This window comes from Dermacentor silvarum, chromosome 7 (assembly GCF_013339745.2).
Source record: "Dermacentor silvarum isolate Dsil-2018 chromosome 7, BIME_Dsil_1.4, whole genome shotgun sequence".
Classification (NCBI taxonomy): domain Eukaryota; kingdom Metazoa; phylum Arthropoda; class Arachnida; order Ixodida; family Ixodidae; genus Dermacentor; species Dermacentor silvarum.
In genome coordinates this window covers 86,350,356-86,563,770 of record NC_051160.1, presented here as the reverse complement: position 1 = coordinate 86,563,770, position 213,415 = coordinate 86,350,356, and the positions used below count along the sequence as shown (strand labels likewise).

Below are 213,415 nucleotides of genomic sequence, written 5' to 3'. Positions count from 1 at the left end.
TTCTGGCAACGCCGGGATCCTTGGATAGCCTCTCTTCTAGAGTATTTATCTTAGCCATCACCCCGCACACCGACCGCTCGCTTCGGCGCACTGCTGTCCACTCTACCATCCGCGAAGGGTCCTGTACCGCCGCAACTACCTCTCTAATGGCCGTAAATGGTTGCTAGTGATTCCTCGCTATCTACGTTCTGACATCTGTGCCTCTTTTATGCGGATCCTCAATGCGCCATGCCGGTGTCCTAAAGACGTATGCACGCCTACGGCTTCGATACTACTGGCGCGGAATGTACCGCTTCGTTCGGCAGTACGTCCACTCGTGTTCCAAGTGTCAACGCCGCAAGAGCCCACCTAACCAGAAACAGGGCCGCTTCAACCATTGCCTTGTCCCTCCCGGCCTTTCGACCGTATCGGCATCGATTTGTACGGCCCTCTACCGTACACCCGGATGGCAACCGCTGGGTTATCGTCGCCGTGGACCACCTCACGCGCTACGCCGAAACTTCAGCGCTTCCGGCGGCCACAGCACGTGAAGTCGGCTCGTTCATCCTTCGCAACCTTGTTCTTCGACATGGTGCGCCTCGTGAGCTACTGAGTGACTGTGGTGGTTCATTCCTCTCCGAGGCTGTAGAATCCCTGCTTCGCGAATGCAACGTTGTCCATAGAACTACGAGCGCCTATCATCCGCAAACCAATGATATGACTGAACGCTTCAATCGTACTCTCGGCGACATGCTCGCCATGCACGTTTCCGGCTAACCACACTAACTGGGACAGCATCCTTCCCTTTGTTACGTATGCTTACAATAGTGCCACTCAGTCGACCACGGGATTCTCTCCCTTCTTTGTTCTAAATGGTCGCGAACCTTCCTTGTTTATGGACACGATTCTTTTGTATCGCCCCGACGCTTCAGAGTCTACTCCTATATCCGAAGCCGCCACTTATGCCGAAGAATGTCGTCAGATTGCTCGCTCACTTACCGCGCAAGATCAGGCCAGCCAGAAACATAGTCGAGACGCCGGCTTGTCCTTTCCATCATATTCACCTGGAACGCTGGTATGGCTCCGCGTTCCCTCTACTCCCGGCCTTTCCACAAAGTTGAGCTCAAAGTATGTCGGCCCTTACCGGGTTCTACGACAGACGTCCCCGGTCAACTACGTCATTGAGCCTGTTCAGCCATCTACGGACCAACGCATCGCGGACGCGAAACGGTTCATGTCGACCGACTGAACCGCACTACGACCCGCCAGTGCTGCCTGTTCCATAGGGTCGCCAGGATGACTCCTTTTTCGCCGGGGAGTGATTGTAGTGACAAATACCGGCGCAGCAGAAGACGAGAAGAAGACGTCTCTTGTTGTTGGTGCTCGCACTCGCTCCGCTTGACCGTTGCCTGTTTCTGGCATTCATAAAAACGCCAAGCGCATCTAACCTTGAACGCGTGCTATCAGTACGTATATTTTGTTACTGACCCCTACTGTAAGTATTTTTGCCCTTGTACGTTCGCATATTCAGAATGTATTCCAATTTTTTCAGTATTTCTCTGCGTTTGTCATAACTAAGCTGTTTCCTGCCATACTGTCATGTGGGGCGTAATGGGGTTCTCTCAAGCCGCTGCATGCGGCTTATACCCTTACGTCCGCTCTCAATCTGTATTCTGTGGAAAGAGAGAAATAAAGATTATTATTAAAAATATGGAAGTCCAGTTGCAGTTTTCGCAGTGCGCGGCGAGAGGTACGTTTGTACCGCCTGCAATGCTGATCCAAATCGCCCAACTAACAGTACTGACCAAGGTACACAAGCTCGTTGTCGCTGAGAACAACGCACGGTGCCTGGCACAACCATCTCCTTTCTAATACGCTAGCCTCAATCCCTTCATGCGCAAGCAGCTTTCCGTGGCGTTTCAGTACCATTGTGTCGTTGAAAAAGAAAGGAGGAGCCGAAATCACATGTATTAGCGGCAAATGAAAAAATATTGCGCGTAAGAAAGTGCATACTGGTGTTCTTTGAGGCTGATATTTATACATTGTCCACGCTAGTTAAATGTATATTTTGCCCATGATAGCGGTATACGCTATAAATATGTCCACTTTACATTCCGCGAGCTTGGTTTCAACGTCAAAAGCAAGCCTCATACCAAATCCACAGGCATACATGCCAAATATGTAAGTTTTTGATCTTGCCAAGCTCAATAAAGCCGATTCGCGAATAGTTTAAAAACGTCGATTGTCACTTTGAGCCTTAAGGAGAGTAACTGGCAGCAAGCATATTACAGCGCTCCTTCAAATTGTTATTATTCACATTGACTCAAAGCAGAAAATTGGTAAATTTAGCAGATTTGGCGCAATTTTGCACTCTTGCGGAACTTCTTCCCTCCTAAACGGTCACTAAGCACCACTGCATAGAAGACAAATCATTGTAGGTTCAACAGACGAAGTTGTGCAACAGATTCTACCTTGATGCTTGTGCGAAGCGCAAGAAGGTTTTTGTTGCACAAGACAGTCGACTTCGCCCGTTCATCGAACCTTGTAATCTTTCATAATTTGCACCTAAGTCCTTGGAGTGGTCCTCTGGGGTCGGTTGCAATCAACGATATACAAACTCGTAGGTGCATGCTCATTCAAAGCTTGTGCTGGAGCAACCATCCTGTACGCTACTTCTATCGCTTTCTTTAATTTCAATTTGGCTTGTGATTCACTGCGACTTGTCCTTGTCAGCATATTCTTGATATAAGCGCGAATAAGACACGGACGGAGGCGGAAGAAGATAGGACGAGCGCTAACTCACAACTTCCGCCTCCGTCCGTGTCTTATTCGCGCTTATATCAAGAATATGTACCGTACCAACTCGCCCAACTATCCATTCTTGTCAAGCAGTTGCTCTGACGAACATAATTCCCCTTGTTCAAACATTGACGCCATAGACATCGCTTGCACGACCACTGCTCTGCACAGTAAATGTGCACAGTATGTGCCTGACACCAACAATGCCGTGAAGGGTATTTGCCCACTGAGCTTCCTCATTCAGGAACAGACAGATTCGAGCCTTTTTGGGCTTTTTCAATTGTGAAAAGCACAACAGCAAAGGGTTCTCAGACATGGCTAGCCTGGCTTACGGATGCTCTATTTACGAATGAGTCCAATCAAGTCAAAAGCAATAGGGTTACACTGGCCTCCTGAGATGGTCCCAAAATAACTTTAACGTGCAATCCTGTACTGGTCAGCCCACACTTTTCGAAACCCCTCATGCGATGTGACGCGCTTTCAGATGGCACCACGCACGGTCATGGCGTGCTTGGTTTTGGTTTCGCGCCCAGGATGAGGCGGAACTCGTCGCGCCAGTGGGCTTTAGAAAAGGCCTTTGCATATATTTTAGAATCCAATTTGTCCTGAGCTCGCGAGTAGCAACGAACGTCCGATTGGCCTTGGCCACGTAAGATATATTCTGCAAAATGCATAAACTGCGCGAGGAAGACGGGACGGGAACAGAAAGATAGACGCACACACTGTTCTGTTCACACACTTTCTGTTCCCGTCCCGTCTTCTTCGCGCAGTTTATACATTTTGCAGAATATATTAACCGACTAGCCCAACAACATGCCTCACTACAGTAAGATTTATAACTAAAAAGTTACAAAGTGAATCTTCGTAATATCTCGAGCTTCCGTAACAATGGCATATTTAGACGGCAGTGGGCAAGGAAAACTCATATGAAAGTCGAGGCGTAGCACGTACGTGTTCCTGATATCTTGTTTTTCTTTGCTACGCTGGCTGGCCGCATTTAAATAATGCATGTTCTGCCGGAAGTACAGATTTTGTGAGGGCGTTTCCTTTCCTTCGCCCTTGCTGCATACCTTCACCAGCCAAATCTTTCATTGCGTCTCGATACCCTAGTTTTATTATTTAGAGACTGTCGTCGCTGAAGCACGCGGTACAACTAAAAACCGCACAACTGCAGGGCGCTTTCGCTGTCGAATCATTACAAGCGGCCACAATTAAGACAGCCAGGATCGCTCTTGAACATTTTATCCTTGCGTTTCTTCGTTTCTTTCTTTTATTATTCAAGGCAAATTCAGCGCAGAATTGCATTGGGAGACGCACCATCCCATAGCCACAGTAAAGCTCTCAGATTATCGTAGATACAAAGAAAAAAAACACGCGTACGGGACTTCCGTTTTTCTTCTCTCACAGCGCCTTTCCGACTTGCGTGCCGGCTTACTTTCGTTTTTTTTTCTGCCCTAGTCGGGGCATGCACTGACGGCCTTCACTTCCGGCCTGATTTTATTTGCCAAATGAATCCCCAGCCGGCCAGACGTCGTTACGATTTTCATCCACATTATTGAACGGCTTCCTTAATTGTCCGCCTTCATGCAGCCAACCAAGTGAGCGCATTCATGGTATTAAAAAACATACTACGAATGCGGTACTAAAACCTTATGCCCTGAAGGTAACCATGGTAGAATTAACCGTAAGTGAAGAGGGCATACTATCTCTACTGCGTAAACTTGATTTAAAGAAGTCCAGTGGTCCCGACCTCATAACCAACTCATTCTTCAGTCAATACGAATTAGGATATTTAAATATCTATTTAAAATATTCACACTTTCTCTTAAAACATAAGTGTTAACAGGCGATTGTCAGAATGCTAACGTAATTCCAATGCACCAATCGGGATCGAAAAGAGATTTAAATAACTACCACCCAGTGTCACTAATGAGCTCATGCTGCAATATAATGGAAGATATAATATTTAAGGCGAGAATAACTCACCTAGAAGCAAACTAACTAATCTACGAACAACATCATGGCGTCAGATCACGTCTTTCAACTATAACCCAGTTGCTGAATTAACTCATGACATAGCTAACACAAACAATTAAAGACGATGGCAATTAGCTGCAATAGCTTTAGACTTCTCCAAGGCGTTCGACGTCGTTTCGCATCAGGATTTAATCACAAAACTAATGGCTTTTGGTATTCAAAACAAAATAATATCATGGATTTCCGATTTTCTAGAAAATCAGAAGCAAAGTGAAGAATTGATAATCATCTCTCACAGCAAGTTCATGTCTACCCTGGAGTGGCTCAGGGGTGGGTTGTTGCGCCAGTCTTGTTTCTGTTGTATATTAATGACATCCAGTTTCCCGTTAAAAACCCCGTCCAGATGTTACTGTTCAATGATGACTGGGCTGTGTATACAGCCGTACATAACTTAGTCGCTCAAATAGACCTTAACAATTCTCTGCAGACAATTTACTCTTGGTCATGAAATAAACACATCACAAACTGATTGAGGACCTTAACCGAGAAATTGTAAGAGTGGGGTTTAAGATCATATACAGAAAACAAAGATAATGTTCAATAGCCTGGCAAGGGAACAAGAATTCAGGATCACCAGTCAGCCTCTAGAGTCTGTAAAGGAGTACGTTTATCTAGGTCAATTACTCACAGGGGACCCTGATATGAGAAAGAAATTTATAGAAAAATAAAACTGGGCTGGAGTCCATACGGCAGGCATTACCAAATACTGACTGGGAGATTACCACTGTAGTTGAAAAGAAAAGTGTACAATCATTGCCTTCTACCAGTGCTAACATATGGGGCCGAAACTTGGAGGTTAACAAAGAGGCTCGAGAACAAGTTAACACCCGCACAAAGAGCGATGGAACGAAAATATTAAGCCTAACGTTAAGAGACAGGAAGAGAGCGGTGTGGATCAGAGAACGAACAGGGAATGCCGATATTGTAGTTGACATTAGGCGGAAAAAGTGGAGCTGGGAAGACCATCTAATGCATAGGATGGATAACCGGTGGACCATTAGATTTACAGAATGGATACCAAGAGAAGGGAAGCACAGTCGAGGACGGCAGAAAACTAGGTGGAGTGATTAAGTTAGGAAATTCGCAGGCGCAAGTTGGAGTCAGCTAGCGCAAGACAGGAGTAATTGGAGATCGCAGGGAGAGGCCTTCGTCCTGCAGTGGGCATAAGTGTAGGCGGATGATGTATCTGCTGTGGCCGCGCTTACTCACTCCAGCACTTGGACAGCGAGTTTCCGCGGTCATCGAGTAAGATGCGTTCATGTTTGCTTGTGCGCGCGTGACACCATGCTTGTTAATTTAGTTAGTGTGCGTATGTTCACAAGTTTATACGGCCGATAAGACATCGCCTCCTCTATTTTTTCAAGGGCAGCATAGGGGACATTATTTTCACTTCTTAATTGAATTAAATAACTTATAACTACAAAGAGATGAAAGTGGACCAAAAAACAACTGGCCGCGGGTGGGATACGAACCCACGTTTTCGCATTACAGGTGCGATCGATGCTTTTACCAGTGGAGCTACCGAGGCACCATCTTCCCATCCCCTTTCTGGGGTATCTATGTGTGCCTGCTTGAACTAACCCTGAGAGTGTTAGCCAGCGCCACCACTCACGGCCTTGACGGCGGATGTGGGACATCCTTTCTGCAGAAGGCGTACAGTCTACGTGAATTTTTTGGGTGAAGGCAGCTGGTCAATAAGCCCACGAATGCTCCCTGAAGGCATCGAAACTGCCGGATTCTAGACCCTTGCTATGTAATGAACGAGAAAAAAGGAAACCAAGGGACTCGATTTTTATGCTCAAGCATCAAATGGTCCATTGAACGAAACAGCCAGGCGTCTAAGGCATGAAGCGGCACCTAAATTTCCATTGTCTGCGACGCCAGGTCACGTGCGTGCCTCGAGGGAGCAAAGCGGGCGCAAGCGAACACCTGCTGCCGCGCTGACGCGCCAGGTGTTGCGTGAGGCTAGAGGGTATCGTCGAAACGCCACCTCTTGGAAGCCTGTGTTATCTGCACGTTCCTTGTGCAAGGAAGCTCTCGCCTGCGAGCAGCATTCCGGGCAAGTTGGTAGTCCATTACTAAGGTATTATTGCGCAACAAAAGGACATGGACGGCAGAGAAGAAGACACGCACCAAGCGCACCAAGCGCACCAAGCGCATGAAAGTTCTTCTCTGCCGTCCATGTCATTTGTTGCGCAATAATACCTTACTAATGCTCTAGCCTGCATTTTATCTTCGCCTCGGTAATCGCTATAAAGAAGTTAATGTACAAAATAACGGAATAAATTCGAAAGGAATAACTTTGGTGGCAGTGAGTTTTGAACCGACGACCCCACGCTCAGAAGTAGAGTGTCTTACCATAGCCTCCTATATATTCTATGCCTGCCGGATTATCGGCGATCCCATTGATAGCGGCCGTCGTCGGAACTATGGCGGTGGCGCCACTTCAGTAGGGTTGTCGCGTGCGAGCTTTTTACGCTTTTGGTGTTCATAGGTGACAAAAAATACGTAAAAGTAAATAAAAATTGTGTAAATACTTACATATCTTAGTGTTGTAATAATATAGCAATATAAAGAGGTCGTCGTCAAAACTTGTGATGGGGCGCCACTTACGTATGGGTCTAAGGTGCGCTTTTTGAAAGTAATTTTCTCATTTTCGACGATATCTCTGCAAGGAAAAACTTAGGGAAAGCAGCGAAACATTCGCAGCGACGTTTCTGCGGCTTACAAAAAAGAAATCGTCTGCTGCCACCGCAACCGCCGATTTTAACCTTTATTATGACAAGAGTATGAACAACTTTCATCGTCCACTACTGCTATTATGTGGCTGTTGCGACATCTCCGTGACGAGGTTTGCCGCTCTCTTCAATATGCTGACTCTTACCCTACGTAGGTGGCGCCACCATAGACGGCGGCCTGTTCGCGCTCATTCGGCAGGCATAGATTATATAGGAGGCTATGGTCTTACCTACAGGGCTGAGCCAACGCCTTCTAGATAGCAGGCCTGTGCTCTCTGCTTTATGTCATCATGCTACTTGAACCGGCATTTCAATCGCAAACCCCGGCGTGACGAAAGCAGTGACGTCACAATCACTGCTGCTTACTCGGGAGCGTCCCCATTAGATCCTATGGCAGTAGGGCAAGGTTGCATGACGTCACGAATCGAACTGCACCGGCTTTGTGCTATCTAAGAGGCGTTGGCCAAGCGTCTGAACGCTCTCGCTTGCCCGCCAGGAGTTCATAATTCCAAGGAATGCTGAGCGGCGTTCCATTGAACATTAATGCTTTCCCATTCATAACTCGTAAGAAGTGCTTAGGTGTCCTCGAAAATTTTTTCATTACTCATATCACAATAAGCCAACAAACAATGGCACCAAAGAGAGCATAGGGGAAATTATGTGCAGTTCGTAATTGAACTAAAGAAATTGTAAATGAATGGACATGAAAGAGTATGAAAAAAAGAGTTCAGTGACGATTACGATACTCCCTGAGGAGAAATTTGAACGCAACTCTACACGTGTTTTCATTTCGCGATATATTGGCTGGCGCGGACAACCTGTCTCGTGCGGAACGTTGCAAGCGGCGCGAAGTGTGGCTCAACTGGCTGGAAATGGTTTTAGGCACAAAAAATAAGACAGGGACAGGCGCAGCTGCCTCGCTACTCTTACTTTTGCACCTAAGACCATTTCTAGCCAGTTGAGCCACACTTCGCTCCGCTTGCAACGTGCCGCACTAGACAGGTTGTCCGTGCCAGCCAATATATCGCAAATGAAAACACGTATAGAGCTGTGCTCAAATTTTGCCTTAGGGCGTATCGTAATCGTCGGTGAATTCTTTTTTTTTCCCAGGCGCACCTGCCTCGCTAGAGTTCCAATCAGCCGGCCGAAGTGAACGGATGTGCCATCGGCGTGCTCCGCAACCACCGAAACGCCGCGACCTTAACCAGCCACGTTGCCCGGGACTTTTTCGCCGGGAGTTATATCGGAAGCGGCCTTCTCACCATTTCCCACGGTTCGTCTTTATCCCCGCTAACCCGAACGCCGACGAGACGTTCCGGCAACGACTGCGCCGACGGCGCGGGCTCCGGCTCGGAGCTGACCAAATCATGGCTACGGTAGAAACTAGAAATTTCACGAGCACCGGGACGCTACACCGGTAAGCATCAAATGACGAAGACGGAATGAACCTCACCGGGCCCGGCACGTCGACGGGGTACCCAACCAACCACACGGAGGTGAGCGGGCCTATTCTACCTTCCATTACACCTCCCCCCTCGCCGATGACGATGCAGACTGGCAAACGGTGCTAACGCTACGCCAACAGAAGCAACAAGCGTTGGAACGAAAGCGCGGCAAAGCGCCGGCCAAAGACAAGCTCGAAACGAACACGGACACCAAGAGACTGTCCACTCCGAAAGGAAGGAAACTGCCCAAACTCCCACCTATACCAAAGGATGATTTCAAGATCGACATGCGACCGCATCAGGGCTTACCCCTACACAACATCATCATACCAGCAATGGCGACAGGAATCATTGAAACCTGCAAGCATGAATGTTCTGGGAGACAATTTCTCCAGCGAATCTAGCCGGGCTATAGCATAGCCATCCTCTCTACTCCGCACCAAGAGGTGGCCATGAAAGCGCGGGGACTTCGCCTCATGACCATTAACGGCACAGCCCACGCAGTCAGAGCTTACGCGGCCACCGGGGAAGACGCGCTGAGAGGGGTGGTGCACGGCATACCGCAACACACTCCGTCAGAGACCCTGCTGACTATCCAGACTGCCGACTGCAACCTGTCAACATGCGAATTCGCACGGAAGGAGTCGAGTTGATCCAGGCCCGCATGATCGGCGATACCCAAAGTGCCACCCTGACGTTCAGCGGGTCCATACTACCGAGAACCGTATACTATTACGGAGGAGAACTCTTGTGTCACCCCTTTCGTGCTACGGTCCAAGTCTGGAAGATTTGTCGCGGCAAAAGGCACCGCACGGACGTTTGCCCAAATCCTGCGCGACGAATCTGCAACATGTGTGGGCTGAGATTCCAAGTGAACGATACCCTTGTGAACCGAACTGTGCCTAATGCGGGGAGGGGTGGGGGGCTGGGAAGGGGGCATCTTACCGGAGACAAGAGCTGCACCAAGCACCTAAGGCAACCGCAACAGCCACGAGCATCGCGGGCCTCACGTCCGCAGAACACCAGACCACAAAGATGGCTTTCCTCCGAATACGGGGAAGAAGACTGCAGGGCGGGTCGAAGCCACAGAAGCAGAAGCGTCACGGAGAGATCCCGCTCCAGAGCCGCGCAGCGCGTTGCCGCCTTCACCCACTCAACAAGTACGCAGAAACAAAGATCTCGATCCAGGACCCCGACGAGGAACAGCCACGAGCAGGGATCAAAGACCAATTCAAAGAATTCACCTGCGTAGGTAAGCTGGGCGGGGGTCGCGTCTTTCACGACTAAACTCGTCGCGCAGAGTGAGGCATACAAGGGGGCCATCTGAGAGGGCAGACTACTTAAGGCAACCTTACAAGGCAACACACAAGAGGTAGAAACAGTCAAGAGACAGGTAGCTATGCTTACGGCGCAAATGGATACACTTAAATCCAAACCACCAACTCCGCCGCCGCACCAACGCCACTCGCGACACAAATCAAGCAGCCAACACAAGAATCACTGTAGTTGTTGTTGTTGTTGCCTCAAAACATGGCTCGCCACCAGCATCAACACAGCCTTCTTCTTCTTCTTTCTGTGGTTTTATTAGCCAAAACCAGTTCTGATTATGAGGCACACCCTAGTGGAAGGCTCCCAGATTTATTTTGACCACATGGGGTTCTTTAACGTGCCCTACAACGCAAGCACACAGGAGTTTTTGCGTTTAGTATCCATCTTAATGCGGCCGCCGCGGCCGGGATTCAACCCTTACAAAAAATTCTAGTAACTTTCAATTAAATTTTTTTAGACAAATGTTACTAAAACCTACGAACGGTCTATTGAAAGTTCTCAAACCGTTTTTAAACTTCCTAAGTGCTTCATACCAACATCCTGTCGACTATTGGCCACCGGTATTCAATCAAAATTTCACTTACAAACTTTCTTGAAACGATGAATGAACATCCTTCAAACATTAAAAGCAGGGCATCTTTTTACTTCTTAGAAACATCCTAGCAACTTTTTTCCTACTTTTTGCCATTTGCCCTAGAAACATCCTTGTAACTTTTTTCCAACTTTCTGTTGCTTGACCTAGAAACTTCCTAGTAACTTTTTTCCTACATTTGCTGTTCGCCCTAGAGACATCCTTGTAACTTTTTTCCAACTTTCTGTTGCTTGACCTAGAAACATCCTAGTAACTTTTTTCCTACTTTTTGCTGTTCACCCTAGAAACATCCTTGTAACGTTCTTTCAACTTTCTGTTGCTTGCTCTAGAAACATTCTTGTAGCTTCTTTCCAACTTTCTGTTGCTCGCCCTAGAAACATCCTGGTGACATTTATCGACTTTTTCCAGCATTTTTTTAAAATTGTCTGGTAGTGCTCTGATGCAACCTTGAACATATAAAAGTATGTACCTGTTAGCGAAACACACCAATCTTTTCAAACACTGATGTTTATTTTCCAACCCTTTCATACACGCCCTAAGAAGCCACAAGCAAGCAGTGACTATAATGTTGTCTGGATATCTCCCGTGTTCTTGATATCCCTCTTGCTGCAAGCCTAAAGGAGGAAAATGGAATAATAGTTAGCCTTATGAGTTGTATCTGGTCGAATACCATGATGCAGTCATCCACAAGAATTTGACTTCGAATGACCCACAATCAAAACGAAGATTTCAACTGACTGCCTTGCCACACATACTTAGAATGGCATTCACACCTCTGGGGTGCAAAGCTTCTTTTTGGGTGACGTCCTTGTGGGTATTGGAACGCCACCCTAAAAGTGACTGAAGCATTGCTGAAGCAAAACTGCTGCACATAATATGCATGTGCTACATATAGGAATCGTACACTTGTATAAAGTAGCTGTAAATCAGTTGCAGTAAAGATAGTCAAAGTTTTTAGAACGGCTTCCGCGAGATATGCCAAACTCAATAATAGGATGACATGTGTAATGCACTTTTTGCCTAAACCATGTCTTAGGAGGTAGAAAACATTTTTATAGACCCTCTAGTGTGCATTATTCACAGTTTGAAAACTCAATTTGGTAAAACCACAACAAATTATTATATTAAAAAGTGACTATTTCAATATTTCCACCAAGTACAGGGCAGCTTGAGCATGAAGCAAACTTCCTTGTGACATCTCAGTAAATCCGAGGTAGTGAGCATGTGGTACCACAAACCACAGATGCACACATGTTCTGGGCAGTAGTCAGCACTGTTAGCATGTCACCGGAAGCTTGTGTATTAGGCAGCTGACAAGTAATATGAAAGAAAAAGTAAAAAGGATTGTTTGCATTTCAGATAAGTGACAGCAAAGAACAAGCTTTATCCAATGTCAACTGTAGAAGGGCAGAGGCACGCTGAAAAAAAGCCAATGTAAAGGCGAACGCTCAGCGTTCAGCTGCACTGTCGTGGCTTGCAACTACTGCCCACAAAAAAGTGCCAATGTAACGATGAACACTCAGCGTTCAGCTGCACTGTCGTGGTGGCTTGCAACTATACTGCACTGTGCGGATTGTTGTGATTTAGCAGTTTGCGTTACCACCTCAAATTTCTGTAAAGTACAAAGGAGACCAGCTTCCTGCTTGAAGCCAACCTGCACTTCGGGTGCATATTGAACTTGTCACATTAAAAGGTTATTGGTTTGTTATATGCTTGAGGAATTACCTTCTCATACTGTGGCTAGGGATTCAGCAGCTACCTAATAAAGACGAAAATCTTGCTGTTTGTATGCTAATTTTAGGTGATGAAGTACGGTACGCAATACATAAGTGTTACCGATTAGAGGGAACAATATAGGCGCACAGACAATAGTGTGAGAAGTGAGCTTCACAATACTACATAATAAAAATGACAAAAGATACACATCTCGAGACCTCATGCTTCGATCTCAACGATTATCTTAAAAAGGCAATCTGACTAGATTAATATACAGTCTGTACAGAGTATATCATGCCGTTACTCAAGTCAGAGTTATATTTAGCTCAGAGGAGGCTAGTTAAAGGTAAGTTCATTAAAGTGAGGGCCCTCCAGATGACCAAAAGTGAAATGCAAGTGATTTACCACTAGAAATCATGAAAATGGCACACACAGTAAAATGATTGCATATTACAGAAACATATCCTACAACACACAAGGCAATGACAGTTTTGTACGCACCTTTGTAAAAGCACGCAGATCAGGTGCTTTATAGTGGTGCTCTCCAGCTTGCAGCAGTGCTGCAGGTTCCTGTGGGATGCCTCCAGAATCCGCATAGCCTTCAACTGCAATGAATTTATTGCAATGTGAATCTGGAAACCTGTCATATCAGTGTAATACTGAATTGCAGAGAGCCTCACACTAGCAGCTACATTAATGTGCGTCTCGTACGAATCTCTCCATTATATCTCAGGAGGTTACACGGTTATGTTGTAACAAGTGCGATTCAATGTTGGAATGCAGCAAACATAAGACTACCAGGAAAATCACCGAAACTCAAATATTTAATAAAGCAAAAGAGCATTGGATTATGAAAAAAAAATATTGAGCACATGAAAAGTCTTTTGAACCCTAGGCCGTGTTTGTATAGCGATGGTATTCCTTCTCGCTCTTCGTCAGAGGTTTGACCGACGCGCCGCCCGTGTTATGAACTGGAATAGCCGGCCGTTCACGGTGGGTGGTAAGAATGACGTAGGATACAGCGCAAAGTATCGCCACGAAATCGCAGCGCTTACTTTATTACTGCAAGGCACAGTCATTACCTATGACTGGAAGAGCTGGCATACTGTTCTTTAGATGAATATGTATAGTAAAAGCCAGCGTCTGATTGAGAGGTCTCGATTAAAAAGAAACCTCGTCACTGCAATATCGGCGTATATCTGCCTCGCAATATAGAACACGACAGGTTCTATAGTTCAATATAGAATACAGACAGGTTCTCGCGACGCGGGCCTTCAAAGTGAACTGTATACATAAAAAAATCTTCATACAAGCTAATATGTGCGCAAGCGTCAAACATAGCTATCCTGTGCCAACGCGTGAAGCCCATGACACATCGACGTGTACACACCTGCAGTGTACTCGCGGAAATGCTTATATAAGGAATAATTTTCTGCCGGGAAACTACCCTACAAACAGTACCTTTCAGTGTTTCCATAATTGTGTTCCCATTCAATCAGAGCAATCAGACGGGGTAGCATACTTCACAGGAAAATGCAAGTACGCGATAACATCAACAGAAGCTTTCGTAAAATTGCTTACTAAATGTGCACAGAAACATGGACAACTTACGCTCAGAATGCGCTCTGCTCTAGTTACACAAAGCTCATTACATGAACCATAAGCTACAACAACGCGCACAAGCGCCAAACTTGCTTACCTTTCAAGACGTAGTCAGCAAACACTCCTTCGTCCCACAGGTACCGTGGCACCAACTCTCTTTCGGGCGCAAACACTGTAGAGCTGCCGATGAACTACAGCACCACGAACGCATAACCTACAACAAATTCTTCCATACACTGTGATGAAGCCCCAGTACCAGGCTTTTCACGAGAGAGCGCAGGCAGGCGGGAACAAAAGCAGCTCGGACGGGCGCTGTAAGACACTGTTGACACTGGCGTATCGCTCGAAACACACGGCGAACACACGGTGTTTCACGAGTTCAGAGGTTGTGCGATGGTTAATGCACACGATAAGAAGCACATTTTGCCTAGGCACTTCTAATATAAAATTCAACTACCGCCTCATTGCAACAAGCACTCGCGCACAGCCAACGTGGTCCATAAACTACAGCAACTTGGATTGGATTGGATTTATTGAACAAAACACTGCAGCAGCGCCACACTGCGGTTAACAAAAAGGAACCGGCCTCCCCGATTCGCATCGGTTCAGGAGCATAGCCTTCGAGATTCGCATTTATCACTCAAGGGAAGTCGTAGCTGAAGCATGAGCCAATCCACGCGCCGCCCGTGCAGCTCCGTCTGCTTGAAATGACGGACGGTCTACGGGATAATGTGACACTTACCGAGCACATATCCGTGATCACCGCCCACATACACGTTGGTTATGGCACCAAGTGTAATGTTTTCGAGAATATGTGCCCTCATCTTGAATTGGTGAGACCATATTTCCTCTTATCGTCAGGAATAAAGGTAACAAAACGTGGCGATGGCTGGCGTGCTACTGCAGCTGAAGCTTCGGCTGAAGTGCAACAGGCGTACTGCTTGCACGCACGTGTAAACAAACAGATACGGCCATGCCAAATACACAACTGACTACTCAGTAAACTGACAATCGTAAATTATTCACTTGTGTGCCTTAGCAAGCATTTACAGAATCCTTGCTGCCGTACGAATCCCGCCAATATATTGACACGTATACATGTTTATCTTTCACCGGTGGCCGCTTTCCACCGGCTAACAAGCGTTAAACGTTATCGCTCGGCGCAGGACGCGCCTGCATCGGAAGCTTCTAGAACGTTATCGATGCTTCTTTCCGTTGCCTGTTTTCACCGACGCTTGTGTTATCTGATTGTATAACCGACGCGAATTGTCTAGAACTTTCTGGAAGACCCGCGGGCATCAGGGATTAATCTGGAACCTTCGATGACTCAGGTATAAAAGCCGACGCGTTTCGCCGCTGATGAGATTTCGACGACCGCCGACTGTGTTCGCCGCATTCGTTGTGCTTCGAGTGTAGCTTGCTTTTGTGGGCACAGGTTCGCCCAATAAAGAATTAGTTTCGTCATACACAGTTTTACGACTGTTGACTTCAGCGTCACTACTACGTGAGAATATCAACACAACAATCACCCGCAGTTTTGAAAAGAAAGGCTCTTTTAACAGTGACCGCTGGTACTGCATTTGCGAGAGTTTTGTGTATAGTTTGCATAAAATCGTAAAGGAAAGGTTTCTTAAGAAGCCGAATTCCAAAAAAAAGGTAAGCGTCGTGAAAACAAATAAATGGTCTTACGACATGTCAGAAAGTCTAGGCATTGTATAGTTCCTGCTAGTGCTACTGTAATATGGGAGTAGTGGTACCGTCTCTGCCTCACACGCAGATCTGAGTCCCGGGTTCGAGTACCAGTCAGTGTAGAACAACTTTTTTTTTTGAAGTAGGAAAGCGTTATATACAATTTCAATGGGACAGGCTAAGATATTTTACCTTAGCTTCTGCTAATTATATATGCACACATAATAACAAAAATTATTCTGTCTCCTCGCTTTCTCTTAAACTGCAGGAAGCAATTGTCAGTATGACACTTAGTTTATTCGTACTAATTATTGTATTACCGATATTGCATGTTATGCTTCTTTATTGCGGTGTTAATTGAGCAAATGAATGAAAGAAATACAGTTGTTATAATTTTCTTTACACAAAAGTAAAGACAGAGCCTACCAACTTTCCTTAAACTTCCTTTAAACTTTCTTCAAACGAACTTGCTTCAAGTGAAAACAAGAACGGAGCCTATCAACTTTCTTTAATGTTGCTTTAAACAAGCTTTCTTCAAACGAAAATAAAAACAGAGCCTACGAACTTTTTTTAAACTTTCTTTGAACAAATTTCGTACAAACAAAAGTTAAAACACAGCCTACCAACTTTTTTAAAACTTTCTTTAAAGAAACTTTCTTTCAACCGAAGTAAAAACAGAGCCTACCAACTTGTTGTAAACTTTCTTTGAACAAACTTCCTACAAACGAAAGTTAAAACAGAGCCTAACAATTTTCTTTAAACAAACTTTCTTCAAACCGAAGTAAAGACAGATCCTACCAACTTTCTCGTAACATGTGTTAATAGAAAGTAAAAGTACATAGAGTGTTACTAAAGTTGATAGAAAGTTGGTAAGATTTCTAAAGAAAGTAAGGAAGTATTTTTGTATGGGGTCACAGTAGAATAGTTTCTATGAAGGCTTTCTTAAAAGATTTGTGGTGGTGGAATAAAACCCATCTCTACGACCACATCCACCGCCGACTTAAAACCTTCTAGACATCAGCGAAATCCCGGTTTTCCCAGCATGTCGTGCGAAACACTCAACATTCCCGATGTGTTACGGTGGTCGCGGGGTAAGCATTCCATCGGAGCGTTACTTCACCGATCTCAGAAGGCTCATGTGCTTCGCGTTGCGCAACACAGACAGATAAGCAGTCAATGAGTCGATACGGATGATAAGGAGTGATGAGGGGCGATATTTGCTTCATCAAAGTGGAAGATTGTTCAACGCGGACCGATAAGATTCTTAAGAGCGATAAGGGTTTATATTGGTCGGATCAATCCGGATAAAGTTGATAAAGACTGATAAATGTTGACAAGGGTCGGATCAAGTCCGATACAGGTGATAAAGACCGATAAGCACTGATAAGGGTGGGATCATGATCGATAAGGTTGGTAAAGACAGACGAAGGTTGATAAGGATCGGATCAATTGCGATGAGGTTGATAACGATCTATATACTAACGAGCCCCACAGTGGTTGCGTCGCCAGTGCAGCCGACGTGTTCGTTTCCCTTTCAGTGGAAATTTAAATTTTGTCTATTTCTCCATCATTGCTGCACTTAGACTCTATGTCGTTACTTTAAAAATATCTCAATGAAAATGAAGTGCAACCTACAAGACAATACTTAGCAAAATTTGTTGGTTTGTCAAGCCACAGCGCGTGTCCAGAATGACTCTAGAAAGGTTTAAATTTCTGAACTTTCTCATGTGGCAAACGTGGCTGACATTTTATAGGTCTCACAAACAATACTTGAAATTGTAATTTAGGTGAGCACGCGATAAGTTGCTACGTTCCTAGAACGAATATGAAACTTGAAAAAGCTGCCCAAGGGTTACCTGTACATAATATTTACGACATGAGGTTTGGTCACTGGACGCTGTTTTAGAGCAGAAACGTATTAAAGTTTTTACCGCAAATTACCTTAGTAAAACATTTTCACGTAGTGTGAACCCGGACTAATTTCTTCTTGTAAGCATTGCTCACTGTTCACGGCAGCACTGGAGACGTTTCGAATAAAATAAAGATATTGGAAGCGCTACAATTACGGTTCCCGTAGCAAAGAACCACCACAGTCATTTATCAATGATCATGTAAAACAAAGTAGATTTTTCTATTTCTTGCGTTGAAAAAATTTATAAGCCATTGTGAACATTTCAATACAACTTTTAAAAGCAGCAATGCTTTTCTTACAGTCAGCGTCTACGTTGAAGATATGCAGGCAAAAATTGTTTATCCTAATTTGGCTCTTGTGATGGGCTAAATTGGGCGGGGTCACAGTTTAATCCACGACTGCACTAGAAATCAATTCTTGCAGACGAGTGTTTAGAACAAAGCCTTGTGTGATAATGAATAGCGATTATCTACCGTATACATAACGCATCTGTATAGTTTGTGGCACACATGAAAAGGAGAACAACTTCAGGTATTGGTGTCGCTTCTTGTTATTTTATCGACTCCATTGAAACAGAAGACATGTACCTTAACGATTAACCTCGAGGGACGACATCACCTCTTATTGCATGGATTGCAAGGTTCATGCGCGTATGCGAATCAATGGAGAACCGGAGGTGCAGTGTACCCGGTAGCTTCAAAATGAGAGTGTTGGAATTACCCAGTTTTACCTTACAATGTCAGATTCTCATCAAGCGTAGATTCCCATCACGAACGTTTTCGACAAGTTGTGTCAACGCCATATTCCTCACAAACCAATGATTGGCCATTTGCCTCAGTAGAAAAGGCACGCAGTAAATGCATGTGATACCAGCACCACACTCGGTCTTGATGGGCTCACTTTTCCCATTACTAGAATTTTTTTGTTTTTGCCACAGAACGTAGCTCGTACCCACTACGAGAACTGGCCACGCTGAAGTTTATGAAAGGTCCGCCCAAGATAATACAAATATGGCAAAATGCAAACCGTGTCGGAACAATAAAAACTGAAGCAGAAAGCAACGTTAGCAATAAACTTTTTAAAGGGCTTATTCAAGAAAAGAGGTAAAATATAAAGCACACAAAAGCCGGTACCTTAGCCCCCTATTCTTCAGGACGCTAAAGAGTACTGTTTCGAGATTATCTCACTTTCTTTTTTTTTCTTTCTAAGGCCTGCATGGTTTTATCACATTTTGCCTCCCTTTGTAGGAAAACCTGCGATTTTTTTATCACCGAAATCAGCCACCCTTCAGATTCTGTGTCCTTGTACCGGATAATTGTAATACATTCTTAATTTGGGGCAATATTGGAAAACTAGCTAAATTCCGGGCAATATCTCTTTTTTATCTCTTCAACAAATATTAATATCCGCCCAATTCGGCCTTACGCATAGCAAAAGTGCGGCCGTAGCTTCAAACTGCCTGTGGAAAATTTCCGGCCAATTTAAGTACACAAAGACATCATGTCTTATTGATGTCCCTGAATTTAAAGGTGCATTTCACAGCCTTTGACATCTAACCGTGTTGTGTTTCTTACGTACTGCATATATTAGTATTAATAATACTGCCTATATAGGCGTGATATTCATCTCATTGGTCATCATATCATTCTCCCTTCAATAACGGGCGCATCGCTTGCTTGCTGGCCGTCTTTGCACCACCTCAATTTAACTGCAAAATGTCATCCATTCAAAGAACTCTATTTGCAAATAGCGGCGCCTTTCGTACAAGAGCATAATCATTCCAGGTACTCTAAAACTATAGCGATTTAAATTTAATGAAATGGCCTTAACACTCAATGAATACTATTCGTAAAATTCTTTATGAGTTTTTTCTTTCTCAAGTGCCAGCGGTATCATAAGGTCTGTCGGACCTGATGATAAAGTCAACTGCAGTTAAGGATGCCTGGGAGAGTCCTAGAGGCAGACTACATAGTAATCTCCGTAAAATTTCCATTCCTTCTAAATTGCTATTACGTTGTTGCATGTCGTAAATCTTTTCGCGCAGCTTATCTTTTTACTGTTTATTTCCGTTTTACCTTACATCAAAGTGAACTAGTCTTCATCCCTTGGTATTCACGCTGCCTGCGACCCAGTTTGCCAAGTCATCCCTGTGCAAAATCCAGTACCTCAAGCTGTTAAACGCTCCGACATCTGGCAAACTATCCCTTTCTTCACTCTGTTTTTTCTCTTGATTCCATTGTTTTTCATTTAATTTTCTTTAATTTTATTTCAATATAAAATTCAAGCGGGGAGACTGTCGGGACCTCGCACGCCAACTCAATACAGATAGTATAATATTACCACCTCTCCTTTCATCTTTTCACGTCCCGATAGCAGATCACTTCCAGTTGACCAGGTGATTTGTAGAGTGGCGGCTCCGCAATGTCAGCTCCCCTCGCTCAGGTACCGATCACAAGGACGGGCTTAGTGAGTTACTGAGGCACCATGGATTTCATGAAACGTCTTCTTAGGTGGGAAAGCTTGCGTCCTGCAGTACCAGGTGACACGCAGCGCCGGTTGTTATATATATCAGCGCGCCTTGAGACAAGGATGAGAATCGAAGTTCACGCCAACTCAAGGGATGTGTTTCGACAGAAAATATCTATAGCAATTGAGAAAAAAGTCAACATTTATATCGTAAACCACGTACATATAACGTACGACATAAAAACCGACGAGGCTGCAAATAAAGTTGCTAATATCTAGCAACACCATTTATTCAAAAATCAGCAATGAAACCAGAGTAAATCTTGAAATTTCTTGCTATAGTAACAGTTTATAAGTCAGAAAAGTTATTCCTATAACAATGTAAAATCTAACATCGTTTTTCTTACAGTCATTGTGTGCGCCGAAGAAATAACGACGACGACACTAGCTCCGCCTAGTCACCATCGTAACATGCCTTTGAGGGGCTAGAATGGGCAGTAAACCCACTATATCGCACAACTCCGTCAGAACCAAAAAAAAAAAAAACTGCAGCGCTGCTTACGCTGTACCACAATGAATAACGAATGGCAACCGTAGACTTAAGCTAAGAGCGACATACACGAATGTGAGACCAATAAAAAGTATTTCTGTCACCTGTTGTTCCACTGGCTTCTTTGAAAAATAGCACTTGGACGGGGTAAATCATCTCCAAAGTCCGAGATAACATCAGAACGCAGGAAATTAAGGCTGAGTTGGCTCTTCCTCACAAAGAAGTGGTGGTGTCGGACTGCGTTTGGATCATTTATCAAACAGCCTGGGAAATCAGATTGTACCCGTGTGCGCGAGGCTGTTCTCCGCCTCATTTCAGGAGGTCATTCACGCAGCGACGGCACCCCATTGTCAGCCCACCTAGTGCCGGCATCTGTATAGCTGAAGGAGGGAGTTAGGTGGTACCTCAATCCTCGTGGTTCTCCTCAAGTGGGGGCCTAGTTGGTGTCAGGTAGACCTAAGCGGTGGTGACAATTGGTGACACTTGATGACACCTAACACCGCTTCTTAAATGTAACAGCTGTGCTAGGTGTAGTTTCTTTTACTTGTGCTCGTGTTTTTTTTTTCGTCTTGTGGAACCATCTTACCCAGTGAAGTGCAGTAAAGATTACAGCAAAGTGCGACTTGACACTTGGAAAAGAACCGATGAGCAAATACAAGCGTTCGCTATTAACTGAGGATCGTAAATATAAACGAAAAACTCTATGTTTGTGTAGTATTATATAAAAGATATTGGTAGGATGAGCACCATTTTTCTTTTCGGTTATTGTCAACGTCCGAAGTTCGGCTATTCCATCGCTAAACAAAATACCCTAATTTTCGTCACCAGCTCCTCTGCACAGAAAATACAGCGAGAAAGCGGATTCTTTGAATTACCGAACCTTTAATCATGCTGTTAAATGCAGTTTCGTTTTAGGAAGGTTATTTGAACATGTTTTTTTTTCACGAGTACCGGTAGGAAGAAAATTAGGCTGAAGGACAGTGTTGACAAAAATGTTAATAAACCTGCACTGGTGCAAAGGCTATATAAATCGTCACCGAGTCAAATCAGCGCGTACAGCGCGTCGTAATTGCAGCCTCCGCGATCAACTTCAGAAACATTTTCAGAGCTAATTGCGGAGGCCACGCTCCGCTGTGCTGAGTACGGTGAACGCCACCTGGCGTTGGTAGTGCTTCTTGATGCCAGCGTCCCTTCGAATGCTGGCATCGAGGCGTCGTAGTGCGGAGACCACCGAAGCGTTCACTGTCGGTGCGCGTTAGTGTCATAATGCAGTACTTCTCTTTTCTGCTCGTAGGCGGCGGCACCGCCCCGAGCAAGAGCGCGGGTACACGGAGGAGTGTTAGATATATAAGGCGCGTCTGTGTAGCTCTCTGCAAATGCGTTTGTGGCGCAATGGGTTAAACGCTCGGCGATCTATCGTAGCGGACCGAGAGGTCGTGTGTTCGATTTCCAGATTTACCATGTTTGTGGAACTTTTTCTTCTGGTTTCTTTCTTTGTATTATGTTCGTGTACATTGTAAGCTGACGTATTTCCGTGAATAAAGGCGATCCAAAGTGGCTCATGATAGAAAAAACAGATATTCATAGTAAATTGAGCACAGAAAAAAATTCAGTAGGCGAATCCTAAGTGCGTCATAGAACGGTGTAGCGCGTTTTAAGTCTATGTTTTAACATGCTAAATGAGTGTCTAATGATTCCGACCTCTAAAAAACGCACTCATCCAGTCAATAGAGTGAACCAAAGAGGTTTTTCTAGGCACGGTATAGCGAGGGCAGTCCCAGAGATAGTCTAAGAAATTTATTCCCGCAATTCAACACTAGCGCAATCCCTCGCCTCGCGTATCATTGCAATGCAATGTGCCAGGGTTTACTTGCAGCTTCTGAGCCCTCAAGTGGCGGCCGCCGAATGAAGATCCTCTATTATTAGCCAACGCATCTTGCCCATGAGTGAAGTGGACGCACTTTGATGATTCACGTATGCGCTACTGACGCATTTGGTATACATAGCAATGACATATAACTTGTCCAAATTATACCGATAACATTCCGCTGACAAAACTCCTCATGTATTTTGATTACATCCAAGCTGTTTGCATCAATCTAATAACATTCTACGTAAAATTGAAATTACAATCAGCAAAAATCATTGCTTTTTCAAGGCAGGATGCACGCACGTTGCAGGCCTCGCATTGCAATGAGCACCATCCGCAGTCTGGCTCTTAACTCACTCGATAGCGTTAAAGGCTCCGTGCCACAGGAAATACGGTGTCAGCGTTGGTGTCGGCGTAAGCGCCGGCGTCCGCGGCGGTAAAAGTCATCCCGAACCACCCTGACCACGCAGGCCCTCCACGTGGCGCAGAGGCGTTAGTGAACAAACTTGAATTTCGCAAACTAAAATCCGCCTGAGAAATCGTAAAGTACGACTTAACTACAACCTACACACATGGTAGCGTCGTGATTGTAATTTGTATGTACGAGAATACATAATTCAGTTGTGAGGAAACTCAAACAGAAACCCCTTTTTCAGCATTTCTACCATACCAACAGCGGCACGCCCGGGTAGGTTACTTCCGTAAGCACCATCCAGATGGCGCTCGCCTATTCGGCAGCATAAACCAGTAGCGGGGCGCATAGGCGAAGGTGGAGAAAAAAGAAAGCTGCAGTTGCCGGCAAGCCAGACAAACATTCACAAATCTTTCAATGATATCGCGTTCCACTCTAAAGGAGAAGCTTAAGCGTCCACCAAATTTGTTGACGCAGTTTCTCCGCGCCTAGCCAAGGCCCACTTGGTATACAAATAATTAGTCGTAACAGCGCAGTGGTATTACAGCAACAAGCCTCAGTGGCTCTGCGCACATTTCTTGGTTCAGTCACCTAGGATGCCGTTGATACGTTTACAGTGGCGGTATGAAACGGAATTGTTGGCTTTGAAGCTGCGTGACAATCTGCTATAGCTCTGCTAACCAAGGATGACTAGCATCGCGTTTGACTCGCATGCGAAAGAGCAGTTTAGCTTTCCCGGTTTCAGCGGTCGATTCACAAAGGCGCTCTTCGCCGGCATAATGATCGTGGGTGGTGGGGCTATAATAAATGGCGGATACAGGCACTCTGTACTTGGGCATTCTACAAACTTTGGTGACTCCGGACGAACGAGCCAGATGCCAGCTTCATCATTTGCCATGTGCTTAGACCACGTGGTTATGCTAGCCGAGTAGTTGCACGAGCGGCGAAAGGGAAAAGTACGCTCAAATCAGCTCCGTTTTGGAGCATGTACAGGGGTACTGAATTGGGTCCGCTGAGGCCGGCGGCTACCATGAGGCGTATGAAATGCACTGTTGAGAATAGCGAACCGCCAATCTAACAAACCAGCCTAATCTGGAGGCGTCAGAGAGGCACTTGCCTACGGGCTAGTCCCTGTTCCCGCTTTGGTATTCTTGTTTCCCTTTGGTGCTTACAGGTGCCGAGAATGTATCCTATATATTTGCACCTTGTTTAAATGTAGTACTTGAGCATATTGTCGATTGCCTCGTGACTCAGCCGGGAAGACTGAGTCGCACTGACTGGTCGATTTCCCTACGAACAAATTTTTACCGGAAGAAGGAACGTAGCTAGGCCCGCACGAATGAATAATGACACGTTGGTTTGGTTATACGAAAATTATTGTTCATTACTGGGCTGTGCTGCAAAGAGGGGGCCCTTCTGGAACGTATTGTAAAGAACCTCTCCATGCCTTGTCCGACAATCGAGAGTTTGGCTCTCTCACGACAAAGGCTATTGGGCTCATGGTCACGCGAGGCTCAATTGGCTGTGATAGAGCCATGGCCTAGTTTTGGCTTCTTCTGCAAGCAAGACCGTTGTGCGCACAAACATTAGCTTTCCTGTTTAGCAGACGTGAGAGTACCACACAGTGGCACATACTCTGGCTAGGCGGGCAAAATAGTAAACTTTATATATATATATATATATATATATATATATATAGAGAGAGAGAGAGAGAGAGAGAGATAAAAGATATGATGATATATGTTGTTTTGTGGCGCAAGGGCCAGCTATGACCAAAGAGCGCCAAGACGTGGTGTACTGAGTGAGCAATGGTATGATCAATGACAGTGGATAGGTGTAGGGTGGCTGTAAAGGGGCCTAAAATCCTGCGCACTAAAGGTGCGTAAAAGACAAAAATACTAAGATCATGACAATGACGTGATAGGGGCGCAAAGAATATAATATAGTATAAAAAAGTTGTAAGAGATACAAGGCACTACTGCCTCACAGGGACCCTTAGAAGCAAGGGCCTGGAGGAGAGTGCATTTCAAATATGCTGTCGCAGCGGCGTCCTCTGAAAGAGGATGCACTACGAATCTCTCGGGCGAAAAACTTGCAAAATGTCGAGGTCGTTTAAAAAGGCTAAAACTGAATCGTGCGGAAATTGCGGGTCATTATGTAAAAACATCACTGGGTGAAGGGGTATATTCTCTTTATAGGCTTGAACAAAGTGCTTTTTTCTTTCAGGTTCTATTAGTGGACACTGTACTAGGATGTGAAGTACAGTAAGTGCTTCCCCACATCTAGTACAGGTTGGGGGTTCGCCTCCAGACAATAGGTAATTATGCGTGCTGTAAGTGTGTCCTATTCAGAGCCTACAGAATAGGACATCATTTCTTCTAGATTTCGTGGTCGATGGCCAGTTTCCTAAATGGTGCTTAATTAAATGGAGCTTGTTATGAGTCTGGCCGTCCCACAAACGTTGCCAGTGGACTCGAAGTCTCTTGCGTAGATATGGCTTCATATCGGGAACAGGGACGGGCATAGATGTGTTGCCAGCTTTTGCCTCGATGGATGTGGCAAGCTGGTCTGCCAGTACATTTCCCTCGATGTCTCGGTGTCCTGGCACCCAGCACACCACAACATGCTGCCCAGACGCATAAATACTACATATGAATGAATAAAGCGATACTATTACTGGATTTTTGTGCCTTTTAAGAGATTTTAAAGCTTTTACTACGCTCAGCGAGTCTGTGTAGATGATTGCTTTGGGTATTTTCGAGTCCTTGATATGTTTAAGAGCCGACAGTATTGCATAAGGCTCTGCTGTAAAAATGCTCGTTTGTGGGTGCAGGGCGTCGGCATCTGAAAATGATGGGCCAACCGCTGCATAAGAGACGCCAGCATGAGACTTTGATGCATCGGTGTAAAATTCCGGACGGGAGTATTTATGCTGCAGTTCAAGGAAGTGCATTCGAATGTGTGCAACGGGTGCGTGCTTCGTAACATGTAAAAAGGACAAATCACACTCTGCAATCTGCCACTGCCACGGTGCGACCTGTATAGTGGGTGTCATTAGACGATGTCCAAAAAGTGGGACATCCATTTCCTCAGCCAGACTTCTCACACGCAACGAGAAGGGCTCTCTTACTGCAGGGCGGTTATGAAAGAGGTGGGAGCTGGACAAATCATTTACGGTGGAATATGAGGGATGTTCACTGTTTGCGTTCACTCTAAGGAAATACATGAAAGCTGTGTAGGTCCTCTGCAAGTGGAGGGACCACTCATTGGATTCCACGTAAAGGCTTTCTACAGGGCTTGTCCTAAAGGCACCTGTAGACAAGCGAATACCTAGATGGTGGATGGGGTCCAGCATCTTCAACGCGGTTGGGGTGGCTGACTGATAAATTATGGCCCCGTAGTCTAGGCGTGTTCGTATGAGGCTTTTATACAAGTTTAACAGACATTTTTTGTCGCTACCCCATGTAGTGTGTGACAACACTTTTAAAATATTCATTGTTTTCATGCACTTGTTTTTTAGATATTTTAGGTGTGGTATGAATGTCAGCTTTGTGTCAAGAATTATGCCTAAGAATTTATGTTCCGTTTTTACAGGTAGACTCTGTCCTTGCAGGTGAATGTCGGGGTCGGGGTACAGTCCTCTCTTTCGAGAAAAAAGGACGCAGGTGCTCTTTTGCGGATTTAGGCAGAACCCATTCTCGTCTGCCCATTTAGCCACCTTGTTCAGACCAAGCAGAACCTGCCGCTCACAGATGGCAAGGTTGCACGATTTAAATCCAATCTGTACATCATCGACGTACGTTGAATAAAACATGTTGCGTGGGATGCATAGACGCAAGGAATTCATTTTTATAATAAAGAGAGTGCAACTGAGCACCACACCCTGCGGCACTCCGGTTTCCTGCACAAAAGGTCGCGATAAAGCATTGCCAACTCGAACACGGAATGTGCGATTCAGCAGATAACTTTCAATCACATTTAGCATATTACCACGTATAGCAAAGTTGGAGAGGTCTCTCAGTATTCCAAACCGCCATGTGGTGTCGTAGGCCTTTTCCATGTCTAGGAATACAGACAGAAAGAACTGTTCGTGAACAAAAGCTTCGCGTATCTGCGCCTCAATACGTATCAAATGGTCAGTGGTGGATCGACCCTCGCGAAAACCGCACTGGTATGGGTCAAGTAGTTTGTTTGATTCTAGGAAATGTAGTAGGTGACGGTTTATCATTTTTTCGAAGAGTTTGCAGAGACAGCTAGTTAGTGCTATAGGCTGGTAACTCGAAACAGACGATGGATCCTTGCCCTGTTTCAGGATAGGGATCACTATGGCCTCTTTCCAGGCAGACGGGATCTTACCGGAAGACCATACAGTGTTGTAGAGGGAAAGGAGGGTTTTCTGTGTTTCATGGGGAAGGTGCTTCAGCATTTCATATATTACACGGTCAGCTCCTGGAGCAGAATTATTGCAGCAGTTTAGTGATGCCTGTAGCTCAGCTAATCTTAATGGCTCATTATATGCCTCGTGTTTTTTTTTTTTTTGCATTTTCGTTCCAGCTTCTGTCCTTCTATTCTGGCTTTGTATCGTTTAAATGTTTCGGAATAGTGCGATGAGCTGGACACTAGTTGAAAATATGCGCCCAGGAGGTTCGCTTGGTCTTCCAAGCTGTCGCCCTGTGTACTTACCAAAGGGAGTGAATATGTTTGTCGTCCTTTTACCTTATTTACCCTGTTCCAGACTTTGGATTCATCTGTATACGAGTGGACACCTGATAAAAACTTTTGCCAGCTCTCTCTTCTGGCCTGTCGGCGCGTTCTCCTGCCTTCGGACTTTACCTTCTTAAAATTCATAAGATTCTCCGCAGTAGGAGAATCACGTAACAACCCCCACGCTTTGTTCTGTTTCTTACGAGGATTTCTACATTCGTCGTTCCACCATGGGACACGGCGTTTCCATGCCACACCACTTATTTCGGATATGCATTTAGAGGCGGCATCAATTACTGAAGATAGTGAAATACTCAACAGCAGCATCCATTCCTAACGAAGAGATGTCAGCCCAGGAGATGCTACTAGTAAGAGTTCGAAATTTCTCCCAATCGGCTGTACCAACCTTCCATTGTTCTAAGTAGTATTGGGAAATGATCGCTCCCGTAAGGATTTTTGATAACTTCCATTTAAGTTCAGAAAATACAGAAGGGGAAGCTATGCTAAGGTCAATAGAAGAAAAGGTTCTGTTTGCGATACAGAAAAACGTAGGTTCCTTCTCATTCAGGAGACACGCACCAGAGGAGAAAAGAAATTGTTCAACAAGACGACCTCGCGCGTCGATACGAGAGTCGCCCCACAGACTACTGTGCGCATTGAGATCGCCAAGAACAAGATAAGGTTCTGGCAATTCGTCTATAAAGGACTGAAATTCATGTTTGTGTAAGAGGTAATGTGGGGGTATGTAAAGCGAGCAAATGGTTATGAGTTTGTTTAGAAGAACAAGTCGAACTGCCACTGCTTCAAGGGGCGTTTGTAGCTGCAAACGTTGACATGCTATGTTTTTGTGAATTACAATGGCAACGCCTCCTGATGATGTGAGAGCATCATTGCGATCTTTACGAAACGTAACATACTGTCGGAGAAAGTTCGTATGTTTTGATTTTAAGTGTGTTTCCTGTACACACAGCACTTTCGGATTGTGTTGGTAAAGAAGTTCTTGGATATCGTCGAGGTTCCTAAGAAGGCCTCTTACGTTCCACTGCATAATTTTCGTGTCCATAATGAAGTTAAATTGGTGCTGTGTGTACGAAACGAAACGTGTTTTAGCCTACAGAGCCGTTTGCGGCCCTGTAATTTTGGTTTTGTCTTTTCTAGAGCGGTCCAAAGAATTTGGCCGCTCTTTAGGTGCTGGCTGCACCACCTTGCTTGGAGTAGTGTCCATAGCCTCTTGCGAAGCGCTGGACATTCGCTCTAACGAGCGATGTGTACGTCGTGTAGCCTTCGCCTCGAGGGACGAAGGCTGTGGCCTCACCAGCCCGGAGGCCGATGGGTCCTCCTTAGCCTCTGAGCTGCGATGGCTGCTGCCAGCGCTAGTGGAGGCCTCGGGTGTGGCCGATTTCGAGAAGGGCAGGGCAGCCTTAGCTGCTCTACCATGGGGGCAGGTGGCAGTCCCCTCAGTACGCTGCGCGTGCCTTGGGCGACCGCCGGGGTCCGTCGTGATGCTGCCCCCTGTTGCACCACTTCGGCAAAAGAAGTTTTCATTGAAAATGAAGGTGAAAGACGCTGTCGTGCTTCCCGGAAACTGATGTTCTCTTTGACTTTGATAGTGATTATCTCTTTTTCTTTCTTCCAGGCTGCGCAAGATCTGGAATATGCAGGGTGGTTGCCATCGCAGTTCGCGCAATGGGCCTCAGCAGTACATTCATCAGCAGAGTGATCTTTTGTAGCGCATTTCGCACAAGTTAGTTGTCCTCGGCAGCTTTGAGAGGCATGGCCAAACCTCTGACATTTGTAGCAGCGTCGTGGATTTGGAATGTAAGGTCTTACACGCAGTTTGAGGTAGCCTGTTTCTATTGCATCCGGGAGTGTGCTAGAGCCAAATGTAAGTACTATGTGTTTGGTTGGTAATTCTTTGTTGTCGCGCCTGATTTTTATGCGTTGTACATTTATAACGTTTTCTCCTTTCCATCCATTCAGGAGTTCTTCGTCAGTCAAATCCATGAGGTCGTTGTCTGAAACCACACCCTTGACTGTGTTCATTGTTCGGTGTGCGCTGACAGATATGGTTTTATCGCCAAATGCCTCCAGGTTTGTGAGTTTCTCGTACTGCATTTTGTTTTTTACTTCAATCAGAAGGTCACCACTTGCCATCTTGGTGGCTTTGTAGCCACGTCCAATGACCTCCGTGAGACATTTTGACACTAAGAAGGGTGAGATGTTTGTCGCTTTTTTGTCAGTGTTTTCACAATGAATCACGTGGAAACGTGGGAAAATTTCAGTGGTCTTTGCGAAGAAGTTCAAGGATTCATCGGTGCGCCCTCTTTTAAAAAGAGGGCGATCAGGGAGTTTGGGGTATGAGGATGCCATACAGATTAAAATGATTTCGGCAGCGGTGCCAGCCGCCCACCGTGGAGCCCAACAAGGGGACGCGACAGGGTTGTTATGAACAAGACCTGCCAACGCCAGCTGTACACAACCACTATAACCAAGGTTGGCTATCTCACACAAGGTTAACCCTAGCTGCCTGGAAAATCAGAAGTTCAGAAGTGAGAAGGAGACAGGAAAGATTGAAAGTGAGAGAAAAAGACGAAGATTGTAGAGGAGGACAGGAAAAGGCAACTACCGATTTCCCCCGGGTGGGTCAGTCCGGGGGTGCCGTCTACGTGAAGCCGAGGCCAAAGGGGTGTGTTGCCTCTGCCGAGGGGCCTTAAAGGTCCAAACACCCGGCTTCAGCTCAACCCCCAGGATCCCCTTTTCCCCGGACACGGCTCAGCCACGCACGGTTAAACGCGGGAGGGTCCGACCCTCATGTGCTCGGGTCCGTGGTGTCGCAACACACCAAACGCCTGCTGACGCAGACGCCCCTGCGGGCAGATAAAAGATAGTACACTCCGTTGATATAATCTTTCTGTTAGACGCTCACAAACAAAGACGGTTTTTTGCTGGTCACGTCTCGTGCAGCAGCGAATGGCGACGCAGGTAATGCCACTTGACACCATACTAATGGCGCGAGCACTCTGACACGCCTGCAATGTGCCACGGGGATGTTCCCGCTGTGCAGCAGCTGTTCACTCGCGTGCTATGTCGCGCCATGTCGCCTCTGCCTATCGCTACAATTACCTGCCGGGAACCTGAGTACCACACAAAGCTTTGAGATGATTTTGATTGCTTCGCACAAAGAAACTGTACCACAATTTATTGTAAATGTTGAGTAACGGTGCAGAATGAGGTCCCATAGTAAAACACTGCATCGGGACATCCTGTACAAAACAATTTTTATTGTTAACCACTGAAATCTGTATTACCGATCAATAATGTAGTAAGTAGAAAAACAAATGCTAACAGAACGAAACGCAAAATTGGTGGCAAAGAATAACAAGGCTTTAGCATACCTCTTGGTAGAATGCAATTTAATCGGAACAGGAAATTTGTCTAGATATTAGAAAAAACAGGACTGGATTCGCACTTGTACACGAGCACTCAGCACTTTGCACTGGGGTGGAGATGTAAGACCAGAGAAGCTGTACTATGGTAGCAATTTTGTATTTCCAAATATGACTTTTAAGATGTGATGGTGTAATTAGTTATTTGAACAATTAAAGAATGAGAACTATATATGATCCGGTGGTTTTCATTTATTTAGTGACGACAGGGACCATGGCCCACTGATCTATACTGGGGAGAGCTAGATGCCGCTTCACACGCGTGCACATGAAGCCACCGGAAATCGATGCCTTTGTCCTGGAAGCGAGCGCCACGGACAGTCGATTGCCGTTGGTGTGACAGCGTTTTTTAAATTTTTTTGAAGTAATGCCAGCTTGTTGTGCGGTAAACTGCACGAACCGACCAGAAAAGTCTTCAGGGAAGACATTTCATGCGTAAGCACCCCGAAATTTCATAGATTTTTGCGCATTTTACGAGGAAAAAGCTTCGCTTTCCCGTGTGAGGCGTGTTAAAGCAGTTTGGCCTTTTTCATGCAGGTTTCCGCGCTCGAAGCCGCAAATCTTCCAGCAATAGGTGGTTAACCTTAAAAAGGACAATGAATGAATGAAAAGCTTTATTTCGTGAGCTTTTCAGCGTGTGCACCGCATGGAAGTGGTTCCCACTTCACGGGAATCCATATGCTGTTCTCGTCGCCTGGCGCGTGGTTACGAGCCAAAGCTGGTCTTCCAAAGCGGGGCTGGATAGCAAGATCTTCCATCGCTCTGTAAGGGGTTGGATGGGTAGGGGGATCATGTTGGTGTTAGGATTGGTGAGGGGTGGTGGGTGTTGTTAGCTGAATTTGCATTCTGCTATCATGTGTTTGAGTGTCCCAATTAATCGTGTGTGACGTAGTTGCGCAGTGTTCGGCTAGGGCATTCGACGCAACGTGTCGTTTTTGGACGTCATTTCTGTGCTGTTGAAGTCTTTCTTTGAAGTTTCCGGTTTCTCCGACGTAGACATAGGGACAGTCCGCACACGGAATGACGTACACCACACCTGGGAACTTGTCCTTTTTCAAAGGGTCTTTTACGCGCACGAGCTCGTGCCTGAGTTTCCGGGAGGGAACGTGCGCAGCCTGCACGTCATATGAGCGCAGAACTCGTGCAAGGGTCTCGCTTACGCCTGGGACGTAAGGTATCGCAGCCCGTTTTTGAGGGGGTCCTGGGTGGCTGGGTATTGCACGAGCTAGCTGGCGCCCTACTGAGTCAATGAAGTGCTCAGGATAACCACAAGCCGTCAATTCACGCCGCACAAGTGCATTGTCCGCCATGCAGTCTTCCGCTGCAGTGCACACATTTTTCGCCCGACGAAGAAGAGAGCCGACAACAGATATATATATTCATGTGTTTGAGTGTACCTGGCTGGCGACACACGGGGCATTCTTGCCCGTACTGGCTCGGGTACATGCGGTTTAGTGATCGAGTGTGGGGAAACAACTCTTTTTGGATCTGCCTATATGCTGTCTGCGGCTCCATCGTTAACTTGAGGTGTGGCTCTGGGAAGCTCTGTCCCCCGTTTCTGTAATATTCCACTATGTCTTTGTACGTGACCAGTGGTTGGCTCTGCCTTCTCCTCTTCCATCTCCGCGGATAAAAGGGACAAATGGAAACCAACTCCAGGCAGCAGGCTTTGCAGCGACCATGAACCACATATGGCTGTGACATAAATAAAGGCACTGTTCTTTTGTGTCATTGTTGTCTGGTTTCATACGAAGGTGTAGTGATCTTCGGTGGTGTAACATATGCCCAGCTCATTATCAGTAGAAACTGAAGAATAACTATTATACAGCACTGAAGGGGCTTGACCTGAGCTATAGGCAAGCATAGTGCTCAGGTTCCAACTTACCCGTTGTTGTATATCGCCAATTCAACAACAGCTTGCGGTACCGATTCCACTTTGGTCAAGGCTGTCGTGATAAGTGAATATATTTTATTCGTTCACCATAAAATGGACCTCAATATCGTTGCGTTTCCTAAATGACTTAGTTTACTGTATATAGTTCTCGGTAAGCGCATTAGAGCCTAATGTGGTACACTTCACCTTTTTAACGCATAGTGACAGTGCCATTTATCTCAACTGAGATCCACTAATCCACTCAATTGAATGTCCACTAATTGTTAGTTCGTTTAAGAGCAGCTCTTCACACTGTTCGCTTTATAGAAATGAAGTGGTGGTGTCTAGACTAAAAGAAAGCAGTGGAATCTTTGCTGAAGATTTACAAATACAGTACTAGGATTGGGCAGTGTAAGCGAAGCATTGTAGCTTCACAAATATTGGCGGAGGTGGTGGCGGTGTCACGCTGAAAAGTGGGCGCATCCTGGTGATAGTGCAGAAAGGGTGCAAGCACAATGGCACATACACCTGTGGGCTCGGGGACTTGTAACGTGCTCTTGAACTAGCCTTGTCACACGTAAGACCCAAAGAGACAGCGCGAGGCCGGGTTCCAAATCCCGGGCGAAACGGCAGCGAAGAGCCGCGGACTCCGAGTTTAGGGCAAACCAAGCGCAACGCCTGCGACGGTGCCCTTTTGCCACAAGCTTCGCTTAACCCCATTTTCTCGAGAGCGGAAGGGCTCTGCATGTTTTTTTTTTAAATACAGTTTAGCTCGAAGGGCGAAGCGACGTCAGCGATAGCAAGCAGGAGAGACAGTGATTCTGCGAAGGTAAGCAGCACTCCGGAGGCTATCAGGTGTCACAGGCATATCTGACGGGAAAATGGCATAACTACGTCATTCGAACTCCGGCGATGTCGCGCGTGTGCGCCTAAGCATATCTTCAAAGCTCAGCAGATGCACGATAACCGCGTGAACCGCAGCGACGCCACCGAGCGTTGACAGTTCTGAAAGATCATCTCCGTAAATGAGATAGGAATGCGCCAGGTACTTCGTCACCTGTGCACATCAACTGAGTAAAACGGCAAGAAACTTAAAAGAATATGAATCCTTACTACGCTCATAGATTGCTAGGATACTGTCCTTGTTTTCTACTGCGTTACTCAGTCATAAAATAAAGTATACCTAAATGAAATCAACGTTAACTAGCGTTAAGAGACAGGAAGAGAGCGGTGTGGATCAGAGAACAAACGGGGATAGCCGATATTCTAGTTGACATAAAGCGGAAGAAATGGAGCTGGGCAGGCCATGTAATGCGTAGGATGGATAACCGTTGGACCATTAGGGTTACAGAATGGATACCAAGAGAAGGGAAGCGCAGTCGAGGTCGGCAGAAAACCAGATGGGATGATGAAGTTAGGAAATTTGCAGGCGCAAGTTGGAATACGCTAGCGCAAGACAGGGGTAATTGGAGATCGCAGGGAGAGGCCTTCGTGCTGCAGTGGACATAAATATAGGCTGATGATAATGATGATGATGATGATGAAATGAAATCAAATTCGTTATTTAATGAATCCTTTCTTACCTTTGTGTGCCTGCTTTCCTAACCAATAGCAAGGTACGCATCAGCGAAGTAGCGGCATTTCGAAGAATTGCGTGATAATTGCGGAACTTGTGACCGAAACAGACTATGGTGCGTGCACTTCATTTGGGAAAGGCGACTCGGCAGCGAGAACGAGAAAAAAAAACTTATGCGCGGCTCTGCATTTGCAAACACCAGAGACCAGCGGAGCTGGGGAAAGCCTAGTAAAGTAGTGGCAAACCACACACTTTGTCTAACTTTTGCGTCTAACTACGGATCTTCATTTCTTCGCCTGGGCGAACTCTCGGATTCCCTCAGTTTAAACTCAGGATGTCGTCTTCTGCGACGCTTGGTTTCAGCTTGCCTAGCTTTCGCTTCAGTATTTCGGAAGCGACGAGTGTTTTGTTCTCTGGTCAAAACCTGCCGAGCCACCGCAAGATGCATCGGCTGCAGTCACTGACAGCTGGCGCGTTCGGCACGAACGCGGGGAAACGCGGTCCACGTCGGCAGCAGCTCTACGCGTCCCACTACCACCTGCCTCACTCCTCCTCTCCACCTCGCATCCGCCATGCTGCGTGGTGCTATTTTTATAATCTGCTTTTAATCTCTCTCCCGTTGCTCGGCGAAGCTGCGGACAACGGAATGATGATTATAGGGAGGTTATGACAGCTCCACTGTAAAACGTGGTACGCCTCCTATTATTTACGCCAAATATTGTCAAGGTGGCTCCCCCAAATGCAACCGCAACTATGCGTTTGGCGCCAGTATTAAAAAGTTTCAATGTGTCAACAAACAGTGCTGGGGTGGAAGGCGTATACGCAGTGAGCTGGTTTGTTCATGCGTTTGAAGGTGCCACTAAGGTGCGAAACAATCCAGTTTCGCACCTTAAATTAAGCTTAAAATGCTGGAAAGTGGGAAGCAGTGGCCGAAGAAACATTTTTGGTCAATGTTATTAAATCGGGCATGAACAGCCCTTCAGTGATAACACCATGCCATATACCGTAGCTTTATTCATGTTATACACATTTTGTGTATGGCTTGTTTTTACTAGCTCTGTTCTGTTTTTCCTAGTTCTGTAACGCAACAACCAGTCAGTTGTGTTAAAGCAAATAAACCCGCACACTTAGCTGCAATGCCCATTTCACTTGATTATTCACAATACTGCTGCAGAAGACCAATTTATACGCTAATAAGTTTTACTGTATATTGGATCTGATTTTTTCCCGTTAGCAATGAGGAAAAGGACATATGTGGCGCAGCTTGCTAAAGCGTCGGCTGCTCTCTTTCAGGAAGCCGTGAGGCGTGGATTTCTTTCCGCCCAGCGTTGGAGACACTGAAAGGATCATTTCTGTCATTGTAGAGCAGCACACTCCTGATGGCACATACCGATTGACCCAATCTGGCATCAAAATTGATCATGACGACCAGAACACACGGACCGACACATACCCAGTGCGCCAAGAAGGCGTCAAAATGTTTCACTGAAGAGCAGTGCATATCCAGTCGCGCATCTATAGTGTCCCATGTCGACGGGAAAGGGGTTCGTTGAAGAGCAGCACGTATGTACACAATGCCACATGCAGTAACGTAGGTTGAAGAGAGAGGCGGGCAAACTGGACACTGTCTCTTTATTGGTGCACCTGAAGAGTGCGTGCAGCCAATGCGCTTCATCGACCTTGGTGCTGTCCATTGCGGGTGCCTTCCTGCGGTGTGGAAGCCCCACATCCTTGTGCCAGTTGCACCCCATGCGAAACGCAACCGTCGCGGTCACGTCAAAACGTCCTTTCATATGAGGGAATGCCAAGAAATGGAGCTCCTGACGCGTAATTTGGACGTTCACGTACGTGCATAGTATGACTTCACGCGCACTACCTGAACAACTTCAGCGCGAGGATGACGGAGTGAACCGGAGTCGGGAATTAAGAAGACGACTTCTTAGGTTGCTTCAATGCGGCGGCGCGCACGCTTTAGAGACCAAAATACCGGCGCACAACTTTTCCGAGACTCGACGGTGACGGATGGCGTCAAGACTCAAACGAAATTGCCGAAATTGTAATGAGCGACTCGTCAAACCTGGTTGTATCAAGGAGTCTTAGTATGCACCAGTGTTTGCTCCGGAGAAGATGCCGAGCAAGCTGGCCTGCTTACTCGACTCTTTGTAGGAACTCTTCCACATGTTGGCGGGTAGGTCTATCATTTGCCGCAGGGACCACCACGTCAAGTGTTCACATGACGCGTGGCCCACCTACAAATCCAAGCGGCCTAAACTGTGCGGTCTCCTTTAAAGCAGTGTTATAGGTGAAGGTCACATCGGTGAAAGTCTTGTACCACGTCTTGTGTTCTACGTCAATTTATGTACGTGTAAAGCGTATCAGCCAGTGTTTTGTTAAGACGCTCCGTTTATTCATTTGCTTGAGCATAATACACAATGCTTTCACGGTGAGAGCTATATGCGTCAGCTAGAGTATGTCCTGTTTCAGTAGCGTTAAGAATACTGCAGGGCGATCGGTGATAACAACAAAGGGTGCATCATATTGTAGGATCATATGGGGGGCAAAGAACTTGGGTACTTCATAAGAGTTTTTTTGCGGAATAGCTTCGGTTTGGGCGTACCGTGCTAGGCAGTCGGTAGCGACGACTATGCATCTGTTGCACGAAGAAGTCACTGGAATTAGACTTCGTAGATACATTTATATTTGCTGGAACGATGCTTGAGGAGGACCTAGAAAGCCATATGCTTTAAGAGGCGCTTTCTTGCGGCGCTGTTAATCGATGCATGTGTTCACGTAGTGTCGCACAGAAGAAAATAGCCTGCGCCAGTAATACTTCCGTCGTATCCTTGCTAACGTCTTAGTGAAACTCAGGTGTCCTGCACATGGCTTATTATGGCAGGCTTGCAAAAAATTTGGCTCAGCACCGACGGTATAAGAAAGAGGCAGGCTTCTGGACCGGTTCCGCAGTTTAACTGTAAAGGACGCTCATAGGATGCGCACGAGGGAGCATGTTAAAACATCTTCCACTTCTTGAAGGTGCTCGATCAGTAGCAGCAACTAAAGGTGAGCGCACTAGTACTTAACCATCGTGACGACGTCGACAACATCCAGAAATGTCAAATCTTGGTCAGGGCCAGATGATGTCGTAGATAACGGTGCGTGTGAGAACAAGTGAGCGCCGCTCAGCTTCCTTCTAGATCAGAAGACAACCGTAATGTCCTACTCTTGTAAGCGTGGGCTCCAACGGGCTAGCGTGCCTGAAGGGTCCTTGAGTTTGGCTAGCCAGCCCAAGGCGTGGTGATGCAAGTAGGGTCGGAAATTGCTAATTGCCCAAACAACTGCTGAGCATTATTTTTCAGTGGCTGAGTAGCTCGTCTCAGCCTTGGTGAGACTGAGGCTTGCATAAGCGATGACGCGATTGGCACCGTCTGCCAGTGCACAAGAATTGCGCAGAGGCCCGTGTTTCTGTGTCAGCGCCTTCGTCAAAAAAAGAGAAAATTTTGGAGCAGCTTGTAAACGCTTCGCGCAATTCATTGAATGAGCGCTGTTTCCCATCCACCAAAACTAAAGCTCCATTGTCGTGTGTAAGCCATGTTAGAGGATCAGCAATTCTTCAGAATCCATCGAGGAAGCGCCTATAAGATGTGCACCTAACAAGGACTCACTAGACAGCCTTCTTGTCTTTTGGTGATAAAAACTCGGCAATGGCAGCGAACTGGTTGGGGTCTCTTCCGACGCCTTGAGGGCCAACTACATGGCCATGAAATTTGAGCCCTTGGAAACAAAGGTAGCAATTTTCGGGCTTCATGGTGAGGTAGGCTGTACGGACCACAGCGAGGACTATCTTGACTCGTGCGAAATGGTCGTTAAACGCGCTCAAGAACACGACGACGTCATCCAAATATACAAGGCAGGTTTCCCACTTGAGTGCAGCAAGGACTATATCCACCATCCGCTTTAAAGCGGCAAGCCCGGAAAAGATAGCGAAGGGGCGAACTTCGAATTTATAAAGTATGTCAGCAACACTGTTTTTTTATGATCCTGTTCATTAAGTGCACATTGCCAATACCTGGATTTACAATCCAACGGTGGAGAAATTGGCATGTTCTAGAAGATGGAATGCGTCATCAATGCGTGGCAAATGATAAACCTCGTGTTTGGTGGGAGGGTTCAAATTTCTTTAATTTACGCAGAAGCGTAGTGTATAGTCCATCTTTCTTACTAACACCACATGCGAGTGCCACAGTCTTGTGGATAGCTGGATGAAGTTGCTTTGAACCACTATTTCACCCGCCGCTTGATCGCTTTGCTTTCGACTCGAGACACACTGTGAGGATTCTGGCGAGCAGGACGTACTAACTCGTCTCTTAAAATGCGGTGATTTGTAATTGATATACGTCCCTCATATACGACATTGAAAAACAGATGGAAAGTTTATTCACGAGGCTAAGTAAACGGTGTTTCTGATGGACTGGTGTAGTTCACCAGACGTTGCTCTTGCGGGGTCGTCGTGCTTCAGCCATGAAAGGTGCGTGGCAAGGCCTCAAATCGCCAGTCGCTCTTTCAACGGCGTGCACACCACGAAAGTCTGAGACGACGCTCACATCATGCAAGATTGGGGACAATGAACCACACGCAGCTTCCGCGTACTACATGTCATGCGGTGGCTGCCGTACCTCGTTCTGTGTTGTCTCGACTCCTTCTGGGGCTCGAACAGACTGCCACATTTCCTCACGGACCACCTCAGCCAGAGAAAGGACTGCCGGTAGCGATGCCAGAATCACCTGAAGCTTTTGGAGGTCTTCTCGTACAAGCCTAATGAGCTCTCGGAAGGCATCAGCATTGTCCAATAGTACAGTGAGAGGGTCACGCGGTAAGGCCAACGCGCCTTGGTTATACTGCCGTCTTTACTGCTGCAGAGTTTTTTCTATTGATGTGGATTCCGCTAGACATCCTGCAACTGTATGTGGTGGCTTGGGTACCCGGCAGTCGAAGAGCTCTTGCTTGACAATGCGTACGAAGTACTTTAATTTGTTTTCTTCCAGATGGACGGAACCCTCATCGAAAACGTCGTCACATATCTTTCACAAACATTGCCACGCTTTCGCTCGGCCGGAGCACGCTCGCCTGAATTGCAAATTCAGGTTGTTCCTTGCGATAGAAACTTGCATATGTGTTGATCATCTGCCGTATGAAATCGTCCTATGATGATAGGCCCACCTCATCCTTTTGAAACCCTATCCGCGCATAGTCTTCGAAGGCAAAGTAGGCGTTGAGTAACTTTCGCTCTGAAGTCCAGCCATCTGATTCGGCGACACGCTCAAAGTGATCGAGTGAGCCTTCAGCCCCCTCGAAAGCGTCCCCATGGAAGGTTTTGGAAATTCGTAGCTGCGTAAGGTCAACCTTGGTCTTTACGGTTGGGGAAGCACAAGGAACTGATGTACTCATCATTCTGAGCCGGTTGGGTAGAACCTCCTACTTATGCGGTAGTCCATGAAGTCGACAGCTTGAGCGTACGTGAACAGGAGTCACTTCGACCGGACTTCATATTGGGCTTGTAGACGGGGTTCGATCGGAGAGTGGCAGCATGTACTCCTCATCACCACAGTAAAAATGTAACGTAGGTTGATAGTGAAGGCTGGTAAAATAGACACTGTCTTTTTATGCTTGGTTTGGTTTGGCGCCTATAGACATAGCACAGCCTACTTCGTCCCACGTGTACTCAGTACTAATTCTCTCCCTATTTTACTCTTTCTATTCCCCCTTTCCCTTACCCCAAGTGCAGGGTAGCAAACCGGACGCTCTTCTGGTTGACCTCCCTGCCTTTCCTCTCCTTGCTCTCTCTCTCTCGCTTCGAGGGATTGGCCAGGAATCAGGCGGCAGTGGGTAAAGAAAAAGAATACTTACATAGGATTTTCTTATTTAAGGATGGAATATTAAATGAATTCTAATTGTTATGATCAACTTTTGTGCTATATTATCCCAAAATTTAAAGTTAATGTTTCTTTTCTTGTTGTGGAAAGTAAAACAGTAAAATTAGCATGGCGGTCTTCTTGTTTCCATTACAACATAAATATGGCATCACATACGTTGCTATTGCAGTGTCCTAGTGTCGACGCCTCGAGAGAAAGAACGATAGGTAGCGTAATGGCTAATCCAAGTTGGCGGAGGAGACCTTCTAGAAGTCGTTTTCCATGCACGGTGAAGCTACAATACTCTGCCAAGAAATGATCCATAGTTTCGGGTTCATTGCAATAAATACATTGAGGGGAAGCTGCGAAACCAAACATATTAGAATAGAAACTAAGCCTTGATATTCGGCAGCGCATTCGCGTAAATTAAACTTCAAATTTTCTTGTTGAACACCAGCTGCTGTGCCAAGGAAGTCTAAGATGCTAAAAATCAGTGTTTTTATTGGCGGGAGAAGAAAGCGTGCAGCCAATGCGCTTCATCGTCTTTCATGGCGCCGACGTTTGAGCACGACTTCCTGCGGTGTGGGTGCCCCCAATCCTAGTGTAAATACTCGGTGACTCAAGGTCGTCCGACGCTTGGTTTCGAACTCTGGTCCCTCAGCACAGCAGCCCCCCAAGTAACGCAAAATGTTGCCGTAACGTTCTGTGAATGTGCACAAATGTCGGTGCATAACGTTGCCTACATGCTGCTAATGTCCGCTTTTTTGATAGCCAGTCAACGTTGGGTCGTAACGTCGTGGCAGCGTTGAGCAGCACCTTCACGACGTTGACATAACGTTAACGGAACTTCCTGACAACGTAATCTGTATTTTGCCTTACGTCACTTGGGCTTTCAGGCAACGTACGTATGTGACGTTCAAGCTATACTCAAATTACATTGCAGAATATTTATAGACATACATAACAGCAGAGCTGTCAGTTTGGCACAGCTGACAGCACCACAAACCCTTAAATTTATATTTGCTTGACAGATTATGCATTCTAGTATTTTCATGTTGCATATGCATGAAAAAGTGAAACAAGAAGTGGTAAAAAACAGCATTCTTTTACGTGTATATCTTGTGCATCTCACCAAGATATCTGTGTGTTTTACCTTGTGGTGGTAAGATACACACGATATAAACGTAAAAGAATGCTGTTTTTCACCAATTCTTGTTTCACATTTTCATGCATATGCAACATGAAAACTACTAGAATGCATAATCTGTCAAACAAATATAATTTTAAGGGTTTGCGGTGCTGTCAGCCGTGTCATGCTGACAGCACTGCTGTACGGGCAGCTGATTTGTCTTGCACTATATATAGTACCAACACGTCCTAATCCAGAATCTTTAAAGTGTTTCGCATGGTGGTTTGCCTGACTTGTCTTGCTGTTGTCCATAGCACAGCATATAGATGTTGTCTGCAAGTAAAAGTGCATAATGCAAAGCTACAAAGTGGTTCAGAAGAAAACTTTTTTATTTTGCCTATAACAGCAAGAGAGCAGCATCCAGTGTGCAAGGTTCTCACAGCAGGAAAGTAAAAATCTTCCACAAATGTTCATTTTCTTTAAACATATCATTTAAGCTTAAGCCACAGAAAAAGTCAGTTTCTTTGCTTCCGACTTACCGCTCTAAAAATCATGTGTCGGTAGCTGCATGTGCTTTCAAGAAATTGCATAATAGCCAACATCAGCTGCTAATAACAAACGTTAGTATGTAGGAATTGTTTGTGCAGGAGGAATATGTGGTGGTTGAATATGCACCCATGAATATGCATCGGTCCACCTTAAATAATAGTGAATATGTAATAGACAAACCTGGTTATGTCAAACCATGCATTTATTTACCGTCTGCTTACATCATACTGGCAAACAAACAATGACACTTAGATAACAGTAATTTAGAAAAACAACGTGAACAGCCCTCACAACACAAATATATTTTTCGTTAAACATCAAGGTCTTGTATCACATATTAAGACACTACTTACAGCTACAACACAATATTTGTTGCCTTCCCATTTAGGTCAGAATTCAAAATTTTTTGCTTTTTTTCGAGTTACCTTATTTCAATGGCAGAACACAATTTATACTTTTTTTTAATAACAGCGCAAATACTGTCCTTCACTTTGTAATGTACAAAAACACGGTACAGTACCACTGCGGTTGGATACTATGTCCTGCCAAGCATCCAGCTGGTCTTTTTGTCTAAGCTTGCAGCAAGTGTGAAGTAGTCAACACAGCCCAGGGGGTAGAGTAACAAAGTCATCCAAGCACTGACGGCCAGCCTTCACTTTTGCAGAGGATGGTCAGCAGCACAAGCGATGCACACATGCTTCCCTCGGTAGCTTCACTTGCATCCAGAGACCTCACTGGTTTCCAAGTCAATGATGCGGTAACCTGCAGAGACATGAATTACATCAAACTATGAAGTGCCATCTGAAAAAATGAAGTAAGCCATGTTTACTGTGAAAACAGGCTATAAATATGCTTACAAACAACTTAAGCTTCATATAACTGTGAAACAAACAATAGTGACCTTACGCAGGAGAATAATGCAAAACATTAAAAGCAAATTTCAGTAATACCTAACCATTATAGCCATAAGTTTGCAAACAAGAGCAAGGAAAGCACAATAAACAATACCCACAACTTCCTTTATTGCGCTAAGCAGTTAAGACGTTGGTATCAATATATTCCTTTAACATAAAGCTTCCTTGCAATGCCACGGCTGCTTGTTACATCCAGTTCAGTCTTAGAAGAGAACAATCATTAACAAATGAAGTGAATGCTCTACCACGGTACCAAAACCACATTTCATTCGTGATGAAAGTTCCAATGAGTGAGTGATGAATTTGACTTGGTGAATTGCAGCACAGATATTGATGACAGGAAAGACGAGACAATAGAGGTGTGTTAACTTTCAACAAAAAGCTTCATTTTAGGGCGACTCATGTTTATAGCCGCCACTCATCGCATTGAAAACGTAATTCACACCCTTAGGCAGGTCAACACAATGTCTGATAAGTGTACAGATGCTGACACACACAGAGCCAAGTCATGCAATCTTTTTAGCCTCAATAATTTCACGTCTTAGTACACCGAGCAAACAATGGTTCACAGGCACACAGCGCCGCCTGCATACTTGTGAGACTGTTGTGGCCTCTGTGATGCAAAAAATATTAACTGGTACACTCACACGCTAAAATGTTGTGCCCGATCGCACCCAACTACGTATAGATGTTGCGAGACAAAATAACCATAGAAAATTTATATTTTACGCTATAGTTTAGCACAGAAAGAAATCCTATCACGTATTTTTGTCTTTGAATTGCTTCCGCCGTCTGCAGCCAGCAAAAACATGGCCTTCTAGATTAGCTAACGTCATGCTTATCTAGCCGTCGCTGTGGCGTGATTTGAACGGTTTGGGCTGTCTCAAAGCTGTCTCGGACCAATCCATGAGGTTTCGCGATGCTGCCTACGTTTCCTACGCCACGCCTGCGAATTTCCTAACCTCATCATCCCACCTGACTTTCTGCCGTCCTCGACTGCGCTTCCCTTCTCTTGGTATCCATTCTGTAACCCTAATGGTCCACTGGTTGTCCATCCTACGCATTACATGGCCTGCCCAGCTCCATTTCTTCCGCTTAATGTCAACTAGAATATCGTCTACCCCCGTTTGTTCTCTGATCCACACCGCTCTCTTCCTGTCTCTTAACGTTACTCCTAAGATTTTTCGTTCCATTGCTCTTTGTGCGGTCCTTAACTTGTTCTCGAGCTTTTTTGTTAACCTCCAAGTTTCTGCCCCGTATGTTAGCACCGGTAGAATGCAATGATTGTACACTTTTCTTTTCAACGACAGTGGTAAGCTCCCAGTCAAGATTTGGCAATGCCTGTCGTATGCACTCCAACCCAATTTTATTCTTCTGTAAATTTCTTTCTCATGATCAGGGTCACCTGTGAGTAATTGACCTAGATAAACACTTCGTTTTAAATAACTTTATGATGTCGTCAACATGAATTGCAGCCTCAGGAATTGTTGACACGATATCGGAGGTACACATGTGCAGTGTGCGATGTTTCCGTGCGCGTTGTGACTATTTCAGTCGGAAAGGATCAAATCCACGAGGGTTGATAGCTAGTGTGGCGCAGGTTACACCGGTATCGTCCGCATTTTCTTTCGTGTCGGTGTGTTGAATGTGAGCGGATTGCGCTCCTGTCGTCCGTACCTTCTGTGTTTATCGGGCAGCTCGCGAAGATTCCTCGTAAAAAAACATGTCTCTGCAGCGTGCATGTGTCCTATGTGGTTTGTGGCAGAAATGTGCGGTGGTGCACGATGTGTTTGCAGCCGTATTGGTGGCTTATAGTCATTTGCTCTAGTGCCGTTTCCATAATGTAAGCCATACGTAAACGGAAAAAAGCGTTGTTTTTCATAAATACAAGAAGATATGATCTGTGTGTTCCACTGTGCAGTGGGGATGTGTTCGTTATTTTATGCAGCTGGTATCATGGGGCTTGTGCCTATTCATGACGGCCCTTGCTTAATGTTCCCACTTTTAGGGGCATGTGGCGTGCAAGCAGTCACAAAGTCTTGTGCATTTGGTGCGGAAGGGAATACTTTTATGCGTAACTTTGTCCACTATAGGTAAACCGTTGCAACAATTAGCATTTTCGTCATGTGAATGCTTCTGCCATTTAATTATTATAATTTGTAGCAGTTCTTATCTGTGGGGAAGCACAATAAACATAATATAAAACGGTGTTCCTTCGAAAATATTAATTACTGCCTAACCACTATACACCTCCATACCTCACTGTATGATACAGAGTGTTCAGTTGAAAATGAAAATATCTTATAATTGCATGAACGTACACATGCGAAATGCTACAGCAGCCTGGCATCACATTAATGTCAATATTGGTGACATCCGGCAACGTTCTGCGAACGTGCTGTTTTGTAACGTTGCTACATTGATAGCGTTTACACGTTAAATTGATGTTTACATGCAACGTTGACACAACGTGGGTGTCGGGACGTTGCTGTGACATTTATTTGGGACATCACTTGAACGTACAGCTGGCAACGTACATTCAACGTTGAGGTTGGCTGTTTAACGTGGCCTGACATTTGTTACAATCGGGCAACGTTTACACAACGTTCTGTGTTACTTGGGCCATTGCTCTAACCATTCGACAATGAACTACATAGTGACACACGTTTGCGGGGGAAATAGATAGAAACATGCCAACATACAAATATACATAGATAGATAAATAGATAGATAGATAGCTAATTATGAAGCGGGAAGTGTCTGAAGTACCTTAAGATACGAACGCGTAAAAATTTCAAGAAAAATTATCATCATCATTATTAGTCTATATTTATGTCCACTGCAGGATGAAGCCTCTCCCTGCGATCTCCAATCTGCTGTATTTGTGCTAGCTGATTCCAACTTGCGCCTGCTAATTTCCTAACTTCATCACCCCACCTTGTTTTCTGCTGTCCTCGACTGCGCTTCCGTTCTCTTGTGGTGTTGGCGTGGAGCAAAGGTAGAACACCGTCCTTCTAATCAAGAAAAATCACTACGATAAATCAATATTTCGTCGCAGAAGTATATCAAACAGACCAGATTGCAACAAGAAAGAGCGAGAATGTATTCCGTGACAAGCTTCTGCAATTTGACCCGAGCAGCGTTGGTAAACTTGGTGTAACTCCCTAAAAAGGTCAGTGTATGGTTGAATGACTGCCACCAAAGGCGTCTCTCCGACATAGACTTGGTGCATCTCAGTGATACCGAAATTTTTGAAGTATACAGAGATGAAAAATTTTTTTTTCTCGCACGAGCACGCTTTCCAAAACAATAAAGGCATTTGAAACAAGGCATCTACGTTCAGAGAAATGCTATATGGGGCCATTACAAAATGCTGTCGAAACCATCAAAGGTTTGGTCACCGTTTCAATCATTTCTGCGCAGCGTACTTTTCCAAAACATAGTGCCAACGATCATGCGCCAACTGCAGCACACTGCTGTCCTACAGGTGAGGAAATATACGCAACATACCTGCAGTCCTTATGTCTGGCTCGAAATTCCGTGGTACTGGAAAAGTCCGCCGTTGGACCTTATCATTTCGGATGCTGAACTCTGAAAATGCATAAAAACCTTCTTTACGTATTCAAAACGCCACTGAATACTGTAACTGATAAATTTTCAAAAAGGGATGCGCGGTTACACAAAATTGTCCTAAAAAGGCCCATCTAACCATTCGTATGACACGAGTAGAAAGTACGAAAACTTATTTCCAACAGTCATTGATCGGGTGCCATAGTTCGTGCGTTTTAAAGCAAAGCTTTCTTTGCAATCGCTCACGAACTTTCCCGACCATAGCTGTTGCGTGTTGGCGCTGTCTTGACGTATAGGTCACGCTTAAAACAATGAGAAACGCACCCTATTGTGGGATCAAACCTCCGTCCTCCACCAGATCCTCCTGATGGTTTGACTAAAAGGCCAGAATCGCACGTGTCTGGCTATCTTGTGAACGCCAACTGGCTATTTGAGATTGTCGCATCGTGCGTCTGTAGCACGGGGGCGCGAGAACAAATGTGTGCGTGCTAGTTTTTGTTTATGCCGAAGAAGCAGAAATAAAATGGACCGAATTGTGACATTTGATTAGCAGCTTCACGGAAGCTTCACCTCACATACATACCAATATGTCCGGTGGACCTGCGTTTTTTTTTGTGGATGCCCAGAAAATGGGTAACTCCGCGTAAAAAATGGCACCGCAGTTATAGCAGGGCATGCAACCTGCTATATGCCCATAACTCATTGTAGAAGAATATGCGATGTTTGCCATATGTGTGCTCAGAATTGTTTCTTGCGAGCGCAAAGTCGAGAAGGCACAGCCAAAACAAAATGTTGCTTTTAAATGACCTCACCACTTTAGAGTTCCATCAACAAGGAAATTTCAACATAAAAATTGTTCGCGGCTGTGAAGTAGCTGCAACATTATTTTCTAATTCACGATAAGAAGAACCGGTTCATGATCCTAAGTATTTTCGGGATTCCATCATCATTTCCATTGAACAATATAACATAAAAAAGAACACTGGGCTTCTTCATGTTGACCAGTTTTGATAGTCATGACCGACCGAGCCTATAAACACGCAACGGGGAATGACATTTCAAGGAACAAAACAAAGTCTGTCAATACGCTTCAATGAACCTCATTGAAAAATAAAGTAATGTACGCAAGATACCCAGAGAGCTTCAGGGTGGAAAAATTATACAAAGCATAATGGTATGTAAATATTAGGAATTAATGTACGAATAACAACTGCAAGTGAAAAAACGGGAACCGCTGGTTAAAATTACGCTTAGGATGAGCCATATAGTATACCCATGAAATGCCCATGAACTTTCTTCGTTTGCTACGTGCTTTAGAACACGGAAAGGACAAAGAGACAATGACTTGCTCCGCTGTCTATCATCTGTCCTTTTTCGCTTCCCGAAGCACGCGTCAAAATTAGAATGTACAGCAACACCAGGCAAAAACAGGAAGTAGGCTTCGCCCCAAGACACATAGGAGACCGCTTGGAATATTTACAGACAGCTCACATCCATGCAAACTCCCTTGTAACCATAGGTGTAACACTCATGTAACACACATGTAAACCATAGTTGTTAACTTCATTTGCTTTAAATCAAATGAACGATACCACTGAAGCCGGAGATTACGCGTCGGTGTGTCTCCTCTCACCTTGCTTTCAAAAGAACGCTAGCCGTTTGTCAAACTTGTTCCTCGTTATGTGTTCTTGCCAAGTTGTTTCCTTCGCTAAACCAACAAATGATGTTTGCGGCTTGTCATTCAGTGATAGCTGAAAACATTTCGCCAGAAACGTCGCACTCAATACCCAAAATCAGCAAGAAACAAAATCGGCAGAACCCATCGCATGATGACCATCGGCAGTAATGCGTTTAGCATAGAATCAATATAGTGACAAAGCGTATTACCACCTTTGAAACGAGATATGTAAACAGGTGGTAGTGGAGCGGGATTCTTTTTTTTTGCGCTTCCCTTGGCGCCATTTTGTCCCACCTTCACGAAGACTGCGCGCGGCGCCCGAAATGCATGGCGCGCCTGTACCTGCGGACATTGAGAAACGCGTCACGGGGGCTGCGGTGACCTCTCTCACACTTGCTCTAACCCCTTTCTCGCAAACTTTGGTCTGTGGGTAGTCCGTGGTAGAATACGTACTGCGTCACGCATCTAGGAGCCCATGTCACATTCATTGTGAGACGGGTTCTTTCGCAATTTGTTTCATGCAATCGGCCTGCTTAGTGTGCTTCAGAAACTTTCCGGGGGCTAACTGTGTATCTATCTGTTTATCGCTCTAATCTCTACCTACCTATGCAAGCGTCTTACGACAAGCCTTTGTAGAGGTAAGACTTACCTTAAGTCTCTGTGACGCCGACATTTGCCACTGGGGATGCGGAACTGGCTATGTGGCATGGTTATGCATCGCTCTTCAATGAACCTAATTCATGATCCGCGATATGCCACTCGGTCTGTGCTGCTCTTCAATGAATCTTTGATACCAACTTGGGTCACAAGATATGCGACAGTAAGTTTCTGACGCTCTTCAAACAACGTCTTTGATGCCAAATTGAGTAACTAGGTAGTTGCGTCTGAGAATGCGCCGCTCCTAATCCTCTTCATTTCTTCGATCAAATATATCCGCACGGACGGGCACTTTACGGTAGCGGAGATAGATGGCGCATCGTGTACAGGAGGAAGCAGCGTAGAGTAGCAGCAGTGCACCGGGACAGGAGCGCTGCATAAATTTCTATCTGTCGATTTTGCGATGGTTGATTTCGACCAGGCGATTGCACTGTCCGAAAATATTTTAAAGTTGTGCCATGCTGGGCAGAATCGAACCCAGTTTTCACACAGGTTATAGCCCACGGGCACCAACTAATACTCGTGCTTTTTCATCAAACAAGCGTCGTGCAGGTATCATTGTCTGTTTTAGTGAACTAGCTTCAGAAGTACTCCCAAAAATTACTCACCCTTTCCTGTCTTAGTGTTATATGTCCTTCCTAGCTTGTTGCTCTCACGGAAACATGGCCTAACGATGTGGTCCGCGCTAACTGCATTCTTGCTTGCTAATTGTAGTTTAACTTTTTCTGAAACGGTAAAGACAGAAGGCTTTTTGACGTCCATGTAGCCATTAAGAGAGAACCCTTCGACCAGCCAAATATGGTTGATACCTCAAGCGAATTTTCACTGGTTTCCTCAAAGTGTTTTCTCAATCCAATAACTGCCGGCGTTTAGTGACTGCCAGCCAAGCTTCAGTGGCACATTAGCTGGCGAGTTTCATCACATCCTTAATGACATACGCATAAGCTTTCCAAACGCACTTCTAATCTCATTGGCTGATTTTATTTTCCATGCACAAACTAGTCGAGCATTTCAATTGCTAACAATGCGACTGTTCGACGCAACTTTTGCGCATAAACAACCGGGCGGCCTGGGCCGACGCGGTGCCCTCCTGCGCACTGCCCCATGATTAGGTATATCTGAACTTTTGCGTTTCCATTAGTCAGTTCGTTTCATTGTTAAAGTAAAATTTGAATAGAAAAACATTCTTGGGATTTAGTTGCCAAAGACACAATCTTATTACGAGACACATACGTGGTATCAACATTTTCAGCGCGGTTTGCAGAAGAAAGCGTTCTGAAGTTGCATTTGCATTTCCGTTGAAGCATGATTAACTTCGGCGGTCATGAAGACGGTACAAGGTTGCACAATTTCGACGTAGCGTGCTACGAGAAAATTACTGATGAATGTAGGAACATTTTCGTCTCCCTATTTCTTGAAAGCATCGCTTCCTTTGCATACCGTCCTGAAGCCCCTCCTACGCCGCAAGTCGCACAATGCTGCTGCGTCAGCCGGGGGCAAAGAAGGGGGGGGGGAGGGGGTTCATGCTGTTTTTGTCCATGTTTATTCGTTTCATGTCTACAGTCCACAGAATCTATTTCATTGATTGTACTAATTACTGTCAATAGTTTCAGCTCATATCATGTCCAACATTCAGGTTAGAATTCTTGCAGCTAGCTTCATATTTTGTTCTCGAGTACAGCAACTGAAAAATTCAGCGCACCTCTTATTAGACCGCCTTTGCGTCCCGCATGTGTTTTGAAATACGTAAAGCGGATATGGTGCCAAGCAATAGCTTCACTTTGTGGTTGGCGTAAGTATGTCGAATATTTTAGCACCCTTCCGAAGCAATTGAAGCGCAGCAAAACGGACATAAGAAACAGAGCCTCCGATACCATGGGTGTTTCGAGGTGTCCAGCCTAGTGTTCTTTGTGTTTACTTTATTCCGTGCTACAATGGCTGCATCAAATATCCACCAACATTCCGAAGAACAAGTTAGCATTGACAAGACTATCTACAAATCACTATGGCTTCATGTTGCTATTTATTATTTGACTGAGCGTTCGCGATACATTCCAGCTATCTTCGCCACTCCTTATTCTATTCTGCCATCAACTGGCCACAGTGCATTGTTCCTGCATGCTGGCTGCTCAGATCACGCGCGTGTGATAGGAGGCAGTTGTTCAGGCGCTTCTTGATGCTGCTTCTGATTTCAGCACTCATAGGACGCGGTGAGGCTAATCCTAATTCTATGTGCACGCAAGCGTTATACCGACGGCGTAAAAAAAAAAAAAACCGGCGTAGTCTCCATGTTCCCTGGAATCAATGCTAAAATCGCAGAACCTTCTCGCACTATTTTCGTTTTTCTCTAAGCGCCATCATCGGGTGCGATTTAAAGGCGTTTGACATCTGCATCGCAGGAAATGTCATTCGAGCGCTGTTTAAGAGAATCAAGTGAGTCACTGCACTGAGATAGCCACAGCTGCTTCTATCAACTAGTAAAACAAGCTGGCCTCTTTACATGGGGTGACTGTTTTGTGTAACATTTTGTCCTATGCGATGTGAACGTGTCTCCTTGGCGTCGGTGACCTTCAAAGTACAACTTGTTTACTAAATGTTTATATTACTTTCAGCTCCAAAACGAAATTTTCAGGAATGGTGTATCGTACAGAGAAAATTAGTTTCATAGGAACATTTTCATAGATTTGTTAACCTATAATTCTGACCTACTGGAAAGAGTTCTGTCACATCGGATAAGTTTTATCTTTTTTTTGGTGAACACAAATACCTGAACTGGAATTTGAAATATTAGCAGCATCTTCTTCAAAGTATTGATCTTATAATCATTTAACGGTATTTTTAATCCGATTCCCTGTGCGCTTCTAGTGCGAGAACGGTTTATGGCCCGATGAACTTCGAGGCGCGTGCAAACAAATAAAAATTTTACATTTTGCTAAGACCTACTCACTCACGTCTAGCACTTTGCCTACCTATTTCTTCAAGGTACGTGTTTAATTTGTAATGTCTTTGAATTGCACACAACCAATCTTTAGGCTCCTCTCTCTCCCATAGCTTTATAAATTGTGTGCTATAGGACGTGGTTACAATCAAACCAATACGTGGTACAAATCAATATGTGGTTTGTTATCACAACTTTTGTTTATGCTTCTGTCCTCGCTCGCTTTAAGCACTAATAACAGATTTTCACACCAACAATGTTTTCGCATTTATGGGTTCTTTGCATTATTGCGGCTCTTCCTTGCAAAATATGTTGTTGGCGTGAGCAGTTTCCGGAGCGAGCGCGTTCAGGTTCCCAAAACTAAATAAAATTGAACATGTTTTTGTTTTAATTGCGAGATCATTTCTTTACCTACCTCTCCCCAATTTGTCCTGGCTATATATTTGGCTTCAATAGAATTACCCGGTAGTCGACGTTAAAAGAAAACAAATTTTCCACACATGGCTTTCTTTCCTCATACGAGGAAAGGAAACCGTGCTCACGGTGTAGTGAGCCAGGATTTAGCGTCGAGGCTCACCAAAACCAACAGCAACACGTTTTCCCTTACCTGCATTGCAAAAAAAAAAAACGCTAGCTCTTTACAAGCAATCAGTTTTAGTTACCCTCATGCAAACTCAATATACTTTAGTCATGGGCGACTTCAATGCAAAAGTGGGGAAAAAGCAGGTTGTTGAGCAAGCAATTGGCAACTACGGCATCGATTCTAGGAATGCAAGAGGAGAGACCTACGAGATCGCCCCTGACGCCCCATCTGCTCCCCAGTCCAGTGATATCATGCACGTTACACGACTGAAGCAGTATCACCCTCCCAGTTATGACATTTAGACGCTCCGGGACGTCGCTTCTGCCGCCGGGGGATTATGCTACACGCGTGTGGTATTTGATTGTTTGAACGAGGCGCGCTGGCGCCATCACTCGAGAAAGGAAGAGGAAGAACGCGCTGGGCTCGCGCTGTGAATCTAACCGGTCAGCGCTGCAACCACTGTTGTAAATATAACCTGTAAATAGTTGCTCATCTTACTGACTCGTCCTTCGCGTAACAATATTTATAGAATTCCTAAAAACTGCCTGTGGGAGAAAGCATAAATCTTGTCCTTGAAGTGTATTACTCGAAGAGGCGTGCGATATCAGCACGAGAAATCTAAACACATACCAAACACAAACTAAGATATACTAATTACCTTCCTAATTATTTATTTACGGCACATATTGCAATTTACTAATTTTAGCTGGTGAGATTGCAAGACGTATCCACCTGAATTGAATTTCCAGGATGACAGCAGTTTCAACATAATATTTCCGAAAGTGAAGGAAAAAATTTCTTGGCGTTCTAGTTACTTTAGAGCTTGAATGCATAAAATAAGGTTTTGTTAAAATCGAAACACGGTGCGGTTTCACGGCGCGTTTGATGCCACATACGTTCTAACAGGTGTCCTTCTCGACATTCATTCCAAGTGGATACGCCTTGCCATCTCAGCGGCTACAATCCGTAAATCACCATATGTGTCGTAATGTAATTATTAAGTGCGAAGCACTTTAGGGGCCCGGGCTGTCGGCATCCGTCGTGATCACGCTCCGCACATGGGCTCAAAACAGGGTCAAAACAAGTGCCGAATTTATCAAAATCAGTTCAAAATAAACTAACATGATTCAGAATAATTTAAACGACAGGAATAATCAAGCATTAAGCGCATTAATTATCATAAACTTGTTAAAATTGGTTCCGAAACGCCAGACTGGTACCAGTGCAACGCAAGAGAGGGCGCTACCACCCTACAAGTGCTCGATTTCTCCTCCCTCCAGTGCTACTCCAGCACCGGCGCATCACTGCTTCGCACTTCCCCAGGTTTCACGTTAGTGGAGCTACATTAGCGCTGGATATGAGCAGGATTTGAACTGGATTTGAACTGCACTTGAGCTACATTCTGCAACTGCATGGAGCTGCCACAAACTGTCCGACCACAGCCGAAGCCAACGGTTGCGCGCTGGAACCGTTTCTTGCGATTTTCACACAACGCGCCGTTTCGTTTCTCTCTCGTCCGTCTGCTGAGGACTTCGAGCCTAATTTTTAAAGAAAGTAATAAGTGAAGTTTTGGTAATTATACGAATGTGTTTCGATTATACGTGCATGTAATGTCCGCTTCTCTTGCAGTTGAATGCCCGAGCGCCGCCTATTCAACGGTACGACAGCCACTTTTTTGCTGAGTCATCTTCACTCCGAACCCATACTTTTCAAAGTCACTTTTGCAACTCATCCTATTTCCCCAAACGGGGACCATGACTCAGAACTTATTTTTGCTGATCCGTCGCCATTCTGAAACCCATATTATGCAGTCATGTTTGCAAATCATCTTATATTCTCCAAGCTCTGACTGTGATTCAGCACTTTTTTGCTGAGTTACGATCACTTTGAAAGCAATTTACAGACATTTTTGCAAGTCATGTTCTTTTTGGAAGTCACCCTTCCTATGATTCACCAAACTCGAACCGTGACTCAGCACTTTTGTTGCCGAGTCACTGTCACTTGGACCTTTAAATGTCACATGTATTTTTTGCAAGTCACTATCCCACTCCATAACCCTTGATTCACTAATAATTCACACTTAATTGATTCATTCTTGATTCACCCTACCACTGCTTGGTTCACATTTACTCACTTCCATCACACTTCCATCACACTTTGTTTGCTCAAGTATTCTAAATTTCCATTTTCATCACTATTTATTCACCATATCACCACTCCATTCACCTTCATTCACTCTTAATTCACTCTCATTTACTGTTCATTATCTTAGCTCACTCTATCTCATCATTGCGTTTCGCTTGACTCTTATCACCCAACGAAACCAGTTTAATTCACCATCAATGCACTCTTAATTCACTTCGTTCACCTCTCTGCATACCCACTTTTTATCATTATCATTACCATCATCTCCCATTACTATAATTCGCGGTTCTTGGCCACTTTTAGGGTATTTCATCTACTTTTTCTGCTTTGACATGCTAATTATCATGAAGAATTTAATTACTATCATGAGCAGGTATTCATACTTATATTCCTCATGTAATTACCTATCGACTGATATATAATGTTATAGGGTTTGTAATGGCCTGAAGAGGACCGCCCGGCGACAAGGATGGATGCTTGTGGCGCTGGCAGGACTGAGAAGCAGCGACGTATTGGCGCACAGAGCGGTGGAGGCCTGGCCGGAACAACCAACGCCGAACGCGATCGTACGGGCGAGTTGCTCCGAAGCTCTGGGCCATCGGAGCTGGAGTTGGGTCTGTATAAGATGCCGTCATGAAGCAGGAATAATTGTAGGGACGGGGCACATTGATGAGAGCGTAGACAGCGGATAACTGACCGAAAATTGGCATCGCTGAGCTGTTCGCTGCGTATGTCGGATAAATCGGATATCGCGAAGACACGGGCGTCCATATCGTGTGCTGAAAAGTCGGGAGGGTCCACTGGATGACGGGATAGGCAGTTCGCATCCTGGTGCAGTCTGCTAGACTTGAAAGTGGCATCAAAGCTGTATTCGTGCAATTTCAGGGCCCAGCGACCAAGTCGTCCAGTCGGATCTTTGCGGGAAGACAACAAGCAATGCGCATGGTGATCTGCGATGACCGAAAAGGTGCGGCCACACAAGTATGGTCGAAACTTTCCCACAGCACAAACTAGTGCGATGCACTCGCGCTCAGTGATAGAAAATTTGCACTCTGAAGTGCAAAGAAGAGCAAAGAAGGCGATTGGCATAGGCGATGATGCGGTCACGTCCTTGTTGCTGCTGGACGAGAACAGCGCCGATGCCATGCCCCCTGGCGTCGGTGCGAAGTTCAGCGGGGGCTGACGGGTCAAAATGGGCCAAGATGACGTAAGTAAAGTCGTGAGCGTGTGAAACGCAGCGGCCTGTTCAGGACCCCAAGAAAATGACCTTTCAAAGAGTTGTGTGAGTGGGCGGGCAACGTCGGCGAAGTTCCTGACAAAACGTCGAAAATAGGAGCACAAGCCGACAAAGCTCCGGACTTCTTTAGTGGAACCTGGCATAGGGAAGTCTTTGACAACGCGAATTTTCTCTGGGTCAGGTTGCACGCCTTCAGCACTCACAACGTTGCCAAGCACAGTGATTTCGCGGCGGCCAAAACGGCATTTGGCCGAGTTGAGATGAAGGCCTGCTCGCCTGAAAACTTCAAAAACTGCTGACAAGCGGCTAAGGTGGCTGTCAAATGTCGGTGACAACATGATGACATCGTCAAGGTAACAGAGGCAAGTTGACCATTTGTATCCACGGAGGAGGGAGTCCATCATCCTTTCAAATGTGGCTGGGGCTTTACACAGTCCAAATGGCATTACCTGAAACTGGTAAAGACCATCGGGCGTGACAAATGCGGTATTTTCACGGTCTTGATCGTCGACGGATATCTGCCAGTAGCCTGACCTCAGGTCGATGGAAGAGAAGTGGGCAGAGCCGTGTAGACAGACGAGAGCGTCATCGATCCGCGGCAAAGGGTAGACGTCCTTGCGCGGTATTTTGTTTCTGTGGCGGTAGTCGACGCAGAAGCGCCAGCTGCCATCTTTCTTCTTGACTAGGACGACCGGTGATGCTCATGGACTGCATTAAGGTTCAATGACGTCCTTGGTGAGCATCTTGTCGACTTCACGCTGTATCACTTCTTGCTCGGCATGGGACACGCGATTAGCATGTCGTCTCATTGGGCTGGCGTCCCCAGTATTGATCTTATAAGTGACCACAGATATCTGTCCCACAGGACAGTCAAAAAAGACGAAGGTGTCACGGTAGGACTTCAATACGTGCCGCATATCCGCTGTCTCTGCAGGAAGGAAGTCAGACGCGATCATTTTGTCAATATGACCGTCGACAAGACTATGCGAGGAAGAGGAAGGGACAGAAGACAAAAAAGCTTCGGTAACGAACGCAGAAATGGCACACTCATCCATAGAATGGAATGCGGGCTAGATTCATGCCACCTGGGTTGAGTTGCGTGCATCAGCTAAAGTTCATTATGAGTAGAGACGTGCGATTATCCGTCACTCTAATAAGAGTGTGAGGAAGAGCGACGTCTTTTTGGCGAATAATACGTCAACGATCGGGTTTAAGATGTAATCGCCATCGGGAATTGGAGAAAAATACCGTAAGTTCACATATATAACGACTTGAGGAGGTAGACGTACGTTATCCACTGAGCACAAGCGCGGTTGGCGTGTAGTAGGAGCGTCATGGTAGCACGGTAGGTCTAGCTGAAGCAAGCTGGTTCCACAGTCAATAAGGGCAGAATGGGCAGATATAAAATCCATACCGAGGATGAGGTCATTGGAGCATTTCTCGAGCATGACAAGTAGTACGCTTGTAGATCGGTCAGCAACACTTATTCGATTGGAGCATATTCCTAGCACGGGAAACGTTCCGCCATCGGCGACAGGAATGAGCGGTACTGTGGGTGGTGTTAAGACCTTCTTAAGGCAGCGACGAAGCTCCGAATTCATCACTGATATCTGAGCCCCAGTATCCACTAGAGCAACAACATGTGCGTCATCCAGTTTAACGTCTATCAGGTTCCGTCTAGTCTGCAGTGTGGTCAGAGGATTTGGCACGCGAGTCGTCAATGCAGCATCACCTTTGAGAGCTGCATCGTCTAGTTTTCTCGAGGGAATCGTTCAGTCGATGACGTAGGGCGGCGGAATTGGGACGAGCGAGATGATTGGTGACGTGACAACAGCGAACGTGACTGCTGACCACGTAGGCATTGTGAACGACGATACGGCATGGAAGCGTCATTACTGGTGGTTAGGGGAGGCTCGTGGTAGGGTTGAAATTGGCCATGATCCATGTCCGGTTGACGGTTGTATCTATAGGGCGCCTGATACCAATACCACCGGCTGTTACAGTGGCAGGCCAATACGACGGTAGTTAAAGCATATGGGACGGTCATCAGCAGTTCTCCACTAAGCTGGGTTGCGAGTACGGAATGGTGGCGTTTGACCTTGAGCGTGCGAAAGTGAGTGACGGCGGTTGATCGGCTGGGAAGGAGCTGCAGCGCACACATAATCCAGGCCAGCATAGGAGAGCTCCTGATGAACGATAGCTTAGACTAGTGGCACCATCTGGGAGCCATCGTCACAGGTACGGTCGCGCGTAGAAGCAGGAGATACAGCGTCAAGTTCACGTCGGATGATCTCCTTCACGTGTTCTACGGTGAGCGGCGCCGATGGCTCAGGTACGTCTTCGCACGACCACGTTGCTGCCGTGTTCGGAAGTCGAGCGAAATTACGGGCAATGCGTCGACTTTTGGTGGCCTCAAATCGGTTAAACTCTTGGATGATGGCATCCATGGTGTCGCAGTCTTTGCAGATTAGCAGGTTGAAGGCATCATCTGCAATTCCCTTCAACACGTAGCCTACTTTCTCAGACTCCGTCATGCCGTCGTCGGCTTTGCGGCAAAGGGCAAGCACGTCCTGTATATAAGTCAGGTATGACTCTGCCGCTGTCTGCGCACGAGATTCCAGCTCCTTCTTTGCTGCTGCCTTTCTACCTGCAGACATGCCGAACGGGGAACGCATCTTTTCCTTGCATGGATCCCAGCTTCCAATTTCGTCTTCGTTATTCTCAAACCACACCTTCGCTGTTCCTTTGAGGTAAAATAATATGTTTGCCAACATGATCGTCTTATCCCTGTGATTGTTTTTACTTGCACGCTCGTACAGAGGTAGCCAGTCCTCGATGCCGACGTGGTCAGTCCCGCAGAATATCCTTGGGTCTTTTAGCTGAGCCAGGACGACCGTTGTCTTTGCAGCCGCCTTGGTGGGCGCCGACACCTCTTCCGCCATCGTTTATAAAGCCACGAGTCGGCCGCTGCGGATCCCTGTTGTACCGTGTGAGTACCCGGGCACCTCCCACCAAAATGCCACGGGGATGAGAGTAGCCAAAAGGGATGGGAAATTGTCTGAGAATGCACTAAGCACCCTCATAGGCCCACTAACAATATCAAAATGAAGGAGTGGGAGGCACAGCTCGCCCGATTCGACATGGCAGGACACAAGTCCTTAATTAGCCTAGTCAGGTAGGTGGCAGAGGCCAGTGGGGCCCTGGACTGAGGGCTCCGACAACCGCTCCTTAAAATGTTTTCCAGTGAAATAAAGTTTCTCTCTCTCTCTCTCTCTCTATATATATATATATATATATATATATATATATATATGAAGCACGACGCAGGAAATTTCACAAAGAAAACGCACCCAGCTTAGTGCCATACAACTATGATCTGTGCGAGATCACTATCTATGCCTTGAATGGCTGGTACGCAATACGATTTCCTGAACAGGTTCCGATCGTTTTGGTCCGTACCAACAGCTTTCTGGTGCCAACTATCATCCGTCAGTCAGATAGATTTATGAGTCATAGCGAAGGCATCGGTGGTAGAAAGAGCTCCACTTGCCAGAGAGTGACGTGTTGTGCAGCGTCCCTGCCGTCAATACCAACTCGATGCTAAACCAGTTTGTTGTCACAGTTAGTGGAAGTGATATGAAAAAAGTTGAAAGGTTTCCAGCTGTATCATATGTAGCAGTTAACTGCGCTCACGCAGCACTAAAGTAGCTGTTGCATCAATGATGCCAAGAAAACTTCGTGATGGATGATGCAGAGATGAACACAGGTAAAGATTTTCTGAATACGAACACGACGGAAATTTCAGCGTGAACTTGTACATGCTGTACGTACTTACAACAGCAATAGTGTTTTACAAGGTCAGCAGTCCACAATTTGCCACTCACTTCTCTCTTCCTAAGCAAAGGAGAGCATTGGTCACCCTTGTTAATTGCAATATCAATGGTATTGATGACCAAGATGTTTTCTTTATAGGCAGGTACCTGAACTAGTGATGCACTAAACTTCGAATATAGCAGCAACCACGATTCTAAGCAATTTATGCAAAACAGCCAACGAGAGGCTGCCTGCTACAAATGCAAAACGAAAACTTGAAACTGGTAAACGTAGAGGTGTCCTATGCAAAATTTTGATATCACGGAATGTTTTGTAAATAATGTGCTTTTGTTCTCTCATTTTTGACGAATAAAATACCCCGCATCCTACCACTCTCCAGAAGAGCTTGAATCTGAGTACATTTATTGTCCACTAGATATAATGCATGTCTTAAGCGATCATTTCATGCAGAAGCAGGGACAGATAAATTTTTGGTGAGATGCATGCTCTCGTTCTGTTGAATCAGCGATTCCAGTCGTAGATATGTTAGTATGTTCTTTTTTTCCCTGACATAGAATTGTATGTGTACTTTTACGTATTTGTTCCGCTACAAATAATGACAACCTGTATGAAATAACTGACATTTATTTGCTGCTCAAAAGATGTTTGTTCCATTTATTACTGTTTCTATTCCTTTAACGTTCAACTGCTGACATTTTACTTTCATGTGATGATAAATTTTTTCATCTCTTCAACATTCCTTTTCGAAGTTTATTAAAGAAGCATCTGGAAATCTGAAATACATAGTATTGAATGAGATATGTTGGGGGGGGGGAAGTAAATGTAGTATATGAATATGCAATGAAGTGGGCACCTAACGGCTGCTGTTGAGAATTGCATTTCATATGTATTAATTCTAATCGTTCAGAAAACGGCTCTTACGCGTATAACCAAAGCGCCTTCTTATAGCATGATGCTACATATTGTGCCCATTTTTACAGCTCAAGTTACACAACTGTAGACCTGGCATTTTGTTTATGTTCTACTCGTAACTCAAAACGCTGCGTGCAATATATTTCTATCAAGGGAAAACACGCCAGTTAGGTGATGTGTATAGGTGAAGTGTTGTCAAGATCTAAGACGATCTTACTTCCGTGACGTCACGCTGTCGCATGGGGCCTTGGGTCTTCTAGGTGTCGTTCGCCCAACTCACCGTATGCTGTGGGTTTGAGAGGTAGCTAGCGAGTATAAGCCGAGGAAAATGGGGGTTTATGCGTTCCGTCTTCTTGCGCTTGCAAGGAACGGGGGAAGGGCAGGAGAGGAGTTGAGGACGCGTAGCGGTGGTTCAGTGGATGGGGGGGGGGGGGGGGTGCCGTACGGGTAGATGGGGTCATGTGAGCGCGCGTGCCCTCCTCTAGCCAAGCCATGCACCGCGGCGTTTATCTTAGAGGCACTGTACGGCACGGCGAAATGTTGGGGAGCCGAGATGGCTGGTGGCTAAATGTGTGCTGTCTTCGCGTCCACCTTTTGCATGGCGCTCGCTTAATCTCAAATTTCGGAGCCGCGTTGCAGATAGAAGCAGCAGAAGCGTTAGCTTCCCTCAGTTTCGCTCTTCCCCTCGTCAGTGTTGTGACAGCGTGTGTTTGCAGTCTTTGAGTGAGTTCGGTTTATGCTTGCCCTTTGCAGGTTGGACACCATGCCTGCAATGAGTGCAATATTGTACACCTTTCTTTTCTACGGAATCTTACCACTGTCGTTGAAAAGAAAAGTGTTCAATCATTGCATTCTACCGTTGCAAACATATGGGGCAGAAACTTGGAGGTTAACAAAGAAGTTCAACACCAAGTTAAGGACCGCACAAAGAGCGACGGAACGAAAAAGGCTAGACCTAACGTTGAGAGACAGGAAGAGAGCGGTGTGGATCAGAGAGCAAACGGGGATAGCCGTTGTTCTAGTTCACATTGAGAAGAGAAAAAAATGGAGCTGGCAGGCCATGTAATGCGTAGAATGAATAACCGGTGGACCATTAGAGTTACAGAATGGATACCAGGAGAAGGTAAGTGCAGTTGAGGACGGCAGAAAGCTAGGTGGGGTGATCAAGTTAGGAAATTTGCAGGCGCAAGTTGGAATCAGCTAGCGCAAGACAGGGGTAATTGGAGATCGCAGGAAGAGGCCTTCGAATGCAGTATACATAAATATAGGTATACATAATTATATACATAAATATACATATATGATTATGATGAGGACACTAGCTACATTGGTTCTCAACAAGAAAAGTAGAAAATTACCTATCAAGAAAGAAATCAGGCAAATAGACACAATCTCTCCAATGCTATTCCCTGCATGCTTAGAAGAAGTATTCAAACTCTTAGACTGGGAAGGCTTAGGACTGAGGCTCACAGCTAATATCTCATCAACCTTCGGTTTGCAGATGACATTGTCCTGTTCAGCAACAATGGCGACGAATTGCAGCAAATGATTGAGAACCTTAACCGAGAATGTGTAAGAGTGGACTTGAAGATTAATGTGCAGAAGACAAAAAAATGTTCAATAGCCCACAAGGGAACAAGAATTCAGGATCGCCAGTCCTCCTCTGGAGTCTGTATAAGAGTACGTTTATCAGGTCAATTACTCAAAGCAGACCCTGATCATGAGAAGGAAATTTACAGAAGAATAAAATTGGGTTAGAGTGTACACGGCAGACATCGGCAAATCCTTACTTGGACCTTGCCACTGTCATTGAAAAGAAAAGTGTACAATCATTGCATCCTACCGGTGCTAACAAACGTGGCAGAAACTTAGACGTTATAAAAGAAGATCGAGAACAAGTTAAGGACCGCACGAAGAGCGAAGGAACGGAAAATGTTAGGCCTAACGTTGAGGGACAGGAAGAGCGGCGTGGATCAGAGAACTGGGATAGCCGATATTCTAATGGACATTAGGAGAACAAAATGGAGATGGAAGGCCATTTATTGCATAGGATGGATAACCGGTTGACCACTAGAGTTACAGAATGGATACCAAGGGAACAGAATCGCCGTCGACGACGGCAGAAATCTAGGTGGAATGATGAAGTTAGCAAATTTGCTGGCGCAAGTTGGAATCATCTAGCGCAAGACAGGTGCAATTGTAGATCACAGTCAGAGGCCTTCGTCCTGCAGTGGACATAAAGAAAATAGGCTGACGATAATGATGATGATGGCGATCACACTTGCAAAGCTGTGGTGGTAAGGCTGCATGAATACGCGATACAATAACGATTGTCGACAGCGTAAAAGAATGAACGAACACGCAATGAAAACCTTATTTCCGCATTTAACTGCTGTTGATGCGAAATACCATTTACCCGACGCTCGGATTAAATCCCGGTCTTCGAGCACAAGAGTTGAACCCTATAGCAAATAAATAATCAGGCCACACTACCATGCATACATCGCTCGTAGCAACGCCAACTATGTCGTTAACATAGCTGGTAAATGCATCTCGTTGCATAGCATAAGCTAGATCACGCAGGCGCAGAATACGGGCACCCATTTTTGTTTCATTTGGGGAACAAAGGCAGCAATTGAACGAGATCGTAATACCCAAGCTCACGAGTCTCATGTATAAGCAAGAATTTTCTTGAAAAGAGAGAGCGTGGCGGTTTCTCCTAGTCGTCCCTCACGGCATTTAACACTTGAAGTGTGTTGTTAGATTCGCCGCCGTAGCGATCGCACCAACTAGCTATTGGTTTCGTCGTTGTAGCTAGCGCTAGGCATACGCAGTGCGACATTGTACGGCCTTCCCAATCGCTCCAATATTGGAAGAGGTTCTACGTTTCTTCGGCGGAAAACAAAGAAATGCGCAGTTCACACATGGTGGCGCGCGATGTAATGTGAAATATTAAGGCGCTAGCTGCCGACCGAACATTGGTGCTTGTGTCGCGTATCGAACAGTCGCGCATGTGATACGAGCGTACGTGTGTATGTGAGAACAGCAGCAAAACAATGGTGATGACAGTGGCGACGATCCTATGTCTGCATCGGCGTGATTCCTACTGCGGCGTTTCCAAGCGAAATGATCCATGTCCATCGAAGGGTTACGCGCCGGTACAGAACTGGCCATGAGGTAGGGAAACGCAAATTGTGATGTGATCTGCGACGAAGTGTTATCCAGCCGTATGTACTATCGACCAAGAAGGCTTACGGACGAAAGGATCTGAAAAAAGCTGAATATCTCCGCAGCCTCAAAACGCAGCCTGGTGTTCCCATTTCCAGCCTCTACTGGTATATGCGAACAACATTTTAATGTACGGTTTTACTGGCTACTTTTAAAGACTGCTCGGATATTTTGCGTTTTCTGAGATGCCGTGGATGATGATGACCGATCTTTCTGTCATATGGACGCACGCACACATTGTGCAACGTATATGTAAACTGGTAGAGAAGCTTCCATATAGAAGTCCACGTGTTAAGAAAATGTCGGCTTGTTACAACCGTTGCCATCTACGTATCGAGAGGACAACAGTAAGCAAAACGTGAAAAGTGACGTAACAATCGGTACTGGCAGTGACGTCAAGCTCTTATGCTACTTGAAGCGAATATTTGGATTGCTTTAGGGTCTGGAATATTGAGAGCTACGTCAGCAGTTATTTTTCATTTGAGGTTGAGGAGAGCTTGCGACTCGCCTCAGCTGAAGCCCCGGATTGACATTAATCTATAGGAGTGGCGTATGTCTTAAAGGGGCCCTGAACCACTCCTCCGGCTTGGTGAAATAACATAGTCCTCGCATAGCATATGCTGCTGTGAACAACTCCGCCAAGTTTTGCTGTCGTACACGGTGCGTGGAGCTCGCAAGCGGAGTGCGAAACTATTTCTGCTGAAAAAGTTCTGCTGAAACTATTGCGTTTGAGCAATAGTTTCAGCAGAACTATGATCATCATTCTTTTCTGTGGGCCTTATTGCGCAATGAAGCGCATTCCAATACGCGGCTGCTTTTGGTCGCTGCGGTAGGTTACACCGCGGCCGCCGCGGGGAGCCTCCACGAGTCCACTGGCTAAGCGCACTGCAGCTCTCTGAGGTCAACCGCGTTTGGCTTACTTTGAGCGCGGCGTAGGCACCAAAATGGGAAATTTCAACTGCGCGTCCATGGTGCCGTTTTGAAGGCGGAGCGTTGTGGCCCCGCCCCACTCCGCCGTAGCCTTCGCAGTGCAAGGCATTGAAGAAGGAAGGGGGAGCCCAGCTTAGGCTGTGTTTGATTGCTATGAACTCCGCTTCTGCGGAGTTGCTCATTAAAGTACTTTTTGCGGCAAAGTATTTCTGAAATAGCCTATTTTCACCTCAAATGTATTTCTCCACTTCGACAAAAAGTGGTTCAGGGCAACTTTAAAGTGAACATAATTAGGCTGTTATTGACGGCAATTAATTGCTCCAGTAGGTTCCTTAGAAAGGTGAGCGAATAGGATAGAAATAAATTACAGTGCCACAGAGGTATCACAAGCAACTTCACTTTATTTGTCTAGATTAAAGCAATCAATATAATTTGCCAAACAAAACATCTTTGAATGGATGAAAAATACTATGGCCAGCAAATAGTCGTAATGCATAGCAACATATACGAAACCTTTTCACAGAATCATTCGCAATTCCGTGCGACGCCATGTATTCGTATCTAACAGTTATCAGTCAAGACAACATTGCCCCACGTTATCACTTAAAAAACATTTAACTTACTAATTTTGCGGCCCGTCGAACACTCAGAGCCTGTGTTACGGAGAGTGAACGAACATAGCGCGACGTTTCTTGGGGGAGCGTTCCGCATTTATCGCCATGAGGGGACACAGCGTGTCAGATGCCGCAGTGTGAACTTGCACAATAAAAAAACACCTGCACTCACACCTTGCCCCGATAAATGTCCTGCTCTGGTTCACGCAAAATTTGAATTGAAGTGAAGCGCGTGCCACACTTTCAACAACCACGCAAGGAAAAAAAAACAAACAAAAAAACAAGCGTACCTTGCACTGGAGACGCAATGCTAAGTCTATAGCGGAGCTGATGGGCACCTAGCTAGTCCTGGCTTTTATGCTAGGCTAAGCACTACCAAGTCATCCCCAGCATTTCCGGACTTTAATTATTAGTATCAATTATCGTTTAGCTATTGATCGACTATAGCAAGGTAATGGCGACGTATTTGGGCTAGACTAACCACTACCAAGTCATTCCCAACATTTTCCGGAATATATTGATTATTCATGGCATATGGATTAGCTATCCATTGGCTATCGATTGGCTGTCGCAAGGTATTGGCTACGTATTTGGGCTAGGCTAAGCACTACCAAGTCATCCCCAGCATTTCCCGGAATTTATTGATTATTGATCGATTATCGATTAGGTACTGAAGGCTATCGATGACTGACTAAGCTTAAGTAGCCCCAACCATGCTTAGCTAGATTTAGCCAGGCTCAGCTACGCTAGATCACAGGGGTATGTCATTGCGCTTGGACCGTTTCTGCACTGCCGCCAGGGTCGGCCCACATTTCTTGTGGACGACTAACGGCGTAACGGCCGGCTTAAACAGCTCGGCTGTTGAAAACTCGGAGAAAATTCCGCGTTCAAGTGAGCAACGCCGTTCCGCATTTTTTTACAGCGTAAGCTGTTATGGCTCATTCCAATAGCCGTTTCCGGTCGCGATGATGCCGCCGCCACCGCCCCCGGCCCCGTAACCATTATCGCCGAAAATGCGAAAAAAAGTACCCACTCTCCGCCGGGATTTTACCCAAGCCCGCTGCCTTGGAGTCAGATACTTTACCACTGAGCCACGCAAGCTTTTTTTCTTTATGACCTTCTTCGCAACAATACATACACCCGTACAAATACAAAGCAGGTCACTTGGTGCTACCCAATATTATTGCATAATTTAGCTAGACTGTACAAACTTAACAGGCCTTCAAAGAGGCCACCACAGACACCAAAACGTCAAGCTCCTGAAACCACTCTGGTGGTTCAATCATGTGCTTTAGGGCATCCCGCGCGTACGTGAGACTTTCAATTAGGTGTTGCCTTGCAGACCTTGCATCTACGCGGGCATTCCTGACATCCACGCGCGTTTTCCACAAACTGTTCATACACAAAAGATTTATCATGTCAGCCGGCACTCCCTCTGCGGCTGCGCGTGGCAAAAAAAAACGAATACCGAAAGGGCTTATCGGTAATTCTATTTTCAGAGTTTGTTTGAGAACGTCCCACAAGAAAAGCGGAGTCATGGCAATCCAGGAATATGTGCTCGATAGTTTCAGATTTGTTACACATTATGCAGTTAACAGACCACGAAACAAAGAAGCCTTTACTTTGTAGCGATGGCTTCACAGGGAGAGTGCCAGAATGCAATTGAAAAAAGAATGTTTTCGCTGAAGGTCTAACAGGCATTTTTTAGCGCGTTTGAACACATTGCGTTCAGGTCCTAAGTGGTATAATGTGCGATATACAGGAAGCGGTAAGAAACATCTACAACATCCCGATAGAGTTTCTTTCGCGTCACAGAAGACAGAAATTCATTCGAGAAATGTGCTTTCAGTAATGAAAAGGCCATAAAAACTTCCTCCAGAAAACCAATTGGCGTTGGTGTTCGTTCATTTCTTGATGAGACAACCCACTCAGGCAAGGAAGAACTTAATCTCACTTGAATAACAGTACGCAGAAATATATCAATTTGATCCCGTAAGAAAAAGAACCTACTTACGATTTGTTTCAAAAACAAATCTGTTAGCCCCAGTTTCCACTTCTTCAACGAATGAAACAAGTTACATTGGCTAGTTCTTTCCCAAGTAGATCCCCATATAAATACTGCAAGCACTCTATGAAATGTCTGCACCGAAACTCTTGCCATGCACAACACTCGTAGTACATAATACACTCTTGTAACTAAAAACAAATTGCACACACTAGCTCTTGAAAACATCGAGAAATTATGCCCACCCCATTTTTCTCTCTGGTCCTTAACTCTTTGTTTCGTCGCCCCAATACTTTGCACTGTGACGGTAATGTTGCAATGGCACCCCAAGGTATTTTCCAGGGATGACGCTCCAATTTATGTTACAAAAATAGCCGGGTGTCTGTGGCCAGCTGCCATGCCATAAGCCTAGGCACTTAGTCCAGCTAACAGCACTTCCAGTTGCAGCACAAAAAGAAACATCGTCTTTCATAGTTTTATCCACACTCTCTGTATCTCAACAAAAAATTGCCACATTATCCGCATAAGCCAGAACTCTAGTCTCAATTCCTGAAAACATAAATCCACGAATAGATTGGTTTCTAATTATTTTCAAACAAAGCGGCTCTAAATACAAGGCAAACAGAAGAGGTGACAAGCACCATCCCTGTTTTACTGATGACTCCACGTTTATACTGACGCCTAATTTTGTAATAATTATTAATTTTGCAATGCAATCTTTGTACACCATTCTAACTCCATCTGTTATCACAGAACCAGCTTTAACATGTTTTAAAAGCAAGAAAATGACATCATGGACGACTCTATCAAAAGCCTTTTCAAGATCAATTTGTATCATGGCCAATCGGGCCACCTTTTCGTCACAACATTCCAGGATGGCCTTTGCAGTATGTATATTCGAAAATATAGATCTCCCTTAGATACCGCAGGTTTGATGGGGGCCCACAAGCTCTTTCATCACAGTTTGCAATCGTAAGCACTTGCTATCAGGCAGAAGAAAACTTCCCTTTATACGCGCCGTATAGGCACGCCTCGCAGCGCAGACGACCCGAGCCTCCGCCAGTATGGTGGCGCCGTCTAGTTAACGTGCCTGCAACCGTCGCGTGCGACGAGATGCGATTCAGACGAGGCGCGCAATCAACGTTGTCCCGATGTTATATGTGCTCCACGTATTCTGGGTACCTCTTCGGTACACGTTATGGCGTCTTCTCGCAAGGTTCGAACCACTGCTGAAGAAGCGAATCGTAGAGCTACGTGCGCGGCTACAACCAGGCATCATCGGGCTCAGCAGAGTGCTGTACAGAGAGCATTGCAAGCCGCAGCTCGCCGTCGACGCCGACGCCGGGCGGACAGCTCAGATCCTTCTCCGGCAGAATGGGACACCTCACCAAGACGCCCAAGACGCAAGTCGTGGAGTGCTGGAACAAGGTCGCGACCATTTTCAGGATCTCCCAGTGTTATTGAATCGCAGCCCAGAATTCGTCAGAACTTGTGTGCTGGAGCTGCATTTTTGACAGGCTGTGTTTCATTCTGCCCCCAAAATTTTCAGAATATTCATATCTAGCCTTACTGGCAGCCTATGTAGTGTCATGACGTCATCTTCCAGATGCTCTTGCACATCGCCTTGATTCATGATCTATATAGGCTCACTGCACATTCTTCCTTGAAGGTCATCCTTGGTTATCATTCTCCAAACCTTCACGCTCTCAACCACTCGGCAACACATACTGAACGTTGAGGGGTCCTATCTGAAAAATATCAAATCCATCGCTTAAATAATATATTGTGGTGTCTTTCGACGTATGTCTGTGTGCATGATGTTCTAAAGACGAATAATCATAAAATTAAAGTACGAACCATGATCAAAAACGAGCGGAAGTAAGCGTAATAATACAAACTCAGAATACGCATTTCATGAGGTATGGTCGGTACGCCAGCTTTTGTCGCCACTGGGTACAAAACGTGGACTCGTCAGTGAAAACAACGTTTCTCCGGTCATCTACAGTCCAGTGGAGATGGGCTTGAGCAAAAGCGAGCCTCCTTGATCTCACCTCATTGAAAAGGGGTGGCTTCTTGCCAGCACTTCATTTCCTGAAATATGTGTGGAAACGCCGTTGTCGCACAACTTGTGTGCTGACGTCGAGGCCGACCGCATCTCTGACTTGATCAGCTGCCATGAAAGGATTATCATCAGCAACGGCAACCGAAGTAGCCCCCTGTACTTCAGTTGTCCGGCGAACAAAAGTTCTTGCTAAATCACTAATGCCACTTGATCTCTGAACGCCGTCACGCAATCTGCAGTGACATATATGTCGTTGCCTCTCTGGTTTATTTTGGAACTCGAGGTGGTATTGCTCATAAAAAGGCACTACTGATACGGACGGTAAAGGTATTATAATATTTTTCAACCTGCGATCACAACCCCTACTTACAGTTTCAGCTGGCTCAACACAGTTACATTTCTTATGTAGTTCAAAAACATTACCTAGTCTAAAAAAATGCCCGATGATTTCGATACTCCCTAAAGCGAAGTTTGAACGCTGCTAAAGACGCATTTTTGTTTCAGGATACATTGAGGCAAATAATTTGAGAGCGAAATCGCCGCACCGACAAGCAGTTGGCCAATGCCGTCAGAGCCTTCGCAGAAGGAGGGGAAGTATGGGAACGCCGTCATGGTGAGCGGCATCGGAGCCAACTGTGGAAGAAGGCGACGCGCGAGCAGTGGCACGAGCGCGTTCGCGCGGTAACGCACAGGGGCGCCGACGCTCAATCCAGGAACGGGTTGAGCGGCGACTGAATGCCGGGAACGGGCGCCCATGAGCTGCGCGTAAAGGGCTCTGGTGACAGCAGCCAACGGATAGAAATATCGCTAACATTTGAGAAATTTCTGGAACATGCCGGCGCGTCATGCGTCGAAGGATAACGTTTAACATTACATAGCCCGTGAAAAGCAGTTACCGAAGAAAGAAGGAAAGACACATTTTTATTTCAAAAAGAAAATGAGGCCAGCGTGGTTGGGCCCTTAGTCCAGCAAGACAAAATGAAGTATGTGTGTCAATATTTCGCATTATTATTATAAAGGCACACGATTTATATTAGCAAGAGTACGATGGGAGTAGCGTGGCTGGCGTGGACAATCTGTTTTGTGCGTCGTATTGGAAATGGATAGAAGTGTGGGACGCCGGCATCGCTAATCGGGGGATCGCGAGAGGCAGCTCGTGGGTGACGCGTCGGCACGATTCACAGCAGCAACCGCAGATAGACCTCCGCACATGCAGCGCTTTGTTTCTATATGTGAAATTGGTGGACGCTCTCGCCCCATGCTTTATCGATGGCGTCATTGTTGAGCAGAGATCGGTGCGCTACTGTGGCGCCATATCATAGCGGTCGTGGGCGCATAGCACGTTCTGCACGACACTACGCTTTTCTTCTCACGCTTTCGCCACATCCTCCTTCTCCGCTTGTCGCCTCGTGTTTCCGCTTCACCCTCCTCCTCCGTCTTCCTCCTCACGCTTTCTTCGCTATCGCCGTATTTCGTCAACCGCTGCACTCCGCATTCGCTCTTTCGTCCTTCGCTGGGCTCGTTCACTCGGTGCGCGCGAGCCTAAGAGTTGCGCTCTGAAACACGCGAGTCCAAACACAGCAACGTCTGTGGGCACGCATCGACTTCCTCGACGCTCACTCTATCCACGTGGCTGTGTAAGGCGTTCACATAAAATGAAAGATGAAAGAAACCGATACCGCTACAGAAAGCACAGGGGTGATTCCGCCTAGCAGAACGGCACAGCCAAGCACACTTACACTGTTTTGCGCTTTGCGCTTACGTGCGTACACTTTGCTATTTCGCCGATGCGCTCCGTTGCATGCCGTTGATCGGTTTACCGGTCGACGCTCGCAAAATGTTATTAAAAATTGCAAGGGTGTACATTCTGGAGGGCAGGTGGATGCAGGTGATTACGCTGTATTCTTTGACGAGGCATGTATAAAAGCTGACGTGCTTTACCCGCAGATCATAATGCAACGTTCACCGCTTGTTCTCACCGCCACTGTTATGCTTGATAGCTACTTGCTTCTGTGGGCATTGTTTCGCCAAAGAAACAGTTACTTTCGTAATTTGTTTTGGGCCACTGTATTTTACCGTCGCGAAAACGTGACATTGTGGTGCATGATAAAAAAAAGAAAAAAAAACAGAGGTTTGTACACAAAGTGGTCCGACTGGGCCAATGAAGAAGGCGTTACAACTATGCACCGTCTCTGCATAGCGTTATCTGCTAACAAGAAAGCAAATGGGGAATGTGGCTGGTTCGCACATGATGCAGCCTAGCGAAGCAGTGCAAAGCAAGAGCAGTCACAATGCAACAATGCGAGAAACTGGCAAGTGACGAAAGCACCAAGCGTTTTAAACACCTCGCAGCGTCTGGCACAAGAAGAGCATGCATGGTTAAACTGACTGAGATTAGGGCAGCTCGTTTCGAAAGCAGAGGCTTTATGCTACGACCGGTCACGCATTTATGGTCAACCCATGACCATTGGCGGCAGTCGACCCCCGACCTTCAGTGACTGTCGAATCCACGACCTTTGTTGTTAATTCGATCGAAGGTAAATAAGGCACCGGTAATTACAGTACACGTAATTAAGACACTCGAATCCACGACCTGTTGTGGGGGAAAACACGTAAATTTAGGAAGCTGCAACGCATTCGAATGAGGATGTCAAGTAATTGAGTGAATGTCTCGTGAGTACGCAGGCTCTTGCATTCATCATGGTTTGCGTATGCTTAAGTGACTATCAACATTTTTTTTTCAAAGGAAATCAGGTGAGACGCGAACCTACGTGGCTACTGCAAACTGGCTTGAACCAGGGAAAGAGTGCCACGCAGCAAACACTATAGCTACACCCAACAACGTCTTAATAACTTCATCGCCATCGTCCTCCAGCTGTTGCCGTCAAATACACGTTCGCGGAAATCACGCAATTTCTCGCCTCGTATGAATGCTCTGGTACATCTTGTAATGCTTTGCGGAAGCCATAATGTCGCTTCATAGTCAGCCACCTGTAAAGTGATACGCTTAGGCTGGATTCCCAGAATGTATTGCTAATAAAAGCATTTCTTTCTGTATTTCTGTCGTACGGGCTTGAAATGATAAAACTCTGACTGCACCTTATCAAATACCGTACTTTGGATTCGGAAAAACTCTAGGAAAATAAAACATTACAACAGTAATACACCACACCAGGAAAAAAAGTTTTTTGCTATCACTGCTCAGCGGGTATTGCGCTACTTATAGAATTCTTTAATTGGGTTGTCCTTCGATTAATTCAACTCCCTCTTATGTCTCCACAGGGCAAGGAAATGAATGCATTTCATTGTTCTCATGAAATTTTTTACGGGCAGTCAGTGCAAATTAAGCTAATAATAACCCATTTGGCTTTATAGGTGTGTTGGCCTGCGGTAATTTGAACTGCACCAATCAGTGCCATCGCGAAAGTGGAGGTTGGCACTTCAACGGGAAATTAGGATCGTGCTTCCCTAATGACCGCACACATTGTGGCACTGGGAACAATACATTTCCAAGCTGTGAGGCTTGCAACAGACGCTGTGGCGGTAAGTTAGATATTGATTTTATCACAAACCCTGTGATTTTTTCGCTGGGGTTTTACGTGCCAAAACCAGTTCTTATTGTGAGGCATGCTGTAGTGGAGGGCTCCGGAATAATTTTGTCCACCTGGGGTTCTTTAATGTGCTCTACAACGAATCCTGTGATTTGGTAATCAAGCATTACCTACATAGACCAACACATCCAGTGAAAGCACTTGTCATTGTAATTTACTCCACCTTGAGGCCCAAGAGAACACCGGTGTCCCTCCCCTGCCCCCATAGCGGACCTCTTTTGCGCATCAAGGTTTGACCTATTCATTGCAGAAACAAAGACGTTTAAAAATAGAAAAAAAATCACCAGCTCTTCTGCTGTCAAGGAAGTTGGGGTAAGCGAAGCTTGTCGTGTGTGTGTCTGACCTTCGTCAGGGTAACGTAAAGTTCACATGTCACGGTAATAAAACATAAGCGTTAATTAAATGTATACATCGAGGGAAGGAAACGTACAAAGCAAGGGAAGGAAAATTTGCATGAACGGGAAACAAAAGTAGAAGGAAAGTGAACGAAAAGTAGTAGGAAAGAGAAGGGAAAGTAGTAGGTCAGGTAAACACACGACAACGTTTGCCTACCCCTATTTTCTTGACAGGGAAAGGGCTGGTGATTTTCTTTCTTTCGCTCTCTCTCTTACTTTCTGTTATTCTCTTTTTCTTTCTCTCTCTCTTTCTTTCTCTCTCTTTGATTCTCTCTCTTTCTATGTTTCTGTCTTTCTTTCTCTTTCTTTTTTTTTGTCCCTGGTATGTGCCATTGGGCTTGGACCCCTTTTGCACTATCGCCAGGATTGGCCCACTTTTCAGCGTAACACTACCATTACCGGGCACTTGTGAGCCTATACAGTTTCGTTTAAAAATGGAGCTGGGCAGGCCATGTATTGAGTAGGGCAGATAACCTATGGACCATTAGAGTTACAGAATGGGTACCAAGAGAACTAAGGGAAGAGAAGTGCGGCCGAGTACGGCCGAAAACTAGTTTGGCTGATGGAATTAGAAAACTTGCAGGCGCAAGTTACAAACAGTTAGCAAAAGACAGGGGTAATAGAAGATCGCAGGGAATGTCTTTCGTCCTGCAGTGGACATAGATATATGCTCTTGATGATGATTCTCCTTGCATATTTGGTTCCGAAATTTATGTATACTAGTGTTCAGACACTTTTGGCAACATGCGCAAGACGTTTCACACTACTCGCGGCGCTCCGGTCACCAATTCAGCCGATTTGAGCGTTTTGGTTTAAATGAAAATTGAAATTTTGCTTATTTCTCATTCTTTGCTCCAACTGGCACTCTAAGTCATTATTTAATAATTTTCTTGTTCTGAAAACGAAATATAAACTATAAGAGTTTCCAGCAAAATGTGTTGATTTCGCAGGTCATGTTTAAATTTCTAAACATGGTCATGTGCCAAACATTGCTGACATTTTATAGCTTTCGGAACCAATACACAAAATTGTAATTTAGGTGGCCTCGCGATAAGTTGCTACATTCCTATAAATCATATGAAACTTGAAAAAGCTGCCCAAAGATTACCTGCAGATAAAATTTACGACCTAAGATTTCCTCAATATGTGCTGTTTATGCAAAACAAAAATATTAAAACTTTTACCGAAAATTACACGAGTAAAACAGTTTCACGTAGGGTGAACGCAGAATATTTTTTTCGTAATGAAATCGCAGGAAGATAACCCGAACGCCGCGGCAACGCCTTCGGCTCCCCGTAGCGACAAGTCTAGCGACGCAGCGCTGAAGTCCAAGATTTTTAGGGCAAGCCAAATGCGATTTCTTCCCAAAGAAGACACGAAGATCATTATTATACCAAGAGGTGGACGTGATATTCGCAAAATTGGAGCGGCTACAGTGGCTGACGCAATACTAGCAGCCGCCGGCATCAGCCAGGACGAGCTCTCACAAGACACTCTGTGCCCAAGCTCACAGCAAAACACCATGGTGGCCAGCACTCCTAAACGGGAGAATGCCAACCAATACATCCGCATCAAGCAAATCCGGTTCTCAGGCAAGGTCCACGAACTCTGCGCGTACGAGACAGCCCCACACTCCACGTGCAAGGGGGTCATACGTGACATGCCGTTAAGAGACTACCAAGCGACGATAGATGGCAAGATTATTAACCAGAACAACCCTTTCGCACTGGCAGCCAAGAGAACGCTAAGACAGGGACCGTTATCATCGCCTTTGACGGGAACCGGGTGCCGAATTTTGTCAGGTACGGAACGCTCTTGATTAAATGTTCCATATATCGAAAGCAAGTGGACCTATGCCACTCTTGCGGCAGACTCGGGGATCGCGCCCGGCCTGCCAATCCCCGATCAGCAGCCTCAATACACCCCGAAATGCAAGATCTGCGGCGGCCCGCACGTTACCGCGGGTAAAGAATGTGCGCATAGATTTAAGCCGCCGTACATCATTCGCCGACGACGCTTCGAGCGTGCCAGACAGCAGGAGCAGCTCCCCACGCCGTCGTTCATTCGATCCTGCGATCTGCAAGCCTCATACAGCCCCAGCCTTAGGGGCAGAAGAGGCTCGCCCTCGAGAGGCCGATCCATAAGCCGACGGGGCTCCAGAAGTCACTCTGTCTCGATATCCTGACCCACGTCGCCTTCTCCAGCGCGCTCCAGCTCATGAGGCTGCTCCAAGTCCCGCATCGAGAGCGACTCGTCCAGTAGGTCGCGATCGAAGACCCCCACCAGCGGTAAATGCAAAACCTGTCTAACGTGGCCCGATAGGGTCCGTGGCAACGAAAGGCAGGCGGCCAACTCCAAAGACTTGCATGACCCGCGTCTCACAAACGAGCTCGAAGAGCTTAGGCGTGCCAATGATAGCCTAAGGAAAGAAAACGCTCAGTTCAAGCAGGAAATCAGTCGGCTAGCCGCCGAGATGGCCGAAATACGAAGTATGGAGCGCGCACCACCGGCTCCTCAGCCCGCCGCATGCGCGTCGGCCATGGACACGGTGGAGCACCCCCCCCCCCCCCAACACAGTTGCAGTGAAGCGTCGCGCACTGGATGACTCGAGGGGAGACGAGACGGTAGAAATCCTTTCGCAGGTCAAGAACGTCATCTCCAACATAGACAGATCTCTCTCAAGTACAAGAAATAGTCGCGCACCCCCACCTGGGCATGGTTGCCCTCAGCGCGAGAAAACTTAGGCTAGAGGGGACAACTTAGCTGCCAGCCACACCAACAGCACAAGTCTCAAACTTCCACAGCGTCATTGCCCCACCGATGGAGGGTGCCATCCTGGAGGCGGCACTTTCGCAATCCGTCCCCAAGGATAATGGATAACGGATCTAACGTCATAACAATGTGGCAGTGGAATTGCGCAGGGTTCGTCAGCAAACGGGTCACCCTGCGACAATATCTAAAAAGCGTAAAGAACAAACCCCAAGTAATCACCTTTCAAGAAACGATCACATCACCACCCATCAAGCTCCCCGGTTTTCTAACGGTGGCTCCCAATGAAGGGTGAAGCGGGGTCGCTACTCTGGTCAGTAAAAAGTTTACGTGAATTCAGCAAGACCTCGGTCCTGAATTCACCAATGGGGTTGAGTACGTCATGACCGAACTCTTTGTCGACCCCCCTAAGCGACGCTTAAGAAAAAGCAGTGTCTTCCCATTCAATGTTTACTGCAGACCTAGCGTTCACAGAGCCAGGGTTGGTGGTACTCTCAAGAAAGCCCTGCATTTTGCCTGCTGTCAATCTGTAGACGTCATTGAGGATTTCAATGCCCAGCATCAGGCGTGGGGCTATCGCACTAATACGAAAAAGGGTAGAGACATATGGCACACGGCAACGGAGGAAGATTTACGCTGGTAACCGATAAAGACTTTCCGACCAGGAGAGGGAACTCGGTGTGCCGAGATACGACTCCGGATCTCAACTTTGTCAAGAACCTGGAAAACGTCAAGTGAACCAACACAGCCATGGACCTCGTTAGTGATCATTGCATCATCGAAGCGGTAATCAAGGTTGCCCGTAACCAGACGAGGACCATTAAGTTCACTGACTGGGACTTGTTCCGAGCGAACCGCTCCGAGTGCGTCCTCACCCCGGATACAGACCTAGACTCTTGGTGCGACGTGATAAAAGAGGATGTGGCTGAAGCAGCCAAAAGAGGTGACAACACATGTGGAGGTGGGCGGGATGGACAGTAGGCTCGCGCATCTGTTGGAAGCCAAGCAGGCACTGCTCGCACGATGGAAGACTCAGGGCCATAACAGAATCTACACAAGAAAATTTTCCGAAATCAACAGCACGATAGAGTCTCATTTCAAGGTGCTATGCAAGCAATATTGGGACGAGCTGTGCGACTCGATGGACGGCCAGCTCAAGACCGGGAGAAGCTGGAGACTCCTCAGGTACTTACTGCACGATGGCAACACCTAGTCCAATCAGAAGAGAGCTTTGGCGAAAGCTGTCCATTTGGCCACTGACTCGACTCCATATGAGGCGGTCACGGAGCAGCTCATAGACAAGTACCTGGCAGCCACAAACGATCCGGTGCGCCCCCCCCCCCCCCCCAATTTCCAGAGTACGAAGGGCGCGACGTGCCATCGATGGACGAGGATTTTACCGTGGCTGAGGTCACGCAGGTTCTCGCATCCCTCAACGGCAGATCTGCCCTTGGGCCCGACGGGGTCACCAACAAAATGCTCAAGCATCTCGACGACGACTCAATCGAGTTCCTTACAGATAAGATGAATGAAATCTGGCGCAGCGGCGTCATACTAGAGCTGGAAAGCAGCCTAAAGCAGCCCAAGAGCTGGAAAGCAGCCTACACAGTACACATACACAAGCCAGGTAAGGCGCCGAGCATCGACAATCTAAGGCTCATCTCCCTAACGTCGTCTATCGGGAAGATGTCTGAGCACGTCATGCTTAACGGCCTCACTGGCCACCTCGACTCTAAGAAATGCTATACTCACAACATGATTGGCTTTCGGTACGGGGCTCTCGACTCAGGACGCCATGAGGCTGATCAAGCACCAGATCACTGACTCCACCTCCGCCAACACTAAGGCAATTGTCGGCTTGGATTTAGACAACGCTTTTGACAACATATCGCACGCCTTTATTCTCAAGAGCCTGACAGAGCTTCACGTCGCCAAACGGGCGTACAATTTCGTGCGCTCCCTCCTTTCCTCGAGGTCCACTAGACTCAAGATTGACGAGTTTTTGACGCATGAAATTTAGCTTGGGTCTAAATACAGGTAAAACATCATATCTCTATTGAGAAGAAGAAAACACTTTTAGGATACACACAGACCTATCCTATTTTGTTAAGTGCACTTTGTCGCAATTCTCTAAAGATGCCTTGTGTATTCAATGGCAAGTATTCATGGTTTTTGGCAGTCCTTACTAAACCTTACACATAAAAGTAAGATTCGGGAACCAAATACTAAGCACAATATTAACAAACTAAGGACCTGATTCAGAAATACCAGCTTTGTTAAGAAATGCATTATTTAGGCGATGAATAAATCAAAGACAAACATAAAAATACAACGTAGTCGTCTTGACAAAACCCTTCTTAGAAAAATAGCGTAACATGAAAAGAAGTGTCTTTCTTCAGTAATGACATAAAAACGTGTATCTACTTTCAGAATTACACTTGGCATCAAATATGACTAGATAGTATATAAAAAGAGAGGAATGCACTTGTTCAGCTTCAGGACCACATGGGCTATTTGTAGTTGCTCAGGTAATATTGCACAAGCTAGGGAAACACAAGGGGGGGGGGGGGTTAAAATAACAGGGTATATTTAAGACTCAGCTTATGGTCCTATGAATATGCTTCTACGTTGTCAGGCCCAGATGACGTTATTGTGCTCAAGTTAAGTCATATAGAGAGCATTATTGTGCCGCCTATAAATTCGCATATAAAATACGATAAGCTGAGGCGATGGCTATGCTACTTGTAGCAACAGAAAAAACATTGTTAAAATATTCATTAATTGTTCAGTGATGTCGTCGGATGTATGTAATGGCACAGTTCTCAGTTATTGCCCATTAAATGTCTTCCAACAACTTGTCCAATGACATTTGCGGTGCTGATGAGAAAATCGGTTTTATACTTTAGCACTGAAGGGCAATGCGAAACGATTTCTCTTCTCAAAATCTAGTAAACATAAAAACATCCCAATTATGCTGCAGTAAGGGTTACAATTGATTTTAATAATTTCTAACAAAGTGCAATTTTACTTTTATTACAGTCAGTGTGTGTGGTGAAGAAATAACCCCGGCTCCCGCAGAATGGCCAAGGATCAGTCCATTTGGGCATTGATGTTGTTTTCACATGAATAAAACATAGTTTTACATAATTACACTTTGTACGCTGTCCATGATAGTGAAACAACAGACATAGTGAAGATTCCAGGCACAGAAGACGATGTTGACGAGTTCACAGAGGTGATGAAGAAATGCCGACGTGATGGTGATTAGACATACACAAGAAGTATATAGTAAGCAACCCCACAATAAACTGCATTGCGTCATAGCTTACACCGTTGGGACTGAGTGTCCCAGCTAACTTGAGCAAATATTTTTTTTTATTGTAATGTGTTCCACATGTAAAAATCGCCATCAGGAGCACATGCCTAGTGGCTCAAGCAGGTAGATAACTTGGGCCCATGGGTCGGCCGAATAGGCTAGATAGATAGAAAGATAGACCGATCCATAAATACATAGATAGATATATAGATAGATAGATAGATAGATAGATAGATAGATAGATAGATAGGCCCTGTACGGCTGAAATAGGCAATGAATGCTAATCGCCTTACAGGAAGGGTCCATGACCCCCACCAAAAAGATTTTTAAGCGTTTTAATGTTCCGGCTCCCCCTGGGAGCCTTGTTCTAAATGAGTGAAAACCGGCATAATTGTGGTTTTACGCGTGACATGAATAAGGGATATGGTAATCACAGGCTGAAGAATGCCGTCGTTGCTGTTTAGAGTGTGCGGCGTGGGTGTGATCCCCGAGTGATAAAGACGTCAAGATTTATGCATTTCCTTGCGAGTCGGACGTGCTTCAACCCAATTGATAGTACATGATGTGGATATCCAATGCTTCGCCAGGGCATTTGACAGTGCACATTGCATTATGACGGTCCAATTGCATTAACTTCATTAACCACCGCTGAAGTGGGAATTCGCCGGCATACTTCAAAATTATATTTCACTCGTAGGCCAGTGTTAATGTAATTCTGGCACAAAAGCCGCGGAACTGCAGGGCAGAGCGAAACAAAACCTATCGATTTAAATAAAATTTAACTTGAACCGCTATCTGAATCTGAAGCAGAAATCTGTCCATTAGTTATTGATTGTCACTCTCTTCGCGGAAGGATTCCTACATCGTTTCTTTTTTTCCCTTCCTCCGTGTGGCATTTCAATTCCTATTTGGCATTTGTATTAACCCCTTCGACCTCCTTGCAGGCCATGTTTATGATGCATGCTTTTAGAACAACACATTCGGAAGGTTCAAAAATGTTGTAGCGTGCATTTAGAGCGATTCTTCCTTCATGAACTATCCAGGACTTACCTGAAGATAGGTGCTGGCTTGGTGCACCTGCTGCCTTGCCGAGTAGCTCACGCTTCAAAACGCGCAATTGAATTACGTGTCAGTGCAGGGATGCAACACACTCCCACCTGCATACAAGTATGGTGCTCTATTCATTGGCCCCCAGTCGAAGGTGCACTGCAGGGCCAACGCCAACTAGATCTTTGAGACGAACGACGCGTGTACATGATAACATATCTTTCTACAGTATGGCACTTACCCACAAGAGGCGATTAGCCAAGATAGCCATGGGAAGCACATCTGAAATATATGAGAAGGAGTGAACACATGCAAATGCCGTATAAGAGTTGTTACATTGCGTAGCACTAGAGAGCGAGAGGACCATGCGCTTGCGCTAGTTTCCTTTACGCTAAAGAGGCATAAATTAGATGTGCAAAATTATAGCATTTGATGCACCACTTCACAAACGCTTCTCTACACACGGATTTCACAATGAGCATTTCATATGCTGAACCAGTTGAACGACCAGCCGTTATCGGAAGAAAGCATTCTGCAACATCGACGTGACTCGACATCGCATCAGAAGGCCGTGCAAGTGCTCCTTCGGTTCCTGAAGTACACTGGCCTGTGTGAACGTCTGTAATTGGAACGCCTCCTTTGTTACCTATGCCTGTGTCTTTTTTGTGTATTTTTTTCGCTCTCTCTCTGTCACTCTTTGCACTCTCTCCAACCCCTTCATCCCCCACCCCAGTGAAGGGTACCAAAGGGGAAAGTGATTTCTCGTTAACCTCCCTGCCTTTCCTCTCTCACTTGCTCTCTCTTCTCATCTGCAAATTTATTTCTATCTGTTCTCACTTCTAAATTTATTCGGAGGCTAACCCTATATGTGAAGTACCGATTGTGATGAATATTACTACGTACCTCCTTGTAGAAAAACTGGGTGGTAAGTTTCACGCCCGGCTTTAAGAGGACACGAACAGCTGCTACCGTGTGATATCGTAGTAAACCCGACCTACAAATATTTGTGTGTCGGCCTCATAGGACAACATCGGAAGGAATTTATGCATCCTAATGTTCTTTTGTCAAAGTACAGATTCCATAATTCCAGTAAAGGCGTTAACCATTTCCGACCACAATCGTTTCAGTGCATATCCACGTCCTAAAGGGTACAATACGCCGCGAGCGAAATATATTGTTACGCAGAAAGTGTGGTTGAAATTATATTCACAGGGTATTTAGAGTGCGTCCACTGGCATACAAAGCATACAAAATAAAAACCAATCCACGCGACACCAGAGAGCGTCGTCATCTTCCGAACTGTTCTCAGCTTCGTCTCGAGCAGTGCTTGGTAACCAAATAAACCGCGCCCTGATCTCGAGGGATCTAGCGTCCAATTCACTAATTTTTAATTTTACATTACATAGGTGGTGGTAGTATCTTGCGAATTCTGAGAATTTTCATGTAAACTTTATTTTTTCAAACGCCTGCAAATAGCAGAATTTTTATGCCACATGTGCAAAGCTTGCTCACTGAGAATGAATAATGATGAAACGTAGGGGTTAAATATGTAAATCATTGAGAGAGAAATATCATGATGGCGTGTTCGACGTACACTCGTAAATCAATACGGGCGCGCGAGTTTCATTCTCATTCATACGTCTTTTTTGTCTTGTATCTGCTGTCACGGCAGAATACGCTTGCGATGCAATGTAACGCTTAATTCTAGGACCCAGTAGTAGCTTCTGAAAAGATGGGCTCGTTGCGTATAAGTTTGTGTGTGCCCACTGATGAATACGGTACATTCTTGAAGTAAGTACAGCACATCTCATCGATTCGATGTTGTAATAAACCATGCATACAGGTGCGACCGTCATTCGATTCCACGAATGCCAACGGTGGTGGTGGTGGTAAAATTTATTTAGGTCCTGAAGAATCTTCACCCCGTTTTTATAGGGGCAAGACTGCGGGCCGCTCCCACGTTGGGACGGGAAGGCCAAGCCTCACCGCCGCATCGTGGGCTTTCTGGACAGCCCGGAGTTGATTCGCTCACAACAATATACCTTCCGCCTAGTTGTACCGTAGTTTGGAGGGCTAAATGTCGCTCAATAAACCCTCTCCTGCCACAGCCACACCGCATTTGTTGGATGTGCAGATGATTGGCACGTCCCCTATCTGCAAATATTGCATACTTAGCAACCTTTCTCTTAGCGACATGAACATGGTGAACAAAAAATGAACTAAAATGAGCGGGTGCCTTCAAAATCAGCCCATGCGTAATTCATGTCACTCTACACAAGCTAAGTCGATTCCAAATGTTGACAGTGATAAACCTCGCCACACCAGCTAAAAATATTCTCAAGCTTCCTGTATTACCGATGATTTCTCAAGGCTCCACTTCGGAATATGAAGTAGATGCGCTGGAGCAGTGTGCCGAGAGTCGGCGCAGGACATCTAATTGAAAAGAAAAACAGTTCAACGCTTCTATTTCCCTACAAGACAGCACGAAGCATGTATGAAAACCAAGTGTGCACCTTAGGAACATCGCAGCTTTCCAAATTAATTTATCTTTTTATTCCTCATTGTCATTATAAGGAGCGAGTTGAGGCGCTGATTTAAATCCTTCAGCAGCATACGAACTAAGCGGTAATAACGTAACATGGTTTTTTATTAGCTGTGCGCATTTCTTTCCTGAAAATTTTGAGAAGTACAAATTGTCGTTGCGCTTTGGTCACCATCAAATGGTTGATATGAGCAAGTTTTAGTTAAGGCTTTCTCACAGATCTTAGGTGACTAAAGCAATAGGGCCGACTTCTTAAATATTCAGATGAGGGTGCAATATGTTCCTTAAAGAAGCGCCTGTCAACGGTACGTGAGAAAATATTTTACAATAAATGAATGTGCGGTAAGAAAACTGAGGCGGAAAAAGAGTGCATACGACGTAAAAGTCACGTTTCTCATCTTTTGTTATCTTGTTATTAAGGGCAATGGTAAAGTGACGCAAGCCAGTGCGTAGAGCGCCCGGTTTCCGTTCTTTCTTTTTTTTATTAGCATTTTTTTACCCTTCCTATGAAAAGCAGCTTATAGTTTAATGCCGGTGTGCAACTTGGTGAGACGCAAAAGACGTGCTGATTATTTCTCGTGTCACTGCCACGGCTGCGCCGGTAGCGATGTGTCTGCGCCGGTAGTGACGGTGCCAGAGTGACTAAATGCGAGGCGGCCATATTGACATAAAATGTGCTCTTTTTCCTCAAATAGTTTCTCTCTCAGACAGTCTGAACCCAAAATATTTCGTCTCGCATCTCTAGCGAGGCTGTCGCGACACTTGGGCGGCGATGGTATCGCCACTGAAGAGCGCAACAACAACCCATATTAAGCAACACGCCGTCTTCCGCCAAAGCATCTGCTGCATCAACGCGGAGCGCCACCATGAACCATACCGAGAAAACAAATAAAGTTGCAAGACCACCCTCACCAACCGCTGATGCAACGACGACTGATGATCGCCAGGTTATAAAATGTTGCGGTCACTGATGGATGCTATGAGTGTTCTACTGAGGGACATGGAAATCCTGTCGGCGCAGGGCGCGCTGTAGGTGCTGGACACTCTGGGTCCAGTGCTTGCGGCTCTAGTGTAAAGCAATGGCCTGCCAGATGCCATTGTTTCGAGAGGAGGTTCAGAATGCATCTGTCTTTCAATGGAACGCCAGAGGATTTAAGTCGCACATGTCCGACTTTCGACAGTTTGTATTCGTCAATCAGTTTCCCATTATTGTCATTTGTGAGCCAAATTTCTTACTTTCCATCAGCCTGTCCTGGTATGAGTGCATTACGTCCTCCACCCCCAGGCAATGCAGCAGGACAATTGTTTTCATACGCCATGATTGACATATGTTCATTAACCAGTGTCACCTGACAATGAAAACCAGTGCGTGTGTTTGAATGTAAAAGAGAGCGAGGTCACTTTCAGCCTACTTATCACCATCAAGTCGTCTAAACTGCGAACGCTCACAGGAAATTTTGACGACCACACAGCCGTGAGTGATCACTGGGGATTTCATTGCCCAGTAAGCTGCAAGATTAACCCGAGGGGCAGAAGATTGGTGTCCATTTCCTCTGAACGAGAACTTTGTTCATTGATTGAAGCACTACCTATCTGCGAGGAACAGCGTATAGTATCTGCCTGGGCCTTAGCTTTGTGTCTGCGCTCCTTTATTAGAATGGTTCCATGGATTCCTCGCTGCAATGACAAATTCGTTATTACAAAACCTTACGTTTCGATTAAGCTCAATGTGATATGTTCCCGTATTGTCCCCCTGCAGTCGGGCCTCGGCTTTGGGAAGTGAGTTTTGTGAAGCAACTTGATCACCGAAAGACTGCAGTCTTCCCGGCTCCCCATCTTAGCACTGTGGCCGAGTCTTTGTTACGGAAGTTCTACAAAGAAGAACATAACGGAGCTTGTTTGCTCTGCTGGCGTTGACGCGATCAGCATGTGGTACAAAGTCCACGTGCTGCCATGTGTTCACCGAATGTGTAACAGCCTAAAGCGGGTGGGTGTTTGAAGTGTTTTCTAAGCCATGCAGGAAGAGGCGCCTCAGCAGGTACATATCCAAACGAGCCAGCATATTTTGAATGTGGAACTTTTCCACAATCCCAAATTATGACTTTAAAATTCATCCACTGAGAGGAGAGCATAAACTCTATTGTTTGCTGTTCCTGTTCTTGTGTGATAGCAAATTTTCAAGCATATATAGATTTAATTTGTGCAGACATTGTTTTGTCATCTTTCGAATATTATGATCAATGAATCTATAAAACATTAATACGACTGCAGTGACGAGAATACTAATGTTTATAAAACTTAAGAAAGTATTGAAATAGTAAAAATGATATTCATATATATTCTTGTGTGCGGAGAGACATAAACAAAGAAGCTAATTACCATGTATTTGAGAGATTAGTGCAGCCAGATCAAGATGGAAACAAGCCTCTACAAACCCAGATTTACATATTAATCTTCATTTGCGCTATTTCTCTTACTTAAGCGTCTGCTGTATCGCAACACAAAGCCGACGGCAAAAGCGCCGTCCCCATGCCGTTAGATATCTGTGGCAAGCATAGTTTTGTAGGGCTTGAGCCTCGCGACGGGGATGATATCACTGCTGGTCGAAGCGGAGGACGTTGCGAGGCTGGCTGGAACGATTTCGTAGGTGACTCCATTGACATGGCAAACCACGTGATATGGGCCTTTGTAACAAGACAGGAGTTTCTCACAAGGGCACATTCGACGGGAAGGCGACCAAAGCAGTACTAGGGCACTAGGCCAAAAGTGCACTTCGCTGTGACAGAGGTCGTAGCGACGCCTCAGGCTCTCTTGTGGCACTGATAAGCGAGCGCGTGCAAGCTGTGGGGCGTGCTCACCGTGAGCGATGGTATCACGTGCACATGCAGTTGTCGAGGTCGCAATCGATGGTAACAAGGTCTATACCGCTAGCGTGGGTTCATGGCCATACAAGAGGTAGAACGGGGAATAGCCGACATTGTCAAGGCGAAAAGAATTATAGGCAAAGGTAATGTAAGGTAGAGCGTGGTACCAATTATGGTGATTGGCTGAAACGTATTTCGCCTGCTTATTTATAAGATTCTGGTTCAATGTCTCGGTCCCACAGTTGGTTTGTGGATGATAGTAGATGGTAAGGTGATGCTGGACAGAGCAGACGTCCGTGATGTCAGCAATGATTTTGTACAAGACGGTACAGCCTCGGTTCGTGAACACTTGACATGGACATCCATATATCAAGATCACGTGGTCTAGCAGAAAATCTGCTGCATCCGTTGCGCAGCTGGTTATAAGAGCGCGCGTAAGGCGTATCTGGTTGCGAATTAACAGCGACCGTAACCCACTCGTTCCCCGATCTAGATACCTGATAAGGGCCTCGGAGGTCCAAGTCGACACGAACGAATTGCTCTAAAGGTATTTCAAGTTCCTGCAAGAAGCCAGCGGCAAGCAGGGATGGTTTCTTGCGGTGATAACATGGTGCACAAGCTTCGACTTAACGTCGCACAGAACCTGCAAAACTGGGCCTGAACAAGCGGCGGCCTACTCTGTCAAAAGTTCAAAAATCTCCGAGATGTCCAGTGATGGGCGCGTCGTGAAGTTCCTTTGGAACGGTCGAACAGAGATGCTTTGGGATGCCAAGAAGGAGATCGGGCCTTCTGCATGAACAGTACCACGGTACAGAGTACCATCCCGGAGAACAAAGAGGCGTAAGGAAGCGTCGTCGAGCGCGGGTTGAAAACAATCGATGAGCTGAGTCCTTTGAGTGATGCATCACGACATTGCTCGTCAGCCATGCGGAGAATCTGTGACACGGAGAAAACTAAAGGGGTATTCTCGATGTGAAGGATGTAATAACTGTCGACGGGGTAAGGCTGCAATGGGTCCGCTTCTTCGTGCAGGGGTCCGGACTTCTGAATCACAGTATGAAAACTCTGGGAACCTCAAATGCCAACGATCAAGCCAGCCCGTGGGATCGTTGAGGGAGGAAAGCCAGCAAATAGTGTGATGGTCTGTTACTACGGAAATGGCACGGCGGTAAAGGTAAGGACGGAACATGGCAACCTCCCAGACAACAAGACATTCTCGTTCAGTAATGTACTAGTTGCGCTCTGATGATGAGAGAATGCAGCTGGCATGAGTGATGACGTGATCGTGGCCACGCTGACGCTGGGCTAGGACAGCGCCTACACCATCACTCCTGGCGTCCGTACGCCAGTAGTGATGCCAGTAGTGTAGGGACAGTAGTAGTCAATGTAGCCAGTAGTAGTAGGGACATTAGGGTCGAAGTGGGTGAGGATCGGTGATGAGGTGAAGTGCGTGATAAGTGGAGAGAAGGCAGCCGATTGTGGATGCTCCCCATGAGAATGGCACGGTTTTATTCATAAGGTCGGTGAGAAGCCGAGCTATAGTCCCAAAATCTTGGACAAAACGGTGGAGGTAAGAACATATTCCAACGAAATTGCGAATTTCTAGAGGCTGACTTCAGAACCGGAAAGTTTTGAACGGCACAAAGTTCGTCTGAGTCGGGTTTTGCCCTAGAAGCGTCGACAGGATGGCCCAATGTCATTATGTGGCGGCGGCCGCAACGATATTTCGATGAGTTTAGCTGCAGCCTCGGCTTACAAAAATTCAGAGCCCTTCTTTTGTCGAGAAAAAGGGGTGGGGGGGGGAAGCAAAGCTTGTGCCATGACGACATTGTCGTGGACGCTCCGCTTCGTTTGCCCTAAACTCAGGGTTGGCGGCCCTTCGCTGACGTTTGGCCTGTAAATCGCACTCCCGCATCTCGGGATCGGCGGCCCTTCGGTGGCATTTAGCCTGGGCTTTGGTAGCGCTCACGCTAGAATCGGACGACAAACTTCGCTTAACCCCGTTTTATCGACAGGAGAAGGGCTGGTGACTTTGTCTCTTTAGGTCCCACGTGTGGCAAGGGTAGCTCAAGGGCGCGTTACAGTTCCCCGAGCCACATGTGCCTTCGAGCTCGGACGCTTTCTGCACAATCATCAGGATCGGCCCACTTTTCCGAGCGACACCACCACCACCACAGCCGACACTTGTCAGCCCGTAAAGCTTCGCTTAAAAAATGTCAAATATGGTTGTGAGACGTTCAAAGTGACCGTCAAATGTTCGAGAAAAGACAATACCGTCATCTAGTCAGCACAGACATGTGAACAATTAGAAACTCTGAGGCAACGAGTCCATCATACGCTCAAAAGTGGTTGGCGCGTTACTTATTCCAAAGGGCATAAGTTTGAACTGGAAAGGCACTCGAACTTAAGGCACTCGAACCCACGACCTTTGGTCGGAGTCAAACCCTCGGTGTTTAATGGGAGTTGAACCCACCGCATTTGGTGGTAATTAGGGCAAAGGTAATGAAGGAACAGGTAATTAGGATAAAGATAATTAAGGCATTTGAACCCACTACTTTTGTTGAGAGTCAAACGCACGACCATACGTGGGAGTCGACAAACCACCTTTGGTGTTGAGGCGAAATGATCTCAGGCGCAGTTAACAAAGATAGCGTTAAGGCACTTGAACCAACCCCCTTTTTTGGGAGCATAACCCTGCACTTTTGGTGTTAATGAACGCGAATGTAATTAAGAAACACCTAATTAAGATAGAGTTAATTAGGGTACTCTAACCCAAGACCTTAGGTGGCAGTGGAACCGTCTACCTTGAGAAGAATTGAGAGGAATGACTAAGCGAAGTACTCTAAACGAATTAAAAGGGATGACAAAGCGAATAAAAAGAATTAAGTAGGCGAATTAGGAAGATAAGTAAGCAAAATACTGGGTTTGACTAAGCGAAATAATTGGGATGTGTACGTCATGTGGAGGTCTTTATTGCTTTGGAACTTGGGCTTTCACCTCCAAGTCCTCATAGGATTACATAAGAGACCCTGGGAGCTTTTCACCCCATAGTGCAAGAAAAAGCACGTGCTAACACTGCATTAGGAAAACCCATAGTCTTGCTGCATGCATGGTTCATTTGTTATAGATAAAATAAATATCTGACCCCGTAGCTATCGCGAACTGGCTGCTTCGGACAATCGGGTAGTCCACCGCCAGTTGCCGAAGCACACCACCGCTATGTCCGCTGGTATAGCCCGCAAGTAAATGGGAATTGTGCCAAGAGCGCCAGTTAATCCCCTGGTGCCTGGTAAGCAATGCTTATCAGAAAATAAAAATTAAAATTAAGCCTCCTGTTGTAACGGTTTTGCTGATGCACATGGGGCGGGTGGGTGGAGAGAGGAAGGTTGCGCCGCTTGTCGTCGTGTATGCGCTCGACGAGCTCGCGATTCATTCGAGAAACTCAATAGGAAAAAACACGAGTTGCGTTTGCTGTTGTAGTCTGTTTTCTTTGAACAGCTCTCAATCTTTAGTCTCTTTCTTGCAGTGACAATTTCCAATTATGTGTTTGTTTACGTAATAATTAGTTTCCAGCAGCGCAACCACGCTTCCTAAAATATTACCCTAATATTCCGTTCAAGATACGAGAAACATCACGCCATAGTTTGCGACTATTTCGTTTCGGTATGATATTATTGAGCAGAAAAATGGGCTTTATTTCGCATTTTGATTATCAAATTCAGCACCAGAAAGAGACAATAGACAATACAATACTACAGAGCTGAGTTTCTCGTACTTACAGCGCTTACAACTCATTTTCTGGACGCATCAGTGCATAGCAAAAGTTCTTACATTTTTTTCTGAGTACCGAAAGTCGTTTTGTTTTGTTTTGCACGTGACAATTCTACAAAAGCGAATCGTTTGTCGCAACATTTATTTGGGATTTACTGTGAAAAAGATTATTAGTGAAGACGACCAGCTGAAAGGGTGAAGAGGGCACATTTCGCATATCCAGACACAGACGAGGCCGAAATTCAGAGGAGTGGAGTTTTCAGTGCTGGGGCTTTGTCCTGAAAACAAATTGAGGTAATAAAGTATATGCTTACACACAACACAATTGCAGAAACAGTTTTTACACCTGTTTCCGCAAAACAATCCATCAGGATCGTGATAGCCAAATCTCATTATACTTTGTAGTGACACTTATGTTAAAAATATGGCACAAACGTTCTTAACAGCTATAATGGTATTCTCAGCAGCTGTAAAAGACGCTGACCTATTCCTGACAGATAAATTATCCTAATCAATGAATTTGTCATTCACTTGTGACAAATGTGATTCACTTGTGAATAAGGTACTGAAGGATCGGTAGGCAGAATCTTATATTTACTCTCTGTATTCTTCGTTCTGCCTAATGAACAATAGAGGAAGCTAGCTTCCAAAAGTTGAAAGCCAATGGTCGACTGTCTGACCATTTCATCATCTAGAAGAATATGTGTTGCACAGGGGGAACAAACTTTGCGGGAACATCGGATCGCGTGGCTCGCTATAAGCAACGACGTAAGCACCTTAGTACGCATTGCGTGGTAGCGCCGTAAAGGTATATTCGTTCATCCTGAGCAAAATCCGCTGGGCCTCTAAGTTTTCAGTTAACAATCACGAAAATCGCACAGCGCAGATGACTATCCGATAAAGACGAACAGACAAGCCAGTCGTTCTTTTCTGTGTTTTTTTTTTGTTTTTTTGTTCTTGTTTTTTTTTAGCGTCAGACCAAAGATTTCACTTCAGAAAGTAAAATGTGCTCGGTGCCATAGCAGACAAGCCGGAAAATACAGCGCTTGCAGTCTATTTTGTACCCGCGCCGTGCTGCTTCAAATGGTTTCCGCATATCACCAGGTTCCAGCCAGCTTGCAAGACTTAACCAAGAACAGGAAAGTACAGTGTCCTTTAAGCTAATAACCTCGTCCGCAGAGCTTGCAGTCAACTATCTTCAGTAATGAAAAAATTATCAGTTTTTTTTCCTGTATCAAAATAACAGAAGTCGCCTAGATATAGCGAAGCGTGATTTGCGTCGTACTCACTTGCACAAAGCTAGCACAACTGAACACTTGGCTAGCACAATGGCCTTCCTAGCAGGGCGGCAGGGTGGCTCCTTTCGTTCTTGATTGGCGCCATCCAGGCGAAGAATGCGGCTGTTTTGTGTGACAACCCGGCTTTTGTGGGTCACTATGCAATACCTGTACTGAAATGTTTTATTACATAAATGTCATACGTAAGTGAGGATTGAATATAAAGCATCGAGAATATTTGATGCCGATCGCATGAAGTAATTAAAGTGTGGGCGGTTATTGTTTTATCCTGCCTTAAATGCAGACGTTCAGTATGTTACCGAAATTGATGGCGAAAAACATGCATCCTTAGAGCTACGAAGATTGCAACATGTCTGATCTAATATAATACGCAGTGCGATGAGCGCACAAATTGTATCCTAAAACAGCTTCTATGCCATGTTCTCTGAAAAAAGAGATGAGAATGACATACAGACATTGCTTTAGAGTGGATCTAGATAACACCTGCTTTTTAATATATCATATCATGGTTAATATGCGGGGCCCAACATTGGGTGAGTTATCACTTAGTATCAGGGATGTTTTGTTTTAGTTGCGAATCACCTTATGCGCCCAGGCTGTCGGCGTCTTCTGTCGTAATCGTCGTTGTCAGTCGTAGTCACGGTAAAGCAAGCGGCCTGCGCTCGCGCTCGGCACGCGCTCAGTGCCACTGCTACCATGTTTGTCGCCCTCGTCTTCCACAGCTGGCTGTGTTGCCGCTCATCATTCCAGCGTTGAATTTCACTTCTCTTCTGTTCTGTCGTCGTAACGGGGAGGCCGCGTTTACAGGGTTATGAGTCATTGCTTAAGGCATTACGAGCCCATCAGTAGTGCATCACTGCATGCTTAGCACCTGCCCAGTGGAGCCGCATTTCGCTCAATAGGTCATTTCGCACTTGCGCCTCAAATTTTATTCACCGCTGAAACCGTGCCTACGACTTAACTCGTGCTAACGGTAATAACTAATAAAAACTAAAACAGTACGAAAGGCGTCTAAATTGGCTAAATTGCTTAGGGAGTTCAATATTTCTTGGATACATCCGTATACGGACGCTACGTGGTTTCCTCAGTTTCTTCAAGATGTTGCTTGCTACTGAGATGAGCACCTGTTCTGGATAGCCTTCCTATTTTAGAAAAGCTGCTTGTTCGGGCAGATTGGTCTCTGCAGCATGACCACACGACTTTCTAACTGCATTTGTGAAACATATCGGTTAACCGTACGACGCTTAACCAAGTTGGGATGTGAAATACACTAACGCGTATTTGCGTGAACATGGAAGTTTTCTTAGGCGTCTTTCTTTATCTCAGCTGTAGGACTGCTTATCCTTTTTCCCCTAATATTTCATATGTATGCCATTTGATCAGAAGTCATCAAGTGGACCGCTTTGCAGCGCAAAAATTATTAACAAAAACCTCGTTTCTCCTTCAAATATAACTAAGTAATAAGCAATGAAGGGAACCTAACACTATAGGCAGAACACTCAAAATTAACCTGCAGTTTTTCCTTCACATTGTTTTTCAGCTTGTTCTCCTTGCGCTGGTTATACAGTCAGAAGGTCGTGCGCAGGCCAGAACTCTGGTTTTCACTACTACAGGCCATTTAGGTTTTGCTTTAAAAGTGACAGCAAACACTGTGGAAATGATGCAAATGTTTTTTTTTTTCAAGTTGTGAGCGATTCTCTAGAACATGCAATGGTAAGTATACCATCGTACGTTTGGTAAGAATGGCTTCGTACGCATAATTTTACTATAAGGACCTACAAATCCACTGAATATAATTGCGGCACACATATAGCTGAAACCACGATAAAGAAAAACGTTTCCGCCTTCCACTTTAACTTGATGTCCCAGTTTTTAGACTAGACTGGTTTAACATAGTGCGGGGTAGTTAAGACTTGCATGTTAACCGCATAATACCCAATCCTTCGGTTGAGCCGCATTTACTCTTACGGAGATATAACGTTAGTTGCGCAGAAGGCATTGGCGCCTGTTTCATTTGGTTAACAAGTTAGTGGTGCAACCTCTACATTCAAAGCGTCGTTGGTTACAGGCATACTTCTAGCCTCGCGGGGCTTTTCGTCACACAATGAGCACGCACTTCGTGGAACCTGCGCATGGGTGACAGAAACTAATCATGATTTGGAAATGACTGTACAAGTTAAAATGAAAAACCTTATTTCCCCCAGTCTTCCGTGCCGGTCACACACTTTCCCGCGAAGCTACTGCAGTTATTATGTTTTATACCTTCTTCTTTGCTTTCATATTTCGATCATATTATGGCCCAAGTGATAGCAAGGAATAAACGCGAGCGAATAAGAACAAATAGGAATATAAATCTAATGATGTTAACCTTTATTTGTAATCAGCAGAAGAGGAGATATCTGAACTTTTTGAATGCTTTATGTTCGAGGATATTGGACAACAGATCTTGCAGTGTACAGGGGGCCTCCCTGGGCCTCCCTGGGAGGCAGGCCCCCTCCACCCGGTGCCGTCGTCGTCCTCGTCTTCGGGTGTGTCAGTTATACCAGGTCGCAAGGGAGGCATCACAAGACAGCCATCACTGCAGGATGCCTGTTACCCGAAGCCACCACCGCACCAGGGGAGCAGTTACAGCACTTCGGCATTTTCTAGTGTTCAGCAGCAAGCAGCACCAACACCTCCTGGTTCCAGCGGCAGTGGCGGTGGCAAGTTCCGATTCCTGATACCCTGCATAGGGCAGGGTTTGGAGTTCAAGCAAGCGTCAGCGGCCAACAAGGCCATTTACTAGAACCACCCATTACCATGGCCCCCAATTTCCGAGAACCCCCTTGCTGTCCCTACCGGTGCTGTCGCCGTTAAGCGCAGCATCCACGCAGGTTTGAAGGTGCGCCTTCAGAGTCAGTGCGGTGCCCAAGGCATGGTGGCCACCGCAACGAAGGGGAGCCGATGGCCCTAGCACCCGTGCTGCTCCATAGGTTCCGGTCTGCATTCTCGGACAATGTGTGGTCACCCTCTTTTTCCGACAACAGTCGGCAAGAACTGCGACCAGCGCGCAACAGCCAGTGCCGCCCGCCAGAGAAGCTGGTTGCACGCTGGACGGTTCACCAACTACTACTTCACACGCTGAGCAAGTTGCCTCCATGTTAAGTGGCGTGTTGGCAAGACATGCTGGAAACTTGCAGCGTCACCGAGTGAAAAAAAAGAAGAGATGCACTTGGGCTCGGGCTCTCGGACAGCGAGCGGTGGGGCGAGTGAAGACGAGGAAGAATAAAATAGAACAACCTGCCCCGTGAACGGGTGATGTGCCTCTCTCTCCTTGATTCCTTTACAATACCATTTATTTGCGCACGCAAAAAATGTGACAAGGAGCAGAAGGATTTGGTGTCAGGCATAGTGCCAGACATAGTACTCACGCGGCTAAATTTAATTATTCCCTTTGAACTTACAAAGGATGCCGCTAACTACGCCGCATGTACAGAGCTGTTCCTGCGAAAGCACCCAAGCTGCATTAAAAGGGTACGCCAGTTGGTACGCTAATATTTATATGCCTTCACACATCCAGAGCAAATCTGTAGCATAACAGAAAAAAGGAAGCATTGGGGGTTGTCGTAGCAATTACGTATTTTGGACCTGACATGCAAGGACTAAGTCAAACTATTCATTGACCAACAGGCACTTACACATTTATTAGTGGTTATCAACCGAATGGCGAGTTTTTCACTGGATGAGAAAAATGTCAACAATAAATATCTAAGGCAAAATAGAGGGTGACAACATTTTCATGGTGGGATTGAATTGGTCTGTTTACTGTAACATGGTCCTTTATTTTTGTAATGATATTGTCATATCAATATCATTGTTTTGTCATGTTTATCGACGGCGCAAATGAAACCAGGAGGGAAATATTATTGTTGATGTGATCATTGTTCCCTATTTTTGCGTGCAACTTTCCGTAAAATATTCCTAACCAGCAGAAACTGTTATGCCGAAATACAGGTAAAACAACATCATATCTCTATTGAGAAGAAGAAAATCCTTTTAGGATACATATAGACTCATACTATTTTATTAAGTACACTTGCACTCATTTTATCGCAGTTCTTTAAAGATGCCTTGTATATTCAATGGCACGCATTCATAATTCACGGCATTCTTTACTAAACCTCACACATAAAAGTAAGATTTGGGAAGCAAGTACTAAGCATAATAAAATACTAAGGACCTGACTCACAAATACCAGCTTTGGTAAGCGATGCATTAATTTTGCCGATGAATAGATCAAAGACAAAAATAAAACTACAACCTGGTCGTCTTGCGAACACCCTTCTTAGCAAAATAGCGTAACATGAAAAGAAGTGTCTTTCTTGAGTAAACCATAAAAAGGTGTATCTACATTCAGAAATACGCTGGGCATCAAATGGTTAAAACATGGCTAGGTAATACAGGGTGTTTCAGCGAACACTTTCAAAATTTTTTAGTGGTTGCCTGCGGCTGATAGCACAATTCTAGTTCATGAGCTGGTCTACTCGAAGAGGTGGACATTACTTCCACAACAAATTGAAATGCATAATTGAATAATTAACAGAAATTCACTAATTAAGTTTTTAACTAATTACCTGATGGTCCATATTGCAATTTACAAATTGTAGCCGCGGAGTTCGCAAGGCGGATCCACTTGGAACGAATGCTCGGGATGACACCAGTTTCGAGTAACCAATTCCAGAACTTTGCAGAGAAATGCAGTGGCATTCCAGTTGGGTTCTAAACGAAACGTCTCTTTTTGCATTGAAGCACAAAATTAACTGGAACGCCAATACATGTCTCCACAAACTTCGGGAATTATTATCTCGAAACTTGTGTCATCCTGAGAATTATTTCTAAGTGGATCTGCCTTGCGAACTCCACGGCTACAATTTGTAAATTACAATATGGGCCATCACGTAATTAGGCAAAAACATAATTAGTATTTTTTGTTAATTATTTGATTATGCATTTCAATTTTTGTGCAAGTAATGTCCGCCTCTTCGAGTAGACCAGCTCATTAACTAGAATTGGGCTATCTGCCACAGGCAATCTTAAATAAATTTCGAAAGTGTTCGGTGAAACACCCTGTAATTAAAAAGAGAGGAATGCACTTCTTAAGCTTCGGGAACACATGGGCTGTTTGTAGCATCTCAGGTAATATTGCACAAGATAGGGAAGCACCAAATAAAATAACAAGGTATTTTGAAGACTCAGCATATCGTCAAATGAACATACTTGTGCGTTGTCTGGCCCAGATGAAGTTATTGTGATCAAGTTAAGTAATATAGAGAGCATTAATTTGCTGCCAATAAATTCGCATATAAAATACCACAAGCTGAGGCGATGGGTATGCTACTTGTAGCAGCACAAAAACCTCGGTAAAATATTAAATAATTGTTCAGTGATGTAGTCAGATGTATGTAATGACACCATTATCAGCTAGTGCCCATTACATGTCTTCCAACAACTTGTCCAATGATGACATGTACGGTGCTGATGAGAAAATCAGTTTTATATTTTCACACTAAAGAGCAATGTTAAACGATTTCTCCTCTTAAAGTCTAGTAAACATAAAAAACATTCTATTACGGTGCAGTAAAAGTTATAATTGAGTTTAATAACTTCTAACAAAGTGCAACTTTACTTTCATTACAGTCAGTGTGTGCAGTGAAGAAATAACAACCCCGGCTCCGGCAAAATTGCCACAGATCAGTTCATTTGGGCGCTGATGTTGTTTTCACATGAATAAAGCATAGTTTTATATGATTACACTTTGCACGCTGTCCATGATAGTCGAACAACAGACATTGCGAAGGATACAGGCACAGAAGATGATGATGACGAGCTCACAGAGGCGATGAAGAAATGCCCACGTATGATGATGATAATACATACACATGAGGATGAAGTATATAGTAAGCAACCCCACAATAAACTGCATTGCTTCATAGCTTACACCGTTGGAACCGAGTTTCCCAGCTAACATGAGCCAATATTTTGTTTTATTGTAAGGTTTTCCGCATGTAAAAATCGCGATCAGGAGCACATGCCTAGTGGGTCAAGCAGGTAGATAACTTGGGCCCTTGCGTCGGCCGAAGAGGCTATATAAGTCAATAGATAGATAGATAGATAGATAGATAGATAGATAGATAGATAGATAGATAGATAGATAGGCCCAGTACAGGTAAAAGTAGGCAATGAATGATAATCGTCTTACACGAAGGGTCCAAGACCACGACCAAAACGTTTTTAAGCGTTGTAATATTCCGGCTCCCCCCCCCCCCCCTGGGAGCCTTGATCTAAATGAATGAAAACCGGCATAATTGTGGTTTTTCGCGTGACATGAATGAGGGATATTATATTCACAGGCGGAAGAATGCCGTCGTTGCTATTAGGGTGTGCGGAGTCGGTATGATTCCTGACTCTTTATAAAGACGTCAATATTTATGCATTTTCTTGTGTGTCGGACGTGCTTCACCCCAATTGATAGTACATGATGTAGATATTCAATGCTTCGCCAGGGTATTTCTTCTTCTTCTTTCTGGGGTTTACGTGCCAAAACCACTTCTGATTATGAGGAACGCCGTAGTGTAGGGCTCCGAATTAATTTTAACCACCTGCGGTTCTTTAATGTTGTGCACTACAACGCATTCGCCAGGGTACTTGACGATGCACATTGCATTATGGCGGTGCAATTGCATTAATGTTATGAACCACCTCTGAAGAAGAAATTCGCCGCCATATTTGAAAATTATATTTCACTCCTAGGCCAGTGTTAAAGGGCCCCTAAAATACTTAGGGGTCCGAATTTAGTTGGGGCATTGCACTTGTGCACGAGTTTACAACGGACACGTAGCCGCGATAATTTTTCGAAATGGCGCCGTAATAGCAGAGTTACAAGCGGTTTATGATCGAAACACGACCCTGGCTCGTTTCGCTCTTTCCTTCGCTACTTCGCCGAGTGCTACTCCATATGTCACGTGACATACGTCATCGCCAACGCGTTGCTTCCACTTCCACGCTAGCGGCAAATATATCGATGGCGAACCGGCCTCCAGTGCCGTAGAACGTCTGCACGCGAGAGGTGTCCTAAGTAGAAAGTAGTAGACAGCAGTACACAGCACACAGATTCAGACAAATATCAACAAGCAAAGCAACACAACATGTGAGGGGGGCGTGAACCTTACGAGCCCGCCTTTCTGTCCACTGCAACAGCCGCATTGCATTGCAAGTGATAGCGGCATCAACGCCCGCCACTATCGGTGGGCGCTCTTACGGTGGGCGCTGAAAAAAGGTATTTATTGATAACGATCAAGTAAAATAGAGTTTTTCTTTTTTCGCCACGCATATACAAAATTGATTAGTAATTTTATTTTCGTTGAATGAATCTAACTGTGTCTCGCTTTACCTAAAAAACGCTTTTTTCTTTCCCAATATTTGTTCCCTCCAAACATAGTCGCGCTTTAATCGTTGCTCCCATACCCACCCTTGCTGATGTTGGTGACAGTTCGTTCTGATCCGCTTTTCTCCCGAAGCTTCGTGACCATTTGGATCGACCTTGCACAAGCAAGCAACACGACGAGGAAGAGCAGGGAGCGCGCGTACCTGCTAGTAGAAAAACCGGAAGTCGCAGGTGCTTGTTCGACCAATGGGCATCGTAACCGCTGTTGACATCACCAGATGCACCCTGCTGACATCGTGACGACCGCTGAGTATATCGGAAAGGCCAGGAGAAAAGGACGGCATTGTTTTTTTTATTTTGTAGCGCGCCCGCGGCGCGTAGCCCTGCAGCGTTTGACATCGTTGATCGTGACGGCATTCTGAAGTCGATACACGTGTTTACTTGATATGTTCAAAAATATCTGAGGTGGTTTAGGGGCCCTTTGATGTCGTTCTAAATGTCACGAAAACCGCGAACCCTGCAGGGCAGAGCAAAACAAAATCTATCGATTTAAAGAAATTTTAACGTGAACCGCTATCTGAATCCGAAGCTGCAATGTTTGTCCATTATTTATTGTCACTTTCTTCGCGGAAGGATTCCTAGATTGTTTCTTTTTTCCTCTTCCTCCGTGTGACATTTCAATTCCTAGTTGGCATATGTGTTATCCTGTTCGACCTCCTTGCAGGCCATGTTTATGATGCATACTTTTAGAACAACAAATTCTGAAGGTTCAAAAATGTTGTATCGTGCATTTAGGGCGATACTTCCTTCGCGAGCTAACCAGGACTGTCCTGACCCGGGGTGCTGGCTTGGTGCACCTGCTGTCTTGTCGAATAGCTCACGCTTCAAAACGCGGAATTGAATTTCGAGTCAATGAAGGGATGGGACATACTTCCCCCTGCATACAAGCATGGTGCTCTATTCATTGGCCCACAGTCGAAGGTGCACTTCCCCCGTGCCAATGCCAACTATACCTTTGAGACAAACGACGTGTGTACATGATAACGCATCTTTTCATATTATGGCACTTACCCACAAGAGGGGATTAGCCAAGATAGCCAAGGGTAGCACATTGGAAATAAGTAAGAAGAAATGAACACATGCAAATGCCATATAAGTGGTGTTACATTGCGTAGCACTATAGAGCGAAAGGACCATGCGCTTGGGCTAGTTTCCTTTGCGCTAAATAGGCAGAAATTAAATGTGCAACATTATAGCATTTGATGTGCCGCTTCACAAACGCTTCTCTACACATGGAGTTCACACTGAGCATTCCATCTGCAAATTTATTTCTCTTTGTTTTCACTTCAAAATTTATTCGGAACTAACCCTATATCTGATATACCAATTGCGATGAATATTACTACGTACCTCCTTGTAGAAAAACTGGGTGGTATGTTTGACTTCCAGCTCTAAGAGGACACGGACAGCTGCTACCGCGGGATACCCTAGTAAACCCGACCTACAACTATTTGCGTCTAGGCCCCATAGGCCCACATTGGAAGGAATTTATGCATCCTAATGTTCTTTCGTCTAAGCACAGATTCCAAAATGGTAGTAAAGGCGTTAACCATTTCCAATCACAATGGTTTCGGTGCATATGCACGTCCTAAAGCGTAGAGTACTGCCGCGACAGAAATATATTGTTACGGGGAAAGAGACGTTGAAATTATATTTACAGGCTATATACAATGCGTCCACTGGCATACGAAGCATAGAAGATGGAAACCAATCCGCGTGACACCAGAGAGCATAGTCGTCTTTTATACTGTCCTCGGCTTCGTCTCGAGCAGTGCTTGGTAACAAGATAAACTTTTACCTGCGCGCCCTGATCCGGAGGTATTGTCACCAACCCTGTGAACGAGGCGCAGACGCTGGACCAAATTCCAAAGCTGACTTATCAGCTTCCGAAAATAATCCTACGAAAGCAAGGAAAATTATTAATCGGCCCTCTGGTGCGCCAGCTAACGCCGGTTGCTGTCCAAAGACCGAGTCAGAGCCCAGAGTTGTCAAAACACAACAAAAATATTGTTCACACAAGCCAGTTACACACACACGTGCACACTTAGGCTAGACAGAACACAATACAATTCAGATGGGTATCAACAAACACAAGAAAAAAATTCATGACAAGCACTAAGAGTCCAACACGTAAAGTACAAAATAAAAAGGAACATTAAGTGTCCAATCGTATTCACCCGTGCTGGTTGGTCTTGGAGTCAGACGATCTCGGCGTAACTCGGGGCAAATCTCGGAGAAGGAACTTCTTTCGGAAATGCAGACGCTCGATGAACTCGTCGACTACCTTGGCAGGGAATCCCCTTCTTCCGCAGACGCTCGGTATTCACGTTACATCACTTCACCGGTGCGGACTGAACTCTTGAACTCTCCCACTGACGGATCTCGCACGGCGGTTGTTTAGCTTCCACAGGCGTTCTCGAACTTTCCTATCAGAGTCGTGATCTGGTAGCATGGCCAAAGCCTGGGAATGTTCGAGGCTTTTCTCGTACCTTCGACCGCCGCTGTCGAAGCGTTGTAAAGAGGGGGGGGGGGTGATGACTCATCCGGTTGGCGCACGCTCACGCTGTCTATAGTTATCTCTTTGGAATCGCCGGGTGAGAAGGTGTCTCGGCGCGCGCGTGTGCTATATCTCTCTCTCGTTACCATCGTCTCGTCTATGCTCTTCTAGACTTCTAGGGGCCGTTGTTTGGGTCGTTATTTGAGGCGTATGTGCTCTCCCCCTCTGTAGAAGTTGTCGCGGGGCCGGCGTGTTCTTTCGCTGGCTTGCGTGACACTCTGCGCGCGCTTGGATTACGCGCTCTTTTGTGACAGGTACCTAGCAGCCAATTCACCAAGCTTTAATTTTACATTACATTTTGCATTACATCACAACCTGACGGATGTTATCAACTAGATGTGGAACGATGGAAAAGTGCCGGAGATGTGGAGGAGGTCCGTCACCATCCTCATCCCCAAGCCGGGCAAGCCCCCTAGTCTTGATAACCTCCGACCAATTTCACTCACTTCGTGCGTTGGCAAGGTGGTCGAACATGTAATCTTAAACAGGGTCTCGCGATACATGGAAGACCGGTATATTTATCCACACAATATCATAGGCTTCAGGGCAGGACTGACAACGCAGCATGCCATGAAGCTGATCAAATATTAGGTCATTGACCGTAACACGTGGGACACGAGAGCCATACTTGGAAGACCGGGATATTTACCCACACAATATTCACACAATATGTCACGTAGTAGTGACGCTGAAGAAAACAGTCGTAAAACAGTGTACGACGAAACGGGTTGTTTATTGGGCGAACCTGTGCCCACAAAAGCAAGGTACACTCAAAGCACAACGATAGCGGCGAACACAGTCGGCGATCGTCGAAAATCTGATCAGCGGCGAAACGCGTCGGCTTTTATACCTGAGTCATCGAAGGTTCTAGATTAATCCCTGATGCCCGCGTGTCTTCCAGAAAGTTCTAGACAATTCGCGTCAGTCATGCAATCAGATAACAGAAGCGTCGGTGAAAACAGGCAATGGAAAGAAGCATCGATAACGTTCTAGAAACTTCCGATACAGGCGCGTCCTGCGCCGAGCGATAACGTTTAACATTTGTTAGCCGGTGGAAAGCGGCCACCGGTGAAAGATAAACATGTATATGTGTCAATACCCTCCCCTTAGAAAGCATCGTCCCGATGCTACAAACAAATGTGAAAGCGTATATACACAACACCACGCGTAATAAAGAAAAAAAATAAAGTAACAAAGTACCTAAGTTCGTCAGCGGGCGTAGAAAGGTTTAAGACGCACCACATGGATGACTTCAGGTCGTGCCCGGCGACGCTGTGATTGCGAAATGCCGTCTGGCACGACCTCATAGTCCAGTGCGCCAATACGTCGGATAATCTTGTAGGGTCCGAAATAGCGACGCAACAGTTTCTCGCTAAGTCCTCGTCGGCGAATCGGAGTCCAGACCCAAACACGGTCGCCGGGCTGGTACTCGACGTAGCGTCGTCGTAGATTGTAGTGTCGGCTGTCGGTCCTCTGCTGGTTCTTGATGCGCAGGCGGGCGAGCTGTCGACCTTCTTCGGCACGCTGCAAATAAGTGGCAACGTCGAGATTTTCTTCGTCAGCGACGTCTGGTAGCATAGCGTCAAGCGTCGTTGCCGGGTTCCTTCCGTAGACCAGGTTGAACGGCGTCATGTGCGACGTTTCTTGCACGCTGTGTTGTATGCGAAGGTCACGTACGGAAGGATGGCATCCCACGTCTTGTGTTCGACGTCGACGTACATTGCCAGCATGTCGGCGATGGTCTTATTTAGGCGCTCGGTAAGGCCATTCGTCTGCGGGTGGTAGGCGGTGGTGCGGCGATGGCTTGTCTGGCTGTACCGCAGAATGGCTTGAGTTAGTTCTGCCGTAAAGGCCGTGCCTCTGTCGGTGATGAGGACTTCTGGGGCACCGTGACGCAGGAGGATGTTCTCAACGAAGAATCGGGCTACCTCGGCGGCACTGCCTTTGGGCAAGGCTTTTGTTTCGGCGTAGCGGGTGAGGTAGTCCGTAGCCACGACGATCCATTTATTCCCGGACGTCGACGTCGGAAAAGGCCCCAGTAAGTCCATCCCGATCTGCTGGAACGGTCGGCGAGGTGGCTCGATTGGCTGTAGAAGTCCGGCTGGCCTTGTCGGCGGTGTTTTGCGTCGCTGACAGTCTCGACATGTCCTTACGTAATGGGCGACGTCGGCAGAGAGGTGAGGCCAGTAGTATTTTTCTTGTATCCTCGCGAGAGTGCGTGAAAAACCGAGATGTCCAGCCGTTGGGTCGTCATGGAGAGCTTGCAGAACCTCTGGACGCAATGCTGAGGGTACCACGAGGAGGTAGTTGGCTCGGAGAGGCGAGAAGTTCTTCTTTAGGAGAATGTCGTTTTGCAAGAAAAACGACGCCAATCCTCGCCTGAACACCTTCGGCACAATGACGGTCTTGCCTTCCAGGTAGTCTACAAGGCTCCTTAGTTCCGGGTCGGCTCGTTGTTGTTCGGCGAATTCGTCGGCACTGATGGGTCCCAAGAAAGTGTCGTCATCCTGGTCGTCTTGTGGCGGCGGTTCGACGGGGGCGCGAGACAAACAATCGGCGTCAGAGTGCTTTCGCCCGGACTTGTAAACGACGGTGATGTCGAATGCTTGAAGTCTCAGGCTCCAGCGTGCGAGGCGACCTGAAGGATCCTTCAAGTTAGCTAGCCAACACAAGGCGTGGTGGTCGCTCACAACTTTAAAGGGCCTGCCATAGAGGTAGTGGCGAAACTTTGATGTAGCCCAGATGATGGCGAGGCACTCCTTTTCTGTTGTGGAATAATTTGCTTCCGCCTTCGATAGCGACCGGCTAGCGTAACTTACAACCCTTTCTAGTCCGTCAGTCCTCTGCACAAGCACGGCGCCGAGTCCTACGCTGCTTGCGTCGGTGTGGACTTCGGTATCGGCGTTTTCGTCGAAATGCGCAAGTATTGGCGGCGATTGCAGGCGTCGCTTCAGTTCTTCGAATGCTTCGACTTGCGGCGTCTCCCACTTGAACTCGACGTCGGCCTTCGTGAGATACGTCAGTGGCTCAGCGATCCGTGAAAAATTCTTGACGAAGCGCCTGTAATAGGCGCACAGTCCAAGAAATCTACGCACTGCCTTCTTGTCAGCGGGCGGAGGAAAGTTGGAGATGGCCGCAGTTTTCTGAGGGTCGGGGCGCACTCCAGACTTGTTGATGACGTGGCCCAAAAACAAGAGCTCCTCATATGCGAAGTGGCACTTTTCGGGCTTTAACGTGAGTCCGGAGGTTTTGATTGCTTGAAGAACTGTTTCAAGGCGCCGCAGGTGTTCTTCGAAGCTTGAGGCAAACACAACGACGTCGTCCAAATAGACGAGGCAAGTCTGCCACTTCAATCCTGCCAGTACTGTATCCATCACGCGCTGGAAAGTCGCAGGTGCCGAGCAAAGACCAAACGGCATGACCTTGAACTCGAACAGTCCGTCTGGTGTTATAAAGGCAGTCTTCTCCCGGTCCCTCTCGTCGACTTCGATTTGCCAGTAGCCGGTATTGAGGTCCATCGACGAAAAATACTTTGCGTTGTAGAGTCGATCCAAGGCGTCGTCAATCCGTGGGAGGGGGTATACGTCCTTCTTCGTGATCTTGTTGAGCCGACGATAATCGACGCAGAAACGTAGGGTTCCATCCTTCTTCTTCACTAACACCACGGCGGACGCCCACGGACTCTTGGACGGCTGGATGATGTCGTCGCGTAGCATTTCGTCGACTTGTTGCCTTATGGCCTCGCGTTCGCGCGCCGAAACTCGGTACGGGCTCTGACGGAGTGGGCGGACACATTCGTCGGTTATAATGCGGTGCTTGGCGACAGGGGTTTGTCGAACTTTTGACGACGACGAGAAGCAGTCCTTGTATTGCAGGAGCAGAGCTTTTAGCTGTTGTTTCTTATGATTGGGAAGGTTCTGATTGACGTCGAAAGTTGGTTCAGGTACTACAGTCGTCGTTGAAGGTGCACTGGAATCCGTGAAGGCGAAAGCACTGCTGGCTTGTACTATTTCGTCGATGTAGGCGACCGTGGTGCCTTTGTTAATGTGCTTATATTCGTGGCTGAAGTTCGTGAGCATCACTCTTGCTTTCCCTTCGCGTAGTTCACCTATGCCTCTAGCGACGCAAATTTCACGGTCGAGCAGTAAGTGATGATCGCCCTCGATGACGCCCTCCATGTCTGCAGACACTTCGGTACCGACGGAAATCATTACGCTTGAGCGAGGCGGAACGGTGACTTGTTCTTCAAGCACATTCAAGGCATGGTAACTGATGCTTGTATCCGGCGGTATCGCTTTGTGTGTTGAAAGCGTTATCGACTTGGACCTTAAGTCGATTACTGCACCATGTTGGTTTAGAAAGTCCATGCCTAGGATGACGTCCCTGGAGCAGTGCGGCAGGATTACGAAGCTCGCCGGGTAAGTGCGGTTGTTTACCGTGACTCGCGCTGTGCAGATTCCAGCCGGCGTTATTAGGTGACCTCCCGCTGTCCGTATATCGGGTCCTTGCCAGGCCGTCTTCACCTTCTTTAACTTGGCGGCGAACGCGCCACTGAAAACTGAATAGTCGGCGCCAGTGTCGACGAGAGCGGTGACGTTATGACCATCGATGAGCACGTCTAGATCGGTAGACCGGCGTCTGGCGTTGCGGTTGATTCGTGGCGTCGGATCACGGCTGCGTCGGCTTGCTCTGCTGCTGCTACGTCGCGTCGGAAGGTCTTCGTTCGGCGGCGATGTGTTGTCAAGGCTGTTGCTAGGCGGCGTGCTGATATCTCGTCGTGATGATTCGCGAATCGTCGTCGTCGTCGGCGGCGGAGGATCTTCGGCATTGCGTCGTACAGCAACCGCACCTCCATCGGTTGCTGCTTTTAGTTTCCCGGGTATGGGCTGGGAGATCGGCCCCGGGTGTGGCCGGCATACAGGCGGCGATGCGGCGAGATGTAGCGGCCTGGTGACGGCGAGCGTGAGGGTCGTCGTGGTTGCCACTGGGCTCCGGCAAGGTAGTCGGCGATGTCACGTGGTCGCTCGCCAAGCTGTGGACGTGGCGCGTTGACGGCGAACCCTCGTAGGCCCATCTCGCGGTATGGGCATCGGCGGTAGACATGGCCGGCTTCCCCGCAGTGATAGCAGAGCGGGCGGTGGTCGGGGGCGCGCCAAATGTCCGTCTTTCTCGGGTAGCTGCGCTGGGTGACGGGCGGGCGTGCTGGCTGCGGCGGCGGCGGTGAGCGACGGAACTGCGGCGTTATGGGGCCCTGGTGCGAGCGTGAAGGAGGGCCTTGACGACGGGCAACTGCGGAGTAAGTCAGCGCTTCCGGCTGGGGTTGCGGCGATTGCGGCTGCACATCAGGAACTCCAAGTGAGCGCTGAACTTCTTCTTTGACGACGTCGGCGATAGATGCCACTTGAGGCTGCGACCTGGGAAAGAGCTTCTGCAGCTCCTCGCGAACGACTGCTCTGATGGTGTCGCGCAGGTCGTCGGCGCCTAGCGCTTGAGCATCGGCGTAATTGGTCAGGGCGCGGCGGTTGTATTGCTTGGCGCGCATTTCAAGCGTCTTCTCGATCGTTGTGGCCTCGGAAAGAAATTCGGCGACAGTCTTGGGCGGGTTGCGCATCAATCCGGTGAATAGTTGCTCTTTGACACCCCGCATCAAGAACCGAACTTTCTTTTCCTCGGACATATCGGGGTCGGCGTGGCGGAAGAGGCGAGTCATCTCCTCCGTGAAGATTGCGATGTTCTCGTTGGGCAATTGCACTCTGGTTTCTAATAAAACTTCGGCCCTTTCTTTTCGCACGACATTCGTGAAGGTCCTCACGAAGTTCTCGCGAAATAGGTCCCAAGTCACCAGGGTGGTCTCTCTGTTCTCAAACCATGTCCGAGCAGCGTCATCCAACGAAAAATAGACATGGCGCAGCTTGTAATCGTCGCTCCATTTGTTGAATGTCGCGGTCCTCTCGTACGTCTCAAGCCATGTTTCAGGGTCTTCAGCTGATGATCCACGGAAGGTCGGTGGCTGCCGAGGTTGCTGCAGCAGGATGGGGGACGCTGGGGCTGCCATTGTGGTCGTTGACTTGGCCTTGATCGCTGTGGTCTTCTCGGGAAGAAGTCCGTATTCTGGCAAAAGTCCTTGCTGCCTACGGCTAGCTCGCTGGTCCTTGGCGACGTTGGTCTCGTCCTCCGGTTTCGGGCTTTGGTCGCGGCTTTGCGGGGGCGTCCGCTGCATGGACACAAAAGCACCTCCACCAGATGTCACGTAGTAGTGACGCTGAAGAAAACAGTTGTAAAACAGTGTACGACGAAACGGGTTGTTTATTGGGCGAACCTGTGCCCACAAAAGCAAGGTACACTCAAAGCACATCGATAGCGGCGAACACAGTCGGCGATCGTCGAAAATCTGATCAGCGGCGAAACGCGTCGGCTTTTATACCTGAGTCATCGAAGGTTCTAGATTAATCCCTGATGCCCGCGTGTCTTCCAGAAAGTTCTAGACAATTCGCGTCAGTCATGCAATCAGATAACAGAAGCGTCGGTGAAAACAGGCAATGGAAAGAAGCATCGATAACGTTCTAGAAACTTCCGATACAGGCGCGTCCTGCGCCGAGCGATAACGTTTAACATTTGTTAGCCGGTGGAAAGCGGCCACCGGTGAAAGATAAACATGTATACGTGTCAATATGATAGGCTTCAGGGCACGACTGTCAACACAGTATGCCATGTAGCTGATCAAATATCAAGTCATTGACCGTAACACGAGGGACACCAGAGCCATACTTAAATTAGACATGGAGAAGGCCTTTGATAGCGTCTTGCACTTCTTTGTCTTGAGCCAGATATGTAGCCTCGGGTTGAGCAAGCAGTTCCACGACTAAACACGATCATTCCTTGCGGACAGAGAAGCCACTTTCAGGGCGGGAGACCTTGTTTCCGACTTGGTTAGGCTCCGTTTCAGAGGGAGGCCACAGGAGCCTGTCATATCCCTGATCCTGTTTAACCTAACCATTATCGGTCTGTCGAGGACACTCTGAAGTCAAGGGTATTAATCACACAATCTATGCAGACGACGTCACCATTTGGTGTACCGGAGGCAGTGACGGACGGGTGGAGGCTGCGTTGCAGGAAGCCATCGAGATCACGGAAGAATATCTTAAGCCGACCGGCCTTCGGTGTTCCCCTCGGAAATCAGAACTGCTCATTTACAGGCCCAGGCGAAGGGGGCCCAAACCGAAGGGTTGAAGCCTGTAGAGGAAGTCGACATCACTCTACAGACAAGTGAGGACAGTGTCACCCCCAGGGTGGATTCCCTCCATGTCCTAGGTATGACGATCGAATCGAACGGCTCCAACAACCTGACGGTGTCTAAACTAGCCAAGAAAACGGACAATGCCATCAGACTCATACGGAGAGTTGCCAACCGGCAGCATGATCTTGTAGAGGACAATCTTGTGAGACTGGTGCACGCCTTTGTGATGTGTCATTTTGCCTACGTGGCGGCCATGCACAATTGGCAAAGGTCGGAGAGGGACAAGCTTAAAACATTGATAAGGAAGACTATCAAGAGGGCCTTCGGCCTCCCCATGTACACAAGTTCGGAGAGACTGATGTGTCTCGACATGCAGAACACGCTGGAAGAGATTGCGGAAGCGCAGGAGAGGGCTCAGTACGCCAGGCTGTCCACCACCCAAGCGCGGGTAGGAGCATCCTACGGAAGCTGAGGGTTCTTCCGGCGAAAATCGAGTTTCGCTTCTGCGGTCTCCCTCAGGAACAGCGGGAACGCATTTTCGTTGCTCCAATTCCACGCAACGTTCATCCCGAACACAACGTGGGTCGGAGACAAGCTAGGGCCAAGGCTCTCCTGGACAAGGCTCCGGAACAGGCTCGGGATTGCTGTTTTGTTGATGCTGCCCGGTACCCCGACGGGACGGCGTTCGTCGCGGTGGGCATCGATCACGATGGGAAAATCACGAACTCAGCGATTGTTCGAATGAAGTCGGAAGAGGTGGTGGAGCAGGTGGCCATAGCCCTGACCCTGCTGGACGATGGAAGGACCACGATCTACAGCGACTCGCAGACGGCTGTCTAAGCTTTCGCCAAGGGCACCGTTTCAGAGCAGGTCCTGCGCATTCTGCGTGACAAGGACATCAAGTCGCACACGATCATCTGGTTCCCTGCACACATGGGGCAGCTCGAGTACACCCCGCCAAACCTCAACGAGTCGGCTCACAGAGCTGCGCGAGGAGTCGTTGCCCGCGTAGCTACCAGGTGATGTGCGCTGAGGTTATGGACAATCGGGACCCTCCCTCCACATATAACGAACTTGCCAAAAATTTTTACATGGGATGGAGACGATATACTACGCCACACAGGAAACTAGGCAGACCACAGGCGTTAACCCTCAGGTTATTCCAGGTCAGGGCATACCATAACCCCGCACTGTTATACAGAATCTATCCAGAGATAGAATCGACCAATGTTTGCGAGCTATGCTCAGACCTAGCTGACTTGGAACATGTGCTCTGGCGGTGCCCCGCGTTACGCGACGGTGACGGTGTCACGTCGTCCAAATGGAAGGCTGCCCTAAGCAGCCCCGATTTGAAGCACAGCTATGGGCTGTCCATCGGGCCCGCGACGCAGCAGAGAGGCTCGGCCTTTCTGTACCGACGTGGGAGTGGCCCACTACGTGCTGACGCGTGCTCCGAAGAACCGTAATAAAGTTTTATCATGCCATACCCTGCCATTACATAGGTGGTGGTAGTATCTTGCGAATTCTGAGAATTTTTATATAAACTATACTTTTTCAAACGCCTGCAAACAGCTGAATTTATAAGCCACGTGTATAAAGCTCGCTTACTGAAAATCAATAATGTTGAAGTGTAGGGGTAAATGTGTAAATCATCGGGAGGACTCTCAATTGGCTATACGAAATTATGCCAGAGGACGGATATCAGTCGAGGCTGCAAAAATTCTAAACAGTGAAACCAAACATATCATTTGAGGAATGTTACGACAAGGAAATCATCTGGTTCCCAGCCCATACAGACTGCGAATCCACCGCCAACCCAAACCTTAACGAGACTGCCCATCGTGTTACGCGAGGACTGACTAACCGCGCCCGACAAGGGGAGGCTCTGGCCGAGGAGGAGGTAGAACGGATGGATATAGGGCTAGACTTTTCTCATTCAGAGACATTAGCCAATTCTACAGAAAGTCGAGGTGTATATATCCACCTCCTAACCCAAAATTAACAGGTCACAGGCGGTTGACTGGAGGCGACTTCTAACCAGAACTTACACGAACCCGGTACATCTTAACCGCATGTTTCCGGATTTATACCCTGAGGCCAAATGTATGTTATGTAATGATAGAGTAGCCACCCTAGAGCACATACTCTGGGATTGTGAAATAGTTCAGAGGAGAATTTCAGTCCCCCCGGATGAACTATTGGCACGGTGGAGAACCGCACTGACTAGCTCTGATCTTCAGGACCAACTTTGGGCCAATGCTGGTATAGGTCTTGTTTCTATTTTGCGACATCATCTTTGCATATCTAACATTTTAATTGTCAAGTGTATTAGCTAAATTTCAAATGTTACTGTTCTTTTATCATATGTATATACATTGCACGGCTACTCCTCTCTAATGACCTAAGGGTCTTTGGGTAATTGAGTAAGAAGGATGAAGAAAATGAAATTAAATATCTACAAAGCCCATCTCACGATGAATATTGTTATGAGCCAGTTGTCCGACGGACAAGGAAGACGCTGAAGCATAGAGCCGACGAGACGAGGAAGAGGTGAAACTATGGTTCGCCATCTTTGTTGTTGCTGGTCAACATCTAGTCTCCTTGTACATAGTGTAAATAAACCCCCTTTTCTGTAAATCTCGCCGTAACATCTTGGTGGAAGTGCGGGGTAGATCACCAGCACATCACGGAACTTCGAAGCGGAAATCTCGTGGGCCCTTCAACCATGCCGACGGAGAGGCCCGCTGCTTCGGCTTCGGCTACCACAGCACCGATTGTCTTGACCCAACTCCGGGACCCTGGCGCCTTCTCGGGCACTGACAACAAGGACGTTGAAGACTGGCTAATCGAAGAGCAACCATTGACACCCGACTATAATGCTGGCTAACATAATTTATTACCTCAAGGGAACAGCCCGTGTTTGGTTCCGAACACACGAGGAGGAATTGACCAGGTGGGACACTTGCAAGAAAAACTGCAGGAACTCTTTGGGAAGCCACTTGGCCGCCAGCGAGCCGCCAAGAAGGAACTTTCGTGCCGGGCCCAAACATCTACTGAACCGTACGTTGTGTACATTCAAGATGCATTAGCACTCTGTCGGCGGGTCGATGACAAGATGCTCGAAGCGGACAAGGTCAGCCACATTCTTAAAGGCATCGCAGACGACGCCTTTAATTTACTCGTGTACAAGGACTCCTCGACGGTCGACGACATTATAAGAGAGTGCCGGCGCTTTGAAGAAGCAAAGAGCCGTCGTGTCTCACAGCAATTCGTTCGGCTCCCTAATACTGCCGCTAGCTCATCATGTGAAGACGTCCAGCCGCCGGGTGACGAAAACGCCGGGTGCGGCGCGAGATTGAGGCGGCGTCTCCGTCGGTTCCCCCGATACGTTCTTACGACGAGTCCCGCCCGGCAGTATCTCTGATTCAAGCTGTCGTACGCGAAGAGCTGGCGAACGCAGGCATCCGTCCGATCTGTTCTGTAAGTAGCCCTACGGTCGGCAATTTCTTTCGACCTCCACGCCCACAGTCGACCTACCTCCGATGACCAAACCAGTGGCGCACACATGACGACAAGCCAATATGTTTTAATTGCAATGGAGTAAGTCACATTTCCCGCCATTGTCGCTATCGTCAGATTTCGTCTCCTCGTCCCGCGTACGCTTACCGCCCGGAAGACAGCCGGTCCTCGCCTTTTCATGCCCGCAATCACCTGCCGCACTGTGATGTTGCTGCTCCGACTCCACACTACGACCGCCGCTCGCCGTCCCCACAGAACCGGCGTTCTCGCTCACCGATTGCCCGTCGCTCACCGTCGCCATACCCTCGCCGTACCTCTTCGGATAACTGACTGGTGCAGCTCCCGGAGGTGATGCTGCATTGACCAACCGACCCGAAAATCCTCTGTTGACCCTGACCACCCGACAAAACCTTTTGGACATAGAAGTGGACGGCCTGCCTGTTTCGGCGCTCATAGACACGGGGGCGCAATTATCGGTTATGAGCGCTCGCCTTTCTCATCGTCTCCGCAAGGTTCTGACGCCCGCGGCATCGCCTGTCGTTCGTGTAGCCGACGGCTGTACATCTTGCGTCGTTGGGATGTGCACTGCGCGTGTGAGCTTCGCCAGCCACCAGACCTCAGTTCTATTCGCCGTTCTGCAGCAGTGTCCACATGAAGTCATCCTCGGCCACGACTTCCTGAGTACCCATTCTGCCCTCATCGACTGCTCTCCTGGCCTTCTCCAGTTGGAACTTCCTTCTGTACCCGATCTCCCCACCGAGTCACAGCCACGTTTATGTGTCGCTGAGTTTGTTCGCCTTCGACCAGCCGCCGCGACGTATGTCACACTGACCTCAGATTCCGCCATTTGTGACGGCGACTACGTCATCTCTCCTTCCCTAGACGCTCTTTTAACAAGGCAGGTAACCCTCCCTCACTCCGTTGTGACTGTTCATGCGAACCGGGCATGTATACCTATTCTGAACTTTGGACGCACTCCACAGTTTCTTCCCGAGGGTATCACGCTGGGATGCATAGCGCCTTTAGACGCACACGACCCTGTGGCCCTTACTATCAATGCCCCCGTCTTCTGGAAGCCCTGACACTAGTACGTCATTTGATGCACATTTTGACGCCATGATCGCCCCCGACCTTTCGGCTGCCCAGTCTGACGACCTTCGTCGCTTGCTAGCCGCGTACAGCGACGTTTTCGATTTTGCTTCGCCCCATCTCAGCCAGACAAAAGTTGTGACTCATCGCATTGACACCGGCAACGCCAGTCCCATCCATAGGCGTCCTTACAGAGTGTCTGCGACTCAACGGCGCGTAATTCAAACCGAAGTCGAGAAAATGCTTACAAAGGGCATCATCGAACCATCTACGAGTCCTTGGGCATCCCCTGTGGTGTTTGTCTGAAAAAAAAGACAACACCTGGCGGTTCTGCGTCGACTATCGCCACCTAAACAAGATTAGTAAAAAGGACGTGTACCCTCAGCCGCGAATTGACGACGCCCTCAACTCTTTGCATGGTGCACAGTACTTTTCCTCTTTAGACCTTCGGTCCAGCTATTGGCAAATCGCCGTTGACGAAAAAGACAGGGAGAAGACCGCCTTTATAACACCCGATGGGCTCTACCAGTTCAAAGTTACGCCATTTGGCTTGTGCAACGCCCCCACAACATTCGAAAGAATCATGGACACCCTTCTTCGTGGTTTCAAGTGGTCAACTTGCCTGTGCTATCTCGATGACGTATCATTTTCTCGCCTACGTTCTCCAGTCATCTAGGTAGACTCTTGGCTATTCTGCGCATCCTTCGCAATGCAGGTCTTCAACTTAACTCTGCCAAATGCCACTTCGGTCGCCCCGAGATCACTGTACTTGGCCATCTTGTCGATGCTACAGGTATACGGCCTGACCCTGCCAAAATTAGCGCCGTTGCCAACTTTCCTACACCTCGCTCTACTCAGGACGTCCGTTCCTTTTTCGGCCTGTGTTCTTATTTTCGGCGGTTTGTGAAAGATTTTGCAGCACTAGCACGCCCCCTCACCTGCCTGCTTAAGAAAGACGCGACTTTTTCTTGGGGTCCTGCACAGGCGTCCGTCTTCTCACAGCTGATTGGAATAATGACATCACCACCAGTGTTGGCTCACTTCGACGAATCTGCGCCCACAGAAGTCCGTACCGACGCCAGTGGCCATGGAATAGGCGCAGTTCTAGCCCAACGTCAGCATGGTCAGGACTGCGTTATTGCTTATGCCAGCCGCCTTCTTTCCTCGGCTGAGCAAAACTATTCGATCACAGAGCGAGAGTGCCTCGCTCTAGTTTGGGCCATCGCCAAGTTTCGCCCTTACCTCTACGGCCGACCCTTCATCGTCATTACTGACCACCATGCTCTCTGCTGGCTGTCTTCTCTCAAAGATCCCACTGGTCGCCTTGGTCGTTGGGAACTGCGCCTTCAAGAATACTCGTATACCGTCGTTTACAAGTCTGGAATCTCGCATCAGGATGCCGACTGCCTCTCCAGATACCCAGTAGATCCACCGGACGCGGCCCTGAGCGACTCCAGCCCGTGTGTTCTTTCCATCTCTCAACTCTTCAACATCGCGGCCGAACAACGCCTTGACGCGCCTCTACGCAAGATCATCGAAGAATTGCACTCGCACGCTCCTGATCCTTCCCTCCGCCTCTTTGTACTCCAAAACGACAAGTTATATAGTCGCAGTTTATTCCCTGACGGTCCTGACCTGTTGTTAGTCATCCCGGCTCACGTCCGTTCCACTGTCCTGGCGCAGCTTCACGACGCACCAACGGCGGGACATCTTGGCGTGTCACGCACATACGACCGCGCACGCCACCGTTTCTATTGGCCTGGGATGTCCCGCTCAGTGCGCCGTTACGTGGGCTCATGAAACCTTTGTCAGCGCCGAAAAAAGTTGACTCTGCCGCCTGCAGGCCATATTCAGCCTCTGGACATTCCTTACGAGCCTTTTCACCGCGTCGGCCTCGATTTACTTGGTCCGTTTCCCCTATCCGCCTCTGGGAACAAGTGGGTCGCCGTTGCCACAGATTATGCGACGTGGTTTGCCATTACGCGTGCACTTCCCACTAGCTGTGCCACCGACGTTGCAGACTTCTTGCTGCATAACGTCATACTCCAGCACGGAGCTCCTCGGCAACTGCTCACTGACCGCGGCAGACAGTTCCTGTCCAGGGTGATCGATGACATTCTAAGATCCTGCGCGACGCACCATAAACTGACATAACAACATAAACTGAATCCACAGACGAATGGCTTGACAGAACGCCTGAACCGCACCCTTACCGACATGTTGGCCATGTATGTGTCTGCCGACCACCACGACTGGGACGTTGCACTACCCTTTATGACATTCGTGTACAACACTTCCAGGCATGAGACCGCTGGTTATTCGCCTTTTTTTTCCTCTTATATAGTCGAAACCCTACATTTCCCATGGACACCCTGGTGCCTTCTTCTGGGTGCCCACCCACTGAATATGCTCAAGAGACTATTGCACGTGCCGACCATGCACGTCAAGTTGCTCGCACTCGATTTTCTGAGTCCCAAATCCACCAGCAGTCTCGCTACAACAGCCACCACAAGACCACCCACTTTGTCCCTGGATCGCTCGTTCTCCTGTGGTCCCCAGCATGACGCGTTGGCTTATCCGAAAAACTGCTCTTCCTGTACACCGGTCCATATCGCGTATGCCGCCAAGTGACTGATGTCACTTATGAAATTGCTCCACAGCTGCCTTCGTCATCCTCTGCTTCTCCCCGCAAGGACATTGTACACGTTGTCCGTCTCAAGCCCTATCGTGCCCCGGACACCCCTTAATACCTTGTGTGCTAGTTTTTTTTTTCATGTACCTTCGTTCACCTGCGCCGAGTCGGTGCTTTTGCCGCCGGAGGGTAGTGTTATGAGCCAGTTGTCCGGCGGACAAAGAAGACGCTGAAGCATAGAGCCGACGAGACGAGGAAGAGGTGTAACTGTGGTTCGCCATCTTTGTTGTTGCTGGCCAGCATCTAGTCTCCTTGTACATAGTGTAAATAAACCCCCTCTTCTGTAAATCTCCCCGTAACAATATTGTGACACAACGTACTGCCATTCTGGAAACGAGTTATGTATGAGGCGTGTACAGCTGGGGAACTCCTCCACGGCGAATCCTTAAGAGCACTAAGGGACATCTAGTGGTGCCGCCGCAAAGCCTGTGCGTGGCCTACAACTACACGGCGCTCCGGTGCGTGTGAACGCCGAAAAACATGCGATCCACCAAACAAGCTGCTCTCTCATGTTTCTTTCAAAACAGGCTGCACCATCTACTGGTACTGCCGAGAAGTTCGAACGAGGCCGCCTATAGACGAGAAGCGTGACGTGCCGCTGTGTGTGAACGCTGAGAATAAATAGCGCGTTTGCCGCTCACCCAATGGGCACATACACAGTAACCTACGTTGGCGAGGAGTTCGTTCAAGAGCGGCACTGTGCGAGTGCATTCATGGCGCTGCTGGCTAAAGCGTTGGCATGAAAGACCTTTATTAAAAAGTGGGACATGCCCTGTGTGTTTGTGGGGCAGCATGCTAAGTTTCTGATTGCGCTCCGTGAGAAACTGAAGTGTCTGAGCGGAATCGAAACCAGTGATCCCTTTATGTTGTTTCCCCGTGGAAATGATCCTATAATAAAGTGAGGACACTGTCTTGATTTTCTTGTAACGTGCCTGAACCAAAAGCTATTCTGTTGCTCTTTCTCGTGCCTGGCCTTAATGGGCATACTGTTTGACGAATAGAAAATGCCGCGTCTCTGAACGTATGTTCGTTGGTCTTCCGGGACTTGTGGTATTTCGTGCTTCATTGTGCGTCATGGTAATCGTCATATCGTGAACTATATATGAGGTCGCATTATTAAATTGACGCAAACTAAGAACTTTAGTCTTCTATACACATAGAAGTTTTCGCACAGTTAGTTGCTGCTCAACTGCTTAAACCTATTGGACATTTTACTAACTGGTATTTCGTGACGTCCTCAAAAAATGTGCTTAGGTCTGCACCCTCTCTAAAACCAGCCGCACTGTAACCAATCTGGTGGCTTACATTTCTTCTAGGGGCAATGCATAACCAATTCAACACAATGTGTTTCAACTGCGTAACTGTTCTAGTTGAAGTTATGCCAAATATATTATGCAACAGTTGTATTACATTATTATTCGTAGGAGAATTTGTGGCGGTGCATTATTATGCAGCGTGTTTCATTTATTACTATTGACATTGCACTTGTTTTGTTAGAGCTACAAAATGCAACCTTAATCTACACAGTCTTACGCATCTTGGCCTGAACATCGTATTTCACCGTCGCTTGTTTATTAAAAAATTTAGCAAGTAATTGTCTTTAAATAGGCTCTAAGAAACGAAGTTGAGCAGGTAACCAGTTGAGCTTGTTGGTTAAATATTGTAGAAGGCTACAGCGCGGATCCGACGCAGACGAAGACAGGAGATGCACACAAAGTACACAGCGCTGTGTCTGTGTACTTCGTGTGCCAATCCTGTTTTCGTCTTCGTCGGTTGCACGCTGTAGCCTTCCGCAACGAAACGATTCCACATTTTAAGTGCTTTTATTACAGTGACAAAGTAAGAATTGGGTTCTGAAACACAAAATGCTATGATGACGCCCTCATTCCTAGCATGTTTTGAGCTGGTACCTCATCCACATAGTGTTGCCAAAGTTGTAGGCAATAATTCCTCCAGAAATGCTTCTATAGGTCTTGTTTCTATTTTACAACATCATTATTGCATCTGTAACATTCTAATTTTCAAATCCATTAGTTTATTTCAAATGTTGCTCTTCTTTTTATCATATGTAGGTACATTGTATTAGTACTCCTCTCTAATGATCTAAGGGTCTTGGGGTAATTGAGCAAGAAGAATGAAGATAATCAACCTAAATGTGCTCACAGCCCATCTCACAATGAATATTGCCTCACAACGTATTGCCATTATGGAAACGAGTTATGTATGAGGCGTACACTGCTGGAGAACTCCTCCATTCCGCTTCTCTAAGAACACTCAGGGCCATTTAGTGGTGCCGCCGGAAAGCCTGAGGGTGGCCTACGAAATACATGACGCTCCGCTGCGTGCGAACGTTGAGAAACAAGTAATCCGGCAAACAAGCTCATAAAAAGTTCTCAGACCAGCAACCAATCTAAAAACAGCTGCACTGTAATACTTCTAGTGGTTTACATTCCCTCTAGGAGCAACGCATAGCAAATTCAACAAAGTGTGGTCCACTGCGTCACTGTTCTAGTTGAAGTTGAGCGTCCTTCAGTCTTGAATTAAATATATATATATATATATATATATATATATCTAGATCAGTCTCGAATTATTAGTAGCAGAATTTGTGGTCGTACGAAACTATTAACCGTGTTTCATTCTCTCCACACGACATGGCACTGATGTCGTTACAGCTATGAAATACTATCTTGGCCTTACCGTAGTATTTCGTCGTTGACTGCTTATGCAAATTATTTTACCGAGTCATTTCCTTTAAATACGCTCTACGAAACGATTCCACATTTCTATGTGCTTTTATTACCGTGATAAAGCTTCTATTGCGTTCTCAAATGACAAATGTTATACTCCCTTATACCGAGTACATGTTTGAGCCGGAGTCGCATTCCGATAGTGTTGTCTTCATTATTCTCCTGGGACACATTTACAGCTATGGGACATAATCGGTCTTCAGGATGGTTGCTATTGCCCTGTCTTATGTTACGAACGTGAGAAATAATTTTAACATTTAAATACTACGGTTAGATGCCAAAAGTTCCGTCTCGATGTGCGCGAAAAAAAAAATAGGTATCTCCATCACCTAATCGGGTTTGCTTTGCTCAATACTGCATTTCATTGCCTAAACGCTGAGATAAAGATGACACTACGTGTAGTACATTGCTATGTTGCTACGGCGTGCGGTATTTTCACGCAATCTCAGTGACTTAAAAACAAACGTCAATGTTGCTTTCGGCCGTCTGGGACGAGAGAGAGGTCTAGATCGATTTATTGTCAAAATTCTTGAACGCGGATGAAAAGAATATGATTAAACCAGTTCTTTACAGTTACGCATGCGCCATACGTCATCTCCAGAATTATTTTTTTACGTAATCACTTCCAAGTAAAGTTAAAAATAAGAAAGCTTGAAGCCAAAGGGCAATGTACTGTAGGGGGACTTAGGAGGTTATAGACAATTCCTCCAGAAATGCTGGTATAGGTCTTGTTTTTATTTTGCGACATCATTGTTGAATCAATTTTGCGACAACATTGTAATTATCTAATGCATTAGTTTATTTCAAATGTTGCTATTATTTTATCATGCGTAGGTACATTGTACTGGTACTCCTCTCTGAAGAACTAAGGGCCTTTGGGTAATGGTGTTAGAAGAATGAAGAAAAATAAATATCCCTTATAGCCATTTGCGAGTTTTTAGTTGGAGCTGCGAGTGTTTTTATGTGGTTCCAGAATCTTTTTTGGGGTGGCTTTGTCTCTTGTGAACGCTATGCACCCAACGTTCACTTGCGCATTTAATTTGCTCTTGGACGAGCTCACTCGCCACCCTTTTATTTTGTCGGTATGTGTTCCACCTAAGGAGCACCTCTTCTTCTTGTGATCCCAATTTTGTAGCGTTAGCTACACTGGCCTAGCCAAGCCCGTTTCGCGCGGCACATCAAGAGCCGTGCTGCGCATGCGCAAGGATCAGTGATGTCACACGGCTTGCGCACCGGAGCCACCGGAGCCGGCACCTCTCGCGCACTCCGCCGCCGCCGCGCGCGACTCACCGCCGCCGGTCTGCGCATTCCAGAGGAGTGACGTCGTAGCCGTGGTAGACGCACTGGCGCCGGCGCGCGCTCGCTGTGGAGTCGCCGTCTGACACTGCGCTGGAGCCGCTGCGCTTCTGACTGGCGTTTGCCAGTGTGGTATAGCCTTGGAGAAGGAGAGCGCAAATGCTGCTCAACAGCGCAGAACGGAGAAGCTTGTACATGTGCCACATAATACGTATACCGCGTGTGTGTCATTGGAGCAGCAGTAAGCATGACAATCAAGCTAATCCTTGACAATCTAGACAACCAAGAAAGCTAAGAATAATCAGCTGAACCTTTGCTAACGCTACGTATATCCTGGCATAGCCGAGCTAAGCCACTGCAACTTTTTTAGCTTCTGGATGAGCCCTAGACGCCTTCATACGCTCTTCTATAGCTTGCTTTATTGCCTTGTTCCACCACTTACGTGGTTTCTTTTTTCCAACCCAACAATTGTTTTGTCGTGTCTGCCTTATTTCATGCTCCATAACGTCCACTAGTTCTCTATATTCCCAGACTGCTGTAGGAAAAGCCTAAATTTTCTTCTCTACGTTTTTTGCGATCTCTGTTATTTGCAATTCATTAATTTTTAAAAATTCTGATGCTATTGGTTCGTCTTCTGCGTTGCTATCCCTCCCAAACTTTAATGCTAAACGTCAATGACCCCTATCCAGGCTATTTTTGCCATTTTCCTGTATTATCATTTGGTCTAATTGTTCGTAGACCATTTCTGAGACTAAGCCATAGTTTATACATGACTGCCTGTTTCCGCTTGCCATGTTACCTGTCCATGACACTTATTCTTTCTGTTAACTACTATAAGGTTCTGTTCGTCACTCAGATCCAGCACTAGAGAGCCCTTGTAATCAGTATATCCGTATAAATCTTCTATGGGCACGTTCATATTCCCAACTAATATCACTCGACCCGATTTATTGAAGTAATTAATATCGCTTCTAATGCAATCAACCAATTCCTTGTATTTTTCTCTCCTATCACTACCTCTCCAAGGGTAAGCTACTCCCACCCACGTCTTTTTGCCTTGCCATGTGCCGCTAATCCATAAATATTCTTTACATGTCTCTTTTACCCTTTTACACTTTAGACCTCCCCTAATTAGTAAACCTACGCTTCCGCCTTTCTTTAACCTGGTCATTTTGTTGCACCCTTCCCATACAAAATTGCAAATAACAGGCGGCTGCTTCAAATCTCGTAGATGCATTTCAGTCAAGGTGTACACGCTAATCGCTTCATAATTCAGCTGCCTTTGAATTTCCAGCCATTTTTATTGCTTGCGACCACCCTGCATGTTATTGTAGTAAATTTCACCTTCCCTATTCTTATCCTTTCTGCGTCTTTTCGTGACCCCTGGTCGTCTAATTCTGCCCTTTACTGGTGTTTCGCTACGTTCAATACTTAATCCTGCTTCCTGATTGTCCTGGGGCCTGACTAAACAAGCTACAAACGTTCATGCAGAAATGCATGCAAGCAGAAAAACAAGCAGAAATGCTCATGCCGCGAATCGACGTCCAACCGGTGTCGCTACACTTTCGCCAAAATGTATCCGGTCACGCACAAAAGCGCCTTCGCGGCCTGCTTGGTGCACTTCTCGGTTGATATCAATGACCGTAAAATTCATTGCTTTAGCTACAGCACAAATTTTCCGGTTTACTGCTAGAACTGCCGTATCAATTTCATTCCCCTGCCTTTCAACATCTGGCACCGTGCACACCGCCATTTGCACTTCCTTTGAAACATTCCACAGGTCGGTGAGCCCTTTGGCTGTTTGCTTTGTGATCCCTGCCTCTCGTCCGTGCAGTACGTCAATCACTCGGCCCAGTATCACCGCTAGGTGTCTCTCCTCCATTGTGCCCCACATGCGTTCCTTGGCTTTCGCTATGACCTCTCTATTCGGTTTTCTCGGAAGCGCGCTAACCTGGACTCGTTCGCCTGCACCTACCGTCTCTGTTATAGCCGGTTCTACTTTCGAAACATGCGGTCCCATCTAGTGGCGCTGCAGAGAAGTCCGAATGACGCAACCTAGACGAGAAGCGTGACGTGCCGCTGTGCGCGAACGTGCTGAATAAATCGCTCACTTGCCAAACACACCGTGGGCACATACACAGTGACCAACGTTGGCGAGGAGCTTATTCAAAAGCCGCACATCCCGAGTGCATCCATGGCGCAGCTGGCTAAAGCGTTGTGCTGAAAGACCTTCATTTAAAAGTGGGACGTGTCTTATGCGTCTGTGGGGCAGCCTGCTATGTTTCTGGTTGCTCTCCGTGACAAAGTCATGTGTCTTCGCGGAATTGAAACCCTTGAGCCCTGAATATAATTTCTATGTGGAAGTGATCCTATAGTAAAAGGAGTCTAGGTGAGGACACTGTCTTGATATTCTTCTAACGTACCTGAACCAGAAGCTATTCGGTTGCGCTTTCTCATACGTGGCCTTCATGGGCCTACTGTTGACGAATAGAACATGCAGCGTCTCTGAACATCTGCTCGTTGATCCTCCGGGACTTGTGTTATTTCGTGCTTCGTTGTGCGTCATGGTAAGCGTCATATCGTGAACTATATATGAGGTCGCATAATTAAATTGACGCAAACTAAGAACTTTAGTCTTCTATACACGTAGAAGTTTTCACTCAGGAAATTGCTCCTCAACTGCATAAAATGTATTGGACATTTTATTTACTGGTATTTCGTGACGTGCTCAAAAAAATGTCACAGTTTCGCCCTAAGGGCGAAGCAATGAATGCAATAGCAACACAGCAATGCCATACGAAGTAAGGTGAGCGGCTTTGGTAGCAATATGAATTGTAGTAAACATGAGCTGATTAAGTAAGCAGGTGTGCTGCGCCGTAAGTAGACCGACATGAAGAGAGACTCGATGACCACGAGAAGGCACCTGTGAAACGGTGGTGTTCATGAGACGCGCTTCCCGTGGGCAGCGCGTGCGAAGGGACACAACTGTTGCGCTGCACTGCCGATCCGGGCAGCATTGCATGTGTAGCGTGCGTTGGAAAATGTGGCCCGACTATTACTAACTGAATGAACAAGCGTGGTGTGAGCGCGCACAAACAAACATGAATAGATCACACTGAATGTCTTCAGACAACGACTGTCAAAACGCTGGCAGCAAGCAGCGGGCGAAGGTACGTGCGGTCTATCGCTTCAACGGAAACTGAGCGGCGAATGCACGGCGCATAAAGGTTAGAGCCATGTGGAGATAAGCGACGGTGCGAGCGAGCGATGAGCGCGGTTGCTGGCAGAGTAGAAGTGCCCCCCCCCCCAGCTCCCTCCGGCGCTGGCTTCCCGCTTCCTTGCTTGCGCGTGGGAGATCGAGTGCGTTCGCTCTCCGTGATAGCGCGCGTCCCCGCACGCTTCCGCTCGGGCATACGGCGCGCGGCGAAGCTTTTATCTATAGGGAACCTGACGGCGACGACGACGGCGACGCTGACGGCAGAAATCCGGTTGAAGTGTCCATATAATTGCTATCGCAATAAAAAGTGCTCAGGCCAGCACCCTCTCTAAAAACAGCCGCATTGTAACCCATCTAGTGGGTTACATTCCCTCTAGGAGCAACGCATAGCAAATTCAACATAGTGTGGTTCAGCTGCGTAACTGTTCTAGTTGAAGTTATGAGAACTGTAATATGTAGCAGTTGTATTAAATCTCAGTCTCGAAGCATTCGTAGCAGAATTTGTGGTGGTACAAAACTATTCACCGTGTTTCCAAATGACATCGCACAGATGGTGTTAGACCTTTTAAATACAGTTTCAATCTACTATCTTACGAATCTTGGCTTTTTCATCGTATTTAGTCGTTGATTTTTTATTAAAATTATTTTACCGAGTCATTTCCTTTAAATAGGCTTTACAAAACCATTCCACATTTCTTGGTGCTTTTAAAACAGCGATTAAGCTAGTATGGCGTTCTCAAAGGACAAATGTTACGAAGACTCCCTTATTTCAAGTACATGTTTGAGCTGGGGTCGCATTCCGATAGTGTTGCCTCCATTATCCTTCCGGGACACAAATATATCCATGGGACTCAACAAGTCTTCAAGACGGTTTTTCTTGTCTAGGGTGATGTTATGACTCGTGCAAAAACAATTTCAAGACAATAATTCTTCCAGAAATGCTGGTATAGATCTTTATATTATTTTGCGACATCATTGTTGCATCTCTAACATTTTAATTGTCAAATGTACTAGTTTATTTCAAATGTTCCTGTTCTTTTATCACATGCATGTACATTGCACGGCTACTCCTCTCTAATGACCTAAGGGTCTTGGGGTAATTGAGTAAGAATAATGAAGAAAATTAAATTAATATCTTCACAGCCCATCTCACGATGAATATTGTGACACAACGTATTGAAATTGTGGAATCGAGTTATGTATGAGGCGTGTACAGCTGGGGAACTCCTCCACGGCGAATCCCTAAGAGCACTAACGGAATCTAGTGGTGCCGCCGCAAAGCCTGAGCGTGGCCTGCAAATACACGGCGCTCCGTTGCGTGTGAACGCTGAAAACCGTGTAATCCAGCAAACAAGCGGCTCTCTAACGTTTTTTTTTAAACAAGCTGCGCCATCGACTAGCACTGCCGAGAAGTTCGAACGAGGCAGCCTAGACGAGAAGCGTGACGTGCCGCTGTGTGCGAACGCGGAGAATAAATAGCGCGTTTGCCGCTCACCCAATGGGCACATACACAGTAACCTACGTTGGCGAGGAGTTCGTTCAAGAGCGGCACTGTGCGAGCGCATTCATGGCACTGCTGGCTGAAGCGTTGGCGTGAAAGACCTTCATGGAAAAGTGGCACATGTCTTGTACATTTATGGTGCAGCCTCCTAAGTCTCCACTCGTTGCGGTCGTTGAGGAAACCATGCGTCTGTGCGGAATTTAAATCAGTTTGCCCTTCACTATATTGCAATGTGGAAGCGATTCTTTATTAAAGTTAGTCTAGGTGAGGACACGGCCTTGGTATTTATGTAACGTGCCTCAACCAGGAGCTAACATGAATACAAAAACGTTTATCGAATAGGCGCCAAATATTTCTAGCTTGCGTGTGCTTTATAGATTCTCGATTCTCATACATAATCCTTGTGTCGCGGTGCCACAATAGTAGATTTTTTATCACTAATGTGTGGCGTTATGTAACAGATTGTGGAGAGAGGGTGGGTGTAGCCGGCAACTTTGATTTCCTCGACAGAGATCCTTCTACTTCTGAACTTTGCCATACCAGTTCGACTAGAGATCTGTGCGGCTCACGCGGATCGGTATTATTCTTCGAAATGTGCTATAAGCGCAATTTTGTGTACTGCTCACACACTGTCGATATACTCGTTGGAAGAAACATGGTTCGTTAGTCATGAATAATGCGTTAATGCGTGAACAACTACAAAGCCCATAGCATTCGCAGCATTTAAGCGATAGTTATATCGAGCCGTCGGGTAACGTTCCTTCACAGCGTGTTCAGTTGTAAACATTGTGAATCGTATAAGCCTTATATAAGATAATTCATTTACACTACAATGTATGTAGTCATGATATGTCTGGTGCATTAATAGGAGCGTCAGTTGCTTCAGAGCCAGCTATGGATGATTGGCCTTCTTGGTGATTCCGGGAATAGTAAAATTCACTCGAGGCTGTCTCAGGTACCACATGGGGAGATGAAGGCTTACCGACGGTTCGACCTCATCTACCAGCTCAACTGCCGCATTAGTCGTTCCAGCCAAGCAAGGTGCAGCTAAATTCAAATTGTCACATATGACTACATCTACGTCGGCACAACTTGCAGCCCTCCATGCAGCTGTGACCTATGTCACCGAAGAGCCGGCACAAAAATGGGTCATATTCTGTGACTCTAAGGCAGCCCTTCACAGTATCAAGTCAGCCTTACATCACAGAACTTACGAGCAGATGATATCCGACACCAGGGAAGTACATAACCATGCTCTGGAAACAGGGCACAGCATAGTCTTCCAGTGGATTGCTGCTCACTGTGACATCATCGGCAACGACATTGCTTACAGGGCTGCCCGATCTGCCCACGAAGACACCCAGACGCGTACAATACCTTTGGCGAGGACGGACACTGTCAGGGAACTTCGTCTGCTTGCACGCAAAACGTCACAAGCTTTATGGAATTCAAGTGCCTTCAATTGCCGATTGTATAAGTTGGACCCCTTGCTACGTCTACAACTGCCATCTAGCCTTTCCCGCGGCGAAGCAACCTTGCTGTGCCGCTTGTGACTGGGAGTGGCGTTCACGAACGCTTACTCACATCGTATGGGAATGGCCGAGAGCCCGATGTGCGACTACTGTATGTGCGAGGAAACCATCGAGAACCTATATTGTACCTGTCCTCGCTACAACGTACAACGCCTCTCTCTCAGGACAACTTTAAACAGGCTGGACTCGAGACCGTTCTCTGAGTCAAAGATACTCGGACCATGGCTACACCCGTCACTGGCACCAAAAGCGTTGCGTGCATTAGTACAGTATTTGAAGTGCACCGGTTTAAGAGACCGCCTATAGTGTCCCTGTGTACTCAGTGCTCATTCTCTCCGTATTTTTCTCTTTCTATTTCCCCTTTCCCTTACCCCTATTGCAGGGTAGCAAACGGGATGCTCTTCTGGTTGACCTCCCTGCCTTTCCTCTCTTTGCTCTCTCTCTCTCTCTACACTACAATGAAGTAAAGATCTATTTGATAAATAAAATTTCAGATTTGTAGGTAAATTGGGTGGCATGGTTTTCTATATGTCAATCAGTACGTCTGGCTGTTATAATTACTACAAAATGAACTATAAGGCTTGTACACTTCGTTAAAATGTGCCATGAAGATTCCCGTTCTGCCCGATTGATTGCGTAACAACATAAATGAAAAAACGGGCCGCATTCTCAGAATGCGCAGAACACTGCGTTAGGATGTTTCCTTAGCGTTGGCTAATCAGCTAAAATTGGAGGGTCATTTTCTGTGCTATAAGCATCAGAGAATCACAGATCCCGCTAGTATAGGTGACAACTATTGAGAACGGTTCTTTCGTTATTGTTTGGAAAGCCCGAAAAAGAAGGAACCCATTTCGGTCGGATATCCAAAACTGAGGCACCAGTCGACTTCACAAGACATCGGCCAGCGTCTTGGTTGCGTCGACAAGAACAATGCAATTCAACCTCACGTTCGCTTGACGACTAAAGGCGCCCTTGTAAGATCCACGTGCCAACGCTAGAAGTGGTTTGTAAAGCACCAGGAAAACTAATAGCCCACTGCACGGCATCCAAGACATCGCATGCTTGCTCTGAAGCCAGCCCCAAGCCGGAACGAAGTTTACGAGTACAGCTTGGAAATGTTCATAAACCTCGTGTGTTGATTATTTATTTTATGCCCTATCATGATGAACACCAGCTGGCAATACAAAAGAATTGACAACGACATGCTCAATTGTTGCATGGAAACAGCATCGAATCTGCGGCATAAATCGAATATAAAAAACATAAAAGAACATAAATCGCTTGCAATGCGGCACATCTAGGAATCCTTGTAATTGAGAAAGGTGAATCGTGATAATGGAGCGTACATTGGAGTCGAAGGCAGCGCCACAAATTCATTGATATTTTGTTTTTGTGGTTCTGTAATTATTGTAATAAACAACATGCAAAGCCTGTGGGATAAGCAGCGTTTAGCTGCCAGTGTTTTAGGCGAAGCTTCATAGGCTCACAAGTGTCGGCGGTGGTGGTGTCACTCTGAAAAGTGGGCAGATCCTGGTGATTGTGCAGAAAGGGTCCAAGCGCAATGGCACATACCCGGGACAAAAAGAAAGAGAGAAAGATAGAGGGAAAGGAAGAAAAAGAAAGATAGAAAATCACCAAGAAGGTCAGATACACACACGACAAGCTTCGCTTACCCCCCTTTTCACGACAGTGGAAGGGCTGGTGATTTTTTGTATCGCAAAGTGCTAAAGCGTAATACGTCTTAGTAAGGAAATTATACAAGCCTCCTGCAGGGTATGAATTTTTGCTAATACTTCATGGAGACAAAACAATAATTAAGCGAGCGTTCAAATCTGTAAAATTGCGACATAGTGCAACTTCCTTTTTTGTTCTTTAGTTTATTCAGATCATGATTTTTAAAACTGGCCTTAATTCACAAAATTCTATAAATGTTATGATATTGATTGCTGATTTTGTTAACAGCAATAGTCAACAGAAACCTCCAGTAGGCATGCAGCTCTACTTCGGAACTAAATCGCAGTAAATAACCGGTCATTTTTATAAGCTACGCTATGTCGTTACAATTGACGGCACAGGTGGTTTTTGCGCATTGGCAGACACAATTTTCGCGACAGAAGCCCGGAATACAGACCTAACAAAAAAACTAATTACCTTTTCACTATCACGAGTATTGTTTATGATTATATTTTAAACGCTAAAACTATCGCATCAAAGTTAAGTCTATGTTTTTCCCTTTTCCTCAAGCGTTTCTGTTCCAAAATATTCACCGTCAAATTGAACACTCGGTCTATTTCGCATTCAGGCACTGCACAACGGCATTTCAGCACAACGTCAAGTCACCATAGTAATGTAGCTTGTCGAGTTTGCAGCGCTCGCAAGAGATGGTGTCCGAAATTGACGCCCCATAGTGTGGCACCCTCTGAATATAAAAAAACGGGTATCAAAGGCTATCTTTTTGCTGGCTTAAGGCTCCGGGCACCAGCTAAATTGTGATGCCGTTCCGTTGCGTTGGGTTTCCGAGAGCTCCATGTCCCTCGCCTCCATGCCTGGACTGGATGGCAGCGAGTCATAAAACACTGTCACTGGGCCTTCAAACCACCCACGGGAAGGTCAACGGGCTTCACCCTTTGGTTGACTTTCTGATGGGATTCCGGCCTTGCTTGCGTGCGCTCCGGGTGCGCGCGCCTAACACGGGCACTTAGATGACCACATCGAGGCATCGGAATGTGCTTACCACGCCATTGTGATCCTTGAAGACCACTACAAGAGCTCTGTCAACATCACTGCAGCACGTCACCGTTTGCGTCGACGTGCACAAGCCCCAGGTGAGACCGCGGTCGATTACGTCACCATGCTAGGAGGTCTCGTTTGGGAATGCAATTTCGGTGTCAAGTCAGATGATATGATACGGGACCAGGTCATAGAAAAAACTACTAGAGAACATTTGCGCGAACGTCTTCTACTGGAAGAGTCTCTTACGCTTTCTCGGGCCCCTATCATTGCGAGACAGCATGATCAAGCGACAAGAGAAACGAGTGAACTTGCATGACACGAAGCCCAAGTGCATCACGTTAATGACAAAAACACTTCAAATATGAAGGAAAAGCACTGTGGCACGTGCACATGCTATAAGAAGCAAACTGAATGTCGTCGAGCCTTGCAGGAGCAAGTGTGTTACCGTTGTGGTTCTTTGGACCATCTTGCGAATAGCCCTCTCTGCAAAGCTAGGACACATAAGTGTCGTAAACGTGAAAAGATTGGCCATTTGGAAAAGGTCTGCAAGTCTCTCCGAAAGTCTGAGAAAATGTTCAGCCTGTCGGTGGAAGACGACAAAGATACAGCTGACCCGGACAATCACTTAAGTGTTTGTCACATATGGAGCCGTAAGAAGGGAATTTATGTGGTGTTGTAAATTGAAGGAAATTCCGTGTCGTACCTGATTGACACTGGATCATCGGTTTCAATCCTCGCGGGGGGGGGGGTGTCGAGCAATAAAGAAGAAGGGTCAAGCAGTTCCTTCCTGGTCTCCACTGTGTCTGCATGCGTCTTACGCCACCCCGGAACCCACAGAAGCCGACGGCCAAAGCGGCACGTCACACTGTCTTTCCGCGGTGGCCTTTTTGTCTGTCGCCGGCTGATGGTTACTATGGCTCGGTCGGGTCTGTTCTTCTGTCTCTCTTGTCCATTTTCCTCTGCTTTGTGGTGTGCGGATGGCAGGCGATGGCCGAAGGATAGGTGGCCTCTCAAGACTAGCGTGTTTATTGTTTGTTTTCTCATTCGGGTTGTGCCGATAGCAGCCACTGGTAACCATTTGGTCATAATAATAATAGTAATAATAATAATAATAATAATATCCCTTATTTCATGAAAATATCCTTATTTCATGAAAATATTCAATAACCTGTCAGCCCAAGCCATGAAGGCTTGTCAGGCTGTACTCGGCAGTCAGCGACAAGTACTCAAAAAAATAAAGCAAGGTCAGCCAGCTATAAACAGAAGCAAGCTAGAAAACAAAAACAAACTACAACACAAAAGGAGACTACAACACAAAGGCGAAGAACCAAAAACAAACGCGAGCTACAAGCAAAACCAAGCTATAAAACAAATAAAGTGAAAGAAACAAGGATACACACCAATCTAGACCAAACGAAGCTAATCGAAACTATGGCACGGGCTCTATTGACAACTAAACAGAACAATAAGTGGTTTTCAGGTACAGTATGAGTGTCCGTTTTTATGAGATTGAGTACATTTCAGTGGGTAAAAAATTTAAAACGTTAGGAACATAATACTTTGTGGTATAACGACCAAATCGGGTATAACACCACGGGGTAGTGAACTTATTATGGCGTCTCAGTAGACTGGCAGAAATCAAAGCAAAATGAAAATCACTGTTCCAAAAATACTTTGTCACCACAGTTTAAAAAATAATGCGTCAAATGAGGGCAACTGCAAATAAAAAACTAGATTATTATGAGGGGGAATGGTCTTATTGTATACAACATTTCGAAGGACAGATTTCAGAATAGAATTCAAATTTGGGCGCCACGTGAATGAACAGTGACAAAATATGGTAATATTGTATCTAAGATAGCTGCACACAAGGGCGTGAGCAATCATTTCCATGAAAGAAAACGGGAACAAGTATCTAGAGTTATACAGAAGACAAGATAGTGCACGAAGCTTCTTGCTAATACATGTAAAATGAGTGTTCCTTGTCATATCAGAATCAAACATTATGCCTAAATATTTTACATTAGTCGAGAACTCTAATGGCATGCATTTGCAGTTTACACAAATCGAATCATGAACAAAAAATGGCACAAGACGATCAATTTTTAACGGGGATTATGAAGTCAAACTAGTTTAGTCTTTGTTTTATTAATACCAATTCCGTTACTTGTACGCCAGTCTATTACAGACGTGGCATCTGCTTGAAAGTTATAAACACATGTATTAAATGATGCTTGAGTTGACAGAAGGACAGTGTGATCGGCGTACTAGAATATGCGGCATTTTGATACAAATTGAGGCAAATAATTGACGTACAGGTTAAATAAAAGTGGAGATAAAACAGACTCCTAGGGAACGCCCGATTTAACATTATTTTTGTACTGGAATAGTCACCTATGCGCACCACCTCGGAGCGGTTACAAAAATAACTAGACAATAACTTTATAAATGGACCCCTCAAACCAATTCTTTCTAGGTTATCAAGAAGTAAGGTGTGAATAACGGAATAAAAAGCCTTACTTGCATCTAAAAAAGAGCACATACGAATTCGTTATGATCAAAAGCCGAATAGATAGTGTCCATAAATTCTTCTTGTAGGGAAATAGTGGTTTTCCCTGGATGAAACCTATCTGTGCTGATGAGAGAAGAATATTTTTTTAGGAAATTGGTCATCGTTATGAGAAAGTGTTTTTCAATTATTTGACTGATTACAGGCCGAATAGAAATCGGTCTATAGTTCTCTACTTTGCTATGAGAACCACTCTTATAGAGCGGCTTAACCACAGCTACTTTTAAATCATCTGGAATAATGCAATGATCCACATGCCCATTAATATTGAAGAAGAGGACAGATTCCCGTACAGAAAAAAATTCATTGAATATCATGTATGGAGATACCGCCTATACCAGGTGGTTTCTTAGGTCGAAAGCTAAACAAGGTGCTGTGGAAGTCTACTGCAGTAACCCGTAGCAAGAATGCCGATCGTGCAGTATTAAGAACAGCGCTACACGCATCTGCAGCGAAAGGCTCAAAATGTGGAGACGCTTTAGAAAAAAAAGCAATTAAATTCTTGAACGTAAACGTGAGGTTGCTGATATGGCTTTGCGAATACATCTTCTAGAGGTTGGCTAGCGTTGCGTCAAAATACTTCATTAATAGCTGACCATGTCTTTCAGGGGGAGTGTTGCTTTCATGAAAGTCTTAGTATAATACTGACGCCTTGCCGATCGGATCATGGGGTTTACCCTGTTGCGGAGCAATCTGTACAGATATTTAAGGTGTGTATTGTTTGGGGAACGCTTACAGCGTGTCCACAGGGCATCTTTCTTTTTTAATAGCCGTCAGTATATCGCACGTTAGCCATGAAAGTTTGGGGTTGCGATTTTTTACGGCGGTTGTTTTCTGAGCGGTAATTTTTGAAGAACGGGTTTCATCAACAAAATGCGTATAAGGGGTGGACGTCGTGACATTACGTAAAAATTATGTCCAATCATAATTGGCCGCAAGATTGCCAAATTTAGCGATATCAAGGATGTTTAGGCAAAGAACGTTAGGGCGGGATCTAAAGGCAACTTTAAATGCAACATGACAACCTACAATATAATTATCGGCCAGTTTACACTCGATTACCGCTGAAACAGTGCTAGTGCTAGCCGATGGGGCTCTTGTATTCACACGGTCAAGGCAAGATGACGCCATTTTGCTTCCAATATATTCCTCTGGCGTGTAGGCATTATTGGTTGGACTGACTTCCCATTTAGATACAGTTTAAAGGTACTCGCAAACCACTGGCCTTGATGGCGATAGAGTGCCAATATTAATGTCCGCAATCAGACAAATTCGAACCCGCTGGGGTGGCTCAGTCAGCTAAGGCGTTGTGCTGCTGAGCACGAGGTCGCGGGATCGAATCACGGCCGCGGCGGCCGCATTTCGATGGAGGCTAAATGCAAAAATGGTCGTGTGCTTGCGTTGTAGTGCACGTTAAAGAACCCCAGGTGGTCAAAATTAATCCGGAGCCCTCCACTACGGCGTGCCTCATAATCAGAACTGGTTTTGGCACGTAAAACCCCAGAAAGAAGAAGAATCAGACAAAGTCGACTATTTGGTAATAGGGAGTGAAGAAGATCGTTTATTTCTATTAAAAATAAATTGGCATTTTCTGAGGGAGGCCTGTATATAGAACTTGGCTGATGTCGGCATCAGGAACCGAAATTTTTAGCGCAACACACTCGGCAGAGATGAATTTTGTGGCGAAAGATAAAACTTGTAACCTTTTATGCACGAATACCATGACGCCACCTCCTCTCCCTATCGCTCGTGTAACAGAATAGCTGGAATTTTGCTGAGGCGAAAATATGGGAACCAAATCGGCATGTATGTTATTTCTGTTACGACATTTACATCTATTATGTTGTATAGAAATCATATTAAGATTCTGTCGTGTCCTTAACGTTGTGTTGTATCGAACCCCTAGCTCATCAATACAGAACAGTTTAATTGTGCGCAATCTGCTGCAGGAAGTCCGCATTCACAGGTATTTATTCTGTTTGATATATTTATTTTGTTCTCTAGTTTATTTATAAAAGAAGACTATTTTTCGTTCATGACGCTGACTAGCTTGCACCATTTTTCAATATGTATTCGGCAGGCGTTTGCTAGGGGTCAGTTTATGTGCCAAGTGTGTTTCATCTTGAAATACCGATACTTTCGCTAGTGCCCACAATTTTACCTTTATTTTGGAACTACGAAGGCGCTGTGGTGACTTTCGTGCAATTTATTTTATTTCGGGACCATACTTGCACAACATAATTTATTCTTAGTCCCATTTTAAAAAAATAATTTATTTACGTGTCTCTTTTATCGAGCCATCTAACCACAATGCCACGTTCATTCTTAAACCAACATTGAGCTATTGCGGGTGCTCTACAAATGCGACTCTTTCATGCAAAGTTCAATGTTCCCTATTGGCAGAAGCACTTCCCCGATCATTTGCAGCAATGAAAGCCTCCGCGTTCAAAAAAACTTCGGCAACTATTATTGCCTAACTTCCATTTTGGCATAGAAGCTTTGGCGTTGCATTGCTATGGCCGAAGGCGCGGGATCTAATCCCGGCCGCCGCGGCCGTATTTCGATGGGGATGAAATGCAAGAACGCCCATATGCACTGCATTGGATGCAGGTTAAAGAACTCAGTGCGGTCGAAATTATTGAGGATTTCACAATCGTGTGCATCACAATTATAGTGTGGATTTTAGCACGTACCACTCCAGGTGCCCTTTAATTTATTGTTGTGCTGCCGTAGTGACACATATGCATAAAGTTGGTCTTTGTTAAGTAGCGTAAGGATAGCAGAGTTGCCTATTTGCTTGCGTGTATGTGTCAATGTACTTTCCTCAGTGCCACATAAGCCTGATGTACTTAAAATAGACAATGCGACGTAGTTTCATGTGGCGATAGTCGACGTCGACGCACTGCTTTAGCAAAACATGGCTCGCCAATCAACGTCGGCTTCGACTTTCGTTTAGCTTGGCACTAGGAATTGACGCATGAAGATTGGAATGCTGGAAGGAAGCACTTGGATCAAAATGCAATGCTTGTACTTGAAAAATCCATAACTTCCATACACAGCCACTTTCAATTATATTATTAGAACACGCCTAGTGCTTTCGTAAAACTGTGTTCTGATGAAATTTCTCCCTTGAAGGCTCGCTTAGTTAAGTTTATTCCTAAGGTGCTTACACATTGAACTAAGACACTTCATGAATAAAAAGAACTTCAGTTACAGGCAGAGTAAAATGAAAGTGAAATGGGCGGATATCACTTCTTTTCATGCGAAGCTTATGAATATTTTCGTCCGGATAAGTGTTATAATTTTTATTGCCCAAGAATTGCAATTAAACACCTCAGTAGCACATAACTATAGCGGATATTTCAAGACACGCAAGAAATAAACCGTTTTTAGATGCGAAGCATCTTATGCTCGGGGCTATGTCACTCCCGCCCACGGTGTAAGAAGATAGGTGTTCCGACGGCGCGCCCGCGCTGGGGCGAGAGAGCGGCCACTTCGTGTGACCGGAAGTGAGCGCCGCCGCTAGGGGCAGCACGTGTTCAGGAGGCCTTGGAGAAGCGGCACAACAGTGGATAATTTACGACCGCCGTCAGCATTTAAACACCCATACCCAAAGATATGCAATTTTTCGTTATTTAGACGCCAAATCCTGAGCAGGTAGAAGGTTTCATGCCACTTACAGTCAAAATACCGTCATTTCGAACACGAGAGAGACGCGTCGTCTGCTCGAGCAGACGGCGCGCTGCGCTCACCACGGCTCGCCGCGTCGTATTAAATCGGAATGTCGGCAGAAATATAAAGGGACGTTCCTCCAACCAAATAGAGTCGTTTTAAGCAGGCGAACGACATATATTCATCGAAATAAAGCACTTCTGCCGCGCGTGGCCATAAAAGCGCCAACAAAGCGAGCGAAAAAGTGGCCCCCAGAACAGGTGCTGCCCCTTGCGGCAGCGGCGTGCGTAGAGTCACACTAAGTGGCCGCGCCTCGCGCCGCCGTCGGATCACCTTCCTTTTTTACACCGTGCTCCCGCCCTCCCTCCGCCGTGCGGCGTCCACTTCCGGTTGCGCTTCCGGTTCTGCAAGCCAGCTTCCGGCTTCTGGAGAACACTTCCAGCGTTTTGCCCGAATGATCCCCCGGTGCTTCGCCCACTGATCATCATTCACTTCGTCATCTCATTCTCCTCCCGCAACGCCGCGATGAGTGCCACGGACAGCGCCAGCGTCAACGCCAGTGTCAGCGCCGTGGACAGCGCCGCGGAGAAGAGGGATGGAGCCGCTGCCACGAAACGGCAGTGGTGACAGGCCGATCTGAAAACTAATGGAAACTTGAGTCGACCCCATGGCTGCTTCGCATGCTACTCGGGGTTCCCCTACGGGAAGATGGTGTAATTTTTTCGGCACCGTCTGTTTCTTGCGAATAGTTCTTTACCCGAAGGACAAAAGGGCTTGCTACTGGAGCTACTATCTGTAAACAAGGTATAAAATTACACATTTATTAGTTTCTCGCAGTACTTCCTTTGATTTGGTTTGCTGCACTTAAAGAAATTCCTGTGTTCTGACTGCTTGCAGCATGTTTCTTTGTTGCCCTATCAAAACCAGCCATCAATTCCGCATGCATCGTATAAATTTATGAAAGCCGTCCACGTCTTGCCGGCAAGACCTTGCTGCGTCGCCGGCATTGTCGCTCGAGTGCTGTTAAGAAGGCTCAAATGAGCATGTGCGCCGAGTTTGCTACCGCTGCCTCTGTCAACTAAGAACGAAGGCTGGCCTTTCCCTGATGCCGCTGACTATTTCGTGTATGATTTTTCGCCTAAGCGCGCTGAACCCTTCTCTTTCGCGTTAGTAAAATTCAAAGTAGAACATGTTTTCGAAACGTTTTTAACGCTTTCAAGCTCAGAAACCAACTTCTGAAGAATGTTTGAATGTGCTAGAGAGAGAATGAGATTCAGAGGAATGTCTACGCGTCGCAGCCAACACACTAAACACAGTGCTTCCGTACTGCGATAATACCAAAGAAAGGTCAATGCCCATGATTAATATATCGAGTCTTGGAAACTAATGGCTTGCAGAGTTCATGAAGGAGGCACGGAGGTTTGAATTCTCTATCACAGTGTTCATTGCTAGAGCAAGGAAAGGAGGTGTCATCAATATTGTGTTTGCTAGAGGCATACAACTTATGACAGTGTTAAAATCTGTATCAAACTTTAGCATTCAACGTCCTCCGATTGCCGTCAGTGGCACGACAAACGCTAGATTGTAAGTTACATAAATGTGTGTGTGTTTGATTATGTATTTATATGTGTGTGAATGCTCTTGCATTACCTTAACAGTCATTGTTAGATGGGTTCTGCCGCACTTTAACAGCGAAGTTGTTAGCATCTAGTTGGTCGTGATTTCTCGAGGCGCCGTCGTCATTGAAAAAAAAAAGGCGTTCAGCGATTGAAGCGAAAATTGCATACATTGTTTGGTATCACGTATAGAACATACTCAACAGCATTCGTTTCAATAAAGAACTAGCACCAAACAAGCATCCAAAACACATTATTGATGATAAGGCACTACTGTTCACACCGAAAAGCGCGTAGTGCTCTCTTCATAAGTTTCCTGGTAAAGACTACTGTTGCGCAAGTTGTCGCGGAGACGGCAATTTGCGACTTGGCGAGTGACGTCACTACCCTTTCATATGTAAAGAAACCAGACTTGCAACTGATTGCATTGATGTTGATACACTGCACCGGTAGGCAACGCATAGTTAGAACTCCAGAGGAGCAGCGTGAATACGCGGAGCGGGAAAGAAAAAAAAAAACACAATGAGACGAGCGGAGGTGTACTGCCAATGGTCGTATTACCGTGGAATCCTAGCACAGGGGTCCGCACATCCATATTCTCCTGTGGCTCAATAATGCCTCTGAAAACAAATTGAGCATTAAAGGATCGCATATCCCATTCAGCTAAAGTAGTGGTGGTTTTCAACAGCCTCACGTAACATGCCCTTTTGTATAGGCGCGCGAAGCCGTGTCAATTTGTTCCATAGGTTTTCAAGCAGGCGAAAAACATGGCACGAAAGGAGACAACAAGAACAACATGCGCGCCTATTGTGAACTAAAATAAAGCGTGGTCGCATATATTAAGACACAAAACTGTAAAGACATGCTTTGCGGAAGGCAGCATCGGCATGTGAATTCTTGACCGAATTTGTTTACACCATAAGATGAAGGCTCAACGTGGGTATCCTTTAACGGGGTTATCGATGGCTGTCTTCTGGACTTGGTCAGAATTTGTGATGTCAGATGTCTCAATGGTAAGACAACTTTTTGAATTCTTCTTCTTTATAAAAAAATACATTATTACGAAACTTAGCATCGTTTCCTCATTCAGAGATACAATGATCACAAAATTCCGATCAGCGTCGAAATATCAACATCCTTCTTTTTACGAAGCAATTAGGCATTCACGAGTGATTCAAATTTCAGAGCTACGGAGTAATGTACTTAGGAACAGGACACGTTACGTTAGTCTAACCTTTGAAACCGTTAAAGATGTGTTGGTCTGCTGAAACAAGGTTGCGGTTTGACTTCGCACCCAAGTGCTCATATTCCAATGAAGAACAAGTGGCAGAACTTGTACTTGATTCCTCTTTTGAGGAATTTGCCCTAATACGAAAGTGAAACGTGTATACTAAGTAGAGGTGGAAGCTTCGTTGCACATTCACAAATAGAAGTCTATATATGTGAGTCATTTTATATTTACAGTTTTAGCGATAGCAAGCACAGCGATAGCAATCACGGGAGTCAGTGCAGCTGCACAGCGTAAACACCACTACGGAGGCTGTCAGGCGTCATATTGGAACAACTATATTGCCAAGGGTATGTGCCTGTGGGGACAAGGTTAAAGTAGCGCGGGAATTTAGGTTGAGCTTGAAGACGAAGAAGACGTTGTTGGTATTCTTCCCAATTGACAAGGTGTATTTCTTGGTGCTGCTCCGCGTCCTCGTCGGTCCTACGTCGTTACAGTGGCAGGGGTGCTGGGTATACATCATCCTTCATGCTTGGCACCCCTTCTTGGAGCCGACGATCAAGCCCGGAATCGCCATCGCGCATTCGAAACACCGGTCCACCGGTTCAGTCGCCGCCTGCAATGCCTAGCACCCGAGTCCAGTCCCCTGCGAGAAACCTCGAGAAATCATTTGCCTTCTGCAATTACCATGGCCAAAGCGTCTACATCGGAAGCAACACTTCAAAATCCTATGGTTCCGGAGAGATTTCATGGTGGTCCCTTTGAAGACGTCCAAGATTGGCTAGACCAGTTCGAGCGCGTCGCCAAGTGCAACCTTGTACAACCGACCAGATCGAAAGACAAACAGTTGTGTGTTTATTTCTATATGAAGGGCAATGCTCGTACCTTGGTACGTCAACCGGGAGAGCAGCTTTGTCACCTGGGTCGACTTCCGGACGCAGCTGCTGGGTACTTATAAAGCATCGACAGGAGGGAGAACGCGCACCGTCTCCTTGAAATCCGCATTCAAAAGCCCAATGAGAGCGTTGCTATGTTCTCAGGAGACATGGCCCATTTTTTCCGCAGGGCAGACCCCGACATGCCAGAGGGAAGAAAGTTGCGCTATCTCTTGCGGGGAGTGAAATAGCAACTGTTTGCCGGCCTTGTGACAAATCCACCGACTACAGTAGCGGAGCTGACAAAAGAGGCTACAGCCATTAAACGGGCCCTACAGCAACGATACCGCCAGCATGACATGAATAACTCGGCGGCGAACACTTACGTACTGGCGGCGAGTAAGAGCTTCGGCAGCTCGGAATTGTTATTGCACCTACAGAAGTGGCGCCAGTGTTATCGTTTGTAGCTGATGTGGTTCGGGAAGAAGTCCGGCAAGATTTTTCTTCGCCAGACTGTGGTAACACGCTGCGGTGCCTTATGCGGAGGCTGTTCGCCATCCAATCAACGCAACTTCGCCGCCGTTGACACCTACAGCTAGAACATCACCTACGCTTCAAACAGAGTCGATATCGTCACCCCCGTCGACTCTACCGTCCCCCCCCCCCCGTTCACACCAGCACAAACAATGTCGTATCTTCGATATACGCACGCCACTCCTTGGCTCCATGGAGAGTTGCCGCCGAGCTATCAACGTCGAAAAACCAATTTGTGGCGCACCGTCGACGGTCGACCAGTGTGCTAACATTGTGGTGAAGCTGGACAAGTCAATAGAGTTTGCCACAAATGGAACAACTATCGCGCTGCCCAATACCCAAGCTTTTCTGGCAACTACGCCTATTTTCCGTATCACGGTCGACGCGCCTACAACGACGCTCCTGTGAACGTTCAGCCGCAAAATACAACGACTGCCCGATGACGTTCTCCTTCTACAGCTTCTGCGCGCTACAGTTCACCGACCCGTCGCAGTTTTGCCGACGTCACTAGTGCAGGTCCTCTAGGCCGCGACAGGGAAACTAGACGCGGCGACCTCCGGGAGTGATGTTGCCACTACTCGCAGTTCTCCAGATCTCCCATTATCGACGAACGATGATTTAAAGTCTCCGACGACGAAGAAGACGCCGAATGCAATGACGAATACGACGGATACAGCTACGAATGACGTAACTGACGTCGTCAGCGCCGACCTCATCGCTCGCATTGACGGCCACCAAGTAGCCGCTGTTGTTGACACTGGCTCCCACTTTTCAGTCTTAAGCTTACAGCTCGCTGACAAACTAAGGAAGGTGCAGGCGTCATGGCACGGGCCCAGCATAAAAACCGCCGGAGGTCAGTTGATGACACCTGTCGGTAAACGCACGGCCCGAATCTCAATCGCCGGTTCAACCTTCGTCGCCTCCCTCGTCATTCTGTCTTAGTATTGTAAGGAACTAATATTGGGGATGGATTTCCTGCGTTAGTACGGCGCCGTGATTAAAATCCGCGACAGAAGCGTAACGTTTGCATGAACTCGGATGATGTCACCCATGAGGAGCACCCACAACCACCCTTACGTATTGCTGCGCACGACGGCATACTTTTGCCGTGAAGTTGCCCTCTCGTACCCGCGCACTGTGACAGCCTGCACAATGGGAGTGGAGTCGCTGAACACATCAATGCGCTAGCTCTGAATGGCAGCGTCTCCATTGCAAAAGCCCTTATTAATGTCATCGACGGAAGCGCCGAACTCTTGCTGACGAATTTTAGTAAGCAGCGTCGACACATGGTTAGAGGCACTGCTGTCACTTATTTTGACGATGAAACACAAATTGGCGACTGCCCGTTAGCGCAGGAGGCGGCCTCTACAATCCCCACAGCTGCACCTACTGTAGACGTTAGTCCGACGTTAACAGCCGTTGAGCGAAACCATCTTCTTGAGCGCATCGGTCAGTACCAGGGATGTTTCTCATCTGCGTCAAGAGTTGGTGAAATGCCACTTACCAAACACCACATCATTACTGATATTGACGCCCGACCCATTCGACAAAACCCTTATCCTGTGGCTTCAAAAGAACGTGAGGCAATACAAAAACAAGAGACGATGCTGGAAGATGGCGTTATTCGACCATCTAATAGTTCTTGGGCGTGACCTGTAGGTTTAGTTAAAAAGAAGGACGGTAGCCTACGCTTCTGCGTCGACTATCGGAAGCTCAGTCAGATCACAAAGAAGGACGTTTATCCACTGCCACGTATTGATGAATCCTTGGACAGGTTGCGAAACGCGTGCTATTTTTCATCAATGGACTTGAAAAGCGGTTATTGGGAGAACGGAGTGGATGAGAGGGACCGTGAGAAAACCGCCTTTGTGACGCCTGACGGACTTAATGAATTTCAGGTGCTTCCGTTCGGTTTCTGTTCAGCGTCAGCAACATTTCAGCGTCTAATGGACGCTGTGCTCTCTGGACTTAAATGGAAAACATGACTGGTGTACCTGGATTACGTGATTGTTTCTTTCGGAACGTTCGACGAACACTTCCAATGGCTGAAAACTGTTTTTGAAGGAATACGCTCGGCCTGTCTTACGTTGAAGCCTGAAAAGTGTCATTTTGGTTTTCAAGAGCTCCAGTACCTCGGTCACGTCGTCAGTCACCAAGGAGTCTGGCCTGATCTGGAAAAAATTGCTGACGTCGCTAATTTCCTGACCCCATAAGAAAAAAAGGCCATGCTACGTTTTCTGGGACTCTGTGCATATTACCGACGATTTATTGCAAATTTTTCTCGCATCGCATGGCTGTTAACACAGCTCACAAGAGAAGATATCCCTTTCACTTGTGGCGAAGACTAGCAGCGCGCATTTCACGAGCTCCGGCAAGCACACATCGATGAAGACGCCCCGACGATATTGCATACAGACGCTAGTAATGTCGGTCTAGGAGCGGTGCATCTACAATAGCAGAACGACAGCGAAAAGGTGATCGCTTACGCCAGTAGGACACTGTCCCGAGCGGAGGCTAACTACTCTACCACTGAATAAGAATGCCTCGCAATGGTATGGGCAGTTCTGAAATTTCGTCTGTATCTGCACGGTCGGTCTTTCACCGGTGTTACCGATCCCCATTCGTTATGCTGGCTCATTAATTTTAAAGATCCTTCCGGCCAGCTCGCACGCTGGAGCCTTCGACTTCAAGAGTTCTACTTCCCCGTCGCGTACAAGTCGAGAAAACGGCACGCAGACGCCGACTGCCTTTCTCGGTCTCCTGTTGAGTCGGCAGCACAAGACGATGACGACACGGTCTTTCTGGCACTTGTGGACACTGCCGATCTTTCACGCCAGCAACGAGATGACACTGAATTGGTGCCGCTGATTGATTACCTGGAAGGACAAACCTACAGTGTGCCGAGGCTTTTTGCAAGAGGGCTGGCGTTGTAGTGCTTGCGCCGCAATGTACTCTACAAGAAGAACTTTGCACCTAGCGGCAGCAACTATTTACTCGTTGTTCCCTCATCGCTTCGACGTGAAATCTTGCACGCCTGCCATAACGAGCCGACCGCTGGGCACTTCCCACACATTGGCACGGATTCGGCAGAATTACTACTGTCCGAGACTGGCTATGGTCGTTAAACGTTAGGCTCAGACTTGTCTGGATTGCCAGCATCGCAAAGCGCCACCCGTCAAACCAGCCGGCCTATTGCACCGTGTTCAAGTACCTGCCACACCATTTGCACAAGTAAGCATGGATTTTCTCGGTCCCTTCCCAACGTCTACTACCGGCAATAAGTGGGTAATCGTCGCCACGGATTATGTCACTAGATATGCCGAGACAGGTTCTCTGCGACGAGGAACTTCAGATGAAGCGGCATGATTTTTTCTTGAATACATCGTTCTAAGGCATGGCGCTCCCGTAGTAGTCGTCACGGACAGAGGTACTGCGTTCATGGCAAAGTTTTTGGACATCGTTCTATTTTTAAGTGGTACCCCCCCCCCCCCCCCCCAGAAGACAACGGCCTATCACCCTCAAACAAACGGGCTGACGGAACGACTCAACAGGACACTGGCTGACATAATAAGCATGCACGTAGACGTAGAGCACAAGAACTGGGACAAGGTTTTACCTCATGTCACTTTTGCGTATATATACAATACGGCTCGTCAAGAGACCACTCGCAAGACACCCTTCAGTCCTGTATACGGCCGTAAGGTGACAAAATTAGACGCAATGCTCCCTCATGAATTTGATGACAAAGAGACGGGTCCTGAAGAAATCACACAACGAGCAGAAGCAGCTAGGCAGCTTGCGCGTTTGCGAATCCACGACCAACAGGACTGTGACGCTAGGCGCTACAGTCTTCGGCACAGACCCGTCACATACAATACGGCGACGAAGTGTGGGTCTGGACTCCTATTCGCCGGCGTAGGCTCTCCGAAAAGCTCCTGCACAAATACTTCGGGCCCTCCACAGTTCTCCGATGCATCAGCGACTTCAACTACGTTGTCGTTCCTGACAGTTCTCACTGTTCAAAGCACGGACGGCATTTACCCGAGGTCATTCACGTGCTTCGTATGAAGCCGTACTATGAACACTGACGACGCAATTTTTTTATCGCTGTTTTCCAAGCCTCTATCATCGGGACGATTTTTTTTCTACGGGTAGAGCTAATGAAACAATCGTATTGCCGAGGGTATGTGCCAGTGGGGACAAGGTTGAAGTAGCGCGAGATTTTAGGTTGAGCGTGAAGACGAAGACGTTGTTGGTATTCTTGTCGATTGACAAGGTGTATTTTTTGGCGCTTCTCCGCATCCTCGTCGATCCCACGTCTATACACTATGCATAAACGACGGGGAATATGAGCGCGTAATTGGCGTAACTGCTTCGTTAGAACTCCGGTGGTGACGTGCGTGCCCCTCTGCATATGCTCCAAGCTAAAGACATAAGCGAAAGCGGTGTGAGCCACCACGGCTCCATGGAGCGCTGACAGCTGTCAGGGTTCACGTTCGAAAAAGTGCTAGGAACGAGTCAGGAACGCCGTTTCACATTTGCACCGACTGAGCAAAAGAACAAGACACTTCAAAGCACATGAAATATTTACTACTCTATTACATGTCCGGGCTGCTTATCTTTCTTCAGTCGGAATTAAAGATGCCAGATGTTTCAATAGTAAGATAGCTTTTTGACTTTCTTCTTTATACAAAAATTCATTATTACGAAACTAAGAGCCATCCCTTCCTCATTGAGAGATACAATGATCGCAAAATGCCGACGAGAGTCGAAGCACAAAAATCGTTTTTGTTGCGAAGCAAGTATTCACGAGTAATTCCAACTTCAAAGCTATGAACTGATCTGCTTAGAAATAGGAAATGTTACGTTAGTCTGACTTTTGAAGTCGTTATATAGGTGTTGGTCTGGTGAAACAAGGTTGCGGATACGACTCCTCGTCCCAATGGTCATATTCCATGGAAGGAGATGTGGCAGAAATGGTACTTGATTCCTCTTTTGAGAAATTTGCCCTAATATGAAAGTGAAACGTGTACACTAAGACGCAGTGGAAGCTTCGTTGCACATTCACAGATACAAGTTCATAAATGTGAGTCCTTTTATGTTTACAGCTTCGCTGGAAATGACAACTAATGACAGCTGTAGCAGGCACGGGAGTCTATTCTGCTGCGCAGCGTAAACACCACTCTCGAGGCTACCAGGCGTCATATGTATAAACGACGGGATGATGAGTGCGTATTTGGCGTAACTGCTTCGTTAGAACACCGGCGGTGACGCGCGCGCCCCTCTGCATATGTTACAAGCTAAGGACATTGGCAAAAGAGGTTTCAGCCACCACGACTCTATCGAGCGCTGACAGTTGTCAAGGTTCACCTTCGAAAAAGTGCCTGGAAAGAGTCAGTAACGCCGTTTCCCGTACACGCCAACTGAGTAAAAGAACAACACACTACAAAGCACATGAAATCTTTATTAACCTAGCAGATGTCCAGGCTGCTTGCATTTTTTTCTACGGTATTCCTGAGTAATAAAACAAATAAAACTTTAATTTCGCCATTTTCCTGAATAAAGCAAACTAATCTTTGCATGTTTGGTTTCCTAATTCCTTTAGGTATGCACAAAACGGCAAAGTAGCGTCATCGCGCAGATTTGCGTGGTGATTGTGTGACGAACGAAGATGGGATACAAAGAAACTAGATTGGCGTGCTTTGACTGTGCATTACAAAGCCACACGTGGGGAAAATTATTCCGGAGTCGTTCACTACGGCATCTAAAGAACGATGGGACGTTCGAGACATCAACACCACAATTTAAGTAATTTTTCGTGTGCGTCTTCTAATACATTCGACATATTTATTAAATGCGAAAGCAAGTGTGCCAAGGCACTATTTGCTTTAGTAAAAATTGTTCTCGGATAAGTGCTTGCTGTATAGTAAACATAGCTTGAAAAAATTTCCGCAAAAACAAGGAGGCATTGAACGAGTGAACAAGGAGGCATCGAACTGCCGCCCCAGCCCCTCCGAAATGTCATTCTCAGCGAGATATAAAACCATGCAGGTCTAGCTGACATCGGCAAAGAGTGGCAATATTTCTAATTAAAAAAATAGAATAGAATGTCAGAAAACGTGTTAACAAGTTTGAATCAGTTTCTTTTGAGGGCCTAAGGGAGAGTGCAGCAGCATATATTGCCCTTAACAGATTCTAAGAACAATAAAGGTAATATAAAACTGTGAATGTGATAAAAACAAGGTTCCCACATGTGCGTGTGTGTGTGTGTGTGTGTGTGTGTGTGTGTGTGTGTGTGTGTGTGTGTGTGTGTGTGTGTGTGTGTGTGTGTACAGAATAATTTAAGGCTGCGCCCGGCTATCAAACACACACTCACTTACTTCAGTTGAAATTCACTGTCATGCGAACAGAAATTTGTCTGGTGCTTCCGCTGCTGTTCACTCCTGCATTCGGTGAGTAGCTGCATTGTGCTAAGATCTTTCTATTCTATTAAAATCTTCACAACTTACGTTGTTCGTGTTGTCCATAACTCCAGGAGAACTGCTTGTTGCTGTGATCTACGCAATTCCACACGCAATTTTTTGTATTTTCTTATATCCCACAGAATCCATATATACTATTTGAATAGTTCATGGCTATATATTCTTCTTTCGCACGGCAAAGGCGAACTTCCTCGAAATATCCGGTAGTCAATATCAGAGCGATTCAGTGATGTCACAATAGAATGAAGATAGACACAGCTTCATTATTTGTATTTGCCAGACATCCATCACAACTGTGTTTATAGTAATTGCAATAAGCAGGCGTTCTCGCTCAGAATGATGTCATCTGTAACAGGACAGTTTATGTTAACCAACAGTTGTTGGGGTCAATTTTATTGGGACATGCAGTTTCATACATGTGTCAATAGATATTCTAGCGTGCTTTAGCGGAGGAAGCACGCTGGAAGATTTATTGGCAACTGTATAAAACTGACCATGCTTTGAGTGGCCTGGTTTCGGTTCTACAACAGCCAAGAGCCAAAGACATGTATTTGGCTCTCGAGATCTTATATAAATACCTTGAAACACAAAATTTCTTTTTCTTGACTACTAATGCCACAGTTCTGAAACATTTTAGGCATTTCGTATAAAAGGCGAATTATTTGTTGAAAGTGTGTTTATTATTTATATCATTTCAGTTCATTTCATTTATTGTACCTCAAGGGCCCCAGAGATGGGGTATTACATGAGGGATGGGCTTAGTTTAACAAAACAGTGATTCGAGAGCAGCCTTGAAGCGATGTGCGTCGGAGTGGTGCGTGACGTCGGCAGACAGACCGTTCCAATCCCTTGCGGTTTTCACGAACAATGATCTATATGGGAGGTAGTCTGCGCCGGGGGAGGATACACGGCTTTTCTGTGGTTAATGCGGCTGGACTGACGATGAGCTGGTAATATAGCTGAAATCTGGAGTGGTGAATGATATAATTTGTGAAAAAGACACAGTGGAGAAATATGGCGTCATGATTCTAGATTAGTAAGACCGGCACGGGTTTTGAGTTCAGACACGCTTGCATGGTAAGAGTGTTGAGAGTAAATAAACCGGGCTGCACGGTTTTGAACTGATTCAAGTGTAATAGATAGGTTATGTTGATGAGAATCCCAGACAGAGCATGCATATTCTAACTTAGGGCGGACACATGTAACATAAGCTAATAATTTTACTGATGGGGGAGCAAGTCTTGGGTTCTGGTGGAGAAAACCGTGGGTTCGATTGGCGGCATTGGCTATGTTAATTACATGATGTGACCAAGTTGAAAAGGTTATGCCGAGGTATTTATATGAGTCAACGGACGATATTCGGAGCCGTATATGGTGTATTTCCCTGGTTGGTGATGCTGTCTGCGATGGAAAGAAACTAGTGAGGTTTTTTTTAGTATTTAAAGACATCAACCATTCGTTACACCATAATTCAATGCGTTTTAGGTCATTGTGAAGCAAATCTATGTCTGAAGTGTTAGTTATGCATCGATAAACTACACAATCGTCTGCGAACAATCGAATATTAGAAGAGATCTCAGTAGGAAGGTCATTAATGTAAATTAGAAGGAGTAGTGGTCCGAAAACTGTGCCTTGTGGTACGCCCGAAAGTACAGAAGACCGTTTAGATGACTGCGTGTTAGCAAATACAAACTGCTGCTGGTTAGTGAGAAAGGTACGTATGCCGTCTAGTGCCAATGGATTAATGTTGAGACGGGAAAGTTTTAGGAGTAGCCATTGGTGTGGGACTTTGTCAAATGCCTTTTCAATGTCTAAGAAAGTGCCATCAACAGTTACGTTCAAGTCGAGGTTAGAACTTAGATCATGAAGAAATAAAGCTAGTTGAGTATCACATCAATGACCTTCACGGAAGCCATGTTGAGCAGGATGAAATAGGTTATTGGATACTAAAAATTTTACGATCTGAGAGTAAATAACATGTTCCATTAGTTAGTAACAAACACTGGTGAGTGAAATGGGACGATAACTAGAGCACAACGATGCAGGACCTTTCTTGGGGACTTCAACAATCTTGCCTACTCTCTAGTCTTCCGGCAGCACTCCTGATGACAATTACTGCTGAAATATAGCACATAAAATCGCGCTCACATTTGTTTTGCCGTTTTTCAGCATTTTAGCATTTATTTCATCGACACCAGATGTTGATGTAAGTTTTAATGAATCAATTAGTTTCTAAAAACCGTGTAGGAATTAAACGTGACGGCGGCGAACGAGCCGTGCCGTCGTTCCTACTGAGAAGGCGGCCAGCCGAGCGGAGGCTGCGACGACCAGCGTCTCAAGCTCCTGGAACAACACTGCGCGTGCCGAGCTTGCGCTTCGAGCACGCGCTGCGCTTCTTTATTGTTTACTTCCTTGTCAGTCGGTGCGAAGGCACCGGTTGGGAGCGCCGACCAAAGCGCCCCGCGTGGCAGCGTCGGTGGGTGCTACAGGGCTCCCCGCCCAGACGGAACGTCGATGAAGGAAGTGAGAGAAGCTAAGTTGGATCTTGGTACTCCAGCGTGCATCTTAGGTGCACCTGTGGCTGGCGCACGCACAGACGTCCTTGAGGCAAGCGGATCCGGCAGTGTGGCATTCGCTGTTGGCCTTGCGGAGCTATCCAATACGTTTCCGGCGGTGATCTGTAGCTTGTCGCAGGTCTTGCCGTCCAGCGAGCGGACAAATTCGAGAGCACAGTCACCGATCAGATGGTCCGTGCAGACGCCGTTCAGCTGGGCGAAGACGCACTGCTCGGAGTAGTCGCAGGGCTAGCCGAGGCCGGTGGCGGTGCGGCAGGTCAGGTGCTTGAACTTAGGCTCACGGGCTCGGAGAGCTTGTAGAGGTAGCAGCCCTCGCTGCACGAGGCCCCGCGAGGCTCGCACTGGGCATTGCTCGGGCAGGTGTCCTCGAAGATAGAACCAAGCGCGATGGTTGCCTTGGTGACCTGCGCGTCGATAGAGCCGTGCATTAAAAGACCAACTTACCGTTGTCGGAGGGAAGCCTCTCCAGCTGGTTGATGGGGATCTTGGAGACCTTAACCTGGACGTCGTTCATCACGGTGCTTAGGGTAGGGCGGTTGATGAAGTTCTCCAGGAGACGGTCGTGTACGGTCCAGGTGATTGTGTCGTAGTACTTGTACAGGCGCGAGAGCTGTGGGCCCCTGGGTGGGGGTTACCAGTGTGCGGGAACGCGCGCGCTGTGGGCAGCGCATCGATGCATCACTCGAGGTGGAGCTGCGCAGGCCGGGTTGTAACCACCTTTGCAGACTGCAGGGTTGTTCGAAAATAATCCCCCGAGGGGAATGGCGGGGTTAGCGGAGCTTCTCCCAAGCGAGCACCCCTGAAGAAGCCGGGCGTCTGGCCGGAGGTCGCTTGTGCTCGATTTGTATTCCGGTGGGTAACCGGCGGCCGCCTGGTTTCGAACCCGCGAACTCCCGCAGCCGAGGTGGACACTCAACGACGAGGTCACGGCTGCGGTGAGTTACGGCGCTGCAGCTTGCCAATATCGAACACGGCGTCGGATCGCTGGTAGGAATATTGAGGCTTAGCTGCTGCACAGGCGCCCGGTGGAACGGACCCTCGAGCAGAGCTCGCTGACGGTTCGCATCGTCAGGGGCCGCGGGCCGTAGGCTGCCGGCGTCCCTGAGCCGAAACTGGTCCTCGTAAAAGTCGCCCGAACCATCAGGGCCAGTGTCAGGCCAGTCAGCACTAGGCGCCGGGCCATGGTCCGAGGAGTGAGTAGCTGACGTGTCACCGCTCCGCGTGGCCGGCGTGCTCGTACCGTGGCCGGCGTTCTCGTACCGTGGCCGGCATGCTCGTACCGTGGCCTGGTGAGCGCCGTGGCCTGGTGAGCGCCGTGGCCTGGTGAGCGCCGTGGCTTGGTGAGCGCCGTGGCCGGTGCGCGTCGTGGCCGATCACGTCCGGGTCACCATTGTAGGAATTAAACGTGACGGCGGCGAACAAGCCGTGCCGTCGTTCCTACTGAGAAGGCGGCCAGCCGAGCGGAGGCTGCGACGACCAGCGTCTCAAGCTCCTGGAACAACACTGCGCGTGCCGAGCTTGCGCTTCGAGCACGCGCTGCGCTTCTTTATTGTTTACTTCCTTGACAGTCGGCGCGAAGGCACCGGTTGGGAGCGCCGAACAAAGCGCCCCGCGTGGCAGCGTCGGTGGGCGCTACAGCCGTAAGGACAACAGGTAATATCAGGCATAACTGCATGATCCAAATAAGGTAAGTGAGGTAATATGTTAACAGGTTCAATAGTGAAGACGGAAGAGAAAGCACGGTTAAGTTGTTCAGCAGTTTCGCGATCGGGAATATGATGGTTTTGTTCATCAAACAGAGATGGCTGGGAGTTATTAGGGTTAATAACCTTCCAGAATTTTTTGGGATTATTTTTATCATAGTCGGCAGCGTTTCTGAAAAAAAAGTGCGTTTTTCTTTACTGGCTAGAGCTTCGTATTCTTTTTCTGCAAGGTAATATTTATTCCATGCGCTTGCGTTGTTAAACCGTTTAGCCGAGCGAAAAAGCCTTTTCTTTTTATTGTTAAGACGCTTTAGCGTGATGTTAAACCACAGGGATGACTGTTTTTCGGTTAGGGTGATAACGGGAGCGTATTTTGCGAACACATCGAGCATTTTGTTTTTAAAAAGCAGCCAGTTAGTGGCGACAGAACGCATCATAAAACTGGGGTGGAATGAAGCAGCAAAATGTGCGAGTTCCGAGTTAATGGCCAAGTAATTCCCCTTGTCATACAATCTGATCACTTTGGTTATCTTTGTAGGTTGTGTAAGCTGACAGGAGTACGATCCGTGGATTATGGAATGATCACTAGGACCAGGCAGATGCGTCATTGCATATACTTTGTCAGGATCAGAAGCAAAAATGAGGTCGAGTATGTTAGAAGAATTAAAACTTTGGCGTGTAGGTTCAGTGACAAGTTGCGTTAATCCAAAGGTTAGGCAGGAGTTAACAAAATCGCTTTCGGTAGGTGGTCCAAATTTCCGGAGTCCCCCACTACGGCGTGCCTCATAATCAGAACTGGTTTTTGGCACGTAAAACCCCATAATTTAATTTAATTTTACTGTGTTGCGAAGTTGCTGATGTCACATTAGTCCAGTTTATTGTGGGAAAATTAAGATCACCGAACAGTAACATCGGACACTGGTGATGTAATTCAGTTGCCAAACGTAATGTTCCGTGGAATTCTGCAACAAACTTAGAATTATTACCAGGGGGGCGATAGCAGACTGCGATTATTGTGGGTGGGTAAGAGGCGCTACACAGGACGAACAGAATTTATAGGGAGGACGATGTCTTAATTATCTTAAAATCTGTCTTAAAATCTTGATGGCACAAACCTAAGCGAAAATGTTGATAGTAGGGAAACAGAAAAAAACTATGAAGTTGTTAAAGTTGTAACTCGGCAATAAAACCCACATCTGCATTATCTAAACTGCACCTAATACATACAAACTTGGCAAAACTAATCTGTTGATTTGGTTGCTTAATGAGTTCTATTGGCACAAGGGCCAGTTCTGACCCGAGAGCGGCACCGGTCTGAAATATTCCACTAATTTATAAGCGGGACTTTTTAAATGCCCCCATATACAACGTAATAACTACACGTACGGTACACATTCATATACATTAGTTTTCAGTGTTAGATGAGTTACCACATTCAGTTTCAAGAACCACAACCTCAAAGCTGCACCAAAAATATTTGGTGCAGCTTTGAGCGAGAAGAAAAGAAAGAGTTGTGGAGGTTTATTTTTTGTGAGTCACAAAAATAAGAAATTAATATAACGAAGCCAGAGAGTGCCTAGAGAAAGATAATTGATATTTTTTTTTATTTGCTAGGAAAAAATAACTGTGTGAAAGAAAATGAAAGTCGATGAAAAGATGAGCTACCCGTAATGCGGACTGAACCCACACCTATACACAGCGCGTTTGCTGTTTCACTTATTAGGCTAAGGCAGCACTAGCCTCTGGCACTAGCCTCTGGCCACCAACTACACTCCTTGGACATGGCGTATTACGCGAGTTGTTTCTACACCGTCTTCCAGCCAACGTACGAACGGATCTCGTCACAGCATAAGTCCTTGTCACAACTGTATCGAGTGTGTTATCTGAACCGAGCACGCGCTATGCGCAGATGGTGTTCCGCGCATGCTATCACCCTTGCCACCGACATGTATATAAGCGCACTCGAATAAAGGCAGTCGTTCGTTCTCAAGCAACCCGAGCTGTCGTCTTGCTTTATCGCGTCACGCGATACAACAACTCGCCGAACTGGCACGATGAGATGATGGACGTTGCTGCGGCAGTCACATTCCTTTCGGGAAACAGTAATAGAGGTCGCATCTCAAGTAGCCAACTTGCGTCAGGAATTGCGCAACACTCGCAACTTCAATGACCCACCTTGCCCAACTCATCAACCTCTCACGCCGCCTTCTTATGCAACGGACGTTTCAACAACCTGAGCGCATTTTTTCTTCACAGAGCATGTGCTAATATGGGCAATCCAGCGGGCCCGGGCAGCGGTGGAAAGGCTATGCCTCACCACACATAATGCCCGGGTGGCCTTAGCCCGGGCCAGCAACATCTCAGGTGCTTTTATCAATAAAATTTTTTCTGTCTGTCCTTCCGTTTTGCACCGCGGCTCATCGATGTTTGTCACTGTTCAAAGCGCACAGGAAACGATCAGGCCAGTCATCAAAAACAGCGGCGGGCGATCATGGCCATACGTGAAACCGCCTTTTCTATATAACCCATCAACCCACAGGTTTGCGTTTGTCGGTAGGCGCTGGTGAAGAGGTACGTAAGCATAATCCCTGCGTCCAAAGCAGGCCGGCGTCTCCGCGCAAAGTCCATCTCCCTACAAGATATCAACTCTTCCGTCATGGAAACTTACGTACAGAAGTCTCTTACCCGCGATCTAGGTCTTAAGAAATAAGAGAAGGTTACAATTTCTATTTTGGATACCAGGCATCTGATTTGCCATCTTAGAGGATGATTTCTTGAGACATGAGCCGCGGTCGCCTAGTGGATAAGACCATGGGGAAATAAGTCAAGGGCTATCTGTCGCACGCTACAGCCCTCAACTCTACTTCCGTCCAACCACCTACCTCACCCCATGCAGCTCTACTCAACGAGCTTCCGGAGATTAATACAGTCTCCGACGGATAAAACCTCTCAACACAGTGTGACCCATTGTATTGTTACCACAGCCCCACCCGTTCGATGCCACCCTCGCCGACTCGGTGCTGATAAACATTGAGTTGCTCGCAGTGAATTCGACCACAAGTAGCAACTAAACATCAAGCTCGTGGTCGTCGGCACTACACAATGTAGCTAAGAAGAACAATGATTGGCAGTCCTGTGGTGATTATCGCGCACTGAATGCGGTCACAGTTCACCTGCACCCAATATTCCAGATAGCGCTGCCTTTTTACCCTGCACAACAATATAATCGAAAATCGATCTCGTGAAAACTTATCACCAGATGTCCGTTGAGCTATCCGACAAACAAAAACTGATATAGCGACCCCATTTGCCCTCTGAGTATTTATGCATTTATTTCTGTTTGCGCAACGCCGCTCAATGTTATTAGCATTTTATAGACGAAGTCACCAGAGGATACCGTTTTGCTTTGCTACATGGATGATGGTCTCGTCGCCAACAAGGACACTGAAACCCACAAAGCAATCGTACGTCAACTTTTCACTCAATTTCGGGATAACGATCTCGTCATCATTGTTGATGAATGTCAGTTTGGGGTTCCGGAGATCTATTTTCTCGCAAATCAAATCATCAAACATGGCATCACTTCGCTGTGTGACAAGGTTGAGGCCATCATCGACTACCCGCCACCAATGTCCACATGTGGCTTGCGACTTTTTCTCGGATTCGTGAATTTTTATCGCCGCTTCATCCCAGCATGTTCTAATTTGTTGCAGCCTTTTAAACACTCTTTTCCACTTCGAAAGCTGAGTCTACCGTGCTTCCTTGGGATCCGGTCGTTGAACAAGCTTTCGCGGCAGTTAAGCCCAAACTTGCCCAAGCCGCCCTCCTTCACCACCCTTCACAGATCGCTCCCAGTAGAATTAAGAGGGACGCTTCTTCGGAAGCCAGGGGAGCAGCACTTCAACAGTAGATTCATTGGCCAACAATGCCAATCGTTCAACAATGGTTCATTGGCCCCTATCTCCTTCTTTTCTCTCAAGTAACAGCGACATTAAGCGCCGATATAGTACCTTCGGACGGACGATCCGCGCGGCCTACCTTGCAATGAATCATTCCAGGTACATCCTTGAAGGGTGACAATTTAACATTCTTACCACTCACAAACTACTTGTTTCGGCTTCAAGTTCCTGCACTGCTACCCATACTCCTAGAGAGCTCCGGCATTTTGCTGTCATTGCCGAATTCACGACTGACATACGCTACGTCAAAGGCAGTCTTAACAGGGCATCAGACGTTCTCAGTCGTATTACCATGCGCCTTTCCTTGTCTTCACTCACGGAGGCACTAGCATCCGACGATGAACTTCCCCGACTCCGCTCTTCTAGGTCCCTCCGTTGGGAGCAAGTTAACTTTCCCAACCACAAAGTCACGATATGATGAGACATTTCAGCTACCTGTACCCACATTTATGGTTCTCTCCGTCATCGTGCTGTTTTTCATATAGACACTGCACTCAATCTGCCATCCAGGCGTACGTGCCACGCAGCACTATATCACCTAATGTTACGTCTGGCCACGCATACGCGCGGATATACGCGACTGGGTCCGCACCTGTACAGCGTGTCAACGTATCAAGGTGCAACAACACACCAAGCCTCCATGGGTAAATTTCCTCTCCCCGAAGCACGTTTCAACAACATTTGCACATCATTGGACCTTTGCCACAATACTGTGGTTGTACGGATTTGCTTACGTGCATTGATAAGGTACCGTATTTTCTCGCATATAACCCGCACCAGAAATTAAAAAAATTGCTTAAGAAGTGGGGGTGCGGGTTATCTGCGAATATTGGCGAAGGAAGGGGGTGGGGGTCGCCTTCACGGCTACGCGCGGCCTGTCGTGCAGAGTCCACATTGTCCGCATGCCTATCGACTTCGACGTATGTTAAGCCAATATGAGGCCAACACAGGTTATAGCCAGATCCACGTCCATAGATGGTTAGACGCTTTTCTTACGCTTTTCGCACGAGTAAGGTGCCGTTTCTTGTAGGCCCAGTTTGCACAGTTGGCCAGCCTTGTTTAGGCATCATGAGTGTGTCTGGGCGGCAGTCTTTCACAGTGAAAGAGAAATTGAAGGCCGTAGCCGCTGCTGCGAGATGGTTCTGAAGACGATTACGTCTTTGAGAGCGGCGATGAAGCCTCGAATGGCAGCAGTGAATCGGACAACAGCACTGATAGCTTGCGGCGGTCGTTTTGAAATAAATTTATTTTGAAAACGAAATGATGACTGCGCGTAGTTGTAACTTCCTAGTAATCATTTTTTCGGATAAGCGTGCAGGTTATACGCGATGTTATTTTTTGTCTTTTTCGTGGAGTTCAAAGTTAGGGGTGCGGGTGATATGCAAGGGCGAGTTATACTTGCGAAAATACGGTATACGCGGTGGCCAGAAGCAGCTACAATGCCTGACATATCGGCGGAGACAGTTGCTCATATTTTGTGTCAACCTGGATTTTGGTGTGCCATCAACGGTGATCACTGATCGAGGCACACAGTTTCTGTCGGCAGTTTTCATACCTGTAACATACCTTCTGGGTTGTGTGCGCATTCGCACAACTGCTTACCATCCTGCAGCCAACGGCATCACGAAAAGAGTATTATCACTTGAAAGCAGCAGTCGCTGCTAAGCCTGACGCTGAGGATAGGGACTTGCACCTTCCAATCATGCAGCTCGCCATTCGATCACCACTTCGACCACAACTCGCCTACTCCATAGCTGAGATGGTTTGCGGCTGCACCCCCCGCTTGCCGGGTAACCTCGCCAGCCCGGTATCTACGCCGAATATTTCGGATCCATATTCTTTCGTCCAGCGTCTACGGATTTTTGTGCAAAACTTGCTTCCATTGCGAACGCGAACAACCACGAGGTTTTCCTATCCTCAAACCTGCAAACATCCCCACAAGTTTTTTTCCGTGTTGACAGGCCTCGTCGTTCTCCTCATCTCCGCTATGATGGTCCTTCCCCGATCATCAAACGTTCTGATTACCATTTCGCAATCCTGCGCAATGGCAGGTAAGACACAGCCGCTATCGCAAGGATCAAACCGGCTCCCACTAGCAACACCTCCGTTTGACCAACTCTCCAAGTGATCACGGCTACTTGTCCGCAGGGAGACCCCTCCTGTGGCGATCTTTTCTTCTGGCGTGTCGCCGGTTCAAACATGAGCTAGTAGTGGGGGACGGCTGAGAAAAGTAAAAAAAAAAAAAAAACATAAGTGTAGCTTGCACTTGTGGCACAAGGCTAAAGAAACAGCGAAGCTGATCGGCACCTGGCTGGTCCTGGCCTTACGGGTTATGCGTTTCCAACATTTATTGATTATTCATCGATTATCGATTGCTTATTGATTGGCGATCGATTGGCTATCGCAAGGTAATGGCCACGTATTTGGGATTGACGAAGCACTGCCAAGTCTTCCCCAGCATGTTCGGCATTTAATAATATACTATATAATAACAATTTATTTCCCATGAAAAGAATTCCATGGTGGGGTTCTGGATAAGAAGTTGCGCGCACGCAACTTGATTCTATAGAATCCATGAACTATAGAATCCATTTGTGAGCAAGCCGTCGAATATTCCCAAGAACTACGCCTCAATATAGTCTATCGACGCCGAGTGCTCCTTCTCGGCGTGCAAGCTTGTTCTCAAAAAAAAAAAAAAAAAAGCGGCAGAACTTAAATCCCTCAAATCTCGAGAATGCACTGGTCTGCTATTGTTTTCCCAGTTTTCACGGTGATTCTTACACTATGTTCCGTGAGCTGTCGAAGTCAATTTCTGCTAACATGTGTCGCCGCATCGTCGTTTCTGGAAGCATACTCATATCGAAGGAATACTCATAGAATCCACACTAATATCGAAGCATACTCATATCAGCCCTAGGCTGAATACACAACCACGAAACATCACTACGAGCTTTATTTAGTTGCGCATTAAAATTTAACACTCTCGAAGTGTCCTAATACGCGTTTTTATCTCAAAAGTGTGCTTGAAAGTGTTGGAACGTCTTGCTTGTATAATGTGGATAGTATTCATTTTTGTATACGAGGAAACTGGCAGACTTGTACCTAACAAACATCATATTACAACGTAGTAATTTCCTAATTAACCGTGTTCTCTGTAGCGTTTATTGTTTGTGCCTGTTTCCACCGTGTCGCAACATTTTTGAACCATGTAGACATAATATGGCCCTTCCATCAGTCAGTATTTCCACAGTTTTAAGCATTGTTTTTTTATGCCAGTTTCCCTAAATGCCCCGTCTGGAACAAGCGACTGTGATCATTTAACACTAAATTGAGAAATGCGCTGGTGAAATCTAGCAGATTGGTGGTCGTTTGTCTATAAGTGCTCTGGGATAATAAAATAGCTAAGTTCAACTGCTTACGCCTTTCTACCGTCACAAATGACCATATTTTCAATCTTAATGTCGTAGATATAGGTCGTGGACGTCCTAGTTTGAAATAATGGCATTTATTTTAAAATTTATACTGAATTATTTACGACTTTTGACATTTAAAACGTTCGTCTGCCTGCTTATGTTTTGCACCTAGAACGCATTCTCTAATGCTTTACAATCTGGCCTGTATAGATCACTATTCGCGGTCTATGTTGAAGATCATCTACACGAGATGGCAAAGTTCTATTATGAGTGTTTAGTTGATGAACACTGTTTTTTTTTTTCGATTCATTCTTCAGAGCATCCATCAAACGGTTTTCTTTTTTTCTTCAACATTGATTAGTTTGTGAATATATGTAATGTTGAAATTCTTACTTTTCTGGGCGTCTTTATCAGATTTACAATTACATCAAAGTTTCGCGCTAGCTAGTTGCCTCTACGCCGCGCTCTCCTTGTCATTCTCCAAATTTTAAGCTGCAGTCAGCGTATTTTTTTTCTTCATTGGTCTTTCAGGTCGTCATCATGTCATTTGAATTTCTTAAGCATCAAGATAATAAAATGTAAAACAGGCTCATTGCACAATTCCAAAATGACTCGCGCCGCAAAATGTCGCTGATGGCTACACACTTTATTGCCTTTAAGCATCACCACAATGCTTATTTTATATACATTTTACAGGCGGCGGAGGCCACTCTAAAGTGAAAGGTGAGTAAATACTTTGGCATGTTGCGGACATTGTACGAGCACAAAATACATAAGGAGGAGTTCACGTCACACATTTTTTTATTGTCTATTCCTAAAGAAGATGAGCTAGCTTTATCTCAACAAAGCTGCTCAATGTGTTTAAAAATGAATATATATTGCACGGTATGTACGTCACTATATTGTGCGGGGATTAAGGAAAGATGTCACAATGTTTTATTGGGACCAAAGAGGCCTGACAAAAAAGTATGGTCTTGAAGATATACTTCCTGCGACCATGAAAAGGCATTGCGCTGTTACTCTAAGCCAAAAATTATTCAGCTAAAAATATATATAAGTTCCTACTTCCTGTATGATATTGTTGCAGATGAGATGGGTTTACTTACTAGATAATCGAGGGGGCGTAGAGACAAAATCGCAGGCCGTCAGGCATTTTCCAACACGCCCGCAGTTATTTAATCTCGCCATGTTTGGTTCCACCGCACAGCGTAACATCTTCCTATGACGCAGACGAAGCTAGCCGAGCGAGTTAGCGAACCCCATGGTTGGTAAAGCTTTACTCGGGAACCAGGTGATGGTCGGGCTTCAGGCGGGCCACATGAACCACTTGTGCCTTCCACAACCGGCAATTATTGCAGGTCAGTTTTGCTATGACGTAGTTGACGTCATTTAATTGGTTGACTATGACGAATTGAGTGCATACGTTGATATAAACATGCAATACAAGCCTTTCTTCCGTAAAGGTGTCCGCTGTGAAACGTGATCGCCTGGAGCAAAAAGTTTCAGGTATAACCCGGGCCTCATAGCGTCCCTTGGTTGAAACTTGCGAAAAAAGCGTTTTTAGGCATGGAAGCCAACGCGCTTCTTCGCCACGACAGAATGTCTGTGCAATGGATGAGTCTTCGTTAAGTGTGAATGGCAAAATTGTGCCCAAGAAAGTCTGGGGACTGCCAGCATACAACAGATAGAAAGGCGCATACCCGGTTACTTCGTGCTTGGCTGTATTTCATGCGTACGTGACGATAGGCAGCACGGCATCCGAATTCTTGTGATCAGCTGAGACGTACAGAGACATGTTGGTATGAGTACGATTCGTGCGCTCGGTGAGGCCATTTTTTTGTGGGTGGTGTGGCGAAAAATGGCGATACGTAAAACCGCAAAGGTCGAGCAGATCTTCAACAACGTCGGCGGTGAATTGCCGTCCACGGTAACTTATCACATGTGGAGCGCCATGGCGCAGGATAATCGAATGAAGCAGAAAGCACGACACATCGGGGGCAGTAACAGAGGAAAGCGCCGCCGTCTCAATATAGCGCGTCAAGTAGTCGACACACACAATAATCCATCGACAGCCGGTGGACCTCTTGGGAAAGGTGCCGAGCAAGTTTATGCCAACTTTTTTTTTTCAAATGGTGAAGTAGGAGGTTTTACTGGTTTGAAAAACCCTGCGCGAGGACTCCTCCGCTTCCTATTACATTGGCAACCTGGACAACTTGTGCTCTTCCATGCCTTCGGCCAATGAAAGCGCTGGCGTAATTGATGAAGACTACGGGCAAAGTCAAGGTTAGCCGATGTGATGTCATCATGCAAAGCGCAAAGAATTGCAGTACGCAGGCGTTCGCGAACGACCAAGAGCAACGAAGCGCCGTCAGCAGAGTAATTCTTTTTGTAAAGCAGGCCGTCACACAGCGTGAACGTCGTGGTCTGGCGTGACGTGCGGGCCGCCTCCAATAAAGGTATTAGTGTAGGATTACGACGTTTTTTTACATTTAAAGGTACTGACGTCAGGAAACTCAAACGTAAGATAGTCGTCGAAGTGGGGGTAGTTATCATTGGAGTGTGATGACGGGAATCGATACAAGCAGTCCTCATCGGTATGACACCGACCGCTCTTGTACGCGACAGAAAAGTTGCATTCTTGAAGGCGTAACGCCCAACGTGCCAGCCGTCCAGAAGGATCCCGCTGTCCAAGAAGCCAGCAAAGGGAATGATGATCCCTCACTATCTCGAAACGGCGACCGCCGGGGATAGCCGAAACTTCTGGATGGCAAAAACCGCTTCCAGACATTCCAATTCGGTGACAGTGTAATTTCGCTCCGCTCTTGTCCATGATCGACTTGCGCGCGCAACCAGGAGCCGGAAACTCCCTATATACCTCCCATGGGACGCTCGGTCCCATGCCTCTACGCGGCGGCAGCGCCGCTTCCACCCCTGGCGGCTGCCGGATATCCTACTGGAAATAATCGACAAACAAAACAATGCCTGTATGACATCACTGATGAGGTCAGAAGGTAAAGGGAGAGGCGCGCAGCCGGGAAGACGAGGGTTGCCGCTGAAGCCCTCCTTGCCCACTGCTCATGCAAGCAGTGCATGCAGGTCGGCTGGCCGTGCGGCGACATTGGCCAAATAGCGGAGCAGAACCCGCTGAAGTGTATCATGTATTAGGAAGCGCTCTCTTCCTACCAGGTTTACCTTGCAAGCTGCTATTCATTTTCTAAACCACTGGGACATTGCTCGTACGCACCAGTGCCAAGCAATTATCATGAAGAATATATATAGCAAACCGTTGTTAATTACCAATATTGGCAGTTACTATATTACATTTCGTCATTTCGTGAAAGTAGTCGCTTTGAAAGTCCTAACTTGCGGTTACGTTTCGGGCTACACTTCAACTAGTCCACAGATATTCAGGACTACAACTAGTCTACAGCATAAAGAAAATAACTTTCTGGCAACATCAATCGTTAATTTTGTTCGTGTGTTGTGAAATGGATCAACTAAAACTACCCGATTTCTCGGCGAGCCAAAACTCAACAGAAGTAAAAAATGAACGCTTTTGTTTTTATTCACACATTTGGTACTGGAAAAAGACTGACCTCCACGCAGTGCGAAAGTGACAATCTACAGAAGCAATTTTCATTCACAACGGAAATTTGTACATAATGAGTGAAAATACATTCCAGAATATCCAAACCAATGCGAAAATTATTAACCACCACGGCGGCGTCTTTCTTTCTTTTCTTTTTTTTTAACCTTGGCTGTGCATGATGAGAAAGAGTGAACAAAATGTATAGCCCAAAAACACGCACTCAAGCCGTTCATTACAAGTTTTTCACCGGCAACAGATGGGCTGCCGTCATGACGAATGAGTTGAGCGAAACTGCTGTTATGTCAGTCCACTCAGGCTTGCACAGAACTGGTTTACTCATGCAAAATGAATACCTGCTCGGAAAATAGAGTTAAATACTTGTGCTTACCAGTGGTCATTAGAGAACTTGAAAAACTTCGAAGAAATGGAATCGCCGGTGTTCCAACACCACACAGCCGCGCAACACATTTGATGCCCCGATTTAGCCATCTTCGTCTAATGCTTTGTTGACCTAAAGTCCGTATATAATAAAAGTACCACCATCCTTTGAGCAAGCGCTGCTTCGCTCTCTCCTGTATCTCCGATTGGACGATGATAGCGCGCGCTTTGACTTCTTTAAGTTTTTTTTTCCGCCTCGGAGCCTTGTTGAAAGTCACTCTGCGCAGCCGTAGTCTCCGGCGGCGGCGGCGGCGGCGGCGCACGCCCAGCCTGAAAGTTTCAACGTGGACATTCTAGGGCCGCCACCGTCGACTTGGTTTCGCAAGCAAAAAATAAAGAAAAAAGCAAGCGCTTTAGGAGAGGAGACGGCGGAGGAAAGAGTAGATGTCGGTACGTTTAGTATATAGGAACTTAATGTTGACCTGGTGTCCTGCGTCTTTCGCTCGTTGCACGCCTGATCAAGCTTGTCTCTCTTATCTTTCCCCTCTTCACACTTGGGACGACAACCGAAGCAGACGACCAAGCGAAATCTGACTTGTTATATCGCTGAGCGAGTGGCAAGGGTGAGCGGAGGCAAGCTCGACGGACGCATGATGGCGACCACTTCCCGCGCTTAGCCTAGTTTAAACTTCACAAAAAGAGAAATAAGCAAAATAACTTGAAACGTCCGGCAACCGCTAGGAGCGCGCATGTTCCTTGAAGGTTTACTAGGTTTACTTTCCGGGGCCTGGAACAAGGACGTGCTGGCGACCATGGTGAAGTTGAGCGAGGGTGGCGCAAGGCTCACACCGCTAGCATGAGTGTAGATCAGGATCATGGCCTCATAATGGAAATGGCGCAAGACTGTCCCAGAAGTTAGTAAATACTTCAACTGGTGGAACGCGCCCTCGTACTCCATAGGTAGGGATTGTCTTTGTGAAGGAGGCACTTGAGTGGGTGACTAAGTTGGGCGAAGTTCTTATTTACTGGCGGAAATATGAACACAAGCCTAAAAAACTTCGCTGTCTTCGGTTGGCTGAAATCGCGCACTGCAGCAATCTTTTCAAGGTCAGGCCGCATACCAGCTTCGTCGACGCGAAAACCAAGAACGAGAGTCTGGCGCTCAACACAGTGACACTTCTTTAAGTTTAAAACCAGTCCTCCGTTTTGCATGTGGTCGAGTACGACACCAATTCGTTGATTGTACTTCTCGAGAGTTTTGCCAAGAATAATTACATTATGAAGGTAGCACATGCAGATGTCCCATTTGAATCCGCGTACCACTGTGTCCATATACCTTTCATAAGCTTATTTCACTGTTGTTCCATAATAGTTGGATTTGCTGGAACATGTCTTGAATTTGGTTCTATGAGGGCAAGGGTAAGATATTTATTTACACGATGCTAGCAAATTGAAAATTTTCTCGCACTGATAGACTATCTAAATATGTCAATCTGTTTTCATATACCTCAAGGAGTGTGCTATAATTTGCTGAACATTACGAATTTTGCAGATTACCAGGCTATGATGGAGATCTACCACTCGATCCATTAGGTACAGTGAACATTCGAATTCACATCCAGAGCTACTCAGGCCGGAAAACCTTAAACGTCTGTTTTGCCATTTGTGTATCCTGCTCCACGCGAGCATAACCTTAATGGAAATTGTGTTTACAAACAGTGTCATTCCGAAACAATACTTCCACCACGGCACAAGGCTGACAGGTGATTGTAGTTGTGAAATATAGAGATATTGAGACGAAGAACATACTATAACTATTTACTAGGCGGTGTTTTCCTCACAGACACATATGTTCTGAAAAGGCTCGAGGTAGTAATTGAATGGGCTAGGATGCTCAATAAACCAAAAGCCACATACGAGCTTAAGCAAAATACCCAGCCATTTAGTGCTAATGCGAGAGTTGAAGTCAGCCATGTGGTGAGCTTATAACCACTTTTGGTCAAGCAAGAATTGAAGCTCCTAATTTATGTACAGTAAAGATTTCTCGCCAATAGCGGCTAGAAAACCAAAACTCAAGCACAGAGCTAGGGTGAGCGCCATGCCCGCATCAGAAGGTCATGAGTGGCGTGAATAAGCCTCATCATCGAGCGAGCAGGAGTCTGCAGTATCTTTTTAAAACTGTCCTAGCTCGAAAATAAGGTAATTGGCCCAATTCTCAGTATGAGTTATTTCAATACTACTTTGTTTCCAGTATCTTTTTAAAACTGTCCTAGCTAGAAAATAAGGTAATTGGCCCAATTCTCAGTATGAGTTATTTCAATACCACTTTGTTTTGTTGTTTCAAATGAGTATGCTTTGTCATAAAAAGAACGCCCCGCAAATGCTTACACCTTCCTTTAATATAGAATATTTCGAGTGCCTTTTCTGGGGCATCCTCTGTACGACAACTTAACCTGGAAACGAGAATTTTAAGCCGAACCATCTAATGTGCAGCACAACCACGTCTTTTGCCACTTATTTCAGACACAGCGGATCCGTCTTCACCATTTCAGTACTGTGTGCGTCAGTGGATTTGCATTTCCAAAGTTTATAATTCCAGAGAATATTAAACTGAAACCGAAAAGAGAAAATCAATAAGTGTAGCCCAACTTAGAAAAGACTTTTTGATGCATATGAAATTCAAGATGTTTTATCCTTAACAAGATAAAAAGCGTTTCGTAAATGAATGAACTTGGCTAGCTGGTGGACATTCATGATTGCATCGCGCTTAGTGTTACACTCAATGAAGAACTAAAGAAAAAAACAGAAAAAACAAAAAAGCGAGCGCACGTAGCGCCGTCCAGCAACTCGTTTATTACTTCTAGAAAGTGTATATTCCGAAGACCGGATGCTGTCTAAAGGACATATTACGTGAGCACAAAAACACGTGTGAGTTTCGTACAGTGCCCAGCAATTGGCTGTGCAGTGCAAACAGTGCAAATGCTCTCCACAACTATATCGTGCCAAAATCAATGGCCTCAGCGAAAATAAAAAAGAGAGCGAGAAATGGGGCACACACTTGCGATAGAACAAAAAGAAAAAATTCGGAAGCACTCCATCTACCACGCTTATGGACGCTGAGGTCGAGTTCGCCAGGACCAACGGGAGCAAGTGAATTCCGTCACAACGCATGAACACATGTCATGTCCTTGTCATATATCCTTTATTTCAAGCCCTCCTCCCCCATCAGCACGTATATAAGCATATAAGCGTGTTCTCTAAATATATTGAACGAGTTCATAGTTGGTACAAAGTACACCCACTATTCTTCTTTATGTTCGTTCTTTAGTTCTTCAGTCAGTGTAACACAAGGCGCAATACAATCACGAAGAAGCACTTCTTTAAAAACTTCTGAGAAATATATAATGTCCTTTTCTATCATTCCGATAATTCTGAATTTTACAACGTCCCTTATAGAGTTCTGCTCATGCGCAAACATCCACCTCAACGCTGTGTTTTTCAAGTTCAGGGTGGTCTGGTGAGGCAATTAGCAAACATTGAGCCACAAGTAAAACTGGCAGATAGTAAGTTTTGTTGACATTTCTACAAAACTATTTGAGGGCTTTTGTACGTAATAACATTTACCATATACGTTCATAAAATGACTTAATTTGCCGCATACAACACGAAATTACAGAAAAAATATCGCCGACGATTACGATCTTCCCTAATGCGAAATTTGAGCGCTGTTGTACGTATACGTGTTTTCATTTTGCGATATATTGGCTGGCGCGGACAATCTGTCTCGTGCGGCACGTTGCAAACGAAGCGAACTGTGGCGCGACTGCCTCGATATTCTGGGCCTCGCGACAGCCAGCGCGTGGGTTACGCGTTGGTGTGATTCACTGCTGCCGCCGCCGACAGACAACCGAGGCGACGCGCGCTGCTCTGGCGCTATCTCTGCGGCCTCCTGGTTGCGCTGCACCCTCCTCTCGGCTTTTCTCGTCGCCTCTTTCATCCCCCTCATGGCGGCTTTCCTCTTTCGCTGTGGCCGTTGGCTCGGTTACGCCGCCGCCGCCGACGCCCGTCCTAACAACGGGCGCTTCAGGGATGCGCTCTAAAAGAAAAAAATGTCACAGTTTCGCCCTAAGGGCGAAGCAATGAATGCTGATAGCAACACAGCAATGTCATACGAAGTAAGGTGAGCGGCTTTGGTAGCAATATGAGTTGTAGTAAACATGAGCTGATTAAGTAAGCAGGTGTGCTGCGGCGTAAGTAGACCGACATGAAGAGAGACTCGATGACCACGAGAAGGCGCGTGTGAAACGGTGGTGTTGATGAGAAGCGCTTCCCGTGGGCAGCGCGTGCGAAAGGACACACCTGTAGCGCTGCACTGCCGATCCGGGCAGCATTGCATGTTTAGCGTGCGTTGGAAAATGTGGCCCGACTATTACTAACTGAATGAACAAGCGTGGTGTGAGCGCGCACAAACATGAATAGATCACACTGAATCACTGCAGACAACGACTGTCAAAACGCTGGCAGCAAGCGCATACGCCGCAGTGGCGAAGGTACGTGCGGTCTATCTCTTCAACGGAAACTGAGCGGCGAATGCATGGCGCATAAAGGTCAGAGCCGTGTGGAGATAAGACACGGTGCGGGCGAGCGACGAGCGCGGTTGTTGGCAGAGTAGAAGTGCGCCCCCCCCCCCCCCCCCCCCCCACGCTTCCTCCCGCGCTGCCTTCCCGCTTCCTTGCTTGCGCGTGGGGAGATTGAGTGCGTTCGCTCTCCGTGATAGCGCGCGTCCCCGCACGCTTCCGCTCAGGCATACGGCGCTCGGCGAAGATTTTATCTACAGGGAACCTCACGGCGACGGCGACGACGACGGCGACGGCAGAAATCCGGTTGAAGTGTCCATATAATGGCTAACGCAATAATATTATAATCCCTAAATTGTTTTCCAATAATAAAGGCCTTGTAAACTAACTGTAAGAATCCGTATTATGAAATTAGCTTCATATTTCGCAACAACTTTCTTTCTGCCACCTGGTTTAGCACCATATGCGAAAGTTATGTTCCCTGCTGGACGAAGCGACCAGCGATCTCCAGTTAACCCTGTCTTGCGCTAGCCAATATCTTAATTCATCTTCCCATTAGTTTTCTGCCATCTTCGACTGCAATTCCCTTCTCTTGACAACGATTCTGTAAATGTAATGGTCCATCGGTTATCTGACATACGCAATACAAGTCCTGCCAAGATTCATAGTAAATACGAAGCATTTCATGGCGAACATTTGCCAGTTTTACAGTATGTATGTATGTATGTATGTATGTATGTATGTATGTATGTATGTATCTATGTATCTATCTATGTATCTATCTATCTATCTATCTAGCCACATACGTCTTTTTGCTCTTACGGTCGTTTCATTAACTTGGTATGTACCAAATTTGGCGTAGCGTGACAAGAGTGTACGACGAACATAAATGGTCATGAAATTCATGTCATGACATGCTTGTCATGTAGGTCGTGGCAATGACTCAGCGAAAATAGATTAACACTCAAAAACGGCTGAAATGGGTTCCGATGAGGTGCTAAGTGAAGGAAAAGGCGAAAGGTCGATGGTTGAAGTCATAGTCATGAGCATGACAAAGGCGTTTGTCTTAATGTCTGTCAGGCGTAGCTAAATGGACTCCTGAGGACTCATGACTTGAACGTCATGACATGCGTGTCGTGTAGGTCATGAAACAGCGGCCTATATCTTGGTGTTCTCACGGTCGTTTCGTCAACTTAGTAGGCTCCTCGCACACCGCTTTGCATAACATCGATTCCCACAGGGCGTGGGATCTGCTGGCTTTAATTTGTTCATTCCCTTGAAGCTTATACAGTGTGAAGCACAGTTGTTTAGAGTCTACAAGTGGTTGATTTATGCGCCATCTAGGCGCAAAAAAAATTAGGGGCAGCTTCACACTAGTGGGGTGAAGACTGGGAAAACAGCGAAGCTGACGACCCCATCTAGCTTTATCTCGGTTCGGCCAAGCTTTTACGAGGTTATTCTTCGAGACTCGGCCACGTTTTCCCAAGATCACCCCGGAATCATGAATAGACCAAGGAGCAACGACCACTCTGGCCTGAAAGTATCTGTACGCTTCTAGACGTTCAAACGCTTTTGCTCAGTTTCGCGGGCTCATAACTCCGGGTCTTCTGCGAATCGCCAACGTTCCGCCGTCGCTTCGGCGGCGTGATACTCAGGATCGGACCGAAGTTTTCTCGCTCCCTCTCAAGTAGCGATGCGGCGGAATTCGCGCCGCGCTTCCTCTTCTCCGGGAGTGAGCCTCTTCTTCGGCCGCCCCTTTTTCGCGGTGATGTGCTCGGCGTGAAGACGGCGGGGCTTTTGTGTAGCCGCGGCGGCGACGTGGAGCTACACATCCCGTGAGTCAGCGCAGTGACGTCACGGCTTACCTCCACCTCTCCACAGCCGCGGCAACCACTTCGCACGGCGCGGTGTGTTAGTGGCTCGGCAAAGCTAAGGTGAAGGTGATGCGGCGCGCCCGATGACTGCACGGCTGACGCAGCTGTGGCGAGGCTTCGCGTGGTCGGCGCAGCTGGGGCGAAGCCTTGCTAGGCGACGCATGGGGACATCATCGCCAGGCGGCGATTTTGCGGCATACACTCGACGAACTATCCTCAAGCTTAAACAGCTCGTATGCAGTTCGCAGGCGTATGTGCCATTGCGCTTGGACCCTTTCTGCACGAACTCCAGGACTGGCCCACAGTTTGGGCGTACACAACCGGAATACCTCCAGCTTAAACAACTTCGCTTGTAAATAAAAACAGCCGGTAGATCCCACGCCCTGTGGGAATCGATGTTATGCGAAGCAGTGTTGGGGGAGCCTACCAAGTTAACGAAACGACTATGAGAGCACCAAGACATAAGCGGCTCTTTCAAGACCTAAATGACACGCATGTCATGACATTCATGTAATGAGTCCTCAGGAGTCCATTTAGCTACGCCTAAGAGACGTTAATGCGAAAGCCTTAGTCATGCTTCTGGCTATGTCTTCGACCATCAACCTTTAGCCTTTTCCTTCACTTAGTACCACATCGGAACCCATTTCGCTGGTTTTTGAGTGTTAATCTTTTTTCGCTGAGTCATTGTCAGTTTTGATAAGTCATGCTGATGATTATGACTTTTACCATCATCCTTTAGTGTTCCCTTCACCTAGTGCCCACGTCCGAACCCATTCCAGTGGTTTTTGAGTGTTAATCTTTTGCTGAGTCATTGATGTTTTTACGGAGTCATGCTCATGATTATCTCTTCTACCACCATCCTTTAGTGTTTTCTTCACTCAGTTCCCACGTCAGAACCCATTTCAGTGGCTTTTGAGTGTTAATTTTTTTTCGCTGAATCATTTTGATTTTTCTCAGTCATGATCATGACTGGCTTCTACCACCATCCTTCAGTGTTTCCTTCACTTAGTGCCCACGTCAGAACTCATTTCAGAGGCTTTTGAGTGTTATTTTTTTTTCGCTGAGTCATTGTCATTCTTGCTGAGGTAAGCTAATGGGCATGACTTCTATCACTATCCTTTAGTGCTTCCTTCACTTTGTGCCCACGTCCGAACCCATTCTAATGGTTCTTAGTGGTAATGGTTTTTCGCTTAGTCATTGTCATTTTTGCTCAGTCATTGTCATGACTATGACTTCTACCACCATCCTTGAGTGATTCGTTCACTTAGTACCCACGTCAGAACCAATTTCAGTGACTTGTGAGCGTTAATCTTTTTTCACTGAGTCATTGTCATTTTTGCTCAGTCATGATCATGACTTGCTTCTCCCACCATCCTTTAGTGTTTCCTTCACTCAGTACCTAATTCCGACCCCGTTTCACTGGTATTTCAGTGTTAATATTTTTTTCGCTGAGTCATTGTCATTTTTGCTCATTCATGATCATGACTGATTTCTTCGATCATCCCTAGTGTTTCCTTCACATAGTGCCCAAGTCCGAACCCGTTCTAGCGGTTTTTGACCGTTAATCATTTTTGGCAGGGTCGTTGTCATTTTCGCTGAGTCATGCTCATGACCATGACTTTTACCAGCATTATTTAGTGTTTCCTTCACTGATTACCCACGTCCGAAAACATTTCAGTGGTTTTTGGGTGTCAATCTTTTTCGCTGGGTCATTGTCATGACCTACATGGCACACATGTCATGACATTCATGTCATGACCTATCACTTATGATCGTCATACACTCCTGTCATTATATGCCAATTTGGGTACCTACCAACTTTACGAAACCACCATCAGAGCACCAAGACGTAGGCGGCTGTTTCATGACCCACAAGACACGCATGTCATGACATCCATGTCCTGACGTACTATGTATGTTCGTCATATTCCCTTGTCATAGTATGCCAATTTTGGTACATACCAAGTTAACGAAACGACCATGAGAGCACAAAGACGTAGGCGGCTAGACGGATAGACAAATACTGCCAAGGTAGCAAATGTTCGCCAATATGTTACTGCCAAGGTAGCAAATATTCGCCAAGAAATATTTCGCATTTACAACAAACGCGGGCTAACACTCCATTGGGACAACCCACAGTCCTGCTGCATGCGTGGTCCAAGCGTTATAGATAAAATAAATATCTAACCCCCCAACTACCGCTAACTGGCTGCTTCGGGCCATCGGGTAGTCCACCGCCAGCCGCTCAAACACACCCTTGCTATGTACGCTGGTATAGCCCCCAGGTAAATAGGTAAATGGGAATGGCGCCAAGAGCGCCAGGTTATCTCCTGGTGCCTGGAAGGCAATGCTTCTGAGAAAAAAAATAAAAAATCCAGCCTCCTTTCAAGGTAGCTGTTTCGTTGTCTCGGAAGGGGCGTGGGGGGGGGGGGGGTAGGTGGAGGGAGAGAGGCTTGTCATCGTCTACGTGCTTGACGGGCGAGCGATATTCCTGACAGACTCAAGAGGAAACAAGCACGAGTTTCGTTTGCTGCTGCGGTTTGTTTTCTTCGAACTGCTATCATTTTTTGTCTCTTTCTTGCAGTGAAATTTCTATTTATGCGTCGCTGTTCAAGCATTAATTAGCTTTTAGCAGCGCAACCGTGCTTCCTCAAACATTACCCTATTGTAATGAAAATACGAGGGACAGCACGCCATAGTTGGCGGCGATTGGTCTCGGCATGCCATTAAAAAGTAGAAAAATGCGCTTTACTTGGCATTTTTATTAGCAAACTCAGCACTAGCAAGATACAATACGCAAAACGATACTATATCGCTGAGTATCTGGTACCTACAGTACTTACAGCACATTTTATAGGCGCATAAGTGCATATCAAGGCCTCTTAAAATGTTCCTGACTACGAAAATCTTTTTTTTTTGTTTTACATTTGGCAATCCTACAAAAGCGAATCGTTTGTCGCAACATTTATTTTGAATCACGTATGCAAACGATTATAAGTGAAAAACGACCGGCTGAAAGGCAGAAAGCAGTACATTTCGCATATCAGACAAAGATGAGGCTGAGATTCAGAGGAGGGTGAGTTTTCAGAGCTGGGGCTGCATTCGGGGAAAGAAAAAAGGAGGTGATGTATTATACGCTTACATACAGCTAAATTGCTGGAACAAATTTCTGCACTGTTTCCGCAAAACAGTGCATTAAATTCCTTTTGGTAAACTCTCACTACTCTTCGTTGTGGCACTTGTGCTAAAAATATGGCACAAACGTTTACCAAGCGAACTTCTTCTTTTAACTACTGCTATATTGAAGTAACCAGTTTTATAATTCTGCGTTCGCAACGGCTGAAAAAAAAGCACGGATCTCTTTCTGACAGCTAATTTATCTGACCCTATGAATTTCTTATTCACCTGTGAATAACGCACTAAAGGATCGGCTGGTTCAATATTTTATTCTCTCTCTCTTTTTTTTTTGCTGTACGGAATGTGCAATACAGGAAACCTAGCTTACAAAAGTTGTAAGCTAATGATGAACAGTCTGAGCATTTGATCATCTAGAAGAATTTATGTGGCACAGGGGGAGCAAAACTTTGCGGCAACACCGGATCACGTGGCTGGCTATAAGCACCGACGTAAGCACCTTCGTACGCATTGCGTGGCAGAGCTATTTGCCGCCAAAATAAATCAGTTAATTATAAGCAAAATCCACTGGGCGGCTTAGTTCTCAGGTAACATGCCCAAAAATCGCACATCGCACTAGAATAACCGACAACAAAGAACAGGCAAGCCAGCTGTTCTTTTATAGTTTTTTTTTGCGACAGGCGAAAGATTTCGCTTCAGAAAGTAAAATGTGCCCGGTGCCGTAGCAGACAGTATCAGCAGTATTGAAAATTTATAAGTTGTTTTACTCCTGTATCAAAAGAGCAATCGTCGCCTATATATACCGAAGCGCGATTTGCTTCGCATTCACTAGAACAAAGCTAACACAACTTAGCATTTAGCTAGCACAAAGCCCTTCCTAGCTGCCTAGCAGGGCTCCGGTGCGGCTGCTTTTGTTCTTGGTCGCCACCACCCAGGCGAGGAATACGGCTGTTTTGTGTGACAACCTGGCCTTTGCGGGTCACTAAAGAATACCTGTGCTGTAATGATAGATTTCATAGATGTAATACGTCAGGGAGGAAAGAATGTAAACCTCGTGAATATATTGTAACGCCACACAGGAGAAGCGTACAAGAGGAGGTAGAAGCGGCGCAAGGTTTTTGGGCTGATCGGTTGTTTCGGACCATCCCATGTCTTGTCTCCGCTTTTCACTGTAAATAAATCCATTCTTCATCCGTAACAAGTGGTGGAGGTGCTGGGTACTGAACGCCCGGGAAAACCCAGTTCTCCAAGATATTCGAAGAAGCACACACCTGGCCTGACTACCACCAGAGCCAACAAGCATGGCCACTGCCCAAGCAGGCCAGTGAACGAGCACCAACGAAGAGGGAGGGCATCGATCAAGTCAGCCCTCGACCAAGACCACCTAGCTACTGGACGCCGGAACCCCGCATATTCCCAGGTAAAGCAGATGAAGACGTGTATGACTGGCTAAGGCACTATGAAAGAGTAAGCCACCATAACGGGTTGAGCACGCAAGCGCAACTTGTGAACGTTGCATTTTTTCTCGCCGGCACCGCATTACTTTGGTTTGACAATCATGAACACGTGCTGACCACTTGGGAGACCTTTATCCAGAATTTGAAAGGCTGCTTTGGTGAATCGAATTCGAAAAAGAAGAAAGCGGAACACACGCTCTCGCGCAAAGCGCAATTGCCTGGCGAAACGTGTACAACGTACATTGAAGAAATAATAAAGCTATGCGGAATTGTCAACGCAATTATGTCCGATGAAGACAAAGTGGGACATCTGTTAAAAGGCATCGCCGAAGACGTGTACAACTTTCTAATCACAAAAGAAAACCTGAACACTCCTTCCGAATTCCGGCAGCAATGTCGCGCGTTCGAAGCTCTGACGACCCGCAGGATCTTACCGAAGTTCGGGCGCTTGGACAACGTCACCACCGTTGCCAGTATGGACGTCGCTGCCTGCGATGACATGGCCTCGATCGTGCGTCGAGTGGTTCAAGAGGAGCTAGCGCGACTTCAGGGAGCAGACGCTGCTTATCAGTGTGCGTCTGACGAAGACATTCCCGACACACCACCATCCTGGTCGCGAGAACGTCGCAGCGAGCGCCGACTGCCATCTGAATAACCACATTTCACCAACGCCAGCTTTCCGTCCCTCCCGGCTACTCAGTCGCCGTCAGCCCTCACCAGTCCGTCGTGGTACAACTGACTACTACCCAACACCACGACGTGCTGCAGCGGAATACTCGATGCCACGACAAGCTGCTGCGGAATCTTACCCGGAACCACGCCGCGAACCTGCTCCATTTACTTTCAACCGGGACCTATCTGTCTGCTACGCCTGCGGTTCCCGAGGACATATTGCGCGCTATTGTCGCCGCCGCCCGCAGCGAGCGCTACGTTTTTCGGCGTACTCAGCTCATGTGCACGAAGACGCGCCCGCGCCATTTGGAGTTCAACCTCTTTGGCAACACTGGTCGTACCACTCGCGCGATGAGTCCCCTGTCTCCGAGCGTAGCCATACACCGCCGCCGACCCGAATGCGCCGTTCGCCATCCCCGCGCCGTCGTCGGTCACGTTCCCCGCCGCAGCTGGGAAACTAGCTGGTGCGGCCGATGGAGGTGCGGTCGCGCGACGGTCAGACTCGCCAATTCCTCCGTCTGTTGTTATGTTGAAGAACAAGGTGTACGTGTGTATAGACGGTGTAAATACTACTGCTCTTGTCGATACTGGTGCCGCTATTTCTATTATGAGCCTGCGCTTCAAAGATCGCTTAGGACAGAAAGTTATGTTTGCGTGGGATCGTAAAGAAACTTTTCGTGGAGTTGCGGTGAAGTGTTATGCCCTGTTGGCGTTTGCTCAGTTTTGGTTGCGATTTGAGGACAGAGTTTCAGAGGGGAGTTCACTGTTTTGGCCCACGCAACTCATGATGTTATTTTAGGCATTGATTTCCTACGTGTATCCAGTGCTACACTTGACTGCGGGACTGGAGAGATTTTACTACGGAGCGCAGTTGCCAATCGCCATACTTGATGATTTGCAGACCGATCAAGCCGACGTGTTCTCGCTTTCTCAAAATGTGTTCCTGCCTGGTCGGACAGCCATGTTTGTTCCGGTGTGCTCTTCACGTGTCCGGATGGGATCATGCAGCGGTCTTGTCGAGCCAGACCAGAACAACGCGCTTAAGAAGAATGTGTTGGTCCCTCGATCTGTTGTTCAAGCCATCGACGGGCATGCATTCTTGTGAACTGTGAACGCTTCTACGGAGCCTGTTGCCCTGCCCGCCCGCCTTAAATTGGGAACATTTGAAGAGCAAGCCACAATTGACGTACGAATAGTTGCAGCGGCTTCAGACATCAGTCGACCATTGCCCAACTATTCGGATGACTTGCGACGTATGATTAACAAGTCGTTGCCGTCTTCCGAGCAAGATGTATTCCTAGAAGTGCTTGCCTGCTACACGTCAGTCTTTGATTTTGCTCAATGCGAGCGGTCTCGGATGTTGCCGGAATCCCGCATGCACCACCGCATCAACACAGGGCAAGCGACTCCGATACGTCAGAAACGGTATCGCGTATCTCCCACGGAAAGAAAAGTGATTGCCGAACAGGTCGATTACATGCTGCAGAAAGGCATTATTCAGGAGTCTTGTAGTCCTTGGGCCGCTCCTGTTATACTATTGAAGAAGAAAGAAAACTCATGGAGATTTTGTGTCGACTACCGCCGCCTCAATGCCGTCAAAAAGAAAGACGTGTATCCCTTACCGCGCATTGACGATGCTGTTGACTGTCTCCACTCCGCCTCGCACTTTTCGTCGGTTGACCTTCGGTCCGGGTACTGGCAGATACCGATGCACCCGTCTGACAGAGAAAAGACCGCTTTTGTTACGCCTGACGGACTATTTGAATTTAACATCATGCCATTTGGTTTATGTAATGCCCCAGCAACCTTCGAGCGATTTATGGACTCCGTTCTCCGCTGTCTCAAATGGGAGATCTGTATGTGTTATTTAGATGATGTGACTATTTTCAGCCGCACTTTCCACGAGCACAACCAGCGGCTCGGCGTTGTTTTGGACTGCATCCAACAGGCTGGCCTCATTTTAAACTCTAAGAAGTGCCATTTTGGTGAGCGTCAAGCCCTTGTGCTGGGATATCTCGTCGACAAGGATGGTATACGGCCAGACCCCCAAAATATTTCTGCGGTTCGCAACTTTAGGAAGCCGAAGACAGTGAAAGACCTCAGAAGTTTACTGCGCCCTTGTTCTTATTTTCGCAGGTTTATTAAAGACTTCGCCCAGCTTGCTTGTCCCCTGACTAACCTGCTTCGCAAGGACACTCCCTACGTATGGTCCACTCAGTGCGAGGCTGCCTTCGAGCAGCTGAAGTTTTGCTCATCTCTGGGCCACTTCTCCGCCATTTCGATCCGGAGGCGGTCACCGAACTGCATACTGATGCCAGTGGTGTGGGCGTTGGTGCTGTGCTCGTCCAGTTTCACGACGCTCGCCAACACGTCGTTGCCTACGCCAGCAGTACTCTGACGAAAGCAGAGAGAAATTATACAGTCACGGAACTGGAATGTCTTGCTGTTGTTTTCGCCATCCACAAGTTCAGACCATATTATACGGCCGCCATTTCGAGATTGTTGCCGACCATCATTCTCTCTGCTGGCTCGGTGGACTGCGTGACCCAGCTGGCCGGTTGGCTCAGTGGGCCTTGCGGCTCCAAGAATACAACTTTTCCGTTGCATACACGAGTGGTCGGTGCCCCACAGATGCCGACTGCTTATCTTGTCTTCCCGGTCAGAGCAACAGCACTGATGATGACGATTTCGACGACTACCTAACTGCCATTTCACCCGACTTTCCTGACTTCGCTGTCTTCCAGAACGAACAATGCGACCCTTCACTTAAGCCGATTATTGATGCGACTCGCAGATCCGAACGGCCTACGCCATTTGTGATTCGTGATGGTCTGCCTTACCACAAGAATTATTCTAACAATGGTGCTCCACTGCTCCTCGTCGTCCCAGAATGCCTGCGCCTTGCGGTGCTTCGGGCCATGCACGACGACCTTACTTCCGGGCACCTTGGATTCGCTCGAATGCTCCACCGCCTCCGACAACGTTTCTATTGGCCTCAATTGTGGAAGACAATCAAGCAGTACGTTGCCAGCTGCGATGTCTGCCAACGCCACAAACAACCGACTAAGGCTCCTGCAGGAACTCTACAACCAGATAGACCGCCGACTTCGCCTTTTGAGAAAGTGGGTATCAATTTACTCGGTCCCTTCCCCAAGTCTTCCGCCGGGTGCCGCTGGATAATCGTGTGTGTGGATTACTTAACACGTTATGCTGAAACAATGGCACTCGTCTCAGCTACAGCAGCCGATGTTCAGGGGTTTCTTCTGCATTCTATTATCCTCCGCCACGGAGCTCCTCGTGTGGTGATAAGTGATCGCGGCCGGCAGTTCACCGCTAACGTCGTGGAAGAATTAATGCGCCTTTGTGGAACTCAGTATCGCCATTCCACGCCTTATCATCCGCAAACCAATGGCCTAACCGAGCGCACGAATCGTACCCTCGTCAACATGCTGTCAATGTATGTCTCAGCGGATCATAAGAACAGGGATACCGTATTACCGTTCATCACGTATGCCTTCAACATACCAAGCATGATGTAACAGGATACGCACCTTTCTTTCTCCTCTACGCTCACCATCCTCAAAGTTTCCTCGACACCATACTTAATTTTTCACCTAACGAAGATGCTTCTGTCGCGCAGATATTGTGTCGTGCCGAAGAAGCACGTCGACTCGCCCGGCTCAGAACCCTATCGTCGCATGCTCATGCCAAGGCTCGCTACGACGCACTGCATTCGCCCGTCAGATTCGCCACCGGTGACTTCGTGTGGTTGTGGACACCGGTTCGGAAAAGGGGACTTTCCTAAAAGCTTCTCTCCAAGAATTCGGGCCCGTTCGTCATTCGCAAATGCTTGAGTGAAGTGACCTATGTCGTCGCTAAAATGACAGCTGATAACCGCCGTTCAGGCAAGACGCAAGTTGTGCACGTTGCACGATTGAAACCGTACCATCAACCCGCACTCTGACTCGCTCGGTGAGCTTCGTCTGCCCCGGAGGAAATTGTAACGCCGCACAGGAGAAGCGTAGAAGAGGAGGTAGAAGCGGCGCGACGTTTTTGGGCTGACCATCCCATGTTTCAGACCATCCCATGTCTTGTCACCGCTTTTCACTGTAAATAAATCCATTCTTCATCCGTAACAATATGATGCCGATCTTACCAAGTACCTAAGGTGTAGCGGCTTATGGTTTCATCCTTGAGTATTAAACCAATCAAGAGACGAAGGACGGAGAAGAGACGTGACAAACACATCGAACGGACTAACAACAGTGCTTAGTTTTAAGGTACTTAAATGCATGCGCTCCGTATCTTACCGAAATTGATGGCGAAAAACATGCATCTTTAGCGCGACGAAGATTGCAGCGTGTCCGCTGTAATATAAGACACAGTGTGATGAGCACAAAAGTTGCATCCTAAAACAGCTTATGTGTCATGTTCTCTGAAAGAGAGAGCAGAATGACATCCAGTTATTGATTTCGAGTGAATCAAGATAACACCTTCTTTTGAATAGATAGTATCTTGTTTAATGTCGTTAATATGCGGAACCTACATTGGGTGAGTTATTTAGTATAAGGGATATTTTGCTTTGTTAAGCTGTAAGAGTGCTTTTATTTTTTCCGTAAAGTATCATATGCATGCCATTTGATTACTATTCATAAAGTGCACCGTATTCCAGCGGAAAAATTATTAACCAACACCTCGTTACTGCTTCAAAGGTAACCTAATCATTTAGCAGTGAAGGCAACCTAAAACTATAGACAGGACACTCAAAATTAACCTTCAGTTCTTCCTTCACATTGTTTTTCAGCGTCTTCTCCTTGCGCTGGTTATACAGTCGCAAGGTCGTGCGCAGGCCAGAACTCCGGTTTTCACTACTATAGGCCATTTAGGCTTTGCTTGAAAAGTGACAACAGACACTGTGGAAATGGTGCAAATGTTTTTTCAAGTTGTGAGCAATGCTCTAGAAAATGCATTGGTAAGTAGGCCATTGGATTTTTGGTAAGAATGGCTTCGGACGCATAATTTTACTATAAGGACCTACAAATCCACTGAATATAATTGCGGCACACATATAGCTGAAACCGCGATAAAGGAAAACGTTTCCGCCTTCCTCTTTAACTTGATGTCCCAGTTTTTAAACTAGACTGGTTTAACATAGTGCGGGGTAGTTAAGACTTGCATGTTAACCGCATAATACCCAATCCTTCGGTTGAGCCGCATTTACTCTTACGGAGATATAACGTTAGTTGCGCAGAAGGCACTGGCGCCTGTTTCATTTGGTTAACAAGTTAGTGGTGCAACCTCTACATTCAAAGCGTCGTTGGTTACAGGCATACTTCTAGCCTCGCATGGCTTTTCGTCACACAATGAGCACGCACTTCGTGGAACCTGCGCATGGTTGACAGAAACTAACCATGATTTGGAAATGGCTGCACAAGTTAAAACGAAAAACCTTATTTCCGCCAGTCTTCCGTACCGATCACACACTTTCCTGCGAAACAATAGCAGTTCTTCCCATGTGTTATGCCTTCTCCTTGTTTTCTGATCTTTTCTGCTCTTACCCCGTACCCCTGTGCAGAGTAGCCAACCGGACACTACTGGCTAACCTCTCGGCCTTTCACCTCTTATTTTCCTTCCTTCCTTGCTTTCATGTTTTGTTCATATTAGGACCTAGGTGATGGCAAGGAATAAACGAGAGCCAATATTAAAAAAAATTATGATATATTTCATTATGTTAACTTTTATTTGCAACTCGGTCGACGAGAAGGTGTCTGAACTTTCTGAATATTTTATGTTCGAGGATATTGGACAAGAGATTTTGCAGTGTACAGAACTAAAAATTAAATTAGGTTACTTTGTAAAGAATAAGCTGTATATAGTAGAATTCTGGTTTCTGCACAGATGCATGAGTGCCAACTCAATAATTTCAACTCACTCAAATATGATATCCTTAGACAGATAAATGCTGTTGGAGTTAATATAAAAGGTTATCATTATTTACCCTTTTCATTCTTTTTACTTTAGAAAATTATCTAAGTATCATATCCTCCTTGAGTTCATATCTAAGTATCATATCCTCCTATTCATGAGTGCTTAGGAGTGCCGCGCTATACGAATACCCTTTACTAATAGCTATTAGTAAAGGGTATTCGTAGAGCGCGGCACTCCTAAGCACTCATGAATACTTTAATCACTAGTAAGCCAATTGCGCCCTACTTCTCCGTAACCAATTTCTTGTTTTGTAAGACGTTACGAAATAAGTTTTGATTCCTTATCAAAACAACCGTTTTGATATGACCTGAAGAAAATTTGTAAAAGGTTCCAGAGCACTCAGTATTACTACACACTTTGCAAACCAGAAATAAAATTATACTTGAGATTAGAGCATGGACGCAGCACGTTCTTACGAGTTGTGTATGAAACACGATGAAAATCTCGGCACCAGTGTTCTACACATATAGTCCACGCTTTGCGTTATCCGCTGCGCACTAATTAGTTGTGGATCAGGTTTACTTTAGTAGGGAAGTACATGTAACTGAATTTCATAATGCGGGGGGCTGGGTCGGGGGGGGGGGGGGACTAAAATGCACAAATATTGTGGCAGCTACATCTTATGCCCTATTTGCCAATCTGTACAAACTTGGCCGCACAATGCCTCCCTTCTGGGTGGAAAACGGGCCAGTGCCAATCAGCTCTCACTTCCACTCTTCATTACTTGCACAAAGCATTCTGGGCCATGATTTTGCCGCTAAGCGTTTTCCGTTGCTATTCCTTTTCGAGCTTTTTGCGCTTCCTCAGTGGTCAGAGTGATGCTCCAACCACGTAGTCAGTGCAATCAGCTTTCCATAAACCGTGAATGATAATAGTGGCTTAAAGTTGAGCTGAAGACATCACGTACCGACCACAGACATTCTGAGAGAGGCCGTTTTATTCTAGCAATCGCTCAGCACTAATTTCACCTAGGATACATTAGCGGCCAACCTGAACGTATGTCAGAAGGACGAAGCGCGCCATTTGGACCATTTTATGTTTTGTCCCTCGATGACGACGGTTCGTGAATGACAGAAAGAAGAAACGAGATAGTTCATCAGGGATGTTTTCGAGATGATCTCATATTGGCCGACAAAATGCTGAGAAAAGAGACAGCGACCGAGAGGCAGGGAGGTTAACCAGAGGGGAAGATCCGGTTTGCTACCCTATGCTGGGGAAAGAGGGAAGAAGGAGGTAAAGTGATAGAAAAGTAGAGATAGAGAAAAAAACGGGAGCACAAATACAGAATCACAGTCGCTCACTGTCACCGCTTAGTCAGTGCGCAGCACAGTAGCACTTGTAACACCGTAAACATCAGTCCAGGCTACAGCCGCTTGTCCAATTCTGTAGTCCTTAAAAACTACAACACAGCCATCATCGCCCTCCGCTGCGATGACTTGTGATATCGGCATTCTAAAATGGTTTACTCTGTTAAAGGTCTTTGGTCCAAGCGCACTATCGCGATTGCGAGTGATCGTCTATGCAAATTGCAAACCGTCACACAAAAGGTGTTGAAGAGTCTCCTCGCTACCACAGGGATCGCACGAGGCGTCGTGGGCCCTTCCAATTCGGAAAGCAAAATACTTCGTATAGCCTCCTCCCAGTCATTTTGGACAAATCCGGGTATCTTCGTGTCGGCAGACACCAGCTGGGATGGGAAGGCGAAGAGTACAGTCTAGGGGGTGCAGTCGGTTGCTTTAAAGACTTCGTGTATTCCACATGGAGTCCCTTGATAACGGTACCGATTCTTCTTTGTCGCCTTGAAGACCCGACCGAGCAGCGTTATCGGCGTGCTCGTTGCCTAAGACGCCGCAGTGACTTGGAAGCCACTGAAATGTCATGTGGTGTGCTTGCTCTGCTAAGGTATGGATTAGCTCTCTACTCTCGAATTCCAATTGCTTGTGTGGTCTGCGCCGCCGGACTGATAGTAAAGACTGCAGTGCTGCCTCGAAGTCACTGAATATGGACAATCTCCGAGGTGGCTCTCGGCTGACGAGACGAAGTGAAGCGCGAAGAGTTGCAAGTTCCGCAGCCGTCGATGTCTTTGGGTGACATGTCTTGAAACTGACGGTGGCGGCTCTCGCATGGAGAACTACGGCTGCAAAGGAACACTGGAGAGTTGATGATGTATCTGTATAAATATGTACGTGGTCGGCGTACCTCTGGTGCAAGAGGAGCAGCGTTAGCTGTTGAAGAGCAGGTGATGACAGCTCAGGTTTTGTCTGTACCGGACTTGGCCAAAACACACGACACTACACATATCGAGGTGTTCCTCAAAGCGCAGTACTAAGCCCCACCCTATTTAACCTCTTAATCAATGTTCTCGTTGAACGTCTGCCAGCAGCGATCAAGATAAGAATGTACGGAGACGTCATATGTGTATGGACTTCAGGTGTGACACGTGCTCAGATACGTGCAAGACTTCAAAAAACTGCGCTGCTCCCAGAGCTCTATATCTCCGCAACCAAAGACTTGAAATCTCGTCAGACAAATATTCACTGGTGGTATTCACTCATAAACTAAGGACACCCTATGCCATCTCTATAAATGGTCCTATCATTTCTGGTCAGACTCACAGATTTCTGGGCATAATCATCGACGGAGATATCTCATGGAGCCCGCACATTACCTACTTGAAATAGCGTCTGACAGCAGTCTCCCTGTTTTTTAAGCTTCCGGCGGAGAGACTGGAGCAATGTAAGTGCTTGTAATGTTGGAATTGTAAAGGGCTCCTTTTCTGGGCATTTTGAAGTGCAGTTTGCCCGTACTGACCAACACTTGTAGGACAAATCTTCGTGCTCTACAGGCTATTCAAGCTCGAGCACTTGGAGTTTTGCCTTGGTTTGTCTAAATGTGCATCAACAATTGGTGATTATTGCAATTGCCCGAGACCAATTCTTACAAATGCACATTGCCGTGGAAGTACTGAGCGTGCACATTGGGCACTTTCCCTGTGCTCTTTCCCGTAACCTGCCAACACTACTGTCAGAAAGGCCGCAAGCATCGTATTTTACGACGGTGCCGGATTATTGCACACGCCTTCCATCAGGCTGCACCCCCGCAACTAAGCCATCGATTCATCCATGATGTTTCTCTTGACCTGCAGTGTGCCTCACAATACCAGGACTAAGAAAAAAAAGGATGAGAAATTTTTTGCACACCCCAGGTGAGCGCACTGTGTAGGAATGAAGTACAACGCTCACGCCTCAGAGGAATAAACCCGATCTTGCAACCAGAGCCCATCTAACTTTGCCGGCGCTGCTTCGCCTATGAATATATCATGTGACTTCTTGCTTTCGCAACATATAAACAAAATACTAAAAAATTGGCAAGGCTTAGAGTCCCATATTTCCAAGGAGGCCATTAAGGAAATTTCAGATCGCGATAACTCCATTGAGAACAGCAGATCTTTGACGTACACAGCGGAATGGCGTCAGCTGTCCATGGCTATCTTGCGGTTTTGTTCACATATGATTTTGGTGACTTTGTCAGCCAGTGTACACATTTTCGTTAGCGAATTCATAATTACTGCTCTTGGTGTGACTTTGACAGCATTTCATTGGTGATGTCATGTGTATTTATCGGTACTACCATGTGTGCCGACATCGCCTGGCATAGGTGTTTTAGTAACAAGTTTGCAACAACAACTTGTGCCTATTATTGAAGTACATAAACAGTATTACGGTAAGGGTAGAAAAAGAGGCTATTAACACATGGCACTTGCATACTTAACGGAGCGCCGACGTAATATTTACTCCACGTTTAGATAACTAGCCTTCCTTGCGCTTGTCTGTGGGTAGGCCCCGGCATGTAAGTGGAGTGGGTTGTCCCAAAATCACGTAACATCGGGTACATGGCCGCTCTCACAGAGGCCCGCGCCTTTACTGAAGCTTTCGCCGGTGAAGTAGCTACTCGAACAAATTAAAATCACATCCGCGAATTTCACCCATTCTTGCTGCAACGTGTTATCGTCTGTAACTGATTCCCGAACCTTACTTGTCCCAAAGAAGTTGACCGCGATTGTTTTCTGCGACATTGGTCGTGAATTTCTCTTTCTTTTACGTTTTTAGGAGCGACATAAGTAACATACGTTGCACATGTGTGGCTGCCAAAGCTTCAAGGCATGTCGAAGAACTGTTGCTACGTGGTAGGGGTGCTTAAATAGCTGCAATAACGTTCCGGCGACGCGGTTCTAATCACTGCACGCGAGGCCTTAGGAGTGGGAGCACTGAATCGCCGCCATTCGGTGGGAATTCCTTTTTCGCACGCTCTCTTTTGTCATTTTGGTGTTTGTTGCACTCGATCATCTTCACACGGGTGAACGGCCAAGTTTATCGTGGCCTATCCATGTTTTGGCTCGGTGGGTTCGCAGTGCAGCATGCGGCGTGACGACATTTCGCTTAGGTTCAGAATTCCGTTGACCGCTTCGTTACGGTGTTGCCTTAGCTAGGGTGCACGAGCATACAAGTGCCCCGGGCTGTGTGTAAAAGCTGCTCAGGCTGGCAAGAACTGATTGTCTTGCTTTCATGTGGCCGGTTAAGTTCGTCGTACCAACTGTCACGCAGTAAATGTTTCTGGGTCTATTTTAGGCGTGGCTTCGCGCAAGCTGAACGCTTACTAGTTCCTGCAGAACTGTTTATAATTTTTTACGAGCTTGTCGCGTCACCTCGTTTGCAATGAACTTAAATCACACTGTGTTTAATTAGAATGAGTACAGGCGAGTCCTTCTTTACCAGCCTTATTCATTTCTCCTGAGGAGACCTTTGATATTGTAGTTGCTTGGTAAATGCGTCATTCAAGCCTCAGCTCAGAGCGAAGATTGCTGATATCTCCAGCATGTAGTATTGGTGTTCCATTTTCGCTGTAACAATTCGCGTCATTTTTGTGTGTACGAGTATTTACACCTTGATACTGTCTGACCGGCGCGCATCTTCCCTGGCCGTCACTGCTCCGTTTCTAAAGATATCGTGTGGCTTCTCTCTTTCGTAACATTCGAAAAAAAAAATACTGTCGGGCACGTCGCCTGGTTCCCGGCCCACGTTAAAGGAGTAGTTATTCAAGCGGGTTGCAACCCCAAGGAGCAGGCCCACTGCCTAGCGGGTGAATTCCCAAACAGCGCCCGAGCTAACGGTCCAGCTCTCTCACAGGATTGCTCCACTAAAGACCCTCTTACCACCTTTAACGAAATCACGTCGCACCACAGACTGAGCAGGAGGAAATTCCTTCCCCCTCACCCAATATTAAACAGGGCTCAGTCTGTCTCGTTCAGGCTCTTACAGACGAGATCATACCCCACCCCCAGAGCGCTCAATCGGATAGATTCCAACTTCCCGCAATCGTGCTCCAAATGGGGGCACGAGCACTGCTCTTTCGATCATAAGCTCTGGCTGTGCCCGTTCAACGCGGGCTCTGGTCTTCACGACAAGTCCAAGTGGGACGCCCTTACTGCAAAGCGTGGACTTTACGCATCAACGACAGGCCATCCAGAGGGCCCGCTACGTCGCCGAGAGCCACCACCTCCCGGTTCCGTCATGGGCGGAGCCACCAACTTGATTGGGGTGCCTTCGGCTCCCCCAATCTTTTTTCCTCAGGACCTTTCAATAAAGTTCTTGTCTACTGTCTGTCAGCCGTTCCACGGGGGTGCAGATGGAAGACCAGCGAAGCTGTACTATGGTAGGAATTATGTATTTCCAATTATGACTATTAAGATGTGATGGTGTAATTGGTTATTTGAACTAATAAATAATGAGAAATATACAATGAGAAAAAAACTTAAAATTTGGTGATACTTTCTCTATGTAAATTTTTAAGCGTGCCACCAAGGGAATTTCAGCTTGCGATAACTGCAGCGGGCAGTGTACTTCGACGTAGCAGCGGAATTGAGAAATACATACCGATCGGCTCCGGTGACATCAAGAATGCGGCGGAACACGAGAGAGGTTACATCAGCCTAGTAAGACCTTTCGCCGGACGTTTGTTGCGTTCACAGGGCAGAGTAAAATCAGTATGTATACAAACAATTGATGAAAACACCAGGCCAGAAAAAGCGACTCCCAATTTGGTTTCGTGTCTTGTCAAATATGAGAAGACAGGCTGCAGGATCGACATGGAAGTCTTCGAGAATGTCCTTTTGCGGGGAGCGCAACATTACCAGTACCCATCTTTTACCATCTGGTTGTAAAATGTAGTGGTTGAGAGCTCTATCAGTCAGCTAAAATTCCTTATGCTGTTTGCGCGAATGTGCCTTAGGGAGAGGCAAGGAACCTGTGAGGCGGTCAATGTTTGTGTGCCAGTATGTTTGTGTGCCAGTGTGCGTGGCTGACTAACGGCCACGTCCTCTGCTACAGAGGTCTTCCAGATAAGAAAGAATCCGGGGTAGGATTTCTAGTGCATAACAACACAGTGGGCAACATTGATGAATTCTACAGCATTAATGAGAGGGTAGCAGTCGTCGTAATAAAGCTGAATAGGAGGTACAAAATGAAGGTAGTACAAGCCTATATGCCCCAACCTCTAGTCACGATGATGAAGAAATACGACAGTTTTATGAAGATGTTGAACTAGCAATGAGAAAGGTGCAAACTCAGTATATTTTAGTCACGGGCGACTTAAATGCAAAAGTGGGGAAAAGGCAGGTTGGTGAGCAAGCAATTGGCAACTACGGCATCGATTCTAGGAATGCAAGAGGAGAGATGTTAGTAGAATTCGCGGAAAGGAATAGGCTCCGAATAATGAATACCTTCTTCAGGAAGCGCAGCAACAGGAAGTGGACCTGGAAAAGCCCTAATGGAGAAACAAGGAATGAAATAGATTTCATACTCTCTGCCGATGCAAGCATAGTGCAGGATGTAGAAGTGTTAGGTAAGGTTAAGTGCAGTGACCATAGGTTAGTGAGGTCTAGGATTTCTCTCAATTTGAAGAGAGAAACAATAAAATTAGTCAAGAAGAAACACGCCAACCTTGACGCAGTAAGCGTAAAAGCAGACCAATTCACGCTGGTGCTGCTTTAGAACTAGAAGATGAAGACAACATAGAGGCAATGAATGAAACCGTAACTAGGTTGATCTCAGAAGCAGCAACTGAAGTGGGAGGTAGGGCACCAAGGCAACCAGTAGGTAAGCTCTCCCAAGAAACAAAGGACCTAATAAAGAAACGACAGAAGATGAAAATGTCTAACTCAAGAGATCAGATAGAATTCGCTGAACTGTCAAAACTAATCAACAAGAAAAAAGTAAGGGACATTCGAAATTATAACGTGGGAAAGATTGAGGAAGCAGTAAAATATGGACGCAGCATTAAATCAGTAAGAAGAAAGCTTGGCATAGGACAAGGCAAGATCTATGCACTGAAAGATAAGCATGGTAATATCATCAGCAATTTCGATGACATAGTAAAAGCAGCGGAAGAATTCTATACTGACCTGTACAGTGCCCAAAACAGCCAAGCTACTTTCATTGAAAATAGTGATGAACCTGGATACAGGGGCTCCTTCTATAACTAGCGCTGAAGTTAGAAGGGCCTTGAAATACATGACCAGGGGAAAATCTGCTGCAGAAGATGGAATAACAGTAGATTTAATCAAAGATGGAGGAGATATCATGCTTGAAAAGCTTGCGGCCCTTTATACGCAATGCCTCACAACTTCATGTATACCAGAGAGCTGGAACAACGCCAACATTATACTAATCCATAAGAAGGGAGACGTTAAAGAACTGAAGAATTATAGACCCATTAGCTTGCTTTCAGTATTGTATAAAATATTCACCAAGATAATTTCCAATAGAATCAGGGCAACTTTTGACTTCAGGCAACCAAGAGAACAGGCTGGCTTCAGGAAGGGATATTCTACGATGGATCATATCCATGTCATATATCAGGTAATCGAGAAATCTGCGGAGTACAATCAACCTCTCTACATGGTTTTCATAGATTATGAAAAGGCATTTGATTCAGTAGAGATACCAGCAGTCATAGAAGGATTGCGTAATCAAGGAGTACAGGAGGCATACGTGAATATCTTAGCAAACATCTACAAGGATTCCACAGCTACCTTGCTTCTCCACAAGAAAAGTAGAAAGTTACCTATCAAGAAAGGGGTCAGGCAAGGAGACACAATCTCTCCAATGCTATTCACTGCATGCTTAGAATAAGTATTCAAGCTCTTAGACTGGGAAGGCTTAGGTGTGAGGATCAACGGCGAATATCTCAGCAACCTTCGGTTTTCAGATGACATTCTCCTATTATGCAACAATGGAGACGAATTACAACAAATGATTGAGGACCTTAATCGAGAAAGTGTAAGAATTGGGTTGAAGATGAATTTGCAGAGCACAAAGATAATGTTCATTAGCCTGGCAAGGGAACAAGAATTCAGGATCGCCAGTCAGCCTCTAGAGTCTGTAAAGGAGTACGTTTATCTAGGTCAATTACTCACATGGGACCCTGATCACGAGAAAGAAATTTACAGAAGAATAAAATTGGGTTGGAGTGCATACGGCAGGCATTACCAAATCCTGACTGGGAGCTTACCACTGTCGTTGAAAAGAAAAGTGTACAATCATTGCATTCTACCGGTGCTAACATATGGGGCAGAAACTTGGAGTTTAACAAAGAAGCTCGAGAACAAGTTAAGAACCGCACAAAGAGCGATGGAACGAAAAATGCTAGGACTAACGTTAACAGACAGGAAGAGAGCGATGTGGATCAGAGAACAAACGGGGATAGCCGATATTCTAGTTGACATTAAGCGGAAGAAATGGAGCTGGGCAGGCCATGTAATGCGTAGGATAAAATAACCGGTGGACCATTAGGGTTACAGAATGGATACCAAGAGAAGGGAAGCGCAGTCGAGGTCGGCAGAAAACCAGATGGCATGATGAAGTTAGGAAATTTGCAGGCGCAAGTTGTAATACGCTAGCGCAAGACAGGGGTAATTGGAGATCGCAGGGAGTGGCCTTCGTCCTGCAGTGGACATAAAATATAGGCTGATGATGATGATGATGATGATGGATCAGTATTTTCGAGAGAGAACCAAACCACGGAATTTTCGCTATTCTTAAATATTCAAGCAGAAAATACTCTGCGAGTTGTTTAAGTATACGTAAGTCTTGTGCCACTTGCTCATCTACACAAAGGCCGGTGCCATTATCGCTGTTATGAAACTTGATCCGACCAGTAAGAACGACAGCGCTGCAGAGACACGGACTACTCTTCTGATCATTATTAGCCGTTAGTGACCCTTTTCGTTGAGCAGTTTGTTTCTAGAGAAACGAGATAGCGCGTTCGGCGCCGCGCCGCACGCGGCCTCAGCGACAGCGCACGAATACGGAACTACTACTGCTTCTACCCTGCTTCTCTGCGATGAACTGTCGGAAATTAACTGGGTTTTCGCTGAAGCACGGTGCTGCTATCATGCAAGATTGAATCATGAGGACTGGAGGCGCGTGAAGTAGTTGGCTGCATAAATAGTGGTTCACATATTAAGGAATGGAATGAATCTACAAGGCCAAGTTCGCGGACTGCTGCTTCTACTGTCCGTAAAGGTTACCGGCACTTGAGATGTACGGCTTTGCTCGAGGATAAATAAATTTGCTCATCCGCCAGTGCTGCATCGCTAACCTATAAAACAAGGGCTTCAGCCCTGGAGCGTCGGAACGAGTGCTTTCCGCTAGTTAGGCAATGACAAAGGGAGTAGCGTCGCTTGCTGTCATAGTAACTTGTGTTTCGCGCACAGTATCTACACACAACTATCCCAACTGGCCCCGAAACTTACGCTCACTCTTTCTCCAACATGTAAGAAGTAAGTGAATGGGCGCACACTTTAACACATGCGCACTATAGTATACGCAGAATAAACGATGGACCACACCAATAGCACTTGAATGGTCGAAGCTGAATGTTTCGTGACGGTCCACAAGAGTAAATAAGTGAGTTAATAGTAATAATACATCTTTGCTACAAGACATTACAATGTACAAATCAGCTATGTTTAAAGTATTGTGCGAATCAAGGTCAAATGTATGGGAACTGAGCTCACCCGCGAGCGATTAGGGCAGAAAATAATCAGATAGTGACCGTACCGAGGAACATTACGGAGTCAGAAACGTGACAAACCCATGCATAAAAACATTTGCCAGATAAAGAACGAAGAGCAAAACACACTAATCTTGATTTATTTCCTGAAAGGAAGTAAATATGGATAGCTTGGAATATATACTTAGTCGCGCTTTTGGAACAAACACCATATACTCTGCTGGCGCAGATTTAATATAGCTAAATGAGCTCCGAAAGCGCTTTTTCATTTTCTCTGAAGCTGTGACCAAAGCTTCGTGTCGTCCACCCCGTAACCGTCTACGATAGCTCCCGAAACAGAAGTTAGCTAAGCCGCACGGACGTCATACACATGCATAGTACACACGGAGGCATCGGAGGCAGTTCAGGCAAGCAAATGGACGCATCACCACGTGAACAAACATGGCAGCGCCCATGGAGTAACCGCGAGAAGGGTCAATAGTTGTTTAGCACCTTATCCATAGGAGTGAATTGCGATTCCTACGCTGCAAATGACTAAGCACGACCTTGCAACCAGAGCCCATCTACCTTGGCCGGCGCTGTCATGTCTATAGTGCGGAAGGTTGGGGCTTGTGTGGAGATTTCATGCGGCTGGATTTTGGTCTTTCACAGTCCTTGCCCACCTCCGCACACTGCTGACGTCAATACATGCATCCCCGTAAACTTCAGTCAGACGGCGATGAATGTTGAAGGTTGCGCAACCTTCCCCAGTTAGAAATTCAATTACAGATCGCTGTTTCAACCGGGCGTCACCACTGGATGCCACGGATTTCTCGATTACTCTGGAACGAGAATAGATAGGAAGGTGAAGCAAATGGCGTGCTATAGCTTAAACGTTACTGCAAAAATGATAAATAGTTGACATTTGCAGTAATATTGGCAAAGTAGTGGGCTAGGAGGCATTACTTTCTGAATCACCCTCGTATTTAATTCGTCGCATGGCGCAAGCCGACCTGTTACTAGTTGCTTCGTCGGGAAGTGTTCATGGTTTTTTACGACGTTGTAGCCTCGCCTAGTTTGTAATGGACATAAATCACGTTGTATTATTCAGAATTATACGTAAGCGCTTCTTTAATAGCTTTATTCTTTTCTCGATATTGTGGTTGCTTGGTAAATCTGTTAGACAAGATGTAGCTCAGGGCGAGGATTGCTGTTATCTGCTGCATAAGGTATTGGTGTTCAATTCTTGCGGCAGAATTTCGCGTCACTTTTGTGACGTATTTACCCCATGACGCTGTCTGACCAGCGCGCACCTGCCTTGGCCGGCCGTGCTGAGTTTAATAAATAAACATAATAACAAATACATAAATAAGACAGCGACATCTCAAAAGCCCCATCATTGAAAAAGTGTTCGTTCGGACACTTCATCTCTAAATGAAGTCGTCAGCAATTTTATTCAAATTGATTTTGTGAGAGTTCTTTGTGGGCTTGCAAAATTGCCAGATGGTTCAAACGGGCTAGTCCAGTCGTCGACCACAAGTACATTTTCAGTCGTCGAAGGCAAGGAAAGGACCTCTTGATGTGGTCGACGAGACCGGTATGGCCAACGCAATTCTCTTTAGTTCGGCTATTTCCGGCAAAAGGTTTCGCAGGTGTTTGCCAAGCTTGCCCACCATAAGCATGTGCACGACGTCCTTGAATGTCTGCAATGATGCAAGTGCACGACGTCCTTGAATGTCTGCAATGATGCCGACCTTTGCTGGCTTAAAATGTCAATCAGCATATCTCTGTGCAAAATCAGGCGTCCTGGGTGACCTCCAATAAAAGTTATTTCACTCACTCAAGGTCGTCACCGTAGAACTATATTATATATGCTTCGTCTTCCTTCCCTATGGCAAGCTGCTCAATGTGGGACTTATGCTGCCGCATATCAGGTGGATACCTGTTGTTTAACGAAGACAGCACTGTGTCAAGTACTTCATAGAACATGTCACTCGCTGATGGAAACACGCGAGCTGAGGAACCTTCTTGATAGCGGCGTGGAGTCTTCTTTCGCCTAGCAGTTAGAACACACGGGTCCTCAACTCCTACTTTTCATGTCTCTGCCATACATACGTGGATCACGCGCTTTATTTTGGAGTTTCTCTGCGCCGATTTCAATCTTGGGCCATCCAAGATGGCTGGTCCCTTTGCGTGCCCTGTCTCCCCGCGCGCCTAGTGTTATGTTTACGCTGGTGCTTATACGATGGAAAATACGCTTCATTTTCTGCGTCAGACGGGTTCTGGCGAAGTACCGATAAGCGAGGTGCACACTGTTGGTTTTGTCGTTGGTGCCCATGCTGTGCTTGTAGCCGGTGCCCATTGCAACGTATGCAGCCGCAGTAGAAGCGAGCTCGACACCTGTTTTATATTTATCTTTTTATTGCGGTAGTAGTTGTAAAGACACTCCAGACAAATTTTCGCTGTCGTTGTCACCGTGATATTCGTATAAAGTTCAAAAGTCATATGAGTGAGCAACCCATACACTGTGGGTGCGAGAAAAAGCCCGTAACACTGAGCCGAAAAGGATGGCGGCTTGATCGACATAATCTTCCCACGCGCTCAATATTCGGGAGGTCACGTGATCAAATGTGCGCATGCGGAGGAGAGCACACGCCTTCTCATCTAGCCCTGCCTCAGGTACGAAAGACTGTGCGCGGTTGGCGCTTACGCGGTCCGCCTGCCTTATCCGATTGTTTGTAATCAGTGAAGGGGGGGGGGGGGGGGCATGATCAAGGGCGAGCAGGGATCGCTGCTAACTTCGTGCGCGCTGTCTTCCTTCTTAGGCTGTTTTTCCGCCCTCCAAGTGTTGCAGATCGCATAGACAGCGGTAATTCGAGATCGCTGACAGAGGCCGTTCTGTAGTGGACATAAAAATATGCTGACGATGATGATGAAACCAGTTTTTGGAATCGCGGTAAATCGCATGGCTGTACGAACCGTTCGTCCCCGCTGCCGGCGTTCTTTATAATGCCAGCATTGTGTTAGCGACTGCTCGTGATCATCCAACGAGATATTTACAGGTTTATATGGCCCGTGCATTGCGCGATATTTGTTATTTTAATTAGTAAGTAAATGTTACTACAATTCATATAGGCGATATAACCAACGTACAGACTCGTGTGAGGGCCACACTTTCTTGTCGCAATTTCGACGAGCTGTCAATTTCGACGAGCGAACGACATTTTAAGGGAAAAGGTAGAGGCAACTCAAAAGAAACCATAAACAATTGGGGTAACAGGACTCTGGTGATGACATTTTAGGAGCGGAGGGGGGGGGGGAGGGGCTTTGGCATCACCTTGGGGCGGGGGGGGGGGGGGGGCGAGCCTCCCCACCGGATAACTGACATGGGACCGGGCCATTTTATCTAATTTTTCAAACTACGAGTACAAAATCTGCCGGAAACCTCCGCGATCGCCTCTTCTCGCCATCTATTCGTGTGCAACTTTAGTAGGCAGTGACATTTGCCCCTCAAAGGCGGATGCACACGATCATCCACCAATGGGCGCGCACTACAGACAGACGTCATGAGCCAGACGGCCGGTAACCCCGCCGCAGTGGAGCGGGATCGGAATCAGCGTTGCACGAGATTGCTTCTTGGTTGGATTTAAAAAGAAATATTTGCTTTCAAGTGGGGGGTGCGGCTATTACACGGATTTATACGGGAAGAATGTTCCTTCGTGTAATTGTCTTATGCATCGCTATCACTAATACTGCTTCGCGTTTCCGGCGAAACTGCAGCTTCTTTTTTTTATTGTGAGTCCTAGTAAAACCTCTTCTTCACATGACTGCTACTGATTCTGATTTCGAGTGAATTCGGCTTGGCCTCACTTCGTTTACTAAGTTATTTACAGATATTCATGACCTCTGCATGCACGTTGCGATGTTTCCATCCTGAATAAATGTTGTAAATTATTGGGTTTTTTTTTCATGAGTCGCTAGCATTACCTACTGGAAAGAGAAGCAATGCTTAGATACATACCATTCACGTGCATTTCATACACCGTTGATAAAAGACTCTGCCGTAGGGGTCACTGAAGTCCGCAGGTCTTTTTATTTTTTTTATTTTTTTATTCAAACAAAACTCGCAGCGCCATTGGCATTATTGCGAGGGGCATAATACAGAGAAAAACAAATCAGCAGAGTTTTGGCTCACAACCTCAGCCGGTAACAAATTCCACTCCGATATGGTCCTCGGAAAGAAAGAAAACTTAAAAAGGTTAGTCCTGGGGGCATATTCCCGAATGCGCTGAACGATAGGACCTGCAGTACAAACAGGAGCGGATTTAGCTGTGGCCGCATGCTGACGGTGCCACCTTGCACGTACACGTAGTCACCCGCTGCAAAGTTCCAGCCCGAGTCTGGGTTAGACTTGGTCCTGCCTTTGATGGAGGAAAAACGACATGTCCAATCTCGTGCACAATTGGTAACTCAACAGCATCACTGACGGAGAAAGATCATCATGCTGTGGCACGTGTCGATTGTTACACAATATCCGTGCCAAAGATGTCGTTAGGGTGGCACTTCCCATCTTTTTCAATCCTTCTTTGACTGTCCGTACAGCCAGCTATGCTAGTCCGTTACTCTGGGGGTGATACGGGGCTGTTTGAATATGCGTGATTCCGTTGCGCTGCACTCTCAAGCTGTGCATCGCGTCCCGTTGTCGGACACCAAGGCGTGGGTTATGTCAAAACGGCTATACATTACACTAATGGCTTTTATTGAGCTACGGGAGTTCGCGTGCAACACGAGAACTACCTCGATCCACTACGTGTAAGAAGCTACAACTATTAATATTGTCTTGCCCTTAATTGATCCCAAACAGTCAATATGTACACGCGACCATATTTCACAGTTTTCCGGCCAATTGACCAGTTCTTCAGCATGAGGCAATGGTAATGCTTGCACGCAATTGTTCCATGTTGCCGCAATGTGCTCGATGTCCTGTTTTTAGCAGGGCCACCAAAATAAGGAGCTGGATTTTGCCTTCATGGAGGCACGTTCTTGGCGGGCTTCATGCAGCAGCCTGATCAGCTTCCCCCGCGCTGGTGTGGGCACTATTAAGCGGTTTCCCTAATCCAGCACTTCGTCCGTAACGAACAGCTCATTCCTCTTTTTCTTGTAATCTGACATTTCCCTGACTTCCGTACCAATACTGCGCGGCCAACCGTCCCGTGCGTATTTGCGTACATGCGAGAGCTGCTCATCTGTCACAGCAAGTGTCTGAAGTTCCTTTATCGCATGGCAGGGTGATTCCATTGGTCCAGTGTCAGGACGACTTGTGTCTAGTCTTCCAGGTCCGCTTAGTGCGGCAATGGTTGCGGCAAGCCGCTTAGTGCATCTGCATTGCACACAAATTTGCCAGGCTTGTGTTGCAGATGTCATCAGTATGCTCCAAGTATGATGGCCCACCGCTGAATTCCGGCAGCGGTCGTAGCCGGCGTTTGCCGGTCAGGTCATGAAGACCCAACAAAGTCTGATGGTCTGCTACAAGTGTGAATTCTCTGCCCAGCTGTTAATCACGCAATCGTGTAACGTCGTAAACTAGAGCGAATATATCTCGCTCGATCTGGGATTAGTTCTTTTCTGCAGTAGAAACTATACAATATCTACATCCAAGTGGTCGATACTATACAAAAGAGCGGCTCCCGCACCCTAATATGAAGCATCACATTCCAGAAATAGTTCTCCTGTAGGGTCCAAGTGAGTTAGCACAGTTGCGGAACACAAGACGCCTTTGGCAAAATGGAATGCCTCATTTTTGCGACCTCCCCATTTGTATTTCTATTCTAGTAGATGGTTCCAGTAGACGGGTTAGGAAGCCTGTCACAGATTTGGCAAGAATTTGTTATAGAATGTCAGCATGCCTTAGACTGTAGCTGTGCGATATTCCAAGAAGCCGAAGTGAGCCTAATTCCCTCAAAATTCTTCTTTGTCGCATCGAATCTTGCCGCATCAATTCTATGACCTAGACACGCAGCCGCTGCCTTGCCCAACGAGCACTTCTCTGAGCTGAGTTTGATGCTGTACGGTCGCGATCGTTTTGAGCGTGGATACTGGAGCGCGTAGCTTGCAATGCTACCCGTGCAGTTAAGGGGAGCGTCAAAATATCGGTGCGCATGCGCGGCGAGTGTAGGTTCCCTTCGAGCACATCATGTCATCGGAGCACTCGCTTATCGTCTGCTAGCTGTTTTTTGTTTCCTTGGTGGTGACCAGATTACGAGTAACCAAAATTGGGAACTTTCACTTCGAACGGTGTGTTCCTCATGCTTGTCGTTACCTTAATTACCTGAAAATTGTTACCTAGCTTTTTCCTCTAGGGTTCTTTTAGTCACAGATTACAGAAAGCAAGCTAAGAAACACAAACGTTCAAACTTTTATTTTGTGCACTTTTCACAGAATATTGAAACACTTAGAGAACAGCTTGTAAACTGTAATAGTTCGCTGTTTCATTCTCGGTAATATTTTGTCATATATCCTTTTCAGCAACTACTACTGCCATTCTAGACAGTAATGAAGAGTACAGGGCAGGCACAAAGCTATTTGCTCTAAGATTCTCCCACTCTTGGCAAACAGCTGTCCACAGCTCTTCCACAGTTGCCGAATAAATAGGGTGCCGCAACATGGATGCTTCTATGTGACGCCCCCACACATTTCGCAGATGTTCATGTCAGCGCCTTTGGCCGACTAGGAGAGCAGATGCACCTTACGAGTTTCTAGGTCCTTTTTCACAACCTTCGCAGTGTGCACCGGCGTAAGGTCATGCTGGAACACAAAATCAGCATCTGGGAAAACTACGTGGCGTTCGTGACAGCTTCACTAAGAGCACTAAGGTGTACAGAACGTTTACAACAGTTTATTCAGAGTTTTTGCTGGCAATGAGCGGCATTTGTGAAGATTTATACAGTTCCGCAATTCGCAAGCGTAGCAGATCGGTCGATTGTCTGCAGTGCGCCAAGTATTTGCGTACTGCGGCTGTACCCCGCAAAGTGGCGTCAGTAGTGGTTGAACTGGTGGTTAAGGGGTTGATACCGACAGAGGACGTGGCTGCATGACGGCATCCGCCTACGTCAGTGGCGCGGCGACAGGAGTCGGCGGAGAGGCAGACGACACCGCAAATGATAGCGGCGCGGCGACAGGAGTCGGTTGGCCGGCAGACGGCAAAGCCTCGGTGACCTGCTCCTGTACCACCTGTCGAATGGTTAGAGTCAGGTAGTGCGTAGGCGCTGGCGTGGCCGAGAAGAGCGAAAGCTGTCGAGCAACTTCCTCGCCCACAAGTTCCTTGATCTGGGCCAGGAGCGCCGTGTGGTCACCGGCGATGGTCACCGCGGCGAGGGAATCGTCTGTTGACATCTGCCGCCGAGCTAAGACGCGTTGCTTAAGTAGGTCGTCGATGATCTGGCACAGGCTAACGAGTTCAGACACGGTGCGTGGGTCCTTAGCCAGCAACATTTGAGAGGCGTCGTCATCTATGCCTTTCATGATGTGCTTGATCCTGTCTTGCTCAGTCATGGAAGGATTCACGCACTTGCACAAGTCAATGACGTCTTCGATATAGCTCGTGAAGTTTTCGCCCTGCTGATGCGCCCGCCCGCGTAGACGCTGTTCAGCGCGTGCTTACGCAATGCGGGGCGACCGAACACTTTCGCGAAGGTCGTCTTGAAAGTAGTCCAAGTGGCGAAGTCCGACTCATGGTTGCGAAACCAGAGGTTCGCGACATGTGTTAGGTAGAACTGGACGTCGCGAAGTTTCGTAGCGTCGTCCCACTTGTGCGCGCTCACCCTTTCAAATGACGACAGCATATCTTCTACGTCATGGTCATCGGTGCCGCTAAAGAAAGCAGGATCGTCTTAGCGCAGCACGCTTGACACGATGACCAACGGAGACTGGGCCGTACCTCGCTGGGTGGCGTCATCAGGCATTGTCGGAGCGGCGTTGGGCAACGTGCGGCTTCGGAGCTCCAGGTCTGAGGAGGGTACCCAGCCCCTCCACCACTTTGATAAGGGGATTTATTAACAGAAAGCGACAGGCGAAAAACCAAAGCAGCTCCAAGGGAACAACGGTCTCGGCGCCAACAGCTCGGGATCTGAGTTCGCGTTCTACATCGATGATAACGCCCCTCTACTGCTTGCTTCCTGTTCTTTTTTCTTACAATAATAATAATGATCATCAATTTATATTTATGCCCACTGCAGGACAAAGGGCTCTCCCTGTAATCTCCAGTTACCCCTGTCTTGCGCTAGCTGATTCCAACTTGCGCCGGCAAATTTTCTAACTTCATCACACCACCTAGTTTTCTGCCGTCCTCGACTGCGTTTTCCTTCTGTTGGTATCCATTCTGTAACTGTAGTGGTCCACCGGTTATCCATCCTATACATCACCTGGCCTGCACAGCTCCATCTTTTCGCCTAATGTTAACTAGAATATCGGCTATCCCCGTTTGTTCTCTGATGTACAGCGCTCTCTTCCTGTCTCTTTACGTTAGGCATAACATTTTGCGTTCCATCGCTCTTTGTGCGTTCCTTAACTTGTTCTGGAGCTTCTTTGTTATTATTGCGATAGCAATTATATGGACACTTCAACCGGATTTCTGCCGTCGCCGTCGTCGTCGCCGTGAGGTTCCCTATAGATAAAATCTTCGCCGCGCGCCGTATGCCCGAGCGGAAGCGTGCGGGGACGCGCGCTATCACAGAGAGCGAACGCACTCAATCTCCCACGCGCAAGCAAGGAAGCGGGAAGCGAGCGCCAGAGGCAGCGGAAGGGGGGGGGGGGGCGCACTTCTCTGCCAACAACCGCGCTCGTCACTCGTCGCTCGCGCGCACCGTCTCTTATCTCCACACGGCTCTGACCTTTATGCGCCGTACATTCGCCCGCAGCGGCGTATGCTTGCTGCCAATGCGCCGTACATTCGCCCGCAGCGGCGTATGCTTGCTGCCACCGTTTTGACAGTCGTCTGCAGTCATTCAGTGTGATCTATTCGTGTTTGTTTGTGCGCGCTCACACCACGCTTGTTCATTCAGTTAGTAATAGTCGGGCCACATTTTCCAACGCACGCTACACATGCAATGCTGCCCGGATCGGCAGTGCAGCGCTACCGGTGTGTCCCTTCGCACGCGCTGCCCACGGGAAGCACTTCTCATCAACACCACTGTTTCACACGCGCCTTCTCGTGGTCATCCAGTCTCTCTTCATGTCGGTCTACTTACGCCGCAGCACACTTGCTTACTTAAAGCTCATGTTTACTACAATTCATATTGCTACCAAAGCCGCTCACCTTACTTCGTATGACATTGCTGTGTTGCTATCGCATTCATTGCTTCGCCCTTAAGGCGAAACTGTGACATTTTTTTCCAAGTTTCTGCCCCATATGTTTGCACCGGTAGAACGCAGTGATTGTACACTTCTTTTCAACGACAGTGGTAAGCTCCCGGTGGGTTTGGCAATGCCTGCCGTATGTATGCCCAATTTTATTCTGTAAATTTCTTTCACATGATTGACCTAGATAAACGTACTCCTTTACAGACTCTAGAGGCTGACTGACGATCCTGAATTGGTGTTTTCTTGCCAGGCTATTTTACATTATCTTTGTCTTCTTCGTATTAATCTTTAACCCGCTCTAAAACTTTCTCGGTTAAGGTCCTCAATCATGTGCTCTAATTCGTCCACACTGTTGCTGAATAGAATAATGTCATCTGCAAGCCAAAGGTTGTTGAGATATTCGCCGTTGATCCTCACTGATAAGATTTCCCAGTCTAAGAGCTCGAAGACTTCTTTTAACCATGCAGTAAATAGCATTGGAGAGATTGTGTCTCCTTGCCTGACCCATTTCTTGATACGCATTTTTCTACTTTTCTTGTGGAGAACCAAGATTCCTGTGCAATCGTTGTAGCCAAGATATTCCCGTATGCCTCCTGTACTCCTTTATTACGCAATGCCTCTATCAGTGCTGGTATCTCTACTGAATCAAATGTTTTTTTTCACAATCTATGAAAGCCATACAGAGAGGTTGATTGTACTCCGGATATTTCTATATTACCCGATTGATGACACGGACATGATCCATCGTGGAATATCCCTTCCTGAAGCCAGCCTGTTCTCTTGATTGGCTGTAGTCAAGTGTTGCCCTGATTCTATTACAAATTATATTGGTGAATATTTTATACAGTACTGAAAGCAATCTAATGGGTCTATAACACTTCAATTCTTTAACGTCGACCTTCTTACGGATGATTATAATTTTGGCGTTCTCGCAGCTTTATGGTACACTTGAAGTCGTGAGGCAATGCGCGTAAAGGGCAGCAAGCATTTCTAGCATATGTCCTCCATCTTTGATGAAATCGATTGTTATTCCATCCTCTCCAGCAGCCTTTCCCTTGGTCATGTCTTTCAAGGCTCTTCTAACCTCATCGCTTGTTACAGCAGGAATCTCTGTATCCTGTTCATCACAACTTTGAATGAAAGTAGCTTGGCTCCTCTAGGCACTGTAAAGGTCAGTATATAATTATTCCGCTGCTTTTACTATGTCATCGAAATTGCTGATGATATCACCATGCTTATCTTTCAGTGCATACATCTTTCCTTGTCCTATGCCAAGCTTTCTTCTCACTGATTTAATGCTGCGTCCATATTTTACTGTTTGCTCAATCTTTTCCACGTTATAATTTCGGATGTCCCTTACTTTCTTCTTGTTGATCAGTTTCGACAGTTCAGCGAATTCATTCTGTTCTCTCGAGTTTGACAATTTCATGTTTTACCGTTTCTTTATTAGGTCCTTTGTTACTTGGGAGAGTTTACCTACTGGTTGCCTTGGTGTTTTACCTCCCACTTCAATTTGTGCTTTTGAGATCAGCCTAGTTACGGTTTGATTTATTACTTTATGTTGTCTTCATCTTCTAGTTCTAAAGCATACTATTTGTTTGCGAGCACCAGCCTGAATTGGTCTGCTTTTACCGTTACTGCGTCAAGGTTGGCGTGTTTATTCTTGACTAATTTTATTGTTTCTCTCTTCAAATTGAGAGAAATCCTAGACTTCACTAACCTATCGACTCTGCACTGTACCCTACCTAACACATCTACATCCTGCACCATGCTGGGATCGGCAGAGAGTATGAAATCTATTTTATTCCTTGTTTCGCCATTAGGGCTTGTCCAGGTCCACTTCCTGTTGCTGCGCTTCCTGCAGAAGGTTTATAATGTTCGGAGCCTATTCCTTTCCGCGAATTGTACCAGCATCTCTCCTCTAGTGTTCCTAGAATCAATGCCGTAGTTGCCAACTGCTGGCTCACAAGCCTGCTTTCCCCCCACTTTTGCATTTAAGTCGCTCATGACTACATTATACTGAGTTTGCACCTTTCTCATTGCTAATTCAACATCTTCATAAAACTGTTCTATTTCTTCATCATCGTGACTGGAGGTTGGGGCGTAGGCTTGTACAACCTTCATTCTATACCTCCTTTTCAGCTTCATTACGACGACTGCTACCCTCTCATTAATGCTGTAGAATTCATTAATGTTGCCCGCTATGTCCTTATGGACTAGAAATCCTACTCCGTATTCTCTCTTATCTGGAAGACCTTTGTAGCAGAGGACGGGGCCGTTAGTCAGCACTGTTTAAGCCTCAGCAGTTCTTCCAACCTCACTAAGGCCAATAATATCCCAGGCAATACTTGATCATTCTTCAAATAGCCCTGCTAAGCTAGCTCCACTCGATAGGGTGCGCTTGTTCAACGTTGTCAGGTTCAGTTTCCAGTGGAGGCCTGTCCAGACCCAGAGATTCTTAGCACCCTCTGCCACGTCGCAGGTCTGACCGCTACCTTGGTCAGGTGCTCCGCAGCCGCTTGGGACTGAGGGCCATGGGTTAATTGTAGGAGTCATGAGCTGGTCCAGCTTTATACAACATTGACGAAAAGTATTCTCTTGGAGTTGTATAAGTAAGAGTCAGTATTGTGCCACTTGCTCATCTTCACGATGCCCAGTGCCATTATCAATGTTATGAAACTTGATCCGACCAGTGTACACGACACCGCTGCGGTGACATGAACAGCTCCGGACGATGGCAAAAAGTAAATTGATGACGCAAGGAAACTACTGCAGTTGACGGCCCGATCCGATAATTATTATAAATCTGACGCACGGGCAAAATTAAAGTCCTTTCCAGGAACCCCCTTTTGTTACTCCGAAGGACCCTTTGCAGAAAGGTATTGCGCTGATGACGCGCGGCACCGCGCACTAACTTCTTTAGGTGGTTCCTCAGATAAACGCAGCCAAAAAATGCGTTACTTGTTAAAGCAGCAAGACAGAAACAAATTACCAAAAGCTGCGCATGTAGATTACATATAGTGATTGTACAAACTAAAAAAAATTCCTCATTTTTGGTGGCTGATAAAGCGCACATTCGGAATTCAGCATAGTGGTGCTAGTGACGTGGTGCGAGCGTTCGCGAGCATAGCTCGAGTAAATATTTGCTTTTTGGCAAATAACATAACCACTAAAGATTAATACATTTCCGAGATAAAATGTACTTACAGGGCAGCGTATATATGAAACACGTTTTCATCTATTGACGAGTTTTGCACGCTGTATGCGAGAGTACACCTTTCCGCTCGAAAAGTAGATGCCCGATCTTCTTTTCCACAAAGGAACTTTGCCGGGAGGGAGATACTCCTTTGTCCTGTGTCACTGTGCTTGAACGCCTATCCGGTAGATGCTCCCTTACCTAAAGGGCTTTAGAGTGCCGGTGTGCCAGGGGTATAAGCCGTCATAGTTCTTTAGCGCCTTATCCATCCGCGTCGAACCATTATGAATCATTATCAACAGTACAGCGGCGGCGGCTGAATATGGCGCGGCTGCACGGTCCCTATCTTGAAAGCGATCTGCGATAGAGACAGAGTGGGGCGAGGGCTGATAGCTTCGTGTCCGCCGTGTTCTCACCGCTAAGACGTCGACGCGAGACGCGCGGGCCATATCTTGAAAGCGATCTTCGATGGTGACGCCGCTTAGTTTGCCTTGAACCAAGAGGCAGCACGAAGTTGAATTGGCTCGCTTCAGTAGGCGCTATTCGGAAACCGATCGTCTTACGTGACGGACATACGGTTTTCCTCGAAAGGTAAGCATAGGAATGCTTACGCATTTAAAGCTTCCCAGCATGAGCTTAGCCATTGACAACCTGCATCACAATAACATAGCATTTATTTAGACTGGCAAATGCGAGAAGGAGTAGAAGGATTTGGTGTCAGGCATAGTGCCAGACCCGGTACTCACGCTACCAAATTTCATTATTCTCTTTGAACTTACAAAGAATGCCGCTAACTACGCTGCATGTACGGTGTTGTTCCAGCGAAAGCACCCAAGCTGCAATATAAGGGTACGCCAAATGGTTCGCTAATATTTATATGCCTTCACACATCCAGAGCAAAACTGCCGCATAACAGAAAAAAAGAAGCATTGGTAGTTGTGCTTGCAATTACGTATATTCGACCTGACCTTCAAGGACTAAATCAAACTATTCACTGACCATCAGGCACTTACCCATTTATTAGTGTTATCAACCGAATGGCTAGTTTTTCACTGGATGAGAAAAAAATGTCAATAATAAATATCTCAGTCGAAATCGAGGGTGACAACATTTTCTTGGTGGGATTGAATTGGTCTGTTTACTGTAACTTGGTCCTTTATTTTTGTAATAGCATTGTCACATCATTATCACTGTTTTGTTAGCTTTATCAACGGCGAAAATGACACCAGGCGGGTAATATAATTGTTGATGTGCTCATTTCTCCCTATTTTTGCGTGCAACCGTCCGTAAAATATTCGTAACCAGCAGAAACTGTTATGCCGAGATACAGGTAAAACAACATCATATCTCTATTGAGAAGAAGAAAACCCTTTTAGGATACACACAGACCCATCATATTTTATTAGGTACGCTTGCACTCATTTTAACGCAATTCTCTAACGATGCCGTATGTATTCAATGGCACGTATTCATGGTTTACGGCATTCTTTACTAAACCTTACACATAAAATTAAGATTCTGGAAGGAAATACTAACCGTAATAAAAAACTAAGGACCTGACTCAGAAACACCAGCTCTGTTAAGCGATGCTATAATTTTGGCGATGAATAGATCAAACACAAAAATGAAACTACAACGTGGTCGTCTTGGCAACACCCTTCTTAGCAAAATTGCGTAACATGAAAAGAAGTGTCTTTCTTCAGTAAATACATAAAGACGTGTATCTACTTTCTGAAATACGGTGGGCATCAAATGGTTAAAATATGACTAGACGATATATTTATAAAAAGAGAGGAATGCACTTCTTAAGCTTCGGGACCTCATGGGCTGTTTGTAGTCACTCAGGTAATAGTGGACAAGATAGGGAAGGCCAAAGTAAAATAACAAGGTACTCTGAAGACTCACAGCGTATTGTCAAATGAATATAATTGTACGTTGTCAGGCCCACATGAAGTTATTGTTATCAAGTCAAGTAATATATATAGACCATGATTGTGCTGCCAATAAACTCGCATTTTAAATACGATAAGCTGAGGCGATGAGTATGCTATTTGTGGCAGCAGAAAATACATTGTTAAAATATTAAATCATTTTTCTGTGATGTCGTCGGATGTATGTAACGACACCGTACACATACGGTGTCGTTACACATTTCACATTTCATGTCTTCCAACAACTTGTCCAATGATGACATTTACGGTGCTTATGAAAAAAATCGGTTTTATATTTTAAATTAAATTATGGGGGTTTACGTGCCTAAACCACCATATATTTATGAGGCACGCCGTAGAGACTCCGGATTAATTTAGACCACCTGGGGTTCTTTAACGTGCACCTAAATCTAGGTACACATGTGTTTTCTGCATTTCGCCCCTATCGAAATGCGGCCGCCATGGCCGGGATTTGATCCCGCGACCTGGTGCTCAGCAGCCCAACACGATAACCACTCAGCAACCACGGCGGGTAGTTTGATATATGAACACTAAGGAACAATGTAAAACGATTTCTCCTCTAAAAATCTAGTAAACATAAAAACTTTCTAATTAGGGTGCAGTAAAAGTTATAATTGAGTTTATTAATTTCTAACAAAGTGAAACTTTACTTTCATTGCAGTCAGTGTGTGCAGTGAAGAAATAACAACCCCGGCTCCGGAAAAATTGCCACAGATCAGTCCATTTGGGCGCTGATGTTGTTTTCACATGAATAAAAGAGTTTTATATAATAAAACCTTGTACGATGTCCAAAGATGATAGTCGAACAACAGACATTGCGAAGGATCCAGGCGCAGAATACGATGAAGAGTTCGCACAGGCGATCAAGAAATGCCCACGTATGATGATGATAATACATACATATGTGGAAGAAGTAGATGGAAAGAACCCCGACAACAAACTGCATTGCGACACCGCTGGGACCGAGTGTCCCAGCTAACTTGATCAAAAATTTTGTTTTATTCTAAGGTTCTCCGCATGTAACAATCGCGATCAGGAGCACATACCTAGCGGCTCAAGCAGGTAGATAACTTGGGCCCATGGGTCGGCCGAAGAGGCTAGATAGATAGATAGATAGATAATAGATAGATAGATAGATAGATAGATAGATAGATAGATAGATAGATAGATAGATAGATAGATAGATAGGCCCACTACGGCTGAAAGTAGGCAATGAATGCTAATCACCTTACAGGAAGGGTCCAAGAGCCCGACCAGAAAGAGTTTTAAGCGCATTAATACTCCTGTGAGCCTTGTTTCAAATGAGTGAAAAGCGGCACAGTGGTGGTTTTAAGCATGACATGAATAAGGGATGTGGTATTCACAGGCGGAAGAATGTCGTCACTGCGGCTGTGCGGCGTGGGTATGATCCATGAATCATAAAAAAAGACGTCAACGAATGAATGAATGAATAAACTGTAATGAAGAAGAGTGACCTGTGCCTCAGCAGCATCGCCACCGGCATGAGCTCGTGGTTGCTGTCCTTGGCCGAACGCTTGTGACTGCTACCCGTTCGCCTGCATCCGTTGCTATTAAACCTCTTAGCAAGTGGTGGAGGTGCTGGGTTTCGACCACCCTGGAACTGCGGAGTCGCACTCTACCCCCCATCATGCCCGAGGACGCAAGCGGCACTCCTCCAACCCCTCCACCGGCGCCGCCCACCCTGGTTTGTGCCGGCGCCTTGCATCTGCGAGATCCCCCTATCTTCTCCGGCACTGATGAAAAAGACGTTGAAGATTGGATCTCCTCATACAAGCGAGTGAGTGCCAATAACCATTGGGACGATGCTACCAAGTTGAGAACCGTAGCATTCTATCTCTCGGACGTTGCGAAACTATGGTTTCTCAACCATGAAGGCGACCTCACTACGTGGTTGGTCTTCCAGACCATGTTTACCCAAGTTTTCGGTCGGCCAGCAGTACGAAAGCTCCGTGCAGAACACCGTTTGCGCACACGATCCCAAGAGAGCGGAGAGAATTTCACGAGCTACATTGAGGACATTCTTGACCTTTGCAAACGGGTGAACGCGTCGATGTCGGAGGAGGAGAAGATCAAACATATAATGAAGGGTATTGAGGACGACGCATTCCAAATGTTATTATCGAAGAGTCCTCGCACTGTCGTTGAAGTGATCAAATTGTGTCAGAGTTACGACGAGTTGCGCAGGCAACGGCTTCACACCAGACGTCCCCCTGCGCCCGCCGACTCTGTGTCCAGCCTTGGTGTCAGCGACGACCATGCTGCCCTGTTTCTGAAGATTCAGGAATTCGTTCGCGCAGAGGTTGCTCGCCAGCTATCTTTGATGTCTTGCGTCCCGGAACCACCACCCGCTTTGGCACCTACGATCCGCGACTTCATCCAGGAGCAAGTTTCGCAAGCCATTCCTCCAGCACGTGATCCGACGCCAGTCAATGCACCTCTCACGTACGCAGAAGCAGTTGCCCGACCTCGCCCACAAACGCTCTCGCCGCCCGCTATGCATCGACCACCGACCTTTTCGCCGCATCCTATGCCGTTACCAGATCGACCGCATTTTCCGACTTCTCAGCCACGAGTCGGAGCTTACCCCCAACAATGGCGCACCTTCGATGACCGTCCAATATGTTTTGCTTGTGGTGGTGCTGGTCATGTGGCGCGCCATTGCCGTCGTCGCATGCTTCCTTTCCCGAACATCTGGCGAGCGCCACCGTTCCCCGCTCAATTTTCATCGTCGCCTTCCAGCCTTCCTACCTCTTCATTTTGTCCTGATCGCTCACCCACGCCTACCCGCCGCTCACCATCTCCACGTCGTCGCTCGCTTTCTCCGATGCGTCGCCGTGCCGGACCCACCGAGCAGGAAAACTGAAGGCCGCAGTTCCCGAGGCACGAACTGCGTCTACGTCGAAATGCTCAAGTCCTCGTCCCTCTCCAGCCAACGTAATTGAAGTGTATGTCGAAGGAGTCGCCGTCCTGGCACTTGTCGATACAGGAGCCGCAGTATCTGTAATTTCCGCAAAACTCTGTCGCATACTAAAAAAGTTCTGACGCCTTTATCCGACCTCTCCCTTCGAACCGCAACCGCTGAAAACATTACGCCTCTCGCTGCATGTACTGCTCGAGTCTTCATTCAAGGAGTTCTGTATACCGTCGAATTCGTCGTCCTGCCCTCGTGTTCCCATGACATTATATTAGGCTGGGACTTCCTTGCAAATAATAACGCCGTTATTGACTGTTGCCACGCCGAACTTGAACTTTCTGCGCTTCACGATTTTGAGACAATCGACGACCACTCTTCCAGTGATAAACTTTTTGTGTCCGAAGACAATGCCGTTCCTCCGTGCTCTTCCCTGCTTGTCCCTGTGTCGTGCGCCGCTATTTCTGAGGGCACTGTTCTCTTTACGCCCTCTAAAGTGTTCCTTCGCCGCGAATGCTCTCCGCTGCCCTTTGCTCTCCTTACTCTTCGCAGTGGCGCCACGAAGATGCTCGTCGACAATCCCACGGCGTGCCCTTTACCTTTATTTCATGGCGAATGCCTAGGCCTTGTTCAGCCGGTCGACACCTTTTGCATCTTTGACGCTCCTGCGGCTTCTACTCCGACAGACCTTAGCGCACTTTCTTGTGACCCTGCGGTTGATCAGTCCCTGCGCGACGCTTTCAACCGCTCCATCGACGATGAAACGTCATCTTCACAAAGAAGCCAGCTGCTCGCTCTGCTTCAGAAGTTCCGCGCCTCTTTTGACAGCCCTGCTTCCGGTTTGGGTCGCACATCAACCGTCTTTCACCAGATAGATACCGGCAGTCATGCACCTCTACGGCAACGCCCTTATCGGGTATCCGCCTCGGAGCGCCGTGTGATTGATGACCAGGTTGATGACATGCTCAAGCGCGGGGTTGTACAGCCTTCGAACAGTCCCTGGGCGTCACCGGTCGTTCTTGTTAAGAAAAAGGATGGCTCTATTCGGTTCTGCGTCGACTACCGACGCCTGAACAAGATAACGCGCAAGGACGTTTACCCGTTACCGCGCATCGACGACGCCCTCGACTGTTTGCAGGGAGCGGAGTTCTTTTCTTCGCTGGATTTACGTTCCGGATACTGGCAAGTTCCTATGGCACCATCTGATCAGCATAAAACAGCCTTTGTGACGCCTGACGGATTATATGAATTTACCGTGATGCCTTTCGGCCTGTGTAACGCTCCAGCCACTTTTGAGAGGATGATGGACAATCTTTTGCGCGGCCTCAAATGGAACACATGTCTCTGCTACCTGGACGACGTCGTTGTCTTTTCCGCTGATTTCCATGCACATCTCAGCCGTCTCGAGCACGTTCTGAAATGTCTCACTGACGCGGGACTTCAACTCAACTTAAAAAAATGTCGTTTTGGTGCCCGAAAGCTCACCATTCTTGGCCATGTTGTCTCGCGAGACGGCATTCTTCCGGACCCAGCCAAGCTCCGCGCCGTCGCTGACTTTCCAAAACCGAAGAAGTTAAAGGAGCTTCGAAGTTTCGTTGGTTTATGCTCGTATTTCCGACGTTTCATTCGAAATTTCGCATCCATAATTGCGCCCCTGACAGACCTTCTAAGCGGCAACAACGAACTTTCAGCTTGGTCGCCCGCCTGCGATGACGCCTTCACGAAATTACGCCGCCTGCTAACCTCGCCACCTATCCTCCGCCACTTCGACCCTGCCGCCCCCACCGAGGTCCACACTGATGCCAGCGGCGTAGGACTCGGTGCCGTACTCGCGCAACGGAAGGCGGGGTTCGATGAATATGTCGTCGCCTACGCGAGCCGAACTCTGACAAAAGCCGAGGCTAATTACTCGGTTACTGAGAAAGAGTGTTTAGCCATTATTTGGGCCCTTGGGAAATTCCGCCCTTATTTGTATGGTCACACTTTCGACGTCATCACTGACCACCATGCCCTTTGTTGGCTGTCCACCCTCAAGGACCCCTCTGGCCGACTTGCTCGCTGGGCCCTTAAGCTACAGGAGTACGACATCCGCGTTCTTTACCGTTCTGGCCGCGAAACACACGGACGCTGACGCCCTTTCTCGCTCACCGGTCGCAGCTGACAACGCTTGCCTATCCGCCCTTGAGCCCGCATTTGCATCACATGCACTGCACAACATGCCGTCGGAGCAGCGCAAGGATCCCTGGATCAGTGCTCTCATCACCATCCTTTCTGATCCATCCACCTCTTCACCATCTCGCGCTCTTCGCCGCCAGGCTACCCACTTCTGCATTCGCGATGGCCTTCTTTATCGTCGTAATTACCTTTCTGACGGACGCAAGTGGCTTCTTGTGATACCCCGACATCTCCGTGACCTTATCTGCGACGCTTTCCACGCCGACCCACAGTGCGCGCATGCCGGCCTCTTCAAGACTTACGCTCGACTACGCCTCCGATTTTATTGGCGCGGGATGTATAACTACGTGCGAAAGTTCGTTCGCTCCTGTACTCAGTGCCAACGCCGAAAATTACCTCCCGGACAAGTCTACCCGTCACAACCCCTTCCCTGCCCTAGTCGTCCCTTTGATCGTGTTGGTATTGACATATACGGACCGCTACCATCCACTCTAGCAGGGAACCGCTGGATTATTGTTGCCGTGGATCACTTGACCCGTTATGCTGAAACCGCCGCTCTGCCGACTGCCACCGCCCGCGACGTTGCATCGTTTCTGTTACACCATTTCGTTCTGCGCCACGGTGCCCCTCGCGAACTTCTGAGCGATAGAGGCCGAGCCTTTCTTGCCGATGCTTTGAAGGCACTACTCGACGAATGCCGAATCATTCACCGCACAAGTACAGCGTACCATCCGCAAACTAACGGCATGACAGAACGCTTCAACCGTACTCTTGGTGATATGCTATCAATGTACGTCGCCTCTGATCATTCAAATTGGGACCAAGTTCTCCCTTTCGTCACGTATGCGTACAATACTGCGGCCCAAGCAACTACTGGATTTTCCCCGTACTTTCTCCTATATGGCCGAGAACCATCTAATACGTTCGATACAATTCTTTCATATAAACCTGATGCGTCCGAAAGTACTCCGCTGTCTGAAGCTGCTCGACATGCTGAGGAATGCCGCCAGCTTGCCCGCTCTTTTTCCACCGAGGACCAGTGGCAGCAGCAATCCCGTCAACCAGCCGACCGTTCTGCACCTACATTTTCCCCTGGCTCTCTGGTCTGGCTTCGGGTACCCGCTACCACACCCGGCCACTCTGCAAAACTTGTCGCGAAATACCTCGGACCCTACCGCGTTCTGGAGCAAACGTCATCCGTCAATTACCTCGTGGAGCCCCTCAAGCCACCGACAGACCTGCGCAATCGCGGCCGCGAACTTGTCCACGTCTGTCGCATTAAGCCGTACTACGACCCACTAGTAGTGTCTTCGCCTTAAGCCGCCAGGATGGCGCCTTTTTCGGCGGAGGGCGATTGTAATGAAGAAGAGTGACCTGTGCCTCAGCAGCATCGCCACCGGCATGAGCTCGTGGTTGCTGTCCTTGGCCGAACGCTTGTGACTGCTACCCGTTCGCCTGCATCCGTTGCTATTAAACCTCTTAGCAAAAGCTAAGAATAATCAGCTGAACCTTTGCTAACGCTACGTATATCCTGGCATAGCCGAGCTAAGCCACTGCAACTTTTTATGATACCGTTGTTCCATTCATTTCTCCTTTCCCTCTTGACTTTCCTGTCCCTCTGCCATGCCTCGCCTCACCCTCCCATCATGCCTCGCGCAATGCTTTTTTGTATTTCTGCAGCTGTCCGCGGCGCCCCCCCCCCCCTTTTTTTTTTTTTGTCGCGAGGGTTATCAGATGCACCGCCGAACCGAAGCGCGCGCTCCTCTCCTGTCCAGCGGTGTCACTCGTGCATTCGTGCTGCGTGCTTGTGCGCACTAGATTCTTTTTGCGTTTTATGCACGCAGTCGCGTTCATTCTTACAATCAAGCAAGCATGCGCCCAAATTGTATTAAAAAAATGTGGTTGATCCCTCTTATATAGGAATCGGTATAGAACACGAAAGTGAAACGTGTCTTCACAGAAGTAGTGTAATGTTTATTGCACATTGATATATAATGTCTATTGGTGTTTTGTGGCTAAAGCGCCCTTAGGCGTTGATGCACCCACGCTGACGCCTGGTGGCACGTCTCCTCCATCACGACTACCAACGTCGATGACCATGAGCAACCGTCGTGCATATGGAAGCTGCACTACGCTGCACACGCTAGCACAACGCGAAAGACGAAGCACGTAACTGACACACTAATACAACGCGCAAGACAAAGCACGTAACTGAATCGTCACCGAGTCAAATCAGCGCGTACAGCGCGTCGTAATTGCAGCCTCCGCGATCAACTTCAGAAACATTTTCAGAGCTAATTGCGGAGGCCACGCTCCGCTGTGCTGAGTACGGTGAACGCCACCTAGTAGTGCTTCTGCGAGAACGCGTTGGTAGTGCTTCTTGATGCCAGCGTCCCTTCGAATGCTGGCATCGAGGCGTCGAAGTGCTGAGACCACCGAAGCGTTCACTGTCGGTGCGCGTTAGTGTCATAATGCAGTACTTCTCTTTTCTGCTCGTAGGCGGCGGCACCGCCCCGAGCAAGAGCGCGGGTACACGGAGGAGTGTTAGATATATAAGGCGCGTCTGTGTAGCTCTCTGCAAATGCGTTTGTGGCGCAATGGGTTAAACGCTCGGCGATCTATCGTCGCGGACCGGGAGGTCGTGGGTTCGATTTCCAAATTTTGCATGTTTGTGGAACTTTTTCTTCTGGTTTCTTTCTTTGTATTATGTTCGTGTATGTTCGTGTGACGTATTTCCGTGACGGAAATACGTCAGTGAAGTCTTGGTGGACCCCGGCATAAAACACTTTCGTGTTAAAATAATTCCACTTACAACACAACAGTTCTTTGGACTCACTTTATTGTGTTCGTTTGCGAAAACCAGAATTGGAGCAGACAGTGCAACACACTATAGAATGCAACAAAACGCGGATGGTCTTTCATGTACGCGCATGTAAAAAACATTTAATTGCTCTAATGGCCAATGCGCACAATAGCTTCTCACGGCCTGCTTCTCGCTCGGTCCATAAAATCCACATCCGTGAAGTGCACCGAGCATGTTCTGCGGTTGTTGACCTTGTCTCTGGGCAAACCCATTAGGTCCATCCTTCCAGCGTAGGTTAAAAATGCTTCCATCCTGAAGAACAGTACAGATCACAAATTAAAACATCGCAGTTGGAACATACAAAATTGAGCTCGTTTCGCGTCGCGCCAGAGTGCTATAGTTGTGATATGTCAACCATAATTCTCAGAAACGCATTTTTAAACGATGGCGACCAATTAGCTAGAAATAAGTGCAAAGCGCACATCTACACACGTGTTCCTTGCGATACGCACAGGTGGTACTATATTTATCAGGAGCTTTATGTTCGCTGCGTGTTGACATAACGATTTACTGCATCGTTGTGGTGTTTTCAAATCAGCTAGCTGCAGCCTCACCACCGGACAACATGCATGCACGACTGCACACAATTACTATCACAAATAAAAAAATGTCACAGTTTCGCCCTTAGGGCGAAGCAATGAATGCGATAGCAACACAGCAATGTCATACGAAGTAAGGTGAGCGGCTTTGGTAGCAATATGGATTGTAGTAACATGAGCTGATTAAGTAAGCAGGTGTGCTGCGGCGTAAGCAGACCGATATGAAGAGAGACTCGATGACCACGAGAAGGCGCGTGTGAAACGGTGGTGTTGATGAGAAGCGCTTCCCGTGGGCAGCGCGTGCGAAGGGACACACCTGTAGCGCTGCACTGCCGATCCGGGCAGCATTGCATGTGTAGCGTGCGTTGGAAAATGTGGCCCGACTATTACTAATTGAATGAACAAGCGTGGTGTGAGCGCGCACAAACAAACATGAATAGATCACACTGAATGACTGCAGACAACGACTGTCAAAACGCTGACAGCAAGCGCATATACGCCGCAGCGGGCGAAGGTACGTGCGGTCTATCGCTTCAACGGAAACTGAGCGGCGAATGCACGGCGCATAAAGGTCAGAGCCGTGTGGAGATAAGAGACGGTGCGGACGAGCGACGAGCGCGGTTGTTGGCAGAGTAGAAGTGTGCGCCCCCCCCCCCCCGCCGCTCCCTCCGGCGCTGGCTTCCTGCTTCCTTGCTTGCGCGTGGGAGATAAGTGCGTTCGCTCTCCGTGATAGCGCGCGTCCCCGCACGCTTCCGCTCGGGCATACGGCAGGCGGCGAAGATTTTATCTATAGGGAACCTCACGGCGACGGCGACGACGACGGCAGAAATCCGGTTGAAGTGTCCATATAATTGCTATCGCAATAAAACCGCGAAGTAAACTACACAGTGCTCACCTGTTGTCTTTAGGGATGCGGTAGAATTTCACGTCGCATGGCTCACTTCGTCTTGATATGTTCGTACACCATCGAACCACACACGAACAGCGACAGCTGCGAGACATTGCGTGGGAAAGCCGACAAAGGTGCAACGGCAGGGTACCACACGGACCAAAATGCTAGCGCGGAAGGCGAAAACCGCAAAACTGACCGCATAATGCCAGAAAAAAATGGCCGCGTATCTGCGTGCTTCGCTGCAAATGTCGTCGAAAGACGATAGTCTTCTGCCGGCCGTACTTGAGGAGGCGCTGCGCTTATGTGAATCGGCC

The 213,415-nt window shown here is 46.6% G+C and overlaps 1 protein-coding gene and 1 long non-coding RNA gene across 4 annotated transcripts; one reads left to right on the top strand and one right to left on the bottom strand.

Moving 5' to 3' along the window:
- Positions 1 to 11,450: 11,450 nt before the first annotated feature.
- Positions 11,451 to 14,783, bottom strand: LOC125946847 (uncharacterized). The gene is made up of 3 exons (XR_007467922.1): positions 14,335 to 14,783; positions 13,137 to 13,240; positions 11,451 to 11,533 (listed from the first exon to the last, which is right to left on the bottom strand). It is a non-coding gene; the product is annotated as an uncharacterized LOC125946847 (long non-coding RNA).
- A 77,997-nt stretch (positions 14,784 to 92,780) lies between these two features.
- On the top strand, positions 92,781 to 204,475 carry LOC125946844 (uncharacterized). 3 transcript variants are annotated; one of them, XM_049670937.1, is made up of 4 exons: positions 145,740 to 145,794; positions 158,172 to 158,198; positions 177,962 to 178,129; positions 204,362 to 204,475. In XM_049670937.1, the coding sequence occupies exons 1-4, from the start codon at positions 145,743 to 145,745 to the stop codon at positions 204,433 to 204,435; spliced, it is 321 nt and encodes a 106-aa protein (XP_049526894.1). In that variant the 5' UTR covers positions 145,740 to 145,742; the 3' UTR covers positions 204,436 to 204,475. The 3 variants fall into 3 exon arrangements, 1 of the variants encoding a protein (XP_049526894.1); XR_007467917.1 differs by lacking the exons at positions 145,740 to 145,794; positions 158,172 to 158,198 and adding an exon at positions 92,781 to 92,864 and having other exon boundaries at positions 178,044 to 178,129; XR_007467918.1 differs by lacking the exons at positions 145,740 to 145,794; positions 158,172 to 158,198 and adding an exon at positions 162,996 to 163,035.
- Positions 204,476 to 213,415: the final 8,940 nt, after the last annotated feature.

Coding starts and splice junctions, on each gene's coding strand:
- LOC125946844 (XM_049670937.1), top strand. CDS start 145,743: ATGCGAACAGAAATTTGTCTGGTGCTTCCGCTGCTGTTCACTCCTGCA. Junction 145,795..158,171: donor GCTGTTCACTCCTGCATTCG/GTGAGTAGCTGC, acceptor TACATTTTACAG/GCGGCGGAGGCCACTCTAAA. Junction 158,199..177,961: donor AGGCCACTCTAAAGTGAAAG/GTGAGTAAATAC, acceptor ATTGTTTTTCAG/CGTCTTCTCCTTGCGCTGGT.